We start from the raw sequence: 240,724 nt of genomic DNA, 5'->3' as shown, positions 1-240,724 counted from the left end.
AGACACAGGAGGGATGGCTGTGCTGCCCTCTCTGCATTCCTCCAGGGTCCAGTTACTCTCCTGGTCCTTGTGGCATCTGCTCAGCCATGTCCTCTCTGCTCTAATCAGCTTAAGAGAGGGGATCCGACAGCAGCATGTCTTCCAGGGAGGACTCAGGCTGCAGTGTGGGGGGCCTTAGGGTTGTGATGCAGGGAGCCCATGCCTAGAACAGTGGGGTCAAGGGGAGACCTTCCTTTGCTGTCCCTGAGCTCTGCACAGGCTGGTATAAGGAGGTGAACAGGGGGAGGAAGAGAAGCTCCCTCTACGCCAGAAGCAAGAACTCATGCTGGAGCCCCCCCCCCTTCAATTTTGGCCTCCCTATTATTTACAAAGGTAAATGATAGGGGGGGGGCAGCTGGATATAGCTGGCTTCATCATAGCCAGGGCAGGGATACGTGTCCTCATCAAGGGAGCGGGCGTCAGGGCTTAGGAAGAGGCATGACGCAGGGGCAGAACAGGGATTAAGGGATGTGGGTCACTAGTAGCTCCTCGCCACAATCTTACTCCTGTCCCTCTGCCAGCGCCCACAGCAGGGAATCCCAAGTGAGCCAAGCTCCTTGCTCACTCCCAGCCCTATAAGGGCAGCTCCCTGCTGGACCTGAGTGTCCTGGGAAATGAAGAAAACACCACCCACCCTATATGACAGGCTGAGGGCGTGCTTGGATCCACCCTGAGGTCACCCGGGATCCCCTTGTTTGGATTCCCCCTAGAAGCAGGGATCATGAGCTGAGGGGGGGCAGACAGGAGGGAGGTGGAGTACCCATGCAGGACTCTCCAGCTATGGAGGATACAGTGCTGTCACTATGGCAACCTGGAATGCTCCCATCCACAGACCCCGATGGGAGAAGTTCCCTCCATGTGATGCTCAATGGAGAGGTCCAGAGCATTGCCCCCACCCAGCACAGCTGCCCTTCACCCTGTGTCCCTGTGCCCCAGCCCTGCAATAGCATTGCTCCCTTCTGTCTCCAAAACCACTGGTTCAGAGCAGACTGCAGCAAAATCCTACCAATGGCTGAGCGGGGCTGAGCCCAACACGTGGCACCGACCGTCCCCAGCCCTGACCGGGGGTGCTCAGCCCAGGGGAATGACGTGGAAGCACCATTCCCAGGGATGGGGTGCATGGACTCAGTATGCTGCAGGCTCCAGACTTACCTGCTGCTTCGGTTGCCATGCTGCTCCTTTCATTCACGCACAGCAGAAGGAGAATGAGTGCTGCCTGCATCCATGAGGATGAAGAGGAGCTGGGGGGGATACACAGTTGCAGCCCATGCTCTGCTGCTCACCAAATGCAGCCCCAACCCTGGGTGCCCTGTGAGGAATGAGGTGGGGAACAGGGTCCCAAAAGGCCTCAGTCTGTGCAGAGCAGATGATCTCAGAGCTGTTGGTGCTGCCTCTTCATTAAAGGCAGGAGGAGGGTTTTATTCTGCTATCTTTTTTTTGTCTGTTTTTTCTTCCTTCTGCTTAAGCAGCAAGAAGGAAGGACTATGCTACTAAGGGCAGGGCTCAGGATGTAGCCCCCCTCACCCCAGTTCCCCCAAATCCTCTCAGCCCCTCTGTAAGGTATGGAGGGCCCCTCTCCCATTTTAGACCCATCTCCACATATCTCATTTCTCATGCTGGGAAGAGCCTTTGCAGCACAGCTAGATGACGTCTGCCTTCCTGCCCACACCTTCACCCCCTCTAGCTCTCCCTCTTCCCACCTCTTTTCCCCTCTCCACATGCCAACTGCTCTGCCAGCACTCCTGTGCTGAGCTGTTGACTCACGTCCTCCCTCCAGACGCAACCTTCCCTCAGCCTTGCTCCCTGCATGGGGCTACATTGCTTCTATCACTGCTTTGGGGGGCTCGAGCCCTGGCAGCAGAGCCTGACCAAGCGATATCTCCATGCACTTGTTCTGCTGGCACCCAGAGGAAGGGAAGGAGCCAGACAGCCCCCAGGTGTCCATGCTAGGAGAGCATCTCCTGCCCAGCTGAGCACTGAGACCTTGGGCCGGATGCTGCAGAGGGCACAGGCTGGGCTGTGGGGAGGACTGGATTAATGCGCTAATGCCAGATTAAGCTGTAATACAGGACTTCTGACGAGAGAGCCCAGCCCTGTGCTCCCCCCACAACCCAGGGTCCTGCCCTGAGACACAGCTGAGCACCCCTGGCTGTGCAGCCAGCAGCTGGAGTGACACAGACAGAGAGGCAGCAGAATCCAGCAGACCCCCTAGATCCCTACAGCTATGACCGAGCCTCACTCAAACCCATAAACCCTCCCCAGGTCAGTGGAACAGCAGCAATTCAGAACCACGGTGGATCCAGTGTCCAGACAGCTCCCACAGAGGCAGAAGAGAAAAATCCCACTTCCATCTGCCTTGAGGAACACATTATCCATCATCCATCATTGCAGCCCAGGGCTGCAAGGCAGCAGGTGTTGCAGAGCACTGGTCCCTACCCAGCCACACAGGCTAGAGATGGTTTCTCCCCATAGAGCAGTTCTGAGGAATGCTGCCAGCTCTTAATAGCCAGAGCACATTTCCCCTGCTGTCTGTCCATCAGGAGGCATAGCTCACCAGGCTGGCTGCTGCCACAGTACCCCTCCTCTGTGTTATTGCCATGAGCACATCGAGCACATGGAGCATGCACTACAGGCAGAGCAGCCAGGCTGGGGGAGCACACAGGGCTGTTGCTTTGCAAGCCCTAGGCAGGAAAAAAAACCCTTTCATTCGTGACTGACACAGCTTGGAGGGGACACGTTGCACATTAGTGGGAAGCAAGAGAAGTATGCTGCAGCCTCAAGAGGGGCTGCACCCAGCAGCCTGTCCCTTCCCACTAACACCCCTGTGCCAGTCTCACCTCTTCTTCAGTGGGAGCAAGGTGGGATCTGCATTCCCTGTTTTTCCCAGCAGCCACACAGGTTGCTCTGGGGGAAGGGAAAACCAGACATCTCCTGTCAGCAGGGCTGAGGCTGAGCTGGTGATGCATATTTAAATGCACAGGAGCATCTGAGCTCGTCTCCCATTCCTTGACATTTCCAGAGACTCCAAGCTGTCTTCAATTACCAGTCTGCAATTAGCTCTTCCTAAATCCCCCAATGAGGCCCAGCACTCTTAATCAATGAAACACAAGGGAGGAGGGGAAGGACACAGCCTCTCTGCAGCTGGAAGCATTTTACATGCCAGGACTTGAGGCTGAAAGGACTCTGTTAGCGGCCCTATGGGAGATCTATAGGGTCGGAAACCTTGGTGAGCACTGGCATCTTGTGCAGCTCTGAAGCTCTGCAGTCAGGGGTAGGGGTCCTAGGGTCTGCAAACAGCCCTGGCTGAGAGTAGAGATGGCTGGTACCCTTGGATTGCATCTCCCATGAGGCTGAAAACCCCTCTTGCTAAGGCTTCATCACATGCTGCTTCATCACACTGTGCCTCAGTTTCCTTCTCTAAAATACTGGCAGAGAAGCATCAGAATTCCCCCAGCAGCCCCATAGGAACTCTAATGGGTCTGATTCCAGCTCAGTTTGAGACAGAGCAGGTCAGAGCTGCCCCCCTCCTCAACACAAAAAAAGGGGTATAGCCAATTTTGGGGTTAGGTGAGGTTGTGAGAACATTTTGGCCCAGACAGCCCCCCACAAGGTCACACAAATGTCAATATAAAGAAAGGATCAGAGCACATAGTAGGGACAGGGAGGACGGGAGCAGCAGAGGTCTCAGTAGGTGCATGCAACACAGAAAAGCTTTGCACAGCACCCTGCCAGCTCAGACCCCGTCACAGGGACATCTGTGCTGTCTTCCTGGCTGCACAGCTTTGCCTGAATGAGCCAGATTGGGCCTAATTAGCAGCTCTGCTGATGCACACAAAGGTAGGGAATCCAGCTTATCCTCCATGACCTGCAGAGCCAGCACAGCTCTTCCTAGCTGAGGAGAACCCAAGGGTCTGGCTCAGAGGAGCTTCAAAGTGCTAGATGCAGACCCTGATGCGAGGGCACATACAAGGGATTCTGCTTGAGGAGCCCCAGAAAACTGAGCAACTGGAGGCATAGCAACCAGCTCTGAGAAACTCCTCCCTGCTCCCTGGGGTCTGCAGAAGCACAGAGCTGGTAATCAGGCTAGTAATACAGCTCCCACAACCTGCTGCTGCCAGAGAGAGCAGCCTGGCCCTGCAGAGCACAGGCAGTAAGGAGGGAGGGTGGGGTATCTTCAGGCAAAAAAAAAAAAAAAAAAAAAAAAAAAAAAAGGAGGTGACGTGAGCTGTGGGCTCCTGGTTACATTCACTGCAGCAGACATTCCATCTGCAATGGTGGAGGCCAGGATTGCTCACAGGGAGCCAAGGGCGGACACAGCAAACAGTGGTGAAATTTTGACCCCCCCCCCAGATTGATCTGGGGAGGAAGGCTCCCTCTGAGAATCAACCTCCCACGTCCCCATGGGGAGGAGAGTGGACACCCCCCAATTCCCCTTTGCATCCCACAGCCCAGCAAGTCCAGGGAGGCAGCACCAGGCCCATCCAGGCCACCTCTTTATTCTCCAGTGAAGCAAAGCAAGAGGAGAGGACCCCCCCCTCCCAAAACCCAGCACCCCCACCCCAGCCCCTAGGCCTCATCTGGCACATACACCATTCCCCACAGCAAGTCGAGGCGGGGAGGGGGATAAGAAGGTTAAAGGGGAACGCTGCTCACCCCACAGTTGCCCTTCTTAGGGGGCTACACGTTGGGGAGTTGGGGGGAAGGGAGCGGGAAGCGTCCCCTCCCAGCCGCTCAAACAAAGGGACGAGCAGGTGGCCACCCTGAGCTGAAGGGCCCACCACACCCGGGGGACTCCCATTCCCTTGGAGAACCCCCCCCTCCCCCCCGCCCCCATAACCGGGCAGCGAACAGCGCCGGTGACACAAAGGCTCGCGACCCCCCCCCCACCCCCAACCCGCCCCCTCCTTCCCCGCCGCCCTTTGTCTGCTCGGCTCTGACTCGGCGGCGGATTCAGCACCACGGACAGCTCCGGCAGCGCGGGGCCGCGCGCTGCTCGCGGCTGAGGGGGGAGCGCGGGGACACGCAGCGGCTCCGCAGCCCCCACGCCCTCCTCCCTTCCGGGCGGCGTTGTTGTTGTTTTTGTTTTGTTTTTCTTTCCTTTTTTCCCTAAAGAAAACATATCCAAGAGCCTCCGCACCTCGGCAGCCCCTTTCTCCCCCTCCCCCCCCCCCGTCGTGCAAGCGGAAGGCCAACCCCCTCCCCCCGGTCTTCGCCGCCGTCTTGGTGTCCCGGAGGGCAGAAGGGGGGAGGGTGGGGAAGCGGCCGGATCCGGAGCGGGGAGGGTCCAGGCAGCGTCTCCGCGGAGGGGGTTAGGCGAGGAAGATTGGGGTTGGGGGGGGTCCAGCAGTCCTTCGCCTCCCCCGCCCCTCGGTGCGCGGCCCCTTCCGTCCCCGGGGGCCCGGTACCTCCCTAGCGGTCCAGGCTGATCGTCCAGTGCTTGGACCCGTCTCCGCCCTCGCCCTCGCTCTTGAGGTCCTGGAAGAGTTGCGTGAAGTAGTGCGGGTCCGCGTTGATTCGCAGCATCTTGGCGCTCAGGCGCTGGATGATGCCCAGGCAGCGCTCCCAGAAGCGGCCCTTGTCACCCTCCACCAGGAAGGGCTTCAGCGGGTAGGAGATCTCGTTGCCCATGTAGGAGTAGGCGAGATAGAGGCAGGTGAGGAAGGCGGCCTGCAGCTCGGCCTGGCTCCCGATGTCTTCTCCCCGCAGAGCCTCCCGGCACAGCAGATACACGAACACCAGGTTGGCTGGGGTGATGAAGCCCTGGTCCTGCCAGCCCTGCAGCAGCAGTGAGCGGTCCACGCTGCGGAACCAGGAGATGAGCTCGCCGGGGCTCAGCTCCTTCAGGCGGTAGCAGCGGCGGCACACGAAGTCCCCCAGGCAGCGCAGCAGCTCTCCGGTGGACGCCTGCACGACCACGCGGCGCGGCGAGCCCGGGGCGCGGCTACCGGGGGGCGGCGGCGGTTTTCCCCCACCGGAGCCGGGGTGCAGCTCCTGGGGCGCCGAGGGCACGGTGGGCACCGGCACGGCCAGCGGGCCCTGCTTGGCTCCTTCGGACGGCCCTCCCAGCGATTTGCGCAAGTTCTCGCGGTTGCGCTGCACCACCAGCGGGTCGGGCTGGGTCCCGGGGGGGGGACCTCCGCCGGGCTTCGGCGTCACCTTCTTGGTGCTCTTCTTCTTCTTGGCCGAGGCGGCCACCAGCCGCTTCCAAGTGAGAGCCGAGATGAGCACCCCGGGCCTCTTCAGCCGGCTCTCGCCCTTTCCCGGCAGCCTGCCCGGAGCCTTGTCGGCCAGCAGCCCCCCGCCGCCGCCGCCCTTGCCCGAGGAGGCGGCGGGGGACAGGGAGAGCACCGTGCCCATGCTAACGCCGAGCGGGACGGGCGTATGGGGGCCGGGACGCCGGCACCGCCCATAGGAGGCCGGGGTGCTGCGGGGGAAGCGGCCCGCACCGGGGCCGCGGTGCCCGAAGGATGCTTCGCCGCGCCCGCTCTGGGCTCCGCGCCCTCCGCTGCAGCCCAGCCGCCGCCCCGCCGCTCCCCGCCTCCCCTCCGACAGCCAATCGGCTCCGCACGGGGCCCCGGTACGGCCCGCCCCCTCCCCGGTGGGCGGTGGCGGGGGGGGTCGGCTGGACCGGCGCGGTTTCTCTGGGCGGCGGCCGTCCCGCCGTGACCTTCATCGCCGCCTCGACAGGTCCCGCGGGTTCCAGACTGTGTTCTGGAGCCGTGGGGAGGTGGCTGGGATGCAGGGATGGGAGAACGGCAAGGTGTTGGGAGCCCCTCAGGACGCGGCCGCCCCCGCCCGGGTCCCGTTCCTTGCTCGAGAAGGCAGGATGGACCAGCCCAGCCCAGCTGAGCACCCAGAAGTGGTGCTGGGTGGAGATGCAGCTGGCCACAAGAGTGGGGAAGAACGCTGTGCGATGCCAAGGGGAGAGGAAGATGGGAGATGCATGCTTGAGGGCAGCTAGAGAAGGTTTGGGAACGGGAAATGTCTGCCCACACAGAGCCATCATGGAGGGGTTGGGGGGAGAGCCAGCCTGCCCCCTGGGTTTGTCTCTGCAGGGTGCTGCTCCCCACTGCCTGTTCCAGGCTGGCGAGAGCCCCCCAGCACCAGCTGTACAACAGCACAGTGCATCTTCTGTCTGCCTGTCCTATCCCCGTTCTGCCTTTTCAGCCACAGAGGGGAGATTTCCAACTGCTCTGACCATCACCAGCATCAGACAAAAGTCAGGGTGCTTAGAGATAGAGGAAGGAGGGGGAGGATGCTGCACTACTGCATCACTGCAAAATGGTGTGCGATCAACCAGCTGTGTGCACACAGCCTGCTTCCCCCCTTCTAGATCTGAGCACGGCACGGATGCAGCCTGCACCCCCTGCCTCCCTGCCCATCGCGGGAGGATCCTGCTGTGTTTCTCAGGAGCTGGAGGACAGATCCTGCGGCTCTGATGGCTCCAGCTGGTGCCAGGCATCCATTAGGAACAAAATGCCCCAATTGCCTGGACTGCTCCTGCATGTAAATTGCCCGGAAGCGACGGCTGAGAAATGGTTCAGGGAGAATGTATCGATGATGCATTTTGATATAGCATTTTATCCGTGAAATTAACACGTCAGTGGCAGGATGTAGCTCTTGCCAGATAGATCCAGGCTAACAGGCAGTAATGAATTATCAACCAGGAGGAGCTAAAGCAGCTCCCCCTTCCTCCTGCAGTGCTGATGCTGGAGGTGTTTGAAATGGAAGCGCAGGCTCAGAGCTGACTTCATCCTCCCAGTGGGGCCTCCCCATGCCTGGGGCTGATATGCCACACCTGGGACCCTCTGCCAGAGCAAAAAGAGGGATTAAGTCCCATTCCTACATATCCCCTGCTGTGGCCAGCCACGTGCCTTGGTGGCCTATGCAAAAACACGCACGTGTACACAGACACACAGATCTGCTTCGGGAGCAGCCAGAACCCAATCGGATCTGGGCCAGCATTGTCTACCCAAGGCCTGCTGAAAACAAACAAACTTGGAGAATTTGGTGTCAAAAAAAGGAATATGGGATACAGATGAGAAGGAACAAAGCCAGGACAAGGTTCCTGAAGATTAAGACTCTCCAGCTTCAGCCTAGCAAGGATGGAAGGGCTCCACCCCTAGGGAATCACACACAGAATCACACACAGAATTGTAGGGGTTGGAACGGACCTCCAGAGATCACCGAGTCCAACCTCCCCGCCAAAGCAGGTTCCCTACACCAGGTCACACAAGTAGGCATCCAGGCAGGTCTTGAACATCTCCAGAGAAGGAGACTCCACAACCTCCCTGGGCAGCCTGTTCCAGTGAAGGGATCATTCCTTGTCCTCTTTCCATGCTTGAGGATGGACTGACTTTCCAATTGCACAAACTCATCAGAAACCACAGCTGAATTTGGCAGGTGAAGCAGCAGAGCCCTTCCTGCACACTGTTCTCTCCTCCTGGAGCAAAATTGCTCCCAGTTTGCTTCACCTGAAATACATGAAGCCGCCCCCACCCTCCATGCACTCTCCCAAATTGGCATCCCTGAACTCATTAAGCAGGACTATTTGTATTCGGCAGCCATGAGCCAGGCTCTGCATCCTCCCACAGAGAAGCGTGCAGAGGCTCCCTCAACCAGGTCTGCAGTCATTGGCCCCAGGCAGCAACGCGTGAGCTTCCTGGGGCTGAAATCTGTATAAACTCCAGCCTAGGGCCAGCTGTTTCCCTTGCCTGCAGTTGCAGCATCATGCTGTGGAACCAGAGGAACAGCTCTGAGATGCAGGTGGTTGGTGAGAATTTGTCTTTCTCTATCCCATGTGTCATGCAAACACCAGGGAATTACCCTGCAAGAACAGAGGGACATTTCTTATACAGGTAAAGAAGCGGCTTTGCAGCTTACCTGGGAGGCAGCTGCTCTTCCACGTGAAAGAGGAGGATCCTTTCCCCCCTCTCCAGTTTTATTCTTCAAGCTTCAGGCCTGAGATTGACAAGCGATGATACAACACAAACCACATGCTCAGCACCATGGCAGGTCACCTCCCATCAGCTTTGGGCAGTAAGGAAGGCATAGAACAGAAATAGAAGGCATTAACAGACCCCCTGCTCCAAAAGGTCACCCCAGTTAGGACAACACATATATCAGCTATGTGCCTGTGCCAACAAAGGGATGCTTGCTTGCCCAGGCCCCTAATTTTGATTGTGTTAGAAGTACCTCTATTCCAGACCAGGGGTGATCTGGATGGGGAGCTGGAGCACACTGGCAGCCCTACTGTGATGCTAGTCCCCTGTTCCAGGCTGCAGAGCTACCAGGCATGAGCTTTCCTATGCGTCCTGGCAGAAGGCAGTTGGCACGTCCCCCTGCCTGCTTCACAAAGATGAATGAGCAACTGGCTGGCTGGAGCTGGTCTCTAATGGCTCACTTGCTGTGCCGTGGTCTGTCTGCACTGGCAAAGACAGCATTGTACAGTCCAGGGCGGGGAGAGCGGCAGGTACGTGGAGGGCCTCGTGCAGCCCCTGCTCCGAGGTCAGTTTCTGGAATCACAAAGCAGAGCACAGCCCCCAGGGAACAGCTATTTCTGTCCTGCTGTTTGCCAAATAGCAATGGTAGAAAAAATTCAGGGACCCTGAGAAAGACTGCTCTTCCAGATGGAAACCGCAGTGGAGAGGACTGACAGGGAAAAACATCAGAGCATCCAGATTGCTGGGCAGAGAGAGGGGTCCTGGAGCAGCACAGAGTCGCACAGGGCAGACACTAGGCTCCCGCTTTGCCAATGCAGAATGAGAATGGGGATTACTGCAGCACCTGTCCTTTTCAGAGCTGCTGCTAAAGCCATCGCTGGGAAAAGGTTTCAGCTGTGTGCTGGACAACCCAAGCACCACGAGTCGTTCCTCGTTAGGGTATCCATGTAGTCCTGCAACAGCTAAAAACTGGGGAGAGCTTAATGAATGGGCTAATTACCGTCAACCCCCGCAGGCAACTATGAAGTGTGAGGCTCCGCGGGCTCGGCCCCCGAGCTGTACCCCGTGCCGGTGCTGCCCTCTGGCGGCCCCGGAGGCTGTACCGTGCGGGGGGCAGATCGCGGAGTCCCGGCGGGGGAAGGGCTGCTGCCAGGCGCTGCGTCCGAGGAGAACCCCGGAGAAGGGCTGCTCACCCGCAGACTGACGCGGGTGACCCAGGCATCCCCAAACACTGGAACTGTTCGAACCCTGGAGTGAGGCTGCCGGCCACTGGCCCCAGTTCCCAGAGATTCCCCAGTGATGGGAAAGGGAGAGCCATTGGCTTCAGTTCTTGGGTCCCGGCGCTGGTGGCCATGGGGACCCAGCGACACTCGCGGGGAGGATCGCTGCCCACCAGGTGGAGCTGCACCCCGCGTTTTGCTGCTGTTGTGGTGGCTCCGGACCAGCTCTGCTCTCCCGGTGTTTTTCCCTACCGTGGCCTTGCCCAGCCCTCTGGGTAGAGCGTGGATGAAGGACCTGAGTGTCCTGTACGGATGTTCTGAAGACAAGCCTCCAGTGCTAACCTCATTATCTCCACCAGCTGAGCAGAGCAATGAAGTTGTCCACTTCCAATGGCTCAGTATTATGAGAACCTTCTCCCCAGCAACCTAGACAAGGGAAGTGAGCAGCAAGAGAATGGCCTTGGTGCTTTTCTGGCCTTTAATTTTCCCAGTACCCAGGGGGCCTCCTGCTTCCCCATATCGCTCTGGTAACATGCTGCTTCCTCAAGCCTGCATCACATCTGTTTGGGGTCAGAGCTGGGTTTGGAGGAAGCAGAAGTAGCAATTGGCAGCTGGTGGGTCCCACATTACCAATGTAACCTCCAGGATTTGGCAGAACCCCGTGAAGCTGGGTCTTGGAAAGCCCCCTGGTAGAGCAACCCAATACCTTCCCCAGTTTCTTTTCTTCCCTGATATCTGCCATCCCCAGTCAGGGGTCCCGTCATGAGGGGCAATGGCTCCAGGCAGCGCGGGATCTGCTGAAGCTCCCTTGGTCCCAGCCAGCCTGCAGATCTGCTCCCTGCCTGGTGCAGTGCTGTCAGGCCAGGCCTTTAGTGCGAGGGAGGCAGCTGTACAGGAAATAATCACTGCTTGTTCAAGATTAAATCACTGGCGGGAGCGTGCGAGGGGATAAAAGGAACCGTCTGTCGTTAGAGGGAATATTAACCTGGCAGCAAGCTGGGAGGGGGAAGAATTTTATTCCCTATGCTTGCTGCCTGCCAACCCCACAACGTGCGCTGACAGCAGCTCTCAGCAGGACACACGGCTCAGCCCCGGCACTGGGATGAGGGAGGAGTGGAGATGCTGCAGGGGAGGGTTGTGGGAACAGCGGGGAAACTGAGGCAGCACGTGGCACAAGTGCACCATATGCCTTGGAGACACTGAGATCCTGCTTTGCCCATGTCAGGCTTTTGCCCAGCTCCTCCAAATGAGCCCAATGTGGCACAAAAGGTTCTTGTTTGGTCTGGCCCTTATCCGGGATCCTTGGGATCCTTCAGCATGGGAGACGTGCTGGGGCTGCAGCAGGTGGGGCTGGGAAGAGAGGCAGCGGACAGGGAGAAAGTAAGAGACCAGCTGCAAGGGGGTGAGCCGGCAGGGAGATAAGATAGAGGGAGAAATGCAAAATATGACGGGTGGCAGGCGGGAGGGAACGTGGGAAACTGCAGGGCACCTTGGGTCAGAGACACATCAGGGATGCCAGCTGTGGTGACAGCTCCCAGCACTGCTCCTTGTCCTTGGGCTGGGACCTACTTTGGGGCCTGAAGTGGCTGAGACCCCAGTACCAAGCTGTCCTCCTCCCCTTTAGGCATGCTGTGTAAGTTCCGAATGGGGTTGTGAGAAGCACCTGCAGATGTGGGCACGGGGACATCTTCCCTGCAGTCCTGTGACCAGGCCGGGGAGCCCCACTCCCCTCCTTACAGGCTGTCCCAGCCCTGCTGCTGGGGCGGCAGTGGAGAAAAGCCGTACTCTGCAGGCTGGCTCAGGACTGCAGTTTATGGGCTCATCCGTGCCAGGATAAACAGACCCATGGGGGCCGGGTTTGCAGTGAGCGGCTCATGAAAGCCTGCAGCCCTTCTCCTAGGGCTTCCTTCCCTTTGATGGAAAAGCCCCGGCGCTTTCCCAAGCATGAATATCCCAGCTCGTTCCCCCTCACCTCCTTTCTTCCCCGCACCAGCCCACTCCCCTCCAGCTGAGGCTGAAATGGGAACATCAGCCATCCTTGGCTGCCTCCCCTCTTCCAGCCTTGAGGTATTCAACAGAGCTGAGCCTCGGACTGTGCAGCCCATGCTGGCAGCACCAATAGTTGCTGGTGACTGCCCCCAGCCTTTCTGCCCCTCTCCTCCAGGCAGGGTTCCTGAGATGAGTGGAAATCCTAAAAACTCTCCCGGTGTCTCCCACAGCACCTAGGGAAGGTCTGGCCCCACTGCACACACACCCCAGGACGCAGCCGTTGCCAGGATGCTGTAATTTCCAAGCTAACATCAAAAAGCAGCTGGGGATTGGCTTGCGAGTGCTCCCACACAGCACATCCTGTGTGCTTTATGAGCGATGTTTTACAACATAAATGCTGCTATATTAAGCCATACATTCAACTGGAAGAACAGGAGACAATGAGGCGAGCATGGCAACCTCTCTGCATGCTTCTGTAGTGCTGCATGAGCAGTCCTTTCCTTGCTCTGCTCTGCTCTGCCTCATGCAAAATGGGGACTGTCCCCATCCTTTAGGGCGAACTCCTGCCTGGCAACAAGATGTCACAGCCGTTGGGCGGGGATTTGGCTTCAGCTGGGTTCTGAGTAAGGATGGGCGCAGGAGGGAGAAGGGGCTCTCTTCCCCCAGGAGAGGGTGCTCTGTGCCCACAGCATCCCAGCATTTCGGGGTGCCCAGCATTTCAGGGTGCCCTGGCCTGGCAGGAGGGAAAAATTGGGCTAAAATACCCTCCTTTTGCTTTGATTCCATGCTACCCGCCTGGGCAAAGAGGTTTGCAGACAGAGGTTTGAATTTTGGGAGCTCCTGTTACCATACATTGGGATGGTAATGCATTCATGGGGATAGATGTGAGGCCATGCTGTGCCCTCCCCAGCAAAGACCTGTCCCTGCCTCACACCCCCTGGTGAGCCGGGACCCTTGTGAGAGCGGTGGAGGTGATTTATGCTCCTGACATTTCTCTCCCGGTTGAGCAGGGCTTTTAATAAAGAGTGAGTGATTTATGACTCCTTTTAAGTGGGAAGGAATGTTACCTAAGGCAGTCCACCCCCTGACACCCCCGCCTCACCGTCTCACTGAAACCCCAGCATCTGGGCTAGTGGGAAGAGACAATCTGCCCCTATCTTCTCATGGAGACCTCCTACAGCATCCTGCCCCATCCCTGCCCCAGGACGCCCTTCTACCCTTTGGGGAGTGGCACTGCTCCCACCCCAAGGCCCAGCAGCAGCATTATGGGGTGTACAACAATGATTCAAAGAGCGATGCTGGCCCAAGACCCCTTCACCAGGACCCCTGTGGTGGCTGGCCTGGGGACAGGATGAGAGCTCCGCTCCAGTTGTCATGGTTACTGGGTATTAAGGGATGCAGGCATGAATGCTCTGCAGTGATGAGCAGCCCCAGAAGGGAGAAGCTGCCCCTCCCAGGGGGCTCGGCCATGGGGCTGCCTTCATCCACCTACCCAAAACCAAAGCCTGCTCTGAACCCAGTTGTGTCATCAACTTGCCTCTCAGTGGGCTTCTCAGGGCATTAAAATGACTCTGAGGCCTTCCAGAGGGAATAAAGAGAGGGACTTGTCCTGTCCTCTCCCAGCCATGGAGACAGGGACACAGAGGCAGCGGGCCTGGGGACGTGGTAGAGGTACAGGACACCACCAGCCAGCCCCCTTCCCTTCCCCTCTCCAGAGAGCTAATGAGTGAGGACAGGGGATAAGAGCAGGGGCGGAGGAAGCTTCGCCCAGACAAAAGCCGCCCCAAGAGGCTCCCAGCTGCTAATGAAGATAAAGTGCCCAGTTCCTTTTTCTTCTCCGAGTGAAATCTGGTGGCTAAGGGGAAAAAAATGCTTTCAAGTGTATTCATCTATAACACGGCCTGGGAGGCAGGGATTCCAGCTGAGACATTGATCTCACCATGCACACACGTGCACGCATGCATGTGCACAGACACACACACACACACTCACACGCACACAGATGCAGCGTGCGTGAAATACCTGCAGAGCCCAGCATGCACCCGCGTGCACGCAGACATCAAAAGCACGGCCTTTCTCTGAATCAAAACCGCAGCTGCAGATGAAGGCATGTGTTGAGCAAAACACGCCCAGCCCACGCGGAGCACACGCACCGCACTGGGCTGCCAGCTCGCACACGTGCCCTGCCATGCACATGGCAAGCACAATGCAAACACAGGTGCACGGAGCGCCAAGGGTGCCGGCACAGCTGCGTGCATGCATGCACGCATGCACACACATCTGTGCTCTGTCCTTTGTGCAAACGCAGCCCCCAAAGCAGCGCGGCCGTGTCTGCAGTGCGTATTGCCGGGTGCTCTGCAGGATGCTCCAGGCACAAAAGCTATCGCAGTACAACGAATGAGATGATCCCAGCACGGCACTCTGACCCTGAGGACCTGTGCCACGGAGCAGAGCAGACCCGCTCCAGGCTGTTAGACACATCCTGCAAATGGGGGGGCCTGTGTGCTAAGCTCTGCTGGCACTGTCCCTGACCTAGGCTAGCTCCCAAACCAGGAGCAAAATCTTGCCCACACAGAAATGACACAAGGCAGTGCTAACAATCCCACATGGACAGTCATGTTGCCGTGCCCGGGAATGCCCTGGGACTGTTTGCTTTACAAGCGCAGACGTAACCAGAGATTCCCCCCTTCTTCCTTCCAGAGGCTCTGAATTAAGCAGCCCATTTACAGTCTGGCCATGAGGGAGTAGAATAAAAGAATGGTGGGGATAGGGAGCTCCTCCCCAGCATATCTGGATGTATCTCAGACCCTGTGGAGAGTCCATGGGGAGCACTTGCTCGCAGCTCTGGGTGGACAGCAATGCTGCAGAGAGGCTGGACCCAACTGCAGAGGCACACTGCTACCCTGTGCCTGTCTCTGCAGCATCCTGTTCCCAGCACGTGGGGCCATGCCTGTCTGCAGGGATGTGGGGACAGAAGACAGCTGGGGTGTATCAGTACCCCACGTGGGATAGATGGCACAGTGAAAGGAGGCAATGATGGAGCCTGGGCCAGAGGGAGGCAGAGCACCAATGGGGGCTGAGCTGCCAGGGCAAACTCAGCAGAGGGCAGTGAATGCACACACACATGCACATATATTTGTGCACACCCTTGAACACTTGTATACTCCTGCACCTGTGTGTGCATGCAGGCACACAGGACCCTCATATGATTTGTCACACATGCAGCCACATCTTGTGCCATGCCACCAGCACAGTGACATTCTGTTCTGGAGCCACCCTGCAGCCACAGCAGGAAGATTAGGGTGGGACCCCCTCCCTATCAGTGCCAGGGGGCGACAAGGAAAGGGGAGAGAAGAAGCAGGGAGTCCCCTCACAGTCAGAGAGCTGACAGGCTTCAGGCACTTTATCCCCCTTGGGGGCAGTTCTTCAGGACTGTGACCACCCTGCACACCCTGCATGACTACAGGCACCTGGTGCTTTGTATGCTGCCTGCATGAGGGTGCACAGTGCCCTGGGACCCCCAGCCCTGCACTCAACCTCTCCCCCAACAGCCCCAGCATCCTGGCCCAGATGTACTGGGGAGAGGGAGGGGACAGCCCTGGCAGCTGTGGAGCATCCAACCCAGATGTGCCAGGCACACTTTGCAATGCAGAGACCACCGAGCCCAAGAGCTGTACTTATCCAGCCGCAACATGGCACGGGAAGAAAGGACATTCCTCCCTTAGGAACAGCTTGCATGCATGGCGTCATTCCCTCCTTACTGAGAGGGAAGCCACAGGGAGGGTGTTCCCAGCCCCCCTCCGTGGGCCAGGGATGCTGCCTGTGCCATCCCATCCTTGACAGCCTCTCTGCTGACTGTGAGGGCAGGAGCCACCCTTTCTCAATTCAGCTGACTCAGCACTTAGGGCTGTCACTAAGCCCAGGCAGGCGGAGTGCACCAGAGCCATGCCAGATGCTGGCTGTGCACGCCTGCACTGGCTGCACTGTGCTGGTGGCTCTTTGGCAATGGGCATGAGCCTCCAAGATTGATTTTTTTCAGCTAAGGGACAATCATGCAGGGAAGAAAGCTGTCCCCCAGCTGGGCTTGGGGAACTGCTTGGAGCTGTGTGGAGATGGGGCATTTGCCCTGCATGGGATCTGAGAGATGGGACAGAGCTGCACTCAGTGATTCAGAGCACCAATGAGGAAGGGAAACTTGGCTATGCGACAGGATGGCCTACAGCCAAAGGATGCTACGGAGCTGTGGGACAGAGAAGGGCAGAGCATCGCTGCTCTCCTGGAGCCGGTTTGGTCCTGTATGAATCAAAGCTGCCTCGGTGCTCTTTGTGAAAGCTCCACATGTTTGGTGTCTCACCCTGCGAAGGGCAAACCCTTACACCAGTCCCGCAGGTGGACACGGCTCCCAGCTGGCGTGCGGGGAGGAACAAAGCCAGCCCCTGCCCAGAGACCGCAACCAGCAGCAGTGCCGGGTGTCGGGAAACATCAGAGCACGTGTCTCCTGTCCGCACAGGCGAGAGCGGTGTGTGGGTGGTGGGGCACACCTGGCCAGAAGAATCCCAGCAAATTGCTTCTCCTTGATGTCTGCCAGCTCTTCACTGTACAAGAAGTCGGAGCCGGGGCTGCTGCCAACTCACCTGTCTCTGCCCGTGCGCCCCAGGGCTGGTGAGATGGGGGAGGCAGCTGGATGAAGCTGGCCACAGCCAGGCTCTGCTCCTGCAGATGGTGCTGGGCCTCAGAAAGTGCAAGATGCTCCCATTCTCACATGCATTTTGGGTTCTTCCCCCCCCCCCCCCCCCCCCCCCCGTACTTTCCCCCATGGGAGATTCACTGTTTTGGAGATGGGGAAGTTGTCTCAAATCAGAAAGAAATTGCAATGGATGAGTACAAGAGGCCGCACCACAGGAGCAGAGTTGGTCACAGACCCCAGGGTGCAAGGCATACAGATGCCATGAGATGCTATACAGCCTCTTGCTACTTGAGAGGACATTGCATAACATAGGCCACCCCTTTCTGCTTCTCTATTCCACGTGAGCTAGCAATGCCATGGATCAGGGGAACTCAGAGGAGCTTCTGTGCTACTCTGCAGCCATACAAGGAGCTGGGCTTATACCAACACTGAGCACAGAGCCCACAGCATCTTCCCTGCACCAGAACCTCCCCTATGCAGCCACAGCTGAGGAGCAGATGGGGACTGTGCTGGCAAGAAGGTTCTGTGATGAAAGCTGTGTCCCAGCCTGGTTTGGCAGGGGTAACTGTGTGAGCTGGCCCCTTCCTTGCCCTTTTTTCTTTTCTTTTTTTTTTTTTTTTTTTGCAGGGTTTTAACACAGAGCATTGTATCTGGTTCATGGCAGGGGTGTGCTGGGGACGTGACTGCAGCTTGCAGTGGGAGGTCAGCAAGGGCAGGGCATGGACCCCTTGCTAGTGTATCCCAGGGACACATATGAGCTTGCATGCAGGAAGGTGACAGCCAACTCAAGTAGGTGACGTGCAGACTGGCAGCTGCTGGCAGTGAGTAACAGTGAACAGACAAGCGTGGTGTGTGTGCATCAGTGCTGAGGGGGTGAGGATGAGGGCAGGTTCTACCTGTGGGACAGGAGGTTCTGCCTTATGGTGTGGGGCTCTGGGTGCCCAGGAACCAGCGCACTGCTGTGGGTCTGCCTGTGGACAGTGTTGTTGGAAAGGTGAGGGCTTCCCCTGGGGTCACCTGTGCACTTGTACATAGCCTGGGTATCTGCTGGCTGAGATCCGATGCAGGAAACTTCTCTTTTTGGCAGCTGTGGGGATGCTCTGAGCCCTCAGGAGCCCTGTATGGGGAGCCAGTGTAGACCAAAACTTCTGCCCTAGGTGATGTTCATGCTGCAGCCAGGACAGTAACCAAGGCGACATCTTACAGCCTGGTACTTCTGCCCCCAGGAGAAAGCAGCCCAGGACACACCAGGCTGTGACTGGCAGCTGCACCTGGCTGTGGCTCTTCCCCTGACACTGTGTCTGACTGAGGCAATAGCACTGGAGAAGATTTTGCAAGGCCCTGCACAGCACCCTGTAATCAGAGCAGCATAGGCTGTTAACTCATTGCCACAAAAGCCTGGGGAGATAATGAACAAAGCCCAGCTTGTGTAAACCACGCCAGCCCTGGTGAGGTGTCTGCCACCTTCCTGGCCTTCTGCCCTCTGCACTCAGCCTATCTCAGCCTGCATTTAACAATTACCTCCTCTCCGCGCAGCTCCCAAGTGCTCCCATTTCTGCGGGCCAATTCCCTGCTGGCAGCTCCCAGCACTGACGTCAGTGGGGTGCCGGGCATATCCTCTCCACAGCACCTGGTGGTGGCACCCAGATACAGCCAGCATCTCCCCAGTGTGCATGGGTGAGCATCCCTGGGGGGCTCCAGCTTCCCTTCTCTCCCTAGCTGATGAATAGCAAGGAAGGGATTCTGACAGGTGCAGGTGCCCAAGCTGGATGTGGTCCTGAGCTGTGGACTTAACACTGATGGATACATGAGAGCAGTATCACGGGGTGCCTGTGGCTGTATTATCTCTTGGTCTCTGTTGGCATCACAGGAGAATCAACCCTATTCCTAGCCAGGCAGGATTCGTGTCACCTCCTTCCTCAGATGGAATGGCTTACCCCTCCACTGATACCCAAGGGACATCCAGGTAGAGTTGGAATGGGAGCAGAGCACAGGAGAGGGGACACGGTATCATGCCTTTGGGAGGGGTAAGACATTTTGAATGTGATGGTCTGGGCTTTCTCTGCAAGAGGTGACACCAGTGAGGACCTTCTGGTCACCTTACATGGGCAACCAGACTTTTCCAGTTGGTTCCAAAGGTTGCCCATCACAGAGGTATGTGAGCTCTTGCTCCTGATTCTCTAGCTTTACAGCAGCCGCAGCATTGGAAGGGATGGTGCAAGGTCACCCCTGGAGCTCCAACCTTCACCATCTTTTGCCGCACCTTCACCCATCTCAGCTAGGGAGAGGGAGCCAGAGGCTGGCCTAGGGGCTGGGAAGGGCAGAGAGGCTCCACTCCCCACTGAGGGGTTGGAATATGGAGCAGTGTGTTGCTGCCAGCTGCCATCTTCTACCCTGCCCTGCATCAAAAGACTGAGATGAAAGGTTCTGGCCACAGCCCTTACTACAACAATGCGGACCCCCTCCCAAAATTACTGCTCCCCTGAAGGAGGTTGTTTCTGCCCCAGCGGTGGAGGAGAGTGCCATGTTTACATGGCATGGCTAACCAGCTGCCTCACTGTAATTATTGCCGTGAGGAGGGGATGAGTTGCTGCGGCTCGATGCTTGGGTGGTGGTTTGTTTGTTTGCAGCCTGACGCAGGCAGCTGGTGAGGGAGCCCACTGAGCCAGCAGCTGGAGCTGGGCTCACTCATGCAGCGTGCTGCTTGGCTGAGGGATGCTGCGGTCCATGATAGCACCAACAAGCCATCCTGGGGCTTCACAGAGGCTGTGACTGCAAAGAGAGGTGCCACATGGAATGGGCATCACCTCAGAGGGACGGGGAGGAGCTGAGTCACAAAACCCTAAGGAGTTCTGACTGCTGACTGGTGGCATCCCAGCATGGGTACCCAGTGTGGGCAAGGATATGTCAGGAGGACATGGCTGGAGTCAGGCACTGGGAGGAAAACAGTACTGGCACAGAGTAACTGGAAGGGCTGGGACTGTCTCCTGAAAGGCAGTCACCTCCATTGACTCAAATCCCACCACTACTGCAAGCTCCCCAATTGCTGGCTGAATGCACTCCATCATTCTCATTGCTGGGAACATGCCTTTAGAATGCCTCCAGGGATATATTCCTGGACTGAAGCTGCAAGTGAGCAGAGAGCCTGGGGCCTCTTGGGACAATATGCTCAATGGTATGGATGAACAGTGGCAGAGGGCTGCAGACTGTCACATCCAGCAGGATCCTGCAACAGCAGTGAGCTGTGGGTGGGCAGCAGGAATGCAGGTTGCAGGGGCGTGTGTCACATAGATGTGTCCCCATGCCTGTGACAAGCATGCTGTCCATGGTGCCTGGACGCTTTTATATGCAGCAAGCAGAGGCAAGTTACCCAGCAGCGATTTGTGCTGCTGTGTCCTAGTGCTGCCACACACACTTGCTTTCTCCTCCTGTCTCAGTGGCCCCATGGCAATTAATTCAAGCAGAGATGCTAAGTCTGGAGGAACCCAGTGAAGCCACCCAGCCCAGCCTGCTGCTTTGGGCCAGGCCAGTGACACCCATTTGCTGGGGAGAAAAGGAGCATTCCTCCAGTGAGGCCACGCATTATGTGCAGGGTGTGACGGGGAATGGGGCTGTGGGCTGGGGGAGCTCACCATTCCCAGCAGGGGTGGGAGGGTGAAATGGGATGAGCTCTGCTGCAGCACCACTGCCCAGGCTTGATGGGGCGTGTGCTCCCGCGCCACCCGAACACGCCTTGGGTGCCTCCAACCGCCTGGGACAGGTATTCGTGGTCCAGTGGAGCATGCCCTATCATGCCTCTGTGCCATGGCACTCCAAGCACCTCCCCTCCCTGCAGCTGCGGAGCATTGAAGTGGAGAGGTCTGGCTACCCATGGCCACCCCCTGCTCCTTGGGTGCTGTGCTCATCCCTACCATGGCATACCTCTTCCCACTATGGGGGCTGGCATTTCACCACTGACAGCTGGCAGCAATATCGGGACTCCTATGCAAGTAAGGGAGTGCCCAGGAAGATGCACACTTCCTTTCATGTGCATTGAGCCAATGGTTGTGTGAGACTCCATGACAGGTGCAGAGCATGTAGGGATGGTGTATTAGGGTCAGGCAGGACCTTGGTGCCCCACAGCATGTCCCTTTTTTTGCTGGAGGATGGAGATTCTGAAGAAAGCCAGCGCACTTCCAGAGGTACTCAAATAGATGGGGGTTGTTGGGATGTCCATGGAGAGGTGATACCCATGGAGCTGAGATGACAGAACTCTGTGAGAGGCTTTGGAAGGAAATGGTCCTATTGAAAGTGCAATTCTCTCAAGGGACTCAGGGAAGATATGCTGCCAGGCATCCATCTGTTTCTGTCTTGAAGAAGGGAAGAGTGCAGAGGTAGGAGGGCAGAGGTGGGTTCTGGTGCTCCCCATGCCCAAGGTCCTCTCTAGATGAGTCCACTCAAGTCACACAGACACGCAAAGAGGGTTGGCACAGCAAACCTTAGACAAAGGGAATGGACTGCCATGGGAATGAACTCTGTTGCCCTGGATGCCCCAAACTGGAGAGTTCATAATCTCTAAGGAGGCGTACATCCTCATTGCCTGCAGTGTTCAATGGGAGGCTGTCCAGCAGCACCATCCCTTCATACAACTAAGTTCCCTACTCCAATGGCCTGAACTGGGCACAGAGAATGGAGATATCCCAGGTCATGAATTTACTGGGAGGGCTGCTTCCACAGAATAAGGGACCCAGTGGGATGGGTGCTTGCTTTGTCTGTTAAGTCCTGCTGCACACTTGGTACCCCATGACAAGCCTGGTGGCCAGGAGGTACAAACCAGCACTCGATCAAGAGAGAGGGACAAGAGCACATGTGGCTCCAAACCCACATCTGTGCCCTAGGATGCCTCTGTGGGTCCTCTATGGGGCCATGAGTGATGCTTGATCCAGGCGCATCCCACCTGCTTGACATGTGCGTAACCACCTTGGAGCACTGCCTGTCAGGATGCTCCCTAGGGCAGAAGACAACACCCCTGCGGCTGGCCCCAAACCCAGTGGGATGCACGCTGGGGTGCCCTCAGACCCTGCATGTGCCAAACTTCGCAGGCGATGGTTAAGTCATGTGTTTTGTGTTGGTTTCTCCCCCTCCTGGAAAGTCCCTCTGTGCGGAGCAGCGGGGCTGAGCCGACCGCACACAGCTGCGGGCCACCACATGAGAGGAGGCAGCTCCCCGGGGATTACAGAGCCCCGGGAGCCCCAGGGAGTAGGCAGGAGCACCCGTGCCGTCGCTCTTTCATCTCTCCCCTGCCTCACTCCTCCTTTCATGTCTGCCTCTCTGGACACGCTCTCTTTTTCTCCACCGCCTTTGCTCTCTTTGCACTTGGCCTCTTTTCCCTGCCTTCCCCCCACTCCTTCCCTGTTCACCCGGCTGTGCTGGCTGCCTCTGCACCTCTTCCGTGTCCTCCCCCTTGGACCTTGTACTTTCATCCCCCAGCTGCAGCCACCTGCTCCCACTTCCCCAGCACTAGCTGCCCGCTCCTGTGCCAGTTCTGCCCCGTGTGATCTTCATCTCCATCTCCATCTCCAAACTCTCTCACCTTACCATGGTGGGAAGCATGGCAGTGGCACAAGTGGAGTCTCCGCTGGTGTTCTCCATCTGTATCAGAAGAGCTTTTCTCCTTTCTCCCATCTGTCCTTGCATGTGTGTCCCACACTGTCACATCACCTTGCCCCCTCCATCTGGTTCATGAAAGGAGGGAACTGGGGATTCTAGGAGACCCTGGCATCCCTCCCTGTCCCTGGCACCTGCCTTTCTCTTCAACTTTGGATGGTGGACCAAGAAAAGTCAGTGTTGCCCAACCAGGGCAAACTCTGGTCAATAGATAAGAAAAAGAAGAGGGTGCCCTATGCTCGAGGGTCACAGGTCTGTGCTGGAGACTGTTGTGTTCTTCTGGTGTTGAATGGTGGGATGTACAAGACTGAAAGCATTTTGGTCCAGATCTCCCACAACCATGGCACTGGGAGCACATAACAAGGTGGTGAGATGCACAGAGCACAGTCCACAAACTGCCTGTGTTATGAATGTGTGATACAGCCCTATGTCCCAGGCCACTCTGTCATGATCTTGTGCCATGGGGACTGAGTGTGGCTGAAATACTTCCCAGGCAGTAGGGGCAGTAGAGTCAGGCAGCTGCCAGCCTCCCTTGTCACTCAACCAAAATCTTTGTGCTGGGCATGCCAGCTGCCCTCCCGTTGTAGGCAATATCACCAGGACACCATGCAAGGGGGTGGCTGGACCTGGAGCGGTGAGCACAGGGCTCCTGGGTTCCTCTCCTGAGCCAGCAGCTGCCTTGCTGTAGGTACTTTGCCTTGCCAAGCAGGTCAACTAGGGCCAATTCTTTTTTTTTTTTTTTTTTCTTTGGGGGGGGGGGGGGGAGGGGGGGGGAGGGGAGTGGAGGGGAGAGAAGGGGGGGGGGGTTGCAAGGGTGCTGGTGCCAAGCACGACATGTTGGGGCTGAACTCAAGGAAAGCCTCAGAGCACTTCTCTGCAGCTCAAGTTGCAGCAGGGTGCCAGCCAGGCTCTCAGGAGGGTTCTCAGACTGTGGCCACCTGCTTCCCACCCAGAGAGCTTGCTGGGGGCAAGCTGTCCAGAGCAAGGCAAGGAAAGAGCTGCTCTCCTCAGAACAACAGACTAGCAGCCAGGATTTACTCTCTGGTTGCTTCCATAGCTCTGGTGAGGGTTGGCAGCCCAGAATGCTCTGCCTGCCAGCAGCAGGTGCTGGTGTCCCTGCTTATGCCACCTCAGTGAGGGGATGGGATGGTGCAGGGGTGCCAGAGAGCCATTCCATCGTGGCTCTGCTTCATGTAGGTTCTGCTGGGAGCAGCAATGGAATTTCGATGGGGCTGGGCGTTCCCATGTAGTGATTCCCCCAGGCAGGATCTGGCTGTGATGACTGTTCTGTGCAGGGAATAAATACCAGAGGAGTTACTCACGACTCACTGGGGCATGATGTAGCAACTCCTCGCTGGTTCCCCCCACCCTCCAGCCAAAGTTCCTCCTGTGATCTCCTGGGGAAAGTCCCAGCCCCTCCATTCTCTCCTGCCACCCCCCAAGACCTCACCCACCCTTGTTGGAGCTTTCCAGAATCAGGAGACATGCTGGGGTTTGGGGAGAGAGGAAAGGATCAGCACAGCATGCCGTGCTGCCTCCATGGCTCTTGCATGCTTTATCTGACAGTGGGCACAAAGCCAAGCTATGAGATAGCATCAGCGTGGGGTACCCACACCTGGGCAGCCACACATCCAGCTCCGGACCTGGCAGAAGTGCAGAGTGATCAGCTCAGGTCTCTCGATCGCCTTGTTGGTGGTCACACTAAGGTCAGGTTTCCCATTGCTCTGCACAGATGTGTGGACAAGAAATGAGATTTACTTTCAGTTTGTTTAAAGGTGCTGGAAGGATTTCCTACTCTTGGAAATAGGGAGCTCAAACTTTGAGAAAGGCACCAGCCTTTGCAAGACTCCAGCAAAGCCATCTAGATGATGGTCCTTTTGCAGCAATGACCCCTGCGGGTGGAGGAATCTCCATAATACATACAACACTGAGTAAGTTCCACCTATTCATATGGTTGGTTGGGAACAGTTCCTCCATGCAAATGTGAGGAAATTTGACTCTTTGGTGGGACTGGGACCAATCCTATCTGCCAGCCAAGAATGAAGCAAATCGGGCAGAGGGACATGGGAAGAACCCCCAGTGATAAGTCAACCACATTGAGTTTCCCTAGTCAAGGGAGGATTGCATTTCTGTCCCGGAGAAGGAGGAAGGCTATACTTAACCTGAAAGAGGTTGGGTTTGAGATACACGGTACCCAGGGAGCCCAGTCCTGCCTAGAAAATGGCTCTGGGGGCTCAATAGTTATCATGGGAGAGGAGGTGTCCTGCAGGCTTCTTGTGTGGTTGGAAGATGGGCACTTGGCAGCTGGTTTACCAATTAGGGAAACACAGGGACACTGTCTTTGCAACCACAGGCTCTCTGATGTCTTGCCTGTGGATCTCAGATGCACAGCAAGGGAAACTGCAAAGCAGAACACGAGAGTTGGTATTGCACTGGGAGCTCATGGGATGGTCCCACGAGAAAAGGAGCTTCTTTTGTGATAAGGCAGCACATGCCTTGGAGCTACCTGTACCCTGAGCTGGGGGTGAGTCATGTCCTTGGGAGAATGGTCCATGCCTGCAACCCCTCTCTGCATCTTTAAACACATCCTGTCCCATGACACACTTCATGCCCAGCCAGCAGCAGGGCTCAGGGTGCCCGCAGCAGCGTTATGAAACAAGGACACGGGGCTCCTCCCTGCTGCACCCAGGGCACATGCTTCCTCCCAGCCTGGTATTTTCCCCCTCGATTTTTTTTTTTTTCTTTTTTTTTTTTTTCCCCTTCATTTATTATTTTGCATCGCCTCAAGGGGCGCAAAACTATGGGAGGAGCAGGGAAGCTATCAGCCGGGAGATACCAGCAGTGTGATTCAGCAGGCTGGATAGGTGCCCTCCCTGCCACTGCAGCGGGGTGCCAGCAGAAGGGATGGATGCAAGTCTGCAGTACCTCGCTTCTGTCCCTGGCCCTGCCCCAGGCATCTCCCAGCAGCACGGGGGCAGTTGCAGGGCTATGGGGCCATTATCAAGGATTTCCATGGCTGGATGGAGTCCAGCGTGTACCCAGACAGCTCCAAGAGCTGTGATGCCAGCAGGGCACTGTGGGGGGCAGTCCTGAGGGCCCCAACCATCCTGTTAGCACACGCAGGAGCAAAGCCTTGGACAGGAGGAAGAGCATTCAGCACTGTCTCCAATCCACTTTTATTCACAATCGGGAAATAACTTACCATACAATAACACAGGCACGCACAGCACAGTCCCGGGCACCCTCCCCTCTGGCATGCCACTACAAGAGGCAAGACCCATCTGGGGGGCTGTGCCCCCTCCGTCCAATAGGATGCTCCATCCCAGGGATGCTCTGTCTCCATCCCATGGAATGCTTCCATCTCCATCCCTGGGATGCTCCATCTCCATCCCAGTTGGTGCGCAGCCCTGCACGCAGCCAGAGGAGCCTGTGTGTGATGCCAGTGCATCCCCCTGCCCTCCCACCCCATGCCCCGCCATTCCCATCCCACCCCACCCCATCCCAGCGCCCACCCTGTGCCCCCCGAGCGGTGCTGGTGTCAGCAGTCTGTACAGCGTGGCTGTGCGCTCCCGGTGCTGCGGGGCTGGGTGGGCACAAGCAGCCCCCACCCTGGGTGACAATGACAAAGTGCTGGTTTCGGAGGGCCCTCGTGCTGAGCATCTCCAGAGCGGAGGGAAGCGGCGGATCCATCGCTCCCCAGCGCCAGGGCGAGCTCGTCCCTGGCACCCTGGGGCGAGCGGGCAGCTACTTGCAGACACTGACCCACTCGGTGATGCGGCACTCCTCGCACGCCACGAAGCAGCACCAGTGGAACTTGCAGTTGCAGCGTTCGCTGCGGGTTTGCCGCAGGATGTTGTGCCCGCGGCCGCAGCACAGGCTCTCGCAGTTGTCCATGCCCGGGCTGGTCTTGTTGCACAGGCGGCCTTGGGTGCCCAACGAGTCCAGCGCTGGCTCCCGCTCACAGAAGTCAGGCGACTTCTCAAAGTAGACCAGCTCGCTGATGCCGGCGCGGCGGCGATGCCGTGCGTGGCCCGGCTCCAGCTGCCCTGCATTGCGGTTGTGGGGCCGGATGAGAGTGGCCCCATAGAACCGGTCCTTGAGGAGGGATCCCACCAGGCGAAATTCGGGTGTCACCTGCCAGCAGGTCTTCAGCTGGCAGCTCCCTGAGGTGCCGTGGCATTTGCACTTCCTCCTCATGTTGTCCATCACTACCTGCAGGGTGGACGGGAGGGCAGAGGAGTTAGCAGGAAAGATGTGGCATTTGGGGGATAGAGAAAGCAACAGTAAGCTCCCTGGGGATGGGTGATGTGGGAGTACCATGTCACACCAAGAACTAAATTTCAAGCAGAAGCCAGAGATGCTCACAGTCTCAGCCTGTGATTTGGGGAGGCCATTGCCGTGTGTCTGCTCCCACAAAAGTCAGCGCTCTAGGAAAAAACACTTCTCAGAAAGAATGATGATGCACTGATGCAGACTGCCCAGGAAAGTGGTAGAGCCACTCCATCCCTAGAGGTGCTGGAGAATGTGGAGATGTGGCACTAAGGGCATGGTTAGTAGGCAGGGATGAATTGACGGTTGGACTAAATTATCTTAGTGGTCTTTTCCAACCTTGATGATTCTGTGATTATATACAGTTGCACTGGTGGAGGAACGTGGCTAACCAAGGGATAAGGAGGACCACTGTGGCTATGCCAGGAGGAGGGGACAGTGCCAGCAGCCAGGGTCTGCCAATCTGCTTTGGCCACACCAAGGCAAACAGCTCATGCCCAGTAACCCATGGGCACAGAGCTGCTGCACACCTCAGACAGAAGCAGCTTGCGCCGCTCTAGGCTCCATAGGCTCCATCCCTGGCTCAGGGACAGAACATCTCCTGCTGCTACCTCAGGAGCAGCGAGGAAGTTAGCAGGCCAGTCCCCATGCCCCACTCTGCACCCCTTGGCCCAGAAGTAACTACATAATAAGGGAAATTAGCTCCAAATTACAAAGCACAGAGAGATGGAAAGCACTTTGAAGCACTTTGCCACCAGCTTTGTCGTGGTTGGGAGGCAATTTCCTGCACCGCCTCAGCCTCAGCATGCAGAGTTTCCCTATGGGGCTGCCTACCCCCAGCCCCAGCAAATCCCCCTCCCACGGGGACATCCCAACCCCTCTGGGTGCCCAAGCCAGGCTGGGGCTGGCACACAGCATCCCACACATGCTAATAGAATCACATGCTTATGCTCCATGGGGGTTTAGGGGACACGTGGCCCCGTGCGTGGCCACATCCCATGACGTCCCAGCCATCCTGGCCACCCTGCTTTGTGCTAGGTGCTCTTTGTCTGTTCCTTCTCCATCCCTGGGGGAGATGCATGCACAAGGAGTGCCTTGTTTTGGTAGGGGTGGGTATTTTTTGCAGCTTGTTTTCTTGTTTTTGAGTAAATCTCCCCGTTGCTAAGCACTTATGGTAATGAAGGTAGGTCAGGGAAACACGCCTGGAGCTCGGGGCACATGGCACAGAGGTCTGGGCTGGGCTGGAGGTTGGCTTTCATCCTGCGGAGAGACCTGTCTCCTGCTGAGAACAGCCTCTGCCTCGCAGGCCATGAGCTGTGCCCATTCGCTTGCCATGCCCTGGGTGTGCCAGCAGGGAACACCAGCTGCTTCTGCCATCCTGGGAACATGCTGTCATCATGATCCCTTCCCTCTCTTTCCACCTCCTTTCCCGTGGCTGAACCAGGGAAACCCATACGCAAAGCTGCAGTCCTCATGGGGATGGACCACCCAAGCCAGCATGCCAGGCATCCCAAGCCCTGCATGGTAGCATCCCAACCTGCAGACAGCTGCTTCTCCCTCTTCATGGGGAGCAAAAGCCCACTGCACTTATGAGTCCCAGGAGCACCTCTGCCACCATCTCTCCATCACACACCCCTACCCTGGCCAGGTCCTTCTCCCATCTCACAAACACCCGCGTTCAGCACATGCCCAGACTCGCCGGTGCTTTCTTTCACACATTCCCAGCTCCTCCCAGACACGCTCATAAGAGCTTTATCGTAGCCCTTTGTTGTGAGGGTAATGGGTAGTTCCAGGCTGCCTTTCATCCTCTTGCTCTCTGATCTGGCGGGTTAGGAGGGCTTGCAGAGCCTCCTGCATGCTATGGGCTGCTCAGTTTGCATAGGAAGCTCCAAAGCGACCAGTTGCCCTTGGGCTCCCTGTACAAGCTCAGGGCCACGATGACCACTGCCCATATGGCTTGGAGGATGCTGTGCTTCACTGCTGGATTTGAAAAAGGAATAGCGGTGAGTCTGCCTGGTTTTGAATCAGGGACCTTCCATGTGTCAGGTAAACGTGACAACCACTACACTGCAGAAACCCACGTGCTGCTGCCATCAACAGTGGCCTTCCATGGCATTGTCATCTCCCCAGGCAGTGCGTGGTGTGAGCTGGGAGCCAGGCATGTGCTGGCCCTCTCTACATGCAGAGAACCCTTGTGATGCACATGCTGAGCATCCTCAGTGATAAAGATGCAGTGGTTAAGGCTGGTGCATGGAAACGGACAGTGCTCTGCACATGGTGGCCAAGCACTGCTCAAGGGATCAGAGCTCAGTATTCCCACCCCAGGAGAGGAGAAGACTGCAGAGCTGCTGCACCCAGCACTGCCAATCCTTCCTGGGGAATCCCCAGCAGATTGCTCCTTATTCGTGCAGAAAGATATTCCTAGGAGTGAGGGCATGGCATGGGTTTGTGGAGTGTGCAGAATCCATCCCCAAGCAGTGCACTTGGCTAGATTTAGCCTCAGCAGGAGCTGTGGCACCCAGGGGCAGTGGCCAGGTATGGCATCACCATCCTGCCCCCATTCATGGCTCCCATGCACAGCTCCTACAGTCATTACAACTCAATCTCCGAAGGGACTGCACCCTCATTTCTCCAAAGTTCTGGAGCTGGGCACCCTGCCTGATCAATGCTGCCTCACTGCCTTCCCCTCCTTCATCCCTTCAGCCCTCCTCTTCCTCTTCTTCCAGCTCCAGCCTTCTCCTGCCCACCTAGCTCATGTCTCTGAAGCCACCAACAAGTGAGTGACAAGGCCATTGCCAGCCCCCTGCCACCTCCTGTTTGCACCTGGGGCAATCAGACCCCACAGCCCAGATCCCAGAGGTGCTGTATGGTGGGTATTTCCTCTGGCAGTGAGGATGGATGCCCAGGTTGGGAATCAGACCTGGGATTGCTGTCCCCGCCGCCATCACCCTGATGCCGCTCACCTGCCGCCCCACACGGTTGTTGTGCAGCCTCATGCGTGAGTGGATGTCCCTGTAGGTTTCCCGAGAGTCGAGGAAATCCTTGGAAAACTTCTCCCCATAGTCCACATCAGGGCTGCACCCACCCCACTCCCAGGAGTCCTGGAGGCCAGGGGTCTCGGCCGGCATGTGCTCCATGTGCACACCGTGCACCATGCCTTTGCCACGGTTCATGGCCTCCAGCTGGAGCCGGTGCAGCTTGCGGCGGAAAGCCTCCTCGTCGCCCCGTCGCTTCTGGTCACATCCACATGCCTGCAGCTTGCCGAGGGCGCAGGCGTTGGAGACGGCGTGCACCACACCAGCAGCCGCAATGGCGTAAGCGAAGGCGCTCTCCCGGAAACCTGCAGGGATGGAGAGAGCGGGGCTCAGGATGGGCTCGTGGAGCACCAGCAGAACCCCTCTGGGTGCGCTCGTGGCCCGTTCCTGAGCCCCAGCACTGGGAAGCAAGGATGGGATGCACCCCAAAGGATGGTCACCTCCCTCCCAGCTGTGGGAATCTCTTACCAATGTGATACAATGCTGGAAAAATTGCGCATCCCCACTTTTAGAACGTGCCATGACCACACCACACCCTGCCAGGGCAGGCAGCTGGTTGTCATTACACACTGGGGAGTGAGGACATTTGCACATGTCATTAGCTGCAGATGGGGCGGCCAGGGACAGGGACACTGCCCAACGTGTGGGCTCATTGCTGGTGATGCTCGCCAGCACGCATGCCTCCTCCATGGTTCGTGGCCGACTGCTGAGCAAATGCTATAATCTTATTAAAGGGAAATGAAACGCATCTCGGAAACCTGCATTTAAAGTCGTGCTGCTCTTTTGTGTGCTAATTTGACACCGCTGCATTTAAAAAATTAACAAGGTGCTGCTTAAAAGCAACTGGGAGCCTCTCCCAGCTTCTCTTCAGTGTCGGACAAGCTTGCTCTGAGCCAGTCCCTTCCAATGCACAAGTTGAACAACATTTTTCATCAGGCAGGTAATGGTGCAGCTCCCAGGAAGGCAGTGCTGGTAACACATCCACACCCGAACAGCCTCTGTGCCCCTCTCCGTCCCCCCTCCCCAGCCCTTCTGCCTCCTCCTCACTCTGTGCCCCTGGCTGCCCCTGCCCTTGCCCAGCTCCTCCACGAAGCACCATGCTCTCCACTCCAGCCTTGCCTTTCCGTTAGCCCCATTCTCAAGTTCCCCCAACCTAACTCACAATTTCCCATGCAGCATCTCCTTAAAATCCCTTCTAGAGACCAGACAGAAGCACTACCCCACCCATTTTGTCTACGAAGCCTGTCTCCTTGCTGGTGAAGAGGTTGAGTTGGTTCAGTGCCCTCCACAGCAGGGAAACCTGTGAGGTTGAACCCCAGCTCTTCTCCATCCCTTGCTGCCCTCCAGCCAAGCAGGAGCTGATGGACAAAGCTGAGGGGTCTCTGTCTCCAGAGCATCCATCCCCCAGGCCCTGGACAGTCAATGCTCTTGTCCCCAGGCAGCAGCTGAGCCAATATATTTCTGTATGCAGGGTCATCTCATGGTCCTTGCTCTAAGAACCCAGATGTGGCAGCAAAGCAGTGAGCAACGTGGCTGAAGGTGACAACCAGAGATACCACAATCTGGACAAGGGAGGATTTTCCAGGAACCACAGCCAAGCGTGGTATGCATCAGTCCTTCAGAGGGAGTCTCTCCAAGCTGCCCACCTTTGTAACTTTGATGGTTACAAAGCCACCAGATCCCTACAGGAACTGCAGAAGAGGCTGTAGCCATGGGAGAAGCAGGGAGAAGGGCTGTGGGAAGCACTGCATCCTTCTGGGAAGAGAGAATGGAGGACAAGACCTTCACAGCACAACCAGGACCCAGCCTGCCATGTACTTAAAGGACTTTTGGGCACCCACTAAAAGATCTTTCTTTCCAATATGCAAATGATGGGTCCAAAAGGTTCAGACCTGGGATGGGTCTCCATCAGATCCCGAAGTGGCTTCCTTAGCTGGGAAAATTCTCCATCATGGCTCTCTGCCTCTGGACACCTCAGAGATGGGGGGCATTTAGTGGGACCCTGAGATGCACTCTACCATGGGCACAGCAGCTGCTCCATCTCTCAGGAGGGTGTGGGACCAAGGAGGTGGTCCCAGTCCAGAAGTGGCCATGGGCTCCATGGGCTCCTGAGGCAATGAGAGCTGGACGCTGTACACCATAAAACTCTTCCTAGCTCTTCTCCCACCACCTCCCACAACAGCCGGCTGGTCCCAACACGCCACCTCTCCCCCAGTCCCGCTCCCTCCCTCCCTCCCCTTTCCCTAATTAAACTGCAGGTGAACCTGCCAGGCTCTGGCCCCTCGCCAGGTGCTAAACGGCTTCCTGCAGATCGCGACTTGCCTCCCTGCACCTCCCAAGCGTGCCAGGGACAGCCTGGAGCCCTCGCTCCGAGCACGCAGCTCCCATCCGCCCATGGCACTGCCAGCCAGGAGCTCCATGGGCTGCAGGGAGAAGAGATGCTGCCCATCGCCAAGGGCATTGATCATGCCCATCTCCTTGGGGGAAGATCCAGGGACTGTGGGCACCCACAGAGATGCGGCTGAACAACCATAGCACCTGCATGTGCTTTAGGGCCAGGTGGGCAAAGTCCTCAGCTTGCTTGAGGGTAGCGAAAACCCAGCCAAGAACCCAGCTGCAGCTGTGCCTGGCCAGGCACTGCGGTCTGCGGGCATTGGTGCTTGGCTAGGGCTCTGCATGGCTGGGCGCCGGGGTCCCAAGCTCTGGACGGCCATAACAGCACCTGCCTGCTGCATGCTGCCCACACCAAGTGCAGCTCACAGCTGGTTGTTCCCCAGCACCTGGCTCTCCCAGCCTGGCAGGAAGTTCTCCCGTCCTTGCTGGGTGAATCAGGCTTTGGCTGGGCCCCACAGCCCCCTTGGCACCTGGGTGTCTTTCCTGGGGGATACAGGCTTGCAAACCTCACCAAGCCTACAAAGGCTGCAAAGGAAATCAGAGGGACACTGCGCTCCAGGACACTCAGGGTATGGTTCCCACTTCTTTCAGAGCTGTAAATAGATGGGATTGGGATGAGCCAAGGGCACAGACACATACTGGACCCCTCAGCACCCCTCAAGCAGCCTCTGCCCCACAGCCAGGCAGTGCCAGTGTTGCACTGCGCCATGGGTGCGTTGGCATGTGCAGGACCAGGATAAGGGTCACCTGCAGTGAAGCTTCTGGCATACACCCATGCATGGTGCAGCCCAGCCAACAGCTCCTGGGCACCAGGGACAATCCACAGCAGATCTCTGTACACCTGCCCCTGCTGGCCATCAGCATCCTTTTCCCCACTATTCTGTCCAGAATAGGGTTCCCACCAAGCCCAATGTGAAGCCTCCCTGCTTCTTCCCAGCTCCCCAGGGCTTGCATCAGGTCTATGGGACCAAGCCCCAGCTCTGTGGGACTGAACTGGGCTGGGTGTATGGTGCTGAGTGCTGGGGAGATGCGTGAGACGTGGGAGGACAGGGTGGAGCAGGCAGAAGCGGGGAGAGCAGAAGGAGAAGGCAGCTACAAATAATTTAAAGTGAGGTTCACGCACGGCTGAACTGATGGCAGAAGAAGTGGGAAAAGGAATGAAAGATTAAAGGGGTCTGTCACTTCAGGTTACAAACAACGATCCTTCGAGTGTGCTGCGTTCCCAGGCATGGCAGGGATGGGGCAGAGACCTGATCCCTGCAGACCAGATGCATTAATGCCTGCGGCATGGAGCCTGCACCCCTTGCTTCGCCTCTCCTTCCAGAGATGCACCCTACATCCCTGCTTCAATGGTTGTTCCATTCCTGTGAGTCTCTGCAAGGCAGAGCCCAGAGCTCCAGCTCCAGTACTGAGAAATCTGAGTGGGCTGGAAGCAGATCAGGGCATCAGCCTTGAGACTTGCTCTATGCCAAAATGGTTCTGAGCAACCACATAGGATGGTGCTCAGAGCTCATCCTGCATCCCAAAGAGGTGCCCACCTCCCAGCATCCTTATCTCCATCCTCCTCCTGGATCACAGCAAAGTGCTGGTAGCAGGAGACAGAAACATCTCCACAGATGGTGTCCTGGGGTTGAGAATGTTGTGGTGTCTCTGCCACTTTCTGCTGAAGCTTCTCACCACCCTGGTGGGATGCTAGTGGCACCTCACCTGGGTGCAGGAGCAGCTCAAGCCAGTGAACCTGTGTCTCTGCCTCCTGAGGAGAGCAGAAGCAAATGCATTCCTCCGAGACCTGGAAATACCACGATGCTTATCAGGGCTGCTGGTCCCCACCCTCCCTGCCATGCCCTAACCTGGGCACTGCTCACTGAGGTGCTGGCGCTGCCACCAGCACTGCCTTGGCCTCTCTCATCCATGGCATGGACCAACGAGCACCCTGCTGTGTGCTGAGCATCAGGCCCCATGCACAGCAAGAAGACGCACCCAAGTCCTCCAGAAGGTCCCACCATCAGGCCACTACCCTGAGCTGCAGGCAGCAGAGCTCCCAGGGGAGCCTGCCTGTCCCCAGGTGGTCCAACCTCCATGCCCCATAGTCCTGCAGACAGAGAGCCCTCAGCTCTGGGCAGCCAATTCCAAGGCAGGACACCAAGATGATAGGCTCATAGACCTACATCTCATTGCTTCTGCTCACCATGATGCACCAAAACATTGTTCCTGCATAGGAGTGGGAGTGAGACAGGACACTCAGTCCATCCCGAACCGAATCCCAGAGTAAGGCATCCACCTACATCTATGGGGAGGGAAGCTGGAAAGTTTTGGGCAGCTCAGGACAAGGTCGAGAAAGAAGACACGTAGAGAAGAGCCCAGATCTGCTGCTGCTTGCTCTGGCAGACCTTCTCGTTTCTTCATATCCCTGCCTTCACCTGCAGGATGCTGATCTGGCCCAGTCCCCTGGGCTACAGAGGAGATGTGGAGTGCCCACGGGGAGTCTATGAGGATCCTGAGAGCGGTTTCTGAGCAAAGGATGAGAAAAGGAGCGGGTCCCTTTGGCCCTTACCTCTGCTGAAGATGATGCTCTCGTAGGGGATCTTGTTCTTGGTCTCGAGGCTGGAGCAGTTCCAGCGCTGGTCCCGGAACTGGTGCTGGCACTCGTGGATGGCGATCTGAATGCCCTGGATGGCTGAGGCTGTCACGTCAGGATGCCGCACACACACCTCCAGCTGCCTCCGCGTCAGCCCCGGCAGGGTCAGGCACACCGTGTTGGCGTTCAGCACCGGCTCCGATGGCAGCTTCAGGCCCAGGATCTCATTGGAACAGGAGCTTGGGGGCAAAGGGAAACGTGTGAGCTTGGGGTGAGCAAGGTGCTGAGAGCTTGGGGAGGGGGAAGACCTTGCGGGGGCACATGGGAGGGGAGATGCTCCTCTCCCCACACAGTGCCTGCTGCCTGCAGGTGACAACAAATCAGCATGCTGCAGGTTTTACTCAGGTTTTACTTGTCCATCCACAGAGACTCCAGAGCACAAGATCCATCCCAGGTGTGGTTCTGTCCACGCTGCACCCTGTATGGCACTGCTGGTCCTCACAAGGGAAGTGACCAGAGGGACCAGCCTTTTCCTGGCTGGGAAAATCAGAGCTGAGCACCCTGATGCATTACTCACAAACTTCCGGCAGTCATTCCAAACCCATCCATAGTCACATCCCAACACCACTGACCATGATGGCAGTCACTTCTAAGACCAGAAAGCACTGGCAGATGGATGGGGACAAGGCAGTGGGGTGCAGGTACTTCTCCAAGCAGAGATGATGTCTTGGGAAATAGAGAAGTGGATGAAGTGTGGGAGACAGGAGATGAGGGTGGTATGGCCAGCACAGGCAGATGTGGAGAAGAAGATGGGTAGGACCCACAGTGTGCAAGCTAAGGACCTGCAGGGTGCACAGCAGGCAGCGAGATGCCAAAGAGCATCCTGCACCTTGCACCAGGGTTCAGCACTTCTCCTCACTCAGGACAGCTCAGTCTCCAGGCAGGGATCCCTGTCCTCCAGAACAACCAGGAGTTGGGATCTTGGTAGGAGCAGGGTGCAGGAGCCCTTTGAACCTAGGTTACAGAAGTGAGATTTGGAGGAGAATGCTGCAGGAGGGACTGCAGTTCCCACATGAAGCATGCAGGCCCTGGGAAGGAGGGCTGCTCTCTCTCTGCTCCCTCAGGCCCTGCCAGGCGAGGGAGAGAAGCAGCACTGGAGGCAGGGGCTGACTCCCCCAACCAAGGAGGAAGGGCTCAGCCTGGTGTCCTTGCAGAGTTAAAGCTTGGTCAGGATGAAGGGAGCTGTCAGCGTCAGGCTGCTGCTGTCTGTAGCTTCTCAAGTGCATTTACACCCATCCCACCACTGCCATGGAGCAATCCATAGGTCTGCCCCACCACAAATCCACACTGACTGCAAAAGGGAAATATAGGGCAGGTGGGAGCAGAGAGAAACGCAAGGGAGCATATCTGTCCATAGCACACAAGAAGGATTCTCTGCCTGGCTCTAGCTCCCATTCACAGTACCTGGCTGACACCAGATGAGAGGGCATCTGTGGCCAGCACCATCCCCAGGCCCAGCAGCTCTTTCCCCAAGCACAGCAAGGACCTTATCCCCTGCTTGTCCTGACCCAGCTCCAGTGCCTGCCACCTTCATCCAGCAGCACCCCGGGGGATAGATAATGTTGTCACTCTCCCCATAGCACAGAGGAGAAACTGAGGCAGGGGCACTTCTGTAGGGCCTCGGGAGAGGAGGGCAGGTCCTGCTGCCTCTCGCTCCTCCCAGAGCTCATGGGAGTGAGGGACCCGCACGGGGCTGTCACTGTCACCGTCCCTAGGAGGACACAGCGCTCCCCCCAGCTCTCTCCCCCCTTGAAATCAGGATTTAAACTTGATTTCACGGTGACAAGCCCCCAGGTCACAGGCTGCAGCGGCTGCTGCTTTAATTAATACAAGGCCCAACGTTAACAAATTATATTTAAAGGGGCTGGAGGGAGGGGGAAGGGCGGGGGACTCCCCCCCACCAGCAGCAGCGTTAACCCCTGGCTGCCTGCAGCGCACAAGTTTCGGAGCGGGCAGAGGGGAGCTCCCACTCACCCCGGGGAGATGGAGCCGGACGGGGGCGGTGAGTGCTGTGGGGGGCCGCGTTCTGGAAGGCAGGCGGCCCCCAGCCGCCCCAGTTCGCCTTCAGGATCGGCAGAGCCGGGTTGGGGGGGGGGGGGAACCGGGCCTTATCCCCCGCCCCGGTGCGCGGTCCCCGGGTGCAGGGCCCGAAGGCACCGATGCCGGCGGCACGTCTCCCTCGACGGCGGCAGCGGCCCCCGGCGCCGCTCCCGCATCCCCCGACCTCCCGCGGGGCAGAGCGGGGAAACTGAGGCAGGCCGGGCAGCCGCTGGAGCGGCTCGGGCCGGGAGGATGACGAGAAGCACCCGGAGCGGGGGGAGCAGAGGCCCTGACAGCGCCCGGAGCGCGAGGAGCGGGGCGGCGGGGCGCGCGGGGCGGCGGGGGGACCGTACCGGGGTAAGGACCGCATCAGGGGGAGGACTCGTGGAGCCCCTCCGCAGCTCGACCGCGGAGCTGGGCTGTGCGCGGTGGCTCGCCGGGGGCCGGGGCGCCGGGGGTGGGGGCAGCTCCTACCTGGGTACCCAGAGGCTGAGCAGCAGCGAGCAGAGTCCGTGGGCCAGGGCCGGGCGCATCTTCGCTGGGGCAGCGGCTGTGCGGGCTGCGGGCGGGCGGGCGCCTTTGGGGCAGGGGCGGCGGGGCTCGGCGCTGCTCTCTGCCCGCTTTGTTTGTTGTGGGTTGTTTGCTTGTTTGTGTTTTCCCCTCTCCTCCCTCTCACTGGCTCCCTGCGCGCCGGGGCTCGGCTCGCCGGGGCGGCTCTGCCATCCTCCCGGGATGCCCCCCCCGCCGCCTCCCGCCGCCCCAGCGCCCTCCGAGCCCGGCGAGGGCTGCGTGCCCCCCGCCCTGCCCACCGCCGCCCCGCCGCGCTCAGCCTCCCGCCTCAGCCCCCCATAGCGGCGCGGCCCAGGGGGCCGGGGGGGCCCTCGGCCGCCGCTCCCCAGGGCGCCCCGAGGCTCCGGGGCCGCGGCGGGCGTGGGCAGGGCGCCCGGAGGGGGTGGCCGGGCGAGCGGCGCGGGGGCTCCCTCGGGGCCCGCAGGCACATGGGGAGCCGCGGGCCCCCCCGCCGCCCCCCGCCGGTGTCGCCGGGCCGAGCGGGCAGGGTCGCGGCCGGAGCGCCCCGGCAACGCTGGGCGCGGAGCGGCGGCGGCGGCGGCTCTGCCTGGGATCGCGCTGCGCCGAGCATTACTCAGCGCCCGAAGCCCGAGTCCCGACACGTCCAGACAGGAGCCCGCGGGGGAAGGACGGGGCAGAGAGGGTGGCAGCGGGGCGGGGAGGCGGCGTGTCGCACGCAGCCTGGCGGGGAGGGAGCGGGAGGCGCGGGGGGAGCGGGCACGGAGCGGGGAAGAGCGTGCGGGGAGCCGGGATGAGGCGTGCGGGATGGGGAAGGGTGCGTGGGGAGCGAGCGGGGCGTCAGGGGTGCGGGGGTCGTGTATGCAGACGTTGGTGAACGGGGCGCAAGGTGAGTGTGCGAGGAGACCGGGGAGTGCGCACAGGGCAGGAGCCCGTGGGCATGGGTGAGTGCACGAGGAGTTGGGTGAGTGTGCAAAGGGTGTGCATAGAGCGTGGCAGTGTGCGTGACTTGGGGTGGACGTATGCAGAGTGTGGGGTGAGAGTGCACGGTGTGAGTGTGCACAAAGTGCAGGTGAGTGCACGGAGTGTGGGTGGGTGTGCATGGGGCACGGGCAGTGAATTCGTGAGTACAGAGGAGTGTTTGTAACACAGAGTAAGCACGCATAGGGTGTGGGGGGAGTGTACACAGCACGAGTGAGTGTGTGATAAGGGGAAGTGTGTATCCTGCATGGGTTGTGCATGGTGCAGTGAGTGTGCATGGTGAGTGTGCGAGGAGCGTGGAGAAGGTGAAGTGGGGGTGAATGTGTGTGGAGTGTACGGCAGCTGCGTGCAGCTGGTGGCGTGAGCATGTGCTTGCATGCTGTTCGTGCGGAGTGTTGGTGAGTGCAGAGTGAGTTGGGTGTGTGTTGCACGGGGGAGCGTGCGTGGCAGAGGGTAAACAAATGGGGCATGGAGTGAGCACGCACAGAGAGAGCCACGTGTAGTGGGCTGTCAGTGGGCATCGTCTGCTTTAGCCCGTCTCATCCTGGCAGTGGAGACAGTGCTGTCCCCTGAGCTCAGTTCCCTGCCATGAAGCCCCTTGGGAGCTAGCAGGTGCAGGTGGCCGGGAGGGGCAGGCAGTGCCCCGCAGCTCCCGCTGTCCCCAGCCACCACAGCCCACGCCACGCCGGCAGCCGGCTGCGTGCTCCCCCCAGGCGGACACCGCGTGTCTCTGTGCCGGCACAGCTGCGCTGGCGGGGGCTGCCAGCTTCGCCGGCGTGTCGGTTCCTGTTTGCATCGGGGAGGAAAACGCATTTCCTTTGGGCAATGAGTTGTGAGCTGGTGCTGGGCCCCAAGGCTGTGCCGTTTCCCGTGGAGACTGTGGGAACCAGGGGTGGCATCCCCACCGAGGTCCGTACTGCAGGGGCAGAGCCCGTGGAAAGTGTCTCCCGCAGTTCCAGGGTCCCCAGTGCATGGGCTGCGGTGGCGCAGATGTTTGTGCGCTCGCTAGGATCCTGCATACAAATCAGTGCCAAGGCAAACCAGAGGGGGGAACGCTTTCATCCTCCTCCAGCCCCTAACGACATAACCGCTTCCAAGAGCGTGCATCTCACCCACATGCTCCCACTGACTGCGGGAGGAGCCCCACATCCCACCAATTCGATGCTGGCAGCAGAGGTGGATGGGGGGAAGGTTGATCCTCCTGTCCCAACAACGTTCCTGTGCTGAGGGAGAGCCGGGTGAGCCAGCAAAGCCCTTAAACACAGGATTAAACATTTGTCATTGGCTTGGGAACCATGGATAAGAGCCCATGGAACAGGATCGGGCCCCTCCAAGCAGGGCTGTATGCAGAGGGCACAGGGCTGGCAAGAAAAGTGCTGGCACAGGGCACTGTGGGCTGCACTGCCTGGGGTAAAACACTTCAGCACTTTCTGTGGTACATGAGCAGGTGCTCTATGCAGGGGATTGGAAACAGCTGTCCACCCCTCACCACACACACACCTCCCTCCCTTCCTCTCTGTCCTTCTCACCCCCCTGCCCAACCAAGGTGCCCCCCCACCCCCACACTTCTTTCTCTTTGTGCTTTGGAAAGGACCATGAAAATCTCATCCAACCCCAATGCCATGGAAGCATCTCTCAATATATCAGCGTGCCCAGAGCCACATCCAACCTGGCCTTGAGCACTGCAGGGATGGTACATTCACAGCTCTTCTGGGCAACCTCAGACTCTTTAGCCCCTTCTGCTTTGGGACTATCTATCCCTAAACCATACAGCTCAGAGAACCAGAACCATTCCAGGTTTTGGCACTGGACTCTGTGGAACCCATGGGGATTTGGGATGTCCATAGACAATCTCATAGAGGTCAGTGCAGGAGGGAGCACCAGGGAATCCCTGAGTGTGGTGGAGCTGGATGGATGGTGGTGGAGAAGCATCAGGACAGGTGCACCAGCATCAGCCTGATGCCAGCAGCATGGGGAACTGGAGCAGGAGGAGGGGGAGGAAGGAACCCATGCAGCTCACTCCTCACCGTCTTCCTACTTCCCCTGCCTATGGGACTGGAGTGACGACTGCATGAGTCAATGTTTGGGGTGGGAACGGGATGACCATGCCCCTGGCAGTGGCATTACTCACCACAGAGCCTCCAGCATCACTGCCCTCCCCCTGGCTCATGGCCGGCGACCTGCCTGGGGCTGCTTGCCATGACTCAGGTGCGAGCCACCCGGCCACACAGCCAGCCCAGCCTGTCCGCCCAGCTGCCAGGGGCTGGGACAGCCTGCGAGTCGGGATGCTGGTAAGGCTGGGAAGAGGACCCATGTGGCAGTGAGCCCAGAGCCCTGCTTCTGGCAGGGACAGCACATCCCAAAGGGCCGTGCTGGTGGCTGGAGTGGTGATGGGGGCATAGGGCTGGGGATGTGCTGGGCAGCTCAAAATGGATGGGGTCCCATGGCTGTACAGGCGACACCTGTCCCTGGAGCTGGAGAGAGCAGGGACAGAGCAGGGTGGTGGCAGCAGGTGCCTGGAGGGGCTGGGAGGACATGGGGACCCTTGGGAGAGCACTGCCAGGGCGGTGGGAGCTCTGCCTGGGACTTCTCAGAGGTTGTGGATGTTTTTGGGTGCTGCCATCTGAGCTTTCCCTCAGCCAAGCCACTATCCGGGCTTGGATCCTCCCCCTGTCTGTATTACTACAAACTTTCCTAAAAAGCTTTTTTTTTTTTTTTTTTTTGGCCAAAACATTCTATTTTTTGGTCTCTGTCCAGACGGGATTTTTTTTTTTCCCCAAGTTTGATTGAATTAATCTGTCTGGCTGTTTTCAGCTCAAGAAATTGAAGGGAAAATTGTGCTCATCCCATTCGAAAAGCAAATAAATAAAAATGAAGCCATTAACATTGCAGCACTTGGGCATTGTTATTATTTTTAACCAAAATACTATCTACTTCCCTTTTTCCCTTCAGAAGCTTTGCAGTTGCACTGCCCAGCACCAAGATCTGCGATCATTCCCCCCCGCACCCCATCATGTCCCTCCATACACAACCATCCCGTGCCCACCCCCATACATCCCCACGCACCCCAGCCCCCCCCGGCCGGGCCGTGGCTCCCCCTAGCGGCCGTCCGGCATCCCGCAAAGCGCCCCGTCCCGTATCGCACATCCCGCGTTGCCACGGCTACGGTAGGGATGCTGCGGGGCTTTGGGGGTTACGGGGGGGGTCTCTAATGGTCTGGAGAGGAGAGGATCTAGGGAGCCCCGGGGCACTGCTGGGCATTTGAGAGCTGCTAGGGAAATGAGGTTTCCCAGGACGCTGGGATCTTGGTTTTCTAGGTTCCTCTCCCTCTACGTTTCTGGCTTTTGGGGTTTTCAATCTCTGGGACAATGGCAGGGAGGACACAGGTCAGACCCCATACAACAGCATCCTGCCTTCCCCAGGCTTTAGGTGGCATCCAGTCTTCCAGTGCCATGCGCGTTCAGCCCATTGTAGGAAAACTGAGGCAGCCCCTGGGGAAAGCAGATTGTGGAAGACTGGGATGGAGCCAAGGAACAGTGTTCCCAGCCACAGCACAGCCTCTGCACTCTGACATCTCCCAGCGAGTCAGCATTCAGAGCAACTGGGACGGTGCAGAGGGAGAGCAGCGGTGACACAGAGCTAAGATACATGCAAGCAAACACATGGGGTCACCGACAAACACATGCCAACAATTTGCCATGCACTGACGGGCATGCATGGAGCCACGTGGGCAAACCTTTTGCACACACACAAGATTCTCACACACACAGCGAAGAGTGCGCGCATGGAATCGTATGCCCACGTGCAGGCATGACCATGAGTGGGCGTGCAACCTGAGCGTGCACACTGCAGCTGCCTGTTCACACACGCACCTTGGCACACACACCCATGTGCTCCAGGGCCATGCGTGCGGCCGGGAGTTCCCGGGAGCCCCGTGTGCCGCCCCTCTCCTGGAGCCAGGAGGGAATTTCCAACTCTAAAGCTGCAGTTGACATGTAGATGCTTCCGCCCCAGTGCTCTCTGGGCCAATTTAATGGTTCACCAACACCCTGATTTCTCATTGATGGATGGGGTGGACAAGGAGCGTGTCACCAGTGTCTGCTGGTGGGCATTGCTGCTGCTTCTTGCCCTGCATTTGCCCAGCAGGGTATGGGCTGCTCAGGTTCCCCAGCCCTGCCTGGCACTGTGCCACCCAGGTGAGGCTGCACGTGGCCCATGGCACGCCAAGCGAATGCCTCGCATGCCACCAACCCCAAGGTGCCAGCGGCACTGCATAGGGCTCTGCCATGCCAGGCCCTGCAGCGGAGGTGGCTGGAGGCAGTGAGAAGAACAGAGGATGCCAGCAACATGCACAAAACCCATCACCACAGTGTTGGGGCAGGTGGCGGTGCCTGCTGGGAGAGGTGAGCAGAGGGCACACCGGCTTTAAATAGCTTTATTAGACGAAGCTCCGCACCGCGGCCCCACTGCAGGGCCGTGGGGATGCTGGGTAGCGTCCCCACGCTGCAGGGACATCCAACCGCAGAGCTGGGCTCACAGTCCCCCAGCCCATAAGGTCCCACTGCATCACGTCTCTGTGTCCCTGTGCCCTCGGCACCATCCTGGGAGCGGCCCCCCAAGCGTCCCCGCCCCACGGAGAGGCCATCAGATGCAGAGGCTGAGCTCCTGGCGGACGGAGCACTTGCGGCACTGCACCACGCAGCACCAGTGGAAGCGGCACAGGCAGTTCTCCTCCAGCACCACGGTCTCATCGCGGTGCCCGCGCCCGCAGCACAGCAGGTCGCAGCCGCTCGTGTCCATGGCCGTGCTGTTGCAGACGCGGCCCCGCGTGCCCAGCGAGCCCGTCTTGCGGTTGGCAGAGCAGAAATCGGGCGAGTCGGCCGAGTAGATGAGGTCCTGCTTGTCAGGAGGTTTGATGTTGTCGCCCACCGGGATGAGGGTCTTCCCATCATTGCCCCCCATCACCTTGAAGGCGCCGTTGAAGCGCTCGAGCAGGCGGTCGCCCACCTCGCGGAAATGGGGCATCTTGCGCCAGCAGGTGCGCAGCGTGCAGGAGCCCGAGAGCCCGTGGCATTTGCACTCTGTCCTCATGTAGCTGCGCACTGCCTGTGGACAGACGGCAGTGCTGAGTCCCTGCTATTCCCCTGGTACCCACCTCCCTGCATCCCAGCATCCCTGCATCTCAGTATCTCAGCATCCCGGCATCCCAGTATCCGTACCTCCCAACCTCCCTGCATCTCAGCATTCCTACATCCCTGCATCCCAGAATCCCAGCACCCCTGTATTCCTTCATCCCTGTATCCCTGCATACCCAGTCTAATGATATCACCCAGGGGAGGATGGACAGAAGTCCCGAAGGACTTCCAGACCGTATTGGGGTCGGTAGGGATGACGACCCAAAGGAGTGTAAGGTGATGCTAAAGAGAGCAGGGTGTGCATGGAGCCTTACCAAGCGCCCAGCCTCGTTGTTATGCAGATCAATGAGTGCACGGATGTCATTTTTCCCCTTCTTGCTCTTGGCATCCATGAACTGCTGTGACTTCTCATAGCCAAACTGCACGTCGTCCCCACAGCCCCCCCATTCCCAGGCTGTGCCCTCGGTGCCCGGCCCGGCCGTGGGTGATGGGGGTGCCCGGCTCCGTGTCAGCTCACAGCCACACTGCAGCAGCTCGCCCATGCTGCAGGCCTGTGTGATGGCGTGGCTGACACCAGCCGCCGTGATGGCGTACACGAAGGCTGTCTCCCGGATGTCTGCAGGGGGACAGAAGGGGACATGGTGCGAGGTGACAGTGAGGATGCCATCCTGCCTGCTCCCCCCCATACTCGCTTTGCCATGGGTCTCTGCCCACCCCCCTCCCTGCTCCAGCACAGCCTCCACCCCACAGGATTATTTATTATTAGTATTTGCTCTTGTCTCTCTCTGCTCCGGGACACAAATTCCAAGCATCCTTCCCCTGCCCGGACCTGCCGCTCACAGCCGCAGCCAGCGGGGGATTCTGGCAGGAGGGGTGCAGCACCATGCTGGGGGGCTCATGGGTTACCCTGTGCCAGGTGGCTGCCAGGGCAGGGCTGGCAGGGGGTGGGGACACATTTAATTAGGGTGGCATGGGGACAGAGGGGAAGGGCAATGGCAGATGTAACTCTTTTTGCAATCCATAGAGAGAGGGAAAGGGTTTTGGGGAGGTGCACCGGCGTGGTCACTGGAGCCAACTCTGATAACAGAAGCAGGAACGCAGTGTCTCCTCATATCTGTGGCAAAATTTGGGAGCCTCATCCTGCCAGGAGCAGCCCCAGCAGCATTGCTGCACTGTGTCCCACATGCATCCTAACCCACCAACATATCACACATGTGATGGAGATGTATGACACGTTCTCATGGTGACCCCATCCCTGCACACATGCACAGCTGCTTGCTCACTGCCAACCGCAGCAGCTCTCAGGTTGCCCCCCTAGCCCTGCACTGTCACTCACTCCCTACAGCTGGGACACAGCTGGCCAGGGGATGTGTCCTTGCAGTGCTGCAGGGGAGTGCTGTGTGGTGCCAAGGATGGACCAGGGAGGGAAGGACAGCACACGTGGCCTGCAGGAGGGCTGTTTCCACATCCCACGCCCTGAAATGCTCTCAGAATTGAGGGAGTCTGTGGGAAGAAAGGGAACTGGGCACATTGATGCTTTTCCAGCTGCACACTAGGGAACAGCTGTCCCTCCTGTCCCCAGCGATCAGCTCCAAGAGCAGATTCCTGGTCTTGCACCAGCACCCATGCTCCCCCCAGCACAGGGACTGATGTGGGACCGATGCCCATGGAAGCGATCCTGCTAGCACAGCACTCTCCCCTCCTCTTGATTGCTCAGCCCCCTACCCTGGTGTTGCACTGGTGTTGGGTTGGACCAATGGATGGGTTTGGCTCATCCTGCCCTACAGCCATGCCTCAGGCACGGGAAGTGCACACAGAGGTGATGCCCCAGGGGCAGGACAAGGGGTTTGCATGGTCTAGGCACCTGCAGGGCCACCTCCCACCCAGGCCCCCTCCCCACATAGCGGGGTCCTGAGGGAGCAGTAAATCACTGCCAGACGAGGGTGCATTCTTGGGCTGTGCGCAGCCCCGCGCTGTCTGGGAGCATCGCTAATTGCTTCATTACAACACAGGGAGACATGTCCCGGCAGCTTGGCTGCACCACAGAGCTCTGAGCAACCCCCTCTGCGTGCACACACGTCCACACGCTCCGGCTCTGCCCCAGTTGTACCAGGAGGTGCAAAGCCCGGGGGCTGTGGTTTTTTAGAAGTTGTGAAGCTGGACCTTACCCTGCTGCAGGATCTTGCCGAAGTACTTGCTGTGGCTGGTGCAATTCCAGCGGCGGAAGCGGAATTGGTACTGGCACTCCCGCACGCCCAGCTTGGTGCCCTTGGCCACCTCTTGCACGATCTCTGGCTCCAGCTGGCACAGCTCCGCCTGCTTCCCTGCCAGCCGCTTCGTCTTGCGGCAGATGCTGTTGGGGTCCATGACCAGGGGGCTCCCCACTGCCCTGCAGGAGGGACAGTGAGCAGAGCAAAACCAGCACCAGGCATGGCCGGATCCACCTCCGGGGACACCCAGCGTATGGGGGATGCTGTGCCCTGCAGAGCCGGATGGGGATGGGGCAGAGCCCAAGCTGTGGGGCTGGAGGGTGCTGCTGGCTCTGCTGATCCCAGCGCGGGAGGGCAAGTCTCAGCTGGGGCCCTGCCAAAAGCAGCTCCTCGCCAGCACAGCTGGAGAGCGGCGCATGCATCTCAGGCTGGAAGGCAAAGCCTGAGCACAACGGCACGCCGCCGGCTACAGAAATTCCTGTACTTCCCCCACACATTTTGCCCAGAGTGCCCTCACACAGCTGCACAGCTGCCGGCACCGTGCCCCGTGCCGGGGTGGGCAATGGCCCAGCAGTGCCTCGGGCAGAGGGCGGGCATGCCGTGTGCTGACAGCCTCCTGCCCACGCTGCCTGTCCCACAGTGCCTGTTACCTCTGGCCGGCACATGGCCCTGGGCCACCTGAATTGCAAAGGGAAGCTGCTGTGCCCCAGTGTGCAAGCCAGATCCTCTCATGCCTGTGCCAGCAGTGTCCCATCCCAGGCACTGCGTGCCATCCCCCTCCCCTTCTGAAGTGAAAGCTCCCAGGCCGTGTTTTTGGGTGCAGCCCCACTTGCTGCTGAGTGCCGCTTCCAAACCCAGACAAGCCTTTATAGTCTGGCCAAGCCCCAGGGGCTCAAAAATCACAAGATGAATCTCTGTGTTTAAGTATGTCCTGGGTTTCCTTTTTTCTCTCCCTCTCTCAGCTTGGGGGCTGTGTATGGGACACCAGGCTGCAGGAACTACAAAGTCCCTCCTACAGCCTAGTTTTGGGGTGCGAGCTCTGCACAGGCTGCCCTTGCTCCACACCTACTCTGGATCAGGCTGACCCATCCCTGGAACAGATAGGGACAGAGGTTGGGATGGGGACGTTGTGAGCAGGGCTGGGTGTGGGTTGACATGTCTTCTCAGCCAGGAAAATGGGCCCTGATACTTCGGCCAGACGTTTAAAGACTAAAGCAATGCGCAGCCCGTGAGTCTGGCTGCCAGCAGAGAAACTGAAGCAAGTCCATGGGCCTGCTGGGGAGCTCAGGGCCCACAGTTTGGTGTCCTTTTGGTGGGCAACTGGAGGAGCATCATGGGACAGCAACGCCCAGTTCCTTTCTAAGTCATCTGCATATGGGGAAACTGAGGCATGTGGGCAGCCTGTCCCATCCAATCCCACCCCATCTCATCCTGTCTTGTCCCATCCTGTCCCATCCTATCCCACCCCACAATATCCATATGGACATTCAAGCTCCCATTCCAGCCTGGGAAGGCTCGTCTGGCTGATCCAGCGGGGTGGGGAAGAAGGGGAGCTGGGGATGGGACTTTCATTAAGCGAGGACTCTTTGTACGTCTTATAAAAACGATGCACGAGCCCTCGGGCCCTCAGATCAAATGCTGAACTGTGGCTCACCCCGGCCGTGCTGGATCAGAGGGGCCGGCAGGATGGGGAGCGCTCGACCCCAGCGGCACCGCGGGGGTCCCCACCCCTGGCCGTCAGCCCCGGCCGACCCAGCGAGGCATGGGATGGGCTGCCTAAGTCCGGTGCAATATTAATTTCCGCTGGGCTCTGCTTTTTTGTGAGGGGAAGCCGCTGGGAGCCCAAGAGCTGTTTTGCTTTGTGGGGCTGGGGGGGGGGGGGGGAACGAGGGCAAGAAAAATGCTGCCAAACTGCTACTGCTTTGGCAAGGGCTCCAGCGCGGGGCCCAGATCTGCCTGAGCTTGTCCTGCTCCAAGGCCTCCCGCATCTACAATTAAGGTGCCCCACCTCTGCCGCCGGGCACTCCTCCCCCTGCCCTGGTGATGAAGCTGGGTCGCCAGTGTGCCCCCCCAGCCCACCCAGGGCACCTCACTTCTGCAGCCCCTCTCTGAGCTCAGTACCCCCGCAGCATCTCTGCGCCCACTGCTGGAATGGCACATAGTGGCAGCCCCTCAGAATGCAGACTGCAGTGATTTTTGCAGCGCTTCCTAGCAAGGGATTCAGCCCCTATTACCAAAAGGGGAAAATGAGGCATGGCAGAGGACCTGGACCTTCCCTAAAAACCTTCTTCCCCACTGACATGCAGCTGCCACCCCGTTGGTTCCCAGAGTCTGCACCCAGGGATGCTCAGGAAGCCCAAGTTGCAGCTTCTGGTACAAGCCCTGTCCTCAGGGTAATGGAGACTCCAACCCAGTTCCAAACCAAAATCTTAGGCTGAAGGACCTGATACAAATCCTGCTCAGCCCTCAGGCACCCTGGACAGCACGGAGCAGGGCTCCTGTGCTAGGCACTATGCACAAGGAGAGCCCGCGGGGTCCTGGTTTGCAGGCAGGTGATGGGGGGATGCTCCAGGGATGCTAAGGTGCACATCAGTGTTGTATTTAGCTTCCCTACTCCTTCCCAAAAGGGCATATTCCCATCCCACTGGCCTGGAGCTGTGCTACTGACATGCAGTATGAAGCAGGGGCATAGGGATGTCTCCTAGCAAGGAGGATGCTGGCTGTGCTTTGAGTTTCAGTGCACCAGATAATGTTCATGGAGGAAATGTGGGACCCTTCTGCAGGATGGTGAAGGCGCAGTTCGCCTTGCACCCATGTCTCTATCCCAGCTCAAAGCTGCAGCAACCTGTGGTGCCCAGCCAAGCCCCTGAGCCCAGAGGTTTTCCTGCACCTGTTTGTGGAGAAAAGAGCTGTGGGATACAAGCACTGAGAGCTGAGCTCCTGGAGCACGCACCCATGGAGGTGATGGCCACAAAGCTGTGACCAAGCCTGGAATACCTTGGGATGGGAAGAAAGGGGTGTTTGCTCAGTGTGACTGTCCTGCAGGACAGGGCACCCACACTGGCCGTGCCAGGGTTGGGGCATGCCCAGAATGGCCTGCAGGCACTGGGGGGCTGAGGGCAGCCGGGTGGCGACTGTGGGTCATTGAGCTCAGCAAGTGACTCACAGTGCTCACCCAGAGCATGCCAGCCCAGCAGCCTGCCCTTACAGGCTCAGCCCTGCTGTGTACCAGCGTGGTGCTGGTCAGGTGGCTGAGCAAAACAGGAGGCTGCTGGTGCACAGAGCCCACAGTGGGTGGCTCTGGGGAGAGGGACCACGAATCCCTTGGTGCAGCAGAGGGAGCCCATGGGTGCCAACAGACAGACCAAGGCACTGCAGGTGCTGGGGATTCTTTTCTTCCTTGCTCTGATGCTGGGGCTGTCTCTTTTATCTCCTGACTTCATTCACCCCAAACATTCATTGCAGGTGAGTGGGAGCCAGCAGCAGTGGTGACACATCAGCAGGAACAGCTGTGTGAGTGGCCAGGGGCAGCCGCACAGACTGGACACAAGCACAAATCCTCTCAGCCAAAATCTTGCCCTGAATATGCCTTGGGTTCCTAAGACTACAGCCTGGTGCAAACAGTGCCCTGCAGCACGATGGCACAGCTTCCCTGTTGACACCACTCTCCCTTCTGAATGCAGAAGGTCTGTGTGTCTGCCTGTCCCTATGTCCCCCTGCCTCTCCTCAGACATAGGGGTGCAGCGCACAGGGGATGAGCGTGCCTGTATCTTCAGCGATCCCCCTGAGGACACCCGACTGCGGTAAGGATGCTCTTTCTCAGCCCTCAGCGTTCTTGCGCAGAGGCATAAAGCCGAGACCCCCACGCACGAGGGACAGCAAAGAGAAGCTCTCCCGCCGCCACCAAACCCCGGGACGGATGGAAGGACAGTCTTTTGCGTGCGCAAAGCAGCGGGCTGAGAGCGAGCCAAGGAAATAACGCAGCGCTCAGCCGGCGGGAGGGAGCGTGCCCCGGGATGGCGCAGATGTCCGGAGGCGAGCGGTGGGGAGCAGGGAGTGCGGCACGCAACGTACCCTGCCGGGGCTTTCTGCAACGAAACCCTGCCACGACCCGATTTAACCCCTTCCCCAGCAACTCTGCCAGCACAACGCCGTCACCATCTGTACCCACCGAGCCGCCCCCCCCCCCCCACCCCCCCCATCCCCGCTTTGCCCGCGCTGGTGGAGGGGATGGAGCTGCGGAATAAATCGGTGCCGGGAGTGCGGGGGAACGGGAGGGGAATGGGTTACGGAAAACTTTATTTTAGGGGTCAAAAGAGTGTGACAATGTGGAGACGAATAGCCTCAGATAATGAATGATAGCCCGGACGGCACGCCGGGGAGCTGGAATCTAAGCACTTAAAACCGGATAAAGACAGGCTGGGTGAAATTCTTAATAGATTTAAATAGTTCATGTTTCGACAGATACCTGGGCTTTCCGAGGCTGGGTCCCAGCTCTGTAATGAATCCCCCACCCCCTCCGGGATCCTGCGAGGCACCGTCCCTGCTGCCTTTGATGAAGGCACCACTACAAACGGGGGTTTTGTCCCCGCCGCGGCCAGGGGACGCCGTGGGGACCCTCGGGCTTTTAATTAAAGTTGACTTATTGGAGGGGTCTGGAGGCCCCTCCCTGCCCCGAAGGCACTCAGTGCTCGGGGTGCGGGGAGAGGCTGTGAGGGAGAGGCCTCGTCCCCAAACCCTCCGCAGTTCTGCCCCCCGACACCGGTTATGGGGACCCCAAACCAGGCAGCGCACACCCCATAGACTGGCTCTGGCTCACCGCTGTCCCCACCGAAGCGGTTAGTCGAGGGCTCAGTCCCCGATCCAGCGAAACCTTCGGCAATCCCCCTCCCCGTCAGCCCCCCCAGGATGCCCTATACTCACCACCAGAGCCCGATGATATTGGCGGGGCAGAGGAGGATGAAGAAGAGCCCCAGCTGGGTCCGAGAGCGGGGCAACATTCTGCCAAGGTTGGGGGCCAGTCGGGAGAGCCGAGCCCCCTCCGAGCCCCCGGAGGGCTGCGGGGCTGCCCGCTGCCTCCCTCCGCCAGCCCGGCGCAGCGGGGCCGGGGGGGGCCGGGCTGGGCAGGCACCTCCGGGCGGCTGGAGCGCGGCGAGGAGGCTGCTCCGCAGAAGGAGGAGGAGGAGGGACAGGGCTGCGAAAGCATCTGCCTCCGACAGCGAAACCGGAGCCCGGGGGGACGGACAGGGCGGGCCGGGCGGGGGGACTCCGGGATGCCAAACGCAGATCCGCGCACGCAGACCTTGGGCACGACGTGGGCACAGACGGTGGCAGCGGCTTGCCTGTCACCACGTCCCCTTTGCCGTGCTTGGCACAGCCTCGCCCGGGCTCCTAGAACTGCTCTGCCTTGTCCAGCCTGCCCTCGAGGTGTCCACTTCCTCTTGCACCCCTGCCTGGTGCCCACTGCCCACACCTGGCAACCCTGTGGTGCCCTGGTTTCCTCTCTCCAGTGGGGTCTGCCTGGCACAAACCTGGCACTACTGGCATTGCATCAGACTGTCTCAGCTGGGGACCATGACAAGAGACACCCCCAAGTGCCTCTCAGCACTCAGATCCACTCGCACTCCGCAGAGCCACCCCTGGAGTAAAGGGGTGACAGGACAAGGAGCTCCCCAGGAGCAAACAGAGCAGAGAAGGTACAGGAGAGGAGCATGGGGGGAAGCAGCTTGGTAAAGGTGATCTCATCTCAGGTGCAGCTGAGGCTGGGAGAAAGGCAGCCCCCATCATGGCTTCAAGCAGGCACCAGGACCTATCCTGGGAAGGAGGAGGTGAGGGGCTGAGGAGGGAGCAGGAGTACACGACAGGGCTGGAGATGGGATGGTCAATGCCTATAGGCTCCCACCTCAATTTTAACTCCCCCAGACAGCCTTGGGAACAATTACCCAGGGTTCAGCCCAGGTTCCCCTTGTCCTCTTGCCTCCAGCTCTGCACCCATGGGGTGGTGACCAGCCTCGAGCTCTCCTCTCTCCGTCTATGGGGACACAGGGACCTGAGCTGGGGACTGCATCTGTGCTTCAGCACCGTGTCCACCTCCTGGGGTCTTTCACTTTCAACCACCAATTTCTATCCCATCTATCCCATGAGTTCCTCGTTGCCTTGAGATTAGGGGGGACACATGGATAGGCAGCTCCCGAGGAGGGTACATCCCTGTTGAGGCTGACACTGTGCTGCAGTGACACACGGCTCATCTGCCACTGTGTTGAAAACGCCTGTTGTCCCCCCTCCCTGAGCTCCCTGCTGCCTTCATCTGTACTGCAAAGGGAGCACGGGGCAGGTGAGAAGCCTTTATCTGATTTCCTAAGGGCAGAAGAATCCCTTTGATTTCATCCCCAAAAGGGGGGGCCCATCTCAGCAGCAGGTGCGTGCCTGGCACACAGCGGCTCGCCTTGTCACGTCCCTACTGCCGTGTCAGACATGGGGTGAACTGTCTGTCCCCTGTGGGGGTATGTGGCTGATGACACACCATTCAGAAAGGGAAACCGAGGCACAGTGATGCTGAGACCCACACAGAGAGCCATGGCAGCATGCAACCCCAGGACACCTCCTCTGCACTGGGACACAAAGGACCCCATCCTTCAGGGGACCGCCACCAAGAAGCAGCCCTCTCTGCCACAGCCAGCCCTTTGTCTCAGCCTTCCCTCGCCTCTCACAGCTCATCATTCTCTCCCCCCCCCCCCCCCCCTCTGGCTTTTGTGTTATTACAAATTATAAAACAATTTTTTCCTGCCGTCCTGCATTCTTCTGCCTCCTGCAAGAATTTTAATGTATTTATTTTTGCTATCAGGGGGAAAGCGCTGTGTTTCTCTGCCACCACCCCCCACCCCCCCGCCCTGGACCCTCTTGGCCACTGATGGAAATTAATGACGGGAGGTGCTGGGGGGCACACAGCCATCCCTACACCCCGTGCAGAAGAGATGGGGAGCCCAGGACCCCAGTGGCTGTGGGTCCCCAAGCGGTGATGCCGTGGGCTGCGGAGGCACATGGGTGCTTCGAGGTCCAGCTGCGGGGTGTTGATATCGTGGCCCCCCAGCCACAACCAGGAGGCCCATGGGGGGGAACGGAGGGCACTGGCCCTCCCTGCTGAGGGGAAAGTGTGGCCACTTCCAACCCAAACAGCGCGGCGCGCAGCAGCCGCATACTTTTCCCAGCATCCCTCCCGCCTTCGCTCCCGAGGACATCGGTGATCAAACCCGGCCTGGCCCCATCTCCCGCTCCTGCAGTGAGGTCATCGCGCTGTTTTTGTGACATCCCGGCGTCCCCATGGCAGCACCATGTGATGTCATCAGCCTGGGGTTGCGACCTCACGGCGGGAGGAGAATGATCTTATTAAAACAACAAGGTCCCCTTCCGCGGACGCGGGGTAATGGTGTGGAGGGGCGGGCAGGTGCTGGGGGGACACCGGGGCTGCATGGGGACAGACCCCAGCCCACACCTTCACATCTGTGCATACTGCACCCCTAGGAATGCCTCAGTGAGGTCATCTCATCCCCGTGTGACAACATTTTGGGCACCCATGGGCACAGATATTCTCACAGACTCCCTCTGTGGCCTTGAGAGTCCCCCAGAGATCCTCGCTGCTGGTGTTCAAGATGCTTCTGACCCTCCATTGCCAGATTCAGAGGTCCCTGTACACCAAAGTGCAGTGTGAGAGAGGATGGATGTCAGACAGGGGTCAACGATGGATAGAATGATGGAGAGATGGATAGATGAATGGAGGGAGGGAGGGATATATGGAGTGATGGGAAGGAGGGAAGGAAGGAGGGAAGGAAGGAGGGAAGGAGGTAAGGAAGGAGGGAAGGAAGGAGGGAAGGAAGGAAGGAAGGAAGGAAGGAAGGAAGGAAGGAAGGAGGGAAGGAAGGAAGGAAGGAAGCAAGGAAGGAAGGAAGGAAGGAAGAAAGGAAGGAAGGAAGGAAGGAAGGAAGGAAGGAAGGAAGGAAGGAAGGAAGGAAGGAAGGAAGGAAGGAAGGAAGGAAGGAAGGAAGGAAGGAAGGAAGGAAGGAAGGAAGGAAGGAAGGAAATAAGGAAAGAAGGAAGGAAGGAAGGAAGGAAGGAAGGAAGGAAGGAAGGAAGGAAGGAAGGAAGGAAGGAAGGAAGGAAGGAAGGAAGGAAGGAAGGAAGGAAGGAAGGAAGGAAGGAAGGAAGGAAGGAAGGAAATAAGGAAAGAAGGAAGGAAATAAGGAAAGAAGGAAGGAAGGAAGGAAGGAAGGAAGGAAGGAAGGAAGGAAGGAAGGAAGGAAGGAAGGAAGGAAGGAAGGAAGGAAGGAAGGAAGGAAGGAAGGAAGGAAGGAAGGAAGGAAGGAAGGAAGGAAGGAAGGAAGGAAGGAAGGAAGGAAGGAAGGAAGGAAGGAAGGAAGGAAGGAAGGAAGGAAGGAAGGAAAGGAGGGCCCAACACTCTTTAGAGAGCCCCTGTGGCTCTGGATGCTGTTCTTTTTCCCAAGAGCCTTAGTTTTGTGCAACAGCACAAAACAGTTCTGTCTTGGGAGAGACAGGAACATCCATGTCCCAGAGGGAGAAAATTGGTCTTTCACTCTGAGCAACAACTTGAGGAGGGCCTGACCTTGTGCTGCTGAGCAGCCCACACTCAATGTTAGCACAGACTCTATTCTTCACACTCCATAGGGAAAAGCCAAGCCTGGGGGGTCCAGCAGAGCTCAAAACACCTCTTCCCAGACAAACACAGTGCTGGGGCTGGTCCTGCTCTGCCAGCTCCCTGTGCCCCATTCTGCCCAGCACAGGGAGCACAGGATGCTGCCCAGCAGCAGGCCAGCAAGGAAGCGCATGGCTCGTGCAGGCTGGGAGCAGTGCCGCTGGGAGGGGATGTCCTTGGGCCCCTGCGGGCCGTAAACATGATGTCATGTGGCAGTGTACACAGCCCGCTCTGTGCACGGGTCCCTCAGTGGGCTTTACAAGTCCTGCGTAGGAGGAATCAACCATGGCCCACGGCCAAGGGAACTGCAGTCAGGAGATAAAATCAGGTTTGCTCTGGGCTGGAGCAAACAGCCTTTTGCAGTGGGAGTAAGGGACAGAAAGAGGCAGCTGGAGCAGGGAGCACCTCATAGGGCCGCTGGGAGCCGTGGGGAGCAGAGGTGATGGGGAACCAGGTCCCTCGCCCGACGCCGGTCCCAGGCTGGCGATCTCAGATCCCTTCACGCCCACTTGACTTAGAATAACTCTGTAGGCACTTGAAGGCACTAATCAGACTGGCCCACTTGAGAGCAGCCCAGGCTGCCTCCCGTCTCCCCGATAACAGCCTGCCTGCGTGCCCGCCGCCGGCCCCAGGTCTGCTCCAGCCTCTGGCCCCACAGCCTTTGGGGCATGGAGGTCAGTGCGGGTGCTGAGTCCTACACAGCTGGGCTACCCCAGTTGTTGGTGAAAAACTCAGTTCTAAAGCAGCTGACACAGATCTGGGACATGTCCCCTTCTTTCTGGATCTGCCATGTCCCCCTTGCCAGCTGCACAGCCCCCTACTGATCCCAACACAGCCTGTGACTCAGGCAGTGACAGTGTGGTGACACACAGCTGGTGTGTTGGCCATCTCCACATACAGACTATTGATGGTCCTGGGACCCTTTCTTGCAGCCTGGTCTTTCCTGGAGTGACTCAGGGGATGCCCTCCCATGAGACATCCCCATCTGTGCGACTGCAAAGCGGGGTCAGCGGATGCAGCCCTGGGAAAAGCTTGCAGCCAATGGGTGATACTGCACGAGTCACAGAAAGAAGATTCAGCCAGGACCCACCACGTTGCAACCAGCACCCAGTGCGCTGTGTCCAGTGGGTTGGGTGAGGGATGCTTGCAGGGGGACTGAGAAAAGCAGCAGTCCCACAGGTCCATCCTCATGGATTAGCACTGGGTTGGCTCTCCTGCCTTGCATGCCCCTTCCCAGAGCCCCTCCAATGCAGTGACACTCACCCCACACGCAGCCCCTCCCCACCCAGCGAGCTGTCCCACAGCTGGAGCTGCCCCAGGACCCTCACAGCATCCTCCTGCTGGAGATGTGTCACAGCCCAGCCACTTCCTTTTGGAAGTCCCCACCGGGCGGCCTGACTCACCGCCCCTCTTCTTCCCGCACGGCCTCCCCCGCAGCCCTGGCAGCCATCCCCGTGGCCTCGGGCCTCCCGCTGCCACCGCTGCCCGCGGCTGACTCACAGCGCATCCCCGGGCTGAGAGCGAGCGGAGGAGCAGCGCTGGGTGCTGCCACCCGGGGGTATCACGGCTCAGGCTGGGGAGAGGGATCGGGTCCTGCGGCGGGGAAGGGGGAACGGGGCTGAGCGCGGCGGTGGGAGATGCGGGAGCACAGCCTAGCGGCTGCCGGGGTCCTCTGCACCCAGCCCCGACGCTGGGATCTCCCCGCGTGATGGGACTGTTCAAGGGAAAAGGTGGGCTCTAAGTGCTCCCCAGCAAGGGGCAACGCAGCCCCAGTAGGATGAGACAGGCGGGGCCCTGGGGGGGTTCCTAGCTGTGAGATGGCTGGGAGCCGCCATCAGATGGCGGCAGGCGCTCACACTTGTGTGTCCCGTCTTCCCGGTGCCGGCAGGCACGCAGCTGCCCGCTCGCAGCATCTCCAGTCCCTGAACGGAGCACATCAGAAGCCTGGAGCCCGGCCTGGGACATCCCCTGTTCCCGCAGCCAGGACGTGGTGGGACAGGGATACAGTCACTTATTGGGCTCCAAAGTGTCCGCCTGTCCTGAGGACGGAGTATCTCCCTCCAGGACATTGAACCAATCGTGTGATAAAGGTGGTTAATGATTAACATCAGGATGTCCCAGCCAGAGGCTGGAGCAGCCTAGAGCAGGGCAGGCACCCAAGCACAGCAGTAGCCCATGGCAGTGCCAGGCTGGCCGTGTCCTGTACATAACTGCAGTGCAGCCCTGCTTGTGGACTGGAGCTGATGCCATGTTCCTCATCACTGTGACAAACCAAAGCCACCTCCAGCAAGGTGCCCGCAGCCACAATGGGCACGCTAGGCTCTCCCAGCTGGCAGCCCCATCAGCTCCCCTGCGGTGTGGCTGTGCCCTCTCTGAGCATCCAAACCCTACCCCGGGGAGGGAGGGATGAATGCTCTGGGCAACCTCCGCTTAACAACACTCCTGTCACTGTCCCTGTGTCTCCTGGAGACCTTTCCAAGGGACCCTCCACTGTTCACAAGTGGTTCCAGGCTACTGCAGGAGATGCATTGCTGTGAGGGGAGCAATAGGGACAAGAATGGACAGTGGCAAAGATGGGAAGAAAAATGGGGCAGAAATAGGAACAAAGAGAAATACGGTGATCGAGCCAGGCGGGAACAGGGAACGATGGGTGAGACTGCCATGTCTAGGACAAGGGCAAGGACAGGGCAGGCCAGGAGGAGCAGCCATCCCAATCAGTGCACTGCACTCAGTGTTTGCCGCACGGCGTTCGGTGCGCAGCAACCATCACGTAGTGCCCGTTGCCTGCTGCACGAGGCGCACACCGCACCCGGTACCCTCCGTGCATTTCCCGGTCCCCGGCACTCGGTTCGCGTTGCCCCTGCCCGGCTCTCGGCGCCCGCTTCCCAGCTCCGGTGCCGCCTCCTCACCGCCCCCCGCACCGCCCCCGGTGCCGCCTCCTGCACCGCTCCGCACCGCCCCGTCCCGTGCGCTGCCGACGGAGCATGGCGGGCCCGAGCGGCGGGGCTCGGCGGCTGCTGCTGCCCCTACGCCTCCGCCCGCCGCCGCCGATCTGCCCGGGGCCGCCGTACAGGACCGGCAGTTCGGCGGCGGCGGCGGCGGGGCCGGCGCGGCTGAAGGGACCGGCGGAGCTGCCGGGGCCGGGGCTGCTCAGGACTTTCGTCTGGCTCTTCCTGCGCGGCTACCTGCTGCATACGCACCGCCTCCAGGTGCCCGGGGGGTCCCAGGGGGTGTGGAGACGAGGGGATGCTCTGGGGGCGCGGTGGGGAGTGATGCTGCGGCAGAGGTGCGCCGGGGACCGGCGTGGGGTGAGCACTGAGTGACTGCGGGGAGATGGGGGTGGGCAGCGTTGGGGGAAGGTGCACCCTGCTACCCCTGGGGTGATGCACAGAGCGGGACACCGAAGGGTGTCTCCAGCTGCCCCCAGTGCATGAGCTGGGCACGGCAACGGTCCCCGATGGTCTGGGGGCTGTGTGCAGGGTCCTGGCACCCCAAGCCAGTAGCACTGGGGTTAGATGTGGGGCAGGTGGTGCCTGGGAAGGCAGGATAGAAGCAGGCAGAGGTGTTTGTTTCCTTCTCCGAACATTTCCTCATACATCAGATGAAGCAAGCCATGGGCTTGGCTGGCCGTGAGCCAAGCGGCATCCAATCCTCCAGCAGCCAGGAGCTCCGACCTGCCATGTCCGGGAGCTGAGTGCAGGATGGGAACAGGAGGAGTGCAGAATGGAGCCTCCCTACACCACCAAGCAGCTGGCACTGCTGTTGGTGAAGGGACTGTCACAGGGCAGAAGGGGTCAGGGAGCAGGCACAGGTCCCTGCTGCTCCACGGGGCTCCAAGCAAGGCCCAGCTTTACAAACAGCTCTGGAGATGCCTTCCTTGGATCCCAGCAGCTTCTCCCTGCCCTGCTGCACAAGGCCTGCGTTGTGTTGGGTTGTGGCTGTGAGCACCCGATGGCAGAGAGGCTTTGATCCTAACCCACAGCCTGTGTGACCCTAACTCTCAGGCCCCTCTTCCTGGGATGCTGCCTGCAGCACTGGGGCGGCCGTCCCTCCCCCTCCTGCTGCCACCATGCACGAGGAACGTCTGTCTCCTGGTGGTGACGAATCCAGATGAATCTGGGCTCAGGCTGCAACGCAGTCACCAAGGGAGATTGTACCACGTGCATCCCAGCAGCCAGGGGAATGGGGACTGGGGCTTTCCTGTAGGGTGCTCACAGCCCCCCAGGCTCAGCCCAGCTCCAGAGGGGCTCTTGGTACCCAGCAAGGTGTCAAACACCCTCTGGAAATGTCCCTGTGGATGGCAAGGGGGTGCTCAGCTGACCCCAGAGTGCCTGGGGTAGTGGTGCTCTGAGAGGGCCATGGCTTTGGTGGGTGTGGGATTAGGGTTAGAGTTAGGGTATGAGCACAGCAGAACTCTGAGCCCAGAGAAGGACCAGGGCTGGTGGGTGTTCCCTGGATGGTATGTCCCCAAGGCCTTGTGTGGCCCCAGCGCTGTGCACAACGCTGATCATTAACCACCCTTATCGGTGGTGGGTTCAAGGGCTGTCCTTGGGTTTAGAAGAGTGGGGATTGGGTGATTCTGTGGATCTGCTGACAGCCACCACAATGGGCCTGCATCTTCCTGCCCTGTGCATGGCAGTTGTTCCTGTCCTTGCTATCCTCTCTGGGTCTTGCCAAGGCTCTCCACGCACTCTGGGGTGGATGATGGATGCACCGCTCTGTGCCATGCACCAGTCTGTGCTCAGTGCTGAGTGCTGCCCCCTGCCCTGATGTACTATGCACCCTACCTTGTCCTGCGCGTACATTGCAGCTAATGTCCCGGCGCATCTATGGCCCCATCTGGAGGTCAACCTTTGGACACTACCAGAACATCAACATCGGGAGCCCGGTGGTGCTGGAGCAGCTGCTGCGGCAGGAGGGCAAGTACCCGATGCGGAGCGACATGGCCCTATGGAAGGAGCACCGGGACACGCGACGCCTGCCCTACGGACCCTTCACTGAGTGAGTCCGGCCCCACAGCGACGAGGGGATGCGGATAGGAGCTCCCTTTGCTCCTTCTGCCCAGAGCCACAGTGGGTGGACAGATTGCCAGGGATCGGGGTGGCGTGGTGCAGGATGCTCCCATGGATTGGGGATGCACCGAGTCCCATCCCCATGCAGGGAAGGGGAGCGCTGGTACCGCCTGCGGCAGGTCCTCAACAAGCGGCTGCTGAAGCCCTCGGAGGCGGTGCTGTACGCGGATGCCATCGGTGAGGTGGTGTCTGACCTGATGGTGCGGCTGCGGGACGAGCGGAGCCGCAGCCCCTCAGGGGTGCTGGTGGGGGATGTGGCCAACCTGCTGTACCGCTTCGCCCTGGAAGGTAGGGGGGCCTCAGCCCCACTCCGCTCCCCCCACCCCTGCGGGGCTCTGGATGCCGCCTGTCCCCCGCAGGGATCTCCTATATCCTTTTCGAGACCCGCATTGGGTGCCTGAAGCAGCAGGTCCCCGCCGAGACCCAGCACTTCATCGATTCCATCAACCTCATGTTCAAGAACTCTATCTTTGCCACTGTCCTGCCCCGCTGGAGCCGCAAGGTGCTGCCCTTCTGGGACCGCTACCTGGACAGCTGGGACACCATCTTTGCCTTTGGTGAGCCACGGAGATGGGATTGGACCCGTGATCCTGAATGGGGAGCAGCGATTTTGGCCACCTGGGGCTCACCACCCGCTATGTCAGCATCGGGTGTCCATCCCTGCAGGCAAGAGGCTGATCGATCGGAAGATGAAGGAGCTGGAGGGGCACGTGGAGAAGGGCATGGAGGTGTCTCAGGGCTATCTGAGCTACTTGCTGGCCAGTGGCCACCTCAGCCTGGACGAGGTGTATGGCAGTGTGGCCGAGCTGCTGCTGGCTGGCGTGGACACGGTGAGGGCCACCGGGGCGTCTCCAGAACGCCCCAGTCTCAGCGCTAGGGGCATGGGCAGGGAAGTAGTCAGTGGAGACCCCATAACCCCCTCTGCCACCTGTCTGCTTCATGCCTCACTTTCCCCATTCTCACTGCTTCTCACTCCTGTTTTCCCTCTGCACCCCCAGACCTCCAACACGTTGTGCTGGGCTCTCTACCACCTCTCCCGAGACTTGGGCATCCAGGAGACCCTGTATCAGGAGCTGAAAGCCGTCGTGCCCCCAGACCGGTTTCCTGGTGCTGAGGATATCCCCAAGATGCCGATGCTCCGGGCTGTTATCAAGGAGACACTGAGGTATAGCCCCTGTTCCCTCTTGGGTTGGGGTGAGTAGTTGGATTGGCACAGCCTGTTCCCCCACACGAGAGCACGTGCTTAGCAGAGGACCCATGGAGTGGGACATGGGAGCATTGGCCAGGGTGTAGAGCTGGCTTACAGCCCCTTGGGGTCACATTCAGCCACCCATCTCCTCCCTGGAGAGGGAGATGGAGCCACCGAGCAGCAAGAGATGTTCATCTCCCACAACGCCTCTCCCCCTGTCCTGGCTCAGGGTGTATCCCGTGGTGCCCACCAACGCCAGGGTCTTCTATGAGAAGGACATCATCATCGGAGACTACCTCTTCCCCAAGAATGTGAGTGGGGGCTGTGCTGGGGGTAACCCACTGCATCCAAGGGCATTAACCCCTTCTCACCCCACAGACCCTCTTCGTCCTGGCACACTATGCCATGTCCCATGACGAGACCTACTTTCCCGAGCCGGAGCGCTTCCTGCCCCAGCGCTGGCTCCGGGGACACGGTTCCCCCCACCACCCCTTCAGCTCCATCCCTTTTGGCTATGGGGTCCGTGCCTGCGTTGGTCGCCGCATCGCTGAGCTGGAGATGCACCTGGCCCTCGCCAGGGTGAGTGGGGTCTCCCATCCTGGGAAGCTCACCATGAGCTGTGCTGGTCTGGTTTGGTCCCGAGGCACTGCTGCCCCTCTGTCTGTCCCAACAGATCATCCAAGCCTTCGAGGTGCGGCCAGACCCCCGTGGCGTGGAGGTGACATCTGTGTCCCGCATCGTCCTGGTGGCTGACAAGCCCATCAACCTGGAGTTCATCGCTCGCCCGGGGGCCCCCTGAGCTCAGGGCATCGTTGTGCCTTTCACATGCCACCGGGAGTGCCCCCATCTGCCCCGTGCACAGGAACCAGGGGGCACAGGGAGGGGTTTGCAGCCATTGGGTGGGTGTTCTTCGTCCCGTGATTGTGCCGCTGCGTGTGGAGCTGTGCCTGGGGTCCTGCCTGAATAACTGACCTTGGCCCCAGCCCCTTCTCCGTGCCTCAGTTTCCCCCTTCCTCGCACTGCAGGGCTAAGCTGCCAGCAGGGTTTGGGGTTGAGCGATGGGGTTTTAGGGTTTGTGTGTGGTCCCAAGGGATGGAGTCAGGTGACCCTACAGGGATGGGTGCTGGCACCATGTCTCCTGGCAGCACCAGGACTACAGAGCACAGGGGATCTTCTGCCGTCAGCTGTCCTTCCCCAGGAATGCGGTTATGGGAGCAGGGGCAAAGTAGTGGGAGGAAGAATGGGCTCAAGAGTCACCTCAGCCCCAGTGGAGCCATTGAGCTGCACACCCCAGTGTAAGCCAACATCCCCATCCTTCTGGCTACGCTGAAGCCCCATTCCCAGCCTTATCCCAAAGAGCTGTGCCAGGCTGCATGCCCAGAAAGGCCACAACACGGTGCCTAGGGTAGGCTGCTTTATTCCAGCAAGGCTGAAGAGACTGGCAAATAAATAAATTACCCCCCCATCCCCCTATCAGTGTACAGGGTCCCCCTGTGAGCACCTCTATCCGAGCGCTCAGCCTTGGAGACCCTACAAAAAACAAGCCTGTGCGTGCAGCTGAGCCATGCGCTCCTCCCAGGCACCCGGCACAACCAGTGGGACCTGAAGCACTGGGGTCTCACAGCAGGAGGGGACAGCAGTCGCTGGGAGGGGGGGATGTTGCAGGTCCCCCAGGGCCATGCAGGTGTTCCTGTGTCCAGCTGCACAGCTCCTGGTAGCACGGTGCCTACTGAGCATCCCTGTGTGCTCGCAGTCTGGAGGCACGCTTGGACCCTTTTTCCCCCGCTCTGTTCCTCCCAAGGTTGGCAGGAGTTGGCCCCAGGCTCAGAGTGAATCCCAGGGTCAGGGTAGGTGGGCAGCCCCACCCCATGGAGAGCCCCTGGGCCCCAAGCCTCCTTCCACGGCCCTGCGGTACCCGAGCAAGAGGCCCCGCGTTGGATGAGCCTGTGGCACTTCCCTGGTGTCCTCAGAGCGAGTGTCGATCAATGCCTGCAGGGCGAGAGAGTGTGCGAGGCCATAACCCCCCTGTGGGCACCACACGGGGCTGGGCACCCTGCAGCATAGCACTGCATCCCGCCCTGCAGCTGCGGGACACAGAGCACAGGGACAACCTTCATCCCGGACTCGTGTACAAGCACTGGCGAAAGAGATGGGGTTGGTCTGGAGGGGGATATACTGCTGGTCTCCCCCTGGCACTGCCACCCATGTGGGCATCGTGCAGGTCCCATGCCTGCTTAATGCGGCCCTGACACCTTATGCACGGGGCACTGTTGGGGACCAGGTGGACATGAAGACCAGGAAGCGATGCCAAAAGGTTAAGTTTTGTCTTGGGCTGCATCATGTCCCCAAAACCATCACCCAGCCCTAAGAACTGTGCAACCTGCATCCCACCTAGAGACCCTGGGACAGCCATCACCTTGTGTCACCACCTGGGCACCCCCAGTGCTCCCAGATCCCCCCTCCCTGGCCAGCTCTGCAGTGGCAGAGGGGCAGCGCCTACCTGAAGTGGAGAGAAATGGAGGGTGCGAATGGAGAAAGATGGAGCGTCGTGGGCTAAGAGTTAAGAGCATCGATACCTGCGGGAGTGAGCACCAAGGCCTGGAGGATGTCAGAGAGGGAGACGATGCCCCGCGGGTACCGGTTCTCGTCCACCAGAACCAGGCGATGGACCTGTGGGTGCAGAGTATCACAGGTGGGCAGCGAGCAGGGAATAGCACAGATGAATGGAAAGGATGTGCTCCTGCCACTCACCTGCTCCTCGGTGATGCGGTCGATGATGTCCTCCATGGTTTCGTGGGGGTAGCAGGTGAGGACGCCCTCCAGGCACACGGTGCGCTGCCGCAGCGCCTCCCGCACGCTGATGTCCAGGTTGTTGTAGGTCTTCTGCGCTGCCAGGTGCTGGGAGGAATGATGATGCTCAGGATGTTTTCCCACTGCTACCATGGCCACGCCAACATGCTCAATACTCACAATGACATCAAACCTGGAGTAGAGCCCAACCACTTGACCTGCAAGGAGACAGAGGAGAGGGTGAGGAGGGGATGGCAGGAGGGGATGTTGAGGTGGGCATAGGGTAGGAGCTACAGGATACCTGCAGCATTAACAACGGGCAGCGCAGAGACACGGCGGTCCACAAATATCTCCAGAGCAGCATACACAGGAGCATTCTCAGGTACGACAGCCACGTCACGGAAGGTGCCAACACACAGCTCCTGCACTGTTTTCTTTAGGAAGCGCGGCTTGGGGATGGTGGAGCCCTGGAGCAGGCAGTGCACGTGAGCACACACTGTGCACATACCCTACCCTGCAGCGACAGACTGCTCCATCTCCGTTCCACCTCATACTCACGAAGATGTGGAGGAACTTGAGGATGCGCTTGTGGGTGAGGATGTGCAGCACGTTGCCTGAGATGGGCTCAATGACTGGCAGGCGATGGATCTTGTGCTTGATCAAGGAGTAGACGGCATCGAAAAGGCTGCAGGTGGGGGGATGTGGCTGTGCCCAGAAGCCTCCTAGTGCCCTGAGTTGGTGCCCACCCCCAGGTGGGGGTCTTGCCAGATCTCCCCCCTAGGCAGGAGCTCACCTATCGCTTGGGGAGATGTAGACAAGCGGCTTGAAGGAGCCCTGCAAGTACACCTCTGCAAAGGGAGAGAGCTGCAAGTGGTGTCCCACACTCCTAGAGCCACCCCCACGCTGAACATGACGGATGTCCCCAGCCCAGACACCCCCCGTCACCTCCAGCTTCTACCTCTCCACGTCTCAATCTTGTGCTCCTCCACCTCGTAGATCTGGACCTGAGGGCAAGATGATGCCCTACTCAGGGTGGCATGGCTAAGGGCTGCCTCGTTCCCCCACATTCCTCCCATCACCCTGAGGGCAGAATCATGCCCATCACAGTCTGGGGCACTCACCAGGGGCGAGCGGTAGTAGCGGTGCAGGATGTTGATGAAGTCAGTGATGGTGAGCATCCCTGCAGAGACATGGGGCTGCCCACTCTGCCCACATCCCATAGCAGTCCCTCTGTTGCCCTGGCTGCCCAGGAACTCACCCACAAAGGCCTGCATCTTGCTGTCCCACAGTGGGGCTGCCCGCACCCCATTGGCCACCAGTGCCACAAAAGCTTTCTTGATCTGCCAGCAGAGAAGGGAGTGAGTCAGGAGGACACGGAGGACCCCCTGCCCAGTTTGACACCAGTGATCCTCGTGGCCTCACCTCCAGCGTGGTGTCAAAGACAACAAGCTTGCAGCTGGTGGGAACAGCGTCATAGCAGCAGTGACTCCTCATGAAGTGCATGTAGACCTCAGCGTCAGGGCTCTGGAAATTGTTGTCAGGTTCCAGCCCCAAGATCTCATTGCCCAGCGTGAAAGTGACGGGCCCGGAGCCCTTCTGCTTTTCCTCCTCCTCCTCCTCTTTTCCCCTGGGATGTAGTGCCTCTGGGAACCCTGTGGGCACACCTACCCCAGCAATGAGCTGAGCTGCTGGGTCTCAGTGCAGCAGAACCCCCAGACCCCACTGTGCAGGGACAGAGGCAGTGCAGAGCACAGCAGCTGTTCAGCCTGGAAGGAGTTGAGTGAGGTGACATGGGCTTTCCAAGCAGGCCAAGGGCTTATGCACTCATTGCATGAGTGAGCCAGCCCCACCTGCTATCCATATATATGCTGCTTGTCCCCCTGCGTGCTACCCACCTTCCTCCATGGGGCGGGCAGCAGCATCCAGCAGCACCATCTGCAGGGGCATGCAGAGACAGGGGGGTCAGCAGCAGCTAGCTCACCTCGCGCCCATCTCATCCCACCCCAGGCTGCAGCCCCCAGAGAGTTCCCTGCCAGCATAGGCCCCATTGGGACAGAGCTTGTCTACTCCTGAAGGATCCTAGGTGCAGGGCATGGGATGCCAGAACACACAATGCTCCCTTCACTGTCCGAGCTGAGGCAACCCCGTGCCCTTCCTCTCCCTCCCCTAGTCTCCAAGGTGTAAATCCCACTCCAGCTTCCTCTGATGCTGAGAGTCCTGCCAGCACCACCTGCCACACGGTTCTAGGTATGCCCAGCCTCACGCTGGGAGAGCCTACAATAACAAAGGGGGAGCCCAGGCAGTAGTGGGAACAATCAGAACAAGCCGGTTGGCCCCGTGCCCCCATCAGTCCCCCAGACGACCCTACCATAACAAAGCAGCACGAACCATGGGCAGAGCTGCCAGCAGAGCCAGTGTTTACATGCCACCCTACAACAACAAAGCCACATGGATTGCTCTCTAAGGAGGCCAGAGCTGCCTTGGCAGGGAGGTAACCTTACACAAATGCCCCCCACCCCAATAATTCCCCAGCAGCTGGGGACAGTGGGGGCAGGCAGGTTTGTGCTGTGCCCTGCGTCTTTGCCCCCACACCAATCCAGCCACAGAACAGGTGCCACCAACCCCCCACCCGGCATGGCTGGTCCCAAGTGGGGGTTACCGAGCCTGGCCCCCCACCCGTCCTGAGGGTACCTGGGGAGCGGCAGGGCTGGAGAGTTGCTCCATGCTGACTGCAGGGCAGCGCTGCTATTCTGGGCCCGCGGCTGGCCGGGGCCTGGCAGATAGGGTGTCACTCAGCAATGCCAGCCATGCCCCCTCCAACGGCAGGGGGGGGCACTGCCACCGGGCAGCACCCATAGCGTCACCCCGTCATCTCAGTCTGCAGCACCTGCTGCACCTGGGGACACAGGGGATGGATGGATAGCCAGAGGAGGAAAAGCTATCCCCAGCCCCCCAACTTTTTTACCCAGAGCACGACTCAACACCACCTGGATGTGGCTGCTGCAGCAGGAGCAGTGGTACAGCACCACACGTACTGCAGGATGTTGGATAAATGGCCCCAGTGACAGCCAGCACAACGTGGGACACACGGACAGCTTAGCTGGGCACTCGGTCCCCATGCCACGGCCCATCCTGGGGTGCTGCTGCCATCCAGCCTCTTCCCAGCCCCCAGATCTCATGTCCCCAGCCCTCTTCCCTTACCCCACTGGGCCACCCCCTCCCACCCCACGCTTGCTCCCAGCTCCGTTTCTATTTCAGGAAGGTTCAAATATCGCCCTGGCCCACTGCCGGGCCAGCCCCAGAGCGGCCGTGGGCGAGCAGACCCATGGCCAGCCATAGGGACAGGGAGGCTCCAACTCACCCCAGGGGACAGCTGGACCCTGGTCAAAGCAGGGAGCAGGGCCATGGGCCCCCACACGGGTGCCAGGCAGATGATTTTAAATCACAGTCAACAGCTTCCCAAAATACCCATGGGATGCAGGGGCAGCCGCAAAATCCCCGTGCACGTTGTATGGGTTGCAAGGAGCAAAAAGAACTACACCAAGAGCTATAGCAAAGGCATTACCCAAAGACAGGGAGAAACAGAGGAGGTAAGAGAATGGAGGCTCAGGGCTGGGCACGAGCCAGTGGTGTTGAGGTGACACAAGGGTTCCCCCAGGCTGCCTCACTACCGTGTGATACTGGCCTGCAGATGTAAGCGTCCAGCCCTGAGCGGGTCAGCCTGGCTCCAGCCTGGCCACGGTGGCGGTGCTGGCAGCAGGCATCTCCACTTTCGGTGGCTATTTTCAGGTGCTGGAGAGAAGCCGAGGAGCGATGAGATTGTCACCAAGGAGACCAGAAAACAGGGCCTGCTGCAGGCATGGGGGGCTGCAGGGAAAGCAGAGGGAAGGGCTTTCTGCAAGCCCCAGCCCCGTAGCGCCCCAGCCAAGCACCCACTGTGCCTTCACCACAGAAGGGGCCACCAGGTGTGATCAGACAGAGAGGGCACAAGAGCAGCCATGTGCAAAAGTTTAATGGAAATTCTTCAGAAATGAAGGGAAAAATAGAGAGCAGGAGAGCAGCACCCATCTGCAGTCCCCAGTGTGCACACTGCAGGGTACCACAGAGCCAACAGCAGTGAGGGGCTGCTCCCTCCCCAGCCCCACTGCAGCTGGGAGCCAGGCCAGGGCTTGGGGCAGCAGTGGGCAGAAACCAGAGGATGCGGGCACAAGTACTCAGATAGGATAAAAACCCACGGGCTGGAAGGCCCAAGCCCTGCTCCTTCCAAAAGAGCAGTGTTAGCTGGCCCTCCCCTGCCTTGGCCTGCAGTGAGAGGGGAGCAGACAACTTTGCTGGCTCTCTGGAGCTCAGGGTTAGTGCAAAGCAACACAGGCAAGGAGGGGTTCAACCCATACTGGTGAGGAAAGGAGAGAGGGAGGCGACGCCCAACTCAGCCAGATCCTACATAAGGAAACCATCATCACATCAGGCTTGAACAACAGCCACAAACCCAACTTGGCCAGGTTTTGCCATTTGTTTTAAAAACTGAGTCACACAGCTCTCTCCAGGAACAACCAACTGGAAAGTGTGCAGTGCAGGGAGCTTCACAGGACTTGTACTTGTGCTCCAGAGCCAGCTTCTGTCTCTTCCTTTGAGGTAGGTTGAGGTGCCCCCAGGGAGGGAAGGCAGCTGCCTGCTCACAGCACCAGGGCAGTGTCTGAGAGGCAGCCACCAGGTTTCTGGTCAGCTCCAACAGTGCATTTGTTGAGAGGTAAGCTCTGAGCAGGGCTGGGCTCCAGGCATCTCACAAGATCTCCACTGTTTGATGAGATGAGGTTGCTGCAAGAGAAATATTAGGGTCAGAGGTCGGCCTTTCCGACTGCATGAAAACCCAATGACATTCTGATCTGGGGACAAGATCTCTTCTCCCTTAACTCTAGAGGCCAGGTGTATGCCTGCACTCCACTTGGCTCGCTCAGAGGAACCACAGTCACGTATCAAGCTGCCCAGGCCAGTGGCACCCACCCTGCAGCCCAACTTCATTCAGTGAAGCTGGCAGAGCACAGCAGCCCCGCAAACCTTGCTGCTCCCCCAGCCCTACATTGGGGCAGAGCCTCTGCTCTCCATCAAGGTGGTGCAGGTCCCTGTGGGACACGTTTTGTCAGCACTCCTGGACCACAACAGCCACTTGCCACACAACACCCACACCAGCTGTTTTGGGGCCTTGCACCAACTGAGCAGGGCATACAGTGCCAAGGAGACAAGCCCAGTCTCGTAGACATTACACGAACCCTACCAGTTGCTCTCCATAAATGAGATGCTGGCCTCAGAGCCTATAAGCAAATCACTTTCTCTGTCCCCTGAAACAAAGCTGCTTTTCCTGTTTCCAGTTCTCTCTGGACACCAGTCCCAAAGCCACACTGTGCATATCCCAGCCAGGGAAAACTCACCCCAGCCTGTCCGGTTCCAGTTTGCTGAAGCCATTTGATTGAACACTGCTTTTCTGGAGGAAGAAGGACTTTGGCAGCGACCACTAGAGAAGGAGAGAAAGACAACCAAAAGGCTATTTAAGCTATGACAATATCCCCCAGCCTAACAGTGCACAGAGAACAGGCTGGGATCTGCTGTAGGCTGCCCTACTGTTCTTCAGCTCCAATTGCCTCACACTGCTGCGCATCATCACTGCCACCAGACTGTTCCCAGAATAGCAAACAGAGCAGTCTTCACTCCCTGCTTAATGAATCCCTCTGCTGCAAGTGGGAACAGAGCATCCTGAGGTCATAAGAGTGGATTTCTTCACTGGATCAGCCTGCTCTAAGGCACAGGAGTGACAGAAGGAGATTGTTCCCTTACCAAGGGGAATAAATGGCAGGCCAGATGCTAAATATGCCAGGCTGTGCCCATTGTGCCCAACCATTTTTGGATGCAAAGCGGTTGCAATTTGATCTACTGCACAGATTTTATATTAGTGTGGGAGACAGAGAAACGTGGGTTTTTCTAGACTGCTGGAGGCCTTAGCAGAGAGGGAAGAACAGCACGAACAGATAGGGCAGGAGGCACAGAAAGTGGAAAAAGCAGAAAGAGCTCCTGAATCAGACAACCCACAGATTCACAGACTCTCTACCCCTCTCTTCACAGCAACCTTTCCCTGGCTTATCCACAGCTATGCTCACCATCTGGGCCAAATCCGTCCCTGTCCCAGTGTGGTAGCCTTTGACACACCATTTCTTCAGTAGCTCCAGACCTGGGAGGTGACAGAACAGACAAGAAGCAAGAATGAATTGGGAAGCTCATAGACAGCTACATCTCCCCCAGCTTAGGGAACGCAAAAATGCTGCACAGAGTGAACTGACCATGCAGTAACAACTTGAATGTATGCCTGAGCCCCAGCAAACACAGGGTAAACTAAGGCCGTTCACGCTCTCTATGAGCAAACATTGCTGAATGCTAGCACGTGGGGTGATGCAGTGCCTGCCTTTCTCCCAGGGAGCCAGACACACCGAGCAGCAGGCTCAGCTACACAGGAAAACTGGGGCAGCACAGGATTTGCTGATTTGGACCAGACTGGCAGTCCCCTGTGCCTGGTGCCTGCCAACAGCAGCACCTAATTTGGGTTGCAGCGGTGAAAGTTCCTACAGTGCAGATATAGAGCAGCTTTGCAGTCACCAGTTCCTTTCCCAGAGGATGGCAGCTCAGGTAGCTTCCTCCAGGCACATCTACCAACTGCATCACCTCCTCCCTGCCCAGAAACATCCAGGCCAGACAGGCACACACAGCTCAATACAGGCTGAGACCTGGGCTCCACTCCTGACACAGATGAGGCTAAGGTGCCTTGAGATTCATGAACCAGCAGAGGAACCAGCCAGGAACTTGATGCTCTCCAGCTGGGGTTACCACGCTTTGCTATATGATACCAGCTCTAGCTATAGGAGGAACCCTTGCTTCCCAAACTGTGCTCCTTGGTGACCTTTCAGCACGCCCCAGGACCCTGGAAAAAAACCCATGTGTTGAGGATTGAGAGGAGCAGGACAGCTGGGCAGCGCTGCCCCAGCTCTGGGCACCAGACAAGGCTCTGAACTTACTGGCCAGGGAGAGATGAGGGCTGTGAGGAATGGATGTGAAAAGGAAGGGGGCAGAGGCTGGGTTTTGCTCATAGATAAAGGGCAGCAAAGGGGTAGTGCTGTTTGCTGGGCTGCCAGGAGGATGCTGGAGCACTAAGCCAGGGCTCAGTCCGAGTAGCAGAGCTCTGGGCAGCACTTCAGTGAAGACGATGACAGGGTCTTTCTTCCAAGTGACAGAAGAGCATCCAGAAAAGGCATTAGCAAGGCAAAGAATGACACATGCTGACAGCACAGCTGGAGAGGGCTGCAAGGTTATTATCTCTGTGAAAGACAGTTACTGACCCCTTTGATATTAGCTTAAATACCACTGAAGAGTGACAAAAGCTTTTCCTCCCAACCCCCCGCCCCATTTTTTTCTGTTTGAGGTTTTTTTTGGTGTTTTTTTTTTTGCTGTGCATTACATAAAGTGCTGACATTAGGAGCACATACAGTTGTATCAGTGGAGGGTTGGCTTCTTCCGAAACCTCTTCAGTTAAGGCAGGGGCTTGAAGGAAAGCCCTGAGCCACAGGCTCTGTGTTCTCTAACATCTTACACTACAACTCAGTTTTCTTTCCTGGACAGCCCCTCCTATTGCCCCAAGTAAGAAGGAAATGGTCTGCCCAGCAAACTTCACTACAAGATGCTTTTTGTTGGAATACAGAGGTGTCCTGGAGAAGTGGAGATAAGAGATAGATTTCTTGTATTTCAGAAAAACGCCCCTTTCTCCTGCATGCATGCTGGTGCTACTTCTTAGGTTAGAACACAGCAGCAGACACAGGGAACAGGCCTAATTTTGCCTTCACTTCACAAACCACCTGTAAGAGACAAACCCCAGTGACTCGAGCTGTTCCTTCCTCAAAAAAAGGCACAGGTATGGAATAAGAGGCTGGAGTTGTAGGGTGAAAGCAGAATCTATGCTGCTTTAGTTGAGAACTAAATATCCCAAGGATATCCCAAGGCATCTAGAAACGCTCGACTGTGCTGGTGAACTCAGCACCAGATCTATGATCAACTCAGAATAAGCTTTTCCTGACATTTGAAGCATTCTGAGAGGGGAACTAGCGTGGAGGCAGGCAGCTCCTTATCAAAATGCATAGGTCAGAAATCTCCCACGGCCTCAGGCAGGCAACTTGCCTGACTCAGGTAACTGTGCCAGCTCTCAGATGGCAGTTACCTTTGTGTTTATTCAAGTAGTACTTGAGCTCCCACTGGGTCACCAGGATGTTGAAGTAGCGAGGCTGCTCGAAGAAGCGCAGGTAGCGCGTGGAGATGTGGGTGGGAAACACCCGCTCAAACTGCCCACGCCGGGAATATTCATCCTCTGTCTCCACCAGGATGCGAACATCATCCGGAGTCAGGATGTCCAAGACAGAAGAATAAAAATCCTGCAGACCAGAGCGTCTCAGGGTCAGGGAGAAGCGAGTCACGTTTTTTCAGTTCCTTTTTCCACCTCCCCACTCTCCAAACCCTTTCAGGAAGAGGTCTCCACGAGTCTGAGATCTCCGGGACAAGGGCCACTTGCAAAATGAAGGAATCAGAACTCAGTGCTGACATCAGTGCTGCTGAAAACCCCACTTCTGCCACTACGACAGAGGCTGCACACAAGGGAAGTGTCCTAGCTAACCCTGTATGCAGTCAACTGACAAATGCAGTGAGAGCTGCACAGAGACATATGAGAAACAGGCAGTGTTCAGACCTTATTTGGGGACCAGTGGATATTGTCCCCCCATCAGCACATGTCCACTTCAATGCAAATATGAGTCATGGCAACAGTGGTTTAAGCAAACCTGACTTATTTCTGCAACCTTGCGACCTGCTGAAGCCCAGGTGCTCCCCACAACCTGGGTGTCTCCACACAGAGGTACAGTCAGGAAACGGGACTGAGACAAACATGGAATTGTTTGAGACAGTACTCTGGCAGTTTCGGTACCAGGGACTGTTGTGTCATACCTGGTCAGGTATCTTCTGTGTCAAGTAATAGGCCTTCTTCAACATCTCTGCTGTGAAACACTCAGGGGCTGGTCTGGGCTTCTCTTTTAAAGCACTGCCCTGACTAAGAACATAAAAAGACAGTAGAATATTTAAGTAATCAAAGCAAAGTCCCGATGTTGCAAGGCTCCTCTCAGCATGACACCTTAACGAAGATGTCATGAAAGAGAGAATGCTTCCTCCAAGGACTTCACTACTTCTGGGATCAGTGATGCATCCACAGCCTTATGCATCAGCATGGGATCCAGGTAGGATGTGAGCAAGGCAACAAGGGAGATCCTGCCAGCTCAGGTCCCACAGCACTCCTTCACTAAAAACATTAACAATCACCACCTACCCATATAGAATGAAAAAGGGCCAGAAAGGCACTGTGACCTGACTCAGAGCACTTGAAGCTGGACGGATCTTAGGTTTATATCCCACTCCAGATGCAGCTCCCTAACTACACTGTGCCTGGGTGTACTTCTACTCAGTACTGATTCTGTACAAGAAAGGGGAACACTGGGGGATTAAGCATTCATGCATTATCCAAGAATTCCCAATATTCAAATGCATCTCCAGCTCCACTTGCCATGGGAAACCTTGGTCTTTTGTATGTTCTGACCAGCAAGCATCTCAATTATTCTAAGCACCCAAATGACCCATTTGGGGATGCCAGAGGCAGAGATACTTGCCCAACACCTTTTAACACTTATATCAACACAGCTAACTTGTTCTGCTGCCATAAAGATTATTAGTAGAGCAGAGATCCAAACAGAGCCCTGAGGCTACACTGCATGGGTCTTGGGAACACAAAAATCTACTGGAATTATGCCCACATGCGAAAAAAAAAACAAAACAAAACAACACAGCCTCTCACATCCTTTCCAGGGCAGCAGATACAGTTAAGCAAGCCTGTTTCTGGATGCAGGAACTCTGGTAATGCATCATCTGAACCATGTTAAAGATCTGGTTAATCCTCTGCAGGTTCCTGCAAGGGCACCTGCCCTTCATCACCTCAGTCACAAGCTGCAAACGAGCCTGTGATCAAAGTGTCACAGATGGGCTGGTGAGAGCTCCCTGGACTGGAATGGGCCCATGCTCCAAGCCTCTCTCTCTGCTGAAGGCACAGAGCCGGAGGAGGGCGGGAGTCCCATCTTCTTTCATGCCCATCCATCACTGTGTGCTGGTGTTCAACCCAGCAAGCTGCCCCTTCAGTAGTGTACATATAGCAGCCACTCTGCTGCAGAGCAGGGCTGGTTCCTTTTCCCACAGCACAAGGTCTGAAACCAGTAAAAGCCAAAGCTGTGGTGAAACAGAAGGAAAAGGGGCCTGGGTGCACACACATTCAGAAATTAGCTTTATGCAAAAAAAGCTTCCCTTTTTTGCAAGACAAGACTGCACACCCACAACCATTGGTCTACCTCCTCTGACACCTGTAATTCTGTCTAAGGAACAGATTGCTCTACCCTTTGCAAAATAACAGGTGCTCCTCTTGCTCAAGTCAGCAGCATGTCAGCTCTGGGGGATGGGGTAAGCAGATCCAGCCCCAACACAGCCAGCCAGCCTTTGAAGCAGATGGAGAGGCAGTGCAGCTCAGCATCATGCTAGTTCTGGCAGGGGGAAGGAGGACTTGACTAACTGCAGAGCAAGCAGGAATTACAGTGGCCTACTCTCACTTCCAACTATGGACTTGTAAATCAGGCATAAATCCTTCCTTGAAGAGACTGCAGGAACCAGATACCCAGGGAATAATGCAAGTCCCTCAAACATCCAGCTGAAGAACTAGCAAGCACAGGCTCTTGACAGAATGGAAACCAGCATGTTGCTCTGACAGCAGCCCCCAAATGAAATCCTCCAAGAGAAAAGCCTGCTTTGCCTTTCTGCCCTGAAAGAGAATAGGGCTGACCTGCAGGTGAAATCAATTCTAGTCTGAGGTCTTGAGGCTACGCTGTCCATGCTGGGCAGAACAAAGCCAGCGAGGTTAAGCAGGTCCCGGATCATCTGGCCCTTGATGCTCACATCCAGAGGTGAATTGGAGTGAAGGCTAGAGGAAGAAAACACAGCAGTCTGAGTGCTAGAATGGAGGTTCTGAGCCTGAAGGCCCTGTGATCATTCCCTTTGGAGTGTTCCTCCAGCCAAAAATGGTTTGCTTCTCTTCCTCCACCCAGAGGGTTGCTGGAAATTGGCAAATCCATCTCTAGAGTCCAGCCTGCAATCCCTACTGTGTCTAGTTTATGCTCATCCAACTCTAGTAGGCAGGATAGGCTGTGTCCAGGCACACCACAGCTCCCAGCCCTGTCTGAATAGCTGAGACCACATGGCCAGGTGGAGCCAGGGAACAAGCAAGAGAGGAATGAATGGTGCGTGAGGCAGCAGAGCTGCCAAGCACTTCTGCCCACACAAAGAATTCTCTGCCGTCACCCATTCCTTACATGACACATTCTTCCTTGGTCTTTTTTTTTTTTAAATGTACTATTCCTTGGCTCTAGCTGAGGCATGCCCAGCACAGGTTTCTAAGCTACAGATGGATGCTGCTTTTGCAGACAGGAAGGACTTTGAATTCTGCAGGAATCAGGAGAGGGAGTCTTCAAAGCAGTTGTTCAGTGCAGGGGATATCACAGGCCAGATTTACTTTATGGTAAAAGAAAGGCTGTCATCCACCTCCACTGGCCCAGAGACAGACTTTGGGAGGAAAAGCTGCTTTACCTTGGGGAGATGTTGACCTCTAAGATCCAGGGCTTGAGGTTTTCATCCAGCATGATATCAAACCCAAAAAGCTCATGGCAACAGTACGGCCGCCGCACGTACATCTTCACCAGGCTGTTCACATACGGCTCAGATCTGCAAGCCAAGAGAAAATGCTCATTTCCAACAGACAGGCAGCAGAGCCCTGACTGCAGCACAGTGCCAACACAGAGTGCGCACAGCCACATGCTGTGGAGCGGATGGGCTGAAAGACCAAAGCAGGCCTGCAAGCTCCTGCTGCACTGCATTTGAATCCAGTATCAGATTCTGAGCAACCCCCCAAGCCAGGCCTCTGTCAGACAGGATCCACTTCTGAATAGAAGATTCAGCCAGCACCAAGGGACCTTTATTCTGAAGCATCCTGCACAAGTGGTGCAGTGGGTGCAAGCTGGCAGAGTGCCATGTATGCTGCACCCTCTTGGTCCTCCCCTCTGCACTGCAGGTGGATCCAGGAAGTATCAGGCCTATTCATGCCTTGCAGCTACAGCAGCAAGAACACAGCTAACAGGTCACAACAAAGGATTTAGAGAGACTGAAGCCAGCAGTGGTGGCAGCACTTAGATTAAGAGCCAGAGGACTAGACTGAGTGGGGCTGAAGAGCCAGAGGGGCCAGGAGTGCACTCCTCAGTCAGGAGCAGAGCAAGGGGCACCAAGACTCACGCAATTATGGTTTTGATAACGATGTCCTTAATCTTCTCCCAGATGGCCTCACTGTTAACTCCCTTCTGAGTCAAGTAATTCCAGAGAGCTTTGAGTGCCCTGGGAGACAGAAAGCAAAAGAGATTGTTTTGTGGCCCCTTGCTGCCCAGCCCTGCCCCGCCAGGGAAGTGAAAACAGCAATAGGGAGCCTTGGCAAGGCTTTTAGCAGGAAGCTAAGGGATGTATCTCCACTTTTCCTGACCACAGCTTCCTTCTGCCATTCTCAAACCGCTCTACTCCTGGTTGCAATTCTCCCCAGCCTGGCCCCTGTTCTTGCAGGACCAAGCTATCAGAACCATAAATCTGTCATAGACTTATCCCAGTACTGGAGTAGTAAGTCCCAAATTAGCACATGAGCATGGTACGTCAGCTCCAGATCTTCTCTTCCCTCCCCCTCTGTGTCCTTAGCAAACCTCCCCTTCTTGCAGGCCTTCCTCAGGAGTACTGCAAAGCAGCTCACCAAGAATCCATCAAGGCCCCCAAAAGCCATTTAGCTACAGCCATTCCACTGAAGCTTTGGGGGGTGGAGAATTTTTTTTTCCATAAATGTGGCAAGAAGGATGGTGGGGGAAGAGTGTTTGTGCTTTTGTAGGAGTTTCCCACACCACACCAAGCGCTGCAAGTTTCCCTGACGCTGAGCCAGGGATGCTCAGATGTTGCTTAAATGAGACTGTGTGGCTAATAGCCAGGAATCCAAAGGTCAGGCCTCCTGCATACAAGACGGAGTTGATTACAGCCACTCATCTTTAATGTGGGAGCACTCAGTTTTGACTTGCATGGTGGTACCAAAAAACAGATGAACGCAGTCCCACAGGATTTCAAATGCTGGGAGACAGCAGACCCTTCTCAATGTACCCACAGAGGAACTGTGCCGAGCAGCAGATCCAGGCAATGCAATTTTATTTTACCAAATCATTCTCCACAGCTCCCTTTGAAGTGAAAAAGACCAGCCCAGGCCCACAAATTGAGAACTCTATCCTGCACTATTTTTAAGAGTTTAAACATCACTGTGGAATCAGAGACAAGTGCCTAACTACTTGGATCAGTCCACCTATAGGACAGCAGGGAACAAACTTTTGCAAGACTGCAGCCTTCTTCTGAAGTGACCAGAAACAGAACCACTGCTTCTCAACACCATAACCTGATAATTGGAATCACTCTGCTGTCCCCATTTCCCCTGGCAGGAGCAGATGATACTGAAGTTTTGGGTACCTTCCAGTTTTGGGTAGTAATACTAAAAAGGGCTGATTTAACAGAGAACAGATAGAGCTGACCCTGTGAACTGAAAGTTCCCCCCTCACAGCACCTACCACTTGTGTCCCTGGCAAGCAGTCTCATCCAAGTTGGACTTGTATTCAGTGTTCTTCTTGTTCACACTGTAATTGGTCAAGTGCACGAACTTGTTGCTGAGGCTCTTCATTGAAGAGGAGTACCTAGAGGAAATGGTAGCAGCACAAACAGTCTGAGCTTAAACAGGTTGCCTCCAGACCCATGGTGCAAGGAGCTCTGTTCTCATCACCTTTCTGTTTGGCTGCACACCAACTCTGCTGCTGCCCTTTCCCAGAGAGCCTGGAACAAGGCTGCCTCCACAATTTCCGTCCCCACAGACCCAGAGCTGGGAGGACAAAGGAAGAGATGCAGAACAGGCTGCCCTGAGACTGAGGGATGCAATCCCACCCTCAAAGTCATAGAAGTAGACCAGAGCATCACTGGGCAAAAGCAGTGATGGTACTACAGCAGCACAAGGCAATACAGTCAAAACTGGATGAAACATCTAAATTTCCAATGCATCCACTTGAAGCACAGACTGCATTTCAAGCAATGCTTTACCCTGATCTGATCCTGACTTGAAAAGGTGGATGCACAAAACATCCTCTCACATTTCCTTTCACCTGCAATGAACCTGTGCGTTTCAAGACTGCTTATTCAGCAGCAAGAAGAGCTTCAGAAGCAAGCTAGAGCTCTGAGCATCCACCATACAGTGTGACTGCCTCCTGCCCAAGCTGAGGTGCCACTGCCACAAGTGGCTGATCAAAGAAGATCCCCCGTACCACTGTTGTACAACTTACTTGCAGCTAGCAAAGCGAACCAATCCATCCTTGAACAGGTAGACCCTGAGGGGATCGTAACAAGTGACATACACATAAATCCTCAGGTCGAATTTCCTCCCATCAATGAGGTAGGGTTTGTGCAGATATCTGCAAAAGAAGCAAGCACCAGCAGAGTTACCATTTCTGCATGGAACAGCACCTCTTGGCCCCACCTCAGAAGGCAAAAACAGCAATCAACTTGGAGAGCAGGTGAAATTCTTTTGCATAGCATTTCCAATCTTAGTATAATGCAGTGAAAATGAGAGCCAGGAAAGCTCTCCCACAGTTTACACCCAAAACCTTAAAATCTTACAGAGAAATAGCAGCATCCCTGTAAACCCAGCTACAGCTGACAGAACCACACTTTCAGCAGCACCACTGTGCTCGGCCTGCAGAGGTGTCCAGACGCAAACCAGATGCTTCTGCTTTGCTGGGTAGTGACAACTGTCCAGATCTGGTCTGAGATGAGACAGTAAGAGGTCCCAGGCTGCCTGTCAACTTTGCTTTCTTTTGCTCACCTCTGTACCAGCAGCGGCCTTCTTTTGGGTAGCTGGCTCCATTTGTGGATAACCTGGATGCCAATGCCCCTTGCTGATGCTGGCTGCAAAACAAACAAGAACAGATCAGATCTCCTCCTGGCAGCTACGTTGGGATAAGGTGCCGAGTGCTTCTTTTCCCTTACTGGTTTCACAATCCATTTCTGGCGGCTAGCTCCTTCCTCCCACGCTTTCCTGAGTAATTTGATGTCTTGGGGCAGGATGAAGGACTGGGGGAAGAAATTAAACTCCTTCTTCCCACAACGAGTCTGCATCTTCAACAGGTTGCGCCACAGACGGTCCTTTCTCCCAATTTGAAATGAACCAGGGAAGTGGTTTAGCTGAAAAGGAACCCAGATCCTGTGAGATGCTCCTGCCTCTCCACGTCACTCCCTGGCCAGGGAATACATCCTCTCTGAACCCAGCAATGACTCAACTCTGTCACTGGAACGATTACTTCGAACAACAATAACTGTGGTTAGACAAAGCCACAAGTGAAGACAGCTTAAGTACAGCCTTGGTGTGTACAGGATTCATGCTCACAGCAGAGATGTTCACCCAGTTCCCATGTGTGCCTGCCTCTTGCACTCATCTCCCAGAACAGAAATACCAGCTGCCACACAGCTAAAGTGACACCACAAGGACAGCCTGCACAGCCAACACCTGGCCCTGAGGGGAAGGCACCCAAAATGCTCCCAGCACTCTCTCCACACACATAAAGGAAGTCAGCACAATACATCTCCTACCTTCTGGTGCTCCCTGATGGCTCTGAAGCCGGGGGACTTCATGTGGTGGCCCCAACAACCCAGCCAGTCATTGCTTTCTACAGGAAAAACAATAGTCCATAACTGAGTACCCTGCCACACACAACACCCTCTCAACCCAAAAACATCCCCTCCCTTTCCTGGAGCTAGTAGAAGGGTGCCAGGGATAGTGCACAGCAAGAACACAAAGCAGTCACACTAGCACTGCAAAACTGCCAAGCCAAGAGCTGTGAGAGGGATCCAGTTAACCAGGGGGGGGTCATCTGCCCACAAGGACTGGTGCAAGGATCTGGGCAGAGAGAGAGCGAAAGAAACATTTAATCCTCGAACACCCTTACCTTCCTGTTTTCCAGCAGGAGAGCGAAGCAGTTAGCTAATCAGCTCTGCCCTGCAGAGGGATGTGTAGGATTGCGAGATATTCTACGCTTTGGTCTGCCCTACATGTCTCATTACAGCCTCAAAATGAACTGAGCAGAGGTCTCCTGATACACAGAAAAGCTCTGTTAATAGCATTAGGAGATCATATACCAGAGTATGGATCACAGCTGTGAACGCTCAGAGTGTCCCCAGCCCGCCCCGACACGTCTCTCCTGTAGCAAGATACCAACTCCGTGAATTCCCCACTTACAGTCAGAGTGAAGGACAGTTTCTTCTTCAGTACACGAGCACAAGGGACAGCGGTGCTGGTGCAGGCACTAGAGGAGCGTTAGCTGCCTCAGAGTGCCAGCACCACCTAGAGGCACAGCTTAAGAAAGCCAAAGGGCAGCTCTACTGCCCCACATACTGCCCCAAATGGGCAAGGAATACGTCCTTCTGGTTCATGCTACTGACAAGCCAAGAGGGAGACTGGGCTCTGCCCGGACTCCAAAAGTCCATGTATTTCAGGCTGGACAGGCAGAAGCAGGAACACAGCATCCTGCAGTGCCTATCTCTCTCCTGTTCTGCTCTTCACAGGCAGTCTGCCTTCTCACACCCACGAGCTAGAGGCGAGGGAGGACACGATGTATCAGATGATGCCAGCCTCCCACAACTTACTTTTGCTGACTCTGAAGTGAGATCTGCTAATGGTTTGCTTCACAATATTCGGCGTGACCGTGCACATTTTCCATCGCAGCAGCTTCCTTTGCTCCCAAGGCAGCTTTTCCACTAAGACGACAAAAAGTGAAGGACAAAAAGAAACCAAACACAATACCTTGATTAGATACAGCACTTCCTACGTTCTGCTGCACAGCCACTGGGCCTGCAGGGAGGGTATGTAATCCTCTTTGCAGAACTGGCATGTGAGAGAAGGCACAATGGCCAGAGGAGATCCAGGATGCTGGAATATGGCATGGCAACACATCCCAGCTCACCTCTCTCATCACGAGTGCTGAAGTAGATGGTTGGAGGCACATTAGGGAATAAACTGCAGACAAGAGCGGGTTTGAGCACTTTCTCCTGATCCTCAGTGGGCTGGTCCAGGCACTCGAGGCATTTCCTAAGAGAAACAAAGAAGGAGGCAGCTGAATAAAGGTAAAAACAGCATGGGGAGCACCTACACGTGTAGTCACACAGAGGCTGGCTTACATCTCAACATCCATAAATGCATATGTATGCTCAGAGACCATACTGTCCGTAATTGCCACAAAGCAAGGAAATGAGCTTCTGGTGCCTTTGCAAAAATATATTTAAAGGAGGGCAGTAAATGCAGTGACAAGGGGATGACAGTGCCACAGACAGGAGACGGGGCAAAAACTGCTTGCCAGGCAGGAAACAAGAAGAGAGTCCTCAAGAGGAGGTTACAACCCCAAAAGGGCCGCTGACAATCAAGGAACCTACAATGAATCAATAGTGCAAGAAACTGGAAACAGCAGACAAAAATGGAGCCACATCACACTGATGAGAGTGTCCTGCACTGCCCTTTGCCTCACTGAAGACAAAATGCAACAGTGGAGCTGGAGATCAGAGAAAGGAAGAGAAGAGCCTGGAGGGAAGCTGGGATGTTTCATAAGTGTTTATTTCTATACGGTCATTTTTTTCAATACCAGAATTGGTAATTAAAAGTTATTAAACAGCAATAAATCACATCGATCGTAATTCCTTGGCACAAATCTTGTTTTAGTCCACAGCAGATCAGATGGCTCCACAAAGAGCCTTGATCCTGCTATCAGGAATTTGCATCACTGTAATGTGGTACAAGCAGTGGGCGTAAAAGCCAGTAACCAGTCTGCAGAGACAAGGGGTGGAGTTTGCAACAAATAAGCGTGCCAAGCATTATCTCCTCCTGTGTTTTGCAGGGAGCTTGTTACAAAACAAACCCTATAACCTGGTCCACAGGAATATGGGCTAGAGATTGTAACACAGATACCTTTAAGTTGTCATAACCCTCTTGGTTTTGGCATTTTTCAAGGGAGGAAGACGGAGTTTTATTGAACGTACATACATCATCTTACCATGTCAAACCCTAGACAAAGCAGTTTTCTGAGAGAAAGCACAGCATTAATAAATACATCTATTGCTACATACGTGTATCACACATACAATCATAGAATGGTCTGGGTTGGAAGGAACCCTTAAGATCACCTGTCTCCAACGCCCTGCTATAGGCAGGGACATCTCCCACTGGACCGGGTTGCTCAAAGGCCCATCCAGGCTGGCCCTGAATGCTTCCAGGGAGGAGGCACGATGATGCTAAAAGTAGAGCATGTAACGAATGTTGCAGAAGCAAGGGCTGGAATGCGTGAGGCATCATTGGTGGCAGTTTGGTAGCGGGTGCAGTGACTTCTGGAAGAAGGTGAAGGACTGCCCAGTACTGCAGGTCTGACTGCATGCAGTGAAGGAAGTAAGGATGAAGGAGAAGCAAAAGAAGTCAGTGTGTTAGCATTCCTTTATCTCCTCCACCACAGTTGCAAAGAGCAGCACTGCAGCATGACCAAGGACAGAACCCACAAAGGTCTGCCAGGAATCAGAGGCAGGGCTCGGATGACCACAGGCTGACCAAACCACGGCCAAAGAAACCTCTTTCCAAAAGCTAAAGAAAAACCCAGGCTGTGGTCTTGTTTCTAGGATGCAGTGCTGAGACACAAGACTCCACAAGCTGTTTGCATCTCTGGACCCAGGATGCCTCCATTCTGCTTCATCTGCACAGAAATGACACTGCAAGATCCAATAAACACTGTAATCCAATAAACCTAACCCAGCAACTGCCTGTGGCAGTGAAATTAAGACCCCTGTTTTGCTGTGGTGGATGTACCCTCAACACTCTACAGGCTGCTGTCCATAGCTTTGGTCTTCAGGAAGCTAATTCTGGTTGGGAAGCTGGCTGCCATCCTCACTCTATTCCCTCACATGCTACACCTCTTTTCTGCCACCAAGAAGACAAAAATGCCAAGCTGCAGTGCATTATTTAGAGCTACTAACCTGGATACAAGAGCCACAGAGTCATTAGATGACATGCCAGTGACAGAGGAAGCATCCGAGTCACCTGCAGAAGGGAAGAGAAAAAACAAATGGTTCTGTGGACAGACTCTTCACAGCTGCTCCAAGTTCTTGAATCCTAAATTTCACCCACTAACCCACTATGAAGACTGGGGCAAAAGTAGAACCAACAGCCCTTCACACAGACTGGAGCGGGGCAAGTTTAAACCCTATTCCATTCCTCAGAGGAACCTCCACAACTTCTCCTTACTGCTAGATTGATTTTGACTTCCACACAATCTCTAGGTCATCCCAAAATGACAGCAAGAACGTAGGACAGTGTGCAGTCACAGCTTTCCTGCTGTGCACACACCTAACTCCCAGACAGCCCCTGCACACACCAAGGTGCAGAGCTCAGCTCCCCCTGGGGAATGGGCACTCACTGTTCTCTTCCTCCTCCAGACTGCAGCTCTCATCCAGGCCACCAGGAAGTTCTTCCTCCACATCGTCCTGGGGATGGCTCAGCTCCAGCAGTGACTCCCCAGCAGCAACACTGCGATAAAGGACATCACATTAGAGAGTGGTAAATACTTTCTAAACCCAAAACATCTAGAAGCCCACAGTGCTGCTCCATATTCTCTTTGTCCTACATTGATGCCACATTCCTTCAGGAATGCACACTTTCGCCCAGGGAAAGCTTTGTTGGAGCTGGCCTGACAGCAACCTTCACTCAAAACACATGCAGAGCCTGACAAGCAGTGCTCCACCACGCTTCCATGCTGTGGCTGAAAAAGTAGATGAGAGGGCTCAGAGGCACCAAGGGCCTGTGTGACCTGGAATAGCAGAAAGGCTCCTCCTGTAATAGGATGTTTCACATGGGTTTGTTCACATACGCAGTCACCCCTGCACTGCCCTAAGTATAGCCTTTTCCAACACAATCCCAGAAGAAAGCCAGTCCAACCCCACCTCCCCACAGCCTCTCTCATTCCCCATGCTCTACTCACTCAGGCTTTTCTGGGAGCATTGCGTGGGCACACTTCTCCTTTTTCTCCAGCTGGATGCTGGACATCTGAGTGGCCACTTCAGAAATGGCAGCAAGCTGCTGAGGCTCTGCTCTGGCTCCCTGCTCACTGCCACGCAGGGTCAGCGTGTTTGTGAGCCGGCAGTTGGAGCTGCGGTCAGGAGAGCTGGCGCGGGAGGCCAGGAGATGAACGCTGATCCGTTTAGTGCACACGACAGCACCATCGGAGCCTATAAGGCCTGAGTTACCATTAAGATGATGGCTGCCCGTCTCCAAGTTTGGGGGAGCAATGGTCTCCTCTGAAGTGACGCGTGCCATGATGCGATGCCCTGATCTGTCCCTGTTGGACAAGGCACCTGCATTCCTAAGGCCAGAGCTTTTAACTTCGTATCCGAAGCCACTGCAGGTGGCAGTCTGTCCGACCAGCTGCTGCACAGCTGCCGTGAGGCTGATCTTGGGTTCTGCCTCATACAAGCTGTATGCTTTCCTCTCAGTGTCCCCCAGTGGCCAAGAGCACCACTCGTTCCTAAGGGTCACACTGTTGGGCACGAGGGTCAGGGAGGAGGCAGAGATTTGTTCCTGGTCACTGCTTTGCACTGCAGGGCTGCGGGGGAAGCAGTCTCCATCAGTCCTGGAGCGTGGCCATGAGATGGTGGGAAAACTGGTGGTGTTCTTCAGCTTCTTCATTTCCGGTGACTGCAGCAAAGGCACTTTAGCACTGCTTGGCTGTAGGAAGGAATTGCTGTGGAGCACTGGTCTGCAGGAACTGGAAGCCTGCTGAGGGCAAGCTGAGCCCAAGCTGAGGGCAGAGCCTTTCAGCCCAGACCCTGCATGCTCCTCAGGCAGCACAGGTGGCAGGCATGGCTCCATCATCAAGGAAGACATTGCCCTTCCTGGGGCAGAGCTGGTGTCCTGGGGGCTCCAAAAAGGAAAGTGGTAGGGTTTGGCTCTCAGGCAGGAGCGCTGGTAGAGCAGCGTGCTCCCACACAGCTCCGGGCAGGGCTGGGAGCTTTCAATGGGATGCGATGGGCACGGTGCTGGCGGGTACAAGAAGCATGACTGTTGCAAAGGGATCCCTGAGGGCAGCGGGCTGAGATCCTGGTGGGCATTCACATGCTGCCTCTCCAAAGCCCAGATGGGTTTCGCATGCTGCTGAGGGGCGAGGCACCACGCTCTGCGCTGTCGCTCTGCTGCAAGGGAGTCTGTCCCGAGGCCAAAGCTCTCCTCCTGTCTGGGGCCCAGGTTATTGCGTTGTGGTCCTGCTGAGGCCATGTAGAGCCATAGCATGAGGCAAGAGCAAATCTGTAATCCACTGCAGCACCTTCACTGACCTGAAACAAGATGACTACATGAAACACAGTGACTTGAGCAGCACACCTGCTTTCCTCCTTATCGCCACAGCAAAGCTGGCCTCTTACAGGATGTCTCTGCACCACTGCACTTAAAGCGCCAGGCCCAACTGCTGCCAGGAGGGCACCAAGTGGCATCAAAACCCATGTCCCTCCCTCTGCCAAGGCTTCCCAAAGGTCTCTCTGGACCAGATCACAGCAAAGAAAGTGTTGGCATCTCACTTGACACCAGAGGACACGAAGGACAACTTACAAAGGGTCCCGGGAAAACTCCTGTGCACACAAAAGCTTTGACTTTGTGAAAGCAAAGGTTGCCCTGGCTGCCACAACTAGCCTGGCAAGGCAAGGCAGCTCTCCTGGCTCCACAGCAGCCCCCATACATTTCTTGTTTTTCTCCTTTCCTTAAGGCTCCAGCTCCCAAGGTCACACAGTTTAGCAAGAACCTCAGCCTTCACTTTGACAATGAATAAGTTTCTCGCTTTGGTAACTCCACAGAAACAGCCCAGGAGTGAGAAGGCTGCAAACAGAAAACACAGGGCTCTTCCAACACCATCACCTGTGCCAGACACAGACTGCCTGCACTGCACATGCATTCTCTTTAATCGTGGTCCTACAGAAAATACTCTTAGAAGGAGCAGCCAGCAGACCTGAATGCTGCACAGCACTTGGTGCCCTAAATCCTCCTCAAACAATTGCACTGCACCTGTATGATTCTTTTGCCTGGGGAGAAGAGAGAGAAAACAAAGCACGTGCCAGATATTTGCCTTGCTTTAACTCATGCCTGGAGGGCCCCCTGGATACAGCCACGATAAGAAATTGCTTTCAAGCTTAATGAAAAACACACCCAAAAAAAGCAGTGAAAGGTAAGCAAGGCATTAACCAACCCCCCACTCCCTTCATTGTCTTGCAGTGCACACACACTCCTTTGTCACCTGAAAATCAAGCGTGGGCTGCAGCACTTGAAATGTAGCTCCCAGACCAGAAGTGCTGCTCTGCAGCACCATGAGAACAGTTCAGGTCCACCAAAGGGCTGGGTCAGGCTCGCCCCTACCCTGCACACACTCCCAGTCTCTCATACATGCTCAGAGCAGGCCAACAGCATCCCAACCAGATGCTGTATGAGATGGAAATATCCTGCACAGGATGTTAAGGAGCCACTACCCTGTCAGGATGTACAGAAAGTCTCAGCTCCGCTCCACGCTCAGAGCTGTGGATGAGCTGCACCACCTTCAGAAGGCAGCAGGGGCACCACCAGGATCCCGCTAACCTGGGGATGCTTCGTTCTGGCCCCACAAACACACCACTACTCACCAAAACACTCCTGCAGGAGCTGCACATGCCCTCCAGAACTGGGTCATGCCGTGTCACCCGATCGGTGAGCAGCGAGCAGCCCGGCCGTGTTGTGACATTCACAGCAATTAGCACAGGGCAAGGAGGCTGTGCTCAGACACTGCCACCTGCTTGGCTCGAGTTCCCCAAGTAAACAAGTATTGGAGCTTGGCACCTGCATGCCCAGCCAAACAAGCACACCCAAACCCCAAAGCGACCCCAGCGCACCAGGAAAATAGACATGAAATCCTAAAATTAAAATACCAAGAGGTTAACGGAGGCATCCCCCGTGTCCTGGCCTGCAGGGGACTCTTTCTGAGAGGTCACCGTGCCTTGCTGGCAGCTTGGCCACGTGTGACCACCCAGCGGGAGCCACCTGTGCTTTATCCCTCCAGGCTTTGCAGCTATGCCCACCTCATCTCACTATAAAAATAAAAGCGATTTGCCCTGATAGAGATGTAACAAGGGATTTGGAGTGCACCAGAGGCTTACATACGGTGGTACAGCAGCTGCAGGACAAGGAGATGCATCAATCTGATAGGGAAGAGGCTTGCTAGGCCCAGAAACAACGCCCAAGCAATGGGCATTGAGTGCCTCCCTAGAATTCCTCCACTTTGGGTGACCTTAGAGACAGCTCAGTGAGGCATCCAGAAGAAGCAGAGGAGATGCAAGCATTCTCAGGTGCCAGGCAACGGACACCACAGGACAGCAGCTGCCGCAGCCCCATGGCTTCAGACAGCCACCACATCACCACTGGGTGCCCTTCACTGAGATTTCTCCTTTCTGCTTCACTCACCTCTGCCTCTGGCAGGGGTCTGGCCAGGAAGGTCAAAGGGCAGCAGTCCCCACTGGCACTCACAACAGCAGTACAACAACATTTGGAAGTTTTATTGTGGAAACATGAGCTGGGAAAAGCCCTGCTCCGCTCCCAGGGTGAATTGGCAGGGCTGGAAGTCCAACCCAAACATCATTACTGGTAATTAATGGATTTTGGCTTGGGCTTATTGACACACAATAAATAAAGAGGCTAAGGTTGTCACATTATGGTGACTGCAGAGCTGCACCTGCTCACAGTTATTCAGCTAGCACCTTTTATTACCACACAGCCTGCTTGGGACGTCAGCTGGAGCGCAGCCACAGCCCTGACGACTCTCACACTGCAGGGACCACCACAAGCCCCTGCCCTGTGTACCCCACTGAGAGGCAGCAGGGGAGCAGAGCTCCTCCAGCTCTACCCTTGCTGGGCTCCTAGCAGAGCTGCTTCCAGAGAAAGGATGAGCCCCAAAGAGCCCAGGAGCAAAGCAAGCCTCTGACACGTGAGTTTAAGCAGGAAGGTTATTTTAAACTCAGCTGTGGTGACACACTTAAAATAACAAGAGCTTGCAAATGCATGGGCTGTGAGCTGACCTGATAACGTGCTGTCAGCCTCATGCATCCAAAAGTCACAGGAGTGGAAAGGAAACAAAGTCAGATATGTGTGATCTGGTGTTATTTTCTATGTCACGCTTTCAGCCTTGCTCTTTACAGTCAGAAAGGATCAAGTTTTTTAATAAGGGAGATCTGAGGTCACACCACATCCCTCACTTGAAGCTTTACAGCATTCCATTAATGCCTGAACAAGAGAGTTAACAACAATACAACACAAACAGGATTTAAAGCCAATACCCCTTTCATAAGGACCTATTCAGCTTAAAAAAAAATTACAGCTTTCAACAGAATCAAGCACTGTGACTTACTGTGCGTGCCTGAGCTCCTGGTATGCCCAGTAACAAGACACAAACTCATGTTTCAACAGCATGGAAACCACCCTCATTTAGGTGAGCTCCAAGAAAGAAGCAGCCCCAAACTCAGCATGGAGTTGCACAACACCATACACAAACACATCAGGCCACCCGTGAGCTCCAGGAGAAGAGGATGGGATGCTGCTGCCAGCCATGAAAGCAAGTGTGCAAGGACAAGGAGGCTTAGAGACAGCTCAGCTGCCCCAGGAACGCCCATGGGACAGCTGTCCTCTTCTGGGTGCAAAACTAAAGGCGTGGGGCAATGAGCAATTCCTCCCCTATTCAATGCAGACTGCAAGATACCGAAGTTTGCATTTGGCCACTCCGGTCAAGGAGAGACACCAGGGAGAAACCAGATGTGGTTTGGATGTGTCAGCAAATTCCACCTGCATCCAGGGATTGCTTGTATGCTGAGGCTGTTCACTTCCATTGAACAGCTGTGACTTTCAATTCCACACTTAAGAGAAACTGCGAGAAGGGCACTGCTCCCCAAAGCAAGGCAGGCAGCCATACAGGCAGCAGGAACCAAACCAAGAGCTGGGGCCCAGCCAGGGCCTCACCCCAGGGCACAAGCAAGCAGCTGCTCCCTGCACAGGCTGGGGCCTCCACGCTGCACTGGACGACAAGGGCTGAGCTGCCTGAGTCACAGGGGACTTTGCACGTTTCTCACTGCTTTCAGGACATCAGCGCATGGTGCCAGATGAGGCGAGGGACTTCAGCATGATTAGGCAGAAAAGCTGTGGCATCATCACAGAGGGAAAGCTGAAATAACAGAGGGCTGAACTCCATGCTAACAGGACACTGTAGGCTGACCATTCTGTGAGCGCAGCGGCAATGACAGAGAACAAAAAGTCCTGAACGTGGAGCAAAACTGCTAGCAAGCAGCAAGGCTGCCACCCTGCCCCAGCTCTAAGGGCTGGGCAAGGCATTTCCCTGAGCCTTCATAGCAACCTCTTGGTATTGATAGGACAGAGATTCCCTGCCAACAGTCCCCAGGCCACCAATGGGGGTCAGTGACAGAAAAGCACAGAATTCTGTATTTTCTCATCAGTGAAGCTGGAAAGTCCCTGCCCTAAATCATACCTCCTCAGCTGCTAGTCGATGATATGATGAGAGTGTGGAAATGAATCTGGGTTAAAAATAGGCAGTTAGAACATGCAGCATTTCACAGCCTTGACAGTTACAATGAAAAGGTCCAGAGCACCTTCCTGCAGACCCCGGCAGAACAAGCTGATGGGACAGCACTCTCCATCCAGCTTCACAGTGGGAGGAACAGCAGGAGAGAGCAGCACAGGTCGCTCTGCTCTCACACTGCCTGGCTGCGCCCAGTCTGGGGCACAGAAACATCATAAGCATGGAAGTTTCGTGGTGAGTGGTGCAAGTATAAAATAACAGCAAACAAGGAAACAAGAACTGTGAATTAGTTCAACACACACCAATTCTTTGTCCAGCCTCTTTTCTTAGTATATTTTGGATAATTAAAAAAAAAAAAAAAAAAGCCCCGGGTATATGATGAAGACCCTTCCCAGTCGAAATCGGAGCTTCAGCACTCCTAGAAGAAACACATTCTGCAATCACCTCACCCCACACGGTTGCCTCGCAGAAGCAGAGTTGCCCGCGTTGAAGACACGGGGAGAGGTAGAGGTTCAAGTGGGGAAGCAGCCCGCAAACAACCCCAGAGCGGTGGTGCCGGAGGGCCGGGGCTCCAGGCACAGCACGTGCCGGGCCGGGACACGCGGCAGCGCAGCCCGCAGGCGCACTTCCAGCCACGTGCAGAGAGGGCCGCGCCTCAGCCCTCCCGGCCGCCCGCAGCACAGCGGGGCCCCGCCGAGCCCCGGGGCGGGCCGCGATGGAGGCCTCTCCCGGGGGGAGGCCTTAAAGCGGGAGCCCCGGCGATAAAGGAGATCGGGAGCGAGGAGGCTCCCGCGGGGACCCGCTCCTCACCGGAAAACGGGGTGCGGGGGGTTCGGCCCGTACTCACCGCCCGCCGCGCCCCGACCCGCACCGCCCGCGAACGGCCCGCCGTTACCATGGGGATCCCGGCCGGCGCCGCGCTGCCACGTGACCGCGCATCCCGGCAGCCCCGCGGGCGGCGGGCAGGACTACAACTCCCGACGTACGCCGCGCCACGCGCCCGCAGCGCCCCCTGGCGGCCGAATAGGCGGTAGTTAGAGGGGCGCAGTGAGGACGGACGGCCGGAGCGGGCACGGCCACCGCCCAGTGCTGCGGCTGAAAATGGCGGCACTGTCCTGGAGATCGCAGGCACTTGTTCCGAAAAAAGCTCCACGTGAGAAGGGTTCCTCGGTACAACGCCGCAGATTGAGCTTCTGATCAAGAGCCATACGCAGCCCGGGTGCGCTGCAGCAACGCGCTGTAGGTGTCATCATCCTCAGCTCTAATAAGTGCATCCAGGGCACAGCCGGAGAGGCCAGGCAGAGTTCCCTGGGGCAGCCAGCAGTCACTGCGGGTCAGAAGGTGCGTTTCTCCCATCCCGATGCCAGCATCGGGGTGACTGCTGGCTTCAGCCCTTCTCACCAGCGCGGGGCATGAGCCAGGCACACGTAGCTTGCGTGGACTCCCTGGGCTCCCTCAGGTGCTCTGCAGGGGTGTGAGGAGGCGGATGAGCTTCTGGCAGTGGCGTGCAGATGAAGGCCGGGGGCTGCCCCCAGCCGTGGGCCAGGAGTCACTGCCGGCTAGCGCAGCCAGCTGGTCACCGGCCCTGAGGGAGAGCAACACCTGTGGACAGAGGCACAGCAATCAGCAGTCAGCCCTGCATCGTCCCCTCGACGCCACCGGCTGTTCCACAAGAGGGGTGAGGGCCGATACCTGTTGTATCCCAGGGTGCTGGCTGACAGCACGCAGAGCCATAAGTGCTCCCTCCCGCACACTGGCCTGGGGATCCCGGCAGGCCACCTCCAGGAGGATGCGTGGCGTCCCACTCTCCACGAGCAACTCCCCGAGCTCTGCCGAGCGCTGGCCCAAATTGCCAAGGGCTGAGGCTGCGTTGCAGCGTGTCTTGGCCTGCTGATCGCTCAGCAGCTGCGTCAGCCTGGGCACGGCCTTGCCCAGAGTCCCGGCTGGGGAGGACTCGTGATAAGCAGCATTACCCACTGCAAAGCTGGCTGCCTTGCGCACAGCCTCATCCTCATCAGCCAGACACACCAGCAGGCTCTCCAGTAAGCCAGGCTGGTTCTGCAACACCTGGGGAAAGCCATGGCTATGGCGGAGCAGGTTGCCCAGCAGATTGCAGGTTTTGGCCCGTATGGGGCGTTCCTGGTGGCTGAGTAGGTGGGTCAGTGCATGGTAGGTCATGTCTGAACCCCCTAAAATCCTCTGGAGGAAGGGCAGGTGCTCTGGACAGGTCCGAGCCACGTGAGTCAAGAGAGACAGCAGGTCAGTTGTGAGCGTGAGGCTGCCTGAAAACAAGACAGTACTCAAGTAGGCAGTGATGTGCTCTGAGGCAGCAGCCTCCCTTGCTATTTGGTCTGTGACCTGCTCATCGGACACAACAAGGCGGCATAGGAGGCTCATGGGGAGCTCAGTGTCTGACAAAGGCAGATGGTGACAGCAGACCTAAGGAGAAAGGAGACACAGTAGTGCTGAGGGCATCATCCTTGCTCTGAGGGCTGTATGGCACTCAAGTGTTGTCCCCAGCTGGGTACAAACAGCAGTGCCAACATGGACTGCAATGTGGGGAATTGTCTCCAGTTCATGGAGGAAAAGACAAAGGTGGGGGTAGAAGTGTACCTGCAGTAGCTGGGGAGGAATCTGGGAGTCTCTCACTGCCTCGATGACTAATGCTATGGTGTCTTCATCCACATCCAGGGCAAAAGGAAAACAAAGGAGCTGGCAGGCCTGCATCACTACAGCTGGGATGAGCTCAGCCTCTCCATTCTCCCTTGCTTGGCTGAATTTGTTAGAGAGACTGGGCTTAATACAGAGATGATGGGGGGAAATAAAATTCAGCTGTTGAGCACTGCCCACTTCAGCCTTCCCAACTCACGTCTGTGCCAGACACGCCAGGAAGCGAGGAGACAGCAGTGTCTTCAGCATCACCATGAGGACACCATGGGACTGGGTGAGCTGAGGCAGGCACCAGTGGGTCTCACGAGTGAAGATGAAGAGGGCCAGGCTTAAGAAAAGCAGTGTGCCTGCAGGAGGAACAGCATGGCAGAGAGGCAAAACTAGGGAAGACTGGAAAAGTCTCCTCTCTTCTGTCTGCCTGTGCTGCATAGAGCCTTCACTCTCTGCAGAAGGTCAACAATCCTCAAGAACAATCCCTGAACCCTCTGGCCTAGGAATCAGATGATGATGGGGATAGAGATGTGAGCAAGCCTGAGAGCAGGATGAGGAGAAGGGTACAGGACAGATACCTTTTTTCACCCACAGCTCCTACCTTGAGGGGAGAGAAGGCTCCAGTCTGGCTCTGCCACAGGGGGCCCTGCCTCTGGGCTGTTTCCCTCCAGTGTTGCTCCACTGCCACCCATGCAAAGCACTGCAGGAACACAACGCCACACCACGCTCCACAACTCTGAGGCAGAAAAGCTCTGTTCCACAGCCACATCCTCCTGCATATGGGGAGAAAAGTGTTAACAGGCTTCCAGGCTGTTCTCCAGGGTTCCAGTTTATGATTCTACCAGCCCCATGGTCCCAGGGAAGCCAGGGCTGGATCGCCCAAAGAGTAAAGAGGGAACCAAACAGCCTACAGCCCTCCTGCCCCTGCTGATGGCACCAGTCTCAGGGCATTTCTGTTCTCTCCCACTCTGATACATCCATAAGTCACTCCTCTCTGCCTGTCATCCTCCCATCAACCCTCCTGAGCTCCACAGACAACCCTAGGTGACTTTCATGGGGTTGCACAGTTCAGCTAAAGCTCTACAGTTTCCTGTTTTTCCCCATCCTTCACCACCAATCCACACTCTGGCCTCTGCATCCCTTCACCCAGCCCAGGCAAAGGGTGAAAGGAAGGCCAGTACCTGTGCAAGCAGCTTCAACAGGAGGAAAATGATCCCATCGTAGAGACCAGCACCCATAGGCAGGGAGAAATGCAGCTGTAGAAGAATGTGGGACAGGCTGGATCTGAGGGAATGCTCTGAGGGAAGCAGCAGCAGACCCCATATCTTTCTTACTCCATCTTTGCCTGCAAACCTTTGTACTGGGGTGACAGCAAGGCCCCCCTGCTCCTCAGGCCCTATTCCATACCTCAGCAGGCTCCATCAGTGCACTTGTCACTGCTGTTAAGATTTCTTTTCCTCCAAGTGCAACAGGCACCCCACGCTGATCAAGCTGTGTCAGGAGGAATGCTGCAGCACCCTGTGAGAAGAAACAGAGCTCAGCACCTTTAGGACTTGCCTATCCGCTCTTAATCCATTAGACTAGGGCAAGGACAGATCAGCTGTACCCATCCCATCCCACCCTGAGGAAGCAACAATAAAACCCAATTGGGATGTGGGGCTCTGCAGGATTCCTCACAGCACCTCTGGCAGAATGGACAGACTTACCACAACAGATATGACAGGAGACTGAGTGAGCAGATCCAGGGCCAGGGTAACCACCTCCTCAAGCCTGAAACACAGGAACCAGAGGTGAAACACTGGCAGTAAGCCCTCCTTACAGTGCTGTATTTCCAGGCCTGTACATCCAACTGAGCAGTGGCATCCAAATACTCCCAAGGATGGGAAGAAGCCACTTTGCAGGAAGACAAGTGATTCCTCATTCACAGAGCTTCCTTCCCCATTCTCTGTCCCTAGTGCATCCCCAGCATCCATCTAGGCATCAGGATCAGAGGGATCAGCAGGACCAGAAGCCTAGCTCTGAGTAGAGTGTAGGGCAGAGACTTGTACAGGACAGGGAATGCTCCTACTTTACCCACAGATAAAAGCTGGTGCTTACCTGGAAGGAGAGGCCTGGGGCTGCAGGGTAAGCAGGGTCAGCAGGTATAGGGAGGCCTCACAGGCCACCCTTTGAGTCACCTCCGCCATGGGGACCTGCCAAGGGAGCAGGAGTCACAGGGGAACAGCAAGACTGAGAGGGGAGGAGGGAATGCTTCTGAGACCTGGAAGGAAGACAACAACTGCACTCTACAGATTGAGCTCCATCACACACTTTTCTTCCCACAACACCCAACCTGGTGTAAGCAGCACCCAAAGAAATGGGTCATGCACTCCTACCCAATCACAGGGGCTGCAGTGAAGTTCTACCTTGCCCTTTGAGAGCTGCATGAGGAAGTCCCATACTTGCTGGCTCTTCCCCAGGTGCTGGCACAGACTCGGGCTGGCATAGCAGCCAGTGTAGAGGATCTGCAAGACAGAAAGGAAAGCTGTACAGCTGCCCAGGTGACAGAGACACAGTGATCAGGCCTATCCTAGTCACACTCCATGGCTATTGTGGGCTCAATTCTCAAGGAGACCGAATTATTAAGGGCTGAACCTACAGCTCCCACTTCCCAAAGGAAGTTCCCCTGGCCTGGGACTAGGAGCTTGGGGAACAGCCAGATAAATGGATGAGGTCATTACCTTCAGAACATTCAAGGAGCAATTTGGGTGCTCCAGCTTCCCCAGCAACTTCCCAAGCTGCTGGCACTCTCCATTCATAAGCTTTCCAGCTATCTCCTGAGCAACCTGTAGAAATCAATCTGTTATATATTTCAGGCACCTGAAGCATTGCACAGACTAAGAAGTTCCATACTAGCAACAGATTAACAGAAGAAGGCATTGCCTTCATCTGTGCTCCTCTGGCTGACTCATGGCTCGCCTCAGGTGATCAATCAGAGGTTCAGGCCGTGACTCAGCAGTTCCCATACAGTCAGGAATCCTTAGACTAAATTACTTAATGGCTAACTTGAGACAGACATGAACCATTAAGGGCTGAACCCAGAGTTCCCCCTCCCCCATGTTCCTAACCCCAGTTTTTAGACTCTGAGGCTCAGCTCTTAGATCAGGAGGAGCAGCCTGCAAATTACAGCCCCTCTGCCAACAAACTCGGAGGACCCCAGCCCTACACTCTACTGCTGAAAAAGAGATTCTTCTCGAGAGGGCTGTTGATCCCATGGAGAGCACACATCTTTGCCCTGCAAAGAGAAGTGGCCTGACCTGCTGCTTGGCTTCCCAACAGCTGTTCCGTGCCAGAGGGATGCTGCAGGCAGCTGCCAGTGCAGCTGTAAAAAGGTCTGCCATACATCGTCTCTGGTCATGAGCTGATTTGGCCTCCATTGCTGCACCTGGAAAGGACACATCAGGAGACACATCCTAAGCATGAGGGGTGCTGAGGAACAGCAGGATGGAGCTGAAAGCCAAGAGATGTTTGGTGATTATAAAGGTTCTGCAATTGAGGAAGAGAACAGGAGAACCCCAGGTAGCAGATGTTTGAGGGATTTGGGCAAATAAGCTCAGCCACCTTCTCCTGGCAACAGCAGTCAGTGCCCTGATAGAGCTCAAGAGCTTGAAAGAGAAGGAAAGCCTGCCAGGAACCCTGTGAGGAAGTGGTAAGCTGCCATTAGTGCTACCTTGCAGAGCAGGTTGCTCAGAGATCAATCCCTGAAGGAGTCTGTCCAGCAGGGGCTCATTCTCCTCTCGCAGGCTGGCATAGAAGGGGACAGAGATAGAGGGGCACATCACATCCAGGCTCTCACAGAGCAGGGTAAAGCACTGGGGAAGACACGGAGATTGCTATTACTGCAAATAAAAAGTAGGAGGGTAGAGAAAAACAATCACAGAGGAAACTAGTGGGGGACAGCAGAGATGGAAGAACACTCGTGCTAGAGCTTCAGGGACCAATGTCTCCTCTCCAGCCACTCAAGTCCCACTGTTACGGCATAGGAGCCATGTGCTGGCTGAGAAAAGGGTACACGTGGAAGTACAGCCAAGGAAGGTGTCCCTCAGAGAGGTTCTTTCTGCATGTGATCCACCCTCCCCCCCCTAAAAAAAAAATACAACAATGGCCCTGACAAGAATGCACCAGGCCACATAGCTCAGAGCAGGCAGCTCTCCCCACTCACACATGCACCCAAGCCCACAGCTTTGGTCAGGGGAGGACAGAGTGGGGAACAGGGAGACTGGGACATGCTTACCAGGAGGCTTTGCTGGCAGAGTCTCATCTCACTGTCAGCTGTCTCGGCCAGCAGATTTGGCAGCAGGGCTAGGAAGTGGTTGGCACTCTCCTGGAAAGTCTGTAGGCTTAGGGAGGCAGCAAGCACAAAAGAGAACAGATAAACCTAGTCACTGGCTATGAGGATAGGATCTGGTCAGGTCCTCACAGCTCTGGCTGCAAAGGGCAAGCAGCACAACTGAACTTATTAGCTGTGCCTTCCCCTGTGTTAGCCCCATGGAAAGTACTCATTTGTAAGAGCTGTGACATCTATCATGATGCTTCCCCACATGACAGTTTCTCCTTCCTGCCTACTTCTCTACTGTGGCTACAAGAGGCCTCAGAGTGCATCACCTTGCCCCACTAGCCCTGCTCCTACCTGTCCTGTCCACTCTCCTCCAGGCTGCATTCACTGCTGAAGTAAACTGTGGTCACCATGATGAGGTCTGTCAGCACTGTGATACACCAGGGCTGCTGCAGGAAGCAGAAAGAAACACAAAGTGGCAATTGTCTGCCTGCCAGCCTGACACCACTGCAGCAGGATCCTTCCTTGCCAAGATCTTCCCCCTTCTAAACAGGGCCTGGAAGAGACACTGATCCTGTGAACCATCTCCAGCAGGACACAGAGACCTGTGACAGCACAGGCACACTGCAGGACTGAGAGAAACCCAGTCTGCCTAGGGTTCTACACCCACCTGCTTGGTGCTGCCACTCTCCAGCATCTGCTTGGCCAGATGCAGCAGGGACAATGGCACATTCAGCTCTTGGCAAAAGAGGTTCAGCAGCTCAGAGTCACAGTGGGTAGCCAGAAGATTTCCCACAACACGAAGTACGGGACGGAGATGGGATGCTCCCTCAAGCATCCCTTCCAGCACCTGGGCAGCAAGAAGCCAGAAGGACTCACAATCAGCAGCACTTATGGCCTCTCCATCAACCACATGGCTGCCCCCCAGCCTCCAGGGCAAGGGACAGCAGTGGAGGAAATGACAAGCTAAGTGTGTGAGGCAGCTCTGATTCCTGGGGAAGCAGCAGGACTTCTTGCTAGCTGAAGCAGGGGATCTCCCAATGCTCCCAACCCAACCCCAGGAAAGAAGGCAGCATCCACGTTCCTAGTCTCAGTCAGCTGGACCAGCCATCACTCACTTGCTGAGCAGATTCTGCAAGCCGGGCTTGGACACGGTGCCGGAAGGCTGGGTCCCTCAGGAGGCTCAGAGGCGTGCTCAGCTGCACGGCCAAGGGCTCCGTGGCCTCGATCAGGTGTTGCCACTCCTCATCACTCTCCAGCTCCTGACCATGGAGAAGAGAGAGTTGGTGCCATAGATTCTGCCTATCCCAGAGTCTGAGTACCGGGCCCTTGGGACTGGGCCCTGATGTCCTTATCACAGGACACCATCTTACCTCGCTCTCCAGGTCCACAGCCTCGATGCTTTGTCTGCCTTGCAGCTCTGCTCTGCCAACACCAAGCTGCAGTGCTTCTGGCTGGGGAAACTCCCGCTCATAATCTTGTGTGATGCTGTGCTCCCTGGCCAAGGAAACAGACCAGTCTATGAGCTACCCCACTTTCCTCTCTTTTTCCCAGTCCCAGCCTTCCCTCACCGTGGGCTTGGAATAGGCTCCTCCAGTTGCCACTCTGCCATGCTGTTCTTTCCTTGCAGGACACCTGAATTCTTCTCTTTGAAGGATGCTGGTAGCTCCTCCTCCTCAAGAGCTGCCTTTTCAAAAGCTGCTCTGGGTTTATGTCTGGTATGTCCTCTGCCAGAGTCCTTCATAGATGTAGTATTTGCCTTCAGCTGCCCCTGGGAGATGGCAGAGAAGTTTAGTCAGGGAGACTCAGTGAGAACAACACAACAATGACCCCACAATCCTGCCTTGGATGTAGCCATTACACCAGCCTTGCCCACCTTCCTTCTGTCTTTCCCCTCAGTTCCATTTAAGAGCCCTTCCTTTGACATAATCATGAGGTGCAGTCCAGAGAATTCCACACTTTTCTCCACCTTTTTCTGTGCCTCCTCAGCCATCTTCTGCCGAGCCTTTCTCAGGATCCTGGACTGGCCACTCCTAGGGGCCAGGGAATGGGCTTGCTGCTCCTTCAGGGCCTGTAGCTCTGGGGACAGCTTGGTGGTGAAGGGGTTTGAGATCCCATGCTCTTCCGTGTCATCAATCACTGAGAAGGCAGGAGCAGAATTTCAGCAGCTCTTTCTTGAGATGCAAGGAGAGTAACCAGCTCTGCAATCCCAGGAGAATCCTGGGGGACCCAGAGCAACCCCAGGTGGCAGGAGCTAGGGGTTGGTGGAAGCTGAGAGGAAGGAGGCAAAAGCCAGGGTAGAAAAAAAAAAGAATGGTAGGGTGGTGCTCCCAGTCTCCAGGCAGCAAGAAGTGGAAATGATTTGGTACTCACCAGTAACCCGTCCAGCAACAAAGGGGTGAGACAGCAGTTCTGGCCACGACAGGCGCTGGCGGGGATCCTTCATTAGCAGCCCCTGCAGGAAGCTCTACAAGGCAGCACAGTGCAAACGTCAGACACCACACATGCAAAAATGAATACAGCACTCCCACCAGCCTCCCTCAGAAATAACACTCAGGACCCCCGGGCTCTTTGTCTCACCCTGGGAAACAGCGTATCTGGTGCTGATGGCAGACAGGCAGTGGGAAGACACTTCCCTTCTTAGCACAGTAAATCATTCCTCTGCTCTCTGCCTCAGCTTCCTAATTTATCTAGGGATAGCAGTGTAAGGGCTCCCCTCCAAGAAGGCCAAGATCTCATTCCTTCACTGTCTTCCAAAATCCATATCATGGGAGAGAAAACCTAAGCATGATCAATCAGAACAGCACACAAAGCCAAAACTGCTATTGCATCAATGGGTCCTACACCACAGACAGGGCTTTGTTCCTTACCTTGAAGGCCGGGCTTATGGCCTTAGGCCATTTGACAGGGTCCTTGACAATGAGGCTGACAAGCTGGAAGATGCTGCTGGTATAGAAGGGAGGTGTGCCCATGAACAGCTCATACAGGATGCAGCCCACAGACCATAAGTCTGCTGTGTGGTCATACGGCCGCTCCTCCACCAACTCAGGGGACATGTACAGCGGAGTGCCCTTGATGGAAGTCAGCACCATGGTATGGATGCTCATAGCACGTGCAAACCTGCTCAGAGCAAAACACAGGTGGCCATTTCAGGCTGGAGCAGCCACTGCAGCTCCTAAGGAGACCCCGTGAGTCATCAATATCCTGTTCCCTCTGGAATCTCAAATTCCCCACACCTGCTAGTCCCTCAATATGTGCAGAATGCAAGTCCCCTTCCACACCTCCCCTTCTCCTCTACAGCTCCAGGACATTCCTTGGATGCCCCAAGCCTACACATCCTCCTTAGCAGGTCACCCGCACGCACCCAAAGTCACAGAGCTTGATGACGCCATCTTTGCCCAGGAGGATGTTCTGGGGTTTCATGTCACGGTGCAAGATGCGGTGGGAGTGCAGGTAATAGAGAGCAGAGACCAGCTGGGCAGCGATGGTCTGGACCTGCCAGAGACATGAGAGCTTCATTCCAGTACCCCAAGTCTTGCCCTTGCCCTGTTTGGGGCAGGGACCTGCCCCAGCCTTGGGCCAGCAGCTCCTCTCTGAGGGAGGAGTGAGCCAAAGGCTGAGGCAGCAGCCACGTGTTCTGACTCTTGTAGAAGGAACGGGGAGAACAAGGTCAATGGGATCACTGTGACCCACTGCCTGCAGTTTGACTGCCCTGCCTTTTCATTCCCTTCAGAATCTGCCAGCCAAAGCCTCAGAGACACCTTTACCCCTTTGATGTCTCCACGCCCACAGAAGAGCCCTCTGCCTGCTAAGAAATCCTGTTCCCTCCATTCTGCAGCAAAGCCTGTGTGGCCAATCACCTGGTCCTCGGGCAAACTCCCATCGTCCTCCAGGATCTGGAATAGCTCCCCCTCCGCATAGTCAGTCACCACCACCACCTGGAGGAAGGAGCAGTGTGGAGGCATTAAGCACACCCCCCAGACGCATCCCTACTGAACCTTTGTAGCTCTACTTATCTGGAAGACACAGCAGAAGTCAGGGAAGTGTAAAGGAACGGGATAAGCATATAATGGTATTTCAGAGCCCAGTGGTAGAAATACTCCCTTGAGCATATTTTTGATCTACTGCCCAATTACTGGAGGGCTCTGGTAAACATTGACCAATGAGTAGGCTGGGTCCCAGTCCTAAGACAATTCCCTCATAAGGTCTCTCCGTATCCAGAGAGTAGGAAACTCCAATTAGGCCACGTGAGGGAGAAGAATAGGCTGGAAGCAGGTCTGCAGCACTCAACAATAGTGGAGATGCAGCTGAGCACTGAACAAACTTGGCTGGCTATAAATGCTGCTAGAACCCTGGAAGGCTGTAACCAGTATCTCCTGAGACAGACACTGGTAACCAGTATCTACTGAGACAGATAGCAGGTGATAGCACACACTCCCTGCCCAACCAAGCAAAAGTACCTGCCCCCACATAGGGCAAGTGTGTGCAGCAGGCACCCCACACAGAGGCCCCTTTACCTCTTTGTCAGTCTCAAAGCTGTCGAGCATCTGGATGATGTTAGGGTGATGGAGGCCTCTCATAATCTCAATTTCCCGCTGCAGGTTCTTCAGCTCCTTCTCAGACCGCCCCACCTTGGGGATGAATTTCAGAGCCACCACCTTCCAAAGCAGGCAAAACTGGGATCAGAGCAGGGTCCCACCCACCCTAGCAGGAACTGCATTTAACCCAAGGGTGATTCAGTATTTCCTAGGTGAACACACAGAATGAGACGTGTTCATAGGGCCCCTTGAAGCTGAGGCAGCAAGGAGTACAAGCAGACACCTGAGCTGTATTAACAGGACTGCAGGCAGTTGTCTGAAGGAAGCGATTCTCACCCTTTACTTAGGGTTTGTTAGGACACAGTAGCCAGTTTTTGGCCCAGAAGCACACTGACAAACAGGAGCGGTCCCAGCTAAGGATCACCAGGATGGCAAGGTGGCCGATGCACATGGCTTACAAGCTGAAACCGGGGGGGGGCCGAGCTTCATTAACCCGGAGATCAGCTGAACAGCAACCCTACGGCCGGCGGTAGGAGACTTCTAAGGAGACGGAGCCAGGCTCTTTACAGACGTCCCTCCCAGTACCCGCCTCACTCCTCACCTGGGCGCTGCACCTCCGCCGCCCTTTGTACACTCGTCCGAAGGAGCCTTCTCCGATCACCTCCAGCACGTGGTACCTCTCCATGGCGGGGCTCCGAGGTCGGGCCGAGGCTCCCCAGACTACGGACCGACGATTTAAGGCCGCGGGGCCGCAGTAAAACCCGGCCCGAAGTCGGGCCCGCCGCGTCAGGCCGCGTCGCTGCGCCGCCGCGTCGCCTAGCAACGGCCGAGGCCGCCGCACTTCCGCTTCCGGGCCGGGCGGCAAGATGGCGGCGGCCGGCGAGGAGGTGGAGGCTGCGGACTGGTAATGGCAGCCCGTCTCCGCCCCGCCTTTCCCCGGGGCCGGAGCCTGGGGCCGCCTGATCGCTCGGTGCTTCGCAGGGCGCTGCCGTCCGAGGTGGAGGTGCTGGAGTCTATCTACCTGGAGGAGCTGCGGGTGGTGCGGGGCCGCGCGAGGTATGTACCGGCCCCCGCGGCCCCCAGGCCCCGCTTTCCGGCCGCGCCTTACCTCCGCCCGCCCGCAGGTCCGAGCCCTGGGAGGTGAGCATCACCCTGCACCCCGCCACGGCCCAGGACCAGGACTCACAGTTCGTGCGCTGCACGCTGGTGCTCGCCGTGTCCCCCCAGGTAGGCTCCTGTCCCCGCTGGGCCTTGTGGCCCCCTATCTCTGCTTTCCTTGGTGCGTTTTGGGTTTTGTTGGTTTGTTTTGTTTTCTAGTATCCCAATGAGGCTCCAGACATCTCCATCAGCAACCCGCGGGGACTGTCAGATGAGCAAATCCAAAAGTGAGTGCCGATAGGGGAGTGATGATGGTAACAGCGCTTAAGAGCCTTCTCTCAGTGCCTTCAGAGCCCTCTGTTCTCTTAACACATACATACAGCTCTCAAAGCACCTTGAGTTAAATCTTATGTCAGCCCTGATGCTGAGTTTGCTGAGGAATGGTTTGTTCCTTTGTGGTCCACCTGAAATGTAACTGCCAGGCCTTCAGAGATGTCGGTCCAGCTTTGACAGAGACAAGATTGAACTGAGTTGCAGTGTTCAGGCAGCCTGATGCTGCCTCTGTGCTCCTGTCCTTGGTGCAGCAGAGATCCAGATACCAGTCAGCAGCACAGCATTAAAGTTGCTCCCACCAGAACAACAAAGCCTTAGATTTGCTAAAGCTGAAGAGTACTGGGTGAGCTCAAGCTGAAGCAGTTTGCAAGCTCACTCTTGCAATTTCTCTGAGGACAACCATTTCCTGCACACTTGTTCTCAAGGAGCTTGGGACAGCATGGGAATATGTGCTTGCATTTGTGCCCATCCCACACTACAGGCAAACCCTGGTGGATGATGTTCTTTTTATTTCTCTTGTTATTATGGTGGGGAGACAGGCATGTGGAAGAGTGAAAAGGTGTGGCAAAGTTTGTGTTAAGTATTTGTGCTACTTTGCTGTAGGATTTTGCAGACCCTCAGAAATGTTGCTGAAGCCAGGCTGGGGACAGAGGTGCTATATGAGCTGATTGAGGTGAGAGCTGGGGAGAAGGGAGGCAGACAGATGCACACTGTTCTTTGACTCCCTTTCAGGTAGGAGAGCCCTGAGTCTGGGCCCATGTGGAGACCAGTGAGAAAAATGCTTGCTTTTCTACTTTGACAGAAGGGGAAGGAGATTCTCACTGACAACAATATTCCTCATGGCCAGTGTGTGATCTGCCTCTATGGATTCCAGGTAGGAATGTGTATTCAAGCCATTCAAGGTGGCTGAGAAGTGAATCAGATGAAGCCCAGTGGAAGAAGCTATGTGGTTTTGCCATCAATAACATCCCTGCTGACACGGGAGTGAAAACTCACCTCAGGTAGGTGCTGGGAACACTCTTTAAATCCCTTTTCTCATCCACAGGAGAGGGAAGCCTTCACAAAGACCCAGTGCTACCACTACTTCCACTCCCACTGCCTGGCCCGCTATGCCCAGCACATGGAAGAGGAGATTCTCACGCAGCAGGAGGAGAGAGAACAGCACCTGGCACCTTCCCCCAAACAGGTATTGGGCTTTGATTCCCTGCACAAGCCGTCTTGAGTTCTCTGTCACTCCCTGTGGGATGTGGAACAAAGGCCATCCTGACTCAGCAGCCGTGTGCAGTATGGTTAGCACTGTGCCTGCGCTGAGAGAATCAGTGAAGATTGGACCAAGTGAGCCCCAGGAGCCCCTTCCAACCATAATTACAAACTGGAATCCCCGTGGGCCTCCCTGCCTTAGCAAAAAAGTGCCTGTGGTTAGTTGAAGAAGGCTGCCCTGTTTGTTTCACTTCCAGCATGGGGATTCTCTGGATGTGCATGGGCTGGGTTGTTGCCTAGGGTTTCACCTCTCACCTCCCTGCAGAAAGTCGGCGTGCAGTGCCCTGTCTGCCGGGAAACCTTGGTTTATGACCTCTGTGCCCTGAAGGCAGCGCCACCACCACAGCACCCACTGGTAAGAGATGTGGATTCATCTGTCTGTGCCCACTCTCTGGGTAGCTTTAACTGGGACATTTTAACACGTGAACAGTGCCAGCTGCAGCTGATTAACATGCTCTGCCATTTACTCTAGGAAGACACACAAATGTACAAATTCCATCTTGTGCTCTATTCTGAGGGGACCATTGGAGCCCTTCTGCCATAGAAAAGGGGCCCACCTTCAGATGTGATAAGGGCAGAGGGAAGCAAAAGATATGTAGCTGTTGCATGGGGAGGCAGTGAGGATATGTAATGTTGTTGGCTTGCTCTCCAAAGCAAGCAGATGTGGTGGGGGAGAGAGACAATTCTGCCATCAGGCAGAGTGCCTGAAAGGAACCTCTGTGTTCTGTCTGCTCTAAGAGAATAATTGTAGCTTTCCTTAAATATGTCCCTGTACCCACTGAGATGTTACCAGTTTCAAGTGAGTGACTCCAGCTTATGTGGTTCTTGATTTTTAATTGCTCTGCATCTTGCTCCAAAGCAGGAGGTCCTCAGACAGGCAATGCAAGGAACAGTGGGTCTGCAGTGACGGGTACCTATACAGAGACAGGGAACTACACGTGAATCTGTAGGCTCAGTGGGTCCAGTGTTGCAAACAGACAGTTTACTTGGGTGCTGTGTGATCAAATGAGGGTTTGGGGAGTTGCTCATGCTGTTGCTAACTGACTGCCCATATAGATAGAGCCCTTAACCCCTCTTGCTATCTGCCACTCAGGAGCCATACAGGCCAGATGCCAAGATGCTGCAGCACCAAGAAGAACTGCGCTTAATTTTCAAGAAACAGCAAGAGAAAGGGGGCATCATTGACCCCGAAGCAGAGAAGAACCGTTACTTCATCAGCCTGCAGGCGGTATGGCACTGGGGGCAGAGAGCCACTGAGCTCCACACCAGCAAGGAGGTCCCTGGACTTGAGGGCCAAACACTGTCATCTGCTTTGGGACTGTCCTGTCCCTTTCTTAACCATTGGCTTCTTTCTTTCAGCCTCCAGCTACTGTTGATCCAGGCCAGGCAGCTGCTTCCTCTGAGCTGCTGGTGAGTGCTAGCGATGCGGATGCACCTCAGACAGCCTGCCAGGCCTCAGCTCTGGAGCCAGCCAGGGCTCCAGAGAGCAGGGCAGAGCCTGGGCAGCCAGAGAGGCCTGCTGTGCCCAAGGAACCTCAGTGCAAGAGGGAGAGGCACAGAGGGGAGAGGTCAGGCCCAAGAGGCCAGGGCAGGCAGTCCTGCAGCAGCTCACAGGAAGCAGCAGGGGAAGCCTGTCATCTGTCCCATGGCTCCAGGGTGCCCAGAAGCTTTGGTCAGAGACCAGAGAGAAGACCTGGTGGGAGGCACTGTCAGGAATTTCCAAAGCCTCACAGCAGAAGCAAGGCAGCTGCCTTGGCTGAAAGAAAGGAGCTGTTCCCTGAAGATCCTTCACCAGTAGCAGGCACAGTGGACTTGAAAGAGGAACACCATAGCATGGAAAGATGGACCCCGGAGCAAGGTGCTGAAGCCCAAAGCAGGGAGAAGGAGAACCTGGCATTCAACCGTGGCGAGCACAGAGCAGCTTCTGGCTGGCAAGGCCACCACAGGCCCTGGGATTGCAGGAGGTGGGAAAGGTCCAGAGTGCAAGATCGTGGCTCCTACCACAGAGCACCAAGAGGGCGAGGGATGTTCAGGCCCAGTGGATGTCGAGAAGCCCATTTTGTGGAGAAGGAGAGCAGTTCCTAGCAGGAGGGGTAAGGGGCTGGGCTGGGAGAGGCTGTTAATAACAAGAATGGCAAAGACTGTGGTAGAGCAGTAGCAAGGAGTCACCATACAACTTGGGAGAGAGGAGGCAGTTGGCACAGCTTGGGACAGGTGAGCTTTCCATGGTTCATGTAGCGTGAAGCATCAGGCTGCCTGGTGTGAGCAATTGGCTGTCAACACCACTGGAGAAGCTGACTTTTGACAAGTCATAGTAGATCATGAAGGATGCAGGGGGCAGAGGAGGGCTTGACCTGGGACCAGCATGCATCTATCATCTGTTTTCTTGAGCATACATACCTACAGAAACAATTGGAATTGGCTTGACATGGTGCTACAGCAGCCAAAGCTGTGCAGGACCTTCTCTGGAACTGAGCATCCCTACAGAGCCATGGTGGCACTAGGCAATGAGGCTGTGCCAGGGCAGCAACCTGCAGCTCATCTTGCTGCATCCTTTAGTGTTCTTTGAGCACCTTCTCAGCTGCTGTCCCTGCTCCTTAAAGATGACTGTTTATTCTGTGGTGCAGACTGCTGCTCAACTCATAGGCTTGGCCAGGCAAGTCCTTTGTATAATATGATTCTTCCCAGCCCCAGCCTGAGCTAAATTAAGTTTAAGCCAATGCTTTAGTAGGTCAGGACTAGCCAGTGACTGAGGCCTGGTACTGGCTCCTGCTCCCCATGGAAGCTTGAATTTAGCTGGAGCTTCTGCCCTGTCCGTCAGCTGCTTTTTTGCAGTTCCTTCTGCTGCTGTTTCAGATTCAAACCATGTCCTGCTGCAGAGATATGACAGGAATCCCAAATTTCTGAAGTGGGAGGCTGCTATTAAATTAATTTGTTGGGTCTTCTCTGGAGCCTGTTCCTTTTGTTTTCTTTGCCCTCCCACTCCTATTCTTAGCTGTTTGGAGCAAAGTGTTGATCCTTGGTATAACTCCCTTCTCTCCTATGCCGTACGTGCAGGGGAAGTCTCTTGGATAGTAGGATGCTAGCTCCCTGCTTTGTCAGTGTGAGCTGTCTGGCTCACCTAAACCATACTGATTTCTTCACGCTTGTTTGTGCGTTGTGGGCCCATAACAAACCCCTCTTCTCACACAGATAACTATCATCTTCCTTTTGCTCATTGTGCTTTTAGAAGAACAAAAATTGCCATGTTCCAATTGCCAAGCTCCTTGGCATCCTGCCGTGAGTCAAACTTTTCTTTCTCCTTGTTGGGAAAGCTACTGTGCCACCGTTGGAGCATAGGAATTCAGCCACAGAAATTAAAGTGAGCAAGGTCTTCAGTAACTCAGTCAAACACTATGCTTGTTAGAAGGGAGGGGTTTTTTTTGTTTTGTTTTGGTTTGGTTTTTTTTTGCCAGGGAGAAGGGATTAAGGGCTCTCACCTTTCTGACTCTCTTGCTGTTAGCCTGGAGCAGAGGAAATTCTGTACTAGTGTGTGGAAATGAATTTGGGCCAAACATAAATTCTTTTAGAAAACATCCTGGCAACAGCAGGTACAGGCTGTCAAGACAGCACTTAATTCTGACTTGAAGAGGACGGTGGGGTGTTCTGGGGAAGAGCAAGGCTGTGGTATGCCTTCCCTGCTCTGTGTCTGAGTAACTTCAAAGCAGCAGATGTATAGCTCCTTTCTCTAAAAGTTTGTCCAGGATGGGGATTTAGAATGAGGGAGAAATGGAGCCTGCACCATGCCCTGAGGCTTCTAACTTGGCATTTACTTACATGCCTACTCCCAAGATGGGGCTGTGCTGTTACTGACCTACCTCACAGGGCTGTTGTGAGGCTACACTGGCAATGGTGCTCACGCTGGCAGAAAGGCACTGATGGTGGCTGTAACATTAACACTATTAAAAGCAAGTAAAGTGACACAAGTTGCTTCCTGTGCTCTCGTGGTGGTAGTGGAGGGGGGGACTTGGGTTGGTGGTGCTGGTGATGGAGCACAGAACCTGCCTGGATCAGGCCTCCCCTCCCCAATTGCATTTTCAGGGCTGTTAGCAGAGGACTTCTGTTCTTCACACCAGCCTGGCCTGGCTGCACTGCTGACCACACCACTCCCTCCCCTGCTCCCTTTTCAGAGGCACAAATTTTGATCAGCTTTAAAACATAAGCACACAGCAGCACCAGGCTGATGGCAGCCCTGCCACAAACAGGAAGAGAGGAAATAAACCAGCAGAACAGGGTAAGCAAATTCCCTTCTCAAAGGGGTTACTGAATTATCTCCCAGAGAATCAGGTGGTCCCAGGAGGACCTGAGGTGCCAGAGACCAGACTGATCCTTCAGCTCAGTCTCTCCTTCCAGCACCTTTCTACATTATACCAGGAACTGCACCTTGGAGACAAGCCAGGATCCCTCCAGAACAGAGACCCAGGCATCAGCAACCCTGGGAAGTGTTTGGAGCAATGCTGCTCCCATCTATCGAGGTCAGAAGGACTCTAGCAGGTGGGTGGTGGCAGAGGAACAAAACCAACATTCGTAAGCATACATACAAAAACAAGGGGACTGGAGGGCAAAGAGCCATGTTGTGCACTTTACCTTACAAGGTTGTTCACAGACCAATGAAGACTGCTCTCTTTTCAAAGACCATCAGCTCTCCTCAGCAGTGCATCACCCCAATGTCCTGCCTCTGCAAAATTCTGTTTTGGAGTATCAGCCCACAAGGAAGGGGTTGACAAATTATACTTTCACATCTGGAAGCCTCGGCAGCTTCTCAATCCCAGCACAAGAGCAGTGAGCAGGGTCTGTATAGTAGCACCCAAACCTAGGGAGCAGCAAGAGCCGATCCCCTCACTCTGCTGCAGAGCTGGAAGCTCTGACTCCACACATTTTAACAAAAAGACAAGGCCTCGGTGAGGTAAAGACCTGGCCTGTGTAGCTGGGCAGCTTCACAGCATCCCCAGGATGGTCCAAGTCCTTGTCCCAGTTATCTCCAGGCCTCACAGCATGGCAAGGCAGAGCTCACCTTAGGTCACGGCAGGATGGAGTGTACGTTTTCAATGGCTCCCCCAGGATCTGTCTTGTAGAGCATGAAGTGGCCCTGCACCTGGGCAGCGCTGATCTGTTTGGAGACTGCCAGCGCCTGCTCAGCAAACTGCTCAGCTGCAGCTGGGGGCTGCTCAGGATAGAAGCGCTGGAACATGCGGACCAGCTGCCCTTGGGAGCAGTGGCCCACGTACTGCTTCAGGTCCACACGTCCAGGCCGCACCAGGGCTGGGTCCAGCCTGTCGAGACAAAAGCGTGCCTTCACAACCTGGCCACGGTGCCTTTGCAAGAGGGGTCTAACAGAAGCACCCCTCCGTGCTAGCACAGCCAGCATCCTATCCCATATGTGCACTGTGGTAAAGGTAGGGAAGAGGTTTGCTCCCACAGTCATGGTAGGAAATCAACCCAACAGAAAGAAGGGAATGGTAGGCTCCTGAGGGTGACAAGTTATCAGTTCTGCTCATCTGTATCCCAGAAATGCTGTCTGAACAGTGATCTAGGCGAGCTCAATCTAGAGCAAGCGAAGCCCACCACAGCAGCGTCCAAAAGGTACATATGCTGGCTTACTGAGCAGATATGTGCCGTGAGCCCAGGCCACCGCATAGTGACTGAATGCATTGCATGGAACCAGCTTCTCACTCAGCACAGCCACAACCCTAAAACCCACAGATTCCTGCAGGCAGGAGGCTGGCACCTCTCCTGAACGAAGTATCCAGCACAATACGATTTGAGCAGCAAGGAAGAGGCCCCAGCAAGGGGTTGCTCTGATTAGGGGTTTGCATCCTGAGGAAGGATCAGGACAGCCCTTTCCTGCTTCTTCCCAGAGTGCAGCTCTGACCTGTCCACATAGTTGGTGGTCATGAAGACAATCCTGGCCTCTGTGGAGGCCACGCCATCCAGGGCGTTGAGGAGGCCGCTGAAGGTCAGGCGCCCCATGCCTTGGTACATAGCAGGGTCTGTGGATAGAGATGTTTGAGATCGTATCCATCTGCCACTCACCTGGCAGTCTTGAGGGCTACCTGCTTATAACCTGAGGCATAAGCCAAGCTTTCTGCTCCCTCCATCCCTCTACGCTGATCCTCTGCCTCATCCTGGTTGGCAGCCCATTCACCATCCCTGCCTGGCAGCACCCCTGTGAACCCAAAAGGAAAATGAAGGGGTAGACCACCTTATGCTGAAAACAGCCAGATTTTCAAACAAGTGTTTTTGCCTGAGATACCTCTGGAATTATGGGCCCAATGCTCCCTTCATACGGCCAAGCCAAAACAGGGTGAGCTCCAGCTTGGGTCATGAGACCTCTGAGAGCTGCCCCCTTCCTGCCCACCAGCACCAAGCCAGCAAATATCCCAGTGCCTGGCCCAGGAACTGATCACCACTTACTCTCAGCAGCGAGGTCCCGACTGATGAAGGCAGCATCCACATCCTCCAGAAGGATGATGCTCTGCTGTGGTGCCACACTCAGGAGGTAATTGAGTCGGTCATCAGAGAGGCTGCGGTCACTGAGGCTCAGCAGGCAGATACTGTGTTGCAGCTCCCCGGCCAGGGCTGTACTGGGAAGGACACAAACCACAGCAGTGAACCACAGGAAGAAAGTCTGGAGCAGAGGAAGGCAGGGGAAGCTGAAGAATGGGCTCTCCCTGTCCAGTAGCAGACCTCCCCAGGGGAGATCAGGCAAGGACAGTAGATGTGAGCCCTACTGCCACACCAGCCTGCACACAGAGCTGTCACTCTGACCTATAACACTGACATAGTCCACTCCTTCATTGCTGCATTTCAAACCCAAGCCCATCTACATCTTCTCATCAGGGACTGCTGCACATCAGAGCAGACAGCTGGCAGGAAAATTGCTGTCACCCAGCTAGCAATACTCACATGAAGCTGCTTTTTCCACAGCCAGGAGGACCATATAGCAGGTAGCCTCTTCTGTATGGGATCCCTAGGAAGACAGTGTCCTTTTAGGAACCAGCTGTGTTACTCTGAGCCCTCTCCCTCAGAGCCAGGGGGCTGTGCCAAGCATGAACAGAGGATGTACCAGAGAAAGGCAAGAAGCAGGACAGAAACTCTCTGCAGCTGTATAGAGAACTGGCATTCAAATTCTACCCACAGCAGCACTGCAGGAGCAATGAACTCCGTGACTTATTGGGTTCCCAGGATTGTAGACTGCAGAACCTGAGCAGGAAGAACCTACTCCCAGCAGTCTATCTAAACCCTATATATGGCAGGATGCCAGAGAGCTGAGTGTATGTGGGGAGAGCTCACAAAGAGATCAGGTTGATGAACAGAAGGCTGGAAACTGCTATGAAGCAGGGCTGCAGCAGGCACAGCAGCAGCATGCTGAGAAGCTGCAGGGATGGATATAAGCAGCAGCCTCTGCTTGGTCCCCGGTTGTGCTTGTCCCTTCCTTTCTCCCCTGTGCTTGGCTATATTAAGGGCTCTTTGTTAAGACAGGAGCAAAGCTGAAGATGAGTGGATACAGCATGGTTACAGTTGGGATGAGAGCACTGCTCTGTGCCCAGGCTGAGGGGCTCAGACACACAAGGGACTTCGCATGGCACAGCTGGGCTATCTGTGGACAGGGGTAAGGTGCTGCATTGGGCAAACAGAGGACACCACACAGGAGCCTTGCCTCTCTCGATGTACCACTTCGGGTTGTCGATGAACTCCTTCACGTCCTCAACCAGCCTCTCTGACACACCTTTCTCCAGCACCACGGAGCTCAGAGGCCGGCGGCGGCGTGGGAATCCAAACTGCCGCCACTCCGTTCCGATGGCTGTGTACATGATTGTCCTCCCCTCCTGCTGCTGCAGAGCCAACTCCCGGGCTGCAGAAAGAGGCAGAGGGGATGGCTGGCAGGGAAAAGGCTCTCTTATGATGCCCCAGGTGCCTCCAGGAAGGGGCCGTTCCCAGTACAATCCCACACAGCTGCCTACAGACCTTCCTGGAGGATGTTGAAGAAGATCTCCCGGTTGGTGCCCAGTGCCGTGAAGGTGACAGACTCCCAGGCAGTTCCTGTGTTCAGGTCAATCATCTGCCTCTCCCGGTTTCGCTCGATGCGAATCCACTTCCTCTGATACCTGGAACGAGAGGACAAGGTTGAGGGATGGAGCCCACCTCCAGCCACAAGCCACAGCTCACACCAGCACATAACCAAGCACAAGTTTCAGCCTCTGCCTTTCACCTCTCAGCCAGATCAATCAGGGATGGTGTTGCTCTCTGTGCCCAACGCAGGCATGGTAGGGCTCAGCAAGAGGAACTCAGAGCTAGCATGTCCAACACTGGCTAGGCAAAGTAGGGTGGGATAAATCTTGGGGTCCATTTCCATTTGTCTGCACCCAGACGGAGGGCATAGCCTGGGGTCACCTCCGGTGAAAAAGCAATTTCAGATTGGTGCAAATTCCCTAAGCTACTTCCAATCCCCTATCCTAATTCAGACACAAGGAGGAGGTAGAAGTCTCTGCCACTAGGGGCCCTCCAAACTGGACTTCCTTTGCCAAAATGAGGGCAACCCCATGGATTGCTTTTCCCTCTCCCTCTGATCTTCCTTACCAGATGAAATGGTTTCCAGGGCTGGGGACAAAGTCAAACTTGGTGCTGACGCGCCCACTCTCGTGCTGCAGGTACGAGGTCTCAACGCTCAGGTGCTGTGTGCGCTTGGCATGGTGCGAGATCCAGTTCAGCAGCCACTGGTAGCTCTTATCCTTGCTGGGCACTTCCAAAGTGATCATATAGTGGCGCCTGAAAGCCACCAGCCCAAACTGAGCTCCTTTCCGAGCCAGTGCCATTGCTGTGCCCACTCCAACAAGGCCAAACCCAGCCCCAAAGTAGGGGTTGTCCTTCAGTGCCACAACAAAGTCAGAGAACGGCATTGTGGGAGGTTAATGTGCTCCTTTCCACAGCATCTCCACGTTCCATCAACCAATCTGTGTGGGCAGAGAAGAGTGTGAGGAAGGCCTGAATGATGGAGCAAAGTACTACAGCAACAGAGGGCAAGGTGGGTAGCCTGCAGATGCCTGGCCTTTACCATGGCTTCTTCTCAAAGCATCTGTTGCATCTTCTGCCATAAGAAGCCTCACATTCTACACCATTTTGTTGTTTAAATCATTGTAAGTCCACATGCACTGCAAGTATCAGGGATTTACTGCTTGGAAAAACTTAAGTGTGTCCCCAGACTGAGCTGAGAGCACATTCTTTGCTGCTGGCAGCTGGCACAGGCCTGAGGCAGCAGCATCAACATGCCCTGACTCCAAGGGGAGCACTGCTCTACTGCTCTGTGTGCCACAAAGCAGAGGGGCTGAGGCCCCCACCCCAGGGCTCCCCTTGCTCAGCTGCCGGCGGGTCTGAAGGCCACCAAGCGTATTCCCCCTCCTCTCTCCTCTGCGCAGACTCTCAGTCGCAGACCTCCAAGCTCACCCTCTGCCACAGGATAAAGGCCGCCAGTTGGGCACTGAGGCGAGACCCTCAACCCACGCCGGGCCCCGCCCGGACGATGGGTCAGCGCACTGCCCACCCGTACAGCCCCACGCCTACCCGTACCCAGAGGGCTCGGCCTCGCCCTGTCCCCACCGCACGCCGCCCCCACGCCGGGACAGCCCCGACCCGCTCACCCTCACCTCCGCACCGCCCTCCCCGGCGCCGCGCCGCTCTCTATGGTTCCTCCCGCACTTCCGTTTCCGGCGGCTCCCGGCACTCACCCGCCGAACGGGGTCGGGGAAGAGGAGGAGGCCGTAGGGAGCGCCGAGAGTGCAGCTCTGTGCTGCGGCAACCATCGAGATGCGCTGGGCCGGACCTGCAGGTGGGAATGGGGACAATGGGGGCTGCAGCTGGGCCGTACTGGGGGACACTGGGGCACGGGATCGGGGCTAGGCCCGAGCCCCCGCGTTGCTCCTGGGCTGCGGATGAGGTGTCCCGGCCGGCTGCCGGCCCTATGTGAGGCTCCTGTGTCAGGGCACGGGGACAGGTGGTGCTGAGGCCCGTGGTTCACCCTCCGGAATCCTTCGTAATTCGATCTCGTTCTTCTCTTCCAGAGCCAGGGAACCCCCATGCCCCGGCTCTGACTAAGGGGCAATGAGCGCAGAAGTGGCTGCACCTCTGGCTGCAAGCGAGGAGATGGAAGCCTTGTGTTCTGAGCTGCTCCTGCCCTCCCCGGGGGCAGTGGGAGCGGCAGGGGCGGTTGGAAGCCCTACTGCCACAGTTGGGGTTGCCCCGCTGCCCGTGAGCCAGGAGTTGGTGCTGGCAGAGGCGTCGTTGCCTGGGGAAGGGGCTGCGGCTGAAGGAAGTAACGTAGAAATCTTCATCGAGGCTGTGGCTGGCAACGTGACTCTGAGCAACACGGCCAATGGAACCGGTACTGGGTGTGGGGTGGGGGGCATGGACACTTCGGTGCCGAGCAGTGGGACGGGAGGTCAGCTGGCTCTGTTCCTTCTGGTCAGCACCCGGGGATGTCACGGTGCCCTTGGGTCAGTGAGCCACTGTGCATCATGAGCAGATGCTGCCACTCGCTATGGATCTGGCACAAGGTGGGGAAGACTGGCCCAGGGAGCCTTGGAGAAGGCTGTGGGGTTGCTCTGAGCCTTTGAGAGGATGAAGGTGGAGATCTCCATCTGCTGCATCCACCAGCATGCTGCCCACCTGGGGCATCCTGCTAGACAGAAGGCCAAGCAACATTGCCTGTGCCTCAGATGTGCAAAGGGGCGGACCCACTCAGTATGGTCACCTGCACAATGATGCTCCTCCTGCAGTGGGACTGTGTGGCATGGGATTCCCAGGGCAGGGGGAGAACTTGTTCTCAAAGCTGTAATGCATGACAACGTAATTTTATTGTTCTTGTTCAGAGCTGGAACTGAACCACCAGTCCCAAGCTCTGGGCCTGGCAAAAGCCCTTTCTCACGATCATCCTTGCTTTGTGCAGAGGTGCTGGTCAAAGTGGTGGAGTTGTATTTCTGCGAGAGGTGTGGCCAGAGCTTCCAGGAGGCTTCCTTGCTGTCCCAGCATGAGTGCCTGCTACTGCCACCACCAGAGCACTTGCGGCTACCTGGAGTGCTGCCAGCACCCACCAGTAAGGGCCAGAATGAGCCAGGAGGCTCAGAACCACCAGTAGCGAGCGTGCCAGAGGGTTCAGCTCTTGAATGTCTGCTGTGCCCCATCTGCCAGGAGGCGTTTGCACAGCCTGGTGAGCTCAAGGAGCACTTCAAGACCCACCGTGGCCCACAGGGAACTCTGCCCTGCCCTGAGAAGGGCTGCTGCTTTGTCACAGAGGACCGCAAGCAGCTGCGCAGCCACCTACGTCTCCTGCATGGGACTTCCCCTGTGTCCTGCACCTACCGAGCCTGCCCCTTGCTGTTCCCCAGCCGCCCAGCCATGGAGCAGCACCACCGCACCCACTTCCCCTTCCACTGTGGGCATTGTGATTTTGTCACAGCTAATGCCAAGCTCTTCTGGCAGCATAGGAAGAGCCACGTCGCGGAGACATCTGTGATGAGCAGCATTCCCAGCTCAGCTTCCCTCAAACAGCTCTGCATTCTGCCATCAGGTATAGCTGAGTTAGAGACTCAAGCTGGGTCAGGAGCCTGTGGGTGTTGCAGGGGCTGGGTTTGGCGTTAAAGCTGTGGGGAATGAGGGCAAACCTGTGCTGCTGAAGGGCTGGAGAGCCAAGTGGTCCAGGAGAAAGGTGTCCTAGAGAGGCAGGAGATTTTTTTTATGTGTATGGGTTAGGGGGGGTGGCTGCTTTTCCCCCTGCAGCATCATGGTCTCTTGTCTTTCCTCTCTGACACAGAAGAGCAGAAGAAGGCAGAGAATTGCCACCCTGACTGGGAAGCTACCTCGGAAGAAACAGGGCCAGCAAATCCCTCAGGCATTGGGGAAGGCTCCTTGGAGGAGCTGAAAGTATCTGCCGGAGAAGAGGATTCAGAGAGTGATGAGGACAATTCACTGGAGGAGGATGGAGAGAGCCCCTGTGAGGGCGAGGCCCAAGAGAACAGGAAGGAGGCTGCTGACAAAGCCAAGGTGACCTGGGCTCAGCACTTCAGAGGTATGATTGTGAGTCTGTGCTGAGAGATGCTTGGGCCTATTGCTTATGAGCAAGTAGTACAGCATAGTGGGGCCAAGAGGTCCTATGCCATCCAGCAGCCTATTTGCCCATTAGGTGCACTCTTTTTCTCCTGTTGCTGAAACTGAGGAGTTTGCTTGGCTTTGGGGGCCATACAAGCAAGTCTGATTTAGGCTGTACTGGATCACTTTTCTAAGTGTTGAGCTAGAAAGATCCCACCTGAACCATTCTGGTAGCTCAGGATGGGGATGGTCTCTGTGGGTACCTGGCTGTGCATGACTGTATGTGATAAGCCAGTGCCCCAACACAGCAGGGTCAGGGAAGGAACATCTGCCTGTGCTTGTGTCCATTCATTTTCTTGCTGATGGCACTTCCTTTGCTCTCACAGGAGATGTTGCAGAGGGCTCAGAATACATCTACAAAACCCACATGTGCCCCGAATGCAAGCGGTGCTTCAAGAAGCGGACGCACTTGGTGGAGCACCTCCACCTGCACTACCCTGACCCCAGCCTGCAGTGCCCCAACTGCCACAAGTACTTCACCAGTAAAAGCAAGCTGAAAATCCACATGATGCGGGAGACAGGTGAGAAGGCGCACCGCTGCCCGCTCTGCCACTACAGCTCGGTGGAGAAGAATGCCCTCAATCGCCACATGGCCAGTATGCACGAGGACATTTCCAACTTCTACTCCGATGTCTACTCTTGCCCTGTCTGCAAGGAGAAGTTTCGCCTCAGCCAGGCCCTCAAAGAGCACTTGAAGTCTCACAAAGCTGAGCCCAAGAGGCTGAGCTGCTTCCAAGGGGGCTGCGACTACTGTGTGGAGGACAGGAAGGAGTTTGTCCGTCATCTCAAGGATGCTCACGGCATCAAGGCAGTGGAGTGCAAGTATCATGCCTGCTCACTGCTCTTCGGCACTGCTGAGGCCATGGAGGCTCACCGGAAAACCCACTATGCCTTCCACTGCCAACAATGTGACTTCATCTGCTCCAACAAGCATGTTTTCCGGAAGCATAAGAAGCAGGGGCACCCTGGCAGTGAGCAGCTCCAGTGCAGCTTCTGTCCCTATGCCACCTTCAACCCTGTGGAATATCATGACCACGTGGGCAAGATGCACGCCAACGAGAAGATCCACAAGTGCACTGAGTGTGCCTTCGCTACCGCTCACAAGAGGGTGCTCATCCGGCACATGCTGTTGCACACAGGTGAGTGCCTGCTGCGGGGCATCTGGAGCTGAGCTGGGACATGGGTTTGTGCTCGTCCTGGAGGGCAGGGAGGGCTGGGTCAGGATTCCTGGGTCCCATCGATGGCTCTGCCACCCACCAGCCCCTGGCTGAAGTCACATTGTGTCCCCATCCCTGCTGTTATCTCAAGCTCCTGCTGAGCTGGTTACCCTCAAGGGAGGCTGCCATATCTGATTATTGTACTGAGAACATTCCTCTTTCCTCTGTAGGAGAGAAGCCTCACAAGTGTGAGCTGTGTGACTTCACGTGCCGCGATGTGAGCTACCTGTCCAAGCACATGCTGACCCATTCCAATGACAAGAACTTCATGTGCACTGAGTGTGGATATATCACCAAGTGGAAGCACTACTTGAACGTTCACATGCGCAAGCACACCGGTGATCTTCGGTACTACTCCTAGGCTGGTTGGCCTGGCAACATTGTTAGGGCTTCCCAGATCCTGCTACAGGAGTCTGCTGCTCTGGGCTGCAACTACTGCCCATTCTGTGTGACACACAGTAAATGCAGTCTTTGAGCTTGCAGATTGTTGTCAGCATAGTGCAGTGGAGGCAAAGGTATCTCAGGTGCCTCAGTGCCATCATTACATTAGTCCAACTCTAAACCTGGGTTCTTGCATTCTGCTTATGTTTTTGTGCCAAGGCCAGTTTGGGCTTGTGCAGGACTCCGCCAAAAAATGTTTTTACTTCTGCACTATCACCTTAGTATCCTGTGGGTCCAGTCTGCCTCCACAGATGCTGGAGGTGCTTCTGCTGTGAAGCGTTTGTCAGGAGTGACAGGGTCACTTTCTGGGATACCCAGAGACTCTATCTCCCATCCCCAGGTTGGGAATATAAAGCACCACTGGCGCCAAGGGATGCAACAGAGAGGAATCGCTTGTGGTTTGAGCTGCCCAAATTGCAAAGGTCAGACCCAGCAAACCTAAGAGCACCCCTTCCCCAGATGTCTGAGATGGGGAAGCAGAGCTCTGTATGTCTGACAGGGTTCAGCCTGTTCTGGTTCCCCACACTGCCTGACCAGTTCTGTTTTCCCCACAGGTACCAGTGCAACCAGTGCTCGTACCGGTGCCACCGTGCTGACCAGCTGAGCAGCCACAAGCTGCGGCACCAAGGCAAAAGTCTCATCTGCGAGGTGTGCGGCTTCGCTTGCAAGCGCAAATACGAGCTGCAGAAGCACATGCAGGCAAAGCACTCACAGAACTACCAAGTGCCCATCTTCCAGTGCCAGTACTGTGCCTACCAGACCAAGTACAAGCAGGCGTTGCTGAACCACGAGAACTGCAAGCACACCAAGCAAAAGGAGTTTCGCTGCGCACTTTGCTCTTACTGCACCTTCAGCAACACCAGCCTCTTCTTCCACAAGCGCAAGATTCACGGTTATGTGCCTGGTGACAAGGACTGGCTGGAAAACTATGCCAGCAAGGAGCTGGAGATCAGCTCATCCGAGTCTGTCTTTGGCTATGAGCTTGGAGCAGCCTTGCGTGTGGATGCCAGCTCCCTCTTCTCTAGCAAAGAGCAGTGGGCAAAAGTGAAGCCATCCCAGCCGGAGTCCCAGGGGGAAGAGGGCTGCCAGCAAGCGTCCATGGTGCCCCTTCTGGGGCAGGATGCTGCTCCACCCGAGGGCAGCAGTAAGGTTCAGACAGCTGTGGGCAAGGGGGAGCAGAGCTGCATGGCTGATGACAGCATGCAGAGTGACACTGCTGCGGGCCCAGCTGAGCTCATCGCTTCTGAGGATGTGGCAGAGAGCTGCATGTTGCACTTGGAGACAGTAAATGTCTCATCTGATCCCATCCTGGAACATTTGACTGGAGATGCCTGCATGGCACAGCCGGAGAGCATGGAAATGCTGTCCTGCAAGCAACCTCCTGCTGCCTACGAGATGCTGGGCTCCCATGATGACCTTGGCTTGGAGGACAATGACAATGCGCTCAAAGACATCCCAGACTATAAAAAGGAAGGGGCGGATGTACGCAAGGATGAGATGTTGAGGCTGGAGGACAGCGCAGCAGCAGGTGCCAGCCAGGTAAATGACACTGCAGGAGAGGCCATAGGCCACCTTGAGAGGTCATGTTCAGACCACAGCAAGCTGGATGCAGGCCCAGAGATGAGAGAGACCAGCCAAGGTGAACCACCAGAGGCCTGGCTCAGTGTGCTGAAGACAGCTGAGCAGAGCCATCCACCTGTCCCAGGGGATGCGGCCACCTCCAGCGATGACACCAGAAGCAATTCGGAGTCAGTGCTGAAGGCACTGCGCAAGCAGGACAAGGAGCAGGCAGAGACACTGGTGTTGGAGGGAAGGGTCCAGATGCTGGTGGTGCAGTCAGAAAGTCAGATCTTTAAGTGTGAAAAATGCTCTTACATCACACGGAAGGAGAAGTCCATGTCACTGCACTCTAAAGCCAGCTGCCAGAGTCACCGCACCCCACTTGTGTGCCGCGAGTGTGGTGCCAGCTTTAAGCAGCAAAGGGGACTCAACACCCACCTCCTCAAAAAATGCCCAGTCCTCCTGAAGAAGAACAAGGTCTTCAAACCACCTGTTGTGGAGGCAGCTGGGTCGCACTGTCCTACTGAGCAGCTGGGTGATAATGGTGCAGAAATAGCAGAGAGCGACAGGGGAGGCATGGAGGAGCCTGGACATCCTGAGTCCCCCTGGGAAGCTGAAATGATGCCTGATAAAATGCAGGAGTCGGACGGTCTCTTTGCTGGGGAACATGTGTCAGGCTGTCCTTCCCCTGAGAAGTCTCTCTCTGATGACGGTGCAGAGATGGCAGAAGAGCCCTCACAGCAAGGGGATGGAGCTGAAGCAAGCAGAACTGAGGGTCCCTTGCAGGTTGAGAAACCCTCTGAGAAATATCGGCTGGAGGGTGGGAAGCTGCACTGCAATGCCTGCTCCTTCGTGTGCTCCCGGGTCTCCACCATCACCTCCCACGTGGAGGATGGCTGCCGGAGCCTGGAGCAGTTCTGGTGCTCACTGTGTCCTGAAGCCTTTCGCTCTCAGCGGGCCCTGAAGAACCACTGTGCTGAGAAGCACCTCCTGCATCCTGAGGAGGACAGACCCCACAGCACCCAGCTCCCAGGGGGGCACACAGCCAGCGCTGAGATGGGGCAGCCCGGCGACCCTGTGCTAGATGCAGCCCCCCCAAAAGCAGCACTGCCCAAACAGAGGCGTTTCTCCTGCCCCACTTGCCCTTTCACCTGCCACCAGGAGCGGGCCATGAAGACGCACAAGAAGAGGGGCTGTGTGACACTGGGAGAGTTCCGCTGTGCCTCCTGCCCCTTCACCTCCAAAGTGGCCAAAGCCCTGCGGCTGCACCGCAAGTTGCACCGCAAGCACTACAGCAAGCGGCCGCAGCTACAGTGCCGCCAGTGTGAGTTCACCTGCAAGCAGGCCCGCTGCCTGCGGCAGCACGTGCGCATCAAGCACGAGGGGGTGAAGCCTCACAAGTGCCTCTATTGCGAGTTCAGCACCACGCGGCGGTACCGCCTGGAGGCCCACCAGTCCCTGCACACCGGCGTGGGCCGCATCGCCTGCGGCATCTGCAGCCAGACCTTCGGCACCAACTCCAAGCTGCGCATCCACCGCCTGCGGGTGCATGAGAAGACACCCACCCACTTCTGCCCGCTGTGCGACTACAGCAGCTACCTGCAGAATGACATCACCCGCCACGTCAACAGCTGCCACCGCGGCGAGCTCAACTTCGGCTGCTCCCGCTGCGAGGCACGGTTCAGCTCTGAGACGGCCCTCAAGCAGCACGTCCTGCGGCGGCACGAGCAGAAGGTGTCCTATGGCTGCCCACAGTGCGGCTTCGTGTGCCACAGCGAGGCCACGCTCAAGTGCCACGTGCAAAAGCAGCACCCGCACCTGGAGTGTGGCACATGCAAGGAGAGCTTTCCCAGCCGAGATGCTCTAGAGGAGCACAAGAAGCAGCATTTCAGCCACCGCTGCGAGCTGTGCAGCTTTGCTGCTAAGGAGCGGCAGCAGCTGGTACGGCATTACGTGGAGAGCCACGAGCCAGCCGCCCCCCAGGACAAACCCCTGCAGTGCCCCTTCTGCGACTTCGCCTGCCGCCATCAGCTTGTCTTCGACCAGCACATGAAGGGCCATGGGGGCACGCGCATCTACAAGTGCTCCGACTGTGAGTACACCACCAAGAACAGGCAGAAGATCACCTGGCACATCCGCATCCACACAGGTGAGAAGCCCTACAAGTGCCACCTCTGCAAGTACACCTGTGCCGACCCCTCACGTCTCAAGGTGAGCGTCCTGCTTGGGGATGGCTTGGGAGATACATCGGGGTTTGGGGATGAAGAAACTCACAAGGGGAAGTATTGTCCTCTCTGTTCTTTCCCGAGTTTCATATGGGAATGGGCAAGCAGATGGTGCTAATGCAAAGCAATGTGATACTGGGGGACAGCAGCTGCGTGTTCTTCTCCGATTCATAGGTGATTATCATCCTCTCACACTAAAGGGCTTTTCCTAGAACAAGAGAGTCAGGCATGGGGTAATGGAAGGAAAATGGCCTGTCTTTACTAAAAGAGGTATTGACTTTTTTAATGTCTGAGCTGGAGCCCTTTGGGGTCACGTGGGTGAGGCTGCTGTGATGCACTCTGTGCAGGGCTAGCTCTGCTGGTCTGTTTTCAGCTTGAGCTGTGCCCTAAATACCAAACTAAGAAGAAAATCCTATGTCCTGAGACAGAGTGCGCTCAGCAGCAGCAGGGTCTGATCCTGACCCTTCTGTGGATCAGGCTACCAAACAGCCCTCCTGGTCGCTCACAATTGCAGAGATGTCAAACTTGCTCCCAAGCCCCACACATCACAGGGCCCTGCATGCCCCTCAGGCAGGTGGCATAGCCTTGTCCTGACTGTGCCCCATATTCCTCTGTCCAGTACCACATGCGGATCCACAAGGAGGAGCGCAAATACCTCTGTCCAGACTGCGGCTACAAGTGCAAGTGGGTGAATCAGCTCAAGTACCACATGACGAAGCACACAGGTGAGTGTGGCCACAGGGCACCTCCAGCACTGCAGGCAGGGGAGGGCCATGGGGCTGCATAAACCCAACTCCACATTCCCATGTGAGACACGGTAGACACTGTTCAGTATGTCCCAGCATGCTGATGGACTGGGGATGCCTTGGGCTGCACTCCAGTGCTGCGAAGATGATGAGAAGGAAAGTGGGGTGACACAGACCCTAGAGCCCTTGGAAATGAGGGAGCTGTAGGGGGCCTGCAGGGGAGTAGGCATTAGCACCAAGAATAGTGTGTAGGAAGGGTCCTTGGACCATTATGAGGATGTTGAGACCCCATGGAAGGGCTGTGGGAGACGGACACCATCCTCTTGACCCCAGCACTACCCCCATTGCCACAGGGCTGAAGCCGTACCGCTGTGACGAGTGTGAGTACCGCACCAACCGGGCGGACGCACTGCGGGTGCACAAAGAGACACGACACCGGGACGCGCGTTCCTTCATCTGCGAGCAGTGCGGAAAGGCCTTCAAGACCCGCTTCCTCCTCAAGACCCACCTGAAGAAACACAGCGAGGAGAAGCCATACGTCTGCAACGCCTGCGGGCGGGCTTTCCGCTGGGCGGCAGGCCTGCGGCACCATTACCTCACCCACACCAACGAGCATCCCTTCTTCTGCCGCTACTGCCCCTACAAGGCCAAGCAGAAGTTCCAGGTCATCAAACACATCCAGCGGCACCACCCTGAGTGCGGGGCTGGCGACCCCAGCCAGGGGGTGGGCAAAGACCCCAGCACACCCACCGTCCACCTCCATGCTGTGCAGAAGGAGAGCCCAGCTACGGGGCCACCGGTTCCGCAGCAGGAGGGAGAGTGCCTCACAGAGAAGGACGGCATCTCCCAGTGAGTCCTGGCTGCTGCAGAGATGTATGCATGCGTATAGGCATATATGTATATGGGATGTAATATATGTGGCTGTATAGAAGGAATCTCTTGGCTCCTTTTGATCCTGTTTCTTCAGGCTGTTTGGGGTTCTCCTAGCTGTACTGAGGACCAGGGTGCTGGGAACTGTGGGACAGCTCCAGCATGGAAGCAGGTTCATACAGCAAAGGGCATTGTCTGCAGGGAGAAATCACAAAACCCACTCCCTGTACTGAACACCCCTATACCCAGACTGTTCACTGCCTGTCACTGAACAATTTATTAGGTTGCTTACATAGAAAGGACACAGCAAGGGTAAGTAACATGGCACTGGGCAGGAGCACCACTCTGGCTGTGTAGGCCAAGGGGCTCTGACTGGCTCTGTTGGGTCAGGAGGCAGTGAGTTCCGGCTCCTCTCCCAGCTCTGCCTGAAGTTTGCTGTGCTCCAGCTGTGCTCCTCTGGCTTTGGGGACCAGCCCCATGCACCAGCTCTCCTCCTCTTTGTGTCCACGTCCAGCCATACGTGGAAGGACACACACCAGAACACCCCCATACAAGTGCCTGGGAAGGGAGGGCAGTAGGCAGCATCCCAAACCTGGCATGGAGACATCACTGCCTTTTCCCAACCCCCAGAGGCCACTGAAAAGGGGACACAGCAGCAACGATAACACAGAGACTACACAAACAGATTTGACTACAGGATGGCATGGTCAGCTCTGTGGCCACAACTGCACGGGCCAAAACCAGGTCAGCCCTATGGCTTCTATCCAGGTTCCGCTGGCACCGTGGGTTCAGTCTTGCTCAGGGCCAGGCGGCTCAGTGATGCGGATGTGGACAAAGAGCGAAGAGGGCGGGATGCTGGTGCCATCCTTGGAGAGGAGATGGATGTGACGGTATCCTGCAGAGGGGACAGCAAGGTCGTGGCTGATCACCTCACTCCCTAGCACCTACTCGAGCCCCTCAGCATCTCCCTGCATAACTGCAGCAATTGCTCACCAGGTTTCATGTTGGCAAAGGCCAGGGTGAACTGTCCCACAAAATCGTTCCTGGAAGTCTTGTCATAATCCTCCACCACAAAGCGGACAAGGGCCAGCTGGGGCACGTGAAGCTGGAACTGAAGGGTCTCGTCCCAGTGGGGGTTAAACCCTGGCAAGGGAGAGCAGGCATTGGTGGGTGACAGGGCAGGACAGCACAGCGGGTCCTCGTAACGCACGCTCACCGTTGTTCTCGATGTACTTGGTCTCCTGGTGTGCCTGGTCTGCAGGCACCCCATGGATCTCCACGCGTACCAGGGGGTCGATGATGGCTCCATCCTTGCTGTTGGCCACTTTGGGCAGCTGCTGCCCGCTGATCACCTGTGCAGAAGGAATATGCAGGATGGCTCTCTGACCAGCTGGGACAGGCAGAGCCCCAGCGCAATGATGCAGCTCCCCAGCATCCCCCCTCAGCCCATACCTGGATTGTCAAGGTGACGGGGCCGGGGCCCTGCCAAGTGCTGGGATCACTGGGGTTGAAGAGAGTCCCTTCATCTCTCATGAAGGGTGGTTTAAGCACATAGCCACAGTGGCCATTCTGGCTGAACAGCCCATCGCACAGGTCCATCTCCATGCCAGCTGTTTGGAAGTTCAGGGCCACTGGGGGAGGAGACCAAGAATTGGTTCAGCATGGCACAGGACAACTTGGAGACCCTATGCCTTGCTTTGTAGGCAAGAACCAGCCTGTCCCCACAGCCAGAGATGCAAGGACACACAGGGCACAAGGTACTCATGTCAGGTGTCCCTGGGCCAGGGCAAGAGCTACAGCCAGAGCTGGCAGCAGTTGGCACCAATGCCACTGATGATGCCACTTCATATGGGACCCAGGGCATCTCCCCAGCCCAGAGCCCTGATTTACACATCCCATACCAATCTGACATCCTGCGTTCCACATCTCCTGGGGGCTGTAATTGGAAGAGTCTGTCCGCATCCCACTGGGATAGATGCGTGTCAGCTGCCAGGCGTTGTGCCGGACAAACTCATTCCCTAGGGATGGAGCGTGAGGTCATCCTTTAGCCACATGCATTGCCTGCCCAACCACCCATCTCCCTACCAGCCATCCTTCAACCCTTCCCTCCACCCACCTATTCTCCCCTCTCTCCCCTCCAAGTAGCCCAGGTCTCCTGCCTCACTTTCTAACCCAACAAAACCCAACTTCCCTGCCAGCCCCAAGTACCCCACTTATGGCCAATTTTCTCGAAACCAGAAGGAAGCCCCATGTCTTGCCCTACACCCAGAAGACACCTGCCCTCTGCCCTAGCCCGCTCCCCACACGCTGCTGCCCCTTCCACCTCACCTGCATCCCGGATGAGCTTCCTGGCCTTTGCCTCAGAGAGCGAGGAGATTTCGGAAGGCCGGGAGTGGTTGCGGGCCTCCTGGAAACCCCGGAAGGACACATTCTTGCAGTAGACAACGCAGTCAGACAACGCCTGTGCCAGGCTCTCCCTGTCCTTCTGTAAAGCAGAGCTGTGTCAGCACCACCAGCTCTGCAGCATGAACAGGCAGGGAAGCCCACAGCGTGCCGAGTCCCCATCCCAGGCCACCCACCTTCATCCTCCGCTTCTCCTCCTCTGCCTCTGCCCCATTGTCATCATCAGACACATCGGGTGCCTCATCCCCTGGCCCATCCAGCGTGTCCTCCAGCCGACCGATCTTCTTCCCCTTCAGCAGGATCTTGTGCTTCAGCTCCTGTGGGGTCAGGGATACAGAGGTGTGGACCCTGGGGTGCTGGGCTCCCCTCTCCTCCTTATGACACTGCGCTGTCCCTGCTGCCAGGAGGAAGATGGTGGGAGACAGCAGAGCCACCTCCTCACCCTGCTCTGCCCCTTACCTCCGGGGATGGGAGCTGGGTGGGGACGCGCCCGTCGGTGGTGGCGGTGAGGAGCTGCTCCCCCAGAATGTCCTTCAGCTGTTGGGCCAGCACCTCCTGCTGCTCCATGCTGCAGTGGTTCTCCAGGGACAGGATCACTGGGAATTCGGAAGCCTGGGGAGCAAAGAGTGCTTCTGTCCCCCCTGATGCTGGAGTGAGAAGTGTGGGGGGACAAGGCAACAGCAGCAACCTCTGTGGGGCTGCGAGGGACAGCACAGCTCAGCTGCATGGCTACAGCACAGCTTTGGTGAAGTGGGCACAGCTGCCAGCTCTCAGATGCATGCTCAATACCATGGAGCTCACCATGTCCTTGGATCCCCATGAGACCTTCACTCACCCCCCTCCACCACCTCAGTGCCCCTAGGACCCCCCTTTACTTCCTCTCACCCCTGCACTCCATCAGATCAGCTCCCAGATCCTGAATAGCACAGCACAAGGCTGCCGATCAGTCCCTCGGTGATGTCCCCAGGGCATGGACACAGCCACCACCCTCACCACCACTGCCCCATCGCTGCCCCTCACCCCAACTGCACTGAGGGCCACCCAGTGCCCTACCTGGAAGGCGTACTTCCCCAGGGTGCTCACCACCTCCCTGAAGGGGATCTTGGAGGTGAAGGTGTGGCCGTGGTACACTATGGGCTCCCCGTTCGGCCCGTCCCAGCAATCCACCTCCAGGCAGCGGCAGCCCCGTTTCAGAGCCCTATGGGTGGGCAGTCATCCCAGTACCCCAGCCAGGGCACCATCCCCCAGCCCTCCCTCTGGCTGTGGTATCACCCCTGCGGGATCAGGGCATATGCGCCAGGGTGAGGACATCCATCTAGGGATGGATGGAGGGAGGGAAAAATGGATGGATTCAGGAAAGGAAAAATTGGGCTTAGCATCTCCAAAAGGGACCCTCCTCCCAGGCATGGCCATGCCACTGGTGGTGCTGGGGGCGAGTGGAAGGGAGCAGCCCATTACCTGATGTAGCCTTCGATGCTGCTCTGACCCCGGATCTGGTCCTCTATCAGGTAGGTGTTGTGAGAGGAGGAGATGAAGTAGTGGCAGAGAGGCTGGGTCATGTCCTGCCACAGAGCCCGGTGCTGAGGATTGAAGATGGAGCCCTCCGGGGAGCAGAGGTACATGAGGAACCCATCAGCACTCAGTGCGTGGCGAGCCCTAGCTGTGAGCAGACCAGGAGACTCAACCAAAGTCAGGGACGAGGGGGATGGAGTAGGAGCAAATAAGACTGCTGGTAGTTCCTGGCATCCTGGGCTAGGCTGGAGCATTAAGAATAATGGAGGTAGCCCTGGGGAGGTAGGCCCCAAAGCCAAAGCTCACACCCTATGACTGGCCAAACTGTTTCAGAAGAATGGACCAAACAAAGGGAGAATTGCAGCCAGATCACACCAGGGCAGCAGTGAGCCCTTTGCCTATGCCCAGTCCTCTCTCCAGTGCAGAGCACAGCTATTTTCCAGGCTCTCACCTGTCTCTGAGGGCTCATATTTGTCAATGAGCTCCATAGCAAGCTCCTCCGTGCCCTCCTCCTCCAGCTGCTCCTGCCGCAGGAAATCCACCAGCTCCAGAAGCGTCAGCTTCTTCCCGTCCTCAGAGAACTCCTGGAAGAGGCTCTGCACCTCCTTGCGCTCCGTGAGGGCTTTGTAGAAGAGCACAAACTCTTCCCCTTCCAGCGTCCCTGACTCTGATTTGTCGGCAGCCTGCAAGGAAGCTCACTCAGCATCAACAGCGTGGGGTGCCCAGCCCACGATGGGTCACCACTGCCAGTGGAAGGCACAAGGAAGGGAGGAAGGAAGGGAAGCGTTGTGCAGCCAGCTCCAGCCCATCCTGCCTTAAGGTGTGGTGCTTACCTGGAAGAGTCGCAGGGCATGGTCCTCGTTCATGTCTACGTTCATCATCTTGAGGAGACGCTGCACCTCCTTGAAGTTCATGCGCCCGTCCTTATTCTTGTCAGCTTTCTGGAACCAGTCACGAATCCATGTGCAAGAAACCGGGACAGATGTTAAGGGAAAGGGCCTTGGGTAAGAGAGCTGGAGTGGGGGAGCGTCAGATCTTTTCCTTTCGGTACAGGCTCCCCTTCCCTCATGCAGACGGTGATACCCATAAAATTACACGCTAGGACAAGGCTGGAGAGGCAGGGCTTGGGGGAGACAGGGGGTGGGGGGAGGACAGAATGTGAAGGGCAGTGCAGCACCCATGGGAAGGATATTGGTCTATTCTCTCCCTCTGGTCCATGCTGGTGGCCACTTCAATGAGCTGGCGCAGGCCCTGGACCCAGCACTGCGCCTCTTCCTCTGTGCCAGCGATGAGGTCAAGATTGCCCCGACGCCCGTAGAAAACAATGGTGAAGCAGCGCTCAGGGGGGAACTCCTCAGCCAGGCTCTGCAACACCTCTGACTGGTGCCCTTCCCGCACTGTCTCCACATCGCTGATGGAGACTGGGGCAGAGGGAGGGGAGGTCTGTCTGTGGGGGACAAGGACCGCAGGGCAGGGGGCACTGCCCACAGGCATCTGTCCTTCCAAACATCTCTTCTGCTCACCCATCCAACCGTCCACACACCCACTCATGGACCTATCCATCCATCCATCCATCCATCCATCCATCCATCCATCCATCCATCCATCCACCCACTCACCCACCTACTTGTGCAGCTACTCATCTATCATCTATGTATCCATGCATCCATCCATCCACCCATCCATCCATGGAGCTATTCATCCATCCATCCATTCACTCCTCCACCCATCCCCGCACTCCCCCACTGAACTACCCACCCACCACTCATCCAGAGAGATGTGGATGAGAAGAGCCTGACACAAACAGAGCCTCTCCTGAATCTCAGTACTCTCTGCAAGCACAGTTTCAGGAATCTTCATACTTTCATCCTGCTGCTCATTCTGAATCCTACTAACGACCTGCACGGACAACACACCACAGCTGTACTCACAAGCAGACTCAATTTTGCCTGTCCTCTTGGACTGGTACCAGATGGTCATGCAGTCATCCTGCAGCTTGAAGTACCTCTGCTTCTTCCAGCTCTTGGATTTGACTTTACGCATCAGCGTCCCTTGCTGCATCTTCTCCAGTGTTTCTGTGAGCTGGATGCCTGGGGGCAGAGCGGGCTGCATGGCCGGGGGGACCTCACTCCCTCCAGCCTCTGGGACCTAGGATGAAGGAGGAATGGACTCCACCCAGCGCCCTGCCGCACGCACCCCTCTGCTGGGACACTCACGGGCGTTGCACAGCAGCGATGCCATGGCTCTGCCTCCTCCGTGTTGGCACTGCTGGGGAGGGAAGAGAGGGCTGTGCAGCAGGCCTACCCACTGCTGGGGTGTCTGTCCCCAGCACCCGCGGGTGATATATGCGTGTGCCCTAGTGTGAGCACACCTGCCTGTACCTCCTGCCGGCTCACCCTCTTGTTAAGTGTCAAGTTCGTCCCGTTGTTCTTATGAAATATTAATTGTTTTACCGGGAAGACAGAGCTTGAAAGGTGTGGGGGGGAAATGGAAAAACTTGTGAGAGCAGCCTCAGAGCTGGGAGGGGATCTGAGCTCACCCTCACCCTGGGAGCTGGCAAAACAGGGAGCCCGGGAGAGCCCCAGAGCTGGGGGACAGCCTTGCACCATGTTTGGAGGTAGCAGTGAGGAGCCTGGGTCAGTGACCCATGGTACCTCAGCACTGCAGGGCCCTGGGGATGGGAGCAGAACATCAGCACTGCTGGAGCAAGCAGGGACATGCGGGACTATAAATGCAACCGAACTGACAATAAGTCCTTGATGAGGCTGTTAAGACTTTAATTAGACCAGAGATAAATTGCTGGATGTGCTCATTGCCGGATGCTTGAGCAGTCCTCAAGGACCAGATAGTGCAGCTGGTAGGCAGGGATGTGGGTGCAGGGGAAGCCCTGTCACAGGCTGGGGTCCTACTCAGGGCGAGGGGCACAGAGTGCTGGCTGTACCCCAGGCCCCTGACTCAGCACAGCACCGGCACTTTGGGGCTGGGAATAGCGGGTGCCGTCAGCGCGCAGGCAGCTGCCAAGCTCAGCTGCCAGACCTGTGCGAGCACAGGGTCTGGATGGGGCCAGGCTTGCTTCTGGGAAGCCAGGGTGGAGGGGAGGCGTCAAGGCTGAGGAGACACCGGGACAGGAAGCGGCTTGGTGCCACCAACAGGGCTGAGCTCAGCGCTTGGTCACACAGGTAACGGGGGCAGCGTGCAGGGGGCTGCTTGCTAGCTGCTGGCCCAGTAGTAGAGTTGAGGTTTTGGAACTAAATGAATATCTCACATTGTGAGCCCCTACTTTGTGCCAGAGAGATGCGTAGGGAGGCACGGCCCAAAGGTGTGCAGCCCATCCCCAACCAGGGCAGCAGGGGCTGCCTCGCACGCAGTACAGCAAACCTTTCCCACCGCAGATGAGACCCTGCCATTGCACAGCGGGACCGCGGCTGTCCATCCTCCCCAGCACACCCGGTGCCCTCGAGGACCCCTCGCCGTGCAGAGCTCGGCTTCGACTCTCGCTCCTCTGTCGAGGAGAGAGGGAAAGGAGCCAGGGGCTGGAGCCAGAGCTCTCCGACTGGAAACCCGACCCGAGAGCTTCCCGCAGGGCTGCTGCCTCCTGCCAGGGCCGCTTCTCCCCTCCCGGCCAGCGGCTTGGGGCGGCGGGCGGCCGCGCTCCAGCGTCCAGAGGTGACAGTTCCCGCGCATTGCGTGGGGACAGCGGCGTGAGCACCCCAGCTGTCACCCGGGAGAATTAAATGCCGCCCAAGGGACGGGAACAGCACCGCACCGGAGGTGCAGGGCTCAGGACTTGGGGGTACACCTAATCCCCAGCAGAAGAACAAGGCGGCACTCCCCCCAGCCAGCAGCTCCCCCTCCCCGCAGCCCCTGTTGCCCCCCGTTCCGAGGACGGCCCAGCCCCGTACCAGCTCTCCGGTGCCGCTCCGCGCCGTACCGCCGGTGCTCCTCCGACTGCGGCCGCACGGGGCCGGGGCTGTCCGGGCTGCCCGCCCCTTGGCAGTGGCGGAGCGCCGAGCCCGCCCCCTCAGCCCCCGCACGCCCCGCGCCCCGCACGGCCCCGGCCCCGCAGCCGCGCTCCCTCAAGGTCGGCACGGATTAAGGTCACGCCGCCGCGTTCGCCGCTCCGGGGGGCGGGGAGGCTGCGGGGCCCTGGACGGAGGTCCTGCTAGCCCGTCCCTCCCCAGCCTCTGCCTGGGTCGGGAGGCACAGGGAGACCCAGCGCACCCTCACCTAAAGGCTCCCCAAGCCCTTGGATTGGCCCCAGAGTAGCAGCAAAACGGGCAGGGCACGGGACCCTGCGATCCCAGCACAGCCGTACCTTGCACGGCGGGCAGATTTTAGTGCAAGGGCTGCAGGGCTAAGAGCAAACCTCGTGGCAATGCCTGGCTGCATGGGAAGAATGGATCCGCATGGCAGCACAGCATAGAGCTGCCACTCCTGGGTGCAGCAGAGCCAGCACAGCCCTGCCCCGACACGCAGGGACATTGCCATCAGCCTGGCCTGGGCCACCAGCTTTGCGCATCTCCTCCCCTGCCCAGCCCAGCAGCAGAGGCTCTAACACCAGAACAAGGGTGACACTGCATGCCAGGGAGCGGCTGCAAACGCACTCTGCAAAGTGGAACCCAGCAGCAGCCCTTGCCCCACACCCAGGCTTCAGCATCCCAACCACGTTACCTTCTTGCAGAGATAGCGAGACTTCCAGCAGCTTGGTGACAGCCAGCTGCCCACCAGAGAAGGCAACGAGCACCCAGAGAAGGGCAGTGAGGAGCTGGCACAGCCCTCCTTTCTCTCACCCACAACAACCCCCATGCCCCGCTGCCCTCCCAAGAGACCAGGCCAGGAGCAATCTGTGCTGACTGGGGTTTTATTATTTATTAACCCGAACTTACAAAAACAGAAGCGTTTTCACACCCCGTCAAGGTCAGGGTTAGGGAGAAGGGGAAAAAAAGGCGGCAACGGTTATAAAATGGGACCCAAGGGCAAGGAAGAGGCCAGGCTCTGCCCTCGTTATGCAAAGGCTGAAATGGGAAGAGGGAGGGGAAACCAGATGGGATTTAAGACACTGTTGGCACAACACTGCAGATTATCAGCAAAATGGGCTGCTGGAGGGGGATGAGCAGCTTGCCTGCAGCCAAGTGCCAGCAAAGCTGGCTGCTGCAGCACAGCCCCAGAACTCCATAGCTGCCACCCAGAGCCCGCCCTGCCTGGGCCACACCACCCCTCCACACAGGGAAGGCAGGTAAGTGGCTGCAAGTCCAGACAGTTTAATTGCAGTGGGGCTGAGACAGACGCCAAGGCAGGTTTGAAAGCTGAAATGGATGCACTCGGATGGCTAAGCTGAGCTGGGAGGCATGTGATCAGGACTGAGGTGCCCGGCAGGCAGCAGGGGACAGGAGAGCTGGTGTACCTGGAGCCTGCAGGATGCAGCTCCCTGCTGTCCTGCAGTAGGGGACTGGCAGTGGCGGCTCTGCTAGATCAGTGGCCAGCATGCAGCAGCCCTCAGCTGCTGGCTAGTTCTGCGTCAATAGCCGCAGGAGCAGTGCACTATTTACAGCACAGGAACCACAGGCTTGCTGTCTTCTCCCTCCAGAACCATGGGAACCAAGCTGATGACACACAGGTTCATTGCAAGTAATCTACCCCTCCCCATGGGCAAGCACTGCAGTGCCCAGCTCCAGCTGCTGCCTTTGTGCCAAAGGAAAGGAAAAGAGAAGCCTGCTGTGCTAGCCGGATGGATGAACAGCAAGGATGTGCCTGCAAGGAAGAAAGCTGTCCCTAGGCTACCTGCAGCTGAGCAGCAGTCTGTACAGGGGATAAAACAACAAGATCAGCTTTAACTCAGCTCACTCATCTAAGCAGACGTGTAAACAAGATGTGACAAGGAACTGGAGGGTTGTGGCACACACCCATTGTCACACACTATTTGCGTGAAGTCTGAGCTAGCTGGACAAGTGGATGTCTGTGCTATACCCTGCCTGTTGATGCAGGGACAGACGCCAGCCAAGCCTCCTGGAGAGATGGGGATCTTTACAGATTATTTTTATTGATTCTTTTTAAGCTGTGGTATCAGTATCTGCTGGTGTTGTGATCCCCAGAGGCATGCTGCATTGCTACAGAGCAGCCTTTGGCTGGGTGGAATGGTCCGACAAGCTGGCAGACTGAAAGTCAGCTGGCACGCCCAGTTTGTTACAGAAGAGGTCATCCGTCCCTAGTTCTTTGTAAACCTGAGCTGTTTCTTCCCAGATCTCCCACCCCCCCCAGCAGTCACTGTGGAGGAAGCGGGATGCCCCTTGGGTCAGTGACCTGACCCTCCTGCAGGTTCTTGACGAGCTGAGCCAGCCAGCGCTTTGTGGTGGTGTCATCCTTCAGGACCTGGGCAAAGGTGGTGTCCTTCAGTTGGTCAGGAAGGCACTGTCTGAGAGCTTCACGTGCCCTACATCAAGAGACAAGAAACAGGGCCCAACAAATAAACTCACAGGGGCAAGAGGGGAGCAAACTCCACTGGGAACACAACGCCAGGCCAGCCAAGGAAGTCACTGAGCACGTGGTGCTCTGCTGACCAGCATGGCTCCCGTCCCTCAAGATCCCACCGAGCAAACCCCTGTGCCTGTCCTGATGCCCGTCAGCCAATAGCACAAAGTCAGAAGAGGCAGACAACAAATACTCACTCAGCAGCTTTGGGTAGAGCTGCCGGTCAGCTGAGGAAATTATAAGCTGCTTTCATGCTGAATTTCATCGATTGACTGCTAACAGCTCACATGATGCAGAAGAGGGAGAGCACAGCACACCTTCCAGCTCAGTCCTCCTCTCATACCCAATCCAAGCAACGTTTGAACTCAGGCAACTGTAACCTGCTTGAATCAGACCAAGCTCCAAAGAAGCACTGTTTCTACCACCATACAAGCTGCTGGAGCTACCAAAATAAACAAAAAAACCCCAAAAACCCACAGTATTTTCCATAATGAGCTGTTTAAGGACAAACAAACAACCTCGACTCCAGATGGGCACTGGCAAGAAGAGCTGTGCTTCCAAGCAGACAGGAGAAGCCCCGGCCCAAACTCCTTAAATGTTTACCTGGGGTTATCAGAAAGGCGAAGGTAACAGCGCACAACGTGTTTGAGCAGCCGTGCTGACGGCTCCTTGGAGAGCTGCAGGACCATTTTACCCTGTGTGACAAAGGCCGGTGCCAGCAGTTAGTGTTTGTCTGAACAGTTTCATGATTAGGAAAGACCATTAAATCACCCTGGCCTCCCACCCAGCGGAGCCCACTGCCTTTCTGCTGGACAGCCCTGCGTGCAGCCCAGCCCCTTGCCTGACAGCGTGCATCTTTCTCACACTGTGTAGGACTTTGCACGTGGTTGCAGCCTTGAACACACTCAGCCTAGTGAACACTACAGATACCTTCACACACCTGCCCTGAATCATGATTAGGAGTCAGATCTGCCCAGCAAGTTTTTTCCCCATGAAACCACACCGAGTAGCACTAACCATTTTCCCCATTAGCTAACTTCACCTGTGTTTGGATTTTTAGTCAGTTAGCAATTAGTGGGGGCTGCCTCATCTGCCCTTTTGGAAGCTTCCTGTTCTTAGCTATCCCCTGGATACCAAGATTTCTTCAAAATAAGGAACAAATGGTCAGAGAGCTCCTCACACAGCTCCTGAACAGGAATTATTAATTTGCCCTCTTAAAAGCTTCTAATACTTGCAGAGCATCTTACACATTTATCAGCAGACTAGGAAGCAACCCAGCACCCTCAGGAGACAGGAGTACATTATCCCTATTTTTGAAATACAGAACAAATGTCTTATGAACATTTTTATCATGTCACTGTTTCAATCTATTGTGGGAATACACCACAAACAGCATTTCTTTCATGCTAACATATCTACACTCATCCACGTCCTTCTGTGTTCATACCCTTCCCAGACATAAATTCTTCCTTGGTCTCCTTCCCCCCTTCCTCCCCCCCCTCCAGGGCTTCTGTTTCTAATTGCTTGCCTGAATGTACTTTTAGCTAAAGCTGATCCCTTCCACAACTGCAGAAGTTGTATCACATGAGATATTTTGGACAGCTCAGAAGCATTCATATGTTGTTGTTCACGTGCGAGTTAGAAGTTAGTTTGGGAAAACAGATGTACTAATAAATATTCCCAATGAAAGCATCAAAATTTAGGCACAGAACCAGAACTACAAAGTGCTTAACTTAATGCTGCATTTTCATCTCTTGAGATTGGCTCTGTAAAAAGCAAACACTCACAAAATTGGGGTAATAGCTGTTCCAGAGCAGACATATATTTCAATTTTAGCAAGCTGAAGGAAATAATCCACTGGGGCTATTACTCTTGGGATGAACAAAATATGGATACCTAAAGCTCTCCTTCACAGGGGACAAAGAGGAATGGACAAAATGTCTGCTCTCTGTGCATTCTAACACAAGATTTAGAATCATATGAAAAAATTAGTAGGAACCGGGTTTCAAAACAAACAAACTGGGGTTGGCCTTCCAGGCAGCAAACAGGAAACCTGTGCAACTCCTTGGTAAAGGACACTAAAGGACACTATATGTGCAGTTCAAGGGGAGGACTGGACAAACTGGGGGTTACTGCATAGAAAATCCACAGCTGGTCCTGGAAATCCAAAACCAAAAAATAGCTGGCAGCTGGGAGGCTGTTAGAAGGGCAAGTATCATACATGCTTGCTCTGCTCTTACTCCTTTGTTGAACCTGTTATATTCTTCTAACCTGCTGTGGGAGACAAACAGGGAAAGCAGATCCACAATCTGAACCTGTGTCACCACCTTTACACAAAATTAGACCAATTCACACCCTTCTTATTCCCTGGAGATGTTTACCTGATTTACCTTAAGGACTTCATAAATTACAACTATCTGTTCTCTTAACAGGCAAACCAGAGCTATATAAAGGAAACAAGCAGGACCAGAGAGCTGCAGAGCTACAAGCAATTTGTCCAAGAACTGCTTGCCCATCTCACCCTGTGCTCCAGCCAGAGAGCAGTACAATAGCTGCCAAAGAAGTTAACTGCTGGAGCATATATATAACTACTTGTTTTGCAGAAGGAACAATCTTACCAGTATCATGGCAACATGGGAAAACCGCTCATACGTTTGACAGATGTATGCCAGCCCTGTGTCATCCAGAAGGATTTTCTGAAGAATAAATGTAGCAACCTAGAACAGGAAGAAAGCAGAAAAGAGAACATATAAAACAACTCATCTATCCCAAGAAAGAACAGTCTTTGTGCTGCGTTCTTTTCATGGCAGTCCCAGGGCTGAAAGGCCTTTCAGAAAATGCCGTTCTTGATTTAAAAAGTTTAAAGCCAAAATGAAATGCAGGACACTGCGCAATGATTGGCACCTTTGGCTAAGGAAGAAACACAGATACAAAGCACTGCACACCAGACAACTGGATGCAGGCTGCATGAAGTAGTAACTACCACCAGGCTGCTCAGGACAGCCTCGTATGGCTCGTTATGGCCACACGGCTCTGGTCACACACACTAGCCCTTGGCCCTGCTGTGTACACAGCAAGCTGGTTTCAGTTTCCATCTCAAGTATTACTGAAGCATGACCAGACACGTGACTGCCTGGAAGAGCCCTGGTCAGGTATGTCATTAGGCTTCACAAGAGGACACAGACTGAAACCTGTGGCTGGCCTACCTGGGTCATCCAACCACAGATCTGAACTCACGGTGGAAAGCAGCCCTGATCAAATGGGGTAACCAACTGGTCCAGTGTGGTGAACATCCCTATAATCATCACCACCAACAGCTGCTGCTCAACCTGAGCACTGAGCAGTTACAGCATTTGTTCGCTCAGGCAAAAGGAAAATTGATCCAGCTCAGGACTGAAGGTTACTCAGCTGAACTACAAAGCAGACTGGGAGCTGAGAGCGGGCAAGATCTTTCCTAGCAGAACTGCCACGCTCAAGGAACACCCAGCTCAGTTTGTGTTTTGAGGAGGTAAAACACCACCAAAAGTTGCCTCACCATTTGCAACAGGATATCAACCAACTCTGCAGGTTTCAGACTGCCTGGTCAGCTGGATATAAACAACAGAAACTCTTAAGGAAAACAACAGGTACCGTCTTGGAAAGTTCACTGCCAGACTCCATAATGCGTAAGCACAGGGGGATAATTTCTGTTGTCAATAAGAAGTTTATTACTTCTTGCTCATCAGTTTTCACCAAGGCTCCTTAAAAGAAAAACAAAAAGCAAATTTAATAAGTGATAAATTGTTTAAAAAAAAAAAAACAAAACAACAAAAACCCCTTGCTTATCAAAGATGGCCTGTACTGTCCTGCCAGGAATCATTAGATCTGAATGACTGACAGAGCAACTCCCATCCTAAATATGCTGCAGCATGTGGCTGGAGAAGATATCATTTTGGCAGCATAAAAGTAATCGAGCTGGTGTTGGAGGCTGGTTGTTTTTCAGAAAGGGGATATGTTCTTGGCTCTCCCCCTGGTGGTAACACAACCTCCAGTGACTCACAGCCACTCAACAGAAGCCTCTCAGAAGAAGAAACCTATTTCAAGACGCTCTTTGAGCATTGAGAGAGAAACACTCTGGGCAGAAAAAGGGGAAAAAAAGTGGATGATGGGGTAAATATATCCAAGACAATGACAAAAAGCCAAAGAAAGCTCAACGTGCACCCTCCCATCCCAGTCTCTAGTTAGCTGTGCTAAGCTGAAGGCACATTGAAATTGCAGATACTTGTTCTAACAGCAAGGAGGTTTTTGGCAACAGACCTAGACTTCAAGGTTTTCTTTTAACTGGAAAAATCTCACTTCCTATCCCAGGCCTGACTTAAGTTGTGCAGGTTTCTATACCCACAGCTTTAACAGCCACTTCACTAGGAAACCAGTGCTCTGCATTAGTCTTATTGCTTACCGATCACCCCGAGGCTTGTGAGCCGCAGGTACTCAAATGGACGTGTCTTGCTAACTGTGTGCAAGAAGGGGTACAGGAAGAGAGGGATGTGAGCTGCCAAAAACGCTGACCTGTAGGACAGGGAGAACACCCACAAGAGACAAGGAAAACAAAGTGAGCGCACAAACCAGAACGATCATGCACAGCTTCACACTACTCCTGACAGACAACATTGCTGCTGCTGCTCCTCAGAACTGGGTAGCAGTTCATGCTCTGATGGTAAGGTGTGACATTCATTCTGCACTGGGCCATGTTTGTGCATTAACTACTGATTCGGGCTGAACTAACACCATCTTGTGCCTTGCTGACATGTGCAGAACAGGCTGAGAAAACTTGGAAGTCAGGCAGTGGCTGGAGGCTGCAGGTGTGGCTTTGCTTTTGCTCCTTGGCCACCAGTCTCTGGGAAAGGCAGCCCAGCTCATTCCATTCTTTGGGCAGTTAGTCTAAATAACTGTAAGCTCATTAAAACAAGGATCCTGCATGTAGCACTCAGCACAAAGGCAGCCTTGTCTCTGGGTGAGCTCCTAGGATCTGTCACAACCCAATATTTTGGGAATTTGCAGGATGCTGGGATGATTCAAGGAATGCAAAGCATTCAGGACAATAAAGCTGTCATCCTGGTAATTCAGGCAAACAAGTAAAAGCAGCAGTCAGTTGCCTATCTTCCAGCTCTGCCTATTTTTCCACTTCTCTTGGTAAAAGAGCAGAAAGGAATTTACACACTTCCAGAATCAAACAAAATGGCAGAGCTGTCAACATCAGCAGTCCAGAAAACTTTCATACTTGGAAACACTCACCTTGTTTCAGGATGAGATGCAACACACTGTAACAGAGCTAAAGCATTGCACACTCTGTTCGACTGATGGGCAGTCAAGGTTGGAGGATTGATTGATGGATAAATATTTACAATTTCCTAAAAAAGTAATAAGTGAAGAAAAGTTAAAGGAGGGAAAAAAAAATATCTGCAAGCTGCACAAATGCATTTGCCCAGCAAGGGACTATGGTGCCATGGGATTTTAGTCTGCTTTCACTAAGCACCACTCTCAAGTTACATGGCAGTTACATGCTGCAAAGCAAATGGCAGAGTTATGCCAGAATGAGTTTGACAAGGGGTCACACAGATACAAACTTTAATTTTAGCTCCCCCCTCACAAAAGGGCTCATTTGATTTCCCAGCACTTTGTGGATGTGGGGATTACTTTGTTTTGAACTTCCAGAGCAAGGAGGAATGCTGTTCCTGTGCCTAAAGGCAGAGCACACCCATTTCCTTCATACCATTGCTGCTGGTACTCTTCTAACTCAATGAAGGGGAAGCAGCTGAAAGTGAGAAATCCAATTCAGAAAACTGTCTGCTTCCAGCTATGGCTCCTTTATGATTTTCTTCGCTTGTTTCAGTGCCACCCTGTTTTCACAGTCTGGCATCACCTATCCTACACAATTTTCTTTCCTTCCTCAACTGAAATGACTAGATTCAGCAGAGATGGGCAGACATCAGCTGTAGTTTACCCGGAGCTCAGCTGAGCCACTCTGATCAAAAATGCAGGTAGTTTTCTTTGCAAGGTACTCTGGAGCAGTGAGCACCAAGCACTCCAGTGCTCCCCAATGAGGGCTCTCTGTAATGGCAACCTTTTGATCAAGTAGAATCATAGAATCTCTCAGGTTGGAAAAGACCTTAAAGACTATCGAGTCCAACCATAACCTAACCATCCCACCCTGACTAACAACCCTCTGCTAAATCATGTCCCTGAGCAGGTAGTACTCAAACTCATGGGAAAATAAAGAAAAAAACTCCAGAACACAAAACAGAGATCTTAGGAGTAAAACTGTGGTTCTGAACGTCATCTGCAGGAAGTTCATACACAGAAGAACTTGCCTGCTCCTCTTTCAGCTGTATGAGCTATCTCATCCACAATCTTAGGGCCTAGTCTCTAAGAACATCACCTTGCAATTGGTGACTAATGGAAGACACTAGAAATGCCCTCCTCATGTGGTTCCCCTCACCACACGATCCAGCAGCCATCATACAGACAGAAATGGCACGAAGGGACGTATCAGCACCTCCCCAGATCCACCCCATGGACACACAGAGCTCTGCCACGCAGCGGTGCTGTGCCACGGAACAAAGCTGAGCTCTGCCCTACCCACCTGAAGGAGTGCTGCGATCGTGCCAAAAGAGTGCCACAGCATGGGGGCAAGGTCAGGCACAGACTCGCGCTTCTTGCTCAGCTCCAGCAGCGCATTCTCCCTCGTCTCAGGGCTGGACAGCTCGTTGATCCACTGGTAGATCTTCTCGCGGTCCACCTGAGCCAGCGCTGTAGGCACAGGCTGGGAAGGAGACAAGAAAACTTCGGTCACGAAGCCAAACGCTTCTCACAGCCTCCCAGGCAAAGCAACAAAAGGGCTCGAGGAAGTGGCTGGGGGAGGGAGGGACTACAGCTGCATTAAGAAGCAGTGGATATGGATGATCCCTTAGATCAAGCTCACTACTTTGCCTATCTGAAACACAGATGTTTCACCTTCTGGCCTGACTCATTAGGGCAGTCTCCCTTGATTTGCCTGCCAACCGTTTCCTTACAACTTCATTTGGTGACATGAGAGCCGTGCTTCTGCCCATCTGTGTCAGCAGAGCTCCTGGGGAGGCCGCACATACTTTAGCCACCTATCACCCACTCTGCCTGCATTGATTTCATGCTTCAGATGCAAGCTCCCACAAATCCCAACCAAGTAATGCAGATACTGCTTTTTTCTCTCCAGAAACAACCAGGATACTCAATGAATCCCACTGACAGGCTTCAACGAACATGAGAAAAGTGTTCATACAAACAACAGAAAAATTCTCACTACACCAACATCAATACAACGCTGTGGGGCAGACAAAAAACACAGCCAGTAACACTGGTGTTACAGACTCCCCCAATTCATCCCTGGTATCTCCTTTAGCTGCACGGAGTTAAAAGGAAATGTTTCAAGACTGTTTTCGTGCAGAAGTTCCTATTCAAAAACAAACAACCCTGAGAAGGGCAGATGTGCATTCATTGTTAAGACATTTTCTAGCTACTTGGGAGAAACACACAATTTCTCTTCTGCCTTTCTTGAAACATCATGGGAAAAAAACATCAAGGCCAACAGGTTTTCTGGGCAGAAAACAAAATTAGGGAGGGCTGAGAAGAAAGGGATAGCAAACAAGTGACACATTAACACAGTTTCTGTGGAAATGGTAAGGAAAAACCTTGCAATGAAAGCCTGTCTCATGCCACTGCTGGCATATCAAGCACTCAGGTTGCAAGCAGGCCTCCTACACGGACACTGTGGTGATTCAGACCAACAATTTGAAGGCAAACTTATGCATTAAAGTGAGTGCTTCATGCACTGCACTGCCAGCAGTACTGCTAGCAGCAGCTCCTTACTGAACACAGAAGAGTTGGGGAACTGACAGCAACTGGATCCAAAATGAAGTTCTCCAGTTCTGCTGGAGGGATACCATGCCTTTGGGACATACCCCCATAGCCTTCCCTCTTTATTGCTACAGCAGTTTCCTTGCTCAGCTATCCACACATTATATTCATAATCGTGTCCTAAAAAACCCTGTGGGATTTACAGTGGATTGAAGTTGTAATTTGTAATCTCTTCCTCTATGTAATTTAGGCTACAATATAATCTGATGTGCTGTTACCAAGCTCTACATCTCAGGCCTCTAATACCTTGTACCTGCTCACCTCTCCTGCTGTGTCCTTTTTCTCCTCTTGTCTACCCTATGTTATTTCATTTTTTCCCCCAGAACTTCATACTGAAATGATAACCCTAACAATTTACTGTACAAGGAACACAGTTCCAGTGGTAACTCCAATACCAGAGCTGGGAGAGAGAAGGTGAACAGACTGAGCTCATTTGTTTTCATTTGGGATGGCAGAGTGACAAGCAGTGCAGCAGTAATGTTGTTTTAATTGTGTTATCTAAAGCTTCCATCTATTTTTCTAGACTCATTGTTTCAGTTCCTGTAAGCTTAAATATATCGACCCTTTAAAAGCACAATCATGTCTCTATGATCCCTAGAGAGCACTAAGCAGATTTTCCAGACAATTAAGTTTATGATGCCCAGTATCAGTCTTACTGAGAACCAGTTGCTGGTCACAGGCTCTACAGTTGCTCAGTAAACATTCTAGCTGAAATCAAAAGCCACATTTTGTCCTCATTTCCTATTTCATTGTTGCTTCTCCTCTTCCCAGACCTAAAACTGGGGAACCCAAAGGGCTACACACAACCTCTGCACTCTCTGAGGCAACACCCTACCAGGCAGGCCTTCATCTGCACAAAGGGAGAGCAGGAGCTCCCAGCAGTGTCTCACACCACAGGACTGTGCCACCTCCACACCACTGACAAGAACAGGGTGCTACCTCAGACATCCCTGCTGATCACATCCCCAGCAACAGCTGAATGACCTGGAGAAAGGAATTGGCTTTCTCCCCCATGTGAGCAGCAGCTGCTAGGCATGCTGAAGAAAACAGCCAACCCCCAATACAGAATGCTGCCCAATTAGATACATGTGCTTTTAAAGAAATTTTGGTTGATCAGCAACTCAAAGAACACCAACATGAACTTTGAACTTAACTATCAGTGAATTCACTAGTTCAATCTGGACTTCCCATGCCTTACTGCTACCTACAGCTACAGTAAAGCTGTATTTTTTTCTTAGCTTATTCTCCAGTCTTCACCATCTAACGCTGTCTTCGGACCTAAAGGCAAAGTGCCAGCTCTGCCACCAGCACTGCAGGGACAACAGCGATGCTCCTGCTTACAGCAGCTTCATCATGAGATGCTCACAAAGCCTCCAGGAGCTCCTCAGCCCACTCACTGTTCCACTCAGAGCAGCACTATTCACCTTTGTTAATACAACACCCAAGGACTTCTGCAGAGTGGAATGCTCCTCCTTCTCACATTCAGCCTACAGCGCACTGATCGTAGTAAGAAACGTTTCAATACAGATCCACCAGGTAGCACGGATTGTGACAAATTAAACACACACTCAGATGAGCCCCAAAGTAAAGCTGACTTCTAATCCTGACTTTGGTTACGTCGTTAAAACTGCCTTCCAAAAAAATCCACTTACAGAAGAATGGGTAGCACTCAGATTAACAGCAAACAGCACCTCGTGTATTTTGACAGCTGTTTTGGAATTGGAGAACCATTTGGGTCGAAAGGGACCTTTAAAGGCCGTTTGGTCCAACTCCTGCAACGTGCAGGGACACTCACAGCTCCATCAGGGCCTCTCCAGCCTGACACGAAATGCCCGCACAGACGGCGCAGCCACGGCCTCTGTACAGCCCATGCCATCGCCCCACCACAATACACCGCTCTCAAGACGTAAATGCTGATTAAAAGCGTTCAGTACGAGCTCGCGTTCCCTCCCGCGCTTCAGAAAGCAGCTCCTCAAACCTCATCAAAAGCATTTGCGGGAAGGAAGGCTCGGAAGCCCGCTCAGCTCCCGCTGTGGCTACTCGCGCTCGTTACGCCGAGCAGCACCGCGGCCATCTGCCGCCTGCAGCGACCCGCTCGCCCCAAGCCTCTGCCCGAGCTGCTACTCGGGGAGCCGAAAAGCCAAAGGGCGCACGCATCGCCCACCCAGCCCGCACGCTGCCGGGCTCCCCGCGCCCCAACCTCGCCCCAGCAGCTCTGGTTCCCCGAGGGACACTCGGGCCTCCCTCCCTGCCGGCTCGCGCCCGCCCGCCCGCCCGCCGTCTCCTGAGAAGGAAACGAGGAGCTCGCCCGCCGAATGAGCCCTCAGACCCCCGGTGCTGCCGGCTCACCGCGGCTGTGGCCAGGCTGTGCATGGTGCCGGTGGCTCCGGGCCGCGCTCAGAAGCCCGCCGCCATAGAGGCAGCGCCGCGCGGGGCGCCGGGAAGGGAACGCGGCCTCGAGGAGGACGAGGTGCGCGTGCGCGCAAGCAGCGGCGGGGAGCGGGCCGCTCTCTAACGGCGCCTGCGCGGCAGCAGGAGCGGAAGGGACGAGAGCGCCGCTTCGGAGCGTGGGCGCGTGCGCGGCGTGCCGGGAAGGGCGCAGCGGCGCAGCAGCGCTGACGTCAGCGGGGCGCGCGCGCCTGCGTGCCGTGCGTCGCGCGGGGAGCCGGTTCCCGCCATCCGCCGCCGCGCCCCTCCGCGGGCCGCAGGTACCGGGAGCGCCGCCCTTCCCTCGCAGCGGGGCCGGGTGATGGCGGCCGCGGCCTCCGGAGGGACCGTCTCGCCCCGCAGAACCGCCTCGGGCCGCCCTCCTCTCATCCCCTCCCCGGACGCGGCGTCCGGCCCCGCTCGCTTCTAGCGCTCCTCCGGGGAAGGCCGCGTCCCCGTGTGAAGGTGGGCGCCCGCCCCGCTGCACGCGCTCTCTTTCCCGCAGGTTCCGAGGCGGTGCCGGCTGCGGTGAGGCCCCGCCATGGCCCCGCTGAAAGTGCACGGCCCCGTGCGGATGCGCAGCATGCAGACTGGCATCACCAAGTGGAAGGAGGGCAGCTTCGAGATCGTGGAGAAGGACAACAAAGTCAGCCTGGTGGTCCACTACAACGTGGGGGGCATCCCCAAGACATTCCAGGTGGGCGCTGCTGGGCCGTGTCCTTCCCGGCTATCGCGTGTCGCTGCTCCTTCTGCCTCCTTCCTGAGCGCCATCCCTCGGTTGTAGCCCTGCACTCGAATTATTCAGGTGTGGTGTTATGGTATCCGCTGGATGGGAAGGGCCGAGCAGCAGGTGTAGAGCTGTGACTCACGTCTTGCTTTTTGGAATACCTTCTTGTTGTGATAGGTGTGCAGCCTGCAGGTGATGTTGAGATTTGGTTTTGCTTTGCTTTTTAATTTAAAAGAATAATTTAGCAACTTTCCGATCAGTTTGATTTGTTGCCTCTGTGCTGCCTCTGCTTTCTTGCATCACTGCTGTTTTCTGACTGGTGTATCACACCTTTCTCTGATCCATTTGTTTCTTCCTACAAACTTAATGAAAAAGAGAACATGTTGCGTTTGGAATACCAGGTTTTTGTTCCCTTAGCAAGCTGAGAAGTCTCAGCAAGGAACCTGAAATCCTGTGTTGTATTGGAATCAGGGTGTAAGAGAGGCACGTGCTTTGGTTGCCTCATACCATTGTAACTGTAGACATGATAATATCAAGACCAGCCCACGTTGCCGCACACAGTGCTGTGACTGTGCTTTTGGTGGAATCCTAGTGTTTGACCATGGTGTTATTGTGCCTTATTCCCCTTATGCCTTCCCAAGGCTCCTGTTTGTGCTCTGTTCTGCCAGGATGAGTTTTTCTGTGGCACGGTAGTGCCTGGAGCTGTGGTTCTGTAGGAGGGTGAGCCTACCCAGCATCTGTCTATGTCTGCAGGGACAGGCTTTGCTCCTGTCTCTCTTCTGGCTGTGGCACTCCTCAAGTCTGCGAGAGCTTTGTGGAGGGTTTCCATTTGGAGGGGGCCAAACAGCAAGTCTGATGGACTGGGAAGTGTGGTGCTCCGCATCTAGGGGCACAGCAAAGAGGAAATGAGCAGCCCAAGCCTTAGAGCAATTAGTTTCATTAGGCCAACAGTTATTTTCCAGCTGGAGCTGCTCTCTGGTCCTGATCATCTTGACGTAGTACAGGTGCTGGCAGCAGTGAGAGTGGGCTGCCCATTGTGTTGTGCACCTGTGCCAGCTGGTCCCAGTCTCAGTGCCCTCATTACAGGTGTGCCAAATACTTTGTAATTCTGCTTTAAAAGTACCATTCTCTTGTTTGCTTGCTTTCTTTTCCCCCTGGCAAGTTGCTCTCAGAAGTTGTGAGCAGTTTCCCCACTTTTTCGCTTTGCTGTAACAGAACATTCATGTGGATCCTGGGTTATATTTCTGTTGCTGTTATTTGATGTTTTGATGAGTTTGCTAGATACGAGATAGTCTGTGAAACATGTCATTTATTTTCACCTCCTGAGGTGCTAACGCTGACTTTTTGGTAACAGGTGCACAGAGACTGTGCTTGGAGACCTCTTATGTGAGCATTTTGAATAGGAATACATTGTGCTGCACTGAGATGCCAGAATATCTGTAATCCCTGTGCACTGACCTCTGTTTTAAGAGAGAATGAAAAACTTGGGGCCTGTCTTCCAATATATAGGGGAGAAAGAAACCTCATGGATGAACACTTTGTACAGGAATCAGTTTTTGTTCTAAACTTGAGTACAGTTTGTAGGGGACAAAAAACTGTATAGTGAAACCGAGGTTGCCTTACGATTGCTGTTCGTGCCTGTTAATTGGATATCATTGTTTGGATCAGCTGTGTGGTAATGCACAGGTGGTGCCACTTGAGGAGGAGGCTCCAGTCTGATGGGCAGCCTCTTGCACTGCAGTGCCCAATGGCCTTGGCCGTGGTTTCAGCTTGCAGTGTAGCAATGTCCAGGCAAGAACGTCATTGTGTAGCAGTGCCTGGTTTTTAGGAAAGGCTGCAGAAGTAGCAGAAAAATGAATAATTAAGTGCAAAAGGCTGCAGAAGTTGAAAATTACTTGTGTATTGACATCTGTATGGTCGCTTCTCCACAAAACCCACACCTCCTTGTGAGTGACTTAGCAGGAAGCAGCAGTTACTTCATGTTGTAATATAGTGGCACAGCGGAATTATTGGAGAGAAGTAACTCTTAAAATTGCTCTCATGCATGACTATAACCTTAAAACTTTTGACACTGTTTACTTGTTGCCGTGCTGTACAGAGACTAAAGGTTTCTTACCACCCCGTGAAGTTTTTTTAAGCTTTGTCAAGTCTCTTTTCCTCTGAGTGAATTATAGAGTGAGCATAAGTTTATGCACCACATTTAAAACTCAAAACTTTTGAACTTTCCCATCTTAAAATAATATTTTGAACCAGATAGAGGAGTTTCAGACAGCCGAAAGGGACTGTAGGATGTTTTCATTCCTTTGGTTTAGAACCGTCGCACTCAACAGCAGAGCAAGTTTCAGAAAGCTTAACCAGGAATGCAGGGATTGCTGAGCCATAGTAGTGCTGTCCTTTGGGTTATGTCAGCTCTCAGATGACTGATAGCTTTAATTCTGTGAGGCTTTATGCTTGCTGGGAGTAGAGCAGGGGGATGTATTTCTGTGCAAGTGCCTCTTACGCTCTCTCTCGATTTGAAGTGCTTTGTTTGAATTTGTACTTGGGTCTTTCTAAAGCACGCTGATGGTGATGGCCATTTCTTTGCTTTCAGCTAAGCCATAACATCAAGTCTGTGACCTTACGGCCCAATGGCAGAAAGCTGTGCTGCCTGATGCTGACGCTGAAGGATACCAGCTTCCTGACCATTGATAAGGTACCGCTTAAAGACGCGAATGAGATGCGGATGTATTTGGATGCGGTCCATCAAGACAGGCTTCATACTGGTAAGTGCCATAGTAGTAATTCACACCAGTGACAGCTTAGAGAAGGTACAATACTGTGGTATGGGTTGGTTTTTTTTCCACCTTTAGCCACCTTTCCTCCTTACGTTACTTTCTGTGCATGTTATATTTGTGCAGATCTGTCTGGCTCTGACCCCCGGTTTTTGTTGTGTGCCTTTGTCATGCTGAACAATAAGCAGAGATGAAACAATCAGGGATTGTTTCTGTTGTATGTACATCAGTATTTGAAAAACTCGTGTCTTTATCACACCTGCGTAGTTTCTTTTGATTCTTCCACTAATTTTGGTTGTTTTAAGGGTAGGAACTTTTCTTCACACTGAGTAACTGGCCAATATAAGGGCAATCCGTAAACACGTGTTTATGTCTATGCACTCAGAATGTTGTACTGTCTGTTGGCAAGAAATTTGGTGTGTCTCTTCCAAAACCAACCTCAAAATAGCATCTTACACATACAAATGCTGGTCAGTGAAATGAGCATCAAATCAAACGTTGTGTACTTTTCCTGTCAGCTGGGAAACCCTCTCAGGGATCTGGCAGCTTTGGAGGTGTGCTGGGCAGCAGGACCACACAGAAGGAAGCTAATAGGCAATTCTCTTATATAGAGAATCAGGTTTGTTCAACTGTTCACGTTTTTCCTCTTCTCTAATTTTATTTCGTTCATTTCCCCCTCTCATTCTCTTATTGCATGTTGTAATAACACCATAAATATTTATTTTGCACCCAAAGTCTTTGTGATTTCCAGGGCTTGTAATAGATGTGTACAGGATGGTTGGCAATGGTGCTTCTTGCTTGTAAGGAGGCTCATAGTCTGTTTGCTTTAGGAAGGTCAACATCTGCCTGTAGAAAACCGTGTCTGTTCTTCAGACTGAGCTGTATCAGTCAGGCAAAAGAGAAGAGCAATTGAAGGAAAGTGGTTGAGGCTTGCTTCTCAGTTTTGAATATCTTTGTTTATACTGAACACTTTAAATACATGGCAGCTGAGCAAGCTGTGATCAGTGCAGGTCTTAATGAGTTTGTACACATCTGGCTAAAATGTGCAACTGAAGAGCTGGTGGCTGAATTTTTGTATTATCAGAGTAGAATTACTGAACCTGTGCCATTCTGCTTTTTCTCTGTGTGTATATTTTGCAGACTTCTCCCTGGAAGTGGTTTTTTTTTTCAAAAGATTTTAGTTCTTTATTCTCTCCCACCATGGTGTATCTGCCAACTTTAATTTGCACTGTAATCTCTGTGAATATATCTCTATAGCCCTGAGGGCGAGTATTTTTTGACATTGTCCCAAAACAAATTTTACATGTTGCTTAAAGGCAATCTCACAGTAAGAACTCTTAAGGTTGCACGTGCGTCGGTAAGATTAGACACATTTAGTTTTCAGGTATAAAGCTGACATGCATTCCTTAGCTTGTTTCTCTGCGTCGGCCCAGGGCTGTCAAGGCACTGTTTTAATTGTATGCCTTTTATATACCTTTTTTTTTCTTCTTTTAATGCCACCCAGGATTGATCTGAGGGTGGTTAGGAGTTGTGCTTTGGGTGTTTTAATCTCAAAGCACATAATGGAGATTTAAACACAAAAGCCCAACTGACTTGTAATTGGAACATGAGAAATTTGTTACTGCTGTGGAGTTTCATGGTTGTGACTTTGATCAGTACAGTCAGAAGTTTAAGTCTAATTGACGTGAAGCTCTTGCTCTATCACAAGTGGCACTTTTCTGCTTTTGGGTACTACGCTGTGGCAAGTCAAGCAGTGGTGTAAATGCTAAGTGTAGGCTCACGGTGGTGGTCATGTTTTTCACTGTTTTTATTGTCTCTGTTTTGCTTTTGCAGGCTCCTCCCAAAAGGGTGACTGTGGAAACTAAGGATGAAAATCCATTTCGCAAGGTGCTGGGCACCCCAGCTCGGGCATCTGTTAAGAACTCCAGTGGAACTGGAGCACCTGGCAACAGGGGGAATGTTGCAGCATCTCCAACGTCATCAGTCGCTCACAGAACAGGCTTGCTGGAGAGCCGGTAAGAGTGCTTTCCAGCTTGCATGTGGCATTGTAGAAGTTTAGGTCTTTAGAGAACTGCAGGTAGAGTTGCTACATCTAGAAGGAAGAAGAGAGTGTGCTTCTTCCTCTGCTTTTGCTGTTACTTTGGCAAGGATGGTGAAATGTGCTTTTTCAGCCTCTTGCTGGCACTTGAGCTTTATGAACAGCTGAGGTGAGCAGACCAAGTGTTCTCTGTGTGCTATGTTATAAAAGTGAAAACCGTGGAAGATAAGTGAAACACACATAGCACTGAGAAATGCTCTTCTTTTGGAAGAGGATTATTTAGTTGCCTTTCTGGAAGAGTGACCACTTCAAATTCTTTCCTCATTAGTGAAAAAAGGAAAAGAGCACAACCTCCAAGTTCAGAAATGAGTGAAGATTATCCCAAAGAGAATGATTCTTCGACGTAAGTAACTGTTGTTTCTACTTTCTTGTTTAAACTCTGTGCATTTGTAAAGGTAGGTTCTTTTTCTGAAGAGAGTTTTGGGTGTTTCTTTTCTTGGCAACATAGTGCAGGCCAGCTGCTAGTCAACTTCTGAACACGCTGAATGCTTGAAATGGGATTTGCATTCAGGATTAATGAGGGAAATAAAACTGTTCTAGCTGCTGGTTTGCAGGAGGCTGTGTGAATTTCATGCCACCTTTTGCAGACTGAATCTGGATTGTCCCCTGTATAGCTACATAGCTATAGGTAGCTTTTTTTTTTTTTTTTTTTGAACTTATTTTGAGTTGTTTTTTTTTTTTTAAGACAAATTTCATGAATTGTTATTTGGAAAATACGGCCTATGTGCACAGCTGCATTTAATCTTAAGTAAAAAGTCTTGTTTAAATAATTGGTTAAACTTGTGAGCAAAACATACCTGTTCACTAGCCCTAACACCTTTATTACTTGACATAAATGTTTTAAAACAAGTCATAAATGTCGACCAGGCCTACCCTGTCTTTTCTGTAATATCTCTGACTTACACTCTTGTATATCTACAGGAATAATATAGCTATGAGTGATCCAGCATGGAAATACTTAAACAGTAGCAGAGAGAAACAGTTAAAACTGAAGCAAGAGGAGGAAAATAGGACGTCAGGTAAAAATAAAAGTAAATCCAGATGATGCCTGCTATTTGCTCTGTTCTTAGCTTACAATCTGCCTTCTTTGTGCCACCAACATTTCTGCTTCCTACAAAGCCATATTTAAGATGTAGGCATCTTTCCTTTGCTTTCAGAGCCTACTCTGGCTTATCTTTCACTGCTGATTAGTGTGATCCTGACCCCTGTATTTGACTGCTGAGGCCAGCTAGTGTGTGTGCCTGTTTGAAAGTTCAACAAGCAGCCTCGTGCTTTGCTCCCAGTTGTCCTTCTCTCTGGGAGGAGTGTCCTATAAACATCTAATAATTTCCTCTCACCCCCTTGTTTATCTTCAAAACTCTTTATGTGCTATTAATGCCCACACAATAATATATTGGAAATTATTAGTGGGCTGTTAGTGGGTATTGTGAAACTTGTATATTTGAACGAAATATGGTGTTGTTTATTGGATAGTTAAAGCCTTTTAAATGGTTAGTGGCAATTGCTTCTAAGCGTCATAAGTTTGAGTATGGATGTAATGGGCATTGTGGAGTCTCCTTCTATGGAGATACTCAAGACCTACATGGATGCCTACCTGTGAGATCTATTGTAGGGAGCCTGCTTTCAGCAGGGAGTTTGGGCTTGCTCTAGAGGTCCCTTCCTACCCCTGCAATTCTGTGGTACGAAATTCAGTTAAAAATCCAGAGTCCTTTTGTGTACAAGTTACCAGTATTTGTGTTAATACTTCTAAGATACTTGTTTTAATACTTTCTCCAGTGTATCTGCAGGATAGTTGTTTTGTTTTTTTAAGAATTCTGAAACCTTCTGGCTATGTAATTTGAAACCATTAGTGTATCATGTAAACATCTGAGTTATGTGAAACAAAGTGACCTACTTCTCTATTTCTCTTTATAAAGGTGTTTTACCACTGCAGTCATCATCATTTTATGGTAGCAGGTCCTCATCAAAAGAGTACTCCACTAGCAGTTCCACCCTGGACAGGTAGGACTGATTCACTCCCCTGAGCTGTAAATGACAGTCCTTTCCTAGGAACTGGGATCTTCTGTTTCCTGTGTGTTTATTATGTGCTACACAGCTTTTACGGATAAAATGTGTATAGCTTAAAATCCCAAGCACCCAGTGCATCTGCAGTCGCTCTTCTCATACCTCCCAACTCCAGTACTGTTTTAAACAGATGGACTGTCTAAGTTCACTCTTTTATAGTCACTGTGAACGACTGATCCAGGTGATAGCTGAGGTGTCGTTGGTCCAAGTGATGTTGCATAAATCCTGTAGATGTAAGGAATTTTAACCAAGGGAAGTTTTCTGGACAGACGTTTGCCTTTTTGTACCTCTTTGTCATTGTGATAGATGCTAGTTGTCTTCTGTGACTTTGCTAGTCCTTCTCCTCCGTGGTGATACAGTTGTGGTGTCCTGAGGTGTTACTGTTTAAGGCAGAGCAATAGAAATCCTTCACTTCTTTTATGCTTTTAGGACTAGTGTATCCAGCCAGACTACTTCAGCCAAAAGAAGCCTGGGATTTCTTTCTCAACCTGCCCCTCTTTCTGTTAAGAAAATGAGATCTAATCAAGATTACACAGGGTGGAACAAACCCAGAGTGCCCCTTTCCACGCACCCTCAGCAGCAATTACAAGGGTAGGTTTAATTTTCTTTGTCTAGCATGCATGCCTTTGTCATTAGAACATGGATATTCTTGCTATAATTGTTTCATGGAGGAAAAAAAAAAATCTTGAAATCAATGAACGTGGATTTCCCAGCTTGGAAAATATATATTCTTAAATTCACTTCCTGAAAATTTGATGTATATGATAACTTTAGATAATTGGCATTCCATTCATACCACTTCCATGATTCACTTTTATATCTTGTGCACATACCCACATCTTAATACTTTGATTGTTGTAACTCATGGATGTTTTCCTGACAGACGTTGCCTCCTGTAATTTTTCAGTTTAGTGTGAAGGGCAGAGGGACAGCTCCAATAAAAGCTGTGTGGGGGATACCTGGGGTGATGGATGGTCCTACGTGATATCAGTGCTGTTTAACATGGGCACGTTGACACATTTGTGTACAAACTACATTTAATTTTCTGTTTTTCAGGTTTTCTAACTTAGGGAACACCTGCTATATGAATGCCATTCTACAGTCCTTGTTTTCAATCCAGTCCTTTGCTAACGATTTGCTCAAGCAGGGCATCCCATGGAAGAAAATTCCACTCAATGCGCTTATCAGGTAAAATTCATTTTCTGAGAAGATTTTCTCCTTCATTACTGAGAAGCTTGTTTCCTAGTACTGAAGCAACTTTGTGTAGAGGGTGATGTATGTGTGTACACATAGGTGTACCTGTCTGTATTCTGGAGCTTTACTTAAGAGGCTGGCTTTTAGGAATTGCAGCGCTGCGTAGTTCTTTGTATGCTCTACTTCTAGTGATAGATTAAAATGTGCAAAAATGCAGAATGACTTCTTAAACCATTATCAGCTAGGGTTTAAGCTGGTCACCAAATCCTGCTGTGGGAGGGATTATGAATTTTTGGAAGATACGCTTTGTCTGGTAGCTGTGAAAAGTGTTTGTATTCTGCAAATTTGATCTTACTAAATGCAGACAAACCTCATGTCGAGAAATTCCCAGAGCTTCTGTCATGTGTAAAGTAGTTTTTTCTCTTGGAAATTTAGAATTCACTTGCCATTCAGATTGTTGTACATCTACCAAAAAGCCAAACTGTAATTTGGATTTGCACTGTGCTCTCTGCTGTTCAGGATTTGTTATGTGCACTACTATACCTCCTATTTTCCTCTGACTAGCAAGATTCAAAGCATCAGAACCACGTTCCTGCATTCATTTCATTATCATTGTATTCCTTGGAGTCACTCCTATTCTTGCTTCTTGAAGTCTTTGTGCTGCTCAGAATCATAGATATGATTGCATTGCAGTGATGTACATTTTGGAAAGTTCATAAATTTTGTAAAAGCATTTGTTATGCTTGTGCCTTGTACATCTAAAGGCAAACTGTGGGTAGAGCTTGTGTAACAATACAATAACAAAAAAATTGTAAGGAAAAAAAGGAACTTTTGACCATGAAACTTCAACCCGGTCATTTATGAAATGGCACCAAAATAAATAACACATTTCCTGTTAGTATAAGTGTTTTCAAAAAGCATTGGTCTTTATCTTGCTGTAAAACCTATGGCAAAAATAAGTTAACAGAGCTTTATAGGACTCTTTACCTTAGAAGAGTCAGGATGTTTTCATTTGGCTCCTGTTCCAGTGGTGATCTCAAATTAGAATTCAAAATACTTGAAATGTAAAAGGTTATTTTCCATTTCCTGAAATATTTTCATACCAAACTCCCACGCTGCTTATCACATGGCAGAACCTTGTAGAAACCCTTAAAAGAAGAAGCCATTTGTTTTACTGCAACTGTCTGAAGTCCTGGATGGTCGCTCAGTGTCTCACTGCATTGACTTCTGCAGACGTTTTGCCCATCTCTTGGCGAAAAAGGATGTCAGCAGCCCTGAGGTGAAGAAGGAGTTGCTCAAGAAGGTGAAAAGTGCCATTTCAGCTACTGCAGAGAGATTCTCTGGGTATATGCAGAATGTAAGTATCGTGCGGTCTAGGACCAATTGTGTATGCTGTTTGTTGTTTGGACTGCATTGAACTCCTGTCAGGCTTCATCTCCGTTTGGCAGCGATTTGAGCTTTGGATTGAATGATAACTGTTGCCTGCTCTCTGCTAGATCAAAACTGTCTTAGTATTGCTGTGAATGTAATGGACAGAAGTGTGATTTCCCTCATCCACGTGTGTGAGAGTTTCTGCACGGAGTTGTAGAAAATGATTGTGTTGAGATTACCCTGTTTCTAGGATGCACATGAGTTCTTGAGCCAGTGTCTGGACCAGCTGAAAGAGGACATGGAAAAGTTGAACAAGACTTGGAAGAGTGAACCAGTCCCTAATGACGATAGCTCACCTGGGAGGGCTTCTGATGATCTTTCAGCTACCAAAGTTTATACATGCCCAGTTATCAGTAACTTAGAGTTTGAGGTTCAGCATTCTATCATTTGTAAAACGTAAGTATGCCTCAGAGCTTTTCCTGTTAGGAAGAGCTTGAGTTTTCTGTGACTCCATCTGCATGCTGTAAATAGAACTAAGTTAGCAGTATGCTTTTGGTTGGTTGTTAGTGTTTTTTAAGTTACTGAAGCATCAAAGTTAAAATCCTCAAATTCATCTTTATCATAAGCATGAAACATTTTCATTCTGATATGGGTGAAATAGAGCGAGGTGCATATATTTTCTGGGAAGCTACTTTAGCCTGAAAAATATAAATTGTTGGTAATTTCAAGTTTATTCTTTATCAGGCTTACCTAAGCTCATTTCTTCTTTAGATGTGGTGAAACGGTCACCAAGCGGGAACAGTTTAATGACCTCTCCATTGACCTTCCTCGAAGAAAGAAGTTGTTTCCATCTCGGTCGATCCAGGATTCCCTTGACCTCTTCTTTCGGGTACGTAGTTCATATACATACATAAACAGTAGCCTTGTAGGGGAAATACTGCTCGTGGTTCTTGCATTAGCAGATATGTTGTCAAGTTCTAAGCTTTGCTACCCGTGCTGCCATTGGGTGCCCTCTTGTCAGATCATGTTGAAGATTAATATGACTTTTAGTATAGCTGCTCTCTTGAGGAGCTTTTATGACAGCCAAAAGAGATGTCCTTCCTGTTGAAAACTGTGTGATGCATCATTTGTTCCACTGGTCTTTGTTCTGTTTTAACACAGGCAGAGGAAATTGAGTATTCCTGTGAGAAATGTAATGGGAAATCTGCTGTTGTCACACACAAATTCAATCGGCTTCCCAGGTAACTGTTGACATCTGTTCCTTTCTTTCCTGGAAACACATCCCCAAAAGTGCATGTAGAAGCTCCTCGGAGATGAAATCTGTAATAGTGGATAGGGCATCATGTATGGTGGTGGTGGTATGTGAGGAAGATCCACATGCAGGCAGTAATTTCTTCACACTGTCCTTCAGTTTTGTTGTGAAAACCTTCTATGTGCTGAGTAGCCTTTGCAACACTTCTTCCTCCATCACTACACAGGGATGTCTGAGTTTTTTCCTTGTATTGGATTCTCAGGAGGGAGGTATGAACAGTAAAAAAAATAATAATTCTGTACACTTAATTTTTAGTGCTTAGTTGACCTGATGTTCCAGACTGAGCTGGGGACCTTCTTATCAGAAGTCATAGAGAGGGTTTTGCTTTGGTCTGGTCTTCTGTGCTGATCCCTGGTTCTCTCTTAGTAAGCATGCAAAGAGAGAATGCAGACGCTCTGAGGGTTAATGGCATGCTCAATAGTTCCAGACCTCGTGGTGGTGTTCAGTTCATTGCTTGATGGTAGAGATCATTTTCTCATGGGATGTAAAGCTCAAAGAGAATGTTGGATGCCTTTACTTGGCCACTGTCCTTGTCCTGAGGTGCATGCTCATACGAACGTGGTGAATTGATGTTCTGCTAAAAGACTAGCTTGTGTTTTTCTTAACGAGCTTACGTACTGTGACAGTGCTGCAAAACCTTTGTCACAAAGTGTTTGGGTATTAGCACAGTGTAAGTGATGATGCAACTGCTTGACCTAAGTAGCTGGTACGAAGTACAGCATAAGGGAGAAGGCTCAGTGCAAGGAAGCTTTTTCAAGCTCTTTATACTGTTCTGATCAAAAGCTGTTCTATAAAAGCGTTATGACAGATAAGAAGAGTACATGTCGTCCACTGGGCACAGCTCCTCTTCAGCTCTGGGAAGCTGTGTGCTCCCTCTATCTCTGTCAAATATCTACAAGTAATATATGATCGTTCTGGTGTGTTGAACAATAATATTGTTTGTTTCCTATGCCTGTCACCATGTTATAGGAATGTTTGATAAGAGCTGCTTGCTTCGGGCCACCTGAGGAGCAAGGTGGTGCAGGATCAAAGCAGAAAGCCTCTTGGCAGCCTGCACTCTACACCTTGTGCAGAGCTGGGAGGTGGATGACAGAGTGATTATGCATCTCTTACTAGATAAGAAAGAGAATGCTTCTCTCTTTCTCTCTCATGTGATGGTCTCCTTTAAAGCACGAGTGCACTTTTTGTAAACAGAACCACTTGGATTTTTAATAGCTTTTCTAACTTGTATCTTGAGATTAACATTGCAATTCTGTACTTCTCTCATATTTTTTCAGGGTCCTGATTCTTCATCTGAAACGATACAGCTTCAATGTAGCATTGTCTCTCAATCACAAAGTTGGGCAACAGGTGGTTATTCCGAGATACTTAACCCTGCTTTCACACTGTACAGAAAGCACCAGGCTGCCACTGACACTGGGCTGGAGTGCTCATTCTGCAATGTAAGTGTACAGCCTGGGTTCAGCTTGTGCTGTGTTATGTGCCTGCAGTGAGGTTGTCAGTTGTCAGATCTACTCTATCTGATGTCTGGATAAAGAACCACCAAAATTGTGCAGCCTCAGGTGCAAGATATCTGATCTGGCCTCTTGGTACGAAATCTAGATTACCTTTTGTTTGCACATGCTTAATTCTGCTGAGAAGGCACAACATTCCTTTTTCTGTTGATTTCCATTTGCACACCTCATGCTGTCATTCATTTTTCACTGTCTTTACTATGTTACTGTGGTATCTGAGGACTTCATGTGTTGAAAATAATCTTCTTTTCCCTGTAGCAGTTATTTTGGTACAGCTGCTTGTCCTAAGATATTAAATGTCCTAAGAGATTAAATGTGCCAGATGTCACACAGATGTGGCAGAATAAGGAATAAAAAACCTTAGGTCCCTTGTTTTGCATTCTAACATACTGTAAATGTAGCAAGATAGGATACATCTGGTATCTGTTCTTTTGCTGGATATTTAATGGAGTTTGAGATTTACCTGGAGGTTTCTCAAGAGTTTGCTTTAAGAGTAGAAATCTTTACCTCCTAAACGTAATGAAAAGCTTAAGCTAACCAATGCAGACATACTTTAAAGCATATGTTAAATGGCTTTTGAATTTTTTTTTTTTTGTAATCATTGAAACCATACTGATAAACCCAGACAGTGAAAGGGTGATGAAGCTGGGGAGGAGTAGCCCTGACTTAAGGAGAATGATGGAAATGGTTCCTGTGTTGGTGACCGTATGTTAGGTGGTTGTAGTGGTAGCAATGGATTTCAACGAGTCCGTAAAAGGATCAAGTGGAGCAGGAGATTTGCTTAGAAGATCTAGGTAATAGAGGAGAAATGGAGATGTGGGACGTGCCAGAAAGCCAGCTAATCCAGACAGCAGCAAGAGACTGTGGTTTGGGAGCAGGAACTTGAGCGTTGGTGGGAATCGGGGAAAAAGGAAAGAGTTCCCTTGACGTGGGAGTGCAACGCCTTTGACTTGTGAGCTTGTCCCTAAGGGTGCATCACTAAGAAGTGAATCAAATTTGAAGGATTGCATCTGGTTTTGAACTGCTGTTGTGTATTTATGGCATCGTGGAGTTATTACTCTAAAAACAAGCAATTAGCAAGTATGTAATGGTATTCTACTTGCTGCTTTGAACATGAATTTGCATGCGTAGCAGACATGTAAACATATATTATTTTGAAGACTAACTGCTGCAATAAATACTTTGCTTTTTAAATAGTTCCCGTCCACTGAAAGCCTCCCAAATGGTGAATTCCTGTACTATAAGCACTTCTACACCAAGTAGGTGAGTTAAAGTTCTGAAATGCTCTCTTGGCCTGGCATTTCATGGCATAGCTTCTGAGGCACTTTGGATTTGCATAGTTGTTTTTTTTTCTTTACTATTTCTACTTTAAAAAAGAATCTGTTGTATAAATTGCTTTTAGGTACTGTTTTTTCATATCTGAGCTTTATTGGTATTACACGTTAGCTGAAAGAAATATGAGTGCTATCATTTGCCTAACTGACACAATCCTGTTAGCATTTCTCTCAGAAGCAAGCAAAGAGGAATTTTTTCATGGAGAAAGCTCAATGAGAACTGCATCTGGTTTGTACAGGTGACTGGTCAGGGCCAGGTATTTTAAACTGCCTTGCATTCATTGCTGCAAACCAGATGAATAAGAAGCAACGTTTTTTCTAATTCTGTAGTTAAACTTTTTCCTGTTTTTATTTATGGAGCTGCAATGAGTTTAAAGAACAGGTGGTTGGTTCCTTAACCTTGTTTGTAAATATGAGAGGGCATTATTATGGCCTTCATAGGCTGTTCTGAGAGGCCAGTTTTTGACATAGTGAGAAATGTGATATTGCAGCAGGTGAGTTGCACGTTTTGGAATGGATATAGAACAAATTTCCTAATTGAGCAGACATTTCAGACTTAGAGTCTCTTCTGCTCTAAAGAAACAAGGATTTATCCCAGTGAAGGAGCAAATGGGTAAACAACATTGTGCAGACTTGCAACTTTATATCCTAGTATTGATGTGAAAAGTCTTGTGTCCAGCTTAGTAAATTTCAGGAGTTGAGTAAATGGTTTCTGCTGAGTTTCACATGTTAATGTGGGCTTGTCTCAAATGAATGCTGTCCAAGATTGCTGTGTGATAAAGTGCAGGCTCTTGGCTTGTGAATTTCTCTGGTGATTGTGCTACATCTTGTAACAGTGTCTTGTGAAGGAAAAAACAACACTTGGTAGGCTGTGGGGTAAATAAACTATGAAGTGTTTATCTATTGCCTGCTATCTTGGTAAATTTCTGTATTCAACAGTTGCAGCTTGTTCCCTAAATTGTGCCTCCCCACAGCCTGGAAATCTGCTGTAGCAGTTATTTAATGGTTTCTATGAAACAGATTCGTACAGTGCTATGAAGTTCTATAGCTGTGTTTTTAATTTACAGAAAATATACTTTCAAATCAAAGAGCTCTGCAGCACTCGGTGTGGATTCAGACAGCGATGATGAGCCCCTGAAACGTTCTGTTGCCAATAGCCAAAGGTTGTGCAACATACAGAGCAGAGATCAGCAACAACTGCAAGAAGAGCCAGAAAAGGTAAGGGAGGGGAAAAATAAGTACAAGCTTCTGTGTGCATAGGGGCTTGCCTGTGTTTTTCTTAGCGTAATGAAATTGATGTAAGCTGTTTGCTCTCCTAATTAGCACTGTGATGCTAGAAGGGAGTGCTTTGCCATGCCAGCTAATTGACCTCTCTACAATTGTCTTGAGTTCCCACTGGGAGCAGAGGTAATTGTGTTGTAACTGCTCTTAACTTGCAGGGTTGCTTATACCAGCTGCTTAGCAGTTTTGTTGGTCCTTTGGGCAGCTTTCACTAAAGACTTTTCCATACAGATTGTAATGGACTGTCAATAATTATGCAGCAAAGCCCTCGATTAAATTAGAGCTAGCACAAATTGGGCTAGAGAAAATAGTTGAGAGAAGTTCTTGTGGCTAAATAAAAAAAACATGCAAAGAAGTGGTGGATGCATGCAGTTTCTCACCTAACAAGAGGATCCCAACCCATGTGATATTTAAGGAAAGATAAAATAATGGGTATTGAATTTCCAGAAGGCAGGGCTGGGAAAGACTGCAAGCGTGCTGAAGCTTAGAAGTACAGTTAAAATGATCTTGACAAATCTGAGAAACTGCCTGTAAATAGGAGAAGTGGTTCAGTATGAGCAGGCTAAAGACACTAATCTTAGCAGGGCTGAATGGCTGTAAATGCAGGATAAGAACAGCTGGGAAAGCAGTGGGCCTTCAGAAAGGAGTAAGGGGCAACATTTGGTCACAATATTAGGCTGACTGAAAAGGTAAATATATGCGGGAGGAATAGCCTGCAGGGTGAGTGAGGGGAAAAAAACATTTTTTCCTCAGCATTGATCTTTACCTGGAATGCTGGATCTATCATCCAGATCCATCTGGAATCCAGATTTGAAAAAGAGTTAGAGATTAATTGGAGAGAAGCAAGTGAAGTGAAACGTGAACGGTCAGATGTTTGGAAAGGAAGATTTCTGAGGAAAGAGTGGTTGAGTGAACTTGGGTCCTTTAGTGGAAGGAAAAACCTAAACAGGGTGTGTATCTTCAGGGGAGGGAAGGCAATGAATGGAAGCACTTGGGCTGTTTTCCTTGGCCTCAGTGGATGGAAGTAATAGACTGAAATTGCAGACAGTAATTTTTAGATTATACTTCAGGGAAAACTTCCTGATGTTCAGGATATTAAGTGATGGAATGGATTGCTTTGGGAGTAAGCAGAAAACAGCTTGCTCTCAGAAGTAGAATGAGCAACTGCTGTCTTGCATAGCACATCTGTGGTGGCTGTGGGTGGGGAAATTAAACTGACTTCTCTTTGAAGTGCTCCTTCTGTAAAGAGAACCTTTTCCAAACTGCCTTAAATGATTCTTCAAATTTTGTTTGTGAGGAAGTGTAGGTAATCTCCATCACAGCAACACTGCGTGCAAAGATGGTGGGAATAAAGCCTGTTAATTTGAATAGCAAATTAATGGGAGGCTTTCCAGCCTGTTGTGGGAAAGAGACGGTGGTGGAGATGATTGCACATAAGCAAATTGACTTTTTGGAGCTGTGTGCTTCGGGCACTCCCCACTACAGACCTGAGCAGCCATCTGCTATTGTGTCATGGTTTAACCACACTGTCCTGGGAGGACCTGGTCCTGGGTCTTGGTGTGGCATCACTGCTACTGCTGAGCTACTATCAGGATGCTTCTCTTTGCAGCTGTTAGGGATGGTCGTGTACCCATGCATGGCACTGCACAAAAGCAGTCCTGCCATGTAGGAGAGAACGGCTGGGATACACGATGTTGGGCTCTAGGTGCAAACAGCAGTTACCTGGCTAATAAGGGCAAAGCTGTGATTTTTGGCTCTGCAGGTGAAGTAGTATTTTTAAGTGCTTTTCGAATACATCTATTTAAAGCGGCCTGAATTAGAGCCCAAGCTGCTTAAAATCCACACAAATGAATTGTAATGGAAAAGCTGTATTCAAATAATGCACTGTTGTTGCCAAGTCTTTAAAGTCCAGCCACTGAATTAGTGATGGCTGTTGTTGCAGTCCCTGGAACCAAAGTTTGCATGAAGAGCTAAATCAGTATTGACAGTAGTGGTCTACAGGTGCAGAGAGGAATCAGAAAGCTTAGAGTTGCAGGTACTCTGATTTTCCTATTCAGTGCACAAATAAAATGGGAGGAAAAGGACTAAAAGCTGTCCGTTCTGATTGTTGGAGCCGGTGGTGACTCAAACAAGCAACTTGGTTGGGTAATTCACTTGCTAATCTGGTTTGATAAGGCAGTTTTTACACAAAGAGTTTGTACTATAAAAGCAGTCTTACTCATCAAAAGTTTATTGTATGTAAGTAAAAAAAAAAAGCAGCAGTGCGATGGATTCTTGTTCATTTTAATGAAGTTCTGAGTTGCATCCAAATGAAATTTGGAGTAAGACCTGGATAAATTCATAAATAATAATTAGAAAACTGTGGTTTGTAATGTACAAATGCAAATATATACATACACGCAAATATGGTAAGTAGTATAATCATTTAAATATGTAGGCATAGAGGCTAGCCTCCTGATTAAACACCTGATATCACAATGATGAAAATGCCTACACTGGTTATAAATCAGTATGGCTTTGGAGTTGATGAGCATCTGTTTTAGGAAAATAAGTACAAAACAGCATAACAATAGAAGAAGTCAGATCAGGAGTATTTTCCTTTCTCCTGATTTAAGGCCATTTTGTTCTCCTTAGGAAATGATGTTTCCCCACTATCCTGATCTTTTCTTGACTTGCTGAGCGCTGTGTTGTTTCCCTTACCCACTTGTGATTTCTTACGGCAAGTCTGCACTGCCATACCTAATTCTAATTCTACTTTGTAGCTGCCTGATTTCAGTTCCTGTTTTTCCATCCTTTCTACAAGTTCCATTCAGGTACCCCTTCATCCTGCTGTGTTAATAAACTTGCAGTTTTGCTACTTCTGCCCTTGGGATTTTAGCACTGACTTGCCAGAGGCTTGCAGATTCATCAGCAGCCAAAGGTAGAACATGCGTTAAAGGAAATGGGAAGAGTTGCCTTGGCTGTATTAATCCACAGGGCCTGTAAAAACTGGTTGTAGTTGATATTCAAATATTGTTCCTTGAAGTGAAGGTAGCTGCAAAGGTTGTGTCTCCATTGAGACTCACAGAACTGCCTGTTTGATCTTGACAGAGCCAAATTCCCACATCCTGGAGTTACACAATAGTAATAATAAATCCACATGGAAGTGTAAGGCTGGTGTTGCATAGCTGTTCGTTCAAGTTTTTAATCATAACTCCGTTCATATCTAGAGTTCAAAACGAAGTAAAATGGAGGGTGATAAACCTGAGCTGGGCAATGCTGGTTTTGATGGGATGAGTGAAGATGAGCTGCTAGCAGCTGTCTTAGAGATCAGCAAAAGGGAAGCTTCTCTGTCTCTGAGCCATGATGAGGATAAGCCCACAAGCAGCCCAGACACTGGGTTTGGAGATGATGAAATTCAGGAGTTGCCTGAAAACCTGGAAACGATGGAGACAGAAAAACCCAAAGCGCCATCAGAATCAGGTAAGGCAAGGTAACTGCCTTAATTTTGCTGTGATGGACTAAAGCAAGTTACTGGTAGCAGTGAGCTGGTAATATTTGAGGGCAGAAGCCAGATGCAAGCATACTGCTGGAACTGTCTGAATTTCTCAGAGTTTTCTCATAGTTTCACAGTACATAAAGCTTGTAAGAAAATACGTTTTGCCATTTCAGTGAATTACATGGCAGTCACTGCTGTGATAAAGGTAGGTTGTCTTCAGAGTTCATTGCCATCTTTTTCCCTCCTGATTACTGCGCACTTTCACTCCCTGCCTTACCAGACAATTCAAATTATGAAGATTTGGCAGTGTCTGGGCCCTCATCCTCTGTAATCAGCAAGTGGTTACATCTCTGCAGCCTGGGCAGTGTGGTAGCAGCGTTCAGATTGCTGAAGTTTAAGGATGATGTCTGCATTGTGTGAGACCAGAATGCTTTTGTTAATGCAGTTATTTTTTTCACTAGTTGCTACTGAATTTAGCTCATCTCTGTTTTTTCTGTTGTAATACTCTGAGTGAGAGTAGTGAGCCTAGGAGACTCAGCATGCAAATGTTTAGCCTCTGACCCAAAAACATGGTTAAGTACAGGAAGACTCTTTGATCTCCTTGTGGGGAAATTGTAGCACGCGCACACTTAATTCTCCTTCAGCTGTGAGATACGTGTTTTCTTGCGAATGTTTAATGCCACTAGCCAGGAAAAAACAGGAAAACAACATCCTTTCCTTCTCCTCACAGAGCCAAGAGGTTAGGCGTTAACAAAAATACTGTTCAGAACATCAAGCTTGGTAAGAATTGTCCAGTGAAACAACTTTTATGTTGGAAGTTGGTCTCTAAGAAAACCAGATGTGCAACAGCCTTGCTTGTGCTCAACTTCACATACTTTGTTGCTATGGTTGTGAAAGGCAGCTATGAAAGCCTGACAGCATAAACGTCTCTTCAGGTTTTCCTTGAAAGGTGTAATGCAATTATTTGAAGGCTGTGACATTTAAGCAGAAAGTGTGTTCAGTAAGCATCTGTAATTTCTGATTAAGAACTCAGTTAAACACGTAGCATTGAATTTGCCTTTCTGTGTTTGTGTATGGTCAAAAACACAAGTACTGTTCAAACCGTAAGGTTTGGCATTCAAATGAGATGTGTATCTTTGTATTTCAAGTTAGTGGTTATGGCAGCTGAGTGTAACACCTAATGAGTTCACAGCCCTATGTTCTATTTAAAGGAAGCTCAAAGGCAAAGGATGCCTTGCTTTATCAAACAAAGTGATTCTAAACTTTAAAGATTTAACTTTGTCCAGTCTTTTTTTTCTTTTTTATTAGTAGTAATCTTTTTTCTTGTAAACATTGAATTGTTTGTGGTGCTTTAAAAAGAAACAAAAAAACAGACCCTGGCAAGTTTAAGTAGAACAGATGTCTCTTCTGCTACAAGATCCTGAAATTAAATCAAGTGTTTCTTACAGTAGAAATCTTCAAAGATCATGTAATAAATTCTGTTTTGTTATTCATCTTAAGAGGATTAGACTGATGGATTATAGTTCTGGTTCTAGTGGTCTCACGTGTAAGAGGTCATAGCTAGTAAGACTCTGTCTTGTGTAATCCTTGCCAGTAACTAATGAACAGATGTTGAAGTCTGCATAGGGCAAAACTCTGAAGTTTTGTATGTTGCTGCATGATGGCTTTTGGAGCAGGTCCTAATTTTTTCAGCTGCAAGCAAATGGGAGAATGAAGTTGTCTTGCAGTGAGATGAGATGTGTGCAGTGGTTGAATGTGCACTGCAGGAATAGTCTAAAAACAAAAAATAAAACCAAACACCTGACTTCTGACATGCTGTTTACTTTGAAGTTCAATTGTGACGCTTTAATCTTCTTGCACTTTTAAAGATTTAGGCAGTGTTCACAAGGCTGAATTCTTACCTGAAATAGAAGCTGACAAATTGAAAGAGTGCTTGGGTCTTGTTTCCCATCTCTTGTAGTACTCTGAGGTATAATATGCAATGCAAACCTATTTATTTATTTATTTTAATTTTTGGTTACTTCTGGAGAAATTCAGGTGTCAGCTTTGTGACTGTAGGAACCTAGTGGTATGTGACATCTTCCTTTTAGTTGAAGTTGCTGTTTGAGTAAGCATAAAAGAAGAGGATGGTTTCAGGGATTAATGAAATGCTTCATCTTGCACCTCTTAAAATTACAAGACACCTTTTTCTGGGGATTTTTCAAACTGTTGACATTTGTGTTTTGTTGGTTGTTTTCTTTTTTTATGGCTGAGATCTCCTTGTCAATAGATGTCACTGTGCTGCAGGGATTGTGGTTACAAACCCGGGGAAGCATAACTGTACTTTGTGATCCTTCAGGTCCTGCCAATTTCACTGAGATAACTAAAGATTTCGATGAGAATAAGGAAAACAAAACTCCGGAAGGCTCCCAGGGAGAGGTTGACTGGCTGCAGCAGTACGATATGGAGAGAGAGAGGGAAGAACAAGAACTTCAGCAAGCACTGGCTCAGAGCCTTCAAGAACAAGTAAGAAATAATTTGCACTGTCAAGTTACTTCCCCAGCATTGGAAAGCTGATGGCTGAAGAAAACCTTGTTCACACAGCAACTGAAAGCGGATTCTGCGCTGTGTTTGAGAGAATCTGATGTTCTAGCTTCACTCCTAGCACTGGGTAGATTTAGGCATAGTTTTGTATGTACTTCAGGAACCATACTGTATCACAGACGTACAGATTTCTCCAAGCTCTCTGAGCATATTTATACATAGAGCTGTGACATTATATAAACACAGTGATAAACTGAAGTCTCACTAGCTCTCACATAATGCTCACAGGCTCACCTCTAGCTTCCCTGGATTGCCTGGAAGCCCTGCAGCACATTCTGCCAAGAGTCAAAGTGAAAGAAACAGGTTTTAAAGCAAAAGCTGGGGATGGCCTTACCAGCTTAAAGATGTGCCTCGTTTGGTACGTTGGTTCTGTTGATTATTGGTAGGAAATGCACAGAAAAGTGTATGGGAGCAGAGCAATGATGTGATGCTTTTCTGTTGTAAGTTGGAAAAAGGATCTCCAATAATTCAGTCTAAAACCAGTCCTTTAAAGAGGACTTGGAAAAAAATGGAATCTTGGATTGTATGCTAACAATCTGTGTTCCACTTGATTTACAAGACTTGTAACTGTTTTCTACATGCTTAACTGCCCTGAGGAAGAAGTAAACACTTTGTCAGATCTGTCTTTAAATAGATAGCCTTGCCTGCTCTCTTTAATAGTAAAGCTGTCATGGTTTTCCTTATGAGATCTGATATTTCCATGGCTCCTGGATTTTCTCTCCCATTCCTCATTATAAGGTGCTTGTTGGTATGTTCTGTGCCAGATGTAGCATTGATTCAGTACCACTGAGTAGTTTGGTGAATTTCCTCAATTGCTTTAGAAAAAGTGAGATAAAAGCCCTCATGTTAATAACGTAAAACTGCCATTTGTATGTTGCTCTGCTATGATTCTGAAGTGAAAATCTGCTATACTAATTGAATCAGGCATGAAAATGTGGTTATCTTGGTTTGAAACATGTAGTGAGGGCTTTGCATTCAGGTGCACGAAAAGCATTCAAGGACTGAATTAAGAAGCCAGCCCAGTAAGTGTTACTGTAGCTGCAGCTCTGTGCAGCTCTGTGCTTTTGAGAGTGCTGGGAGGAGCAGGAGCACCATGCTATTTGAAAAAGTTGGAAGGACTTGTTGACAGACTCGTTTTTGCATCCTGCCTTTGTGAATTACACCTGTTACACAGAGCACTGTCTCTACTTTCCAATGGCCAGAAGATAATAAAATTTGTCCAAGTTTAACAACTCCGTCTACGCTTGGTTTTGGACAGAAATCTAAACTTTGCTCCAGTGTGAGGAGCTTTGTGTGTGACAGCTTTCCTTAGCAAAGGGTTGCAAATTCATTCAGATGCTTTTCAAATTAATGATCCACTGAAAGTGTTTGGTGTTAGTGAGGGCTTGCTCTGCTGCATACCAAGCTTTAGGAGCTTTGACAAGCCTTAATGAAGGTTTGTCCCAGGTTCTGTTGGATGAGAACATTGGACTCTTGCTGGTTGCAAACACTTCTTCACACGAAACCTTTAATTTACAGTGTCAGGTTTGTTGTAGAAACCAGAGCAGCACAGTTTCAATGGAAAAAGAGCACCATAAGAATTTTAAACAGTGAACTGTCTCAGTAAGCTAAGTTTTGTTCTCTTCCCATCAGGAGGCACGAGAACAAAAAGAGGATGATGACCTTAAGCGAGCTACGGAATTAAGTCTACAAGGTGAAGCTTATTTAACTTTTTCCAGTATGTTGCTTTTGAAGGAAAATAGACCTGTCTGTATGAGTGCAGCTCTTGACTCCAAGACAGCTGGGATTTCAGGCCCTTTTGATGTGTGCTTAGTTGTAGTTGGCTTTGCTCGGGTCTCTTGTTCTCAGTTGTGGAAGCAACTGGCAGGAAAAAACTAAAATAAAAAATAACCTATTCTTCTGAGTTTTTAGTATGATATGTGTGTGTATACATACACAATATATACACAGTTCCATGGTCCATTCTTATAAGAATATATATATTCTTGTATATAAGAATGGACCATGGAATTGTGTTCCCAGAAACCAACATGGCTGTAGTCACAATCTAAGGATCATCAAGTTTCCGTTGGTATTTTAGAGCACGTTAATGCATTGGCTTTGCTCAAGAAAATAAGTACCCTATCTGTCTGACACAGAGGGGGAGGGTAGATAGACCCTGCTTCAAGGTCCCAGGGAGTGGAGGGGTACCCGATATACGGTCTGTCCTTCCTAAATGCAGACTGTGATGAGCCTCAGGTGCTGCTTATCATCTGTGTAGGGCTGGCAGGTGAGTGATTTCATGCAACCTGGCAGGGCAAAGCTTAACGGAGAGGAAATTCCTACTCTAAAAAGGGAGTGGGAATAGTAATGAAGCATTGTGGTAAGGTGCTCTTAGATATTTGGACAGCTTGAAAAGCCCTCAGTGATTACCAGATGAATTTATCTGCTTCTGAGGAGCAATAAGTGCTGATGTCTTTCTTCAAAACAATAAAAAAGTCAGTCGTGAGCAGTGTCTTGTTAATCACAGCTCCTCACCCACCCGGCACTTTGCAGCTTTAACTCAGCTGTTGAAAGCGCGGCCACTTCTCCTAATGAGCGCTGTGCAAACCCTCGCATTAGTCGGGTGGCTGCAGAATCCCAGGAAGTTAGGAACAGTGTGTACAGGGAGCTGTGTGCCTTCCGGCTCTTTGCAAAGCGCTGCCTGCGTTCTGCTCAGCCAAGCAAACTGGAAGTTCCTGTGGTGAGCTGCCTTGTTACCACTGAAAACAATGAAAAGATGCCTGCTGCCAGCAGCAGCGATTGGATGCCAGTTTCAATTGAAAAATGTACTTTGTTAATGCAATTATAGTTTAAAACTGTAATTCATAGGTTCTCCTTGTCCAGCTTGTAGTTCCCTGACCCAACTGGCCCTGCTGCTCTCGGGTTTGGGTCTGGCTTCCTGCTCTGGAGCGAACCGGGTGTTTTCCGGGTGTTTGGATTCTCACGCAGTGTTGTTGTTTCTGTGCTGTTTAGAGTTTAACAGCTCTCTCCTGGACAGCGTTGGCTCTGATGAGGACTCTGGGAATGAGGATGTGCTTGACATGGAGTACTCAGAAGCTGAAGCAGAAGAGCTGAAAAGAAACGCTGAGGTGTGGTCTCTGATTCCAGATGTTAACTGAGAAATACAGCCCCTTCTTTGCCATAGGCTCAGCGTTAGATGGTTTTAAAGAGTTCCTTCCTGATGAAAAGGGAGAAGATAGAAAAATACTCAACAATAAGGGTCTGTTCTATTCTGTTTTTAAAATTAAAAAAAAAGTGGCTGCAGAGAGACTCCTCTGAGCATCTCTAAGGTATGGGTAATGATGAAAAGGAAACAGTAATTTTACATGGGCAGTGTTCTAGTGGATGGAGCTCTGGACTCCATGCAGCAGTGCCTGTGCCTCCCTTCTGGGAGAAGGCTGCGTGAAGTGACAAAGGTTAAGACTTATAACTGAACTTACCTTGAATAGTTCTTATTTTCTTACAATTCTTCACTAATTTTCTTAAACCAAGAATGGAGTTTTAAAGCGTTGCCAGTGAACTGCATCAATCAGGTATCCTGGTCTGAGAGCTTGAAGCAGTAATTACTGAAAGCCAGTCTGCATCATTTAGTTTTTTGTTCAGTGAACAGGCAGAGTGTGTCTCTTGCATGCAGGGAGGGCACTGCCTGCTGATATTGCAGGTGCAGGGTGAGAGTCTGAGCCCCATATCTGGTATTAGCTATTAAATTTGTATATTGTTATCCTTTATCAAGGATAAAGCTTTAATATTTCAGATGTAAATGTGCTGTTCCCTTTTTGCTTATCTGTGTTTATTTGGTGGATTGATTCTGACATCAGTGGAAGCTGCTTAGGAAGTGGTTGTTTAGAGAACTTTGTGGAGTAGAGCTCATGTCAGCATCTGTTCTGAGGTCAGAGTGACTGCTTTGCTTTTTTTTTTTTTTTTGGCTTTTTTTTTCTTGCTTGCTCAAGGATAAAATTAAAGTCAGGAGCTTTTCCCCACTTGAAGGACTCTTCCATTGGTGTGAGCCAGGGTGTCTGTTGCTGTAATCCTTATGTAGCCAAAGCCCCTATCTCAGGTATAAATCACCGTGTCCATAGGTTACGTGGGACAAAAGTAAATACTTAAACTCTTTAATTGGACCTTTGTTTTTAGACAGGAGAGCTGCCTCACTCCTATCGCCTCATCAGCATTGTCAGCCACATTGGAAGCACATCATCTTCAGGTAAAAGACACTGTTTTATTTGTCTCTTATTGAGATTAAAAATCTGCAAGACAAAATTACTATATCAGGGTTATTTGTAGAGAGGAGTTTGGTCTGCAGGAGCAGACAAAATAAAAAAGCAGCTCTTTAATTGTGGGTTGCTGGCAGTGAAGTGGGGTGAGGGTGTCACTGTGCCTATCTGAGGCTTCTGGGCTCAGTGCTGGCTATGGGATCTGTGGCATTGCTGGTGCTTATCACTAGCTCACTGGCCAGCAAAGGCAGAGCATGCAGGGTCTTAGGGATGTTTTAGCATTTTAAATCTGACGTGGGTTGTCTGAGCAAACCAGCTTACTGGCTGAAGTGCAGCATGAAAAGTGTTCTGTGTCTTCAAGGTCACTATATCAGCGATGTCTATGATATCAAGAAGCAGTCCTGGTTCACCTACAATGATCTGGAGGTGTCTAGAACTTTAGAAGCCACTGTCCAGTGTGACAGAGACCGGAGTGGCTACATCTTCTTCTACATGCACAAGTAGGTGGCCTGGGGCATTCTGGTACTGCTTGTGATAGCAGACCTCTGTTCTGCTTTGATGGGGTGAGGAGTGTCTCTGTATGTGGGTCAGAAGACATTAGTCAAAATGTTACGCAGGAATGACAAATTAGTTCAGATTAGAAATAAGTTCATTATTAATATTGCATGTCACTAGCGTACAGTATTTTAACAAGGAACCTTAAATCATCTTTTGAAAAGCTGAATTTGGTGTTTCAGCCGTTCATTATTTGCACCAAGAATCACAGTGGAGTTTGGATTTTGTCCTTACTTGCTGTAAGATTTGTAAATGCCCTTATCCATGCTTCTAGTGGTTGTGTTGCTGCAGCCATGGTCATCTCAGGACATGAGCAAGATGAGATTTGTAGATAGAAGTAATACTTTATCAGGCACACAACTGAGGAAGGGCTTTTGTAACTCGGTTTGCTCCCTCTATGTGTTTTCTGGTCCCTGTAGTAAAAGATACTACATTATCTCTGCAGACTGCGTCTTGTGTTCCTTCAGATCCTATTACTAGCCTAGACTTACTTTAACTGTTGTTACTGTTCTGTGGGGCTTACCAGTGGTCTTATTCATTGTAACAAATGGAAAGAAAATGCTTGGGGATTCAAGGAGCCTTTCTGAGAAATGCCAGATAAGACACCTTTCTCTACCGAGCACTGTGACGCTTGAGCTTTGTGGATTAAATCCAGTTGCTGATTCCCTCGGGGCTGCCTCGCGTAGCAGTTGCTTGCTGCACGTGAGTTTCACTGTTGCTCTTCCTCTGTGTTTTAGGGATATCTTCGATGAATTACTAGAAACAGAGAAAAGTGCACAGCCACTTAGCGTGGAAGTAGGCAGATCGATCCGTCAGCCGCTGTGAGGAGTCCAACACCTCGTGCCTCTTGAGGAGCACAGGAAATCCTGAACTTGTGCCAGACGTGCAGGAGTAACAAACAGCTCAGGGCCAAAACAACAGACACATGGTAGAAATACGGATGCTCACATTTTGCACAACCATCTGTGCAAGTCTTCGGCCCGACCCACAGTCGTCAACCTTGACATCCCGGAGCGATGCTCCTGTGGTGAAGTTTTTATTGTTCCTCAAACGATTTTGTCAGCATGGAGCCTTAAAGAGTTGCATCAAGCCACGAGACTACAGCTGCTCACAGACTGATTTAAAAGGAAAAACGTGCAAAAAGAGACTCATCTTCAAAAGCCCATTCACCGGCCAGATGTGAGTGGGGAAGATTTACATATCACTTGGCTCTTTTTTGTTGGGTTGTTTTGGTTTTTTTTCCTTCTCCAAAACCGGTTTAAGCAATAGATTCTGTTAGCTGGTGTGTGTTGTGTTGGTGATTTTCACTGGCAGCCCAGCTCCCAGGGTAAGCTCTCAGCAGTCATCTCACTGTGCAGTCGCTGAGCTGATGTGTTTTGACATTGGTGGGTTTGTAAGCTCTCTGCTGGTGACGTGCAGTTCCAGGAAACAAACTCTTGGTGCTGTGGAATGTATTGCATACCTGGTGGCAGCTCTGTCTCTTTGATGCCATTCACCGTCATCCTCCTTTAGTGGTGAGATTATACATGTGATTTATTTTACAAGCATTATTATTTGATTGTGTTCTCTTTGCTACATTGTTGTGTAAGTTTGGGGAAGAGAGGTGTGCAGTGTTCCTCGCTGAAGTTATGTTGCTTAGGGCTTGCTTTGATGTAACTGACCCAAGCTGCTGGGTGACACCTGGAGCAGGTGGAGAACAGGAGCTGAACCACAGCTGCTTTTTCATCTTGCCTCATTCTGTGCAGCCGAGAATCGTCGTGAAATGGAAACGATGGGAAGAAGGCAGGGCCTGCAGCGCCTTGCTTGCCACTCTTAGCTTGAACCGTGGTCTTTCTTTGGTCTTCCCTCATCCCAGGTGCAGAAAAAGGGATTCCACTGCAGCTCTGTGGCTGTTCTTACTGAGGAGTGCAGAGTGCTCCAGCTGTGTGACTAAAGCAGGTGGAAAGCTTTCAGGAAGCTTGTGTTCAGTGCTAACAGAACAGTTTGGGAACATGTTTAATGAGGCTAGCTCCAAGATACTCATTTTAGAGCTTGTTTCAGCAGGGAGAAAAAAATGCCTATCGACTTTTTTTTTTTTTTTTTTTTTTTTTAGCACCTTGGCACTTATTTAGCAGGGGCAGATGTTTCCTTTTGCTGGCATCTACTTACTTCAGAGAAACTGTTGCTATTAAGCAGAGTAGTTGATCTTGTTTTGGCCTCTAGCTCTGTTTTTTGCAGCTTGAGTTTTAGAGGTGAAAGACTTCTTTTAAAAAAAAAAAAAAAACACACAGAAAATACACTTTTTTTTTTTGCTGTCAAGATAGTTTCCGGGTTTTTTAAACTATTGTTAGGAGTTTCTCAGGAATAAATCAGCTGAAGCAAAGCAGGCAGAACCATCTGTGCATAACTGACAGCAGGCACCTCTTCTCGTGGGCACTTCCGTACCAGGGATCGTCCCAGTGGGCTGTTATGGGGTGCTGCTTCAGTGACCTCTCCTCCCCTCCGTGTGCAGCAGTGAGGGGCAGCAGTGACAGCCCTTTAGGGAGTGAAAAGCCCCAGTGACCTCCTGGTCCCTGCATTAGGTGGGCACGGCCAGGGTGAAATCTTTGTGGTTTCAAAGGGAGGAGTGAATGTTTGGTTGTAACCACAAGCTTGTGAGATGCAGCCGAAGCAGTGTATGTGTTAACTTATTACAAAGCATTATACTTTTCTATTGTTAGTCCTGATTTTGGTAGGATTCTGGGTGATGGGAAGATGAGGTGAGGCACGAGGTATCCTTTGAACCCATCGCTCCGGCCCCTGGACAAGGGATGATTTGCTCCATCCAGGAGGCAGATGTTTTCCCCAATTTCCTATGCTAGTGCTGTACATGACTAATGGTGTTCCTGTAGGATCAGCAGTCAGCTCTCCTTTCTCAGGACGGTTCTGAAGGCACTGTGCTCCGTTTAATTTATAATAAAAGCAAACATTGCCCAAATTCCCAATGCGCTAACTTTTGTTTAAAACCGTTTTTTGCTTGGAATGAGGTGAGAAGGCTGATGCTTGAATCCAGCAGTCCATGTTCCATGAAAACAAAGTCCTTGTTTATTATTGTAGCCAGAAAGAATTTGCAAACATCTGTGAATTACTTCAAGCTTTTTTTGGCACATGGCGGCGTGGTGGCATGTCACCCTGGCAGCAGGGGCTGCAGAGCCTCTTCCTTGCTGCTGCTGAGCGGTGGGGGATGGGGGGTGAGCAGGCCTCTGTGCTCAGACCTTACTGGCACAGCAGAACACTCAGCTTCTCCCTGTCCTGGCTTGTAAGTGGGTAGAGAATCTCAGTGGCAGTCCCCTAATGTGTGCAGGCTTCTGGCGTGGGCTGCTCCAGAGAGGAAATGACTTTAGAGCCCTGCAAATGCTCCCAGCCCTTAGCACAACAGCAGCTGCTTGTGCAGGCACTTTGCTGCCAGGGCATAGGGCTCTTTGGTGCTGAGTGGGGATGGATCAGGACTGACTGTGTGCAGAAGTGACAGGTCTGACATGTTACAAACCCTTCTTTGGCTTTTCCTCAGCTCTGCAGAATTGTGGTTAAACATTGACCTGCTCCTGAATCAGCTTAGGGTAGTCAAAATGTGATTCAGCACGCAAACCCAAGGAACTGCCATCTTGCTTTTCCTCCCTCCCTGCATTGTATGACTGCGATGATCCACGTTTGCTCCTCTGATAGATGTGAGAACGCTCGTGTCGGTGGACCGGAGCCTGTGCAGAGCAAGGACTGACTGGAGCAGCTTCATGAGGAGCAGGGCTCTGAAGCTTGTGACTGTGCCATCACCTTCCATTTCTGCTCAGCACTGATGATAAATGCCTGCTCACCTTCCCTCCCATCCTGTGCAGCACAGTAACTGGGGTGCATGTCCAGCACACTGCCCGCAGCAGTCAGCATTGCTGCACTTCACCCTGACACCAGGCGTGTGGGGACTGTGTGCTGCGGTGATGGAGGAGTTGAGGAGACTGGGAAGAACTCAACTGTTCTGTTTTCTTTTCATGGAGCTAAGTATCCCTGTAACTGCCTGCCAAAGAGAGATAAAGGAGTGTGGGACCCCAGTGCTGCTGGGGTGCTGAGGGATGTGCAGCTGAGGACCTGCTGCAGAGCCACCCCATCCCAGGGTTGGTATCTGCCTGCTTGCAGCCTGACTTCTGGTTCTTTACACTGTTGATGTGGAGCAGCTTTTCTCTGTGTTTTAGCAGACCTGTTCCTCTCTTATTCTTTACAGATTTTGCTCATGTTTCCCTCCCCCTGCCTTTTAAACAATGTGTAGATAGATTTTTTTTTTTTTTTTGTGAAATTAAAACCTTTATTAGCCCTCTTTTGGTTTGAAATCTTATTGCTGCCTGTCCCAGTCCATCTGACAGCACTCTAAAACCCTTGTAGGGCATGGGCTGCACCCCCCGTCGCTGCCTCTGTGACTCTGCTCCCCTATTGCCCCCCCCGGGCCCTGCCCCATGCCTGCTGTCCCTGTGCTTCCCGTGCCATGGCTTGTCGCTTTTACCTTTGATACTGCCAACTATTTACTGAGTTTTATGCATGAGTTCACTGATAACAGAGGGAGTGCCCTGGGGCTGTGTATGAGACCTTTAGTCCTGAGCTGCAGGTGCTGGGGTGGGCAGAGAAGCACACAAAGCCCCATTCCAAATCCATTTTATTTAGTAAAAATAATGTGCTTGCTTGGGATGGCTGTGGGCTGAGCCTCCCCTCCTAGAAGAGTCCTTTCTCCTTCTTGAGATTCTGCTGTTTCCACAAGGGCAAATTGGCAAAGGCAGAGCGGGTCATACCAAAAACAGCCATGAAGTCCTCGTCGGAGAGGTGATTCTGGAGAAGGAGGAGCCTGAGCTCAAGCCACAGGGCTTCCCCCAGCCATGGCCTCCCCGAGCCCCCCCCAGCTCACCTCCTTCCTGCTGGGATCCACGCCCCGGGGCAGGTCCTCAGCTGCAGTGTTCACCAGCACATCCAATGGTAAGATCTCCAGCTTGGTGGGGACGAGTGTGGTGGTGGCTGTGAAGATCTCATTCTTGGAAGTGAGCCCCTGGTGGGGAGGGACAAGGTCACATAATGAACAGCTACCAGGCTGCCTTCTAGGGGACTGACACCTTTGTCCCTTCACGTGAAAATGCTCTTGCAGCTTCTTGTGCCGCCTGCCAAAGGCACCAGTAATCTCTTCCCCTGCTGCTGTGCCATGTGTTACTCAGGGTCCCCTCTTGTCCCAACTCTTCCTGTGACACTCACTGACACAAGGTGCCCAATGCTGGCGTTGTCCCCCAGCTCAGCTTTCAGCTCATCATAGGATTTCTTGTCCTGCAGGAACAGATTTGCTCAGCTGGGGCTACATCCAGCCAGTCTTGTCCCCATCTCCAGAAGTCTCCTCGCTACTTCCAGCCCCCAGCCCCTGACTCACGTTCCAATAGAGGGGATCCCAGGCCATGAACCAGCCGGTAAAAGTGGGGGGCTCGTAGCCCTGCTTCACCACGATGATGGGGGTGTCGAGGTCACGGCTGCCAGGGTGGCTCTGCAGGTACTCCTGTGCTGTCACTGCTGCAGACTCCTTCTCTGACTCATTGGCACCTTTCCCGATCCAGAAGAAAATCTGCAATGGGGCCACCATGTCCAGCACTGGGCTGGCCCTTCACCGGTGGCTGGGGACACAGAGTCTGTCCCCAAGGATGGGTGCTGGGAGCCCATCCTCAATGAAAACCATGTGGATTGGGTTTCCATGCTCCCATCCCACCACCTCCGGTTGCTGCAGGTCCTTCATCCTGTTGGGGACATAAGCTTGTCCGCAACAGGACAAGTCCTTCTATCCCCCCTTCTATTCCCTGCACACCTGGTCCCAAGTGTCCAGCAGGTAAACGTCATTCTCATCCAGATCATCCTGGGTGAAGTCGACAATCTCAGTGGCCAAGAACCTGCCTGTCTTGTTGGAGCATTCAAAGAGCCGGGGTGGCACAGAGAGATTCTCCTCCTGTAGCCTGGTGGGGAGACATGGTTGCGATGGCAACTGGCCAAGGAACTGGGGGCACTAGGAGAATCCATTGAGGGGCTGGGGACACAGAGCTCGTACCTCTTGCTGTTGGCATAGCTGGTCTTGCCGCCCAGAGCTACCCAGAACTCAGCTGGCTCCTGCCCTTCAGCGACCACCAGTTTTTCAGTCTTGGAGATGATGTCGGCCACCATCTTGCCCATCTCACGCTCATCCCCGCTGCAGCCCTACAGTGTGAGCGGCACAGCTCCAGCACTGAGCCCACCCCAACCCCTGGAGGACAAGGAGGAGGAGGAGCTGGTCGAGGCCGTACCCACCTTCCCATACCAGAGGTAGCAGCAGCCGGGTGTCTTGAGCACAAAGACATCATTGGAGTTGAGAGAAGCAGCTCGAACGGGTGTTTCGAAGGCCTTGGTGTTGTACTCATTGGTGCCGTGCACGTGGAAGAGCCGAGTGGAGGATGCTGGCTCCGTGTTCCCTGCCCTCGAGGAGCCATTCTGGGGACGGTGGGGATAGGAAGAGGTCACACAGCCACCAGTTTGCCCACCCTGCCACCAGCCCCGTGCTCACCTCGTACACCACCATCTTGCCCTTGAAGATGGCCATCAGGTGGGCCGGCTCCTTGCCCATGGTGACGCGCACCTGCACGGGCTCGTTGTTGTACTTCTGGTCCAGGATAACAGCTTGGTAGGCCGAGGCGGCCAGCTCATCCGTACTGGCATGGCGGCCCTGCGTCAGGACATTCTCTCTTTGGGAATGTAGGCGGGATGGGAAGGCCGTGGAGGGGCAGGGGATGACCCACAGGGGATTTGTGCATGGGGCCATCTGGTGGGTAGCCCTGTCCTGCACTGTCCCGCTGAGGATGAGCCCTGGGTAGGGGACAGGGACTCACCTGCCAGATGTAGATGATGCGGTTCACCTTGGGCCCCACGTAGTAGGTGTAGAGCACCAGGTAGCAGTCCCCGCCGTAGAAATGGCCCAACCACCGCTTCTCCACAGGCACCAGCTCCCCGTTCTCCACCCGCCAGACCTGGTGGGATGGTGTCACACTGCGTTCCTGGCCCCACAGCACCTGCACTCCCATGGCATCTTCCAGCGTGGCGCACGGATTCATTCCACCTCCTTCCCACAGCCTACCTCTGCCTCCCCAGATCCATCATCCACCATCTTCTGCTGGGCAGCCACTTCAGGCTTGGCGTGCATTGTGGTGGCATCAAACTTCACCTGCTCCACCTTGGCTGCAGGGAAGAGTGAGGACTGAGCCAGGCTTGGGGACCCCCTTCAGCATCCCTCCAGACCTCTGGGACCAGCACCTTGTGGCACTCACCCACTTTGCCCACAGTATGGGTCTTGCCCAGCCCACTGGTTTGGTTGGGAACAGTCCATTTTTGGAAGAGCTGCCTGAAGAGAGCGGACTCAGACCCATCATTTTCTGTCTCCACACTGGTGCTGGACGGGTAATTCTTGGCTTTGATGAAGCCCTGAGGGGAGCCAGATCCAGTACCTGGACATGGAGTACCCAGTCTCTCTCCTCGGGGACAACAAACCCAAACCACCACCCCAAGCACTCACCAGGGCCCTGCTCATTGCCTGCTGCTTCTCCTCCTTGCTGGCATTCTTTCCCTTCCACACAAAGATCTTGAGACCAGCTTGATCAAGGATGTAGCAGTCCTGGGAGGGGGGGAGGACAGCAGACATTAAACCTTAGGGTAGCTTCGATCTTTCAAAAGGCACTCGGGTGGGCACTTGAGTTAAAGCTGCCAAGGAAAATGGGCACTGCTCTTGAGCATCTCACCTCATGCTGGAGCATGTCTTGAGTCAAGGGGCGAATTGCTATCTCTTGTATGACCAGGTTCCCACTGGCATCAGAGACACTGGTGGACACAGAGAGAGGAGAGAAAGGTGGAAACAGTTCTGAAAAACATCTTCCCCAGCGCCACATGGGGGTGGTGGGCGCAGCTCCATTTCCATCTCTATCTCCATCACTTTCTTTGCCATCATCTCCATCCCCACTGCCACCCCAAACATGGAAGAGCTGGTGAGGGACAAGGGGATGTTAGATCGGATGGGGGCAGTCAGCTCTACTGGGGACATGCCTCTGGGTTAGAAAGCATCCGTGACATTTGCATGAGCATCTCTATACTAGCTGTTAGGTACCAACCCCTTTGGCACTGGGGGATCCCAGCGCTCCTACACCCAAAGGACCTGTCCCTCTGTGCTGGCTTCATCCCTTCTCCCTTGCCATCCATAGGGATGGGACTTGTGAGACTCCCTGCTGCCAACGTCATGGTATCACCCTGACACCTCACACCCGTACAAGATGCCTCCATAGATACAGCCCATCCCCAGCAACTCACTGGTACAGCTTGAGGGCACTGTTGAGCGCCTGGTGCACTTGGTCATCGGCTGTGGCTGCCTTGATGTTCTTCTTCTCCCCCAGCACATGTGTCAGGACCTGCATCAGCTCAGGTGAGGCCCCCTCATCCTCACCTTCCACCACACCAACCTTCGCACGTCCCGCACGCTCTCGGTCCCGAATGTCCTTGGCCAGGGTCATCGCCTGCACCCAGGGAAAGGATCAGAACGGTGAGGTCCCAGCATGGGGGCTGGAGGCACCGAGCAGCCGGATCCCGCCATACCCCCAGCCTCTCGGCACGATTGCTCTCAGGGCCGTTCCACTGGATGATGAGCTGGCCAAGGTCCAGCAGGAAGACATCACCCAGGTTGAAGCTTTTCCAGCTCATCTCCACCTGCAGCAGGACAGAGTGGGTCAGGCACACACAGCCTCCCTGCTCAGCAACCCTCCCACCAGGGTCTGCACTGCTCCCCATTCTGCTTGGGGCTTTGTGGGGTGACCACATCCCCTGTCTCACCTCTGCAGCCACCACATTCTTCTTGCCCTTCACATGCAGCAGGCGCTGGACGTTGTAGGTGTTGGTCTCCACGTGCTTCATGCCTGAGGCAACCCCACCCTGCTTATAGCTGAGAGGACATGGATATGACATAAGCCTTGGGCCACGCTTCCCACTCCAGCAAGGATCTTCTCCTGCCCATATGCACGGCAACCACTAACATTATTAGTATGAGTAAGTGACAGAGTGAGACAGAATCCAGGCCAACATCCTCCCTTCCCAGAGTAGAGATCTTCCCATGGAGTCATAAAATCTTTAGGGTTGGAAAGACCTCTAAGATCATCCAATCCAACCATCAACCCATCCCCTCCAAACCACGAAACCATGTCACTCACAATGTGACATCTATCCTTTTCTTGATGCAGAGGGAGCCTTCCCATTGCCACTGTCACAGAGACCCTTCTGGCAAGGCAGGAAGGATACCCATGGCAAGCAACAGAACACCCATGTTGGCAACTTACATGAGTCCCTGCTTGAAGTACGCACGAAACGTTTCGCTCTCATGGCCCTGGACCTCACGGTGCTGCACAGCCACAGAGCCCAGATGCTCGTCCATCTGCGTGGTGTAGATGGCGGCTGCCCCCTGCTCGTCTTGACTTGAGTTCTTACCCAGCCAGTAGTGGATGTTGTAGCTGAAGCTGCTCCCGGTCTTACGTGTCTGCAGGATGGGGAACCCGCTAGGAGCCGTGCACCCTGTGTCCCCAGGTCTGGGGCACCCCACAGCACCCCAAGTCCCTACACAGCCCTACCGACAGCAGCACATAGCAATCCCCCTCGTAGAAGTTGCCATAGCTTTTAGTGGGCACTGGCACCATCTCCATGTTCTGTAGGAAGAAGGTACATGTGAGCAGGGCAGCCCGCAGGGGTCCTAAACCCAAAGCCTCCCACATCCACAGGACCCACCTCGATTCTCCATATCTGGATGCCCGGCGTGGTCTTGTCCAGCTTCCCGGTGACCTTTTTGCTGAGCTCCACCATGGTGCTGGCTGCAGGCAGGGGGACCTGTTGCCAGCACCCTTGTTAGGGTTAACAGCAGGCAGCCTCATTAAGAGCTGGGCTGCAGCCATCTGCTGTCCTGCAGCCAGCCAGGCAGTCAACCCCCCTGAAGCCATGGGGGGTGAATGGCGGCTGTGGACACGTGAGCAGGGTGCAACCCCTCCCTGGTGGTGAGTGGGGGTCCTGGGCCATGCCAGGTGTGTAAGGGAGCAGGTAACCGTGGTGTCCTGCTGTCCACATGTTCCCATATCCTCCCCTGCTTCCTGGGCACAGGGCCAGGCTTTGTGAGCCATTCCTCCTCCTGCAAAGCCACACCTGGGTGACACTTCAATGGCCCTTCTCCCTTTGTCCCTGCTCACGGCATGGGCATCACATCCTACATGGGTGTGTATGCACATCCATGGATGCGCAGCCTCCACGACCCCAACACCACATGCCCTGTGCTGCATTGCTGGGCCACGTCCTCCTCCCGATCCCCCCACCGCCTCTGAGCCCCAATGAGACAGAGCCCCTTGTGAACCCCAGCAGGTCTCTTCTCCCCACCCCCATCCCAGTGCCACCTACAGCACTGGCACTGGGATGTGCTGTCCCCTCATCCCCAGCCCCTCACCTTCCCCGCAGAGCTGAGCACAAGGTGCGTGTACCTAGGGGAAGTGCTGGGGTGCCAGCAGAGAAGAGACCTTTGTCCCCAGCTGTCCCAGCCCATGTTCACCATATAAGGGCAGGAAGAACCTTGAGTCAAGGTCCCCACATCCCTCAAGGTTCCCCCTCAGAGCCCCATTACTCTCAGGGTAATGACACCTGGGTGGCACCCACTTCCCATGGCACTGAGCCACCACGATACCCAACCCACACATGGGGAGGGGACAGGCAGGTCCCAGTGGCCATGTCCCCATGGGAGATGGGGACCGAGCAGGCTGCAGAGATGCTCCCAATCCCAGCCATGGGGGATCCAAAGCAACCAAAACCTATGGGGCCATGTTGGAGCCACCTGCAATGGCTCCAACTACATAGAAAGGTGCAATTGTCCCATTTGTCCTACCCAGCATGGGCCTGCCAGCATGGGGTGGATCCCACCTGCAACTACCCACTTTCTGTTTCATTCCATGGCTTCTCTGTGTGCCAAGGCATCACCAGCCTGGTGCTGGGGATCCCCATGGGTTGGATTGGACGTGGCCAGAGGTCCCTCAATTGGAGCAGAGAGTGGCCAGAGAGAGGACACCTTGGGGACTAGGGACTCTCCGGGATAGTCAGAATGCAGTTGTTCTGAAACTCCTCCAGCAACAATTGGTGTTCTGAGGCTGAGCTATTCCTAGCCCTTTCATCCTTGCCCTTTTCCACCCTAATTCTGCCTGATAGCATTTGGGTGGCTCTGGAGGTGCAGGAGGGGCTGTGGAACGCTGGCACCAAGGCGTCACCTATCCCACACTTATCACAGCATTGTCACAGCATGATTGCCCCCACCCTGCTGAGCCAGCACTGTGCCACCAGCGGCACCCTGTGCCCTTGCAGCCCCAGGGATCACCAAAGGGATAGTGATGGCTCAGCCACCCAACAAGAGACTCCCGAGGCCAAGGAGGTGGGCTCCCCAACATCTTCTATCCCCCCAAATCCTCCCACCCCACAGTGCAGTCCCACACCAGTGCCCCCTTACCTGGGTGCGCAGCCCCCGCTTGCTGCCCGTGTCCCGTTGGTGTGGCACAAGGGACAGCAGCAGTGAGCCCCTTCCTCGGGCCCCACGCAGGGCCACTAACGAACTCAGCAATTAGCACAGCTACCGGGGAGGAGGACAGAGGCTTCATTAAGGAGGAGAGGCGTGAGGCCAAAGAGGGCACTAGTGGCTGTGCTGGGGAGGCACCCAAACCCCTGTTATGCCCTCCCCCCGAGTGCTGGAGGCTCTGGTACCTTAATGAGTATGGGAGCACCCACAGTCCCCCGCAGCACCCAATGAGACCCAAGCAGGAGTCCCTGCAGTGGGCGTATGCATTGCACATGGGGCTTGCACACACCTATGTACAGCAGAGAGGTGTGCACGATGCACACCTGCATGCACACACAGACCACGATTGCATACACCTGTGCACACACACAGCTCAGCACAGCCCATTTCCAGGAGGGTTGGACAGCTTTAATCACACCAAGGCACTTACTGGTCCCCAGCCCCCCCCGCCCCACGCCCCCAACTCCAGCCCCCCTCCCCCCGCACACCCAGGGGCGCACCCATGGGTGCTGGCTGATGTGGCCAATAAAGTGCTGAGTGGGACCCCGCTGCAGGAGCAGGGTGCAGGGTGGGGGGCATAGGCAGAGCAGGGGGGGCCCTCACCCTGGCCCCCAGCGTTTGGAGAAGGGCAGCACCGCAGGGGCCGGACGGACAGTAACGGAGAGTTAAAAAGCCCTCCCCCAAAAGATTCCCCCATTCCCTGGCACAGCGGTAAAAAGGCACCCTTGATTATTTGGGAGACCGTTGCTTCTCTCCCCTTAAAAATATATCATTGTCCATAGATTGACTCTAAAAGATATGCTCTCCCTCCATTTAAAAGTCCGCCCCCCTCCCTGAGAGCCCTCCATCCCCTCGAGGCTGGGAGACCACGGCAAGGGGGAGGGGGGCAGGGTTCATGTAAGGCCATGGAGAGGTGGGGGGTGGGACATTATATTAAGGCTTCTATGGGCCACCCCCATTGGGAGTCACAGCCTTTGGTGACACTGAGAAGGGATGGGGATAGAGGGCGTGTGGCCCCCCCACAAGGCAGGGGAACCCTGCTGGTGAGTGGAGTGGCCCCATTGCCATGGAGGCACTGTGGGAGGGGAGTGGGGGTTTGAGGCCACCAGAATTCCCACCCCCGTGGGAAGAAAGTGAGGTTGGAGGGGGTGATTTTGTATCCCTTCCCCAGGCACCTCTATTGCAGGGGGGACACATACAGACATGGCGTCCCAAGGCACATGGAGGCATTGAAAACCAGGGGCTCAGCCTCCCCAAAATGCACCTCTGGAGGTGGGGAGGGGGCACCAGAAGGCACAAAGGGGTGTGTGGAGTGGTGCCTCCCCAAAGTTATCAGCTGCACAGCAGGCAGAGCTGGGGGCACGGCAGTGACACCAAGACCAATGGGACCCAAACTTGGGCTGCCAGTCTCCCCATTGGACTAAGACTGTGGGGACCAGGTTCCCCCAAAAGGCAGTGGAAAGCAGCAGCTGCTTAACTCCCCTCCCCACTGCAGGGGATGCAGAGGGGAAAAGGACCTGAGAACCATTTTGGGGAGGGGGGGGCAGCGAGAGGACGGGACCCCTCCAAACATGTCCCCAGCGGGTCACCCCGGGCACCCCTTCTGCGTGGAGCACCCACCATGACCATTGCAGCGGGGAACGGGAAGGTGATGGGGGGACACCGGGAACCCCGCAGCCCCCCAGTGATGCTGCCACAGGGCCACCACTGCCGGCCACGCTGGGGCACCACTAGCTGTTAGTCCGCTGCTTCTTGAGCACTGTGTAAACGTCATCCACTTTGCTGAGTCTCTCGAAGAAGGGCAGCAGGTCCAGCAGCTCCGTGTCTGCCATGTTGTCGAACCACGAGGCCACCGGCACCTGCGGGCACAGCCACTGGCTCAGGACCTCGCGTCCCTCGTAGCCCCATTGCGCCACCACCCAGACCACCCCCCCCACGGGGTACGTACAGCGTTGTCGGGGTGGAAGATGTAGGAGGCGGGCGAGTTGTCCACGATGATGATGCGGCGCAGGTCGCGGCCCAGGCGGCTCAGGTCTTTCACGTAGTTGCCCCGGTGGAAGACGCAGGACTCGCGGAAGAGCCGGGCACGGAACGCCCCCCATTTATCCAGCAGGTCGGCCACGGGGTCCGCATACTGCGAGGAGAGGGGAGGTCAGCAGGTGGGCAAAGGGAATCGAGGTGGCTGTCAAGGTTCAGTGGTCCCCTTGGGTGGTTGGGCAAGGGAGACAAACGGTGGCCAAAGTCCGGTGGTCCCAAGGTCAGTGGGTGGTTGGCCAAGGGGGACCCAGCGGGGCCCATGGGTGGTCACCAAAAGGGACCACTGACATCCAGCATCCAGAGGTGCCCATGGGTTTGTCACCAAGGGCCAGAGGTGGACAAAGGTCCAGTGATGCCACAGGTTTGCGGCTGCAGGGGACTCATGGTGCCCAAGGAAGGGGACAACAGGGTAACTGGAGCTGCCACTCACCTTGGCCAGGCTGGCGGTGAAGAGCACACACTCAAACAGCTCTCCCATGCGCTGCAGGAACTCGTCCACATGCGGCCGCTTCAGCACATACACCTACAGGCACAGGCACTGAGGGACCCAGCGGCACATAACCCTAACCCTACGGGGGTTGCCAGCACCACCCCCCTGTGACCACTGTGGTGGAGCCCCACACCACAAAGGGCACCACGTCCTGACCCCGGTCAGCAGCAGGGAGGAGACGTGCCCTGTGCTGGAATGAGGGGACACCGCTTGCTGACAGTCAGGGGGGTGCCCGCTATCCCTGGCATCTCCAGGGTGAAGCGTTGGGCGGGCTCCGGAGCCAAGTAACCTAGAACAGGCTGACTGTCAGATCACAGCCTATCCTGGATTACTTGAACCCAGCGCCAGCCTCTTTGGGGGGCACCCCACCTGACCCCCAAACTCCTCCCAAGCCCTCACTGCACAGCCCCATACCTGGTGCATGATACCATCAATTTCCACCGGAATGATGAAGTCAGCGTTGTTCACCGGCTGCAGAGAGCACAGCAGAGTCAGCGTGGGGTAGGGGGCTCCCATGGCCCATAAACCTCCCTTCCACCCCAATAGGGGTGCTCCCACCTTGAAGGAGCTGTGCACCAGTGTCTCATCCAGGTCGATGACCACACACAGCTTGCTGGCATCTTGAGGCTTGATCTCGGGCAGGAGGTGCTTGACCGCAGCCTGCAGCAGGGGGGCACAGCCAGGGGGTCGGTGGGGGGGCGAGGGGCACCCTCTTCCCTTCTGCCTTGTGCCCAGGTCAGGCAGCAGTGTCTCCTTCTTTAGTTACAGGGGGCTGGGGCACGGTGATCGAGTGCCCCTGGATCCGCCCCCATTTTGGGGTAGGAGTTCTGGAAGGGGGTACCTTGGGCACGGTGCCATTCTCCTCCACCAGCAGTGGGGCATTGTTATTGACGGAGAAGGGCTCAGCATCATCGTGGCACAGGCAGCAGAAGAGGGACTGGAGGATGCTGCGGCCCCGAGGCTTCTTGGCAGCGGCCGGGGGGCTCTGGGCACCTGCGGGATTGGGGAGCACAATAGGGGTTGGGCACCACCAGGATCCTACAATAGCTGCCCTCTGCTGAAGCTGGGGGGGAGCTCCTCGAGGTGGGCAACCCCCCGAGGGGTGCTGAGACCCCACGGACACGCGTGGGTTGTGCTGTAGGAGGGGCCGACCCAAAGGGGAGGGGCCTAGCCATCTTTCTTCCCGCCTCCCCGCCAACTGTTCGGCTTGCTCATTGGCTGGTGCAAACGACCCGGAGGCGAGGAGCCAATCGCGGTGAAGCACACCCCGCTGGGTGCCGTTTCCTGAGCCCCCATTGGTGGATCGCAGGGAAACTGAGGCACGGACACCTTCAGCGCGGCCGGATCCTGCCCCAGCCCGAGCCCGAGGGTCGGGAGCGGGGCAGGGATGCTGCCGGGGAATGGGACGGCTGCCGACCCTCATGGATCTGCTCCTCCGAGACTCGCAGGGCCCTGGGAGCCCCCACAGTGGGGCAGGGGCTGCCCCCCCTGCGATCCCACGCCGGGACGCCACGGAGCCGCGTCCCTCCGTGCCTCAGATTCCCCGCGGCGCTTCCCCCGCCCCGCTCTCCCCGAATCACCCCAGGAGGGACGCAGACGGGGAATGACGCGTGGAGCAGTGCAGACGAAACCCCCTTCCCGTGTCCCCGCGGCCCCGTCCCGGTGCACGCAGCCCCGCGGGGCCGCACTCCAGCTGAGGCCAACCGCAACTCATCACACACTCCGCGCCCGTCGCCGCGCACGGGGAGAGAGGGGGGGGGCACGTGGGGGACCCTGAGCAACGCGGAGCAAAGGGTCTGACCCTTGGCCCTATAGGAAACAGGGCGGGTGGGGGAAGGCTGGGCTGTCACCGTGCACCCCATAGTGCCATGCAGCGAGAAGAGGGGGAGGTTCGGGGGGGGGGGGGGAGGGAGGGGGGTGAACGCACAGCGGCGGCGGGGGCCGAGGAGCGATTTTCCAGATTTAGCCCCCCCGACCCTCCCCTAAAGCAAAACCCACAGAGGGAGGAAGGGAGGAGGAGGGGATGTGGGGGGGTCCCGATGCCGGATTATTTATAGGAGGGGGGCATTACCTTTCTCCTGCAGCGGGGCGGTCACCTCCTCCTTGCTAACCTGGGTGATGATGGACTGGTGGTCCATGGGGGGGAGGGGGAGGGGGGGGCAGGAGCGCGGAGCTGCCCCCCCCCGGCTCGGCCCCCCGGGGAAAGGGGGGGGGGGGGGGGGGGCGGGAGGGGCGCGGGGCGGGGAGGGGGGGGCGGGCGGCGGGCGCGGGGCGGCGGGCGCGGGCGCGGGGAGCGGCGGAGGAAACTTTGTTACAACATGGAGTTTCCTCCGCACGGTTTTTTGCTACAAACATGGAACCCGGACGCGGTTTCAAGGAACCCCTTAAAAGGGCAATGCCAACTCCGTAACCCAAACCCGCTTCCCCCCCCCCTTCACACCACCGTCCCCATCCGGCTCACGCCCCGTGTAGGAGGAGCAGGGGGTCGCCACTGCCCGCACGTTTCGGGGGTCTCGAGGTGCTGGAAGTCCCCTCCGCAGATCCCTCACCCACCGCCGCACAGCCCCGCTCCCTCTGCCACCACTTTGTCCCCACCCCTCAGCAGCTGCCGAGGATGCACCGCTGCGGTTTTCTTTCCCTCCCCGACAATCCGCAGGGAACTCGGGGTCACTCCACGAGGACGCGCCGTGGGGTGTCCCCGTTTGTCCCCCTCCAACCCGGACCGGTGGCGACGCCCGTGGGTCCCAGCTGTCCCCTGTCTGAGTCTGGGGTGCGCTCCGGTGGGCTCGGGAGCAAAGCCGCGTCCCTGCGCGGTGCCACCACCGACCACACGGAGACATCGAGGGGAAAAATCCCCCCATCCTGCAGGGCTGGCATCTGTGATAGCAGGCAGTGCTGCCCCCGTGCCCTGAGGCTGCGATGTCCCCTGTCCCCGAAGAGGAAGAGGAAAGAAGCGGCCGTGCTTCCTCCGGGCCCTATTTCGGGCCGGATCCCGCCGCTGTCGCTGTCCTTTTCCGTACGGGGATGCTGAAGCTCTGGGGCCCACAGGGGCACACGCAGAGGCCGCACGCGCTGCCCGCTCTGTGATCCCGCACGAGGAGGAAGGCCTCGCGGTGCGGTGACAGCTGGTGGCCCTGGTGATCGCGGCGCCGGCCCCAGCACGACGAAGCTCGGCTTCTAATTAACTAATTAATGCAATTAGCGAGGCTCCGAGGCCAGGCTGGGAGTCAAGCACTCGAAGTATCAAGCATCCCTCCAGCCGCCTGCACGCTCGGGTACAGAGTGGGGGCTGGGAACAGGATGGGGACATGGCCTCATGCTGCATGTGTCACCGTCCCCATAAGGACCACAGCGTCTCCGCAAGGACCTCTCTGTCCCCACGAGGACCAGGCTGTGCCTCAGGCTCTTAGAGAACCATCTGCGACAGCCGCCCCCTACTCTAACCCTAACCCTGCCACGAGCTCAGCCGCCCTTGGGACACGCCGTCCCCTGCTGTCCCTATGCTCTCAGAGCCCCTCCGTGCCCCCGAGTCTCTCTGCCCTCCCCACTCCATGCAAGGGATGCCCCTCGCGCGGCCCCGAGGCCGTGGGAGGAGGATGGGGGGACGGGACACACGGGGACACCCTCGACCGGCGGTGGGCCCCACCGGCCCGGCTCCTCCTTCAAGCAGCACACAGCCGGGCCAACGCGGAGGGGGGTGGGGGGAGAGGCACCGCCCCACCCGCGCTGCCATCGCCCTTTTAAGGAAGGGGAAATTCTTCACATAAACAAGCGCGGTGCCCGGAGCGGGGGGGGGGGGAACTTTACCCGAGGGGAGCTTTGGCGGGTGGGTCTGGGGGAGGGGGGGGGAGGCAGGCGGCTGGACCCCAAATAGCGCCTAGCCCTCAGTGTCATTTGGGAAGGGGGGACTTCGGGGTGGAGGGCGGGGGGGGCAGCCCGTCGGAGGGGGGGTGGGGGGGGGGCCTTGAAACAGCCAGGGAGCGTCTCGCAAGTGCGGGCCGCGGCGGGGGGCGCAGCGCTGCGGGACCCCCCCGCCCCAACACAGAGAGGCGGAGGGTGCGTTACAAACGTCAATTTATCGGCCCCGACCCCCCCATCCCGCGCCGGAGCCCCTTTGGAGAACAGCCCGGGCCCGTGCGGGGACAGCCAACGGGCGTCGCCACGTTTGGGACCGGGGGGGGGGGGGGGGACGGGGGACGGGACACACACCAGGGCTCTGGGTCTGCAGGCAGCGAAACGGGCGGAGCGGGCTCCCCCCGGGCTGTCCCTGCGGTGAGCGGCTGTAATTAGCGGTCCCGGCGGTAATTAGAGGAGCCTCCGCTTCCCGGCGCTGATGAGCAGGGCAGGGCCCATCCCGCTCGGCCCCCTGCCCCCCAGCACCACCCAAGGAGAGGCTTTTGCAGAACCCTCCGAAGTCTGTTAACCCCTGCCGTGCGGGGGGCGTTTCCCTAGAAAGCATCGCCCCCCGGGGCTTGGTGTGGCAGCAGGGCGCTGTTGTGCGGGACGGAGCCCGTCACTGCGGCCCTGCCGCCCCCGGCCCGTCCATGGTGAGATCGAAGCTGAACCGGTTGTAGCGTCCCCTGGGCAGGAACCGCGCTCCGTGCGCGATGCTGCACGTCCAGAGCTGAAGGCAAAGAGGGCACTCGTTGGAGGCACCGCGGCTGTAGAAGAGAGTCAATACCTCCACGCACCCCCAGCCACCTTTTGCCCTTACCAGGTAGGCGACAAAGGCCACGTAAGCTACCAGCAGCAGCCCCAGGGGAACGAGGTAGCCCAGGCCCCGCAGCGTGGGCAGGAAATCCACCACGAAGTACACATTGATGGCACAGACCAACCCCGTAATGAGGGACATCAGCACCTTCCCCAGGCTGCAAGTGGCAGGCGGGTATGGGCACCAGAGCTCTGTGCTACCCACCCCGGTAAGCAGGGCGGCACGAGCCCAAATAGAGGGGTTGTGCGGCCCATAGCCACACTTCACCCCACTCTGGGGCCACCGGGGTTGCTGAGGACAAGGAGGTGTTCCCCCTTCCCCCCCCCCCCCCTCCCCACGCACCCCAGCACTCACAGACCATTGGCGAAGTCATGCATGAGCGGGCGCAGGCTGGTGAAGGTGAGGACAGGCAGCACGGCGAAGGGCAGCTGGAATTGGGTCAGAGTGAGGGGGGCACAGTGGCACGGGGGCCCGGCTGTGCCCACCCCTCACCAGGATGCTCTGCAGCACGTTAAGCAGGTCATTCATGCCCGTCAGCTGGCTTATGTCCCTAAAGGCAGCCACGAAGAGGGTGGGCAGGATAGCCAGGGAGCGAGTGAACAGTACCCGGGTGAAGCGGGACCAGCGCATCTGCAGGAAGCCCTGGGGGTGAGGGGAAAGATGTGCCATCAGCCCTTGGCGTGCTCCCAAAATTCTGTACAGACGTGTTCCCTCCGCGCCCCCCCCCCCCAACTCCGTAGTGCTCAGTTCCTGCAGGGCTGCAGGGCCCCGCTAGATGTCAGCCCCTGCTCGTTAAGCGAACAGCTCGTTAGGGAAGAAGGACCTCACATGAGGGGCTCACGGGGAGGTGATTGCCGAGTGGCAGCAATGGGTGGGCGCTGACCCCATCCCGGCTCTCAGGGAGTCCAAGTCTGCCCAGAATAAATCTCCCTGACAAATGCCCCTGTTGGGGTCGGGCTGCCCGTTGGACCCCTGCCCAGAGCCCACCCTTGAGTTACCTCTCCCTGTGTTCCCCTCTCACCTCCATGACAAACTGTCCTGCGTAGGTGCCTGTCATGGTGGAGCTCTGCCCTGCTGCCAGGATCCCCACGGCCCAGATGTAGAGCGCTGCAGCCCCAAAATAGCAGCCCAGGATGACACCCTGCGTGGCAACACTCTGATGGGGATCCCAAAGTATTCCCCCTTGGCATAGTGAGGGGTTGGATTTGGGAGACCGGAGGCAGCATGGTGCCCCCAAAACAGCCACCAAGGCTAGCTGGCCGTGGAATGCAGCCCAGTGCCACTCACTCCCTGATAGATATCCACAGAGACCGTCTCATTGTTGATGGGGAAGATGCTGGCATAGTGACTGACACTGCTGTTGACACACTTGTTATGCTGCAAAACACGGTGAGCATGGCTATGAATTCAACTCTCCACCCATCCATCCATCCATCCATCCATGGCCAAGGAGCTCACCTGCCCCTCTCCACCCCTGGTGCAGCTGCCACCTCCCTGGAGGGACTCACCACATCCTCATTGCGCTGGTGGTAGAAAGCCTCTCCAAAGACAGCCATGACGAAGAGGTTGATGAGGAAGGAGACGAAGAGAGCGAGGCAGGACTCAGTCAGGAAGTACATGTTGGCCTCCTTTACCTCCTCCTTCTTGGAGCGGTCAATCGCCCGGGTCTGGGCACGGCAGGTAATGTGCTCCATGGGGATCCATTACAGCCCCCCATGGGGAAGCCATTCACCTCATTCTACCACGTCTCTGCAATGGGGAACTTGTCCCCTGGTCCCTTCTCACCTTCACCAAGGAGGAGTGCAGGAAGATGTTATGGGGCATGATGATGGCACCAACGATGCCCACAGCCTGGAGCAGCTCCTCTCGCCCACAGCCCGGGCAGTAGGGCAGGAAAATTCCCTTCAGCACCTCTGTCTGCGCTGGCCTCACCACCATGTACTGGGAAGGGGTTCTGTGAGCTGCCCCCGCCCCAGCAGCTCATTTGAATCATTACAGGCTGGGGGGCCTTTACCTCGTAGCCAAAGGTCAGAGCCATGATGGTGATGAGGAGGCCAAAGAAAGCCTCCAGCTTGCGGAGCCCTGCAGAAGGAAGAGATGAGGAATGACACACTGGTGCCTGCACCTCTGCAGTGACATCTCAGGGTCTGGATGAGTGGCCCCCATCCCAGTGCCCCTGCACTCACCATACTTGTCAAGGAAGAGGAAGAAGAGGGTGTCTGTGATGGTAATGAGAACACCACCCCAGAGCGGGATGCTATGGGACAGGAGAGCAGGGATGTCAGCCAGGTTGGTGGAGCATTGGGGTGGGCTGCGTCCCTCACTGGGGTGCAGATGGGACCTGGCAGCACCCTGCAGGTAGTTACCGTCCGGCTGAGAGCAGGCTGAAGGCAATGGCCGTCCCGATCACCTCCTGCATGTCTGAGCCGATGATGGCGATTTCCATCATGAGCCACAGCAGCACACGGGGCACCTGGAAGGGATGGGGATGCACGGCGACATGCTTGAGCCCTGCGGGGACCCGGCCCTGGGATGCTTGGGATAGGGGTGATGGGTAGAGGGTGCATGAGGGGGTTGCAGAGTGCAGTGAGAGGGAGAGTGCAGATCAGACGGGCAGGACGCAACTTGCAGCCGCTTCTGACGCTGGGACTCAGGCGTCCTCACGTGGGATTGGAGTGAGTATAGCTGTCTCCGTGCCAGGCAGTGGGGTGCGTGGGGCCAGAGGGGGTCACTGGGGCTGGGGGATCGGTGGGAGAAAAAGGGCTCCTCACCCACACTGTGATCCCCCTGGGTGCTCACCGTGGGGTAATAGAGGTAGCAGATCTCTGCCAGGTCCTTCCCCGTCACCACGCCCAGGCGGATGGCCAACCTCTGGCACAGCAGTCCCAGCACTGTGGCCCACAGCAGCACCCACAGCAGCTGGGGGGGCAGGAGAAGGACAGCACGGGTTGGTGGTGGGCAGCACCCCGCACCTAGTGGGGTCACCAGCAGCCTGGGGCTCACCTTAAAGCCGGCCACGGCCCCACACTGCAGGTCTGACTCCACGTTGCCTGGGTCCAGGTAGGCGATGCTCATCAGGAAACCAGGGCCAGTGAAAGCCCACAGCTTCCTGAAGCTGAAGCCGGGCTGCAATGGGGTGGCAGGTCACAATGGGATGGGGCAAGTCCTGTGGGGTCTGGTTGTTCCCGTTCAGAACTGGTGGCTCTCAGTTGGGCTACTGGTCGCCTATTTCTGTGGAGCCCTGCACTGCCACGTGGGCACATGTTGTGCATGGAAGGCATTTCTCTCTCCTCCAACCCCCTACCCTTGCCCTTCACCACTGGGGTGGACAGCGAGACCCCAGTGATGTTTGGGCATGGGATTGGATTGAAATTTGTTACGGCACAGATGGAGCTGCCGCCCTCCTTGTGCCGTTAACAGCATCTTGTGCAATCACACTCCAGTGAGCTGCTTTCACAACTCCATTCCTTCCCCTTCTCCCTTCCTCTCTCAGGCAACAGCTGGGGCTGGAGGGGCCCCAGGCTGCTGGGGAGGGCCATGGGACTTGGCCACCCCCTGGGACAGGAGATGGGGTGGCCCTCAGAGCGGGGCATCAGTGCCTTGTGCCTTGGTTTTCCCTTTGGGAAAGCTTCAAGTGTGGGAATGGGGCTGCAATTACTCTGCTGGAGCTGGGGCTTTGGACATCAAGGTTCCCAGGGCATATCCTAGACGTGTCCTTTGTAGTACTCAGTATCCTCAGCTGCACCTACCGCGCTGCCTCTGGGGATGCTGATGAGCTCATCCAGGTAGGTCTGAGCACGGGGAACAGGGTGATGCGGGGGGACAGGGATGTTGCTGGCGTCCGTTTGGCCTCGGTTCAGGGACCCAGTGATGCCTGGGAGAGAAGGAAGAGGACAAGGGGAGGAAAAGCAGGAGGGCATGTAGCAGCTCACTACATATAAGAACAACACCAGGTCCCAGCTTCATCCCAGAGACATCCTCCCAGGGAATGGCCCCACAGCTCCAGGGGGCTTGCAGCCACTGGGGCCAGCAGTGGTGGCCCGAAGCAGCCAGATGCCACCTCCAGCACAAGTGTCTGTCAAAGCCCTCTCCCCAGGCCACCCGTCACCAGCCCCAGTGCCACAATGAGTGGGTGCAGAGGGTATGATGTACCCAGCCAAGATGGGACTCACCTGGCTCTAGTGATGCCGTAGCAGGGCTGGATCCAGACATGGTGCTGGGGAACCCCTACCTCTTTGTGCTGCACCCAGTGCACAGCTCTTATAGCTCCCAGCCCCCCCTCCAGGGAAAGCGGAGGAGGAGGAGGAGAAGGAGGAAGTGCTCCTTCCCTGCTTGCCACAAACCTAGGCTGGGAAAAGGCCTCCCAGGGGGCTGGGTCTCAGTTCCCCACCTGAGCATGGCGTAAAGCAACCTCCCTTTCATCTGGAAACACGTATCCAAGGGTGGGCATTGTGCCCATGTGTCACCCCCACAGCACAGTGTCAGGGTCCTGCTGCTTAGAGCGGGGAACACGGGCAGTTTCCCACAATGGAGGAGTTGCTGACCCCGTTGAAGTGGGAGAAAGGCCAAAGGAGTGGGAGTGAGAAGGAAGCAGCATGCATTTCACAGGCACGTGAGCAGGGCAAAATGCACCCCGGGCTTGGAGAAGGTGGTTCAGAGAGTGCTGGGTGCTGGGGTGGAAGACACTCTCACCCAGAAGTCTGGGGAGCTCAGTGTTGGTGTGAATCAGGCTGCACCTTGCAAAGTTCCCAGGGCTGTGGAGGGACCCTGGGGTGACACCCCTAGGGGACACATGGAGTGGTGGCAGGGCACAGGCCTCTGCCACATGGTGAGCCCTAGGCACTCCATAGCCCAAGGGAAAGCTTTTTTCTCTTTCTTTTTTTTTTTTTTTTTTGGGGGGGGGGGGGGGGGAGGAGGGGAGGGAAGGTGGGAAATAAGCCCTAAACAGTCATGAGGGGCTCATAGACAGCTCAGCCTCCCAGCCCTCCCCATGCCTCAGTCTCCCCAAATCACACGAGAGAACTTCAGGAGCACTGCTGATACCTTTAATCCCCCTGAGCCAGGGGACTGGGACAGGAGATGCTGCTGAAAGGGCTGGGGGATACGGAGGAGGCAAAGCGGGGCCCAGGGGGCTGGTGGCGGGCAAAGGGAGCAAAGAATTCTGCAGCAAAGAGGATGGGGTCGGGGGGCTGGCGGAGCAGCAAGGCCTGCAGGAAGTCAGCCAGTAGTGCAAAGAGCTCAGGATGCTGCTGAATGTAGGTGCTGTGGGACGCTCGCAGCTCCTCCTGTAGGGTTGAGGACAGGGTTGTCCCCATGCCAAGCTGGTGGGGAGCCTGGGTCCTTCCCTGCCTTTGCAGAGGGTTTGGAGGTGCTATACTTCTTCCCAGGGGGAATCCTGCTGAAGAGCAGCATAATCTCATGTCTCTCATCCCCAAGCCCCCCCCTCACCTTCCTGTCCAAGAACCAGGAGCACAGCTGGGCATCCTCCTCCCAGTCCAGCAGCTGCTTTGGGAAGAGAGGCTGGGACTCTGCATCCATGCCGCTGAGAGCAGGTGCATCCTGCAGCACAGCAACCACCGGGCACCCCACCTGCACCTGCCGAGCCAAATGCCTGCAGAAGGGCATCAACGCTGAGCTCCTCCATCCTGATGCCAACACCCAAACCTGCCTCACCCCAGGCCGGCACCATACCCGCTGGGGAGGAGGCTGTAGTGCCACACCATCGGAATGCCCTGGGCAGCATGCAGGGCTCTCTCCACCACCAACACTTCCGCCTGTGCTGAGCCCAACGGCTGCTGCCGCATGCCCAGGGAGCGCTGTAGGGACACAAAATCACTCTGTGCCCACCTGTCATCCTCGTGTCAGCCACCCGTGCCCCCCAGGGTCTCACATAAGTGGTGGTGCAGAGGTGGCCCTCCTTGTCGATGGCCGGGAAGGTGATGTTGGGGGGCACGGCACGGCGGCACGCCAGCACCCGCAGCAGCAGCAGACTGGCAGACTCCCCCAGCAGCCCCTCCAGCGAGGCCCAGCTATAGGAGAACACCTGGTGCTGTGGGTCTGCCTGCAGGGACAGCCCAAGGGACACCCTGGAGAATCCATTCAAATTGCTGTCCAGGTAGGAGGGAAGGGTGGGAGGAGGTGGGGGATATCACCTCTCCCTCCTGGGTGGTGACAGTGACGGTCATTCCATGTGGGTGCTGTACCATGTGGATCTTCCTCTCCATGGGGTGTGCTCCAAACTGTGGGGGGAACAGAGCCACCCAACATCCCTCTCAGTTGGTGCAGGGGGAGAGGGACACCAGGGTGCCATAAATAGGTTCACTGTGGGAAAATCCCCATCCCCACTGCCACCCAGGGCAGGGGACTAGCCGCTCAGGTGCATAGGCAGGGGCACCGCTTCAGAACAGAGGGACTAAGGGGACATGCCACCACCACGGCTGCCTGCTTACCTCCAAGCGCTCATGCTGCTCCTGCTCCAGCGTCTCCAGCTGCATAGACACATACCCTGTGGGAGCAGAGCTCTGTGCACCCCGGGACAGGGACACCACTGCCCCCAAGATACCATCCCACCCAGTGGGATGGTGACATCCCACTCCAGTGTTCCCAGCTCACCCGTGAGCCTGCAGGAATATGGCACGCCATCCAGCAGCCCCTGGGAGCCGGCCTGGAGCAGGAGGCAGCTCCTCACCAGCTGGCCCTCCTGCTCATAGGGTGAATGTCGGGCTGTCACCCAGAGATGTCCCTGAGGCTGTCCCCCTGCTGCCACCAGTGCCAGCGTCTCAGCGAACAGGCAGCGCTCCAGCTCCTCTGGCCCTGCGCAGGGATGGTCACTGAGCGGCCCCCAAGGTGCTGCTCCCCTTGAGGTCACTGCACCCCAGGGAGAGGGGCTGGCACCCACCGATGCGGTTCAGGAACTTAGCAGCTGCCTGCATGGGGATGGAGTCTTCTGATGGGAGACAGCAGTGCTGAGGGGGTCCTCCTGAGAGCCTTCTCCCCCCCCCCCCCAGTCTCCACCCTGGAGAGGAGCAGCAGGCAGCGCTGCGGAGCAGCACCCCCAGTGCCCCCCCCCCGGAACCCCATGGAAGAACACAGCCTTCACCCCTTTCCTTCCCTCCCCCCCCCCAAGTGCTGTGGTTCCCCCAGACACCTCTCAAATTGCAGCAGCCCCCTCCCCAAATTCTCACCCCCTGCCCCATATAAGTCCGGGGTCTTCTCCCCCCAAACTCCCCCTTCCCACCAACCCTCGGGTTGCCCTCCTCCTCCCCCAAGCCTCAGATCTGTACCCGTCGACCCGAGCTTCCCCCCCCTCCCCTTACAACGCTGGCAGCCGTTGGCATAGGAACGGCCCAACCCCATCTCTTAAAGTGGCCACAACCTCACAGCAATGAATAGCTTTTTTGGGAGGTGGGGACAAAGGGGTACGCCCCCGGACACAGAAAAAAGTGGTTGAGCGGGAAAATATTCGATTTAGACTTTTATTTGGGGGAGTGTACAGGAGTTTCCAGTCCTCAGTACAGAAGTACTACCTGCACACCCCCAGCACTGTGCCCCCCATCCCAGTGTATGGGGGGTGGATAAGGACACGGGGGGGAGCCCCAGGGCAATGGTGGGCACCCAGGCTTCCTCCCTGCCCCTTCACCCCCAAAGGGAGACATATTAATGAGGGGGAAGGGGAATTCCCTGAGCACTGGGGGTAAATTGGGGTCTCCCATAAAACAAGGGGGAGGGAAATAAGGAGAGCCCTTAGTGCTGTTCCTACAGCCCCAGAAAAGGGGCAGGGGGGCCGCAGACCCCCAGAGAAGGGATCGTGTGGAAAAGGGGGTCAGGGAAAGGGACCACCTATGAGGTGCACACATGGGGTGTGTGTATGGGGGGGGGGGGTCCATCCTTTCCCTGTATCTCCCAGCAGGACTAAGGAGGAGGGGAATTCACAGCAGAAAATCACATAGTCCAGAAGACCCCCCCACGTGCAGAGGGGGGTCACGAGGTGGGGAGGCTCACTAGGTGGCCTTGTAGAGATCCTTCCTCCTGCGCACCTCCCGCAGGACGCGGGCTCGGAAGGCATCACGGTGCTCCCCGCTGCCCCGCTGCAGCCCCAGCGCCTCGTGCAGCTCCCGGCGGTGCGTGCGCAGGAAGGGGTTGTAGGTCCGCTCCTCGCCCAACGTCGAGGGGCACTGCGGGGTGGAGAACAGCGCTCAGCCACATCGTCCTCCCCACAGACACAAACAGGGGCGTGGGAGGGGGAGGTCCTCACCGTGCTCCTCTTCTCCTGCCGCTGCTGAGTGGCCCAGAGCAGCTTCTGCTCCAGCGCGGGGTTGTCCAGCTCCAGCAGGCGGGCGAAGCTCAGGCACTCCAGTGCATACTCGTGGCCTGGGGGCAGCACCTCAGCATCACCCCAGAGCAATGGAAAGGGGCAATCTGGGGGCTTTAGGGTAGGGGATGCTCACCCGGCCACAGCAGCGTGTCCTCTCCCAAGCCCATGGCTGCATCCAGGGAGGCCAGCATGGTTTCGGGGGAGCCCTCAAACAGTCTTCCTGCGGCCAAACACACAGCCACCATCACCGGGGGAGGGAGGTTCAATTGGGGGGTCCCTTCCTGCAGCCCTTCAGGACTTCAGTGCCCAACATTTAGACAACACGGGATCGCTGCACTCACCGCAGCCAGCCAGGAAGAGCAGGTCCCCGGAGAACAGGCAGGGGGGGCCCCCGAAGGGCCCTGCATCCAGCACAAAGGCCATGTGCCCCACGGTGTGGCCTGGTGTGGCCAGTGCCTCAAAAGTCAGGCAGCCCACGCTCAGCTTCTCCCTGTCCCCAATGGGGCTGTGCCAGCAGGGAGGGGGGGAGCACGGTCACAAATACCCAAAATACCCAGCACAGCCCCCGCAGGGTTCATAGCATGCCAGGGTGCTGGCACGGGGGGAGGGTGATCCAAATAGATGGAAGGATGACTGCAGCACTTACTGGGTGAGCTCGGGGATGGCATCGACAGCACTGCCATACACCTTGCAGGAGCTGTGCTGCTGGAGCAGCGCCGCGTTCCCTCCGCTGTGGTCCCTGCAGGTGAGCAGGTCAGTGCATCCCCAGTACAGGTTAGGAATGGGGGCACACCATCTCAGCAACACTTGGAGCTGAGGGGGCTCATAGCCTGCCAACCCCAGCTGCCCCACTCCCACAGAAGCAGGCTTTGCTCTGGGATCCCCACCTCAACAAGCGTCCCCAGCACCTCTAATCACTCTCCAGCCCCCCAGTACTCCCTTACCAGTGTTTGTGTGTACAGAGTATAGCCTCCAGCACCACCCCCTCCTCTTCAATGGCAGCCTGGCAGGACAGAAATTTGGGAGCACGTGTATGGGGGGAACACTGCTCCCTGCTCCCTGACACCCCGCCCTGTGCACTGTAGGTTACAGATTAGGAGCAGATATGCTCCCCACTCCCAGGACACCACAGTACAGCACTGGGAGTGGAGGGGGGAGGGGGGGAAATCCCACCTGCACAGCCAGTGGGTCAGAGGGGTCGACCACGGCTGCACGGCCAGAGTCTGTGTCAATGACCAGGTAGCTGTAGTTATTGGAGAGCACGGGGATGGGCACGATTTTCACCCCTGAAAAGGACAGACGGACAGACAGACAGACATCAGGGTACAATGGGAGCAAGGCTGAAGCCCCCTGCCCAAAATGGGGATGAAGCTCAGAACTCACCATGGAAGCCCAGTGGTTGGGACACCGAATGGCCATGAGGGAAGCGCTCGCGGGCCTTCTTCACCTGCCGCTTGTAGAAGAGGAAGCCGAGGCGTGTGTGGGCGTACAGGCTGTACCTGTGGGGGGCACAGGGAGCCCCCACGGGGGGATTTAAAACACATCTCTTCCTCACAGCCCCGTATACCCTCTGCAAAAGTCCTGGTCCCACCATCTATCCCCAGCCGTGAGCACAGCCCCGATCTGAGGTCGATCCCACGCTGAGAGCTGCAATGGACACTGGGTTCTGGAATCAGGAGGAACACACAGCACTGTTGGGTAACGAGGAGGGCAAAACAGATGGGGCTGCAGAAAAGGGAAGCGAGAAGCACTCCCATTCACATGCCACGTAAGACCAACAGGCGCTGGGGTAGCTTGAACCCTTTCTATTTATATAGGAGGATTTCAGGGCTGGGGACAGATGCCACGAAGGACGTGAGATGCTCGAACCTACATCTTTACCCCATTCTCATCCGCAGGGCATCACCCAGGGCGCTGCACCGTGCACCTGCTCATCCTCGTAAGGGCACGGTGGGGGATGCGCCTGGAAAAACGGTGGTGGGTGGAGACCGACACCCGCGGGCCGGCACTGCACGGTGGAGCGAGGGCAGAACAAAGGGGAGCAGCGGGGGCGGCCCCGCACCTTCAACCTTTGCGCTCCCCCCGACGGCAGCGATTCCGGAGCTCCCGCCCGCAGCCTTCCGTTGGGGGAGCCCCGCGGATCCCCACTCGGACGGCCGGGAGAGCCAACCCTTCTGTGCGAGGCCACCCCCACGGCCCGCCGGCACTCACCCCAGGCGGAAAAGCAGCGGCCCGGCGAGTGCCATGAGCGCGGCGGAGGCGCGACGGGCAACGCGGCGCACAGCCGGACAGCGGCCCAGCCAGGCGGCGACCACCAGCCCGCACGCAGCGGCCCCAGCCGCCACCACCGCCCGACAGCGCGGCCCCGCCATGCCCCTCGCCCGTCCCCGCGGGGCCCCGCCCCCCTCGACAGCCAATAGGGGAGCGGCGTGACTTCGGGCCACGCCCCCTCACCTTTCCCGCCACCCCACGCGCCCCCTGCCGGAGGGTTTCCCCCTGTTAGACGTCAGTCGCGGGGAAGGGGGACCCCCGCGAATGACGTCAGCGCCGCGGTGGGGGTCCCCCGTGGGGGGACCGCGCTGCCCCGCGGAGCCCGGCCGGACTGCGGCACGGTGGGGCGTCCACCCGCTGCAGCCACTGCCCAATGGGGGCTGCGGGACGCTCGGTCCGGCACCGTCACCCTACCGCTCTGGATCCTCACCGACTGCTGTGTGGAGGAGCCGCCGCACGAGGGCGCGGCGCCGAGGGGCGGCCCCGAGGCGGGGCAGCTGCCGTCCGTCCCTCCGGACCCGCCCCGGCCGCCCCGTCCCGGCCTGTCCCGTCCCGCCCCGGCCGAGTTCCAGCCCCGCGGAGCAGCGCGCAGCAGGTAGGGGAGGCCCGACACCCCCAGATCTGTCCCTGCGAGAGGTAGTGGCATGAGTGGGGTCGTGGGGAGTGGGAGGGGCAGAGACGGAGTCCCCCGGGTCCCCTCGGGAGTCCCCAGCTCGGGCGGGGTCTCCCAGTTCTCCCAAACCACTTCCGGTCCCCTATCTGTCTGCCCACCCTGCCGATGCCCCCCAGCCCAAGCCCACTCTGTTAACCCACCTTACCATCCCCCTGGATCTTTCCCAGACCCCCCTCCCCCCCCCCCCCCCTTCTCTGCTTATTTCCTCCCCTCCCTCTTTGCCTTCCAAATCCCCGACGTCACCCCGCCTGCCTCCATCTCGCCCTTGGACCCCTCAACACTACCTCTATGCCCCCTCTGCCTTTCCCGGTGTCCTAGGAGGTGGGTGGGTGCCCCACGGACTGGAGAGGACCCGTCTAGGGACTGGAGGTGCTGTCCCCGAGCCGCGGTGACACGCCGTGGTTCCGTGGGATTGATTGCTGCGACGTGTGGCCCTTGGCCCTCATCCAGCGCCTTCCTCTGAGCTTCCCGGAATGGCTGGGAGTCTGCTTGGATGGGGTGGGGGGTTGGGCTGGGGGGAGCATCCCTGTGTTCCCCCATTCTTGTCCCCAGTGCTCTGTTCAGGGGTTCTGTGCCTGTGTCCCACCCCAGCCATGGTGTCCCCATCGCTGGGTGGGAAGGGCCTGCCAGTGCGTTGCGAGGCAACCTGTGGCTTCAGCTGAATGGGGGCAAAGTCCCAGTCTGCTTGGCACAGGGACAGCAGTGGGAGGGGGTTCCGTGGGGGACTGTGCTGTGATACCCTGCTATTGGGAGGGGTGTTCCATGAAAAGCCCAGTGCTGGAAAAGGATATGGGGTGGTGTGGGGTAGGCACTGTAGGGCATGAAGCCAGCTCTCTGCATAGGGACATGGCTCTCTGGGTCACAGTGGATTGGGGACAGGAGGTGACAGCTGGCATACACACTTGGCACACCTGGGATAGGAAGGATAGGGCTGTGGGGCTAAGACCCTGCAAACTCGTGCCATGGGTGAGCTGAGCTAGGCAGCAAGCCTGGAGGCATAGGGGCATCCGTGCTGTGCTGTGCTGTACCGAGCTGTGCCATGCTGTACTGTGCTGTACCAGGCTGTGCCAAACTGCTGTAATTTTCCAAGTTCTTCTAGGAAGGCAGAACCCTTCCACGGCTGATCCACTCTGGGAAAGCCCCAAAGTGGGGTGTGCTGGTATCCTGCCCTGCTAGGTGCTGTGTGGAGCACCCCATCTCCATTGTGTTGAGGTCCCCCCCTGGCTGCCTGCCACTTATCAGTGCTGAGTCACGGTACCAGGCAGAGCTGTGGGGACCGGGTGGTGGCCACAGGGTCACTGAGCTAGCTGGGGTGGCCTGGCTGGTGACCGTAGGTTTCGATGCCCTGTTCTGAAAGAGGAAATGGATCATGCGCTGGGGTTCTGTGCCCAGAGATGGATTCTGCCATAAGTGCCATGGGGAAGTGACCCCGTGAGGTGCATACATCCCATGGGGCAGGGTTGTGGGGGGGGGGGGGGGGATGGTGGGGTTTAGTGCTGCTGGGTGCGGCTGGGACCCGTTGGGCTGGTTTCTTGTCTCTGCTGAGGCTGTGCCTGGGCATTGCTCCGGTTGGAGGCATTCACTTGGGCTCGGTCTCATGGCCACACTGAAGTAGTGGGGGCTGCTGGGTGCAGGGTGGGTGAGCAAGGGGTGCCAGCAGGCACTGAGTGGTTTTGGAGAAACTGAGGAGTGTTGAAAGCGAAACTTTGGAGACCACGTGGATGGGTTATTTTCGGCACTACCGTCACCATGATGGGAAACATGACGGCATGGCTGTGGGGCAGGCAAACACCCCCGCTGGGATGGATGGATGAACGGACATTGAGCATTCCCTCTGTGTGCCCCCCTATCCCATCCCACCCAGTACAGCACTGGCACAATGCTGCAGGAAGCTCCCAGTCCCACCCAGTTCCCTTGGGGCTAAGTCCTGCTCACGTCACTGCTGGTGCTGTGGGGGGGCAGGGGATGAGGGCGGGGGGGTTCCCTGCCAGCGCCACGGGTGTGGGGCAGGGGCCTGGCAACAGCTCCTGGCAGCGCCATTGTTTTCCTGGCCTTGGTGTTCCTGCCTTTCTCCTCCTTCTCTGCCTCCTGCTCTGGGGGAGTCAGCCCAGTGCTGGCCCTGCTCCCAGCACAGCTGCTTGGCGGCTGCTGGGGGATCTGCAAGGGGAGCTCAGTGCAGGGTTCCAGTCTCCCCACCTCTGCAGTCGTGCCTGATGGGGGTTGGCACCGTCCCTGGTCCCAGCACTGCGGTGGCATGTGCTGATCCACAGCCCCGTGCCCAACTCTGAGCCTCAGCAGTGTTTGTGGGGAGCAAAATAGAATTTCTGCCCATTGCATGGTGACTAGGGGGACACCCGGCTTGCTGACCCCAGTGATGGCAGGGCCAGCTGCAAAGGTCAGGTCCCCAGCACACCTTGAGTCACCGCGTGGCCGTGCCCTGCCCGCAGCCACTGCCTGACATCACACCAGGGACTCAGAACATGGGAATGTAGGTGGCCCTGGGCTTTAAGTGACCTGGTCACCGTGCTTCCCAGCCCTCATTAAGGAGAGGTCACTATTAAAGAGCGGTGTTTCTCCTGCACTCGATGCAGGGCACATCATGATGACTGTCCCCTGCGTCCCATGTGCTCCTCATCATCAGGGGATACGGGCCAGGTGACATCCTCTGTTCTCCCCTCCAGGTGCCCATCAGGACAGCTCGCAGCTGGCATGGCGCAGCCCAGCGCACCCCCCCCGTACGACGACAAGAACCCCCTCTATCCCCCCAGTGCCTACCCCCAGCCCTCCCACTATGCTGGAGGGTACCCACAGCCAGGGGGGTACCCTGCACCTGCGGGCTATGCAGCACCAGGGGGGTATGGGACACCAGGAGGGTACCCACAGCCAGGGATGGCTATGCCCACCATGCCCATGCGCTTTGGTAAGCTGGGGAGCTTTGTTTTGGGGTGGGAGCATGGGTTCTGGGGGCTCCCACTCTGTTCTGGGGAGGGGTTCCTCTGGTGTGCTGTCACATGGGATGAGCTGCGGTGACCTTCCCTGGCAGGTGATAACTATGGAGGTGAGGGTATGGGAGGCAGCTCCCCCATCCAGTCGGCTGACTGGGATGACAGAAAAGTACGGCACACCTTTATCCGCAAGGTGAGTCTGGGGCATCCCTTGGGGGGTTGGGGGCACGGGTTTGTGGCAGCAGGCTGAGTGCTGACTGCCTGCTGTCACCTCCCGCAGGTCTATGCCATCATCTCCGTGCAGCTGCTGGTGACGGTGGGGATCATCGCGATGTTCACCTTTGTGTGAGTGAGGCGGTGATGGGGGGGCTCACCCCAGCGTCAGGGGGGAGCATTTTGGTGCTGGGCGTGGGGGAACACTGGGGGAGCACGTGCCAATCTCATGCCTATCCCTGCCACCCCACAGCTCACCTGTCCGCTCCTTTGTCCAGAGGAATGCTGCCATCTACTACTCCTCATAGTGAGTATGGGGGGTCCATGTCACCCTCTGGGTGAATGTCAGTCCTCCCAATACAACCGGGTCCCTTGGGCTGAGCTTTCTGTCTCTCTGCAGTGCTGTCTTCCTGGTGACCTACCTGGTGCTGGTCTGCTGCCAGGGCCCCCGGTGAGTGCTAGGGACAATGGGAGGGGACATGGCTATCTGGGGGTCCCCTGGGCTTTGAGGGATGGGGACACTGCACAGGTACAGTGCCACCCAAATCCAGGGACCCCACCTGGGGTAGTCCCTGTGGAAGGTGAGACAGGGCTTGGCAACATGAGGACTTGGACACTAATACCATCTCACTGCTCTTCAACTCTCTCATCCCCAGGAGACGCTTCCCGTGGAACATCATTCTGCTGAGCATCTTTGTGAGTAGGGGGCCATGGGTTCGGGGCTGGGGGGTGACAGCACAGACATGTCCCACAGAAGGGACGGTCCCTGCTGAAGAGGCTTGTGGGGCTGGCAATCAATCTGCCCCTGCTTTGCCATCACTGACTCAGGCCTTCTGTCCTGCAGACCTTGGCCATGGGCTTCATGACAGGGACCATTGCCAGGTACCCAGTGGGGCTCTGGGAGGGGTGGAGTCCTTGTCCCTTGCCATGCCTGTGGTGACATTGCTGTCTACTCTGCCCTCAGCACGTACCGGACTAATGCTGTCCTCATCGCCATGCTCATCACCGCCATTGTGGCCATCATTGTCACCATTTTCTGCTTCCAGACCAAGGTGAGGAGGGGGTGTGCCCTGGGGTGGGGATGGGGACATGGGAGTGCCCTCCTGTGACACTTCCTACCCCCCCTCCCCCAGGTTGACTTTACGTCATGTCCGGGGCTCTTCTGTGTGTTGGGCATCGTGGTCATGGTGACAGGGATCGTCACAGTCATCGTTCTCTCCTTCAAATATGTGAGTAGGGGGCTGCTGGGGGCTGCCTTCCTCTGAAGACAGAGGGTGGAATGGCTCTTGTCCCCATGTTCCCTCCCGATGCAGGTGCCCTGGCTCCACATGCTGTATGCAGCCATCGGGGCTATTGCTTTCACCCTGGTGAGTTGGTGCTCCCCTTCCTTGCCCCATGCTGGGGAGCCCCTGGGGGGATGCAGGGCTCCTCCACCTGACCCCCCCCATGTCTCTGCCCCCAGTTCCTGGCCTATGACACGCAGCTGGTGCTGGGCAACAGGAAGAACACGCTGAGCCCTGAGGAGTACATCTATGGAGCCCTCACCATCTACACTGACATTGTCTACATCTTCACTTTCCTCCTGCAGATTGTGGGCCGAGATTGAACCCCTGCTTGGGACCCCTTACCCTCTCCTCAAAATGCTTCTTTCTCTTTCCTCCATTGGCCAAGCTACTCTTCTCCCAGCCCCCCAGTCACCAGCCAGGCTCCTGGTATCCCCAGTTGGGATACTGCTGGCTACCACAGCTGCAGCCCCTCTGCCATCCAGTTGTCCCCATGAGGCCACTCACTGCCCCAGAGCTCCAAGGCACCGGGACCAGGGATGACACTGGGGCTGTCCCCATGGGTGGGACGGCCAGAGATGCTCCCAGCATGGGGAGGTGCTCTGCTCGCTTGTAAATAGGCTTTGAAGCTGGTACCTGTGTACAGTTCTGCCTGGTGTCCTCGGTGCTTCAGCACCCCTTGATTGTGGCCTGCTGGAGGAGAAGGGTTCCCTGTGTCCCACACTTGGGCCCTGAGGCTCTCTGGCCCAGGGGGATTGCCAGCAGCCAATGGGACAGTGCTGGGCTCTGCCTGGGGCCCGGGCTTCATTCAGTGCCTTAAATGTAGCGTTGGCCTTTGCCCTGGGCACAGCTGGGCCTGGTAGGCCTCAGGCCCCATTGGTCTCTGCAGGCCTGGCCTTGGGCCACGCTCAATTGTTACACATGCTCAATAAAACACTTTAATTTTCCAGATGGCCCCAGTTTGATTCAGGCAGGGCCCTGTACTGGGTGTGGGTGGAGGTGTCCCTGGGTCAGTTCTGTGGTGCTGGCTGGGTCCCAGCTATGCACCCCGACGGTACCGCTCCGTTTCGTAGTCACCCACATTGGCTCCCAGCATCTTGCGGCGGATATGGAGCTGCTCCAGGCGGTTCTTGTCCACCTCTCTCTTCACCAGGAGGAAGAGGATGATGCCGCAGGGCAAACCGATGGCCCTGGGGACAAGTAGGGGACAGAGCCGTGTCACCACGTGCCCCCTGGTGCTGAGCCTCCCACAGCCAACCACGTGCCTCCGCACTCACCAGGCCACCCCCACCGGCTTCATGGGGTTCTTGCCCTTCTTCCGCGTGGGGATGTATTCCACCCCGTCGGGGAGCTGCCCCGCTGGCTCTGGTGACCTCGGTGGTGCGGGTGGCCCCGCAGGTCGGTGGCAGCTCTGTCGCCCCTGAGCCCCCCGCCCGGCCACTGCCAGGAGCCCTGTAAGGAGAGAGGGCTCGGGAAGGTGTGGCACGGGGAGGAAACACATCGCCCCTGCTGCCCCGACCCCTGCCCGACCCGCACCCCTGCCCCGGCTGGGCGGGCGGGACCAAAAGATGGGCGGGGCAAGCAGAAGGGGGCGTGGCTTAGGCAAGGAAGGGCGTGGGTTCTGCTGCTACTCTCGTGCGCCGAGTGTGGCTGAGACCCTGCGGCACCGGGGGCCGGCCTGGACACTGTAAGCCGCGGAGAGTCACGGCGTGGTACGCCCGGCCCGCCGCCCGCCCGCTGCCCGTCTTTACCGCGCAGTCCGCCGAGGGCCGCCGCCATGCTGGACCGTGCCGGACTCCCGCGGCCCCGCTGCATGCCGGGAGGTGCGGTCCGCCGTGCTGGAGCGGCCGGCGGATAGCGCTGCAGGGGAGGAATAAAAAACTGCATTTCCCAGAGTGCGCCGCGCGGGGCCGGAAACCTCTTGTCGTGCTGGAGGAAGGGGCGGGGGCGAAGGTGAAGACGCGGGCTCGGATTGGCTAGAAGCGGAGAGCGGTGGGCGGGGAATGGCCGAGGCGGGGCGGAACGGCGGAAGTAGTAACTGTGGCGGCGGGGTGGGGTACGCGGGCAGGTCGGCATGGAGCCCGCGGAAGGGCCTGGTGCATTGGACTTCCATGGCGACGAGGAGATCATCGAGGTGGTGGAGCTGGGCCCGCCCGGGCCGGGTGAGACGGGTCCCGCCTCCTCCCGGGGCACCGGGCCGCCCCGCCCCAAGGCCCGGTTCCTGCGGGCAGGCCTCGCGTCGCGTCCCCACCCCAGGGCCTCCCCGGTACCCAGGGACCCTCAGCCCTCCCCGCTGGGGCCTCCTCTGCCCGCGGGGCCGGGACCCCTTCGCGCTGGGCCGCCCCTGGGCCCGCGGGGGCTGAGGTGGGCGGGGGTTGACATTCGCTCCCTGCAGATGACCTGGCCGCAGAGATGGAGGACGTGGACTTCGAGGACGAGGCAGCAGAAGAGCCCGACGGTGAGGCCTGGGAGACGGAGGACGACGAGGGGTTGGAGGACGGCATGGAAGCACAGGATGACAGTGAGGTCACATTCTCAATGCACTCAGGTAAGCCATGGGGTTTCCCTGGGGGGAAGCTGTGCTGTGTCCTTCTTCTGGTTCTACCAAGTGGGTTCTAGGGGTCTCTGATAGCCGTTGTGCTGTGGGGGTTTGTGTCTGGGCAATATTCACTGAGGAGTGAGCGTCTCCCCGCTCTGCAGCCTCAGTGTTCTGTGTGAGCCTCGACCCAAAGACCAACACGCTGGCGGTGACGGGTGGGGAAGATGATAAAGCTTTCGTGTGGCGCCTGAGTGATGGAGAGCTCCTGTTCGAGTGCTCAGGTGAGAGACTCGGGCCAGGTATCCCTGCTGAAATGGGTCCTGCAGCCCTTCCTGTCTGCATTTGCTCCTCCCCAGCTGATGCTCCTGTGGAGCTGAGCTCTTGATTGTTTTCCGTAGCTGGCATTTGTTAACAGAATGGTCTCTGCTCCTTGCCATCTCTAGGACACAAGGACTCAGTCACCTGTGCCGGCTTCAGTCATGACTCTGTGTTTGTGGCCACGGGTGACATGTCTGGCCTTATCAAAGTGTGGCGGGTGGACACCAAGGAAGAAGTGTGGTCCTTTGAAGTGGGGGACCTGGAGGTGAGTGGCTGAAGCCCTGCTCCTGGTGGAAACACGGGGGCTGGTAGTGGGACCCAGCTCTGGTTCTTCTCCCTTCTGAGAGGACACAACTCTGTGACAGTGCCTGTCCCCTTCTTTGCACAGTGGATGGAGTGGCACCCTCAGGCCCATGTCCTTCTGGCAGGCACGGCTGATGGCAATTCCTGGATGTGGAAGATCCCCAGTGGAGACTGCAAAACCTTCCAGGGCCCTGCATGCCCTGCCACGTGTGGCAAGATCTTGCCTGACGGTGAGACACAGGGTGCTTCTGTGCTAGGGAAGAGGCAAAGGGTGTGGGAAGCTCTGCCTCTATCTCTTATTTCTGTCTTACCCAGGGAAACGAGCTGTAGTGGGATACGAGGATGGGACCATGCGCATCTGGGATCTGAAGCAGGGAACCTCACTGCATGTCCTGAAAGGTGGGAAAGGGGTTTTTCACCTGGGGTGCATCCCCCATGCAGTGAACTTTGAGCTCTGTCTTTGTGAAGAGGCAGCACACACAGAGACACTGAAGGCTGTCTGGTGCTGGGTGGGCTGTCCTCGTGGCAGCTGTCCCTTGCCATAGGGCTGCCATCATGGGATGGGTGCAATGCAGAGACTGCAGAGGAAGATGTGCTGGGCTTCGAGGTGTGTGGAGTTTGGTAAAGATGGGTGTAGCTCATGCTTCCTACTTATCTCCGCAGGCCAGGATGGCCACCAGGACCCCTTGACATGTGTGGCCAGTAACCAGGATGGCAGTTTGATCCTGACAGGCTCAGTGGACTGCCATGCCAAGCTGGTCAATTCTGCCACGGGCAAGGTGAGTCTGTGCCCACCTGTTGGGCGCAGTAGTGGACATGAATGATCTATAGAGGGCGGGATGGTGCTGGGCTTTGCCAGCCAAAAGCAGCCTGTGATGGCCACCCGGGGCCAGCAGGAGGCGTGCTTGGCCACCACTACCACCATTTCTCTGCAACTGAGAGGACTGGGGCGTAAGGACTCATGGCGTTCCTCCCCCAGGTGGTGTGCGTGTTCAAGATGGAGAGTGTGGCTCCCAAGGCCACTGCAAGTGAAGGCGAGGAGGCAGAGTCCAATTCAGTGGAATCGCTGGGCTTCTGTAACGTGTGAGTGGGGCATTGGGACAGGGTGTTCTGCAGACACAGCTATGGGGGACCTTTCTTCCCAGTATGTTTTCTCCCTTGGGAACTTTGTGCTGCTTGCTGGCTCCTGATGTCTTAGTATTTTCCTTATGGGGTGTTCTGCGGTTCCAGCTCTGACCATTGGGTTGTCCCTCTTCATTTCAGTGCTTCTTCAATCCTGATCCTTCACACACTTAATTCCCTCCTTGCTCCAGGTCCTCATAAAACGTGTTCCTCTCTCTGCAGGATGCCACTGGCTGCAGTGGGCTACTTGGATGGTACACTGGCTATCTACGATCTCTCCACACAGAGCTTGAGGCATAAATGCCAACACGAGGTAGTGTCCTGCACCTATTCTTTAAGCCTGAGGGCATTTCTGGGTCCAGCTGACACCTCTGGAAGCTCTCTTAGAGCTTGGGGGGCTTTCCTGGGGTTAGTTCCCAATTCGTGCTTCTCTCTGCTGTGGGCTTCCCCAGTGGTAGCTCTGGTCCCACACAGAGGATTTGCCACATCTTGGTCACGAGGGCTGTCCCTTTGCTATGGGGAATGGTGGAGAGCACTGGGGGGGAAAGGGGAGAGTGGAGGCTCATGATGTGCTGCGACTTACTGACTGTTATTCCTTGTACTCACTCTGCTTCCCCCCCCGTACTCCAGTCAGGAATTGTGCAGTTGCTGTGGGAGGAGAACTCTGCTGTGGTGTACACCTGCAGCCTGGATGGGGCTGTGCGGCTCTGGGATGCCCGCTCAGGGAAGATGATCAGCGAGTACCGAGGGCACTCTGCTGAAATCCTCGACTTCACTGTCAACAAGTGAGTAGGGACCCCTCCCAGCCCAGTCCTTCCCTGAGGCTGCTGGGGTGAGGGAACCCCTGAGCCTTGGGGTGCGTCATCTGGAAGCGTGGAGGGTAAGATTGAAGGGTCTCAGGGAATAGAGAGGTGGTCACAGCTGCGGCTGTCCAAAGCCCCCAGCCCCACTGCTGAGCCTTCTCTCCCCTCTCCAGGGATGCCTCCATTGTGGTGACGACCTCCGGCGACCACCAAGCCAAAGTTTTCTGCGTGCAGCGCCCTGATCGCTAGGGTCAGTGCTGAGGGTGGTGGCCTGGCTCTGCTAGGCAGCTCGTGTACAGCGGGACAGGGGAGATGGGTTTCACCACCCTTCTCCAGTGCGTGCTTTGTAATTTTTCAGCCTGCCCTACTTTGCCCTCACAAGTCGGGGGCTGAGTCTGGGGTTTTGTATGAAAATGTCTTATAATTATATATAAATTATTTCACTTACCTGGATCCCATCCACTCTGCTTGCTGGGGGGAAGGTGACCTTAAGAGATGTGATCTGTCCCCATGGGGATTTTAGGGATTAGCTATATATGTTCTTCCTAACCAGGCTGTCCCTAGTGCTCCCTGGTCCCAGCCCTGCCCTAGAGAGAGGTGGGCTTTTTTCTTCCTTTGCTGTGGGAAAGGAACCTTTTGTGCCAATGCTATCATAGGCTCTTCAGGAGCACAGCTGGACCTGGTTGCCTATGTGAGAGCCCAGCAGCCAGCTCTGAGCTGAGGGGCATGGGTGGATGGATTTATTCTGGGCTGACTGGAAGCAGAGACTCACACACTAGCCATTCTTGGCAGGGGAGACATGGAGATTACCTGAGCAAGGCAGAAGGCTATGAGGGAAATGTATGGATTGCTGGCTTAGGGTAGAAGGGCTGTCACAGCCCATAAGGAGACAAGTGACACTGCATACAAGAGGTACTAGGGGTCAGGACACCACAACACTGCTTCTCAGCCTGGTTCTGCTGTGAGGGAACCAAGCTGACTCCAGTCTCCTCTTCCTAAGAGAGCTGCTCCTTCTCCCCTGGCTCACTAACACAAGAGGATTTTCACTAGTCCTGGGTACTGCCCCCACACTTCAGCCCCAGACTGAGAAGAATGTAATGAGCTCCAAGCCACAGCAATTGTCCCCATACCCTGGCCAACTTCAACGCCCCCCCTGCGCTTGTCTCTCCAAGTGCCCTTTCCTTGGCAAGGCCACATGTATTGACAAACCAAAAACTTACAGCTCCTTAAGATAGAAAGATCTCCTTTATTAATGAACCCCAACAGTATTTCTTCAGATACAGGAGTTTCAAACTCAAATATTCAGAAGAAAACAAGTTAATATTGCATTATTCTCATAAGAAATACTGCAACTTATTTCCGGTAACATATTGCAAAGCGAAACAGCTTGAAAAGGAAAAAAAAAATTAAAAAAAAAAAAAAGAAAAGAAATTAAGTCAATCAAACTGGAATTAAGGTTTGTTTCTTGGAACGATCCGAGTCCTCGCAAGCACAGCTCGTTTCTGCAGATTACTTCCCAAACTGTCATACAAACAGACCCCGATTGCTTGAATTCCTTATGAGCCCACAGAGGTGCAACATTAAAAGCTACGATTATCAGGTAGCAAGTGCCCCAACCTTCATCCTCCACGGCAGCCTCAGTGACCCTGGCGTTAACGGGTTGTGAATGTCTTCCCCCTGAAAGGATGCAGAGAGAGGTCAGCGCAGACTTCAGAGCTGCTTCAGGTTGCCTCTGGCTTTTCTGGGCTGCCTCAGGGTGACTTTTGTGGGCACGTGCTTGCTTTGAGCTCTCAAAGACACACTGGTACTGCTGGTTCAGAGCTCACAGGCATTGCTTGCAGCAAGACCAAGCAACTGGACCACACTGCTATGGGGAGGGGCTAGCTTTCACAAAGGGCACAACCCCAGTGCCCCAGAGTAAAGAGGAAATACCAGGATGCACAGAAAAAGGATGCAAAGGAGCTCTGGGATCAACAGGGGAACATGCTACACAACCACTGTCATTGGCGTGCATTGCTCTGGGCTGCTTTATTTGGCAAAGGGAGCCAGTTCCCAGGAACGCTCACAGCCTGAGTGAGCTAGTGGCCACAGGTTCTGGGGAGCCGCAGACACACCAGGCAGAAAGAACATGCTCCCAATGGCTGCAAGCCTTTGGGAAGGACCTGGCCACTCTCCCTGGTGGGCTGGGCAGCAGTCTGACAGTACAGTAAGCCCCAGTGGGGAGAGCCATGCCACGCTCACAGCAGGAAGATGCCCTGCAAGTACTGGGCATCAGGTCCCAATACAGCCATCCCATAGTATCCCAAGCCTAGGAGCAGAGAGTGAGCTGTGAAGAAGTGAGCTTGTGGCAGACAGGGAAACCTGATTAATAAGGCCTTGCTTTGCTACTCACGTGATTGTTTTCATTTCTTTCTTCTCTGCGTCTGGACGGGCACGGTTCAGCACCTTGAGGAAATCTGATGTTTTTGCCCTCATACGTGTGTGAATATAGGCCTGCATGAACAAAACAGGGACACTTCAGGATCCTGTGTTCACAGCTAAGACTTCAGGCAAATCTTTCAGCTAACCACAGCTTTGGGCTGCTTATGGCTGGCTTTGGACCGTGAGCACAGCAGCAGAGATAAGCTGGTACACAAGTGATCTGAGTAAGGGCTGTCATTCCTGCCAGCCAGGCACTGCTCATGGCTAAGTTCCACAGGAGCTGGAGATGATGGCAGACCTGCCCCAGGGCCAGCTGCTGGAGGGCACAGGGCTACATTTCTGTTCCTTGACAGGAAAGTGACTAGCTCTGCACAGCTACAGTGGGTACCGTGGGTACTCAGCCTCCCTGGCATGCAGTATGAGGGAAGCTGGGGAGCAAACGGTGAAAACTGCTGCCTGAGCTCTGGTCAAAGGCAGGTTTCTGAGTAACTGTGCTTATTTTTATTCCCAGAAAGAAAACCACAGATTGAAAAGGGAAAAAAAAATAAAATAAAATAAAAATCTTACTTTGCTGCTAGGATGGGAGGTGAACAGGCACTGCCTGTACCAAGGAACAGGAAGAAGGCGATGACGCACCATTTGCCAGCCTAGCACAATTGTGGAGGGCAGTACTGTGCAGCAGTCAGTTCTCAGGGTGGGGGAAGTGAGGGTACTCCTACTCCATGCTTATTCCTTTTAGTTCCCCCAGATGAGATGAGCCAAGCCTCCCATTTTCCCCAGCCACATCCCCTTGGTACCTTCGAGCACTTGATGTGATAGTGCAGGTAGTCTCGGAACGTGTGGATCAGGTTTATGGTGTTGTCTCTGGCAGCAGCATTGGTGTGACGGGGGAACAGCACTGAAAGGAAAAGGGCCACACAAACTGTTACTGCTTCCTGAAGCTCTTCAGGGTCCTCCGGTGCTGCAGGCTGCAGGGCACGCTGCTCTGAATGCCTGTTTACTGTGCTCATTACTGAGACACGTATCAGGATTAAGCAGCACTGTTTAAAATCAGAAGGCTTAGCAGCACTTTCCCACCCACTGTTACACACTCAAGTTTCTCGAAGCAGCCTGGACACAGCTGGAGGACACAGGCAAGGCCAAGTGCCCGGAGATGACGACACCTTAGGAAACTGCACTGCATGGATTCAGTGCTTGTGCTTTGCTAAGTGTCCCAGATCCAAGGGCTGAAAGACCTTTTGTCTCAGTGATGATCTCACCTGGGACTGTCAGATCAGATAACAGAGAAACTGCCTCTAGACAAGGAGGAAGTCTTACTGGCAGTCCAAGAACTGCCATTAGGCAGCTCTGCCGTGACTGATTAAGTGCCTGAACCCAAGGCACCGTTCCCAGCGTGGGAGGAGAGCAGTGCTAGCTTTGCTTTCCTCTGCAGTGTCTGTGCTTTGTCTCTGAGCTCCGACCTGCAGGCAAACTGGCCTGGGAGACCCTAACAGCACATTCAACCATGGTCCCAGTTTCTCAGTAAAGAGATCTCTCCCTTTGAACAGGGGCAGGGTTTGGACTCCTCAGGTCAGTCATCAGCACTGCTGCCCAGGAGGAAATGACTGCTGGCCAAAGCAGCACCTTTGCAGGCAGGTGAAGGTATTTCATCAGAGATAGAAGTGATAGGCATAGAACAGAGAGGCAGCACTGGAGAAGCACATCTTGCAGCTCAGGCATCTGCAGTTACAGGTTACGTGCCCACGAGAAAGGAGCCTCCAGTTTCCACAACAAAGCCAAATGTCTCTTACTCCTACATGCTGAACTCAATTTATAGGCCAACATCATATGGCTTACTGTCAACACCCTCACTGCTCAAAGCAGAGCTGAGGTGACTTGATGCCACAGAGACGCTGACTGTTGGGGAGAGAAGTGGACACACAACAACAGAACACCAGAGTCCCTTTAAGCCCAATAACCAGCATGAACACTCAGGGAAGGTGAACTAGGTTTTCATGCAGCAGCAAGAACCCCTCCCCACCCTGAGCATCCCTACACCGCAGAGCTGCCCGCTTACCAAAGGTGATGTAGCCAATATTGTCGCCGATGGCTGCGTCTGTATCTTTCAGCTCCAAGGGTGGCTCCCTGTGGCTGAAGAGCACCTGTGGGGCTGTGTGACTGGCCCGGCGACCCTCCTTGAACTCCTGAACAAAACAAAAATAAGGTGAGCCCCACTGCAGCACATCAGGCAGCACAATAGAAAAGCAAATAATATTTTCCAGTTCCCCAGCGCATCTAAGCAGGAGGCTTCCCAGCTTTCCCTCTATGGGCCAATCTAAACAGGCCAAGCCTCTGGAAAACAATCATTTTTTCCTCCAGCAAAATCAAACCAAAATGCATGGCTCTCCCAGGTCTGTGTGTCCCTAGTACAAGCCCCTCAGTTTGTGCACATTTCAGCATCACATTTATTGTCACAGGACATAGGAGCATTTCACGGACAGGACACCTCAGGCTGAGCAAGCAGGTATGATACAGCACAGCTCCTATTCCAAATACTTCCAGTGAAAGTGGGCAGCAGCCATCATTCCAAAGGAGGGGAAAAATTCAGAAAGGGCTGCAGAGTCTCAAATGTGCGAGTTTTAAAGGCTCAGCCATTTAAGAAAAGCATCTCCCACCATGTATCTTTACCAAGGCATTAAAAGGCATGTAAAGGGTTTAAATCTTGTGCGTGAAACCTGCTTCTCCTAGCTCTTCTCTAAAACAGCCCTGAAACAACACTTGGATGCAAAGAAAACCATTTCTCACCAGGGAGCCTCTCTGACAGCAGCACAACACTCATCTCACATGCAGTGACTTTCAAGAGCATCTCCAAACAGGGCTCGGAAAGTCCAGACTGCATTTCCCTGCCCCAAGGCAGAACAAACACCCCTCTGCCTTGCTGACCTGCCCAGCCTGTGCACTGCCAGCTGTCCTTGGCCTCTCCTCCCTTCTCAGGACAGCACTGCACACCCCAGGAAGGGCTGGAGCTCTCCTGTTGGAAAGCCAAGTTTTTCACTGGGGTTTCCTTCATGAAATGCTTAGCTTGCACTTCCGCCTGTTTATACCAGAGGGTGAAATGGTTCAAATGGCTTTGCTGGTTAGTTAATGGCCAGATTTTCTCCGTGAGGGAACAGATATGCAGCTGCCACTGCATTACGCAACAGAAATAGCTGGAGGAAAGGAGTCAGCGTGACTCAGAGTGGAAACTCTTGTGGCCAGGCAGGAATAAGGTTTGCTGTTGTAAAAAACCAAGAACTTGGGACACGCGGATTCTGGGACAGCTGCTCCCTTGAAGCTTTGCCATCCCCCCTGGAGCCTCACAAACCCTGTTCTATTCACCTCACGCCTCCCTCCTGGATTTATAAAACTGAATTTCAGACTGTGGGATATGCTGGTGAGGAAAAACCAGAGCAGATGCTCTGGATTTAGTTACAACACACAAAGAGCAAAGCTGTGAGGTAATACACTGCCACTAAAACAGATCCTGTTAGAATGAACTCCAAACGTAGGTAAACTGGTATCCAGCAAACTGGGCCAGCAACATGCTGTCCACAAGCCCAACAGCAGACAGAAGGTGAGCTAGACAGGCAACATGGATGAACACACAAATCAGCTCAGAGCCAGCCCCAGGTGTCAGCAAATGCCTCAATCTCTGCAGGCTGGACCCCATTGCTAACAGAAGTGCAAAGTGTTTACTATGGCCCTTTGAATGCTTCCCAGCTAAGTGGCAGTTGCAAAGGGCAGCTGAATCCAGAAGTATTTGGCATTATGACAGCTGATTCAAGTACATAAACTAAGCAAACTCATAGCTTTTCAAAGCTCAAATCCAAGATCCCATTGCTGCACATGAAAACAGTTATACTGAGCTGCTCCTGATCCAAGTATTTTTGCAGCTGCTGAGAATCAGCAGAAACAAACCCATAGCACCTTCTCAGGCGTAGCACAACACTGCCCCATCCTCTCTACACCTTCTACAGCCTCCATGCCACGCTCCTCTCCTCTGTTGCTTGGTGATCCCTGCACCACAGCCAGTGTGCGACAGGGCCTTAGTGTGGATAAGGAAGTATCCATGTGGTGTTTTTCATCTGCAATACATAACTTGTTTGATTGTGTACGTCAGCAAGACATCAATAATTAAGAGGACAATGCAAGAGCCTGGATTAGTAGTCACACTCCCGTGCCTATTAGCACACTCTTCCATCCCAGGGCAGAGCATTTACATGCATTAAATCGCCTGTGAGATTCTTTCTGTCTTACATGTGCTTGTTCAGCACTGCTGATCCAAGCGAGAAGTGAATGGAGGATGAGATGTTTTTCCCCAGTTTCCATACCTGCATGAACACCTTCCCGATCACCACGTCATCATCATCCTTAAATACTGTGCTGAACACAACCGTGACGCGGTCCTTCTTTGCCTCAACATACCTGCAGGTGGGCAAGAAAGGAGAACTCAGTTGTGAATACAACTGCCAGAATTGCAACTGATGAGGAAGCAGCTGCATGACAAGCTCAGATAGATGCTGAAACGCTCCCCCCCTTCCTCGAGACAGTGTTTAGAGGGAGCAAAACACTTTTGATGGGAGTGGCTAATTCCTTTCCTGCATGCAGCCACAAGTGCTACTGCCAACAAGAGACTCTTGTATAACACCTCTGCAGCCTGAGGGATGAGCAATTACCATCGCTGGGTACGCCTTAGAGCCTAGGACAGGCCCTTATTACCATGCCAAAGCACTGAGCAATAGGAATTCCCGACTTTCAACTGCATCCTACAGCTCTAAGTAGAAGCAGAGAGCATAGAAACAGCTGTCAGACTTCAATCCTGTGCCACTTGAAGACTTACATCGTCTCATCATCTCTGTAGTGGATGACAGCTCTTTTCTCTCCTTCTTTGCCTTCTTCCTGGAATTTGAAATACTTCTCAAAGACCGAAGCAAAGCAGTTGCGCTTCAACATGCCGGCTTGGTGCACAATAGCATCTTTGTCTGCGGGAAGGTTCTCCAGGTCGTAAAGCAAAGAGACATTGTAACCTGGTGAGGAACACACACCAACCTTAATCATCTATGCAGGGTCTTAATACAACTACAGACACGCTTTCTGGAAAGAGACACCTACAATCCAAACATCGCTGCTACAGTCCCACCTTTGCCTTAAGGCCTTCCAAAACCTCAGGGGTGACTGCTTTCAACAACTACCACTGCCAGAAGCTGTGCCTGAACTCAACGTGTGACCATGGAAACGTTCCCAGGGCTCTTTCTCTAGCTCCAAGACACACATGCTGGCTGCGCTGCTCCTAAGTTTTCACAGTGAGTAGGAAGAGATGCTGTCACAGGTAACCATGGTTTTCCTGTGTCTCACAAAATGCCTTTGAGAAGAACAAAGACCCCAACTGTGAGGAATAGAGGCTTCCTGGAAGAGAACTGCACTGAGAGTTACTGCTTATACTGCAAGGAGCTTCAGCCCTGATGTATGTAAGACACCTTTTTTTTATTACCGCTCACTGTACAGAAAGCCCAAAACATTAAGCTCTTGACATGTAGCCTTCATCTGAGCATTCTGGAGTTTACTTAAGCCATTTTAGAATTGCACTCATACGCACTGTAAGTGTTACAGCAGGGTTACCTGATTCAGGATTTACCAAGTAATTTCCATAGACTTTCTTCAACACCTAGAAAAAAAAAAAAAACAAAACAGACATTGTAAACATAAGCTATCAGAGCTGTTTCCTCCTGCACTGCCTAGGCGATGCTCAGTCTCCATGTAAAAACATCAAACTACATGCATCTGCTTCCCCTAGTCTAACTGAACTTGGAGAATTACTAAGTAATCAGCTTTTAGTAGTACTGCCTGCTCCTACTCTCTGATCTCCACTGACAAGGAGCATGCTGCAGGACAGGAGTCAAAAGTAGAACTTCCTCAAGCTCATGCTGGTCTTGAACTTGCACTGGCAAGAAAGTCTCTTCTGTATGCCTTCTATCTTCCAAAGAGAACCACCAGCAGTTTGACACAGCAGCTCAGGGGCTACAAACCTCCTTCCCATCCCAAAGGCAGCTCCTAGGGGTTCAGGGTGGGAGAGGCACCACAAAGCAGGCCCCATCCTTCTCTGTGCACATTCAGTACTGGGGCAGTGCAAGGCCTGGCCAAGCAATTGCCTGCCCAGCCTCAGCCTATTCCTTGGGACAGATGGGGATGGAGAGGAGATTGCCAGGCAACTTGGATTCCTCCCAGAAACAGACGCCCACAGCACAGCAAAAACGTTTCTTTAAGCATAATTACTGTTGAATTTTACATCAATGGCAATTTTCAATTGAGCTGTAGCACTGTGTCAATGAGGGGGCTGGGAACAGGAGGTATTTCACACGGAAGAACACTATGGCAGAACTGGCCCTCCTGGGATGACACCCTCCACCACGCAAAGAGGACGCACAGGCACTCTGCATGCCAAAACCTCCCCAGCAGAAAGCCTGCCTGGCCCAGAGAGATGCTCTCTCTTAGCAGGAACCCCACTTTGGCTTCTCACAGCGGGGTTTCACCAAAGACCAAGTGGAGGAAGTGCAGAAACAAGCTCCCTCTTCTCTACGGAAGCACAGAGACTCAGTTTCTTAAACAGCGGTTTAAAAATGTTATTTCCATTTAGTCAGCACTTCCAAGGCAGTCCTGCAAAGATCCCGTCTTCCTCTCAGAGCCTGACAAGCTGGCTGTCAGCTGCCCTCATTCTCAGCACAGCAGCCAGAGTTGAAAAGCAACACACACCACTGCTCAGCCACCACAGTGACTATTGGTGTAAGGCTGCTACCCTGCTACAATGCAGTGAACATCAGTCCCTCACCCACCACGGCACTTCTCCTGTGATCATCCACTGTACTGATCCTCACTAAATGTGCTGGGAAGGCTCCAGCACTTGTGCTGCTTGGCTCTTCTGCTTCCCAGCAGCAGCAACTGCAGTGGGGCTGCTCCCACAGCCCTGTAGTACAGGAGGCAATGTTGGTCCTAGAAAGCAAGATGCTGAGTCACATTTATTCTAACTTCAGTAGGTCTTGTAGCAACTTGCAGGAATTCACCTTGTGTTCAAATCCCCTGCTTCTTGCCAGATTCTCAATAAACTCATAGAGCAGTTTCTTTGTTTTCCTCCAAGGCAAAAACCTGCAGGGTGAACCCCGCTTACTAGCATTAAGAGATTTGAAAACTAACTCGGGAACTGAGTCACACTTCCTGCCTTGCGACCCAACCACAGCTCAGAGAGGCGCCTTCTTTCTACCATAAATGGCCCTCTGCAGCCGGGGCTCATTCAACAGGAACTGAACCTGCTAACTTCACACAGCAGCAGCGAAAGGGGAACCAGACAGTCTGTAGAACAAGGTCTGTACACACAGCTGGAGCCTATAACTTGTCTTAAGTGTGGTTAGAGTCAGAAGAGCACCGCTGTGGGACTCCAGAGTTGATCTGGTGCTTTCTGTTGCCACTGCGCTCAGAGCATCAGCCAATGAAACTATTTTTGCCAGACCTCATACTCGTTTTGAAGGTACTTTCAGAATTAGTGATGCTTTGGCCTTTCAGGCTATCAGTTCATAAAAGATGACTACTTCTTCACAACAGAGTGGGAACACACTCTGTCCTTGCACTCCAGCAAAGCGAGACTCCTGGACAGCACAGAAATTTCAACGTGAGACAGGATTATAGACACTTCTCTATACATTAAATCTGAACATCACAAGGGCATGGCCTCTTCTGATAAAGCATTTGTAGTCTCAAAGCCCCAGATGCCCAGAGATGCTCACTCACCTCATCAGCACCATGTTCTTGAAGTTCTTTGTAGAATTTCAGAGAAATACTGACCATCACTTTTGTCTTATCTCCATTGGGATTTGAAATATGGTAAAGAACTCCATCAAAGTCTACAAAGCAAGTGAGACAAACGTGAGGAACATGAGAGGGATCAGTTCCTATTTCTGAGGAAACAATGGTGTTCTAGGAATTGCATAGTGACACGATTCCCTCTGCCCCAGCCCTTACAGACGCATGACAAAGCTGTACTTAAGTGGTGTCACATAGGGAACGCTGTTATCATTCAAAGAGCTGAAGTAGTTATGACACCTGTCCATCATGGCAAGATCTAGTCTAGTGTCATTTAGCATCCCTTTCAAGTCTGCTCGTGTCCAATGCACAAGGACACAAATACACAGAGATGGGAGCCTTCTGGATGCTCAGCACACAAAGTGACTGACATGCCCACCAGGCCAGAGCTGCAGCCTAGAGGAGGAAAAAACCTCCATGAGCAGAGCAAAAGCAGCTCAGGCAGTGCCTGCTGAGACAGCTTTCACTTCACTGCAGAACAGGCAGCCAGGGCAGGAGGCAGAGAAAGTCAGCCCTCCAGCTACCTCCACTTCCCCACGGAGCTCTACAGCTTACGTAGATCCTTGATAACAGAAGCAAGACATCAGCTACTGAATGAATGCTTGTATTTTCTTGACACTTCCCATTCTAGAGAGCAAACTTCAGGCTATGAATTTATCCTGCTTCTCAACCCAATCCAGCCTTCTAACAATCTTAACCAGACAGTGCTAAAGACCTAATAACAAACAGCACCAAGTGCAGGACTGGGGAACAGGCAAAGTAAAACAGCTATCCAGCACTCACACAAAGTGGGCACGGCCTATTCTGACGGCTGAACTCACTGCTGTGTGCTAAGTCCCAAGGAATGTAAAGGGACAGAGAAAACAGCGGGGCAGCCTACAGGAGACTTTGCCTCTGCAGAACACAAACCATCAGCTTTGGGAAAGCGTGTGGTGTTCACACAGCCTGTCCATGTGCAGCTCTCCCCTGCCCCCCACCCAACTGGGCTGGTTGAATTGGAGTGCACCAGATATAACCATGGGTAGGCCTTCTGAGTTAGCTCCCCCGTTTTTCAAGTCAGGAGCATTATGGAGCTTACCTGCAAATGTTACTTCTACTGCCTCTGGTTTATTTCTAAAAAGCAAAGACAACAAGAGAGGTAAGTGAGAAGTCAAACAGCAGTCCCCAGGTTGTGAAGGAAAGACGATTCATTTCATTTCTCACAAGCAGTTCTACCTGAAAACTCCTCTGGGCCCTGCCGTTCAAGCAGCAGATAACCTTTGACAGCTTGGGCTACTGCTCATTCCTAAAAGAATCAGTCTTAATAGAAATGAAATAAAACAGTCCTGGAAGCCGGCAGAGATTGCTGTTATTTGTAGTTTATTAATAGAATTTGAGACCACATACTGCAGATTTAGAGTTAGAAATGTCTGAGAAAGCTACTCATCACTAAGGAGCTGGTTTTAATAAGCCTGCTCTCCACGTACAACTGCTAAGATGCAAGTTCGCAGGACTGGCTCTTCTGCAAGTTCCACTGACACCAGGCAATGAAACAGACATAGTGGCTGAGCAATTCCTCCTTACATGCCCCCTTCACCACCAAGGGCAGCTCTACCAATGGTTTGACACAAACTACTTTTAGAGCAGACCCACCTCCAAGTAGGTCAACCGTCAGCAGAATTAAACTTTCTCGACGCACGTTTCACCTTGACACCCTATCCCTAAACACCCCAATGACCACTGCAGGAACAGTCCTAGATCTGGATTTGCCCACACACTCACGACTGTCTCAGGATCAGCAGCAAGAACATCCTGCAAGCCTAAGGCATACAGCCTCTCATGTTTTAGGTATGAAGATGTTATAAAATCTTATAGTTTAAGTGCCCTAGTCTACAACCTCTTGAAGAGCTGGATCCTGTGAACAATCAAATTGCATCCGAAAGGTGAATCTGTTGAGAACGGCACTACGTAAGTGCTTCAGCAGCTCCAAGAGGACTTATTAATAGGCCATCCTCCAAGAGGGACCAATGCAAAGCACGGAGAGCCAGGGTGGAAAATAAGAACAGGGTCAAAATGCCAATCAACTGCTTTATTTCACAGCCTACACCTCCTTATGTTTCAAAAGCAGCCAGTACAGAGTACAGGCTAATGATACTGGATCTGTTTTACAACCCAGAGAAATCTCAGCCTTCATTCACACCTACCTGAACCAACTGAGAGCGCTCCCCAGGTCCAGTTAGCCTTGAGTTTGCATCTACCCTAACCCAGAGACCAACTCCAACCTTATTTGGGTAGAAATGGAGGTGCTAGCCACCAACCAGAGATTGTAAGTGGAAAAGATGAGGTGTTGCTGCTTTTTGAGAGTTGTTACAGCTGTGAAAAGCAACAGCCCTTTTTGCTGGGAGACAGGAAAGCCTCTGTTTTTTTGTGCTGCATCACTGAAGAAAAAAAAACCACGCACTTGAAAGCAGCCCTGTGAGTGCACCCAGGGCAGGTCCTTTAGTTGGAGCCACACCAGTTACCTGGGACTTCTCTCACTCTTATCCTCCCTTCTTCCCTGTTGGCTGGAGAAGGAAGTTTGGAGCCTCCCCCACGGCACGTTTAACACTTGGTTTTGAAAAGGGGAGCATTTCCCCACGTTGCATCTAAGCTCACTGAGGATTGATGGAAGCAGAGGTGGAAGAAAATCCCACCGATATCATATGGTCAGCCGATGCAGACGTGTTCTTCTTTTAGAGCACCACACTCAGATTTAGGAATCGGCTTGGATGGCAATATACGTCTTATAAAAAAAGAAACCTATGTAGGAAGCTTTAAAGATAGCACAGTGAGGCACATAAGAGCTAGGAATATTGAAGAGGATGCACCCTAAAAGCTAAGTTCCATCGCTCAAACCCAATTCCACATGCACACAGAGCTGACAGCTGGCTCTCAGCAGTCCCTCCAAATACAGCACCTCACCCTGAGGAACTCACGGAAACAATTACAGACAGTGAGCAACAGCGACAGTAACTCAGGAGACAAGAGAAGGATAACTTGCCATGTTATTTAGGGAGCTGTAGCATCACAGACCCAAAGTTGGTTAATAGCTGTGTGCAAGAGCCTTTGTTCTGCACACAAAAGCTTACAGCAGCCATGACGTGACTCCTGCACGTGCCATTGCGCAAGCATGAATTTCTCAGAACTTATTTGTGCATGGATTTCCCAAGTGGCTCAGTCCTCATACTTGAGGATGGTGAAGTTTAAAGGAGAAGCAGGTAACTGAACAGAACTTCGGGGCCCTGAATATTCACCAGTTTGCCGGCACGCAACCTCACGGAGGAAGCGCTCACGTGAGCCGCATGCAGAGCTCCTCACAGCCACACCGACCCTGTGTGCTGCAGGATGCTCCTGCCTCGTGGGGCACACCTCTCCCCAGCCCCAGCCAGCCCAGGGGGACCCAAAAGTTTTACATGCTTCCATTTATTTCTCCGGCTCACCAAAACTATTCTTAAAACGTTAATGCAAGAGGGAAAAAGTCACCTCCTTCACCTCTATTAAGAAATACCCAGACAGAGAAGGAGCCTGAACCGTCACCCCAGTGCAGCAGAGGAGCTCTCGCGCCCTATTACCCTGCTGGGAGCTCCTTGAACCTGCACCACCCAATCTGCAGCCTCCCTCCATGACCAGTAACACCCACTCTCCCACCAGGAACAGCTGAAGATGGCTCCTCTCTCTGCTACACACCAAACCCAGACCTTTCTGCAACACCTTGCCTGAACTCTGCAGCTAAAATGGCAGCTGCTCCAAGTGCAGGCGGCTGCCCATTTTCTGATAACACTTATCAGGTTTGAAGTCAAATCCACACCAAATCCCAGCTGCTCCCTGCTTATAACAATAAGAGGCCTTAATGGGTTTTTATTCCTTCTTGCCTGCATTCTCCTTATTCATCTCCAAATGGCTCCTGCACCAAGTCCATCTAATACAAAGCCAGCTCCAAATCAGATTCATTTTTTCACCCCAGCAGTGGATCCAAGAAGAGCCACAGCACCCGTGGAGAGATGCCAACAAGCACTTAAGAGCAACAGCAAATCTTCTTTTTCTCCTGACAGCAGTTCCTCAATTTTGATTCGGACAACTTCCAAACTTCCCTGCCTTGTTCTCAGGCCACAGAGGCTCTCAGCCATATGTTACAACAAATTTAAGAACAGAAGAATGAAGGCTGTGTAATTATACAGAGCCCTCATCTTCTGCATTAAACAGACCTGCATGCAAATGCGAGCTTGGCCAGCAACCGCATCGATAGATGACTAAAGTAGCTCCCACATCACAATTAAGGTTTGTACCCAATAAAGGAAGATGGCAATTATTTTAAAAGCTGCAGGCATGCAGATACTCTAATATCTTGCTCCCGAGGAGGGGAAAAAAATGAAAGGAGCAGGGGATATTTCAAAGCTTCAAGCTTCCAGCTCTGAGCAGAACCTGCAGATCACTCAGTTGATGCACTGTTGGAAGAGAATGAGCCAGATTCAGTGACAGACTGCAGGCTCTCTCTACAGAAAGGTCACCCCAATAAAAAAAATTATGAGCAATGTCTGAAATTATCCAGGCAGTTCCTCCCCCCTCTGGGCCTCACTCAACTTACAAAAGCTACTTCGCGTGAGCTGCAAGCATGCATGAAATCAAAGAGCTCCCACAGCACGCCTGCTACAAACTTGAGAAGTGCTCTGCTGTGAGATAATGGCAGTCCCCACGTGTGCCCACCCACAGCATCGCTGGGAGCAGCGCTGGGACCTGCTGGGTTGTGCTGGGGACTTGCCACTGCTGGTGACAAGATGTCCAGCAGATAGGGCAGCATCCCACAGCTCCCACTGCCAGCACAGCAGCCAGTCCGCAGGCTCTGCTGATAGCTGCTCTTCTCTTGCACTAAGTGCAGCAGCTGCAGGAGGTACTGATGATCCTGCACCCAACCCCAGAGTGCAAACTCTGCCAGCAGCATCACCTGAGCGCTCCTGACCTGCTCCAGGCTGAGGGTTGGGCTTTCTGCAGATGCTGGGCTGTCCGTGCTCCTCCATCCTCTGTACTCTCCCCAGCTTCCCCACAAGGAACTCGCTCACAGGCCACATCACCAGCACAAAGGTCATGTCACCCACCTTCACCCAGCAGGGCCATAGCACTCTGCTCCAGAGCAGGCGAGCACCAAAGATGACCACAAATGGGAAATACCACAGAGCATGTGGGTGCAGTTTCAGCCAAACTCTCCAACCAGTCCACAGGAACTGGTTTACAGCAGAGAAGTTGAAGCTTCAGCTGTTTTCCCATTCAGCCAGCACTCACGAAACCCTGCAAATTTGTACCTATTAAAAGCTTTACAGAAACCTAACATTTAATGAGATATTTTTCCCTCCAACTCCAACCAAGGGAAAAGTCACACTGCTCTCCACTTATGCAAATTTTTCCTTTGCACAGCAGGTAAATGGAAAGTAACAATTTGAAACAGATGATGAATTTGCTGGCAGTTTAGGGCAAGCTATGTATGGCTGAAAAACCATAACCAGGAATACAAGCCCTCTGCCACACTTTTGCTGGAATCAGTTACATCAGAGCAGACCAACACCGGAGGGCAAGTCTGTTTTGGAAGGCAGTTCTCCATTGTGCTTTAGAAAGAACTGAACACAGAAGACAGAAAAAATAATAACCTATTTTAAATGTAAAATATTTCTATCTGTGCAGTTAGCAAAAGGAGACAAATAAGAGAAACAAGATCTTCCAACTGGCAGAGCTCACCTCCCAACACCTGAGCTTCCAGCCCAGGTCTGTTTCTTCCAGCTTCCAGGCAATTAGTCAAGTCAAAGAGAATTAGTCAAAAACTTACAGAAGAGCTTATTCTTTTGACACCTGCAGAAGCCCACCTCAAGTAACAAGCTGCCTGCCTCTAACACATCTGCTCTCAGGTTCTGACCAGGTATTCCCCCACATCAGCACTTTGACAGTCTAAGCTCTCAGCAGTCAATTCTTCACTAGAGGTATTTCAGCAGGTTCCGGTAGCTTTTGGACATTATTTAAAAATGTGGTTGGCTTAAGGAAGTTGATTTAAAACAAGAAATTACAGTCTTAAGAAATCCATTACCAAGCTCCCTTGATGTCTAGCGGTGGCTGTCCAAGATGATGAGATTTCCATGGGCTCTGAGCACAAACATTACATTTAGAAATGGCTCTGACTTCTAAGGGCCACCCAGCTCTACACACTATGGGGAAATGTGAAGCACTCCCACCTGAAGGTCTGGGGAAGCTCTGCAGGGAGCTGCTGGATCCATGGCACAGTCACAGCAGGAGAGGAAAGTGCTGCTGCTCACATCATGGAGCAAGTCTAGATAAATTGTGCATCACATCTCCCCAATTCAAGTTTCAGAGCAGATAACTCAGGGCCAGCTCTCAGCATCCAGACTTTCTCCTCTCAATCACGGAATCCCTTATGGTGCGTCCTTGCTCTGACCACCACGAGTCCATCCCCAGGACGCACCTTGGGTGGACAGTCAAATGCAAAGACAGTGAAATGCAGCAAATCCCCTCCTGCCTCCACGCTCAGTGCACGTCCTGACCCCGGAACCCTAACTGGATGGAAAAGAAATTTCTCATGAATAAACATGGCATAATATAGCACCTCTACCCAAAAAGACTTGTTCAGAGAAGTGGATTTCCATTTTTCTTAGTTTCATCTCTGACCTTCATCTATGTCGGGTTCTTGCCTGGACAGCACATACACAGAAGAAAATGCAGAAGTGAACTACTTCCTCCTCTCCAGCAACATACTGAGGGGACAACACTTGTCCAGAAAGAGCACCTAGCTGGTCCTCTATCCAAACAAAAGAAAGGACAGCCTGTAGAACAAGAGGCAGAAGCAGAATGTCATTGGCCATGCTCACAGCAAGAGGAATTGATCCAGGAAGGATTGGTATGCCAGGCAAGCACGCTGAGACAGTTAAAAGCTTTGCTGTACAGCAAAATGGAAACTCCATGGATTGGAAGTGAGCGAGCAACCTCAGCTCAAGCTGCACTGAGTCAGGGCTTTGAGGTGCATTCAATCTCCTGGTGGCTGCAGCCTCCACTTACTGCTGCTGCTCTTGTACTGATGCAAGGACACGCACACAGGCTCACACCAGCAGAATGCCTCCATACGAGCTTGTGGTGAATGAGTGTTTTTGACACACACTATTAACCTCCATATAGTTAAGTTTTTTCTAATGGATGCAGCTGCAGTGCCCAAGAGCTCTCTCCTCCCAGTGTGGTGCCAGTGCTTCGGGGATACTTGTTGCACTAAACGATCACATTCAAGAAGAATAAAGAGGCTGACAGCAGAGAGCAGCTTGGTGTTCCCACAAGGCAACACAGCCTAGGAGGTTATTGTATGAAATAAAAGAGCAAGAAGTCAACCAAGAGGAGAAAATGGAGGAAAAGGCCTTTCTCTAAGGTCTGCACACAAAAGGCAGAACACTTCAAAAGCCACTTGTGGAAAAGGTGACAAACAAAAAAGCCTCACTGGGGAGTCCCTTCCCAGAGCAGCTTAGGCTGTGCTGCTTGCAGAGCCAGGCTCCACCCCACAAACAATAGTGCTGTGCTTTGCTTCTCTAGACTTTGTCCACGCACAAAGGTGCACAGCACTACTCAGATGCAGCAAGTGCATGGTTGCAGATACGGGCATTCACATGAGGTGACTCTCCCAAGCTGGACTGCGCTCAGACAAGGGCCTTCATGGCTCTAGTGCATCTCTGTCAGTAACGCTCAGTGGCTCCCCAGGGGCTGCACTGTCCCAGCCAAAGATGCAGATGCAAATCAGCTGCCCTACAGCCTCCCCAAGGCCAAGAGGCTCACCAGCCCTACACTACTAGACAGAACACACGGGTCCCAGGTGGGGACAGCAGAAGATGCTGACAGGAAACTGCTCCCCACCCCCAAAGAAATAGGTCGAAGCTGCTGCTGTGCCACAAGTCACCTCCCTGTTCCTTCATTCCACACGAGTCCTGACACCACTCCGGACCTGTTCTGATGAAGGCTGCCAACACCTTCCAGCCCAACGGCCCACCCCAGCCCTCAACACCACAAGCTCCATCGCCCTCACGCAGTCCCAGCCCTCAGCACCCCATCAAGCCCTGCCTCAAGCAGCCTCCCATTCATCCACCCTAGCCTTACAGCTCCGCCAGCTCGGCCCCCCTCCACCCCGTGCCACAGCCCCTTTCCTCCCCTCCCGGCCCCATCCCGCCCTGTCACTGCCCCTGGCACCACCCTATCCCACGCCGCCCTTCTCCCCGCCTAGCCCTACCATGCCTCACGCCCAGGGCCAAGCCTCGGTACCACCCCGCCCGCCCAGGCCTCTCACACGGCCCCGCGCTCCCTGCCCCGCTCCCCTCTCTCAGGCCTCGCCAGGCCGGAAGGCTTCCTCCTCCGCCCCGCCCCGGCCCCATTCACCGGCCCGGCGCCCGGCCCTACCCGGCGGCCGCGCCCTCGAACTTCAGCGTGAGGGTCTCCTCGATGATGCGGTTGTTCACCTCGAGCAGGATCATGTCGGTGCCGGGGATGGGGAACGGCTCTCAGCGCGCCGAGGCCGGAGGGAGCCGAGCCCGCTGCGCGCACCGGGGACCCGCCCGAGCCTGCGCCGCCGCTTCCGCTCTCGCGCCCGCGCGTCACTTCCGGCCCGGCTGCCGCGGAGCCGGGCGGTGGCGGCGGTGATGGCGCATGCACGAAGGCCGCCGGTCTTGTCTCGGCCCCGGTGACGTCACTCGCTGCCCCCGCCTACCTCCCGGGGGGGCGGGACCGTGCTGGGTGGGCGGGGAGAGCAAATGCGGGGTGCCGCCGGGGAGTCGTGGGGTGCGCGGGGAAGGGGGGTTGGGAGGAGCCAAATGGAGGCCAAAGCTGAGGGGTGCTCAGGGAATGGGGGTCCTCGCAGCCTGGGGGTGCCCTCGGGGGGGTGGGGTGCTGCAGGGGCCCCAAAAATGTAGGAGGAGACAGGGTGCCCTGGAATATGGGGTGCCTGTATGTGCGATGATGCCACAGGGATACGGAGCCCCAAAAGCGGCACCCCAGCCAGCTCCCTGCTGCTGTGGTGTCACTGACAATGTGAGAGTGGCCCAGAATAATATGGGGGTGTCCCCGGAGTACAGGAGCATCCACAGGGTGGAGTGAAGCCCCACGGCTATCAGAGTCCCACAGACAGGCGGCACCACATGCATCCTGGGTGTGGCGTGCCCTGGGCTGGGGGTGCTGGGAAGGTGCCCCCTTGACTGCCGCTTCCTCTTCGCACTGCAGAAGGTTTTGCAACCTTGCTTCCTTCCTGCGCTGCATAAAGCGGCGGTGTCAGCTCTGGATCAGGGTCACTTAGCACAGGTGTGGGACCCGGTGGCAGCAGTGGGTCCACGTCCCCGCGCTCCCCAGGGGCTCTGTTTTGGGGTGACGGCAGGGGACATCCTGTGGCAACCCTCAGCCAGGCCTTGGAGCAGCCAAATCTGGGAGCTGGGAAGGGGAGAAGATTTGGGGTGCAGCAGAGGCAGCGAGTGGCGGGTGAGTGCCTGGGATGCTTAGCTTTGGGGTGCAATGGGGCACCCTACTAACCTGGACAAGGGGTGCAGGGAGGGCTCCGCATAGTGTAAACCCAACTCCACGTAGGGTAACCCCAACCCTGGGGGGATCCGGTATCCCCATATAGTTCTCTGTGTGGGATTGGGAGAGGAAATGGGGACTTCCCCTTCTGTGGGCAGAAATCTGGCCCCAGAGGAACTGCAAGGAATTTGGGTGGGAAATCAGAAGAAGCCAAAAATACAGTGGGGAGAAGTGTTTTTCCTCTGCTCCGGGTACTGTGGTGCACTCGGGGAGCTGGCATGGGAACTGTTTTTAGGGACAGCATTGGGATTCAAAGGACTCATACCAACCAGGGGGACTCAGAAGTGCTCCTTCATTGGGGATAGACTTGGAGGGGACAGGAGAGGGGCAGTGCTGAGGTGAAGGGGTGCGTATGGGGCTGTTGGGCACGGGGACGTGTGGGGGTGGTGTCCAGGCATGGTTCACTGTATGGTGCAGTGAGGTTATGGGGTGTGGGAGAGCAGTGGGAGCTGGAGGTGCAGGAGGTGCCCTGAGCCCACACTGCTTTGTGCTTTGCAGGCAAAATGGGGACATTTTATGCTGACGACCTCTTTGACATCTTATACAACTACACTTCTGACTATGGCAACTACAGCCTGGCTTTGCCTGACATCGATGGCTCCTCTTCCCCATGCCGTAATGAAGGCTCCGTAGCCAACAAATACTTGGTAGCCTTCATCTACTGCTTGGTCTTCCTCCTCAGCATGGTGGGCAATGGGCTGGTGGTGCTGGTGGTCACCTCCAGCCACATGAATCGCTCCGTCACCGACATCTACCTGCTCAACCTGGCTGTGGCCGACCTGCTCTTTGCTCTCAGCCTGCCGCTCTGGGCCGCCTACTGGGCCCACGAGTGGGTTTTTGGCACCGTCATGTGCAAAGCCATCTCGGTGCTGCAGGAATCCAACTTCTACAGCGGCATCCTGCTGTTGGCTTGCATCAGCGTGGACCGCTACTTGGCCATCGTCTACGCCACCCGTGCTGTCACCGAGAAGAGGCACTGGGTGAAGTTTGTCTGTGTGGGCATCTGGGTGTTTTCGGTGCTGCTCTCCCTGCCCGTGCTGCTGTTCCGCGAGGCGTTTGTCTCAGACCGCAATGGCACGGTTTGCTACGAGCGCATTGGCAATGAGAATACCACCAAGTGGAGGGTGGTGCTGCGGGTGCTGCCGCAGACCTTCGGCTTCGCCCTGCCCCTCCTGGTCATGCTCTTCTGCTATGGTGTCACCGTGCACACCCTCCTGCAGACCAAGAACGTCCAGAAGCAGCGTGCCATGAAGGTCATCCTAGCTGTGGTGCTGGTCTTCCTTGTCTGCTGGCTGCCCTATAACATCACGCTGGTGAGCGACACTCTCATGAGGACGCATGCCATCACCGAGACCTGTGAGAGGAGGAAACACATCGACACAGCCCTCTCCATCACGCAGGTCCTTGGTTTTGCCCACAGTTGCATTAACCCCATCATCTATGCCTTCATCGGGCAGAAGTTTCGCAATAGCTTCCTCAAGATCCTGGCACAGCGCGGCTTCATCAGCAAGGATGCTGTGGCACGCTACGGCCGCACCTCCTACACTTCCACCTCTGGCAACACCTCCACCACCCTCTGAGCTCCACTGCTCCCCAAGACCTGGTGCATGCAGTCCTGGCACCCAACACACCCCAGCGTCCTAACCGAAGACACAGCCTTGGGCAGTAGGCACGGCCCCTTGGCACACAGATGGGTGTTACTGTGGGCTGCACATGGTCACACTGCACATGCAAAGGCACATCAGCATGGGGGGTCCCAATGGAAAGATGCTGAACACTGCCCACTCTCCCTGCGCTTTGGGATAAAGCTTGTGACTTTGAGGACATCACGGCCCCGGTGTGGCAATGATAGCTGCCCAGCAATAAAGGAGGTGGCAAGTTTTTCCACACTTGTATGGCTCTGACTGGGGGGTGACAGGAGGAGTTGGGGCACGTCCCCAGGGCACTTCTCAGCCACGGCACTTCCTGGGGACAGTGAGTGCAGGAAAGTGCTGTTACCCAAGAGGCTGTTGCAGAGGGTTTGCATCCTGCACATCCCTCAAGGGGACCACAACCTGGCGTCACTCTGTGCCACCGAGTCCTTCCCTAGCGTGGGGTCACTGTGTCATCCCTGCACACCTGGGAACATGGCTTCGGTCAAACTCTCACCACCCCCTTCCCAGTACCCATTTGAACTCAAATAAAGCAAATCCCTGCAAAATCCTTTAGTGGCTGTTCCCTGTCCTTGGTGACGCTGAGCTAGCCCTGTCTCCCCCCTGCAATCCACAAAGGTGGTAGCATCTGGGACACCCCCTGCCCACAGCGCTGCGTTGTGCAAAGAGTCAGGAACCTGCCCCTTACACAACCAGGATGGGGCAGAGGGAGATTTCCGCACTGGCTTGGGCAACTGGGGCTGGTACCAGAGCAAAGAGGGGCTTGTGGCCCAGCTTGGGTCCCTCCTGCCACCTCATATGTGATCTGACATCATGGTCCCTGTCCCAGCGTCCCCCAGCATTTCTCTATTGGGGTCCCACTCCACTCCTCTGTCATCCATAACACAGCTTCCTGGGATCCTTAATCCTAAAGATATCAGAGAAGTGTGGGATAGAGGTGAGGCTGGGAACAGGATATGAAGGTTCCTGGCACTGAGGGAGGAGGAATTGAGTTGGACAGAGACAGCAGGGGGCTTGCACGGAAGCAAAGCAGCAGATCAGGGCCAGCCCATCACCTTTATGTCTGGGAAAGGTCTTGCTCAAGCGGTGCCTGGCAGGAAACCAAGGCTGTTGGCTAAGAGCCCTCTCCCCTTGCATACTCCCTGCGTCAGGATGGGGTGAAGCCTGTCCTCGGCAGAGACACCCCATAAACAGACAGTCCCCCCAAGGAGGGCTCACACTTCCCCATAGCAGCATGCCCATTGCCAATGCCCCTCAGGGCATCAAAGCAGCAATGACGGATTGATGACACTGGAGCCACTGGGATGTCAGCACCGGGTTGTTTCTTTCTCCATGGGCCAGCCATGCAAAAGACATGACAACCTGAAAACCAGAGCAGCAGGACCTACCCGCCGGCCCCATGTCCCAGGCACAGCAGGTTGAATGTCCTCCCAGCTCACATAGCCTGTGGGTGCCTTTGCTGGTAGCAGAGCAGGCAGCATCGCCCCTGCTTCCCCATGTCCACGGAGCACGCGTGGCACACCTTGCCCTGGCACAGCCTGCTGAGAGAGCAGATGGTAGGTGTGTGGTGGTGGTTGGTATCCCTGCTATGTTCCCCGGTGTCTTCCCATGCCCACCTGCAGCTGTACCGTCGGGACAGGAGGCGAAAATCCTTGCCACAGCGGGCGCACAGCCCCACATCACGGGGCGCTGGGCTGGGTGCTGGTGGGTCAATGCCCTCTGTCTTCTGCCACAGGGCATCCTTCTCCCTGCAAGGAGGGGATGGGTCACCCTTGGTGAGATACTGGGCCACTGCAAGTGGGTTGCATGTGTGATCAGTATGTGTGTGTGCGCTCCTGTGTTTGACAGGCTCCATGCAACAGCCCCTCTGCAGCTGCTGGCTGTGCCCAGATTTATCCCATAAATCCCATAAACACACATATGACAGTGTGTCCCTGCTGTTGTCTCTGCACTGCTCATGCAGTGTGAGGTGTCTGGGAACACAGTCTGATGTGAGTGACCTAAGGTTGGCACCGAAGTTGGGCACCCAAGATGGGCACCGAACCTCCCCAAGGTGGCAAGTGGGATTTCCCTGGGCTTTGGTGCCCTCCTCTGGGCAAACAGCTTTGGGAGCAATCGTGTATGTGTGGCTGCATACCCACTGGAGGGGGGTGGCAGAATGTATACAAAGGGCAGGTGAGGGGGCAGGGCCCTGCTCTCACCGCAGCAGTTCCAGCAGCCGCCCCTTCATGTCGCGGATGAGCTCCTGCTGCCGTGCCTGCTCTGCGCCACGCATGGCCTCCCGCTCCTGCACCTCCCGCTGCGTCCGCTGCAGGGCTGATGCCCAGCGCTCCCCGTCCTGACGAGCCCTGGCATTGGGGCAGGTGTGGCACCTTTGAGCCCAGCCCCAGGGTGGCAGTGGGGAGAAGGTCTGCCTGTCCCTCTGGTGGCCACTTCTCCATCCATTCCTAAAGCCATCCACTGTCCATCCTCACAGCCATCTTAACATCCACCCTAGCTGTCCATCCATCCTTCCCCAAAGCCATCCCTTTGTCTTTCTGCCCATCCATCCCTTCATCCATCCCTTCATCCATTCCTTCATCCATCCCTTCATCCATCCCTTCATCCATCCCTTCATCCATCCCTTCATCCATCCCTTCATCCATCCATCCATCCATCCATCCATCCATCCATCCATCCATCCATCCATCCATCCATCATCCTCTCCATCTGCTCACCCAATCTTCATCCCTTCATCCCTCTGCTTACCCATCCAATCACCCCAAATCACCCTATCTCCCCCTCCATCTGCTCACCCAGATTAATTCCCATATCCCTCTGCCCACTGATGCATCCATTCTTTCACCTACTCATCAATCCCCAAACTTCTATCTGCTTCCCTTCCCAACTCCATCTCTCCCTCTCCACATCTCTCTCCCTGCCCATCCCCTGGCTCAAAGTGGGGCACCAAGGGTAACCCCTGCAGCACGTAGGGCACCCTGCAGTTTGTCCCGTCCCCACCTGCTGAGCTGCTCCTGCAGCCGCACCACCTCCTCCTGCAGGGCCTGGATCTGCTGCCTGCTCTGCAAGGCTTCCTCCCGTGTTGCTGTGACCAGGGCCGTGAGTCGCTGGGGGATAAGCAGGGCTCAGGCCTCTTAGACCCACATCCCACAGTGGGACACCCCATGGCTCGCCCGTACCATTGCCATGCCAGCAGCCGTGCTGGGGTCCCCCTCTTCCTGATTGTCCATCAGTGGGTCATGGGAGAGCTCCAGTGCCCGCCGCAGCACCTCCTCCAGGGCGGCCATCTGGGCTGGGGCATCTGTTTGTCCCCGTGCCTGCATTGCAGCCTGGCACTCCTGCAGGCGCGAGGTCAGCATTGCCACCTCTGCCATTGCCTCGTCCAGGCGTGCTGCCCGCTCCTCCGCCACCTCCCGCCACCGCCGAGCCTCCTCCTGCGCCTGTGCCAGCCCCCCCGGGCCACCCGCCGCCTCGGCCAGCGTTCGGCTGAGGAAGGCGTTGGTGTCCCGCAGCGCCTCGGCCTCAAGGGCCCACAGCCGGACCTGCCGGGCGCTGCGCTCCTCTTTCTGCCGGTGCTGCCGCTCCTCCCGTTCCAGCTGGGCACGCCAGGCCTCCTCCTGCCGCCCCAGCTCGGCACGCAGCTGAGACACCTGTGCTCGCAGGGATGCCTCCATCGCACTATGGGCTGGGGAGCCGGGTGTGAGCCCCGGGTCGGGTGTTGGGGTCGGGCTGGGATCCGCGTTGGTGCTACACTGTGCTTCAGCAGTGCTGGGCATGTCCTCCTCCTTTTCGTTGTCCTCCTCCTTTTCGTTGTCCTCCGTGTCTTCCTCTCCATTCTCTTCTGCTTCCACATCATCTTCCTCCTCACCCTCTGCCCGTGGGCTGGGACAGGCTGGCATCCCATGGGGCACTGCAACTGGCTGGGCGATGCCATCAGGACATCTATGTACCCCCGTGCTGCTACCTTCTGTCTGCAGGGTCATCTTCAGCACACTGGGCCGCACCAGTGTCCTAGAGGGGACATGGGGCTCAGGGCCACCAAGGCAGCGATGTTGAGCTCCAGGTGTCCCCATTCTCTCTGGCATCCCCCCATGTGCCCAGCACTCACTCAGAGAACATGGGCCAGGCAGTGTCCAGGTCAGCCCTGTGCAGGGCCAGGTGGAAGGAGATGCCATCCAGCTCGTACAGGCTGCCCAGTATCTCAGCCCGCCGCTGGGGACTCAGGAAGGGGCTGCGGGCGTAGTACCACTCACTGCAACCAAATAGAATCTCACACATCCTCTTTGAGCACACAGAGCAGGGAGCCATGCCTTGCAGTGGCACAGCCAACCCTGTGCTCCCCATGCTCTCACCTCAGGCTCTCGGGGTCGAGGAGGCAGAGTTGCAGGGACTCGGCTAGCTGCCGGTGCACCAGGCAGTAGCGCAGGAAGGCACGGCCTCTGCCCACAGGGGTCTTCAGCTGGAGGGAAGCAGGGGTGATGCAGCACTGCCATGCCAACCTGCACCCCCAGCACAGCCCATGCACTGTGCATCCAGCGTCTGTGACCATGCCCACCCAGTGGGTGCCCTGTGAGCCCCCTCCACTGGCCCGTGCCCACCTTGTCCAGCGAGGTGACGAAGCGGATGCCCTCGTGCTCCTGCCGACGCTGTGCCAGGCCCTGGCACAAGAAGTCCCAGTAGTCCTTGCGCTGCCCAAAAAAGCTCTTCTTCTCCTTGAGATCAAACTGGAAGAGACACAGGCTTATTAGGAGGGTACCTGTGCTGCCCAGCCTGTCTCTGTGGTACTCAGCTGGCTTCCCCAGTCGAACCCCACATGTCTGGGGACAGCTCCGTTTGCTGGCTTTGTGCCTCAGTTTCCCCTCTTGTTGCACACACCACAACAAATGCTCCACATATGGGTGCAGGAGAGGCCAATCCTCATGCCCACCCACCTGTATGGCTGGGGATGCCCACAAACAGATGACATCATCCAGGGTTCCCCAGAATGCTTGGCATGAGGACCCTCTACTACCAGCGCCCCCCAGGGGGGGGAGTACCTGCAGGAGGAATTCCAGCTGGGCACAGAGGCTGTGCAGCTCCCGGCTGCCATCCGTCACCGGCAGGTTCTGCTCCCTGTAGCTGCGATTCAGCTCAGCAATGGTTTCTGCAGGGCAACAGGGATGAGCTGGCACGGCTCGGGCAGTCTGCCCAGCCCCACGTCCTCCCTGCTTCCAGCTCGGGGATTTCTGCCCGAGGGCAAAAGAGGAACCGGCGGAGGGATGGAGAGGCGGAGCGGCGGGAGCAAGGGGCACAGACAGCGGTGGCTGTGGGGTGGTTTGAGGGTGCCCGTGGGGACACACTGGCACGGGGCATGCCGGCACACTTACTCTGCAGGTCCTTGATGACACGTCTGAGCTCCCCGTCCCCTGCCATGGCTCCAGCTCTGGACCTCTGCAAAGGCAGGGGCACCCATTAGAGGTGCTGAGCTGGCTTGTACCACTGCACCCCCAAATTCCAGCTTGGCCTCCCACTGCCCCACTGATGGAGACTTTTACTCCCCTGGCTCTACACTGGGGCTGCTTTCTGCTAAGGTAAGAAGGGGGGTGGGCTCAGGCACCCCTTTCCATGCCCACGCCACCCCATTCATATGGGGCATTGAATGGGCGAAGGTGCTCCACCATGTGCCCATTTGCTGTCCATTTGCCTTGATCCAAAATGCCCATGGGCTCTGCCCCATGGCATGGCCAGCTCATCCCAAGCTTCTGCCCCATTCCTCAGATGCTACAGGGACTGAGCCCCCCACCCTGTCCCCATCCCTATTCCCAACTCCCTCCCCTAGTATTCAGGATGTGGGTATAGCATGGGGGAAGCACTGCTTTTGTTTCTGCTCTCGCTTCCCTTGCTCACCTCAAGATCAGTGCATGGGGCCCCTGATTCCCCTTCCCTTGTCAGGAAGAGAGGGCACAGGGCCCACAGCATGCAGACCCTCAAAATGAGTCCCCTGCTGGACAGAGTCCCCCTGGCACAGCGTGCTGCCTGCAGGGGTGGCATGGCATTTGGGAGTGTGGTAGACTTGCTGTGGGGGGCATAGAGCTGGGGGGTGGCACCAAGGGGACAAGACGAGGAGCAGTGCCCACAGGGGTAGCACATCTGCAGGGCTAGTCGCTACAGGTGGTGGCTGGCCATGGCAGGGAGGGACAGCAGGACGCCTGGTTTCCCATCCCAGTGCCCTTGGGTGCCCTTGGATGTGTGTTCTCTTCCGCCTGCCCTGCCCACGCCTATGCCTATGCCTATGGCCATGCCCATGCTTCAGTTCTCCCTGGACAGAACTGCCCCTTACCTGAAGAGCTGTGGGTGCCCTGAGGTGCTGCTGGGTGCTGCTCTCCTCTTACTGCTCCACACGCCCACACTCCTTCTCCTTTTGTACCTTGGCCAGGAGGAAGTGCTCAGGATGGGAGCGGCTGAGTCCCCTCCATGCCCCACACAGCCCCATATTTCTGCCCCACCTGCCTCAGCTCCCAGGTTTTGGGGTGCTGAGTTGATGGGTGCTCCCTTTACCAAGCCCTCCTGCCTGGTGTTCTGGAGTGGGGAAAGCACATTGCCAGGCCTGGAGGGACCCCAATCCTTCCCATGGCAAGGGGGGCACATGGTTTGGGAATGCTTTGAGTGTCACCCTTCTGCTTCTGGGGAGGGGGCTGAGGAACCATGTTGAGTTCAGGGAAGTCACAAGAGCTGCCACCTCCCTTGGCAAAATGACACCACACCACCCCCCAAAAGACCCCAGGAGCAATATCCCTTGGTTACAGAGCCCTGTTGGGAGAAGCAGTGCTCCACAGAAGGCCCACAGCCCCCCTACATCCTGTCCTCTGCCCCAGCCCCCCATACCCCTACCTTTAACGCCGGGGGGGGGCCGGGAGAACAACCACCCCCATCCAGGGCCTGAGCTCGGCAGCAAAGTGAAAGCAGGAAGTGGTGCTCAGTGGGGGCTGGCCGCTTTTCTGATGAGTGTCAGGATGTGAAGTGCCCCCCTTTGCCCCCATCACCCCACATCACCCTGCAAGGTTGCACCCCACACTGGGGGGGTCAAGAGCTGTGTGGATGGATGCACACGTGTGTGCCATGGTCCCCCCAGCAGCATCCCATCCCCAGCTCCCCTTCTCCTGGAGTGCCACCCAGTAGCAGTGTCCCTGTCCCTGAGGGGGTGTGCTGGTGGGCCGTGGGGGGGGGGGGGCACACATTACCCGCCCGCCCTTGGCGCGGGTGCAATTCAATTAACGAGGCCTGGCCCGTGCTCAGTGCAGCCAATAACGCTAATGGCCCTGCACAGGCCTGGCTCTGCACAGCGGGGGGGTTCAGGGGCCATCTGCTAATTAATTAAAAGGGGGTGGGGGACAGTGCAGCCAGTAGTGATGTCACCTCCCTGCTGCTTGGGGCATGGGGCTGTGCCCTGTTCCCCCCCCTCCCCCGCTCCCAAAATCATCCCTCTGCCCACCCTGGGGCACATAGAGGACTCCCCAAGTCCCTTCCCATCTGCCCCTGCCACGGGGTTTGAGGGTCTTGGGGCCAGGGGGGGGGCCTGAATGATGGCAGGGACCTCCCCTCCTGTGGCTTGGGGAGAACCATAGGGAAATTGAGGCACAGCTGAGTGCACAGAGGAGGCTGCGCTCAAAGAGCTTTACAGCTCTCACACATCTACAAGACAAGTGGCTGGGGGGGCACTGCCAGCATCCAGCACCCACCCCATAGAAGGACCTGGTGCGTGCAGAGGGGCTGACAAAAACACGAGGTGGGGGGGTTAATCCAGACGTGAGGGGGGCGACGGGGAGGAGGAGGAGGAAGGGGAGGAGGAGGAGGAGAAGGAGAAGGAGAAGGAGGGGGAACGTGGCGGAGCTGGCTCCCTCCCAAGCACTGCAGGACATGGGCGGGCACGGTGCTCCCTGCCTGGCTGCCAGCGCGCAGGCGACACTGGGGGACCAGCAAGGGGGGGGGCAGGGCCTGGTGGGACCGCAGCCCCCAGCCCATTGCCGCACAGTCCCGTGCCTATTGCTGGGCACCTCCCGGGCACCGCAGCCCGGTACAGCCGGGGGGCACAGCCGGGTTTGGCTGGCTCCCCGCTGCCATCAGTGCCCCCTCGTGGGCTGGGTGACCCCTGCGCAGGGGCACCATGACCCGCCTGAGCTGGTGCTTTGCCACCTTGGTTCGCTGGGGGAAATACCTGGTATCCTGCCTCCTGCCCTGCCGCGCCTGCCGGCACACTGAGGTAAGCGGTGCCACGAGTGCACGGTGCCCCGGGTCGTGGTGGGGGCTGCAGGGGGAGCTGGGGAGGACTCTGGGGGTGCACAGAGACGGGGTGGGGTGGGGGTGGGGGGGCAGTTGGCTGTAGGCATCAAGGGGTTAAACTGTGTGTGTGCGTATGTGTGTGTGTGTGTGTGTGTGTGTGTGTGCACAGGGGCTGGGGGCATGTCCTTTGTCCCTCCTTGTGTCTCTCCTGGCACAGCACTGTGACACCCCCCCCCCCCCCCGCTTTATAACCTGCATCCCTGTGCGCCTGGCTTGTGCTCTGGGATCCCTCTGTCCTTACAGCACCTAGAATGAGGGAACCTCGTGCATGCTGTGAGGAGAACCTATGAAGCAACCAGCACTGGGGGGGTCCCCATTCCCGCACAATGCCAGGTGTGCTCAACATCCCTGTCCTCAGCAAAGTGCCCTGTGCCTAAGGGCAACCAATGCGTGCAGAATCCCTGTGCCAAAAGATCACCCCATGTGGGGCATCCATGTCCCCACTATCACCCAGTGGAGGACACCTGTGCCCACACAGCACCCTGTCCTCATCGTTGTGTTACCCTTCTGTGCCCCTGCATGGAGTGTATGTGTGAGCTTGTTGCTGTGGGATGCCCATGTGGGCACGCATGGGACACGTGGCATACACCTATGTGTGTGTGCAAGATGGGCACCCAAGGGCAGTGTGGGGGCACTGCTGCTGGAAGCAGGTGGGGGTGGCTTGGGGACACAGTGGCCGTGGGCAGGACCCCACCAATGATACACTTATGCTACCCTTATGCATGGAAGGGGGTGTGAGCATGGGGTGTGCCTGCCTCACTGGTACACACAGGGGGATTCTCTGTGTAGTGCCCCCCGCTAGGAAAATGAACCCTAAATCATGCTGACAGGCAGTGTCTCCATGCCCCCCTCTCCCCCTTGCCCTCGCTGCATGCCCCCTGTCCCTGCCCTTATGCAGGTCCCAGGCTTGTCCCGGCGCTGAATGGGACGCCGTGATTTATGGGGGGCGGGGACCCCGTTTTCCCCAGGGGCTTTCATTTGCGGGCAACAACGAGAGGCTGTACTAAAGGAGAGGGGTGTGGGGGGATGTGTGTACGGACAGGCGCTCCCCGCTGTCTCCATCCCTTGCCCTGCGTGTCCCCTACCGTCCTGACTCACCC

General features: G+C 54.9%; 23 protein-coding genes and 1 long non-coding RNA gene across 53 annotated transcripts; 7 read left to right on the top strand and 17 right to left on the bottom strand.

The window, feature by feature from the left end:
• Positions 1-4,944: 4,944 nt before the first annotated feature.
• Positions 4,945-6,556, bottom strand: CDK5R2 (cyclin dependent kinase 5 regulatory subunit 2). The gene has a single exon (XM_052675579.1). The coding sequence runs from the start codon at positions 6,394-6,396 to the stop codon at positions 5,449-5,451; it is 948 nt and encodes a 315-aa protein (XP_052531539.1). The 5' UTR covers positions 6,397-6,556; the 3' UTR covers positions 4,945-5,448.
• A 19,478-nt stretch (positions 6,557-26,034) lies between these two features.
• Positions 26,035-37,695, bottom strand: WNT10A (Wnt family member 10A). Its single transcript, XM_052675424.1, has 4 exons — positions 37,374-37,695; positions 34,776-35,038; positions 29,756-30,132; positions 26,035-26,735 (listed from the first exon to the last, which is right to left on the bottom strand). The coding sequence occupies exons 1-4, from the start codon at positions 37,430-37,432 to the stop codon at positions 26,268-26,270; spliced, it is 1,167 nt and encodes a 388-aa protein (XP_052531384.1). The 5' UTR covers positions 37,433-37,695; the 3' UTR covers positions 26,035-26,267.
• A 5,132-nt stretch (positions 37,696-42,827) lies between these two features.
• Positions 42,828-50,974, bottom strand: WNT6 (Wnt family member 6). Of its 2 annotated transcripts, none has more exons than XM_052675905.1 (4): positions 50,677-50,974; positions 45,712-45,927; positions 43,858-44,159; positions 42,828-43,514 (listed from the first exon to the last, which is right to left on the bottom strand). In XM_052675905.1, the coding sequence occupies exons 1-4, from the start codon at positions 50,957-50,959 to the stop codon at positions 43,053-43,055; spliced, it is 1,263 nt and encodes a 420-aa protein (XP_052531865.1). In that variant the 5' UTR covers positions 50,960-50,974; the 3' UTR covers positions 42,828-43,052. The 2 variants fall into 2 exon arrangements, with proteins under 2 accessions (XP_052531865.1, XP_052531867.1); XM_052675907.1 differs by having other exon boundaries at positions 45,712-45,932; positions 50,677-50,871.
• Positions 50,975-57,429: 6,455 nt separating this feature from the next.
• LOC128077280 (sterol 26-hydroxylase, mitochondrial) lies at positions 57,430-61,703 on the top strand. The gene is made up of 9 exons (XM_052676275.1): positions 57,430-57,669; positions 59,271-59,461; positions 59,621-59,820; positions 59,892-60,089; positions 60,199-60,362; positions 60,531-60,697; positions 60,951-61,032; positions 61,100-61,300; positions 61,395-61,703. Exons 1-9 carry the CDS (start codon positions 57,445-57,447, stop codon positions 61,518-61,520), a joined length of 1,554 nt encoding a protein of 517 aa, XP_052532235.1. The 5' UTR covers positions 57,430-57,444; the 3' UTR covers positions 61,521-61,703.
• Positions 61,704-62,122: 419 nt separating this feature from the next.
• Positions 62,123-66,700, bottom strand: PRKAG3 (protein kinase AMP-activated non-catalytic subunit gamma 3). 6 transcript variants are annotated; one of them, XM_052676281.1, is made up of 13 exons: positions 66,203-66,698; positions 65,407-65,446; positions 64,934-65,175; positions 64,770-64,851; positions 64,633-64,691; positions 64,470-64,515; positions 64,305-64,359; positions 64,070-64,196; positions 63,813-63,978; positions 63,692-63,729; positions 63,473-63,619; positions 63,222-63,391; positions 62,123-62,710 (listed from the first exon to the last, which is right to left on the bottom strand). In XM_052676281.1, the coding sequence occupies exons 1-12, from the start codon at positions 66,233-66,235 to the stop codon at positions 63,275-63,277; spliced, it is 1,152 nt and encodes a 383-aa protein (XP_052532241.1). In that variant the 5' UTR covers positions 66,236-66,698; the 3' UTR covers positions 62,123-62,710; positions 63,222-63,274. The 6 variants fall into 6 exon arrangements, with proteins under 6 accessions (XP_052532241.1, XP_052532242.1, XP_052532237.1 ...); XM_052676282.1 differs by having other exon boundaries at positions 64,934-65,163; XM_052676277.1 differs by having other exon boundaries at positions 63,298-63,391; positions 64,470-64,691; positions 66,203-66,700.
• An 806-nt stretch (positions 66,701-67,506) lies between these two features.
• On the bottom strand, positions 67,507-90,388 carry TTLL4 (tubulin tyrosine ligase like 4). Of its 3 annotated transcripts, none has more exons than XM_052676266.1 (19): positions 90,302-90,388; positions 83,797-85,144; positions 83,236-83,345; positions 82,796-82,859; positions 80,749-80,873; positions 80,432-80,542; positions 79,379-79,455; positions 78,779-78,973; positions 78,615-78,697; positions 78,076-78,204; positions 77,317-77,439; positions 75,968-76,066; positions 75,269-75,403; positions 74,469-74,606; positions 72,542-72,644; positions 71,766-71,976; positions 69,664-69,734; positions 68,941-69,023; positions 67,507-68,329 (listed from the first exon to the last, which is right to left on the bottom strand). In XM_052676266.1, exons 2-19 carry the CDS (start codon positions 85,098-85,100, stop codon positions 68,188-68,190), a joined length of 3,303 nt encoding a protein of 1,100 aa, XP_052532226.1. In that variant the 5' UTR covers positions 85,101-85,144; positions 90,302-90,388; the 3' UTR covers positions 67,507-68,187. The 3 variants fall into 3 exon arrangements, with proteins under 3 accessions (XP_052532226.1, XP_052532225.1, XP_052532227.1); XM_052676265.1 differs by having other exon boundaries at positions 90,254-90,324; XM_052676267.1 differs by lacking the exon at positions 90,302-90,388 and adding an exon at positions 86,474-86,496.
• A 463-nt stretch (positions 90,389-90,851) lies between these two features.
• On the bottom strand, positions 90,852-101,710 carry STK36 (serine/threonine kinase 36). Of its 3 annotated transcripts, none has more exons than XM_052676262.1 (26): positions 101,522-101,710; positions 100,900-101,040; positions 100,243-100,320; positions 99,747-99,877; positions 99,253-99,502; positions 98,756-98,849; positions 98,352-98,521; positions 97,954-98,153; positions 97,756-97,879; positions 97,501-97,644; positions 97,053-97,232; positions 96,737-96,831; positions 96,341-96,446; positions 95,777-95,918; positions 95,364-95,491; positions 94,788-94,892; positions 94,473-94,571; positions 94,165-94,259; positions 93,774-93,837; positions 93,475-93,585; positions 93,249-93,323; positions 92,669-92,840; positions 92,276-92,423; positions 92,020-92,179; positions 91,099-91,845; positions 90,852-91,008 (listed from the first exon to the last, which is right to left on the bottom strand). In XM_052676262.1, the coding sequence occupies exons 1-26, from the start codon at positions 101,603-101,605 to the stop codon at positions 90,862-90,864; spliced, it is 3,990 nt and encodes a 1,329-aa protein (XP_052532222.1). In that variant the 5' UTR covers positions 101,606-101,710; the 3' UTR covers positions 90,852-90,861. The 3 variants fall into 3 exon arrangements, with proteins under 3 accessions (XP_052532222.1, XP_052532223.1, XP_052532224.1); XM_052676263.1 differs by having other exon boundaries at positions 96,737-96,828; XM_052676264.1 differs by lacking the exon at positions 100,243-100,320.
• Positions 101,711-101,713: 3 nt separating this feature from the next.
• On the top strand, positions 101,714-107,576 carry RNF25 (ring finger protein 25). The gene is made up of 10 exons (XM_052676276.1): positions 101,714-101,824; positions 101,902-101,976; positions 102,045-102,147; positions 102,238-102,305; positions 102,955-103,024; positions 103,154-103,225; positions 103,397-103,537; positions 103,877-103,966; positions 104,705-104,839; positions 104,971-107,576. The coding sequence occupies exons 1-10, from the start codon at positions 101,787-101,789 to the stop codon at positions 105,694-105,696; spliced, it is 1,518 nt and encodes a 505-aa protein (XP_052532236.1). The 5' UTR covers positions 101,714-101,786; the 3' UTR covers positions 105,697-107,576.
• A 629-nt stretch (positions 107,577-108,205) lies between these two features.
• Positions 108,206-112,550, bottom strand: LOC128077284 (mitochondrial chaperone BCS1). 2 transcript variants are annotated; one of them, XM_052676284.1, is made up of 7 exons: positions 112,231-112,550; positions 111,619-111,758; positions 111,311-111,505; positions 110,557-110,620; positions 110,065-110,234; positions 109,523-109,640; positions 108,206-108,923 (listed from the first exon to the last, which is right to left on the bottom strand). In XM_052676284.1, exons 1-7 carry the CDS (start codon positions 112,548-112,550, stop codon positions 108,671-108,673), a joined length of 1,260 nt encoding a protein of 419 aa, XP_052532244.1. In that variant the 3' UTR covers positions 108,206-108,670. The 2 variants fall into 2 exon arrangements, with proteins under 2 accessions (XP_052532244.1, XP_052532245.1); XM_052676285.1 differs by lacking the exon at positions 110,557-110,620 and having other exon boundaries at positions 110,065-110,229.
• A 28-nt stretch (positions 112,551-112,578) lies between these two features.
• On the top strand, positions 112,579-122,915 carry ZNF142 (zinc finger protein 142). 3 transcript variants are annotated; one of them, XM_052676260.1, is made up of 9 exons: positions 112,579-112,675; positions 113,709-114,028; positions 114,593-115,213; positions 115,457-115,711; positions 116,118-116,930; positions 117,179-117,356; positions 118,004-121,220; positions 121,854-121,959; positions 122,334-122,915. In XM_052676260.1, exons 2-9 carry the CDS (start codon positions 113,749-113,751, stop codon positions 122,831-122,833), a joined length of 5,970 nt encoding a protein of 1,989 aa, XP_052532220.1. In that variant the 5' UTR covers positions 112,579-112,675; positions 113,709-113,748; the 3' UTR covers positions 122,834-122,915. The 3 variants fall into 3 exon arrangements, with proteins under 3 accessions (XP_052532220.1, XP_052532219.1, XP_052532221.1); XM_052676259.1 differs by lacking the exon at positions 112,579-112,675 and adding an exon at positions 113,345-113,476; XM_052676261.1 differs by lacking the exons at positions 112,579-112,675; positions 114,593-115,213 and adding an exon at positions 113,346-113,476.
• A 193-nt stretch (positions 122,916-123,108) lies between these two features.
• Positions 123,109-130,776, bottom strand: PLCD4 (phospholipase C delta 4). 5 transcript variants are annotated; one of them, XM_052676270.1, is made up of 16 exons: positions 130,668-130,776; positions 128,982-129,033; positions 128,697-128,855; positions 127,958-128,186; positions 127,599-127,728; positions 127,217-127,448; positions 126,712-126,913; positions 126,307-126,451; positions 125,713-125,865; positions 125,430-125,570; positions 125,179-125,335; positions 124,752-124,868; positions 124,303-124,481; positions 124,067-124,202; positions 123,844-123,993; positions 123,109-123,745 (listed from the first exon to the last, which is right to left on the bottom strand). In XM_052676270.1, exons 2-16 carry the CDS (start codon positions 129,004-129,006, stop codon positions 123,639-123,641), a joined length of 2,262 nt encoding a protein of 753 aa, XP_052532230.1. In that variant the 5' UTR covers positions 129,007-129,033; positions 130,668-130,776; the 3' UTR covers positions 123,109-123,638. The 5 variants fall into 5 exon arrangements, with proteins under 5 accessions (XP_052532230.1, XP_052532231.1, XP_052532233.1 ...); XM_052676271.1 differs by having other exon boundaries at positions 128,982-129,030; positions 130,668-130,771; XM_052676273.1 differs by having other exon boundaries at positions 128,962-129,033; positions 130,668-130,734.
• Positions 130,777-131,610: 834 nt separating this feature from the next.
• Positions 131,611-143,654, bottom strand: CNOT9 (CCR4-NOT transcription complex subunit 9). The gene is made up of 8 exons (XM_052676286.1): positions 143,515-143,654; positions 139,856-140,035; positions 138,508-138,623; positions 137,672-137,781; positions 136,864-136,973; positions 135,852-135,950; positions 133,837-133,928; positions 131,611-133,195 (listed from the first exon to the last, which is right to left on the bottom strand). The coding sequence occupies exons 1-8, from the start codon at positions 143,536-143,538 to the stop codon at positions 133,027-133,029; spliced, it is 900 nt and encodes a 299-aa protein (XP_052532246.1). The 5' UTR covers positions 143,539-143,654; the 3' UTR covers positions 131,611-133,026.
• Positions 143,655-143,750: 96 nt separating this feature from the next.
• USP37 (ubiquitin specific peptidase 37) lies at positions 143,751-174,433 on the top strand. 2 transcript variants are annotated; one of them, XR_008204915.1, is made up of 25 exons: positions 143,751-143,873; positions 144,098-144,289; positions 146,910-147,081; positions 147,609-147,709; positions 148,924-149,105; positions 149,457-149,531; positions 150,110-150,207; positions 151,105-151,189; positions 151,682-151,843; positions 152,309-152,440; positions 153,680-153,803; positions 154,068-154,273; positions 154,589-154,706; positions 154,979-155,058; positions 156,407-156,571; positions 157,841-157,906; positions 159,045-159,195; positions 162,468-162,720; positions 165,075-165,241; positions 166,952-167,012; positions 168,314-168,429; positions 169,475-169,544; positions 169,916-170,054; positions 170,847-171,288; positions 173,639-174,433. XR_008204915.1 is itself a non-coding variant. In XM_052676268.1 (24 exons), the coding sequence occupies exons 2-24, from the start codon at positions 144,134-144,136 to the stop codon at positions 170,932-170,934; spliced, it is 2,967 nt and encodes a 988-aa protein (XP_052532228.1). In that variant the 5' UTR covers positions 143,751-143,873; positions 144,098-144,133; the 3' UTR covers positions 170,935-173,065. The 2 variants fall into 2 exon arrangements, 1 of the variants encoding a protein (XP_052532228.1); XM_052676268.1 differs by lacking the exon at positions 173,639-174,433 and having other exon boundaries at positions 170,847-173,065.
• A 316-nt stretch (positions 174,434-174,749) lies between these two features.
• VIL1 (villin 1) lies at positions 174,750-180,719 on the bottom strand. 3 transcript variants are annotated; one of them, XM_052675700.1, is made up of 20 exons: positions 180,620-180,719; positions 179,917-180,015; positions 179,763-179,837; positions 179,475-179,671; positions 178,975-179,083; positions 178,741-178,851; positions 178,459-178,661; positions 177,897-177,975; positions 177,674-177,772; positions 177,429-177,582; positions 177,239-177,339; positions 176,994-177,131; positions 176,672-176,830; positions 176,419-176,598; positions 176,183-176,328; positions 175,946-176,090; positions 175,520-175,708; positions 175,351-175,419; positions 175,013-175,150; positions 174,750-174,936 (listed from the first exon to the last, which is right to left on the bottom strand). In XM_052675700.1, the coding sequence occupies exons 1-20, from the start codon at positions 180,713-180,715 to the stop codon at positions 174,823-174,825; spliced, it is 2,601 nt and encodes an 866-aa protein (XP_052531660.1). In that variant the 5' UTR covers positions 180,716-180,719; the 3' UTR covers positions 174,750-174,822. The 3 variants fall into 3 exon arrangements, with proteins under 3 accessions (XP_052531660.1, XP_052531662.1, XP_052531661.1); XM_052675702.1 differs by having other exon boundaries at positions 179,917-179,999; positions 180,620-180,692; XM_052675701.1 differs by having other exon boundaries at positions 179,917-180,029; positions 180,620-180,689.
• A 1,739-nt stretch (positions 180,720-182,458) lies between these two features.
• On the bottom strand, positions 182,459-186,446 carry CTDSP1 (CTD small phosphatase 1). Its single transcript, XM_052675703.1, has 7 exons — positions 186,328-186,446; positions 185,098-185,249; positions 184,815-184,916; positions 184,671-184,727; positions 184,197-184,289; positions 183,678-183,863; positions 182,459-183,588 (listed from the first exon to the last, which is right to left on the bottom strand). Exons 1-7 carry the CDS (start codon positions 186,392-186,394, stop codon positions 183,460-183,462), a joined length of 786 nt encoding a protein of 261 aa, XP_052531663.1. The 5' UTR covers positions 186,395-186,446; the 3' UTR covers positions 182,459-183,459.
• Positions 186,447-188,247: 1,801 nt separating this feature from the next.
• Positions 188,248-193,297, bottom strand: SLC11A1 (solute carrier family 11 member 1). 2 transcript variants are annotated; one of them, XM_052675965.1, is made up of 15 exons: positions 193,140-193,297; positions 192,717-192,841; positions 191,971-192,093; positions 191,767-191,886; positions 191,334-191,440; positions 191,154-191,224; positions 190,982-191,049; positions 190,753-190,908; positions 190,476-190,634; positions 190,255-190,344; positions 189,989-190,108; positions 189,460-189,609; positions 189,322-189,395; positions 188,971-189,124; positions 188,654-188,880 (listed from the first exon to the last, which is right to left on the bottom strand). In XM_052675965.1, exons 1-15 carry the CDS (start codon positions 193,177-193,179, stop codon positions 188,770-188,772), a joined length of 1,668 nt encoding a protein of 555 aa, XP_052531925.1. In that variant the 5' UTR covers positions 193,180-193,297; the 3' UTR covers positions 188,654-188,769. The 2 variants fall into 2 exon arrangements, with proteins under 2 accessions (XP_052531926.1, XP_052531925.1); XM_052675966.1 differs by lacking the exon at positions 188,971-189,124 and having other exon boundaries at positions 188,248-188,880.
• A 634-nt stretch (positions 193,298-193,931) lies between these two features.
• CATIP (ciliogenesis associated TTC17 interacting protein) lies at positions 193,932-196,215 on the bottom strand. Its single transcript, XM_052674931.1, has 9 exons — positions 196,209-196,215; positions 195,866-195,913; positions 195,580-195,780; positions 195,417-195,472; positions 195,120-195,206; positions 194,858-195,028; positions 194,659-194,783; positions 194,416-194,578; positions 193,932-194,252 (listed from the first exon to the last, which is right to left on the bottom strand). The coding sequence occupies exons 2-9, from the start codon at positions 195,897-195,899 to the stop codon at positions 194,013-194,015; spliced, it is 1,077 nt and encodes a 358-aa protein (XP_052530891.1). The 5' UTR covers positions 195,900-195,913; positions 196,209-196,215; the 3' UTR covers positions 193,932-194,012.
• A 213-nt stretch (positions 196,216-196,428) lies between these two features.
• LOC128076780 (probable hydrolase PNKD) lies at positions 196,429-199,653 on the bottom strand. Its single transcript, XM_052674932.1, has 9 exons — positions 199,493-199,653; positions 198,665-198,780; positions 198,455-198,567; positions 198,226-198,284; positions 197,928-198,020; positions 197,623-197,786; positions 197,415-197,501; positions 197,222-197,337; positions 196,429-197,141 (listed from the first exon to the last, which is right to left on the bottom strand). Exons 1-9 carry the CDS (start codon positions 199,651-199,653, stop codon positions 196,968-196,970), a joined length of 1,083 nt encoding a protein of 360 aa, XP_052530892.1. The 3' UTR covers positions 196,429-196,967.
• A 372-nt stretch (positions 199,654-200,025) lies between these two features.
• TMBIM1 (transmembrane BAX inhibitor motif containing 1) lies at positions 200,026-205,615 on the top strand. Its single transcript, XM_052674934.1, has 12 exons — positions 200,026-200,147; positions 202,907-203,145; positions 203,269-203,363; positions 203,451-203,515; positions 203,637-203,690; positions 203,784-203,834; positions 204,040-204,079; positions 204,228-204,265; positions 204,348-204,435; positions 204,517-204,612; positions 204,697-204,750; positions 204,846-205,615. Exons 2-12 carry the CDS (start codon positions 202,935-202,937, stop codon positions 204,987-204,989), a joined length of 936 nt encoding a protein of 311 aa, XP_052530894.1. The 5' UTR covers positions 200,026-200,147; positions 202,907-202,934; the 3' UTR covers positions 204,990-205,615.
• A 1,066-nt stretch (positions 205,616-206,681) lies between these two features.
• Positions 206,682-216,712, top strand: AAMP (angio associated migratory cell protein). Of its 3 annotated transcripts, none has more exons than XM_052674928.1 (11): positions 206,682-206,828; positions 207,062-207,214; positions 207,367-207,486; positions 207,649-207,788; positions 207,912-208,056; positions 208,142-208,225; positions 208,490-208,605; positions 208,806-208,909; positions 209,171-209,261; positions 209,579-209,733; positions 216,622-216,712. In XM_052674928.1, the coding sequence occupies exons 1-11, from the start codon at positions 206,741-206,743 to the stop codon at positions 216,692-216,694; spliced, it is 1,269 nt and encodes a 422-aa protein (XP_052530888.1). In that variant the 5' UTR covers positions 206,682-206,740; the 3' UTR covers positions 216,695-216,712. The 3 variants fall into 3 exon arrangements, with proteins under 3 accessions (XP_052530888.1, XP_052530887.1, XP_052530890.1); XM_052674927.1 differs by lacking the exon at positions 216,622-216,712 and adding an exon at positions 209,925-211,182 and having other exon boundaries at positions 206,683-206,828; XM_052674930.1 differs by lacking the exon at positions 216,622-216,712 and adding an exon at positions 209,925-211,182 and having other exon boundaries at positions 206,701-206,800.
• Positions 210,978-228,674, bottom strand: ARPC2 (actin related protein 2/3 complex subunit 2). Its single transcript, XM_052674933.1, has 10 exons — positions 228,487-228,674; positions 221,120-221,154; positions 219,970-220,082; positions 217,810-217,855; positions 217,031-217,217; positions 216,522-216,615; positions 214,229-214,355; positions 212,970-213,070; positions 212,144-212,244; positions 210,978-211,428 (listed from the first exon to the last, which is right to left on the bottom strand). The coding sequence occupies exons 1-10, from the start codon at positions 228,558-228,560 to the stop codon at positions 211,404-211,406; spliced, it is 903 nt and encodes a 300-aa protein (XP_052530893.1). The 5' UTR covers positions 228,561-228,674; the 3' UTR covers positions 210,978-211,403.
• On the bottom strand, positions 225,718-228,224 carry LOC128076783 (uncharacterized). Its single transcript, XR_008204648.1, has 2 exons — positions 226,726-228,224; positions 225,718-226,614 (listed from the first exon to the last, which is right to left on the bottom strand). It is a non-coding gene; the product is annotated as an uncharacterized LOC128076783 (long non-coding RNA).
• Positions 228,675-228,990: 316 nt separating the features above from the next.
• CXCR1 (C-X-C motif chemokine receptor 1) lies at positions 228,991-231,536 on the top strand. Its single transcript, XM_052675904.1, has 2 exons — positions 228,991-229,554; positions 230,152-231,536. The coding sequence occupies exon 2, from the start codon at positions 230,157-230,159 to the stop codon at positions 231,231-231,233; it is 1,077 nt and encodes a 358-aa protein (XP_052531864.1). The 5' UTR covers positions 228,991-229,554; positions 230,152-230,156; the 3' UTR covers positions 231,234-231,536.
• On the bottom strand, positions 230,916-238,253 carry RUFY4 (RUN and FYVE domain containing 4). Of its 7 annotated transcripts, none has more exons than XM_052675900.1 (12): positions 238,176-238,253; positions 237,625-237,711; positions 236,672-236,735; positions 236,342-236,448; positions 235,904-236,029; positions 235,658-235,764; positions 235,414-235,557; positions 234,485-235,316; positions 234,306-234,412; positions 233,507-233,653; positions 232,922-233,053; positions 232,611-232,846 (listed from the first exon to the last, which is right to left on the bottom strand). In XM_052675900.1, the coding sequence occupies exons 3-12, from the start codon at positions 236,715-236,717 to the stop codon at positions 232,741-232,743; spliced, it is 1,854 nt and encodes a 617-aa protein (XP_052531860.1). In that variant the 5' UTR covers positions 236,718-236,735; positions 237,625-237,711; positions 238,176-238,253; the 3' UTR covers positions 232,611-232,740. The 7 variants fall into 7 exon arrangements, with proteins under 7 accessions (XP_052531858.1, XP_052531860.1, XP_052531861.1 ...); XM_052675901.1 differs by having other exon boundaries at positions 232,611-232,843; XM_052675898.1 differs by adding an exon at positions 230,916-231,007 and having other exon boundaries at positions 232,694-233,053; positions 235,658-236,029.
• Between the last annotated feature and the right edge of the window lie 2,471 nt (positions 238,254-240,724).

Source organism: Tympanuchus pallidicinctus, unplaced genomic scaffold (genome assembly GCF_026119805.1).
Source record: "Tympanuchus pallidicinctus isolate F22 unplaced genomic scaffold, pur_lepc_1.0 scaffold15, whole genome shotgun sequence".
Classification (NCBI taxonomy): domain Eukaryota; kingdom Metazoa; phylum Chordata; class Aves; order Galliformes; family Phasianidae; genus Tympanuchus; species Tympanuchus pallidicinctus.
Note: the sequence above shows the minus strand (reverse complement) of the source record. Positions and strands in the feature narration are given on the sequence as shown.

Coding starts and splice junctions, on each gene's coding strand:
- VIL1 (XM_052675700.1), bottom strand. CDS start 180,715: ATGGGCTGGGACAGCTGGGGACAAAGGTCTCTTCTCTGCTGGCACCCC. Junction 177,583..177,673: donor AGGCAATGAGCAGGGCCCTG/GTGAGTGCTTGG, acceptor GGCTCCCCTCAG/GGCTTCATCAAAGCCAAGAA. Junction 176,329..176,418: donor GCTACCTCTGGTATGGGAAG/GTGGGTACGGCC, acceptor CTCACACTGTAG/GGCTGCAGCGGGGATGAGCG.
- TMBIM1 (XM_052674934.1), top strand. CDS start 202,935: ATGGCGCAGCCCAGCGCACCCCCCCCGTACGACGACAAGAACCCCCTC. Junction 204,436..204,516: donor TTTTCTGCTTCCAGACCAAG/GTGAGGAGGGGG, acceptor CCCCTCCCCCAG/GTTGACTTTACGTCATGTCC. Junction 204,751..204,845: donor GGGCTATTGCTTTCACCCTG/GTGAGTTGGTGC, acceptor CTCTGCCCCCAG/TTCCTGGCCTATGACACGCA.
- LOC128077284 (XM_052676284.1), bottom strand. CDS start 112,550: ATGCCGTTCTCTGACTTTGTTGTGGCACTGAAGGACAACCCCTACTTT. Junction 110,621..111,310: donor GAAGTGGTACATCGAGAGAG/GCAAGGCTCCTG, acceptor CTGTCTTCCTAG/GGATCCCATACAGAAGAGGC. Junction 110,235..110,556: donor TGTGGAAAAAGCAGCTTCAT/GTGAGTATTGCT, acceptor TGTCCTTCCCAG/TACAGCCCTGGCCGGGGAGC.
- WNT6 (XM_052675905.1), bottom strand. CDS start 50,959: ATGCTTTCGCAGCCCTGTCCCTCCTCCTCCTCCTTCTGCGGAGCAGCC. Junction 44,160..45,711: donor CGGCAAGATCCTGCAGCAGG/GTAAGGTCCAGC, acceptor GTCCCCCTGCAG/ACATCCGGGAGACAGCCTTC. Junction 43,515..43,857: donor ACAACGAGGCTGGGCGCTTG/GTAAGGCTCCAT, acceptor GTCTGTCCACAG/GCAGTGCGCAGCTACATGAG.
- ARPC2 (XM_052674933.1), bottom strand. CDS start 228,560: ATGATCCTGCTCGAGGTGAACAACCGCATCATCGAGGAGACCCTCACG. Junction 213,071..214,228: donor TATTGGCTACATCACCTTTG/GTAAGCGGGCAG, acceptor TTTTCCTTTCAG/TGCTGTTCCCCCGTCACACC. Junction 211,429..212,143: donor AAAGAAATGAAAACAATCAC/GTGAGTAGCAAA, acceptor GCATCCTTTCAG/GGGGAAGACATTCACAACCC.
- CNOT9 (XM_052676286.1), bottom strand. CDS start 143,538: ATGCACAGCCTGGCCACAGCCGCG. Junction 137,782..138,507: donor GCATCTCATCCTGAAACAAG/GTGAGTGTTTCC, acceptor CCTGTCCTACAG/GTCAGCGTTTTTGGCAGCTC. Junction 133,196..133,836: donor CGCCTTTCTGATAACCCCAG/GTAAACATTTAA, acceptor CTCTTGATGTAG/GGCACGTGAAGCTCTCAGAC.
- ZNF142 (XM_052676260.1), top strand. CDS start 113,749: ATGAGCGCAGAAGTGGCTGCACCTCTGGCTGCAAGCGAGGAGATGGAA. Junction 117,357..118,003: donor AAGCACACCGGTGATCTTCG/GTACTACTCCTA, acceptor TTTTCCCCACAG/GTACCAGTGCAACCAGTGCT. Junction 121,221..121,853: donor CCGACCCCTCACGTCTCAAG/GTGAGCGTCCTG, acceptor TCCTCTGTCCAG/TACCACATGCGGATCCACAA.
- LOC128076780 (XM_052674932.1), bottom strand. CDS start 199,653: ATGGCGGGGCCGCGCTGTCGGGCGGTGGTGGCGGCTGGGGCCGCTGCG. Junction 198,021..198,225: donor CTCTGTACACACAAACACTG/GTAAGGGAGTAC, acceptor GCTCACCTGCAG/GGACCACAGCGGAGGGAACG. Junction 197,338..197,414: donor GGACACGCTGCTGTGGCCGG/GTGAGCATCCCC, acceptor TGCTGCCCCCAG/GCCACGAGTATGCACTGGAG.
- WNT10A (XM_052675424.1), bottom strand. CDS start 37,432: ATGCGCCCGGCCCTGGCCCACGGACTCTGCTCGCTGCTGCTCAGCCTC. Junction 35,039..37,373: donor CTCAGCCTCTGGGTACCCAG/GTAGGAGCTGCC, acceptor TTTGCCCCCAAG/CTCCTGTTCCAATGAGATCC. Junction 30,133..34,775: donor GAGCATCATCTTCAGCAGAG/GTAAGGGCCAAA, acceptor CCATCCCTGCAG/GTTTCCGGGAGAGCGCCTTC.
- AAMP (XM_052674927.1), top strand. CDS start 206,741: ATGGAGCCCGCGGAAGGGCCTGGTGCATTGGACTTCCATGGCGACGAG. Junction 207,487..207,648: donor GCTCCTGTTCGAGTGCTCAG/GTGAGAGACTCG, acceptor TGCCATCTCTAG/GACACAAGGACTCAGTCACC. Junction 208,606..208,805: donor TCAATTCTGCCACGGGCAAG/GTGAGTCTGTGC, acceptor TTCCTCCCCCAG/GTGGTGTGCGTGTTCAAGAT.
- CXCR1 (XM_052675904.1), top strand. CDS start 230,157: ATGGGGACATTTTATGCTGACGACCTCTTTGACATCTTATACAACTAC.
- RNF25 (XM_052676276.1), top strand. CDS start 101,787: ATGGCGGCGGCCGGCGAGGAGGTGGAGGCTGCGGACTG. Junction 103,226..103,396: donor TCTGCCTCTATGGATTCCAG/GTAGGAATGTGT, acceptor TCTCATCCACAG/GAGAGGGAAGCCTTCACAAA. Junction 103,967..104,704: donor CACCACCACAGCACCCACTG/GTAAGAGATGTG, acceptor TCTGCCACTCAG/GAGCCATACAGGCCAGATGC.
- CATIP (XM_052674931.1), bottom strand. CDS start 195,899: ATGCAGGCAGCTGCTAAGTTCCTGAACCGCATCG. Junction 195,781..195,865: donor TAAGTTCCTGAACCGCATCG/GTGGGTGCCAGC, acceptor ATCCCTGCGCAG/GGCCAGAGGAGCTGGAGCGC. Junction 194,784..194,857: donor ACCTCTGCACCACCACTTAT/GTGAGACCCTGG, acceptor GTGTCCCTACAG/CGCTCCCTGGGCATGCGGCA.
- STK36 (XM_052676262.1), bottom strand. CDS start 101,605: ATGGAGAGGTACCACGTGCTGGAGGTGATCGGAGAAGGCTCCTTCGGA. Junction 96,447..96,736: donor GAGGAGAGTGGACAGGACAG/GTAGGAGCAGGG, acceptor TGCCTCCCTAAG/CCTACAGACTTTCCAGGAGA. Junction 92,424..92,668: donor GAGCCTTCTCTCCCCTCAAG/GTAGGAGCTGTG, acceptor TTCCTCCTGCAG/GCACACTGCTTTTCTTAAGC.
- LOC128077280 (XM_052676275.1), top strand. CDS start 57,445: ATGGCGGGCCCGAGCGGCGGGGCTCGGCGGCTGCTGCTGCCCCTACGC. Junction 59,821..59,891: donor GTACCGCTTCGCCCTGGAAG/GTAGGGGGGCCT, acceptor TGTCCCCCGCAG/GGATCTCCTATATCCTTTTC. Junction 61,301..61,394: donor TGCACCTGGCCCTCGCCAGG/GTGAGTGGGGTC, acceptor CTGTCCCAACAG/ATCATCCAAGCCTTCGAGGT.
- USP37 (XM_052676268.1), top strand. CDS start 144,134: ATGGCCCCGCTGAAAGTGCACGGCCCCGTGCGGATGCGCAGCATGCAG. Junction 150,208..151,104: donor GGAGGAAAATAGGACGTCAG/GTAAAAATAAAA, acceptor CTCTTTATAAAG/GTGTTTTACCACTGCAGTCA. Junction 169,545..169,915: donor TGGAAGCACATCATCTTCAG/GTAAAAGACACT, acceptor TGTGTCTTCAAG/GTCACTATATCAGCGATGTC.
- SLC11A1 (XM_052675965.1), bottom strand. CDS start 193,179: ATGTCTGGATCCAGCCCTGCTACGGCATCACTAGAGCCAG. Junction 191,225..191,333: donor AGCCTGCTCTCAGCCGGACG/GTAACTACCTGC, acceptor CCTGTCCCATAG/CATCCCGCTCTGGGGTGGTG. Junction 190,909..190,981: donor CTCTGACCTTTGGCTACGAG/GTAAAGGCCCCC, acceptor ACCCCTTCCCAG/TACATGGTGGTGAGGCCAGC.
- TTLL4 (XM_052676266.1), bottom strand. CDS start 85,100: ATGCTATGGCTCTACATGGCCTCAGCAGGACCACAACGCAATAACCTG. Junction 78,205..78,614: donor AGGCCGCTGCTGGTACAGAG/GTGAGCAAAAGA, acceptor CTTCTTTTGCAG/ATATCTGCACAAACCCTACC. Junction 72,645..74,468: donor AGAATTGATTTCACCTGCAG/GTCAGCCCTATT, acceptor TTATGTTCTTAG/TCAGGGCAGTGCTTTAAAAG.
- RUFY4 (XM_052675898.1), bottom strand. CDS start 236,394: ATGGCAGCCGGGAGCTGCACAGCCTCTGTGCCCAGCTGGAATTCCTCC. Junction 235,317..235,413: donor GCCTGGCCCATGTTCTCTGA/GTGAGTGCTGGG, acceptor TGTCCCCTCTAG/GACACTGGTGCGGCCCAGTG. Junction 233,654..234,305: donor CTGCAGGAGCAGCTCAGCAG/GTGGGGACGGGA, acceptor CCCCAATGCCAG/GGCTCGTCAGGACGGGGAGC.
- PLCD4 (XM_052676270.1), bottom strand. CDS start 129,006: ATGGCATCGCTGCTGTGCAACGCCC. Junction 126,914..127,216: donor ATATGAGCCCTCAGAGACAG/GTGAGAGCCTGG, acceptor GTCTGCTCACAG/CTAGGGCTCGCCACGCACTG. Junction 124,482..124,751: donor GAACGCAGGATGTCAGATTG/GTATGGGATGTG, acceptor CTCCTCCCCCAG/TGGCCCTGAACTTCCAAACA.
- PRKAG3 (XM_052676277.1), bottom strand. CDS start 66,235: ATGGAGCAACTCTCCAGCCCTGCCGCTCCCCAG. Junction 65,447..66,202: donor CCAGCCCTGCCGCTCCCCAG/GTACCCTCAGGA, acceptor ATGCCCCTGCAG/ATGGTGCTGCTGGATGCTGC. Junction 64,852..64,933: donor TCTTTGACACCACGCTGGAG/GTGAGGCCACGA, acceptor CTCTGCTGGCAG/ATCAAGAAAGCTTTTGTGGC.
- CTDSP1 (XM_052675703.1), bottom strand. CDS start 186,394: ATGGACCACCAGTCCATCATCACCCAGGTTAGCAAGGAGGAGGTGACC. Junction 184,917..185,097: donor AGAATGGCACCGTGCCCAAG/GTACCCCCTTCC, acceptor CCCCTGCTGCAG/GCTGCGGTCAAGCACCTCCT. Junction 184,728..184,814: donor TGGTGCACAGCTCCTTCAAG/GTGGGAGCACCC, acceptor TGCTCTCTGCAG/CCGGTGAACAACGCTGACTT.
- CDK5R2 (XM_052675579.1), bottom strand. CDS start 6,396: ATGGGCACGGTGCTCTCCCTGTCCCCCGCCGCCTCCTCGGGCAAGGGC.